Raw genomic sequence first — 262,219 nt, forward strand, 5'->3', positions numbered from 1 at the left:
GGGTTCTGAACGAGCCCAGGCGGCTCACGTCTCGGTGGGCAGGAGGCAGCAGTGTCTGCTCCAAGACGCCTGGGGCCTGGTACGGCCAGTGCAGAGGCAGCTGGCCTGCTACCCTGGTGCCAGGACCATGCAGTGGACAAACAGCCTCCTGGGGCGGGTGTCTCCCCGAGCCTGGCCCCGGTCATCCAGAAGGCCAGGCGCTGTGGGTGGGGTGAGGCAGCAGAGGGAGCGCCAGCAGCCTCCCCGGACCACCGTACGGCCCCTCCCCGCCGTCCCTGCAGGCCAGAGCAGCAGACAGCCTGGGAAGTAGTGAAAAGGCACATATATTTAAAAAAGATCTCTTTACATATATACACTTGAATTCATTATAAATACACATAGAAACCAGGGGGCCACCCACCAGCTCCGCAGGAGATTCCAGGCCCTGGGAGAGGTGGCTGGGCAATAATTTAGGGCACAGAGAGCAGGGAGGGGGTTGCATATATTAATAGAAGATCTGCCCCACGGAGCCCCCCAGAGGCGGTGGGGCCCTGAGCACCTGGGGTTTCCTGAGTTTCCAGCTCTTGGGGCCACCCAGTTTTGTGGATTTCAGGGCTGACCGGGCCCGGTAAGGTGGGTGGGGTGGGAGCCCCAACCCCGGCCTGGAAGGGGGCAGCAGAGGACAGAGGCACAGAGGAGGCCCCCCACCCCCAGGCCCTGCCTGGCCCCGAGTGTCCTGAGTGGGGCCTGCGCATGGCCACTGCCCACCAGGCAGGGCTTGGAGGGCACCCCCAGGGCCGGCAGCGTCTCGAGCGTCTGCCCAGGCACCGGTGGGAAGGCACTGCAGTGGAGGCCTCGGGAGGCCGGACGAAGGGCCCCTGTCCCCGCCTCGAAGGGCTCCTGGCCCCGCCTGCTCCTCTCAGTAGTCCGCAGGGCGGTTGGCCCTGCTCACCACCCGCTTCCCCGGTGTAGACAGGGCACCTATTATAGATAAATAAGTTTCGTGCGGGAAGGACGCCCCGGGGCCTAGGAGTTGGGGAAGGGGGGGCTGAACTGGATGACGCTCTGCCGCTCGGGGCCCCCGCTGCCCTCCGGAGCGCCTGCTGCCCCCCCGCCGGCGCCCAGCAGGCCGGGGGGCTCAGGGGGCGGCGCGGCGTTGAGGGAGCGCAGCATATCCTCCAGCACCTCCTTGAAGTTGATGTCACAACCCTGGTGCAGGAGCGCCGCGGGGTCAGCCGGGGCGTCGGGAACACCCAGCAGCAGGCCGCCGGGGCCGGGGGCCGGGGCCGGGAAGGCGAAGGGCGAGGGCGGCGGGAAGGCCTGGGCCGGCGGACTGTACGTGAGGTCCAGGACCTCGCCGGGGCCGCAGGGCAGCGCGAGCGGGCGTGGGGCGGGCGGCAGCGCGGGGAGACCCCGGGCGCGTGCCTGCTTGCGCTTCACATCGGCGTCCATGAGCTGCAGCTCCTGCAGGACGCGGCGCACGCAGGCCTCAGGGATCTTGATGCCTGCGGGGTGGGGGCGGGGCCGGCGGTCAGGGCCCGAGGGGAGGGGCGGGGCGGGGCGCCCCCCTCCCGGCGGGACACCGCCCTCCCCCACCCCTCCTGCGCCCACTGCTCACCAACTTGCTTCTTCTTGTCCTTGGTCTTGAGGCGCACGATCTGCAGGTAGCTGCTGCTGGTGACGTCGGCCATGACGGCGGCGATGCGACCCCACACGCGCAGCAGGGCCCCGCACAGCATGTAGTGGTGTCGCAGCCTCAGGCCCTGCGCGCAGTCCTTGCCCTCCTGCACCAGCCGGCAGTGCCGGTTCCTGCGCGGGGACCACGGCTCAGACCAGCTGTGGCACGGGGCGTGGGCGAGCCCCTCCCAACACCCCCCCCCCACTCCCCCCGGGCTGCCCTGGGCCCTCACCATGTGGTGTGGCTGCAGTGAGTCAGAGAGAAGGTGTAGCTGCTCTCCCAGTGCTCTCTGGCCTCCTCCGCTGTCACCTGTGGACACAGCCGGTTGAGCCCCTGGACCGCGGCCTGTCCATGCTCCCCAGCGCGCAGGTGGGGAACAGGAGGTCCGAAGGCCCCAGGCCCGCTCATCCTGCGCCTGGCGGCCAGGGCAGCGGAGCATGGAGGTGGAGGGCCAGGCTGGGGGCTGCAGAAGACGGGCGCGCCAGGGGCACAGTGGGGGCGCACTGCGGGGCCGTCGGGGCCTACCCGGTGAAACCTCCGGCACAGGCTGTCTAAGGTCTCCAGCTGGCTCTGCCGCCCGATGTTGGGCTTGTACACGGTGAAGAGCTTGCCGCGGTTCTGCTGGGCCAGCAGGCAGCTGGGCTTGTTGCCGCGGACCTGCGTGGGGGCGTGCGTGAGGCTGGGGCTGCGCCGCACGTGCTGGGCAGTGGTCCCCACGGTGTGCGGGCCCGTGCAGCCCGCTGCCCTCCCCTCCCGGCCCACCAGCCAGGGCCCTGCCCGTGGGGGTGCGCCGGGGGCTTGCTGGGGGGCCCACCTTGTAGGAGAGGTAGAAGCCGTCGTGGGTGCCCATCAGCTCCAGCGACCGGGCATAGGCCTCCTCCCACTTCAGGCCGCGGTCCACGCTGATCTGCGGACACGCAGGCATCAGGGGGGGTGGGGGTAAGGGGAGGGGGCGGGGCGGGCGGGTGCAGCCGCTCACCTTGTAGAAGACCACCTGCCCATCCTGCGGGTGCCCGGGGGCCAGGAACACCTGCTGGCTCTCCTCGTAGATCTCGTCAATGCCAGGGGCCAGGTCTGGGGAGGGCAGGCGGGGTCAGCGGCGGGTCTGGGGGCCCGGGCCCGGGGGGAAGGGCATCCCCAGCGGGGCTCACCCAGGATGCCCATGTCGTATTTGCCCTCCTTCTTGTCGGCGGCGATGAGGTGGTCGAAGGTGTCGGAGAAGTACTGGAAGAGCGTGTTCTGCTTGTGCACCTCCAGCCCCAGGATGCGGTTGAGGAACTTGCTGATGGAGCAGTCTGCTGGCGACAGGGGGCCTCAGGCTGCGTCCAGCCGGCCCTCCCTGTCCACCCACCCAGGAGGTGCGGGGCCGGGGGCGTGGGACTCACCCTTCTCCACGTCCAGGCAGCCGGACCGGGACTCGCGCCCGCCGATGCCGACGGACAGCAGCCCCTGCTTCATGTCTGTGGGGAGGGAGGGTCTCACACGCCTGCCCGCCCCAGCCCACGGGGGCTCCCCCTCATGACCCGTGTCCCCCTGGGGTGTGTGGGGAGGGTCCACCAACTCACCACGGAAGAAGGCGGCGTCCCCTCCAGGGTAGCCCTGGGGCAGCGGCACCTTGCTCTCTGTCTGGCTTAGGATGGTGGTGAGAACGCAGCTGAGCGCCCGGGCGCCGTACTGTGGGGAGGGGGGAGGGCCGCGGGCCGCGTCAGAGGCTGGGGCGCCCCAGGTCTCGGGGTCCTGGCACCCCGAGGACCCCCCTCCCCTGGGCTCTCCCACCTCGGGTACCTTGTTCTCAAAGTTGTACTTGCTCAGGTCACGGGACTCGGTGGCTCGGCGGTCCCCGTGGGTCAGAGCCCCCTGCCCGGGATGGGGGAAGCGGTCACACGTTGCCCACGTGGTGCTCCTCCCTGCGCCCTCCGCCCTCCCCAGGGAGCCTCCCCGCCCAGTCCCACACCCAGCCCCCCCCTCCGCCCACAGGCTCACCAGGCTCTCCAGCCTCTTGGCCACGATGGAGGCAAACCTGCGCTCCCCGGCCAGCTCTGAGATGAGGAAGATGTACTCGGGCGCGGAAACCTGGTTGGAGCGGTGGGTCCGGCCTGGAGGCAGAGAGGGCTTTTAGGGACCAGGCAGGCCCGGGGGTGGGGCGGCCTGGGGCGGGGCGGGGCTCACCAAACTGCTGGATGGCCCGGTCGGCGCTCCAGGGCAGCTCCAGTGTCATGTGCACCCGGCGCCGCTGGTTCGGTACCCGGCGGTCGGCTTGGAGGGAGATGCCGGAGCTGGAGGCCTCTGAGATGATGGCCACGAGCTAGAGGGACGTGGACGGGGACAGGTCTGTGGGGCGGCAGGGCGGGCAGCCTGCTCCTCCTCGCCCCGCACCCTGCGTGCCCTGGCTCAACCGGCTGCACCTGGGGGGACCCACACAGGAAGTTCAGACGTGTGTGTCCGTGAAGGTGTCTCCGAAGGCTTAGAATGGAATCTGGACCATCCCGGGTCACCCCTGGAGGGTCTGCCTGCCCTGTGGACATCAGCTCCCACGGGGCAGCCCAGAGAAGCGGTGGGCCAGGCACCAACACAGGGCGCGTGGGACTCGGGCTGAAGGCGGGGCTGGCCGGGGGGCGCTGTGAGGGCCCCACACAGGCACAGGAGCACAGCACACACACCCCCACACAGCTGGTGGTCCTCCAGCCAGCCGCTCGGGACCCCTGTGCCTCCCAGCCCATGCGCAGGTGCACAGGGGTGCCCTCCAGGCACAGCCCCGCACCCCACCTTCTCTCCGCTCATGAAGCGCTCCTTCTCCCTGAGGTTCACGTGGTCGATGGAGAGGCCCTGCTCGGCCCGGGACTCGAAGGCCACCGTCCCGTCGGACCTGGACACCACGCGGCCCTTCCTGCCGGTCATCTGTGGCCGTGGTGGGGGCGAGGGGACAGGCTGTCAGCCGCTGTGGTCGCCCAGGGGCTGGTCCCCGTGGGCCTCAGTTTCCCTGTCCCCCCACCTGGGACCCTGGGGCTCTTGGGTGTGTGTGGCAGGGGGCTGCCAGGACCCGGCCTCTTGCCAGGCTCGGGTGCCCACGGGGCCATCAGCAGGAATGGTAACTGCCATCTTCCTAAGTTTTTTTATGGCAACCCAGCCGCCTGAGCCAAGATGAAACTGAGGTGGCACCAGAGGGACGTCCCAGGAAAGAGCACAGGAGCACAGGGGGAAAGAAGGACGGGAGCGGGGACAGGGTGGGGGACGGGGTCGGGGATCAGGCCTGGGAGCCCTGGCCCAGGGGGGCGTGCGGGGGAGGTGGGCGTGGAGCTGGGCGGCAGTGGCTGAAGGGGTAGTGCAGGACACGGGACGGGACGCTGGACCCAGCAGCCGCAGCACCGCCGCCCCCCTCCCCCCTCCCCCCCACGCCCCCACCCCCACCCCCGGCTCCGCCGCCACCGCCAAGCTGGCCACCAGGGAGCACCAGAGCTCACCTCCGCCACGCACTCTGGACCCCCGAGCTGGTCAATGAGCTCGTCCAGGGTGTTGACGGGCAGCTCCCGGCCCAGCGCCTGCACCTTGGCCAGCAGGTCCTGCTTCAGCCGCTCCACCCGCTCCAGGACACCGGGGCCGTGCAGGTCCCGCGGTGGGGGACACAGGGGGCCTGTGGGGCCAGAGGGTCAAGGGGCACTGTCCAGGCCGCCTGCCCACGGCCCTGTTCCCAGCTCTGGCCCTTGAGGATGACGGGGGTCTCTGGGGAGCGGGGCTGAGCCAGGGGTCCAGAACCTTCTCCCTAAGCCCCACCAGCCCTTGCCAGCCGCGCGCCCCAACGCCCGCACTCGGAGCCTGAGAAGCAGGGACGTGGGGGGAGGACCTGGGGGGAGGGCGTGGGGGTGGCCACGGCCCTCACCGCGGTCGTCGGCCGGGAGCCCGATGGCGTCCACGATGACTACGTCATCGTCCATCAGGGACTCGGGGGAGGAGTGGAAGTCGCTGTCCAGGCCGCCGTCCGACTCCGTGCTGCTGTCGTCACTGACGCGGATCACGCCCGCTGCGTCACACGCCAGCCTGGGCACCTTGGCCCCACGGCCCCGTGGCCGCCCTGCAGGGGAGCAGCCAGGGGTCACTGCCGCCTGGCCCCACGCCTTTGTCCTGGCGGCACGGTCTGGGGACAGGCCCGGGTGCCAGGATGGTCAGGGCTCAGGGCCAGAGCCCCCTGCTCCATCCACCTTTGGCAGGTCTGGGCTCTGCTGGTGGCCAGGGCACAGCGTAAAGGGGCACCTCTAACATCCCTGCCGGACTTCCTGACACGGCAGTGTGTCCTCGGGTGGTGCCTGGGGAGGCCACACGCCCACCCTCACAGGGCGGCCCTGGGTGGGTCGGCCAGAGGATGAGCCCAGGCCCTGATGGGGTGATGGTCCAGGGGCCTACGTAACTAAGCTACCATCCAGGACACCCGGGAGGCCGGTCCCAGGAAGTGGGAGGAGCAGGACTGGGCCCCCAAGGCCGGCCGTGTGCCCTCAGGTAAGCTGCTTGGCCTCTCTGAGCCCTACTCCCCCCTGGGCGAGGATGCTCAGCCTTTGCCTAGAGCAGCAGGCAGTGCATGCCAGAAGGGGCTATGAGGCCACTGCCCCATCCCGGGGTGCTTTTAAGGGCTCCATCCTCGTCCCTGGACCAGCGTGGTTCTGGCCTCCGGCTCACTTTCACCTGGAGAGCGCGAGGCCCCGCCTGCTGGGGGTGAGGCTAGAGGCGTGGGGATGCGCTAGCCACACCCCCATCCTGCAGCGCGGGGTTTTTAGCTGACTGAGCAAGCTGCCCTGGAGGGTTGGGGAGGGCATCGGGGGTCAGGCCACGTGGCTGTGCAGCCAGCAGCAGAGGGGGCAGCGGGAGTGACAGCCTGACCCAGATCAAGGCTCAGAAAGGAGGGAGGCCGGAGGCAGGCGGCAGGAGCAAGGGAGGAGGCCACAAGGCGCCCGAGGTCCCGGCGGGCGGCAGGCGCTTACTTTTTCGCTTATTGCCCGGTCCTCTCTCTCGCTTCCTCTTGGTTGAAGGAAAGTGCTTCTGAATTAGCGACAGAAAGACGCCTCTGAAAGTGAGAAGCAGAGTTTATTTTCGCTGGGAGACCTGGAGGGGTTGGGTCCCGTGTGTGGGTTTGCTCTGGTGGGGACACCCAGCGCCAGGGGGCCCCGCGGGTGGGTCTGGGTGCAGGGGCTCAGAGAAGGCGCGTGGGAGGGGAAAGGAGCTGCAAGGACAGGGGGGCGGGGGTCCCACGTGGTGGGCAATGGACGGAGCGTGGGTGGGAAGCTGGGTGGGGCTCCCGCCGTCAAAGGGCCCACAGCTCTGCCCACACGCGCTGACTGGCTGAGGGGGAGGCTCCCAGGATGGGGTCCCAGGGGAAGGGAGGTGATGCTGGGCTGAGGGGGAGAGGCCAGGATGAGGTGAGCCAGGCAAGGGGCCTCGTGCTGGGACCCTCACCCAGGGTGGGAAGAGAGGCCAGGGGCTTTGGGGACCAGCAAGGCCAGTCCCTAAAATCAGTGTCGTCCTTGAAACGGCACGGTTCCCACGTGGGGGGGGTGGGTGCAGGCACCGGGAAGCCTCATTCTAAAGCCCTGGGACCCTCGGCCAGCGCCCTCCGAGTCCTGGGGTCCCCACGGTTACCCTTTCTGGCTTTACGATGCAAGATGGGCCTAAGGTCACTTAGGACCGGGGCCGCTCCCTAGGCTGGGAATACAGGCAGGGCCAGGCCACAGGTCGGCCCCAGGGTGGGTCGCAGAGGGAGGGGTCCCCGGCGTAGCCCCCACCCTCCCCACCGGGCCGCAGGCATCACTCACTCGGCAGCGGACACGAAGCCATCAAGCTGGCCCTCCTTCTCGCCCAGCACCTCCCGGGTACGCGCCTCACCCGTGGACTGCAGCCCGATAACCACGCACTGCGGGGGTGGGTGGTGGTGAGCAGAGGCCTGCCCACCAGCCCCGGAGTGCGGGCCCCAGAGGGGCCCCCAGGGAAGCACCAGGCCCCACACTGGCCCTGTCCCAGCAGCCAAAACCCAGGGCGGGCCTCAGTCTCTCCCTCCTCCCACCCCCGTGTCCCTCGGGCTGCCAGGCCCCGACAAGCCCAGATCCACCTGGAAAGTCCACCTGGCAGCCCACAGCCAGCCTCAGCTCCCGGACCCCCACCCCCATCCTCTGCCCTGTTCTTTCTTGGGACTCGCCAGCCCAGCCTGCACACGGGTAGCCTGGGGCAAGGCGGGACCAGAACCTTCCGGGTCTCAGCATCGCCCTCACCAGCCCCATCCTTGCGGGTTCGGCCCAGCCACACACAGGCTCCTTTGCGATCGTGAGGCTGACACGGCGTGCCGGGTTCTGCCCACTCGCCCCTGACACAGGGATGCAGGGGGCCCGGCACAGCCCAGCTCACCTTGTCCCTGGCCAGCTCCTCCCGGGCCAGCTCCACCAGCCGGCGCACCTTGGCGGCAACACATAGGTACTTGAAGAAGCGCTGGTGGGCCGACCAGAACTGGCCCCACAGGGACTTGCGTGACTCCAGGCCGATCCAGTCGGCTGCCTGCTGGAACACGCCCAGGGCCTCGGCCCACTGAAATGACACGCCTGGCTGAGCTCACTACCACCGTCTCTGCCCGGACCCTGGCTGCCCCCGCCCCATGGAAATGTGGGCCAGGGAAGGGGGGCTGTAAGTAGAGCAACAAGGAGGCCCTGGCGATAGCTGGACGGTCGGAAATGTTAAGAAACAACAAGTGTGATGCTGGTGAGACCGTGGTGGAATGGTGCTCGTGCAACCCAGGGGCGGGTGGACACCGCCTCCCGAGGCGGCGGGGATACCCTCCCTGCCAGCTCCCTGCCAGCGGCCTCTGACTCTCCACACTTCAGACCAGGGTCTCGCTGGGGTGGTCCTGCCCCCAGGGGACACCGGGCCATGTCTGGGGCATCTGCGGCTGTCACACTGGGGGGATCCAGGCATCGAGCAGGTGGGTCCAGGGAGGTGCTCCCACCCCGCAGCGCCCAGGACGGCCCCACGGAGAGAGACAGAAAACGGCCACCAGCTCTGGGTTCTGTCCTGGGGGCAACGTGCTCAGGAAATCATGGGGAGGGGAGGCGGGGATGCGGGCGTACAGTCCGTACAGAATCCCCAACTTGAACAGGATCAAGATGCTGGGCTCCTGCCAAAGACCGAGGCGGGCGGGCCAGGTGCTCCCTCCTGTCCAGTCTGACTAATCCCTGTGGTGTCTTAAGGGCAGACGCTGAAGGTGACGGGGGCGTAACTCCAAGGGGACATGCAGGCTGTCCACTCAGTCAGAGGCTCACCAGCAGGGCCGCCCGGTTGTAGATGTGCTCGAAGGACGGGGCCAGCGGGATCTCTTCGATGCGGAAGGTGACGCCAGAGAAGCTGAGCTGGCGTGCGATGTACATGCCACTGACCTTCATGTCCATGGCCACGATCTCCATGGCGCCCACACCCCTGCAGGTGAACACAGGCTGCCTGGGCAACGGCCTGGGACCACATGCTAGGTCCCACCCAGGGGCAGAGCAACCTGAGGAGGGGCTGTCACCCAGCACTGAGCCCTGGAGAGCGAGGAAGGGCCAGGTGCATGGAGCAGAGAGCACTTGCAAAGGCCCTGTGGTCACCAAGGGCCTGGTGGGCCTTGGAAACACACAGAAAGTAGTCTGCCTGGACCAAGGAGGAGCCTGCACGGGAGCAGGAAAAGTGGGGAGGAGGCCCTTTCGCCCTGAGACCGATGGGAAGTACTAGGCAGAGGAAGGATAGGATTTGCATTTTAAGATCTCTCTGGCTGCCAGAGGAGCATGGGCAGGGGTGAGGGTGACACCTGGCCCCCGCTCCCATCATGTGGGGGATGGGCACGGGGTAAAGCGCACACCTCTTCTCGATGGCATGCAGAAATTCCTCGAAGGTCCGGAACGGTGTGCCCTCGCCCCAGATACCCAGGCGGCTCATGTAGATCATGTTCCGGGGCTCAGAGGCACCTGGGGGAAGGGGGAGCCACTGTCAGCTCCTCCGACCTGGGAAGGTTGGGGGCCTCAGGTGTGGCCCCAGAAATGGCACGAGGGCCAGGAACGGGGACCTGAGGCTCTCGGGAAAGTGCCCACGGCCAGCTGGCAGAAGGGAGGCCCCTGACAGGGGTTGGTGTCTGAGAACAGGGCCTGGCAGGAGCTGGGCTGCAGACCAGACGCCCCCCCCCCCAACTCTCTCCCACACACAGCTGCGCCAGGGCAGGCATCGCTCGCTCGTCGATGACCAGGCCCCTCACCTGTGGCGCTGGCGTAGACCACCCTGGCCAGGGGCAGCTTGTTCTGCAGGTCCAGCACGGCCTTGCCCATCTTGGTGGAGCTGGCATTCTTGGCTTTGTGGCACTCGTCAAACACAATCTGGGGTGGGCGTGGGTTAAGGACTGTGCTGGAAGGCGGGCCGCCCCACAGACCCACCACGACACCCTAGGTGGTCCCTTCCTGGTTGGGGGGAACTCTGGAAGGTGCCTGGGGGGATCTGGCCACAGGGTGTGGTCCTTGGGGTGTGTGAGGCCACCAAAGCCAGAGGGAAACAGCCTCTAGGCCTCGAACAACGTGGACAGGAATTGAAAGACACAGAAAGTTCTTAATGTTTTCAGGGGAAAAAGCGCAAGTTACAGACAAGTATGTCTGTCACGAACCTACCTGAAAGGCAAGGTGTGAGTGCCACACGCACACGCACGTGTCCACACGTATGTACAGGGGTTCGACGGAGGATCAGCAAAAATGCGAGTGAGGTTAGCCCGATGCCATGTGGCCGCCCCCGAGGTGTGAGGTTAACATTGCTGTTTTTTTATGCTGCTGTTGCTGAGCTGAGGCGTCACCTGACACCAGGCGCCCAGAAGCATCAGTAACCCTGCTGCTTCTCCTGGCTCATGGGAGCTCTAAACAGACTATGCCTCGTGAACAGAGGGCCCACAGGCCTTGTCTCATCGGAGGGAGCGAGGGGAGCTTCGGCAAAGTGCACTCACCCCACTTCTGAGAACAAGGGTGAATCCCAGGGAGATAGAGCCCGAGGGTCCTCTAAGGGCCCCTGCAGAAATCCGCAGGGGAAGCTGTGGCCCCTCTGTGTGTGTGTGTGTGTGTGTGTGTGTGTGTGTGTGTGTGTGTGTGTGTGTGTGTGTGTGTGTGTGTGGAGGGGGGGAGCAGCGGGGGAGAAGGCCGAGGGGGGTTGGCCTGAAGGCTGTTACTGGTAAGAGGAATGTGTGAAACAAGAAAACGTTAACACCAGATACACATCAGACTCTAGCTTATAGTCCCCTAAACTTCTTCTTCCCACAGCTTGATGAACATTCTTTTTTTTTTTTTTGGCCACACCAGGCAGCTTGCGTAATCTTAGTTCCCCGACCAGGTATCAAACCCGTGCCCCCTGCATCGGAAGCAGGGAGTCCTAACCACTGGACCACCAGGGCAGTCCCTGGTGGACTTTCCTATGCTTTGTTTCCTACAGTTTGGTGGGAGCAAAAAGAAAGGGATCTCAGGCTGAAAAACAAAGGAGGGAGACGCCTGGGGCTTCGGCCCAGTCAGGAAGGGCCTGGGACCCACAGCAGCTGGCAGAGCTAGAGCAGCAGGGCCTCTGGCCTAGCTGTGCTCTGGCTCTCCTGGACTGCCTCCCGCCCCGCCCCGACGGAGCCTGGGTGGGACCAGCTTGGGGGCCGGACAAGGACGGGGGAGGAAGTGCTCTGCGCCCCCAGACCTCCGGCCCCGCCGCCCGCGGTGTCGCAGCAAACACCACCCCGACCCTGTGGTTACGGGTCTGGCCAGCTGGAGCCAGGAGGCTGAGCCAGACGGCCAAGGGCGGGTAACAGCCGTCCCTGAAGGCGAGCCTGCGCCACCAGGCCCTCCCTTCCGGGAATTCCTCCCGCGCTTCCGCACCCTCCGGCACCGGCCAGGACCAAGGCCTCCCGGCCCCCTGCACTCGGCTCCGCCCCTCCCGGCCCCCTGCGCTCGGCCCCGCCCCCGCATCACGGCCAGGATACCACGCCATCGAAGGCCTCCCCACACCACTCCAGGATCTGCCGGATGCGCGTGCGGTGCTGCCCGCCTGCCTGGCTCTCCCCGATCAGGGCGGAGTAGGTGGCAAAGAGGACGCCCTCTGAGGTAGTGTTGTCGCCGTACTTGATCTGGGGAGAGGGCCAGGCATCGGTGCGCGCCGGGGCATAGCCACGCCCGCGCTCCGGGACCCCCACCCCTACCAAGCGAGGGGCTGCGGGCCACCCACCTTGCTCAGCGCGTGCACCGCGATGCCAGGGGCGGCGATGTCCCGAAGGTCGCGCTCCGCATCGTACTTGAGATCATTGGAGACGCTGAACCTGCGGGTGCGGGCCAGTAGGCTTCAGGAACCCCCTGCCCACCCGCCGGCCCACCCCATGCCCAGGGAGGGACAGCTCACCACAAGGCCTTCTTTCTGCCCCGCAGGTAGTTCTCCAGGATGATGCCGGCCACCGTGCGGCCCTTGCCCACGCCCGCGCCATCGCCGATAAGGAAGCCCGCGCGCTGCCCACCGGGGAGCAGGACCTCGTGTTGCTGCGGGAGAGGGGGAGGAGACGGGGGTCAGCGTGCGGCAGGGTCAGGGTGGGCACTGAGACCCCCTCACGCCGGACGCAGACCTGCTTGGAGACCCTGGGATCACCTGGCAGGCGTAGGTGATGGCCTCTAGCTGCAAGGCGGAAAGGGCTCCGCTGTCGGAGGAGGCCAGGGCGAGGGTGTAGGTGATGTCCGGCGGCGGAACGCTGGACAAAGTGCTGGTCTCCACCACGCGGTCTGGGTGCTGCTTCCCAAGCTTGGCTAGAGGGGCATGGGGTGGGAGGGGGAGGCAGGTCAGGGGCGTGGTCTGGACAGGGTTGGGGGCGTGGCCCATCGATGCAGAGCAGGAAGGCGGCTGACCTCTCCACTGCCCCCTCCGCCTAAGTGCCGAGTGAGGAGCACAACCCCGATTACAGAACCGCCACTCCGGAGCCCGCCCACAGCTCCCACACCTGCCTTGGCAGTTTAAGGGGCCCTGGGACCTTCAGGGACCCCGGGGATGGGCGCTCCTGGCCGGAGGATGCAGACCCAGTGAGGCTGTGCAGCCCGGTGGTCGCTGCTGGGGGTCTTTTCCCACAGCACACTCACACTTGGATGGCACGTAGTCGGCGTAGGTCTCCGCGTGGCCCAGCTCCTCTGCCTCATCCTCCTCAGCTTCGTCGTCCTCCTCGGGGTGACTCTGAGACTGAGGGCAAGGTGCTGTCATGCTGGGGACAGTACTGTCCCCTGCACCACACCAGCCTCCCTGCCCGGATCAGGAGCCTGGTCCACCAGCCAGCCCAGTGACTTGGGGCAAAAGGGAGAGGTCCCCCCTCCTAGCATGGTGCCTCCCTGGGACCTCAGTTTCCCCATCTGTATAATGGTCAGACCATGCTTCTAAGCCCGCCAAGGGCCCGCATACAGCAGATGCCTGAGTGAGTGGCCCTCCCTGGTCCCCAGGAGGGATGGGCAGGGGTAGGGAAGGGGCCTGGCTCACCTGGTAGCTGACGAGAAGTGGGGTGCTGGAGAGAGAGGACACAGGGTCCTCAAGGCCTGTAAATGGCCCGCTGGGCAGGAACAGCTGGAGGGGAGAGGCAGGGAGAGTAGGCATGAGACTGCAGGCCACAGGAGGGGAGGAAGTGCCTCTATGGGCCCCCCGGCCTCCAGGGGGGCTCGCCTTGTGGTCCTCAAGCCCCTCAGCTGGCCACCGGCCTCCTTCCTGTTGCCCGCCCACCTAGATTTGATAGATACATAAGTACTTGGGATACATAAAGTACTAGATAAATAGGTACTAGGAATGCGGCATACAACACGATAAATAGAATTTACACTGCTGTATGTTATATATGAAAGTTCTTAAAGTAAACCCTAGGGGTTCTCGGCACAAAGAAAAAATACGGTTTTTACTTCTTTAATTTTTTTTTTTTTTTTTTTTTTGGGGCACACTGTGTGGCTTGTGGGATCTTAGTTCCCTGACCAGGGACTGAACTCATGCCCTCAGCAGTGAAAGTGCCGAGTCCTAACCACTGGACCGCCAGGGAATTCCCTCTATTTCTTTAATTCTGTATCTATATGAGACTATGGATGTTCACTGACTTGTCATCATTTCATGATGTATGCAAGTCAAATCATCATTCTGTATGTACACTTTAAACTTACTGCTGTCTGTCAATCACATCTCAATAAAACTGAAAGGAAAAAAAACACAAAGTTTTTTTGAAATGAAAATAAAATGGAAATGAGGCACAGGGAGGTCTGAAACCTACTCTCAATTCCCTCTCCCTTTTTTTTTTTTTGAATTAACGAAAACAAACAAACAACTGCAGACGCAGGTTCCTGGAAGGCTGACTCAGGTTCCCGCAGGCAGGGCTGGCCACAGCAGCAGTGGGCGTGGCGTTTCAGCTGCCAGCCTGGGCCTCAGGTTCCCGGGAGGCTGGGAACCGGTAGGAGGGCCCTGGCGAGGCGAGGACGGGCCTGGGTCGCCTGCTGCACCTACTCTGGGCACTTCGTATCCCCCTGCCAGCCCCAGACTGGGCCCAGACGCTTCCCGAGGGCCCGGGGATTTCATGGGCACTGAACCCGTCAGGGCATCTAGGCATATGCCCACCAGTGTCCACTAGTGTATGCCGGGCTCCCCGGAGCCCCTCTTCCCCCTGGGGAGCCCCTGCATCTTCTGGCCTACATGGGAGACATGAGCACCCTCGAGCCACACCCTCCTCCGTGTCTGTTCGGCCGAGGATGGGGCACACTGACCTTGTCGTGGGTGGAGGGGCCAGTGCTCACGTCCCAGATGGTGGGCACCTGGCTGAGGCTGTCGGCGGGCAGGAAGTCAGGTGTGTCTGCGATGTCTGAGAGGGAGTCCACGGACGAGGAGAAGATGGAGGCATTGGAGAGGTCATCGAGGTACGAGGAGTCCTGCAAGACAGGCCGGGTGAGGGCAGCTGTGAGGCCCAGCCACACGGTGGATGCTGCTCTGCCACAGAAAGGGGTGACGCACTGACACTCGCTACAGCGTGGATGGACCCTGAGAACACGACGCCCAGTGAGAGAAGCCAGACACAGAAGGACACACGGTGTGTGATTCCACTGATGGGAAACGTCCAGAACAGGCAGATCCAAAGGGACAGAGAGGGGGTTCCTGGTTGTCAGGGACTGGGGAGGGTGTGGGGTGACTGCTGATGGGGACGGGGCTTCTCTTTGGGGCCATGAGAATGTTCTGGAACTAAACAGAGGTGATGGTTGCCCGACTCTGTGAATGCACTGGAAACACTGAATTATGCAATTCAAATGGGTCAGTTTTACAATATGTGAACTGTATCAATAGAGCTGTTTGAAAAGAAAAAAGGAAAAAGGCAAGTGGAGGTGAGAGAAACCAGACCCCACAGGCGCTGCGCTGGACTCTACTCAGAGGACACCGGGAGAAGGTGACGGACACCCCGTGCCTGCCCTGGCCCATCCCCATGGAGGAGGTGACACTGGTGTAGGGATGCCAGGACGCACGGACCGCCACAGCTTCAGGAGACATCTGCTGCTGTGGAGGCTGCAGTTTCTAAACCTAAATTTAAAGGGAATCGGGGGACTTCCCTGGTGGTCCAGTGGTAAACAATCCGCCTTCCAATGCAGGGGACGGGGATTCGATCCCTGGGTGGGGAACTGAGCCCGCACGCCACAACTACTGAGCTTGTGCGCCTTAACTAGAGAGCCCGCATGCCGCAAACTACAGAGCCCACGCGCCCTGGAGCCCGCACACCACAACTAGAGAGAGAAAACCAGCACATCACAACTAGAGAGAAGCCTGCGTGCTGCAACAAAGACCCAACGCAGCCAAAATAAATAAATAAAAATAAATAAACAAAGGGAATCAGGTGCAGCGCAGGGGGGTCCCATACCGGCCCCCCTCCCTCCCAGCCCTGGTCACAGGCATGGAGCTCCTGAGTGTGCCTGGCCTGTGCTGGACGTGGGGACATGCAGAGACAGCCCCTTGGGGCTTCTGGACCAGGGTCCCCTGCGGTGGCCCGCTGGGTCACGGTGCCCACACCGCCTGCCACCTGGGGAGGGCAGTGCAGCACAGCTCCCCGTGCCCAGAGCTGGGGAAGGTGCAGGCCCCCCACCTCCCTCAGCCCCTCCAGGCTCAGATGCGGGGCAGCCCTCAGCCGAGCCCCGCAGGGAGGGAACCCCCCACCCCCGCCTGCCTGCCATGGGTGGAGCCAGGTGGGCTGTGGCCTCAGCGTGCCCATCAACGGGAGCATTTCCCAAGCAGGGCAGGGGCCAAGGAGGAGGGAGAGCGGCCCTCTGGGAGCCCCCAGCCCCGCGTACTGTTCACACATCTCGGCCCATCAGGGCTGTTGGAAGGCCGCGGCCGGGCGGGCTGGGACAGAGGGTGTGGTGTCCCACTAACCAGTGAGAGAAGGCCAGGAGGGTGGGCAGGGCTGACCAGTGGGGGTCTCGGGGCCCCAGGGGCTCAGATCAGTGGACTCTGGGGAGGAAGGGTGGGCCTGGGCCTAGGGTCCACCCGATGTGACCAGTTCGGGCCTGGAGGCCACAGCTGAGCTGGCTTCTGGGGGTGGAGGGCAGGTCTCCGCAGTCCCAGGTCACCGAGAACAGGCCCCTGATCTCAGCCAGTTCCCAGTCCTGCCCCACGGCCCCTCAAGGGCCGTGTTTCTGGGGCTCCCCTCCGACTGATCTGCATGGGAATCAGCCCCCCACGCCCTGGGGTGCAGGGACCTCCAGGCAACACTGTCCAGCTTCCCCAGGACCCCGTGCTCAGATGCTGGTGCGTGCACAGCCCCCAACAGGCAGGCTTGAGAGCACTGTGCGAAAAGGACAGCGGGCCTGGCAGGAAGGGGTGGGGCCCGCTCAGCTGCTATAAGGCTGGGGGCCCCCTGTGGACGCCTCCCACTGCCCGGGGTGCCCTGGCTCCGGCGGTTTGCAAGGAGGGCTGGTCCCACGGAAGGGGGGCAGACCCCGACCTCCCCCCACCGCCTGCAGCTGCAGGACCTGGCGACTGGGCAAGTCCAGGCGAGGAGATGGGGGCGTGGCAGACAGTGCCTAGCAGGACCAGCTCAGCAGCCTGGGAAGAGGCAGGAGGGGGATGCCAACCCCAGAGCAGGGAACAGGCGCTCCATGATGCTCCTTGGGGCACGCTGCACCCCCATGCGAGAGCCCGGCGACTCAACAGGCCAGAGCATCCATCTCGGGGGACACTGAGGCGGCGGCAGTGGGTCTGGCTCTGCTGCCCCTGAGGCCTGCTCCCTACCCCACCCCCGGTCAGCTGGGGTCAGAGGTGGCACATCCCGAGTCTGGTGGACAATGCCAGGGAGGGTGGGCTGCAGAAGCTGGCCGCCCGGACCCCATGAAGTGACATGGGGCAGTGACCCCCAGAGACTCCGAAGGCTGGCTGGGGTGGGGTCCGCGTACAGTCGGGGAAAGCTGTCTTTGCTAAAGTCCCTCTGGGACCAGCGTGGCCCTCCCAGCGAGCGCCGCCGAGCCTGGTCAGGGTGACGATGACCCTGGAGCCCTGAGAGGTGGGCCTGCTTCCCAAAGGTGAAACAGTCACTGGGCAGTGGGCAGGGAGCCGGGCGGGACCTCAGGGGCCAGCCCCGAAGATGGCAGAGGCAGGGGCTGAAAGGGGCGCTCGGGGGCCACCCTGTGTGAGGGCTGAGCACGGAGACCCTTCCCAGGAGGACAGCGTGCAGGTGAAGAAGCCCCCCGTGGAGGAGCCAGGAGGTCAGGTCAAGTTCAGCAGCAGAGACCCCTGGGGTGATGGTTGGGAAGGGCACCTCCCCTCTGAGTTCTCCCCCGGGGAACCCATGGCCCCAGTGCAACCATGAGAAAACACCGGACAAACCCAAACTGGGGACGTCCTTCAGGAGTCCCAGTCCGGGCTCCCCACGACTGCCCAGGGCCCCAGTCCACCCCAGGAGAGCGGGCGACACCTGCACAGCCTGGCGGTCCTGGTGCCACAGTGTTACTGGGGCAGAGGCGACGTGGGGAAGCGTGGACTCTGGGGCCCTGAGGACGACGTATGAACACGGGCCCATCAGCTGGGACATGGGCGGCGCCAAGGGGCTGGTCGTGGGCACACAGGGTCCCTCTGAACTGATTCACAGTCTCTCTGTAAATCTAAAACTGCTCTAAAAAATATAATTTATTAAGAAAGTGGGTGCTCTCTCCCCAGTCTGTGGACACCGTCTCCACCAGATGCCCTGATGGGCAGCTGGCATCGTCTGGGGGCCCCTGGATCCTTGGGGGCAAAGGGAGGTGGGCCTCACTTGGGTCCCCAGGGGGTGGGGGTGGGGCTCCCGAGGTCCCTCCCCCTCCCCACCGTGGAGGGCGGGTGGCTGGATGGAAGTGAGAGTGGACCCCCCTGGTGGGCTGCCTGCCAGTGTTGGGACCTGACTCCCAGCAGCCACAGGAGACCTCCAAGATGACCCAAACCCAGAATCACCTTCCCTGGGTCCCCAGGGCCCAGTCAGGGCAGGGCCGCAGCTCCCAGGCCCTCACCAGAGCCCCCAACCCGGCAGCCTGTGTCCACCCGTCCCCGGGCGCACCTCCTGACCTGCGTCCCCACCTGGAACTCCTCCGGGATCCCAGGCCCCCCTGCCCCCGCTCTTCCCACTGCAGGCCCCAATGCGGGGGAGCTGGCTGGTTACCCCGACAGTTCTGGGGGGCCAGGAGGGCACAGGGTTGCCCACTGTGCTGACTGCCTCTCAGCATGTCGGGGACCCTGGACCAGCGAGGAGCTGCCCATGCAGTGACCCCCCCACCTCATCTCTGCCACCGCCCAGCAGGCTGGGACAGGATGGCCCCCAGACTGGACCCGGCTCTGGGTCTGCTCAGCACCCCCTCCCAGCCAGGAAAGTGACCCCAGAAACATTCTTCGGACACAGGTCCTCTCACTGGTCCTGGGAAGGGGCCCTGAGGAGGGACAGCGGGACAGAGAGACGGAGGGATGGGGACCGATCCTATCTGTCCAATCAGAGCCCGTCTCAAACCATGCCCCACAGAGCCACTGCCACCATCCCAGGACACGGAGCGCCCACAAGACTCCAGGTGGGACAGCTTCAGCCCCCTGCAGCCCCCTGCCCTTCCTGGCTGTCCCCACATTCCACGTGGCTCTGCTCAGAAAACTCCAGCGGGGTCACCCTCGCTGCCAAAAACAGACAGACGGAGCAGGCTGGGGGAGCCCTCCCCCCCGCCCCCAGCCCGGCTGTTCCGGGCGGTTCCCACGGGCCCTCCCAGCCCGGCCCCCCTCGCAAGGCAGGAGCCCAGGGTTACCTTGCCGAGGGCTGCAAACTGCAGCCAGAAGCGCAGCTGGGACATGGTGGCCGCCGGGTCCCGAGAAAGCGGTGGGAGCAGCTGCCTCATGACCACGGGCGGCTCAGCCCGCCGGCCCTCAGCCCTCAGCCCGCCCGGCCGCATTTGCATGTTGGTTTAGTCACCGCCTGCGCCTACTTCCCCTAAGGCCGGCTGACTTTCAGGAAATGATGCCTGCCTGGTAAGTCAGGACGATTACTGGCAAAGCGCGGAGAATTACTGAACGGGGCGGAATCTACCACAGACGGCTGTCAACAACGCCCGCGGGCTGCCACTGGCTCGCCCCCTGCCTGCCCCGGGCGCTCTCCTGGCCCCGGCCTCAGTTTCCCCCAGACCACTGTCCCCCCAGAGCATGTGCCCAGGTGGGCCTGGCAGGGACCACGGCTGTCCCTGGGATGCCCACAGCAGTGACTCGAGGTTCAGAGGCCCCTGCAACGCAGGGAGGAAACCTAGGCTGGCTGCCCCTTCCGTGCCCCCAACGCCCTCCTGGGCCTGCCCTCAGCTCCTCAGCCTGGACCTTCGCTGTCCCAGAGCCCGCCTCCAGTGCCTCACAGGGCCCGCCCCAGGGCCTTTGCCTGTGCTGTGGCCACACCTGGAGGGCCGTCCCCGTGGCGCCCCAGGCCCCGCCCTGCTCTTCCTCCTCCAGCCTTGGCAAGCGGCCTGGCTGTGCACAAAACGCTGCTCTTCCCTGTGGCGCCAGCCCCTGCAACCCGCAGCCCAGAACAGAGGGCAGGACGCAGACAGGGCCAGTGGCGGGGGGCACAAAGCCCTGAGGCCTGGTGCCCGTCCTGCTTGTTTCTTTCCATCACCCCCATTCCAGGACGGTTCTGTGCGGATCCGCGGCCAAGAGGAGCAAGCGGGCCCATGGGCCTCCCTGCGGTTGCCCAGCACCCCAGAGCTCTGACTGGGGAGGGTCCCTGGGGTCAGGGAGACCTCGGCCCAATGCTGCAGCCCTCACCTGTCTCCAGCCCACAGCCGGCGGAGGAAGTGGGGGGAACATGGCCAGCGGCCACTGCCGCAGGTGAGGAATGTATACAAATGGCAACAAGGGGAGGAAGGACACTCAAACTGTCAGGCAACGGGGAAACGCAACCCGAAACCAGCGGGACACACTTCACACCCGCCCGGACGGCTGGACCCACAAAGCCAGCAGGGACCAGTGTGGGGAGGAGCTGGAGAAATCAGAGCCCCTACACGGCCGGTGGGGGCGCGAAACGGGGCAGCATCCTCGGAAAACAGTCATAGTCACCCCATGACCCTGATTCCACTGCCAGGTGCCCACCAGAGGCAACGGAGACGCACGTCCACAGCAGCCAAAGGTGGACACAACCTAAGTGTCCACCAGCGGATGACGGATAAACACCACATGGTCCCTCCACACACGGGAGCATCACTCGGCCACGTAAAGGGGTGAAGCCTCGACACTCACTACAGCGTGGATGGACCCTGACAACAGGATGCTCAGTGAGAGAAGCCAGACACAGAAGGACCCACGGTGTGTGATTCCATTGATGGGAAACGTCCAGCACAGGCAGATCCACAGACACAGAGAGTGGGTTCCTGGTTGTCAGGGGCTGGGAAGGAGGTGAGGGAGTGACTGCTGATGGGGACGGGGCTTCCTTTTGGGTGATGGAACGTTCTGGAGTTACATAAAGGTGGTGGTTGTAAAACTCTGTGAATACACATTAGAAGGATGAATTTTAAGGTGTGTGATTCTGTCTCAATTTTAAAAAGAATTACTAGGAAACGGGCATGAAAAGAAAACCCACAAAGGACAAGCACAAACTTTCTGTGATTAGGTTTCAGCAGCAGGAAACTGGTCAGGTTGCCAGCAGTTTCTAAACTCGGACTCTCTGCCCCCTGTATCTCATCACCAGATGGCTGGTCGGCCCTGTCTGGCCAGCGCGTCCGATCCGTGGGGCTGCCCGGCCAACAGGACGCTCGCTGGTCCCTAGGCTGCCCCCGGGCTGGCCACAGAGGGGTGGGCGCGGCCCATGTCGGGACCTCCTTTGGAAATGGGGTCACTGCAGATGTAGTCGGCTAAGATGTGGTCGCACTGGAGCAGGGCGGGCCCTAAGCCGACGGCCGGTGCCCTTACAAGAGGGAGGTCTGGACACAGACAGAGAGGAGAAGACCACGTGGAGACGGAGGAAGAGGTGGGGTGACACAGCCACAAGCCCAGGACGCCTGGGGCCCCAGGAGCTGTGAGAAGCATGATGGACCCTCCCCTGGAGCCTGCGGAGGGAGTGAGGACCCCAGGGTGGGGGACCTTGGCCGTGGCCCCACGTGACCCAGGGGCTTCCCTTGGGAAGCGGCCCCCCACCGCGCCCTGCCAGCGCCAGAAATCGCCAGGAGCCTGCTGGTGGGGTAGGCCAAGCCTCTGACCCTGTGGAAATCTGTTCGCGGAGCAGAGGATGTCGCCGACCCCTCTCCGTGTGGGGAGCTGCCCAGAGTTTGCAAAGCACTTTTCTGAGCTGTGACCTCATCCTGCTTCCCAGAAGCCTGGGCTGGCAGACGGAAAGTGTCCTTATAGGGCGGACGCGGGGCCCACCTGAGATGCCTGGAGGGACCCTCAGGGCGCACGCCTGCCCTGCCAACTGCGACTGCGTGAGGGTGTCTCAGCCCACCAGAAAGAGCCCTCCCCCTCCCCGGGGCCCGGCTGAGACGTGAGGGTCCAGGGGGCCTTGGGAGGTGGGGTCAGGGCAGCACCTGATCCCGGGGGCTGCAGCGGGGCTCAGCACTGGGGGGCAGTGAAGGAGGGAGGGGCAGCCACCCCTGCAGCCAGGACCCCAGAGAAACCAGGGTGGGGAGAACCCAGGGGAAGGCCTGGAGGGGCAGAGGCAGCAAGAGCTGGAGGCACAAGGCCTCGGGGGGCATTTGGAAGGCTGGGCACCCCCCCAACCCCGACTCCAACAAGGCCCCAAACAGCCCTCCTAGCGAGAGTCAGCCACACCTGGAACACACGCTCACACTGAAGTCTACACGCACGTCCACACCAGCATGATTTACGGCAGCCGAGAGGTGGAAAAGACCCAAATGTCCATCGATGGACAAACACATACACACACGTGTCCCCCAACACACGGGGACGTCCCTCAGCCACGTAAAGGGGTGAAGCACGGACACTCGCTACCACGTGGACGGACCCTGAGAACACGATGCTCAGTGAGAGAAGCCAGACACAGAAGCACACACGGTGTGTGATTCCACTGACGGGAAACGTCCAGAACAGGCAGATCCACAGACACAGAGAGGGGGCTTGTGGTGTCGGGATGGAGGAGGGGGAAGGGTGACTGCTAAGGGGGATGGGGTTTCTTTTGGGGGATGGAAGGTTCTGGACTTTGGACAAAGGTGATGTCTGCACAACACTGTGAATGCACAAAAGCCGCTGAACCGTATGAAATGCAAGTCACATTCCAATTAAGAAATAAAAGCCACACGTCCACACCCCCCAACACGTACCATACCCTGCAGTGGGAGACCCCAGGTGGGGCCCCTCAAGGTGTAAGGGGTATAAGGGCCTGAGCAACTCTGTGTCAACCTGAGGGCGGGAAGGACAGTGCACAGTGGGGGGACCCAGAGGAAGCTGCCTCACCAGGGGTCAAGGTCAACCCATCAGCAACGAAACGCATCGACAAGGCCTTGAAGACAACGTGCCGTGTTTGTGGGCCTCCTGCCAGGGACGCAGACCCCCTCCCAGTGTGGGGCACCCTACAGACACCTGGCCAGTTCTTTCGGCGCCTCAGCACACCCATGGGTGTACATGGGTGTGGTCACCAGTGTTGCACCAGGGCTAATTTCTGCCCTGTGACGCTGGTCTCAGCTACGTAAGATGCCACGTGTAATGTGTAGGCAAGAGCGTCAGAGCTGAAATTTTCAGGTAATCCCTGGGGGCACTTCCCCTCCCACACTTGGAACCCAGGGCCCTGGCTCTGGGGGCTCAATGGGTGCCAGGTCTGATGGCCAGGACTGTCCAGCGAAGCAGAGCTGCCCCAGAGCAGGGACCGGACTGGCTTCCCGCTTTCCCCAGGGCAGAGTCCCTCTGGCTAGAGGGACCCCACACAGAGGCCAGCTCGACCCTCACCAAAGGTCCTGGCCTGGGCTGGCTCGTGTGCAGCCCCCAGGGAACTGCTCCCGGCCCAAAACGGAAGTCGGGGAGAAGCTTTCTCCTGCTAGGCAGCAAGAGTCACACAACCCATCTCCTTTCTCTTTTTGCTTTGGCTGCTAGGAAACTCAGGGCTCAAGTTTAGTAACCAGGAGGTGTGTTAAGGCCTGTGGGCTTCTATTCACTTCCTGCCCCCAGCCCAGGTCTGGATTCCCCATTCCAACTCCTTCTAATGTACAAACAGGGGTGAACGCTTCAACGGTGTGCCATGGGCCTCATGAAGGCTTCACATGGTGAAGCGGCTTAAAACAACACACGTTTATTACTTTATGGTTCTGGAGGTCAGAAGTCTGAGATGGGTTGTCAGAGTCGGTTCCTACCAGAGGCTCCAGGGCAGCAGCGGTTCCCACCTTTTCCAGCTTCTAGAGGCGCCGCATCCCTGGCTCGCGGCCCCTCCTGCATCCTCACAGCCAGCAGCGCAGCATCTCCCGTCTCTCTCTGCCTCTGACCCTCCTGCCTCCCTCTCATAAAGACCTTGCGGACTTCTGTGGTGGCGCAGTGGTTAAGAATCCGCCTGCCAATGCAGGGGACACGGGTTCAAGCCCTGGTCCGGGAAGATCCCACATGCTGCGGAGCAACTAAGCCTGTGCACCACAGCTACTGAGCCTGAACTCTAGAGCCCATGAGCCACAACTACTGAGCCCACATGCCACAACTACTGAAGCCTGCGCACCTAGAGCCCGTGCTCTGCAAAAAGAGAAGCCACCGCAATGAGAAGCCTGCGCACTGCAACGAAGAGTAGCCCCCACTTGCCGCAGCTAGAGAAAGCCTACGCGCAGCAACGAAGACCCAACGCAGCCAAACGTACATTAATTAATTGAAAAATATATATATATATTTTTTAAAAAAAGACCCTGTGATGACACTGGGCCCCCCAGGGAATCCAGGGTCACTCCCATCTCAGGGGCCTTAATTTAATCCCACCTGCAAAGTCACCTCTGCCCCGTGAGGCAACAGATCCACAGGTCCCGGGACCAGGACAGGGACGTCTTTGGGGCTGTCCCTGTGCCGGCCCCCGTGCGACGTCACTCAGTCTGAACCAGGAGCAGAGGTGGCTGTGGTGGACCCACCGGGCCAGGGCTGAGCTGGGAAGGGCCTTGAATGCCAGGCTCGCTCTGGACTCCATCCTGGCTTGGCCCACAGGCCCAGGGTCCCGGGGGAGGTGGAGGAGGCTGACCACAGGGCCTCAGACCCTCAGCCTGGCTGAACTGTGCTCTCACATCTGTCTGACCCCATGGTTGGCAGTGAGGTGAGATTGCGTTTGAAGAAGGTTTCGCTGCTCTAAAGGGAGATCTGGGTCCAAGTCGCCCCCAGCAAGGGCAGCTGGAGAGAGGGTGGGCTGCGGCCCCGCTCAGCGAGCATCTATCAGGTGGATGAGCAACCTCCAACACGGGGCGCGCTTCCCCACCTGCAGCAAGGAGCGGACGCGGCGCCCCGGGGGCTGCTGGGCTCGGAAGCCGCGTGGATCCCTCGCAGAGCTGGGGCAGCAGCGGGAGCGGGCGAGTGGGGGGCGGAGCGAGGCCAGGTGGGTGGCTGCAGGGGCCGGGACACCCCCAAAGGCTTCATCCACCCAGCAGGGACGCCCCAGCAGGGGACCAAGTCAGGACGTGGAGCGGTGCCCAGGACACGGTGGACAGGAGGCCCGTCAGCCGCCAGCCCGCAGATGAGCCAGAGACATGGGGCCGTAGTGGGTGGGGAGAAGGTCCTGGGCCGTCGGCCGGGAGCCCTGGATGCTGAACCCACTGGCCCTTCCTCTCCTGGAGGCCAAGGGTCTCCTCACGGGCTGGCGGCGGGCAGAGGAAACCACGTATAGCCTCTGTAAAGGCAGGGAGGCTGCGTCCACGGGCCTCCTGTTCCTGCCCCACGGCCCTCGCCCTCGCCCTCACCCTGGGGTACCTGGGGCTCCCAAGGGGCAGGCTCTGCTCCCGTCGCCACGAGGCCCAGCCGTGTTGTTTCCTGGGTGGCCACAGAGGGTCACTGACAGGGCAGCTCAGGGCAGACGTCCAGGGTACGGTGTGGCAGGGCTGTGCCCCCCAGGCTCCGGGGTCCCCCACCTCCCCAGCGCCTGAGCTCCACCTCCCCGGCCACGTGCCTGCCCCCGACCCTGGCCCCCGCAGCTGTATCTCCACAGGGACCCCAGAGGGTTTAGGGCCACCCTAACTGGGAGGACCTCAGCTCCGTCTACCTAATCACACCCGCAAACACCTGACTGCCAAGTAGGGTCTTGTCCTGAGGTCTCGGGAGGACCTGGATTTGGGGGGATGCTGTCACCGCAGCACACACCCTTCGGTCCGGTTCTCTGCCCGGCCCTGCTGCTGCCCCAGTGAGTGTGGGCCGGTCTGAACGGCCCTGGCCTTGGTCCAAGTGAGTCCAGCAGGTCTGCACCGGCCCGTGTGTGCCGTGGCCTCCCTCGGCCTGTCACCTGGTGGGGCCCATGAGCCCCCACTTTACAGAAGGAAACTGAGGCTCAGGGGAGCTGAGCACCTGACACCCCACTCCCTGGCGGGCCCACGTGGATGCTTGCCTAACTGAGCGCCGAGGCAGCCCAGACCCAGAGGCCAGCACGGAAGCTGCCAACGGTTTCAGCTTCCCAAGGGAAACTCGGCACCACCTGGCCCCTGTTGGGGTCACCTCACGACACTGCTGGGCTCCTTCCCGCAAACCCCCTCTGAGGCTCTCAGGTTCGACAGCTGCCGTGCGGGACAGAGGTGTGGGACCCACTTGTGAACCCCGCGGACAAGGCTACAAGGCGGGGTCCGCCTGACTCCCTGGGGGCTGAGCTGCCTGGCGTCCCCCAAAAGATCGAGGTCAGACGTCCTCCCTTCCTCCAACTCGAGGGGCTTATGTTCGTCAAGCGGCTACCGTTTTGGGGACATAAATGCTCACTATGCTGTTTCGACCTGATGGGGCATCACTCCGGCCTGGGGGGGCGCCGGGAACGTGGACCCCGCCAAGGCGCTAGGGCACCCAGATGGAGCAAGTGGGCGAGGAAATTGGACGCTCGAGATGTGGCCCCATAACCCGCAGACGAGCCCAAGCGCAGCTGGGCCCCCAGCCTCGGTTTCGTGACCTCCGATCCGGCACCCCCGTCTGCTGCGGGGAAGTCACACCAGCCCGTCCCCCAAACAAGCCCAGTCCCCCAGCACTGACACCCCATGCGGGGCACAGCCCAGCCGAGGTCTCCTACCTGAGGAAAGTCGCTGCTCTTTGGCGGGAAGCTGGGGGTGGCGGCTGCAGGACCATAGCTGGTGTCCACGCAGGGCTGGCCCACAATGAAGGAGGAGTTCATGAACTGGCTGGAGGCGGAGAAGGAAGCTGAGCCAGCAGGCGTGATGGGGGTGCTGCCTGCCCACCCCAGGTGCAGGACAGGCCAGCAGGAACAACTCCGGCGCCTCAGAAACTCCGCTCAGGAGGGGCCCACGCACCCATGTCTCGGGACATGGCGCCCCAGAAGAACCTCGAGGCTCTGGCTACATGTGCTTCCGTGCCCTTTGCATGGGCCATTCCTTGGCCTGGTACCAGGCGTGCTCTCTTGGCAAACTCCTACTTACCCTTCAAAACCCAGCTTGCTGATGCCCTCCATGGGGAAGCTGTCCTCCCAGCTCCTTTCACCCCTGAAGTTTCTCACCACCACCTGGTGTGCCCCCCACAGTATAGCCCTTCCTGGCCCCCTCGTCCCCACTACCTCTGCCCTCTTCCCTGGAGAGTTCTCGCTAGACAGACCACAGCAGGTCAGTCTCAGCTCTCCCCACGTGGCCAGGGCCGGGCCCACAGCCCCCGTGACTGAGAGCTCTAGTTTTCTTTAGCCCATGACTGCGGGACGAGGAGGCATAGCGAAGCCCCTGCGAGGGGGGACCCCCCAGCAGGACACAGTGGGGCTGGGCACTTACTGGCTCTCGCTGGAGAAGGCTGGGTATGGCGTGGGCGAGAAGCTGCTCCACCAGGGATAATGCAGCATGGCATTCTGAGACAGAGTGGCAGGCGTCAGGGGAGAGGACAGGAGGGCAGGGTCCCTGGCCCTCCTCCCCCCCATCCCCGCCCCCCACTGCACTGCCCTGGGGCAGGCTCCAGAGAGCACTGAGCCCGCCTGCCCAGGAGCTTCCCCGTGTGCACAGAAGAACCCACCCAGAGGGCTGTGGTGAAGAGGAAGGCTTTGGTCAGTACACAAGCAGGTCTGGGGACCAGCCGGGGAGGGGATGGCGGGCATGGCTGTGACTCTGGACTGGCAGGGCCCCCAGAATCCCTGCAGGGCCTGGGGAGCCCAGGCTGGACGCCTGCATTCTAGAAAGAGGAGGAGGGGACCCTGTGTAAAGCAAGACAGTAAGAGTCCCTCGTGAGCCAGCACCCATAAGCGAGACGCGCAGCCTGCCAGCGGGTGGGTGGGGGAGAGGGGCAGGGGACTTCTCAGAGGGGCGGGGGCTGAGGTCAGGGTGAAGGGCTCCCACCAGCACCGTGGACGGCCCTGTCCCAGCCAGACTCTCGCAGCCCAACCACTCCAGGCAGGTCTGAAGCCCAGCCTTCTCAGAGCTCCCAGAGGCCAGGCCCGTGTGGCCCAAGAGTGAGGCACAGGCAGGGGTTCTGGAGAACCTGCTTTAGGAAACACCAGGGGGAGGGAGGATGGCTGGAAGGTGAGCCTGAGGTCAGCAGGGGCAGCATGTGCCAGGACTGGCTTGAGGGGTAGGGCTGTGGACACTCACACCCTCTGTAGAATCGGGGTGCTGCGTCCCTGCCCTAAACGGGCCGCTGGCCACATGAAGCTCCATCAGGGAGGCCCGCTGGCTGCAGCTGCCGTGCCCACTTGTGCCAGCCCTGGCCACAAAAGGCCCACCCCTCGGGACTCACTGACCTAGTACCGGCCCAGAACCAGCCTGCGGGGCCGGGACCGCCCCTCTCTACCAAGGAGATTGCCAGCCCCACTTTCTATCACTGTGACCCCAGCCCTGGGCTGCCCACAGGGCCCCGCCTGCTTCCCCACGGTCCAGCTCAGAGAAGGGGCATGAAGGAGATGTGGTGAGATGGTATCAACTGGTAGAGGTCCCTTGGCCTCCAAACTAGAGGCCAGTCCAGGATGTAGTTTGGGCCCAGAAGGGGGCAGCCAGGGAGAAGGGGTCCAAGGGGCCCCTTGCTCACCAATCTTCTCCACCTGCACCCAGACTGGGCCTGGGGCGGTCCCTGTGGAGCTCCCAGACCAGGGGACCCCCAGGTCCTTGAGGAGTTTGAGGCCTCAAGCTGGGGAGGCCTCAGGCTGGGGAGGGTCCCTCATGACTTTGTCTACCCAGCACCCCAACCTCCTCCCCCAGCACGTTGCTCTGGCAAGGCTGCCAACCAAGGACATCCAGCCCCATCTCACAGGGGTGGTACAGCATGGCCAGCCAATCAGAACCTTCCTCGGGATTTTACACTTGCAGCCAGAGGGGTGACTCCACCTTCAGAGGGCAGGCCTGTGGGACCAGATTGGTCCAAAGATGGGCCCTTACCCCAGCTAGCCAATCAGAGCCTGCCTGGAGACAGAGAGGCTGGCCCTCTTCTGGGAAGGAGCAGGCCCTGGGAGATTAGCCAGAAGCTTACTAGGCCATGTGCAAACTGATGAAGGAAGATGACATTCCTGCTAGGGCAGCAAGGGCGGCAGATAACATAGGGCTGCCAGATAAAAAAACAGGAATTGGAATTTCTGATAAACAAAAGATAATTTTTAGTGTAAATACTGTATGGAACACCCACATACTAAAATTTTATTTGTGTTTATGTGCAACTTAAATTTCACCGGGCTCTATATTTTTATTTGCTAAATCTGGCCACCTTAGGGACACTGACAGTCCTGGGGGCATGTTCCTGCCAGGCAGTCCTGGGGCCAGCTCCACTCCCTGCCTGCTCCACCCTGGGATCCTCCTTACAAGCTTGGTTCGGCCAGGACACATGAGAGAAGTAAGGAGCACAGTGCCAACACTGATGTCCCCAGCCTACATGGGCTGCCCGGGCTTCTGGTCACTCTTGGGCCAGGCCCAGTGTGGTCTGAGGGGCAACCCCCACATTCGGTGGCCCAAGAGGAACAGGCTCTGTGCACAGCCTGAGCCCTGGAGGGCACTGGGGAGCCTGCCCTGCTGGCTCTGACTGCCCGGAGTGGGGCTCGGAGCCAAGGTCAGGCTCCACGCGGCACCTCCCTTGTAAAAGGGTCTCTGTCTTATTCCAAACATCCCTCCCCCAATTCCAGTATCTGAGCCCCTCTGGTCCACACGGGCTGTCCAGACAGAGCTCATGTCCTGGCCCTCAGTCAGCTTCCTGGGTCAACACCACGGGACGTGGCAGGAGCCCATTCCCTGTGGAACAGCTCCATCCTCTGCAAACCCGCCCAAGCTGGGGCTCGCTCTGACCCAGGAATTCTATTCCAGAAACACACCCCCAGGGACTCATCCAGGAGGGGGGAGGAAAACGCAGTGGCGCTATTTATAGCAGCAGAAAAAACTGGAGTCACCCCAAAGGCCCAACAACAGGAAAATAATTAGGCAAATGATGGGATGCTGAGGAGAAGGAACCCTGAGGCGTTATAAGAATGACAGGCGCGGGCTTCCCTGGTGGTGCAGTGGTTCAGAGTCCGCCTGCCGATGCAGGGGACGCGGGTTCGTGCCCCGGTCCGGGAAGATCCCACATGCTGTGGAGCGGCTGGGCCCGTGAGCCATGGCCGCTGAGCCTGCGCGTCCAGAGCCTGTGCTCTGCAACGCAAGAGGCCACAGCAGTGAGAGGCCCGCGTACTGCAAAAAAAAAAAAAAAACAGACAAGAATGACAGGCGCGTGCTCCAAGCCTGCAAAACAGGGCGACATAGCACCCAAGGAAGGAGCACGCTTTGTGCCGCGTGTGGGATGGCACCGGGGCATCCGAGAGCCTCAGGGTGGGCGCGGGCGGCCAGAGGCTTGGAGGGAGGTGGGGGCTGAGGAGGGCAGGGGCCCCATGGGTACAGCTGGCCTGGCACACGTGTGCCCGGGGCCCTGGCCGGAGGCTCTGGCCATCAGCCGAGGCTTGGAAGCTGCGGGTGGGTCTGCAGCTGTGACCCGTTTTTGCTCCCTCCCTGCCGACTGGCAAGGCCCGCTCAATGTGGCTTGGCACTGTGCTCTGCCCCGTTAGGGTGCCTTGTGGGCACAGCCAGGCACGGAGTGAGTCCTGGGTTCGCGCGCACCTCCCAGCCCCATCTGATGCTACACTCTGGGGTCTGGGATGCCTCATGACAGCTCTGGACCCTCAACTTGGAGCTCCACTTGGGTCCCGAGGCCCAGGGCCCGGCTTCTCCCAACCCCAAGCTGGATCCTTGCTCTCTCTCCCCACGCAGGTGTGCGCGTCACTGCCGCAGCCCACGCGGCCCCCTGGTGCCCGCACCCCATCTGGTCTCCCCACCCGGCAGCTCGAGTCTCCACACAGAGAAACTCGGCTTCTTTTCTTTTCTGCAGGGAAAGAGCCCCTGTTTGGCTCTAGGCCTGACTCGCTGGAGGACTCTGGACACTTCTCTTCACGAGGCCTCTTGTACCTTTTGTGATATGAGGAGGCCTGGCCCCTAGGGTCGTTTTACCACTCGCGGTACTTTTATTGCAGTCATCAGAGCTCGGAAGCAAGCGAGATGTCCCTCAGTGGGTGGAAGCAACCATGGGACATGCGGACGATGGAAAGTTGTTTAGTGCTAAAAAGAAATGGGCTGTGAAGCCAGGAAAAGTCTCGGAGGAACCTTAAATACACATCGCTAAGCGGAAGAAGCAGATCTGAAAAGGCTACACACTGTGATTCCAACTCTGGGACATTCTGGAAAAGGCAGGTCTCTGGAGCCAGGGGAAGCATCAGCAATGCGGGGGTTGGGGGGAGGAGGGATGGACAGGTGGGGACCAGAGGGGTTTTAGGGCAGTGAAACTACGCTGTGTGACGCCGTAATGGTGGATGCGGGTCATCTTGACATCTGTCAAAACCCACAGAACATCCAACACCAAGAGTGAACCGAATGTCACCTTGGCCCTCAGGTAACGATGCTGGGTCAGCACCGGCTCCCAGGTTGGAACACAGCACACCCACGAGTGTGAGAATGTTAACAGTGGGGAAGTGGGGAGGGGAGAGGTGTACGGGAACTTGCTGTGCCATTTTCCTGTAAACCTAGAACTGCTTAAGAAATAAAGTCTCATAAAGTAAGAAGAAAGAAGTGATGAAGCAGAGCAGACGAGTGTGACCTGCCACAGTGGTCCAAGCCCTCGACGTCCCGCAGGTGAGGGCAGCTGCCTGGGCCGAGCGTCCCGAGGGCCAGCCGAGGCCTTGGCAGGAGAAACCTCACGGCTAACACGTGAGGGACTTGGGGGTGACGGGAGCCCCTGGAGGGTCCTGCCTGCAAACCTGGGGGCTGGGATATGGGCTTGAGGCACCAGAGAAGCGCCGAGGGGCCGGGAGGAGACCCTGAGGGCTGGGGCTCACCTGGACGCTGGGTCCGCACAGTGGGGTCTGCAGGGGCGGCGGGCTGTACAGGACGCTGCCGGCTGGTGGAGGCTCGTGCGGAGGGAACTCCCCATCCATGGTGGGCCCCACTGCCAGCATCGGGGGGCTCCACACGCCGGGCCGCAGGGGCATCTATCTGGGCTTCTTGCTCCGTGGTGGTGGCATCATGACCTGGGGAAAGACACGCATGTCCTGAGGTTGCCCTCTGATCCCGACAGGGGAGGGCGCCCTGCAGGGACAGGGTCAGCAGGCTAGGGGGTGGCGGGACCCCCAGGGGACCCCGTAGATATCCCCCCAGCCCCTCTAACTGCCCCATCCACGCAGGGGGCAAGCTGATGCTCCCAGCACGGCAGTGCTGCCGGGGTGGCCCTCCTGCTGTCCGGCCACCCCCTCCTGGGGACCCGGGCTGGGACCGCCAGGGTGAGGGCAACCCCTTCCGGTGGCCAGGCCCCGCCGCTCTCCCGCCCTCGTTCTCAGACCCCTGCATAATGCTGGCCGGGGGCTGCTCCCTCCATCCACAAAGTGGGCCTCCAGCCCTGGGAGCCCAGCGAGCCCAGCATGAGCCGCGGGGGGCCGCACCCCTGGCTCTCTGTACCTAGCATGTCTGGCAGAGAGGAAGCCCGACCAGCCAGCAGCTCTGAGCTGGGGGGCCCACCGGGGCTGGGAAGCCCCACACCTCTGCAACCAGGTCAGGCTTGCCGAGGGTCTCCGGGTGGTTGGGGCCAAGCTGAGTGGGGAAGAGCTCCCAGACCCAGATGGGGCTAACGTCGCACAGGGTCCCCACTGAGAAGGAGGGCAGACACCCAGCCGGGAAAAGCTGCAGGGGCCAACCTAGCCCCACGCGATCCCCCCGATTCGCACCCGCCTGTGGCCTGGGACCCCAGTCCCCAGGCCCCATCGCCCGCCTTGGATAGCAGGGACCTCAGGCTGGCGGAGCACACCTTGGGAAGCAGCCCCAGGACGTTAATCACCCGGGGAGGCAGGAAGGGAAGGCGGCTGGCACTCCCGGCCAAGCCCAGAGTGAAGAAATCCTCGGGACTTCCAGTAATCACTGCCGCACACGGGCAGCTTGTGCAATCCCGTGGGGGCGGGGAGGGCCGCCTGCACCGGCTGGGCGGCCCGTGCGCGCCTCGCCCTGCGACCCAGAAGGAAAGGGGCCCGGGGGCCGGCCACAGCCCACAGCTGCGTCCAGCCCTTCAGGAAGGGAGCGGAGGCCGGGCCGCCCCGCTCTGCTCAGGCCTTGGGCTCCAGCTGCTGGCCGGCCGCCAGTGCCACGGCCCCCAGCCTCCTGCAGGCCAGACCCGGCGGGAGGAGGAGGAATGCGAGGCTGCTCTGGGACCCACGGTCTCGGTCAGGAGGACGGTCAAAGCCCAGCTCCGCGTCTAAGGGTCGGAGAACCTCCCACAGCTCGGGGCGCCTGAGCTCCTCTGAGCTTCGGTTTGGTCATCAGGAGGATGGGCTGCTCGGGCATGAGCACAAGGCTCATCTGGCGCGCAGTGGAGCCCAGAGCCTCCGCGACCCCAAGCCACTCCAGTGACCGCTGCCTCCGCGGAGGCCCCGGGAAGCTCCTCGATTCATGGGACCCCTCAGCGGATCCACCTGGGATGGAAGGCGGGCTGGCTCGCTGTGTCCCTTGGGTCACTTGTCTGCAGCAAGTGCAGGGCATGTGTCTCTGCCTGAGACCCCCACTAACCCCACTGACACCCCTGCTGCCACAGCGTCCCTCTCTCGGCAGCCACACCCCGAGCACCACCGACCCCATCCCACTCGCGGGCACTTCCAGGCTCTGCGGCCGCGGAGGGCGGGGCTGCTTTCTTGGGAAGCACCATCCAGAGCCCACGGCCAAAAAGCATGGGAGGGGGGACCCCAGGCCGTCCCCAAGGTGCGCTGCACCCGAGGAACCCCCCGGCTGCAGGCCAGGCTTGTGCGCCCCCATGGCCCCTGTTCTGAGTAGCAGCCCCAGCAGGCTCAGGCCCCACGCCGTCACCTGCCATCCAGGGCATCACGTTCCCCCAGCAAGAGGTCTGTCCCCGCAGCGAAGGCTCCATGACTGGGTGGGAGTTCCTGTAACGGAGCCTGTACATCCTGTCCTCTCAAAGACACGGGGCAGGGGGCATGCCTTGGGGACCCCGCCAAGCGGGGGTTCAGACCAGGACCCAGAGGGGGGTGTGGGGAGGGGAGCGATGTGCCTGCGAGTCAAGGCGTCTGCAGGGCACCATTATCCGGGATGGGGCAGGGGGGACGCGGTGGGTGGGAATGAACGTGGTGCCACCTGGGGGTCGGCAGCTCCTCACACGGTTAAACGGTCACCATGGCAGCCAAAACGTGGACACAGCCCAAGTACCCACCAGCAGATGATGGATAAACACCACGTGGTCCCTCCACACACGGGGGCATCACGCAGCCACACAAAGGGGTGAAGCCCTGACACTCGCTACCACGTGGACGGACCCTGAGAACGTGATGCTCAGTGAGAGAAGCCAGACACAGAAGGACCCACAGGGTGTGATTCCACTGATGGGAAACGTCCAGAACAGGCAGATCCACAGACAGAGAGCAGTTGTCGGGGGCTGGGGAGGGGTCGACACTGTGCCCACCGCCATCCCCATGCCCCCGGGGCCACCCCTATGGTGTCCCTGTCCTTCGATGCCCAGGCCCAAGGTCATCTCCCCGCCCCCACCTCCACAGTCTTGGCTTCCTGCTCCCCCGTCCCACCAGTGCTGGCACTGGGGCAGCCCCCAAACACAGTCCCCCCACCCATCCCCTCACTTTCTGACCTCTGCTAAGCAGCCCCACCGGCCCCGCCCCGGCCCGGGCTCAAGACCCTGTCGCCAGCCCCAGAGCTGCAGAAGGTGACCTCACCACGTCCCTGGGGGGCTTCCAGCCGCCTAGGATCGACCCCACCAGGCGGGGCCTTGGGGCTGAAGGAGGCCGGGTCAGAGTGTATTTTTAGACGTGAGCCCCATGACACGTGCCACGTGGGTGCCCACAAGGTGCTCTCAGGGAAGGGCCCACGCTTCACCCAGCTTTGAGTTGCAGGATTTCCTTTTGAGATCAGGTTTCGAATGAGTCATTGTAAAAGAGAAAGATCAAAGAATTGGTGGCCCAGACCAGACGACCGGGGGGGGGGGGGGGGGGGGGGGCGGGGGGGGCGGCGGAATGTGGGAAGAGGCGAGATCTGGGACAGCCGGACCCCTAGGATGCGCCCAGCTGGCAGGTGACCGCGGCCACCCCTGCCTCTTGCCTGAGCCCACTTCACCCCATCACCCTGGCCAGACCTCACCGCGGGGCCGGTGTCCCCAGGGCAGGCCGCTGGGTCTCACCCACGATGCGTGCTAGTGGCTCAGCCCCCCAAGCACCCTCAGAACCGGCCGCCTGGACCCCCTGCCGGGTGGTGCCTGGCCCCACTGGCCACTTGTTATCCGGCCCCCCAGGAACTGCGTCTCCAGGCATCAGGGACCTGCCGGCCTCCTCCAGGCCACAGGACGGCAGCCCTCTGGCCACCCCTCCACTGGGGTCTGAGCAACAGCCCTGGGATCCTGGGACGGGGGGAAGAGTTGGGGGCGCGTGGGGACAGAGGCTCTGGTGGAATCGGGAGGCCTGGCCGGACCCCGACTGGGCTGAACGGGATATCTGGGGGAGGGCCGGGGTGGGGAGCTCCCTCCTCGCCCTGCTGATCAGAGCCAGCCTGGGGTCAGTCCCCAGTGGGGGCGCCCGGAGAGGCTCTGTGCTGAAGTCGGAGGGATGGAGGGACAGGGATGCTCGGGCAAGGGGATGGGGCCCTGTCCTGCGGGCACCGGCCACGCTCTGAGGTCCCACCTGGGCTGGCTGGCACCGCTCGGCTGTGTCAGGACCCCCAGGAGGGCACGTGCCCCTGGACAGTCACCTCCATGGACAGGCCGGAAAGGGAGGGAAGCCTCAGGGGCCTCCCCACCAACTGACCAGGCCCGGTACTCGGGTGGGACGCATGGGGACACAGGGTCAGCTGGTGAGCGATGGGGGTATGGGGATTTGGTGGACAGAACCCAGTGTGCAGGAGGGAGGTGGTGGGACAGAGGAGGTGTGCTGGAGAGACTGGTGTCCCCCAAGTTCATGTCCACCAGGAACCTGGGAATAGGCCCTCATTTAGAAATAGGGTCTTCACAGATGAAATCAGTTAAGATGGGGTCGTACTGCAGTAGGGTGGTCCTAACGCAAAGACTGTGCCTTTGTAAGAGGGAAATTTGGACACAGAGACACAGGGAGAAGCCACAGGAAGACAGAGGCAGAGGCCGGGGTGATGCAGCCACAGGCCTAGGATACCTGGAGCCCCAGGAGCTGGAAGAGGCGGGAAGGATCCCCACCCCCCAGCCGCCCCCCACCCCAGCCTCTGGAGGGAGCACAGCCCTGCTGCACCTTGATCTCAGATGGCTGGCCTCCAGAGCCAGGAGAGGATAAATCTCTGGTTTAAGCCAAGTGTGCAGTCAGCTGTTACGGCCACCCCCGGACACTCGGACAGGACCGGGGGGGCTTCCTTCGGCCGCTTCATTCAGCAGAGCCAAGGAGCCACCCTGACACTGGGCTCTAATTCCTGCCACCCGGGGCTGGGCGCACTGCTGACCAGGGCAAGGCTGGCACCAAGCGTGCGACCCAGGACCTCCACGGATTCCCAGGAGGCCTGTGGAACACAGCAGCCCTGGGATGCCAGCGGTGGGGAGGGCCCAGCCCCTGAGCACACGCCCATCGGGCGGGACGGGGAGCCCCATGGTCTGGAACAAGGAGGACGAGGTGGGCCCGCGGAGAAGGCCAGGGGTCCAACTTCCAGTTCTGCTGCCAGTGGGGGGAGGACCTGCAGGCTCCCCAGCGCCCACACTTCACTGCCAGCGGGTGGCTGAAGTGACAAGCAGTCTCTTGCAAAACCTCCCGGCCTACTGGGACACAGACCACCCCCCGCCGGCCCCCACCCCCATCATGGGGCCACAGCATCAGAGCCTCGGTCCCGGCCTGGTACAGTCAACACCAGGCCGCACGCAGGAGGCCCTGGGGGGAGGGCAACCACAGCAGAGCCAGACCACATGGGCGCCGGCCACAGGGCACACGCACGGTGACCCCGGACACCAACCCAGGGACGGTGCCGCTACCCCAGGAGCCACCACGGGGGCAGGCACATGCCTGAGGATAGGCCCCGGCCAGAAAAGCAGGTGGTGGGTGTCAGGGCTCCCCCCACGCGTCTCGGACAGACCAGAGGCCAGGAGGGCAAGGCCAGCCATTAGGAGAAACTGCACCCTGGGATGCAGAACCGACCCCAGATCCAGGTGACAGAGCGATATTTGCTGAATGTTTATGCAGAAAAGGAGACCCTCAGGCTGAGTCCCAGAGGCACCAACCCGGGCTCACCTGCACTGGCTGTGTCCGCGCCCACAGACCCATCCGCGTGTGGGCACAGAAGAGCCGGCCTGGGGTGCTCTGATGGCCCACGGCAGGGCGGGTGCTTCACAAAGCAACTCACACACCCAGAGCGGCCGCCCCGCATCCATAAGGGCCTGTCGTTGCCTTACAGCCCTCAGAAGGACGGTCAGCGCCCCCGCCAGCCCTCAGGGCACAGCTTGGAGGCACGTAGCCCTTTGTATCCACCCGAGGGCCAAGTGGGGAATGGGGTTGAAGACCGGGAGCTTCCTTAGTCACAGCTGGGGACACTGTGCCTGGGTCTTGGGGCCCCAACCCCTGGTCCCCACTCCCAGGTGTGGTCCAGCCTTACCAGGGGAGAGCCCACAGGATGAAGCTCCCGCTGTGGTGCCTACTGGCCCACCGTTGCTGGTGGCGGACCTTCCAACCTACGTCCACGTGGACATGTGTGGAGCGGCTGCCCGCAGCGGCAGGGCATCTTCACGCGGGCTTCCTCCACTGGGAAGCGCGTGCTCAGGGCCTGTGATTACTCGTGGTCTTTAAAAGGCTTTAGAGGGGGCTTCCCTGGTGGCGCAGTGGTTGGGATGCAGGGGACACAGGTTCGTGCCCCGGTCCGGGAAGATCCCACATGCCACGGAGCGGCTGGGCCCGTGAGCCATGGCCGCTGAGCCTGCGCGTCCGGAGCCTGTGCTCCACAACGGGAGAGGCCACAACAGTGAGAGGACCGCGTACCGCAAAAAAAAAAAAAAAAATTGAAGTGACGTCCACACAGCACAATTAGCCATTGTACAGTGTACAATTCGGCAGCGTTTAGTGCATTCACAATGCCAGGCAACCACTGGCTCTCTCTCGTTTCAAAACCAGTGTATGGGGCTTCCCTGGTGGCGCAGTGGTTGGGAGTCCGCCTGCCGATGCAGGGGACGCGGGTTTGTGCCCCGGTCCCGGAAGATCCCACATGCCGCGGAGCGACTGGGCCCGTGAGCCATGGCCGCTGAGCCTGCGCGTCCAGAGCCTGTGCTCCGCGACGGGAGAGGCCACAACAGTGAGAGGCCCGCGTACCGCAAAAAAAAAAAAAAGCCTTTAGAAGGACTTCCCTGGTGGCACAGTGGTTGGGAATCCACCTGCCAATGCAGGGAACACGGGTTCGATCCCTGGTCTGGGAAGATACCACATGCCACGGAGCAGCTAAGCCCATGCGCCACAACTACTGAGCCTGTGCTCTAGAGACCACGAGCCACAATTACTGAAGCCCTCACGCCTAGAGCCCGTGCTCCGCAAGAGAAGCCACTGCGACGAGAAGCCCGCGCACCGCAACGAAGAGTAGCCCCCACTCGCCGCAACTAGAGAAAGCCCGCACACAGCAACGGAAGACCCAACACAGCCAAAAATAAAAAATAATTAAAATAAAAGGCTTTAGACACACTGAGCTTGTGGTCTCCTCTGACCCCCAGGTCTTCTTCCCCAGAGTGGATGTTAAAGTCAAATCTCAGCAGGCCCAACTTCCTAGTCCTTTGACACTGACGTGCCCCAGTCTGTCCAAGCTCTGTGGGGAGAAGGGTTTGTCCCTCCTGTCGCTTGCTGCTTGATGACAGGAGTGTCTCAGGCCAGCTGGCATGCCAGGTCTCTATACCCAGCTCCTCAGAGAGTCCGGAGCGAGACAGTGGCTGGTGCTGCCCACAGCCAAGTCGCACTAGTCCCAGGCGAGTGGTCAGACCTGTCAGTACCCTCCTTGGGCTCCTTAGGTCCAGCCTGGTGCCAAGAACATCCTAAGAGACCTTTGCCCAAGCCAAAGGGCACCCGCCCCCAAATCACAGCAGATGGAGCCTACGTCCCCTTCTCCTGTCAAGATGAAGGACCACAAACTCAGGCCCTCTCCCAGGCCTGCAGGTCAGAAGCCCAGGCGAGCTCGCTGGCCCTCGCCTCTGGGTCTCCGGAGGCCCGGCTTGGTGCTGATCCTGTCGGCAAGGTGGGGCTGCGGCCCAGCTTCAGCAGCAGCATATGGAGGCCCCTTGAGCTCCGACTCAGTCCCCTTCAGCCTCCATGGAGAAAGTCCTCTGCTTATAAGGATTGTGTGATGACACTGGGCCCCCCGGGGAATCCAGGGTCCTCCCCATCTCAGGGCCCCTAATTTAATCCCACCAGCAAAGTGCCTTTGTGTGTGGGGTGACACGTCTGCAGGTCCCGGGGCCAGGAAGGGGCATCTCTGGGGCCATTACTGAGCAGACTCCTGAACCCAGCTAGGACACAGCCCACGAGTGGACAGGCAGCCTGGTTGGGACTGGCCTGACCCTGTGCATAGTACCACCCCACGCCGCCAGGGAACCTCCTCAGGGCCACAAAGGGGCTGCGGGGCCTCCTCTGCGCAGGGATGCGGCCCGGGGCTTCCAGATGGGCTGGTTTTGCAAGGGGAGTGGCAGGTCTGGATTTTGGGGTGCAGTCCCAGCATGGGGTGCCTTCCTCCTGGTGCCCACGGTGGTGGGGGCAGAGCTGCCAGACTCTCCAGTTACAACCCAGCTCCCCCCCAACCCAGGGTCCTCCTGAGCGCCACCCTACGCCCACCTGCAGGCTCACTTACCCTGAGCCCGGCGCCAGGACGGTGGCTGGGCCTCTGGAGGGCCTGAATCTCACGGAACTGCCCCCAAATGCCCCGGCCCACAGACATACCCCAGGCAACACCAGGAGGGCCCCCACGCCCTGTGGCACCATGGCCGGCCAAGGAGTGGGTGGTGGGGAGGGTCTCACGCCCCCACTGTGAAGCTTCCAGGGCCGAGCCCCGCCCCCAAGCCGTGCAGGCCACACAGAGCTTTGCAGACACTCTGAGCGGCTCTGCTGGCGGCCCCTGCCGAGCTCTGAGCCCCCCAACGTTGCAGGGCTGCGTCGTCCGGTCCGCGAGAGGTGAGGGCTGAGGGCTGAGAGGCCAATCCCTCAGGCTCGCCCTGCCCCCACCACTGTCCCAGCTCCTGCGCCAGCCTTTCCTCACCGTACCTCAGGTGCTGGGGGACACCCTCTCCTGGCGCCTCCCGGCCAACTCCACGCAGGATTCTCACCCCATCTCCATCCGGCGATGAGTCACAGCCATACAGGCTCACTGCGCCAGCAGCCCCAGGACACTCCCTCCTCCTGTCCTCCTCCATCCCGCTTCCTGTGTCAGCCTCTGACCCGGGGGCTGCAACTCCCACCCCGGCTCCCGGGAAATGCCAGACGCCGGCCTTCCGGAATGTGGCCCGGCTCCCGCGCCAGCTGCGGACCTGGCAGCGAGGCCGGCGAGACCTCTTTCGGTTTCACTTGGGGACTGGCTGCAATGGGGACGGAGGCCAACCTGGAGGGAGGTACCTGCCCGCAGAGAGAGGGCGCAGCCCGGGGGCGAGGCCAGCGGGGGAAGGCGCCAGCGGGGAAGGCGGGGCGGTCGCTGCCTGGAGGGAGCGGGTGCCTGAGGACCCAGGGAGGCGCGGGGTGACCGCTGCCCCCACTCCCGCCCCCCCCTGCCCCCGGCACACAGCGGGGCCAAGTTCAATGCCTTCCCTGGTGGTGTCCCTGCCTGCCGTGCGGGGGACACCCTTTCTGCCCCGTGGGCTGCACGGGGGAGCGCCGAGCCGACCCGGGAGGGGAGGGAAAAGTCACCTAACGGGTGAATGCGGGGTGGGGGGGGGGTGTCCTTGCCAATCAGGGGAACCTACAGGAGGGCCTGCCACCTCCTACAGGGCCGGGCTTCAGGGAGGGGCTCCCAGGCCTCCCACCGCAGTCCAGGCACCAAGGCCCAGGCACCAAGGCCCAGACACCAGAGCCCACGTCCCCGCAAGACCGCTTCCTGCCGGTGGCAGTCAGGGCAGAGCTGGGGCTTGGGGGCTCCCAGGGGAGCCTCGTTCACCCACCATAAGATAGGCAGATGGCACCTCCCCTGCCCTCCTTGTGGGGCTGGGAGAAGACAGACCTCCATGCTCTGGGCCGGCTGACGCCCGCTCACCCCAGGCCGCAGCACTGGGCATCTGAAGGCTCAGTCAGGCCCTGCTATCTCTCTTTTTTTAACACTTCTTTGTTTTATGGAGACGCAATTCATACGCCATACCTTCACCAATTTGAAGTGCACAATTCAGTGGCCTTTAGTACATCCAGACTTCTGCAACCACCACCTCGATCTAGTTTCAGAACATTCCGTCACCCCAAAAAGAAACCTCACTCCCATCAGCGGCCACCCCCACCCCCTCCCCAGCCCCTGACAACCACTAACCCTGTCTCTCTGGATCGGACGTTTCCCACCAATGGAATCACACACCGTGTGTCCTTCCGTGTGTGGCTTCTCTCACCGAGCATCTTGTTCTCAAAGTCAGTCCCTGTCGCTGTACATGAACGACAGTCCTTAGCTCTGCCCCCCACCCCAGGGGGCTGGCAAGCCCAGAGCCTCAGAAATCGCCCTCACCTGAGTCACCTGCCTGAGGGCAGGGCGGCCCCACCTCCCAGTGAGGAAGCTGGTGGCTGTCACCATGGCAGGAAGATGAAGGAAGTTTGCTGTCCTCCCCAGCCCAGCTCAGGTCACCCATGTGGGACTGACCTGCCAGCAGCAGAGAGGGTAGTTCCAAGGGATGGGGACTGGGGTTCCACTCAGGGGAGAGGGGGCCCACGGACACCAGGCCGCACCCAAGCTGGGCAGATGGGGAGATGGTGGGTGAGCAGGGCTGGCCAGGCCTGGACCGGGCCTGAGTGACCTCGCTCTCGGCTACTCCAGGCAGCCTTCCGTAACCAGCCCTCCCCGCATCTGAACACACGGCCCTTGGCTGTGGAAAAGTGGCTGGAGATGCTCCAAGCCTGCCCACTGACGGATTGCACATACTCGAGACACACACACACACACACACACACACCCGTATGCACACGTGCAACACGCATGCACACGTGTGCACGTGGCACTCACACGTGACGCATGCACACTCTGGCATGTATGTGCACTGCTGCACACGAATCTGCACACATGCACTCGCACACGCGCACAGACACACACGCACCCCCTGGAACTGTGCTGACACCCCAGGGGCCTGTCTCCCCACTCTGTGTGTCAGCCTCCAGATGCCTCTTTTTGATGACAAGACCCCCCTGCACGGAGAACAAGCAGATCCCCGCCCCCAGCAGCCTCTGTAAAAGCCTCAAGGGTGGAGGCCGTCCTGGGAGGGAGGCGGCCTCTGGGGACTGGGCACAGTTGCCTCTTTATTCCCAGCCCAGCTGTTCACGTGGCCAGAGCCCTGTGCTGGGTCAGCGTTTCCGGCCCGGCCCCTGCTGGAGGGGTGTCTGAGACTTTGCTAGAACCAAGCTGGGCCAGCTGGGCTGGTCATGTTCCCAGTGGGGGCCAGCTCCGTTCGCCCACCCCACCCAGGTAGAGGTGGTCAGGCAGCCGGAGAGCACTGGCCCTGGGCTGCACACCTGAGGCCCACCCCACCTGGACTTCAAAGCCAACTGCCTCTTCTGTGCTGTGCCGTGAGGCTCCCCTGGAAATCAGGCCCCTCATCTGGGCCCCGGGGCCCACCATCCTGCCGCCAAAGTGTAAACACCTCCCCAGTGTGTGCGTGCACATGCGTGCGCGCGCGCGCACACACACACACACACACACACACACACGCGCGCGCGCGCGCGGTGGGTCCGGCTCCAGGCAGGTGTGAGTAGACATCTCACAGAGTTAAACGAAGGGCCCTCCAGCCCTCCAAAATCCCAGAGAGCCTTCCCCTGGGTCCCCATTGGCTGTCCCTGGGGACAGTGTCTCACACTCGCCAGGCTCCCCAGGGTCTGTCAGGCGCCTGCCTGAATCTCCCCGGCCCTGGGGTGTCCCAGGACCACCCTTCCCCAGACCACCCACCCAGGGTCCAAGCAGACAGCCCTGAACAGCCATTACCCATCTGTGGGGACTCCCCTGGGAAAATCCAGGGTGCTTGGAAGAAAAGGTGCAGCTGGGCTGGCGGTGGCTTCTCCAGACTGCCCAAGAGCCCCAGGTCTCAGCCCCAAGGACAGGAGCCCGCAGCTTCTCCTCTGTTCACAAGGGTCCCTGAGGGCAGAGCTCCCCACACAGCCAAGCACGAAGAGCCCAGGGCAGGGACCGGAAACACAGGGTCAGGTCCAGCCCTGGCCGCCCAGCCTGGAGGAAGGGCAGGCCTCACATCCACTGACTTGTCTGGAGTCTCACGCCTCTGACAGGTGGCCTTTCTTCCCTCCGGGCTCTCCAGCCCCTGGGGACCAGCCCCAGATCCCTCGAACCTTTCGTACGGGGACAGACCCACCATGGTGGGCTCGGGGCTGGATCACCTGGCCCGGCAGCAGGTAGGCAGGTTCCCACCTAAAGTCCGTCCGACACCAGCCCCCTCGCCACACGTGGAACACTCACTCGCACCCCCCCACCCCCACCCCGCGACTGCCAGCAGCTCCATCCCAGGCCACATCCAGGCCCGCCCCTCGTGCAAACAGATGGCAACAAACCTGGCCGGGCCAGGCAGTGGACAGGCAGAAAGGATGTCCAGGGCAGGCGGGACCAAGGCGCATTCCGGGAAGCAGAAGCCGAGGGGGGGCAGACACACTTCACACGCTCGGTTCTTTTTCCTTTTCCAGGACGTTAACAACACGATGCTATGAGACACTCCTGCCTGGCTGTCCACGCCTCTGCTCCCCCACCCCGGCCTCTCCCGGCCAGTGCTGGGGTGCTGGGAAGGGGCCTCACTGTCCCCATCCACCATCACAGGCTGCTCCTCCACCCACTCCAAGCCCCGGCAGCCCTCTGCCCACCACCTCCCCCGGCACATCCTTGGGGGCTGTTTCCAGTGCCAGCTCCAGGAGACACTCCCACCCAACACGCTCTGCCAGCTCAGCTAATACCAGCAAGGCCCCCATCCCAAGGCCACAGGATCCCACCCGTGGAAACACAGGGAACAACAGCCCCAGGGTGGAGAAGCCAGGACAGGAGGGGTCCTGGGAGAGGGGACACTGAGGAGGAAGGGCAGGAATCTGCAAGCAGCCTGGGGTGAGGGGTCACCCAGAAAAGGGGGGCTAAGGTAATGGAGCTGGAGAGTCACAAGAACAGAGGGATCGGGGAATGACGGAGGAGCAGTCAGGAGGGGGTCACCAACTGCAGGAGAGTCACAGAGAAGTGCGGGGTCAAGGGTCACCAAAGTAAAGTCCGGGGATCACCAAGACGGGAGGGGTCAGGGAATCGCCGAGGAGGGCGAGAGGAAAAGGCTGGGGAGTCGCCTGGGTTCAGGGTTCACGCCAAGGCGAGTGTCGGGCGGGGGTCACGGAGCAGCGCAAGGTCGAGGGTCGCCGAGGAGGACGCGGTTAGAGAGTTCACGACGGACGACGCGGTCGCAGGATCGCGGCGGAGGACGTTGTCGGGGGTCGCCCAGGAGGGCGGGGACACGCCACCGCGCTCCCCGCGCCCGCTGCCCCGGAACCCCGGAACCCCCGGCACGGGGCGCTGGCGGCCGCGGGGTGCCAGGGCCCGCGCAGGCCGGGGAGCGCGGCTCAGCCGGGCGGGGACGGCGGGGACGGGCCGGGGGGTGGGGCCGGGCGCGCCTCACCTCGGACCCGGGTCCGGCCGGGCGCGGAGCCCGCGGCGCCTCCGTTCCTCCGAGCTTCGCCGCGGCCCCGCTCACTTCCGGGTTTCGGGCGCCATCTTGGGGGCCCCGCGCACTTCCGGTCATGCCGTGGGGCGGAGCCTCTGGTGGGCGGGGTCGTGGGCGGGGCCATCTCGCGACGGCCCCTGAGTCCCTTGAGGCCCTTCCGCCTTAGGGAGAGGCTCGGACTACATGGGTCCTGGAATTTGAATCCCGTCCTGACTGTTACTGGCTACCCTCGCGAGCCTCAGTTTCCTCCTTTGTAGCATGAGGAATCACCCCCACCTGCAGGCCTTTGCACGGCTGTGCCCTCCCCTGGTGCACTCCGACCCTGACCTGTCAGCCATTGGGGCTCTTGGACAACCCAGATCTTGGCCTCGAAACCATCTGAAAGGGCCCTGGGTCCCCCAGTCATGCCCCCTCCCTTTATTGCCTCCCCACCGAAAGTAGTCTGCTCATGAATCTGTCTCCACGCCAGAATAGGAGTCCTGGGACCATCCCCCACCCCAACGGGGAGCCTGACACAAGGCGTCTGATAAGCCCCAGGGGCCACCAGGAGAAAAAGCAGGATCCTCTCAGGCAGGGCCACGGGGTCTGGGTAGCTCCCCTCCTGGCTCCCTCCCTGTTAGGGCTTCTAGGGGCCTGATGCAGATGATGCTGGGATTTGCCTTACTGCCAGGAGCAGGGTGGGACTCAGCTCTGGCACAGACAAGCTGTGTTCCTGCGACTAGAGCCCACTGGGCCCACCACGGGGTGGGCCTGGTGGTTCAGGCAGAGCCAGGGCAGGAGGCACCATCCCCTCCCCAGCAGGATGTGCAGGAATGAAGACACCACCATATCCCTGGACCCACCTCCCCACCAGCCAGAGGCCTCCTGTACACCTTGAATTTAGAGATCACCTCTCCACTTGCTTATCTATTCAGTGAATTCTTATGGATGCTGCTACGTGCCTGGAGACAAATCCGGGGCCCCAGAGAGGACTCAGTTCTCAACCCCGCCCTCAGGAAGCCCCCAGGCTAGGGGAAATAGGGCCAGGACCAGACGCTTCCATCTGCAAGATCAAGCCTAGAGCCCAGGGAGGAGTAGAGTGTCTGCCTAGGGCATCATGGAAGGAGGGGTTGAGGGGGTGTTGAAGCTGGGGCTTTGAAGTTCAAGTAGGAGTTTGCCAGGCAGCTAAACTTAGGAAATTATTATTATTATTATTTTGGCCACACTGTGCAGCATGTGCGATCTTAGTTCCCCAACCAGGGATCAAACCCGCACCCGCCCTATTGGAAGCACGAGCCTTAACCACTGGACCACCAGGGAAGTCCCAAGAAGGGCAAATTATAAGCTGTTCAAAGGCCTGGTCTGTTTAAAATCTGTTTGCCCTAAAAAATTCAGGCCAAGGACCCCTATGCCCAAACCCACAAGCACAAGGGAGGAGATGGGGAAACTGAGACCCAGAGAGAAGTGATTTATCCAGAGCAAGCTTCACTTTGGCATGTGTAGTTTTCGGCAATTGGGTTATAACCTTGACTTTGGAACTATTTTTTACAGCCAATGAGAAGAAATCAAATTGAGCAACAGACACTTAAGCTTTGAAAGGGTGAATAAACTGATTTACAGGGTATCTGGTGGCATTTTCCTGTTTCCACTTACACAGCACCAGCCACGCAATTTGCAGGGCCCAGTGAAACGTGAAAACGCGGGACCCCTTGTTCAAAAAGTATTAAGAACTTCAAGTTGGAGACCGCAGAGCATTCAACTGAGCAGAGCACCACCGCCACCGCCCCAGCGCCAGGCCTGGGCGAGGTCCTGAGTCACACGCCCCCGAAGCGGGCCCTGTTCCCACTGTGGCCCTCTGGGGTCAGGACCGGTATTACCTACGTTTTGCTGGTGGGGAAAGTGAGGCACAGAAGTGTTTCGCAGCTGGCCCAGGTCAGGGAGCAAGCTGCAGGGAGGCGTGGACTCGACCTCCACCACGTCCACCTCCGGTAAACACAGGGTCTCTATGGGTAACTCTGCCTGAAATGGGGGCAGTTTGCCCAGGCCGGGGTGGGTCCAGCCATCTCAGCATGGAGGAAACTGCCAAGTCTGGGGATGTCTAGGGAATTAGTCAGATTTGGGGATTTCCAGGGAATCGCAAGAGGAGGCCTGGGAGAGCAGAAAGGATGCAGCTCTGGAACTCGAGGCATGGCTCTGGGCTGGGTGCTGTGTGACCCCTGAAAAGTGAGTTAACCTCTCTGTGTCTCCGTTTCCCACGGATAATAGTATCTATCTCCAAGTCTGTTCAGACAGCTAAATGAACAGTGCCTAGTATTAAGCCATTATGAATATTTCTAGGTGAACATCTGGATCTGGTCACCTAAGTGAACACTCAGTAGTCAGAAATGCCCAAGGCTCCTCGTCCAGTGAGAACAGGGCTCACAGAAGGCCACAGGTCTGTCTGGTGAAGCGCTGTTTGAGGTCAAAGAGCCTCCTCTTCAAGCCCTCCCTCTGCCCCCGCCCCACGCAGGGGCCCCCTAACTGTACCCCAGGCACGTTGACCCCAGGCTCGAGGAAGTAGGGTCACCAGATAAAATGCAGGACACCCACTTAAATGTGAATTTCAGGTACACGGAGAATAATTTTTTAGTGCAAGTATATCCCAGGCAATATTTGGGATATACTTATACTAAAGAAGTAGCCTCCATGTATCTGAAATTCACATCTAACTGGTTTGGGAGTCCAGTGTTTTTATCAGTGAATTTAAGGGACCCGACATGGGGAGACCACAGAGAGAAATGGGGCCCATGAGCCAAGCCAGGAGGGGGCCGGGCGAGCAGCTCCCTCTCTCCGAGCCTTGGTGTTTCCGCCTGCTAAATTGGCGAGATGCTAGCACCAACATACAGGCAAGCTTACTGTGCAGGTCATTATTTTAAAGAGCAGAAAACTTCAGATTGACAGAGGTCAGATCCCTGGGGGCTTCCTTGTGAGTCAGGAGATTCTTGGGCTAACCCTCAGTTAGGAGAAATCCCCCCACCCACCCGCCAGCCTCTGTTTCCCTCCTGGGAAGGACTCCTGGGCCAGGCCCATCCAGGGAGGAGGAACCCTGGGGGATCGGGCAGGTAAGGCGGGGCAGGTGGGCCCTGCCTGGCCCATCCAGCCAGCGGTGGCAGAGACTAGCCACTTCCTGTTTCTCCACGTTCTGGAAAGCCCCGGCGTTCCCGGGCCACGGAGCACCTCCTCCCTCCCTGTTCCTCAGGGCCTGGGTCCCTCACCACTTCTCCTTTCCACACCCACTTCCCCCCGGCTCAGCGGGTTGGGTTCTCACCTACCCCACCCCTCCCCTCTCCCCCTCCTCCCCATCTTTTCCCATCCCTTCTCCCACTCCCCTCTTTTCTCTCCTTCTCAAGTCCCAGTCAGGCCTCCCCAGGGTGTGGAAGAGGAAACTGAGGCAGAGGCAGCAAGGTCCCACAAGCCACGTCTGTGCCCTCCCCGGCCTCTGTCTCTGGTCACTTTCCTTCTTTTCTGCCGCCTCTCTCTCTGTCTTTCTGTCTGTCTCTGTCGCTGTCCCCACCTCTATCTCCGGCTCTCACTAGCCCTCCAGCCTGGAGCCTATTCTGTCCAGTCCAGCCACCATGCCCTCCCTGTACCCGGCCCACCTGCCACTTGCCCGGAGGTGTCCTCAGGTGGCGCCGGCTGGCGATTTCCAGGGCCCTACGGCTCCCTCCTGCCTGGCCTGAGCCCAGAGCGGGATCCTGCCAGGCCTGGGCAGGGCTGCCTCTGAGCCAGAGCCACTTCAGGGAACAGCAAACCTGTCTAACGGGTTTGAGATCCGCCCCAGACAGGCCTTCCTGCCTCTGCACGGAGCCTGGGACACAAGGGCAGCAGGGGTTAAATGTGACACCTGACTAGGAACCCCCCGGGGGAAAGGCGGCGAGGCTGGGAAGGGAGAGGTGGCATGGTGGGGGGCGTGGAAAGCTAGGGCGAGGCCTTTATCCTGGGGACACTAGGGAGCTATTGAAGGTTATGGAGCAATGGCGTGGTATGGTCAGGGTGGGGCTGGAGGTCTCTCCATCTGCCACATATGTTGGACAGGGCGGCACAGAGGGGCCACCTCTCCAAAGCTCATCTGGTGGAAAGATGGAGACTGGAGGAGGTGCAGCTGCTCTCCCAAAGCCAAAGGAGCCAAACTTTGAATTTCTTTTTATCAAAGGCCAGCAGTGAGCTAGGCCTGAGCTGGAGAGAGGTGAGGACCCTCAGGATGTGCTCTCACCCCCAACCCCACTTCAGAGGGGGACTCGGCTTGGCTTTAACCCCAGGGCAGTAGGAAAATAGGAGGATTTGGAGCACCAGCAGAAAGGCAGCTAGGGCAAGGGTGGACATAGGAGGGGGAGAGGGCCCCGGGAGGGAGGTGGGTGGGCTGCCGCAGGGCACAGAGACGAGGCTGACCGCAAGTTTGAGGCCACCCGTTCATCCATTAAACATTTATCATCCTGGGCCAGGCACAAGGGATGGAACAGAGAGCAGGGCACACCTGTTATGCTCCTGGGTCACAAGGGAACAGGACACCCTTGCAGCACAGGGCACGGCTATGCTGGCCTTTCCCGGCAAGTCCCTGCAACACAAGGGCCAGAGGAGGGTCTGAGCAGGGGGACCAAACCTCTCCTTGCCCCGGCCCGTCCTCTCGGGTGTAGACCACAGCCAGCCCTGCACACTGATGTCACCTGCACTGGAACTTTCTGAACCTTCACCTTGGATCTGCCCGGACCCACGGGGAAATTCCAAACCAGCCGGGGCCAAGCTGACTCACGTCCAGGCCCCAGTGGCACGTGAGCGGCCAGGCTGCCGAGGGGCACTGGGGGCATTTGTAAAACTTTGTGGAATCCCACCCTCCTGCATCCCCTAAGTTGAGGGAGAAGCCAGACTCCCCAGCCCTGGGTCAGGTGTCCCCATCAGAATCTGCAGGGTGAGGCCAGGAATCTGGGTTCCAATGGGTGAGAATTTGGGGGTGGCTATTGGAGCTGGTCTGGGGTGTTTGTCCTTCTCTGATGGTCGTGTCATGTCCCCAGGGCTGCAAAAATGACCAGCAGAATGGAGTGGAGGTCCAGCAGCAGACCATGAGGTTAACACTTCCTGGGTTCAAATCCAGCTCTGCCAGTGGCTGGGTCACCCCAGGCAGGTTACTTAATCTCTACATGCTTCGGTTTCCCCACCTATAAAATGGGAAAAATCATGGTACCTCCCTTGGAGGGTTTTTGTGAGAATTTGTCATGAACCAGTATGAGCTTGGGGACTTTATGGTAAAAATTGTTTAAAAAAACAAATTCACAGCAACACGATTCATCACAGCCAAGAAGTGGAAACAAACCCAATGTACTTCAGCTGATGAATGGATACACATGATGTGTCCCTCCACACACGGGACCATCACTCAGCCCTGAAAAGGGGTGAAGCCCCGACACTCGCTACAACGTGGACGGACCGTGAGAACACGATGCTCAGAGAGAGAAGCCAGACACAGAAGGACACACAGGGTGTGATTCCATTGATGGGAAACGTCCAGAACAGGCAGATCCACAGACACAGAGAGTGGGTTCGTGGTTTTCCGGGCTGGGAAGGCGGGTGGGGGGGAGTGCTATTGGGTACTCGATGTTTTTAGGGGGTGATGACAATATTTTGAAACTAGAGAGAGATGGTGATTGTACAAGGTGAATGTGCTAAAAGCCACTGTCCTGTACACTTTATTTTTTATTTATTTATTTTTAAAAATTTATTTATTTATTTCTGGCTGTGTTGGGTCTTCATTGCTGTGTGCGGGCTTTCCTCTAGTTGGGGCGAGCAGCGGCTACTCTTTGTTGCAGTGCGCGGGTTTCTCATTGCACTGGCTTCCCTTGTTTCGGAGCACGGGCTCTAGGTACGCAGGCTTCAGTAGTTGTGGCACGAAGCCTCAGTAGTTGTGGTTCGCGGGCTGTAGAGTGCAGGCTCAGCAGTTGCGGTGCAGGGGCTTAGTTGCTCCGCGGCACGTGGGATCTTCCCGGACTAGGGCTCGAACCCATGTCCATGGGGCTTTCCTGGTGGCGCAGTGGTTAAGAATCCACCTGCCAATGCAGGCGACACGGGTTTGAGCCCTGGTCCAGGAAGATCCCACATGCCACAGAGCAACTAAACCCATGTGCTGCAACTACTGAGCCTGCACTCTAGAGCCCACGAGCCACAACTACTGAGCCCGCGTGCCACAACTACTGAAGGCCAGGTGCCTAGAGCCTATGCTCCACAGCAAGAGAAGCCACCGCAATGAGAAGCCTGTGCACTGCGAAGAAGAGTAGCCCCTGCTCACCGCAGCTAGAGAAAGCCCGTGCCCATCAATGAGGACTCAACGCAGCTAAAAATAAATAAATTAAATAAATAAATAAATAAATAACATTAAAAAAAAATCCTTCATTGTATGTCATGCGAATTTCACCAAAATTAAAAAAAAAGGAGAAGCAGCAAAAGGCAATCAAAGGGGTGATAGATGTCACGGCCAGGTGGTCATCAAATCCTAAACTAAAGTTGCATTCAAATCCCAGTAAGGCCTCCAAAAAAACAAAAAAAAATAGTTGCAAACACACTCAAGAAGTTCCGTGGCCCCTGACTGTGATCATCGGTGTGGACAGCATGGACCCTTGAAATGATGGCATCAGAAGCCCCCTCCCCTCTATGGTCTTCCTCCCCAAGCCCATCATTCCGGTTGAACCCTGAGAACAACACCAGGCAAACCCCTTCCAAAGTTGTCCAGTCATCAAAAACAAGGGAAGTCTGAGAAACTGTCACAGCCCAGAGGGGCCTAAGGAGATGTGACAACTAAATGTCATGTGGGATCCTGATGGAGTCTTGGGGACAAAAAAGGGACATTAGGGAAGAACTAAAGAAATCTGAAAAAAAACGAGGACTTTAGTTGATAACAATGTATCAATGACAAATGTCATTGTCACTCGTGGAAGATGTTAACGGCAGGACAAAGTGGGTGCCAGGATACAGGAACTCCCTGTACCATCTTTGCAACTTTTCTGTGAATCTAAAATAAGCCTATTAAAAATAATGAAAGTGTAAGGACTGACCTGTCCTCCCACCCCGCCCTGTGGAATGAAACCCAGCCAGGCTGGCCACTGTAGCTTCCATATCCAAAACCCCCTGCATGAGTCTTAACTCCAGTTTGATTAGAATCTTTTGGTTGCAAGTGACAGAAACTGCAACTGAAACTGGCACTTTTTTCTTTTAAATGAGAAATTTTGCTCATGGAACTGAAAGGTCCAGGGATAGATTTAACTCAGAGTTCTCCCCCTCAGCACTGCTGACATTTGGGACCAGATGGCTCTTTGTGTTTTGCAGCTATCCTGGGCACTGTGGGGTGTGGAGCAGCCTCCTTGCCCCCCATCCACTTGATGCCAGGAGCCCCACAGTCTTGACAACCACAGACGCCCCAGGTGTTGCTCAGTGTCCCCTGGGGGCAGGACCGTCCCTGGTCCAGCTAGTTTCAGGCTCAGCTGGATCCAGGACCCTCAAACAGTGTCGCAAAGATTTGTCTACCTCTCCATCTCTCAGTTCTGCCATCCTCTTTCTTGGCTTTTTTCCGCAACAGTCTCCCCCTTTGAGGGGACAAAGATGGTGCCGGCAGCCCCAGACCAAACCCCCCCATCAGCCTAACAGCCCCAGAAGAAGGTCAGCATTTCTTCCTCAAGAAAAGCAGCAAAAGTCACAGGGAAGGTTTTGATTGGCCCAACTTTAGTCACATGTCCTTGTTGAGCCAATCTCTGGGGCCCAACTTTAGTCACATGTCCTCGTTGAACCAATCTCTGTGGCCAGGTAAGGGAAAGCCTTGATTGGCCGAGCTGGGATCACATGGTTGTATGGAGTCAGCCAATGGGGTAAGAACTCCATGATGTCAGCTGGTGGGGTGTATAAAGTCAGCCAGTGGGATAAGGACCCTCTGGACTGGATTGGAAACAGGAGGAGTAGCCCTGGGCAGCAGAGACCCCTACTGGGCAAGGTTGGCCAGTCATCCCGCTCTGGGCTTTGGGGGGGGCAGCATCAATAAATGAATGAGTGGTATACAGTAGTGCTCAATAAATACATGCTGGATGTAAAGTAATGAATGGACTGACAAGTGGTGGAAGCTGGGATGGTCCCCACATATAGCTTGTATTAGTTAGCTGCTGCTGCATAACAAATTTCTCCAAACACAGAGGCTTAAAACAACACACGCATTGATTATCTCACAGTTTCCAAGGCTGGTGGAGCTGGGTCCTCTGCTCAGGCTGCATCACTGGTGTTGGCCAGGGCTGGGGGCTGATCGGGAGGCTCCACCATGGGGGGGGCTGCTTTCCAGCCCACTCACGTTGTTGCAGGATTTATTTCCTTGCTGTTTTAAGACTGAGGGTCCTGTTTCTTGCTAGCTGTCGGCTGGAGGCTGCCCTCGGTTGCATGTGGGCTTCTCCAACTCAGCTTCTCGCTTTGTCAAACCCACAGGGAGGGGATGTAGGTCTGGTCGTGTATGATGTCACCTCGTCCACAGCCTGTTTGTCCCGCCCACCTCAAGGGGAGTGGACGACACCAAGGCATGACCAGCAGGAGGTGGAATCACAGGCCACTTAAGGGCCTGTCCTCCACACAGCCTCCAGCCTTAGCAAAGAAGGACCACCGTCTTGCAGCTCAGTGCTTGAGTGCAATAGAGTGAGGTTGCCTGAAGGAGTCTGCAGACTCTGGTCTGCAGGCCTGGTCCAGCCACCGTCCGTCTGTATGAGGACTCTATCACCCTAAGAGCGATGTTTACATTTTGAAACGGGTGAAAAAAATCAGAAGACTTCTCTTGTGACACATGAAAATGACATGAAATGCACATTTTACTGTCCACGAACAAAGTTTCACTGGCACGGACACATACCTTCCATTAAGCATCATCTGTGGCCACTTCGGTGACACAACGGACCGAGCTGAGCAGTTACGAGAGTTCATCCAGCCGCAAAGCTGAAAATGTTTGTTCTCTGGCCCTTGACACAAAGGATTGGCTGAGCCCTGCTCTACATGGATGTACATCCCTGGGCAAGGATGCAGGGACCTCTCTGAGCCCAGGAGTCCCCTCTGTCAAAAGGGGTTGGTGAGGGCTTCCCTGGTGGCGCAGTGGTTGAGAGTCCGCCTGCCGATGCAAGGGACACGGGTTCGTGCCCCGGTCTGGGAAGATCCCACATGCCGCGGAGCGGCTGGGCCCATGAGCCATGGCCGCTGAGCCTGCGCGTCTGGAACCTGTGCTCCGCAACGGGAGAGGCCACAACAGTGAGAGGCCCACGTACCGGAAAAAAAAAAAAAAAAGGGGTTGGTGAGAGGGAGGAAGGATCTTGGCCTCCAAGCCAGCAAGAGGTGAACTCTGGGTCAGCACTATGATGATAACTGTCACTCTTTAGGTGGCCTGGGGCATGAGGCCTCCAGCTTTCCCAGGCAGCAGATGGGAGAAGAAGCCACACCTGAATCCTGTGCACCTACACATGCTTGTGCCTTAGAACCACAGCACAACCTTGTGAGATCATGTCGAATAGGGCAACAGGATCCTGCAGCCTGGGTTGATGGGGGCAGCGTGTGTGTGTGTGTGTGTGTGTGTGTGTGTGTGTGTGTGTGTGTGTGTGTGTGTGTGTGTGTGTCAGGGTGGGGGCTTAGCCAGGAGGGTCAGGGGACCTGAAGCCACAACCTGAATGAGTGAGTTGTGTGGACACTTGTGGGAAAAGCAATTGCAAAGGCCCTGGGGTAAGACAGAAGCTGCTCTGGTGACTGGAGATGAAAGGACAATGTGACTGGAACAAAATGACCCCTAGCCAAAGCCACATGCCCCAGACCACCAGGCACACTGGGCTGGTGGGTCCCTCATCCACCCCCAATCCAGCCTTCCCCTCCCAAGTCTCATTTTCCCCAACTGTAGAATGGGGGCTAGTACCCAATGATGTCCCGGAATTTCAGGTCTGTGCTGGCCTGGCTGTGTGTCAAGCCGGCCACCACATCTCTGGCTCCCAAAGCCCAGCAATGGGCTGATGGGCTAATGGTCCCGGGAGGGAGGGTAATACTGACAGATGTCTCTCCCACCCCACAGGTGTCCGATTCTAGTAAGTGCTGCCCCCAAGCCCCAACCCTGCCATTAAGGCCAAGAAGGATCAATGTGAGGGTGCGGTTGCCAGGGACAGCAGAGCCCTGGGCACAGTGGGGACAGATACCCTAGGGACCCTCCTCTGCCAGGACCCTGCTCCCACAGGGCTGGCCGTCGGCCTTGCCCCTTCCTTGGTGTTTCCCTGGCCACCCAGGGATCCTGGATCTGAATGAGAAGCTTATCTCAGAGGTGGGCCCACAGAGGCTCAAGGTAGGTCTGGAAACCCAGAGCTGGGGCTGGGAACCTGGAGTCCTAAGCAAGCTGGAGTGGTCATGGGCAGGCTTTCTCCTCCTTCATCACCCCAGTTGCTCACTCATTCGCTCACTCACTCACTCATTCATTCGCTCACTCCATTCACGCACTCACTCATTTATTCACTCACTCCTCATTCATTCATTCGCTCACTCATTCATTCATTCACTCACTCCTTCCTTCCTTCACTCACTCATTCATTCACTCACTCCTTCCTTCCTTCCTTCACTCACTCATTCATTCACTCACTCCTTGCTTCCTTCCTTCATTCACTCACTCCATTCATTCGCTCACTCATTTATTCATTTACTCCATTCACCCATTCATTCATTCACTCACTCATTCTTTTGCTCAAGGTTTTTGGTGCCCACAGCATCTCAGCAGATGCTGGCCCTGGTGACCCAGTCCAACCTGGTCATTTCATGCCTATCGATGGATAAACAAATAAACAAAATGTAGCTGATGCCGCTCACGTCTTAATTTATAGCTTCACCTCCCCCCTCCTTTTTTTCTGTGGTTTGGTGGGTTTTTTTGTTCTTTGTGCTTTTATGCATGAAACCCGGTTGTTTTTCCTGTTAAGTTTCCCACAGTCTAGAACTTGCTGATTTGTTTCCCTGTGATGATTTAAGTTTTTGAATAGGTAGTTCATTCCCTTGTTTCAAAATTCAAGAGTCAAAAGGACATCCAGAGGGCAGCTGCTGTGGGAGAGTCTGTGGCTCCTCAAAAAGTTGAACAGAATTGCCACCTGACCCACCAGCTCTTCTACCAGGTGTGAACTAGAAGACCTGCAAGCAGAGACCCAAACAGGTACCTGCCTGTGTGTGAATGTTCACAGTAGCGGATTCACAATGGCCAAAGGTGCAAGCAACCCAAGTGTCCATCGACAGATGAGGGATAAACACACATGATCCATCCACACAGTGCAATATTGCTCAGCCTTAAAAAGGAAGGAGATTTCCTGCTTCACTGTGGATGAACCTTGAGGACATGATGCTCAGTGAAATACGTCAGACACAGAAGGGCAAATACAGTCTGATTCCATTCACATGACGTCCCCAGAGGAGTCACATCCGCAGAGACAGGAAGTAGATGGTGGGGGCCAGGGGCTGGCGGAGGGGTGGGGAGTCAGGGTTTCATGGGGACAGAGTTTCAATTTAGGAAGATGAGAAAGTTCTGGAGATGATGGTGGGGACGGTTGCCCAACAGTGTGAAGGTGCTCGATGCCACTGAGCTGTCAGCTTAAAAATGGGGAAGATGGTTAATTTTATATTATGTGTATTTTACCATAAAAAGGTGTGCCCAGATGAACATCCCCCTCCCACGGTGCCCTGGGTGTCCTTCCAGATGAATCTCAGCCAGGCAATACCCTGACCTAGCCCCCTGGGGTTGCCAGGGGCAGCCACGTGGTCCCGACTCCTCCACGTGGGCAAGTGAACCAGGGAGCAAGCCCAGGCAGCTGTCTGTCATTTCAGAAGATGTGGCCTCACTGCCCTTGGGGGGACCATTTGGTCCCACCAGCGAAGACCAGAGACTGTTTCCTGGACCTCCAAATTTTTAGAGAACGTAATGTAACGTACGTTTAGGGGTAACGTAACATAAAATAGCATAACACATAACATAAATTTCACTATCTTAACCGTAAGGACCTCCTATGAGTGGAATCACACACTGTGTGTGTCCTTCTATGCCTTGCTTCTCTTACTCAGCATTTGTGTTCTCAAGGTCCATCCACGTGGTAACGAGTATCAGTGCTTCTCTCCTTTTCATGGCTGAGGATGACCATGGATGGACCACGTGGTGTGGATGGACCACACTGTGTTTATCCATCATATTTCGAAGGACACTAGGGTTGCTTTCACCTTTCAGCTGTTGTGAATCATGCTGCTGTGAACACGGGTGTGCAAATACCTCTTCGAGTCCCTGCTTTAAATTCTTTTGGGTATGTACGCTGGAGTGGGATTGCTGGGTCATATGGTGATTCTATGTTTAATTTTTTGAGCAACCTCCAGGCTGTCTTCCATGGCAGCTGCACCCTCTTACGTTCCCTCCAGCTGTCCACAAGGCTTCCAAAAATTTCTCTACATCCTCACCAAAGCCTGTTATTTGTTTTTTTTCCTTCATAGCCATCCTAAGGGGCGTGAGGTATGAGCCCCCTAACTCTTTGTTATGGAGTATTTCAAACACACAGGAGAGGAGAAAGTAGATGGACCCCCCCGCCCCCCCGCATCCAGCCTCAACCAGTATCCACCCCTTGTTTTTTCTCCAGTTCACCCTTGGATGATTATTATTTCTTTTATAAATTTATTTATTTATTTTTGGCTGCGTTGGGTCTTCATTGCCGCGCGCAGAGTTTCTCGAGTTGCGGTGAGCGGGGGCTACTCTTCGTTGCGGTGCGCGGGCTTCTCATTGCGGTGGCTTCTCTTGTTGCAGAGCACAGGCTCTAGGCGCGCGGGCTTCAGCAGTTGTGGCACGCGGGCTCAGCAGTTGTGGCTCGCAGGCTCTGGAGCGCAGGCTCAGTAGTTGTGGCACACGGGCTTAGTTGCTCCACGACATATGGCATTTTCCCGTACCAGGGCTCGAACCCGTGTCCCCTGCATTGGCAGGAGGATTCTTAAGCACTGCGCCACCATGGAAGTCCCTTGGATTATTTCTTCCAACTTTTTATTATGAATATTTTCAAGTGTGGAGAAGAGTTGAAAGGATTTTGTGGTTAAAAACTCAAAACCTAGCTCCTACGATTAACATTCTACTATATTTATTTAGCACATAACTGAACATCCATCCTTTCCTCTATGTGGCCACATTTTTGTGCATGCCTGTGTGTTAACGTGCCACCTATTTGAATGGCAAAACCAAAACCCCAAAAATTTAGACAAAACGAAGTGCTGGCAAGGATGCAGAACGACCAGAACCCTCAGATGTTGCCAGCGGGGATGCAGCCACTTTGGAAGACAGCTCAGCGGTTCCTCAAAATGTGAAATGCAGAATTGCCAGATGATCCAGCTGTTCCACTCCTGGGTGTTAACCCAAGAGAAATGAAGTCTTCTGTCCACCGAAAAAGCTGCACACACGTGTTCATAGTAGCATGACTTATAATCACCAAAAACTGAAGACAACCCAAATGGTTCTCAACTGGTCAAAGGATGAGAAACAACCCTACAGGATGTCCGTACGAAGGAACATCATCCAGACCTAACAAGTAGTCAGTGCTCTCAAGAATGCTGATGCGGGCTTCCCTGGTGGCGCAGTGGTTGAGAGTCCGCCTGCCGAGGCAGGGGACGTGGGTTCGTGCCCCGGTCCGGGAAGATCCCACGTGCCACGGAGCGGCTGGGCCCGTGAGCCATGGCCGCTGAGCCTGCGCGTCCGGAGCCTGTGCTCCGCAACGGAGAGGCCACAACAGTGAGAGGCCCGCGTACCGCAAAAAAAAAAAAAAAAAAAAAAAAAGAATGCTGATGAATGGCAGATGAATTATGTGAGGTGAAGGAGAGCAGGCTCCTACTGTCTGATTCCACCGCGTGACATCCCAGAGAAGATCAAACTAAGAGGCCAAAACTTGATCCGCACTTGAGAAGGGCTGGGGGAGGGATGTAACTACAGGGGGGAACGGGGGCCTTTTTTTTTTTTTTCTTATTTTGATAAACTTATTTATTTAATTTTGTCTGCGTTGGGTCTTCATTGCTGCATAGGGGCTTTCTCTAGTTGCGGCGAGCGGGGGCTACTCTTCCTTGCGGTGCGCGGACTTCTCATTGAGGTGGCTTCTCGTGTTGGCAACACACACACACACACACACACACACACACACTCACGCACACATGCACATGCTCACGCCCGTACCCGGCTAACCTCAGCCACGATCCCCACTCGCCCCCTGGCGGCCACGCTGGCCCACACAGACGCAGCCCCTAACCTAACCATGGCTGGATTCCTGGCAGAGGCTGACCCCGTTTTTGAAACGACACCTCTGGCTCCTGGGAGCCCCACTCCGCAGGTGGGGGGCTTAGCTGGGCCTCTGGAGAGGGGTGGTCCTGGGGCCCAGAGCCCAACATTTAAGAGACCCGCCAAGTGGGAGGAGACCCAGGGTGGGGCAGCTGGCCAGGAGAGGGTCCAGGAGGACCTTTGCCTCCTCGGTCCTCACGGAATGGGTGAAGGGATCTTGCTATCAGAGCTGAGGGAAGCAAGGGGGTCAGCGAGGGGGCTGCGAGGGAGCGAGCAAGTCTGGGGCCCTGCTGAGTATGCGTGTCTGTGTGTGACAGTTGTGCGGGATTGGGAGAAGTGAGAGGTGAGAGGGATGGGGTACACAGGAGGAGACAGGGGCAGAGGAAAGTCCTGAGTCCTAGAGGGCTCCATGTATAACCTGGGGCCCCCTGCTATGACCTGGGGCCCCAACATATAACCAGGAGTCCCCTACCTGTCATCTGGGGCTCCCACCTGTAACCTGGAGACTTCTATTTATAATCTGAGGCCACCCACCTATAACCTGGGGCCCCCTGCTATTACCTGGTGCTCCTACTTATAACCTGGGGTCCCCACCTCAAACCTGGGGCCCCTCACTTGTAACATGAGCCCCCCTACCTATAACCTTGGGTCCCCCACTACAACCTGCGGCCTCCGTCTATAACCTGAGGCCTCCCATTGTAACCTGGGGCCCCTTACCTGTAATCTGGGGCTCCCATCTGTAACCTGGGCCCCACACCTAAACCTAGAGCCTCCATGCATAACCTGGGGACCCCACCTAGAAACTGGAGCCCCTCAATGGTAACCTGAGACCTCATCCTGGGGCCCCCCACCTCTATAACCTGGGCCCCACCTGTAACCCAGCGTCCTTAACAGAACCCGAAGAATGGTGAGGGTGAGAGCGTGCTGGCAAAGCATTTTTCCCAGGGCTCCCGTAGATATTTGTAACCATGGCTTAGGCCTATTACTAATCCCATGTGTCACAGTTTACTGTCCCAGAGGTCATGCTGCCTCTCTAGGTCCAAAGTGTCATCCCTGGCTGCCAAGTCTTTTCTTTTTGTGGTGATTCATAAAGTAAAAGTATATCTCACTTCCCATGGCTCTTATATTTGATGACACGGTATTGTTACTCCCCCACTCAGAGAAATGGTATAGGAGAAGCCAGGAACCCCCCCAGCACTCCACCACCCCCCACCCCCCCGCCTCCCCCCCACCAGCTCCGCAGCTGAGGCTTAGAGCAGCCCTCACAGGGGTCTCAACCTCATAGTGCTTGGGAAGGTCCCCCAAAACTGGCTCTGTGCTAGCCTGGCTTGGGTTTGAACCTTACATAAGCACCACAGCTGGGCAGCTCCAAGGCCTGCATCACCCGGAGAGGATGATGCTAGAATTCTTACTGGGCTCCTGGGGGCTCCCAGGCTGGGCACTGACATGTGAGTGCCCGCTCCACCAGGCACCTGGTCGGGGGCTTTGCCTCTGCAAACCTCAGTCACCTGTAAGGAGGGTGGAAGGAGGATTCTAGAACATTCTATCACCTGGAAAGGAAACCCCGTCCTCATCAGCAGTCAAACACCCCCAGCCCCTCCCCCAGCCCTTGACAACCATGAATCCACTCTCTGTCTCTGCAGATTTGCCTGTTTTGGATGTTTCCCATCAACAGAATCACACTGGGTGGCCTTCTGTGTCTGGCTTCTCTCACTGAGCACCGTGTTTTCAAGTTCATCCATGTGTGTCAATGACTCATTCCTTTTCATGGCTGAATATTATTCCAGTGTGTGGATATGTCATATTCTGTCTATCCGTCATCTGTTGATGGACATTTGAGTTGTTTCCACTTTTGGACTACTGTGAATCATGCTCCTGCAAGTATCTGTGTACAAGTTTTTGTGTGGACGTATGCTTCCATTTCTCTTGGGCAGACACCTAGGAGTGGAATTACTGGGCCACGTGGTCACTCAATGTCAAACTTTCAACTTTTTTTCCAAAGCGGCTGCACCAACTATATGAAAGTTCCAGTTTGTCCACATCCTTGCCAATACTTGTTATCATCCTTTCTTTCTTTTTATTTTGACCATAGTCATCCTAGTGGGTATGAAGTGGTTAACCTAATTGAATTTAATTAATTAATTTTTTTGCTGTGCCGCACAGCTTGTGGGATCCCTGACCAGGGATCGAACCTGGGCTCCCAGCAGTGGAAGTGTGGAGTCCTAATCACTGTACTGCCAGGGAATTCCCTGAAGTGGTTAATTTTAATAACATTTATTTTAACTTAACATATCCAAAATTTATCATTTCAACATGTAATCAATGTAAGTTATTGGGTGTTTTCACATTGCAATTATTAAGATATACATATATACGCATATATATATGTATATACACATATATTATGTTAACATGTTTTCACATTAAGGCTTCAAATTCCAGTGTGCGGTTACACCCACAGCACATCTCAATTCCAGCAGCCACATTACAGGAGCTTAACAGACACATGTGGCCAGTGGCTGCCGTACTGGACAGCACAGCTCAAACTGCAGAGGATGCAGCAGTGGCCAAGACATACCCAGGCTCTGCCTCAGAGAGTTCCCAGTGTAGTTCCAGACACCGAAGAAAAACGGGTAACGGAATGTATAAATGAGAGTTTCTGCTGGTGACAAGTGTTAAGAAGAAAATCAAACTGGAAAGGGGTTACATTCAAGGGAATGATCAGGAGGACTTCTCAGAAAAGGTGGCGTCTGAACTGAGATTCACCTTCATGGACTCTTTCTGCAATGGTCACCAAACATTTCCCAAGTCCCTTCCATGTGTCCTGAACATCAGGAGAGGGGTGGAGTGAAGGAGAGTGAGGCCTACAGATGCCAAAATTATCAAATACCCCAGATTCCAAGAAATTTGGGCGTAAGCCAGCAGTCAAAAACATAGAAAATACTAAAAGGAATTGGAGTTGGGCAGTGTTCCTTCTTCTTCAGTTTTCTGGAAGAGATTGTTTGAAACCAATGTTATTTCTTTCCAAAATGTTTGATGGACATTCACGAATGAAACCATCTGGACCTTAATTGTCTTTGTTGAAAGGTTTTTCCCAGGAATTCTCTGGCAGTCCAGTGGTTAGGACTCTGTGCTTTCACTGCTATGGGCCTGGGTTCAATCCCTGATGGGGGAACTAAGATCCTACAAGCTGTGCAGCCAAAATAAGAAAGGTTTTTCTCTACAGATTTAATTTCTCTAATAGATATAAAATGATGTAAATTATCTATTTCTTCTTGAGTAAGCTTTCATTTTAGTGCCTTTTCAGGTGTCGGTCCATTTCATGTTGACTTTATGGGCATAGAGTTGTTCCTATATCTAATCCTTGTAATATCTGCAGGGTCTGTAGTGATATCCCCTCTTTAATTCCTGATACTGGTCATCCTTTTTTCTTGGTCAGTCTGGCTAGAGTTTTATCAATTGTTTTTATCTTTTCAAAGACCGATCTTTTGGCTTCATCAATTTTCGCTATTCTTTTTTTAATTTAATTTAATTTTATTTTTTTAATTTTTCCGAACGCGCAGGCTCAGCGGCCATGGCTCACGGGCCCAGCCGCTCCGCGGCACGTGGGATCCTCCCGGACCGGGGCACGAACCCGCGTCCCCTGCATCGGCAGGCGGACTCTCAACCACTGCGCCACCAGGGAAGCCCTTCGCTATTCTTTTTCTATTCTGTTTCAGTGGTTTCTTCTCTGATCTTTATGATTTAGAAATCTCAGGCTAATCCACATGGTCTGATTAGGACTTGTTGGTATGTTGGTGTGACTTGTGGCCCCCCACCCCCAAAGCCACAGCAATCCCTCTTCTGTGGGTCATTTGAGAATCTGATGAAACTCACGGATGTCCCCAAGAACAAGCACATGCGCACACTCAATTTTGCACATAGGTTTAGGTAGTTCACAGGTGTCAGGCTCAGAACCACCAACCTGGAGCTCAAATCCGATGGTGTCAGCTCCCAACGTTTCCACTCAAGCAGTTTGTTCCGGCAAAGTAAGAATCTAATGATAAAAAACAGAAAGGTAAAAAAAAAAAACAACAACACAGGCCTGGAGGTATTTTCAGTTTCATTAAGACGTAGTATTTTGCCAACTGTTTGTTTTTCATCCAAAGCACTTTGCTGGCACCATCCCAGCTGGGTTCTGAATTTTAGCCCGTGAGTTTCTCTGGGCAGACTCCGCCCAGCGCACTTCTCTCACGATCCGGGCCGAGAGATTCTTAAAGGCTTTTTGCCTCGAATTGGCCACTTTCGGCTACTTTTTGACCCTTGACCTAGCCTCAAACGGGGTTTCGGGGGAGAGGCCCTGGTAGGCACCCACCAGGGTCCCCGAGCCGCGTCCCGGCCGCAAGAGCTGCGCTCCGACCCCGCCGGTTCCGAGGACGCTGTTGGCACTAGCGACCTCCGCCCCCAGCCCCCAACCCCTCCCAGGTCAGCGTCGTGGCCTCGCCTCCGCACGCCTGTTTCCCGCCCCCTCCCATTGACGGTCGCCCCCGCGGACCAATGATCAAGGAGTATCCACCCCTGGGGCGGGGCCGGGCTCGAGCCAATCCCCGCTCGGGCGCCCGCCTGGGTCCAAACGGCCCAATGGGGGGCGGCGGCGGGGCTCGCTTAGGGGGCGGGGCAGGCCGGCTCGGCCAACGGGCGTGCACGTCAGTGCCGCGAGGGGCGGGCCCGCGGCGGGCGTGCGGCGGCGGGGCGGCCCAGGGCGGGGGAGGAGGTAAACAAGATGGCGGCGGCGTGTCGGGCGCGGAAGGGGGAGGCGGCCCGGGGCCCCCGCGAGTGAGGCGGGGCGCGGCGGCAGCGGCGGCGGGCGCCGGCCGGCAGTGCGGCCGCCTTGCATGGGCTGGGTCCCCGCGTCGCCCCGCCTGCTCCACGCGCGCGGCGGCCGCGGCGGGGGACGCGCCGCCCGGGCTCCGGCGGCCTCCGGAACCCCGGCCCGGGGCCTGCGGCCTGCGCCGCCTCGGCCGCCCGGAGCCCCGCGCGGCCCGCGGCCCGCGGCCGACGGCGTTCGGGCGGAGAGCGAGCGCGGGCTGCCGTTTGGGGAGGGGCGCCCGCCGGGCCCGCGCGGCCGCTCGGGGTCCCGGGCCGGTGTGCGGGCGCCCGGGCAGTGGGCGGCTCGGACGGGGCTTGTTCCTTGCGGCCGGCGGGCCCCGGGCTGCCCCGGCGCTGGCGGGAGCCGGCTGGGCCGGACGGAGGTGCCCCGCGCGCTCAGGACACGCACCTTCCGGCGTTTCGGGCTCCCCGGACGGCGAGGTCGGTGGGAGACGTCCCCGAGAGGCGCGCCCGGCCCCCGGCTAAGCTCGCCTGCCCAGCTCTGGGGGCCCCGGGGCCGGCCTGTGCGGGGCCCCCGGCGCGCGCCATGGGCCGCTGGTAATGGACGGCGCGGAGAAGACTCGACCCTGCCGCGGCCGTGTTCGTTCGAGGGTCTAAAGTCCCTGGAGAATGACCTAGCACTTCCCGGCCCCACCGGCCTCTCGAGGGCCCCCGTGGACGCGCCGGCCCGCCTCGAAGCTGCGAGGCCGGGCGGCCCCCAAACTTGGGACGCTGCGCACGCCCGGTTGCCCGGGCTCTGGACCAGGCGCGCCTCTTGAACTCACGTTCAGTACAATCGTTTCTTTTCCAAGAAGGGTTTTCCTTTTTTTTTTTTTCTTTTTTTGAGATTTTGTTGACTTTTATTTTTGAAGAAGGGAATTTGGGGGGGGGGGTGACAAACGGAAGAACCGTCCACCGCGAAGCTCAGAAAGGGGATAAGGGACCGCCGGCGGGAGTCGGAGGCCTGGGGTCTAGGATGGAGGTGGCGGACCCGCAGCAGCTGGGCATGTTTACAGAGGGCGAGCTGATGTCGGTGGGGATGGACACGTTCATCCACCGCATCGACTCCACCGAGGTCATCTACCAGCCCCGCCGCAAGCGGGCCAAGCTCATCGGCAAGTACCTGATGGGGGACCTGCTGGGGGAGGGGTCGTACGGCAAGGTGAAGGAGGTGCTGGACTCGGAGACGCTGTGCCGGAGAGCCGTCAAAATTCTCAAGAAGAAGAAGTTGCGGAGGATCCCCAACGGGGAGGCCAACGTAAAGAAGTAAGTGCGGGCTTCCTGGGTGGGGGCGCGGCCCGCTGGGCGGCCCCCTCCTTCCTCCTTTCCTCCCTTTCTTCTACCTCCATTTCTCGCTTTCTTCCTTTCGTCCTCTCCTTAAGCACCCGAGCCGACCAGCCGGGGAAGGTCGTGGGCAACTCGCTAGGGTACTTTGGTGAAGTCAGACTAGCTTGTTGCGGTTGGGCGTCCTGTGCTCTCGGCCGATGCGGAACCCTTCTCGGAAGGGGGCGCCCCTCACCCCCTCTGCCCTCCCGGCTGTCCGGAGGGCTGAGGTGCCCGGCGGAAGCGGCCGGCGTTGGTTTGGCTGAGAGCAGTTGGGCTCGGAAAGGGGCCTGCCCGCCGCCGGCAGGTTTCCGCGCAGCGCGCGTCTCTTAGTAGGGCTGGGGACACGCGGTTTGTTTATCCTGTTGGAGGGGGACCGTGCGGTTGCCAAAAATAATTGTTTGCACCGGCTTATCAGTCAGCAGGGGGGAACTTCGCCCTTTCTCACTTTCCTGGGATGTGACACAGGACGCTTTGGCGAGTCGCAGGCCCGGTGACTCCTGAGAAGGGGGTCAACTTGTGACCCCGCAAACTTTTTACACGTATTTTTTCAGGCACCCGTCTGCCCCTTGACATCCCAGAGATGGTGGGGTCTGTGTGCAGACCCCACCGCCGCCAGGACAGTGGGAGCCCTGCCTCCATCCCTCTTGCTGGTTTCAGGAGGGGCCACCCATCCTTATCGCTGCTGCCCTGCCCAAGCCGAGGGGTTTATCTCACGGGCCAGGCGGCAGCGGGACTGGCTGGTGACCTTGGCCGGTACTGGGAGTGCTGCTCCCAGATCCACTTTCATTCCCTCCTCCTGGCCCTCCTGCTCTCATGCAGTGTGACAGCGTGCTGCCCAGCTGTTTTTGCCTGCTCTGGGCTGCCTAGGGTGGTCAAGTCGGGGAGCAGGGTGCTGAGACCTGATTGGCTGTGGTCAGTGCCCCAGCTGTGGACCCCCGGCGAAGGTGGGGCCAGGCGCCCCAGGGCCAGTTGTTCAATTCTCTGTGCCCATCTCTTACCTGCAGGGTGGGGGTGGGGCAGGGGCCACCGGTGTCCTGGGGAGACAGGCCAGGGGACAGCGGGTGCCCTCCTGTGGGCCAAGCGAGGCCACGCCTCTCATCAGATCCCCACTCCCTGCTTCTAAGTCACATTTTCTCATTAAGGCAGAAGCGTGTGGGGGAGACGTGGCCCTCGGGATGCCAGTTGGCCGTTGCTCCGGGTTGGGCCCCCCCACTCTCCAGGGCTGGTCCTCGTCCTCCTGGCTCCTCTTAGGCCTCATCCCTGGATCTGTCCAGGGAACGCGGTGCTGTGCTCTTGCAGAATGGATGCACCCTCCCTCCGCCTGAGGTCAGCCTGGGTCCGTGGAGGTGTTCTGGTGCCGGTGCTTTACGCTGGGCTGCTTTGGCACCCCAGGCCCCAGCCTCTTGGGAGTAGCACCCCGAGGTAGGAGGGGTTCCCAGAGTCCGTCCCCAAGGGGCCAGGCTGCTTTCCAGCCCCAACTGATCTGTCTGGCTAGAGTCGCCCAAGCCCACCCTGCTGGCCATCCCTGGGGCTTCAGGGAGTGCACGCGTCCAGGGGCGTGGACTGGGGGCAGCAGAGCTGAGTGGGTCCCAGCACATCCGCAGACGCGATGGAGGTGTCGAGCGCCCACTTCTGCCAAAGCATGATGTACACGTGATAAAGGCCCTCCCCACATGCAAATGCACATGCTCAAGGTCAAGTTAGGGGACGTTCGTTCACCACCCAAAGCGTACCCTCGCGCTCTGCTGCCCCACTGGAGGGTCGCAGCCTGCTGGCTCCCAGTCCTCGTTTCCTGAGCGGTCAGCCACGGTCCCAGGAGCTGTGGAGACACAGTGTCCATCCGAAGAACCGGAGGGGAAACTGAGGCCCAGGAGGCAGAGTGGTTGGCGGTCCACAGCCGGCCTGGCAGTCAACACGAGGTGTCACAGCTGCAGGGCCTGGGCCGGTTCCTCCAGCTTAGCCCTAGAAGCGCAGGTCTTCACCTCTCTGAGGCCCCTTGGAGCGCAGCGCTGGCCCCGTGCGTTCACCTGCCGTCTGCAGCGTGTGGCGTGAGGACCTGCTGGGTATGCGGCTGCGGGTTAAAACCCACCGCGCCTCCTTCCTTGGGCGCTGTGAGGGGGCGCGCCCTGCTCGGAGGCACCCTGTCCCCTTGTTCTGAGTCCTGACAGAGTGCCCCGGGTTGGAGGCCGGAGGAGGTGAGGCCCTGGGCTCAAGCAAGGGCTGGGTGTCCACTCCCCGGCCCAGAGATCCAGGCTTCTGGGCCAGCCTTGCCGCCAGGCGGCTGCAGGGAAAAAAGGCTCCTTTGTCTTGGAGAGACTTAATGAACTCAACCCCAGACCCTTCTCTTGGAGTGAAGCATCCAGAACTTTCCAGAGAAGCCTCGGGAGTCCCCCAGCTCCAGTTAGGACGGGAAGCTTTTCCTTAAAGAATGCACGTTGTGTTAAAGGGGCCCCCGGGCCCTCCCAGGAGGGCTGCTGTGGGTCTGTGCTTGCCCCCTCTTGCTCACAAAGACTAATTTGCTCTTATTGTAAAACACGGAAGTTCTGAGAACCGCCGAGAAGCAAGACAGAAATTACTCATCGTTTTAATACTAATGCCTTTGCCACGCTCCCTTCGAGCCTTTGTTTAGCATGTTTTCGTCACCTATCCAAGCACTTTGTAATGAAAAATTAAACTCCCCTAAAGATCATTTTCAACAGTAAGTTGTACCTGCTTGCTTTCCCGGTTGGCAGCAGAAGCCGCGCTGGCGCCTCCCTGGCTGGGGGCAGCCGTGGGGTTCCGCACCCATACAGACGGTGGGCACACGCCCCTCTGACGCAACCCCCCGGGGAAGTTGGGTGGCAGATGGGCCCCGCTCACGGGATTCTCACCTGTCCCAAGATACTGTTCTTTGTGGGCTTTCATCAGCTGTTTAGAAGCGTACAGCGGCCAGGGCAGTCTGTGTGCCCCACGGCCCGTCTGTGTGAGGGCAGGTCAGGGTCTGTACCCAGTGTGTGCGGGGTGCGGGCACTTAGCCATGCGGGGCCGGCGCTGGGCGGCTCGCGGCCCTGCCAGCCTCCTTCATCGGCGTCCCTGCCCGTGTGGCTGGGTCCCAGCAGGCCGACACCAGTCTCTAGGCTGGGCCTCCCTTGGCCAGGCCAGTAGCGACTGGCAGGTACTTAAACCTGGGGGGTGAGTGGTTGGGATTTTAGCACGTACAGCAGAGCCTGGACTTTGCTGGCCTTTGTTCCCGTCCTGAGTGGCCTCTGCCAGGTCCTGGCATCTGCTGGGCACCTGCCCCCCACCCCCCATTGGGAAGGATTCTGCCGTGAGGCCAGGCTGGCAGCGATAGGGCACGGCTGGTCCACTGAGGCGCCCCGCACTGAACGTCCTCGCGGCCTCCCTGTCTGGTCCTTCCCTGGCCAAGGGGTGTGACTGTGAGGTGCAGTGGGAGCTCAGGGGCCATTGGGATACACCCCAGGCTGTGGCGCAGGGGGTGGGGGGGGACACTGGCTCCTCACTCAGGAGTGTGTTGGGAATCACATCAAAGCTGCCCTTTATCCCATGTTGACCTCATGCTGCACGGCGATTCGTTCTTTTACACGGCGATTCGTTCTTTTAACGGCTTTAATGAGACATAATTTACATGACGTAAAATTCAACTATTAGCAGGTAACTCAGTGTCGTTTAGTATTTTCAGAGAGTGCAACCATAACCTCTAATTCCAGGACATCTCTCCCATCCCCTCAACAGGAACCGCGCCCCCATCAGCATTCACTCCCCCAGCCCCTGACAGCCAGGAACCCACTCCCTGTCTCTATGGATCTGCCTGTTCTGGACGTTTCCCACCAGTGGAATCACACACCGTGGGTCCTTCTGTGTCTGGCTTCTCTCACTGAGCATCGTGTTCTCAGGGTCCATCCACGTGGTAGTGAGTGTCAGTGCTTCACCCCTTTTCAGGTGATGTTCCCGGGTGTGGAGGGACGTGGTGTATCCACTCAACCGTCAGTGGACATTCGGGTTGTCCCCACTTGGTGCCCGTTAGGAATTGTGCTTCTGGGAAGCTGCGTGAGCGAGTGTTTGTGTTGAACTTCACTTTTAGTGAATTCCTCCTCATTTTAGTCTCTCTCCCGGATCCCCGATGGCCTCTTGCCATATGATTAGAAGCATCAGCAGAGAGGCCAAGGGGTGAGGGGGGTCTTGCTCAGTGTCCCTCGTCCAGAGCTGCCATCGTCCCCTCCCCTGCTCTCTGTGGACCCATGCCTGTCACCATCCCCGTCTGGAGGGAAAGAGGTGGGTGCATCCCCGGCGGCTGTGGGATGGGCGACCGTGGTGGCAGCTCCTTTCCATTCCTCTGTGAGCTCCAGGGGCTCTTCCGTTTCCCTCCTGGGTAGTCAGCGAGTCCATCCCCAGCAGTCCGCTCTGCTCAGGCGGCACTGCAGGCAGGTCCCTGTGACACCCGCCCTGAGCAGCTGCGGCCGGGCCGGAAGGCTCAGCTTCCTGTCACTTTACTTCCTGCATCCTGGCTGAGCGCCTGGCTTTTCCTCTTTATTTAAATACTGTTTTTCTATTTTTCCGGTCAGTGGTGTGCTTTGTAGGAGAAGGAGAACTCAGAGAAGGTGTAGCAGCTCCTCCCTGGCCGGGTCTCTGCAGTGAATGTCTCGGGGGTCCTCCACACCCATTTTACCCGCTCGGAGCGCACATCTCCATGCCGCCTGTGGGTGTGGTTCTCCTCTTTCGGAGGAGCTGGACACTGTAGTCACTTCTCTGGTATCCATACTGGAACTTACACATTTTTCTCCAGGAGGTTTCCATCACGGTTAACTGACCACATGAGCGCTTGACGCACCCACAGCGCGGGGACCTCCCTTCAGGGCTGGCTTTGTCGGCATCGGAGTAGGGGGTGAGCTGTTTAATTGTGGAGGGAGGGGTGCTGCCGTCCGCCTCCTCCCGCACAGAAGTTTGCCCCAAAGGCAGTGGGCGGATGGGGAGGTGCGGCCCGGAAGATGGTTCCAGGCCCAGGTATCTCACGGCACAGAAGGCAGAGCCATGGGGCTTGTCCTCGCTTTGGAAGGCCTGGGGTGAGCTCCCCGGGGCCCCTGGACTAGCCGCGGGCCCCCCTCCCGGAGCTGCCACGCGTGTTATTGGCAGCCTGTGTCTGAGTTCAGGCGGGTTCCCACACTTGGGTCAAGCAGCCAGGCTGCTTGAAGCCTGGCTGTAAGCGCTCCAGGTGGTGGCCACGTGTTGGCTCCAGGTACGAAGGGCCTTCTGGTGTCCACACGTGTGGTTTAGTTAGCCGCTGCAGCGCCTCTGGATGGAGACGAGAGGGAGAGTGCCCGGAGCCAGCTTCCCGGGGAGGCTGGCACAGGATCAGAGTCTGCGCTGGGCCCTCCCTCAGCCCCCCCGGAGCCAGCTTCCCAGGGAGGCTGGCACAGGCTCAGAGTCTGCACTGGGCACCCCCCTCAGCCCCCCCCAGCTTGTAGCTCGCGACAGCTTGCTCCCTACGTGACACCCTTCCCTTCTGGGCCGCAGACCCCATGGCGGCTCTGGCCAGGTAGCTCAGCGGGTACTTGGCTGGCTGGGTGGACGGCAGGTGCCAAACACTGGTCTCTGAGGGGAGCCGGCTCTGCACCTGCCCCTGGAACCCCTGCCCCTGGGACCCCTGCGAGGAGGAGTTCTATACTCAGTCCTGGCAGGGACCCCAAAGGCCTGGTCACCACTGTCATGACAAAGGCTGCTGTGCCGTGTGGCCCGGGGCGGCCACCAGCCCTCGACTGTCAGAAAGGGAGGGGACTTGCCCGCGGGGGAGGGTCCTTGAGTCACCAGAGCTGAGCTCTGGCCCCGGAGAGCTGGCAGCAAGCAAGGCTGGGAGTCAGAGCTGTGGGGTGGTCTGGGCGAGAGCGGGAAGGACGCCTGGGGGCACAGCGCCGCTCCCTGACAAGTGGTGGTGGACCCGGAGCGTCAGAGGTGCACCCAAGCCCCCACGGACAGGGCACCCACCTGACCGGGGCCTGACCCACAGGGGCCTGGTAAGGTCCGTCCGTTGCAAGACTGAGTGAGTGAGTGAGATCTGGGGGACCAGCACTGGGGCCCGAGGTGGGAAGGTTCAGGGAGCACTTGCCAGAGGTCAGGAGGGGCTCACAGGCCAGAAGGGGCGGTACAGGGTCTGCTCCCCACACCCCAGGACGTTCCTGGTCCTTTATAGCAGGACTCTCACCTGGGCCGTCTTGCCCCCAGGGATACCTGGCGATACCTGGGGACATCTGTGGTTGTCACGATGAGGGAGGGGGGCTCCTGGCATCAAAGGGGTGGAGGTCAGATGCTGCTCCACACCCCATAGAGCCCAGGACACGCCAACGTCACAGTGCTGAGGCGGAGCTACTGTGTGTCATTTATTTGGGGGAAAATTGAGTGTGATCCCTGTTCACACTGGACACCAGGATAAATCCCAAAGGTCAGGCGGTGTAAACCAGGGTGACCCCAACGTCTGTGAGTCTCCTCCCCTCCCTCCCATTCAGGTGTGGATTGAAATGTGTGCAGCATCCCAGACCTCAGAGGTCAGGTGGTTAGGGATAAGCGCGGAATGATGGGGGGAATGAGGGCAGAGTTACTGCTGCGCCCCGCAACCCTCTGGTGAGAGTGGGGTGGGGGGCAGGCCAGGCAGGCAGTGAGCTCACGGGAAGCAGCTGTAAAGCTGTGTTTCCTCCAGCAAGTCGGTGGCCTCCTGTGCTATGGGTCTGGGGAGTGGGTGCTACACAGAAATGCTGTTTCCGGGGCACCCTCCCTTCAGAGGCTGCATGAGTGCCAGGCCAGGGAATCTGCATGGGAGGAGGACCTACGCTGGGGAGGGTGGGTGGTGTCGAAGGCACAGGATCCGTGCTGGTGTGCGAGGGTGGGGTGTGGTCAGGAACGGCTTCCTGGAATAGGCGATCTCTTCATGGAATGTGGACAGTGGGAGGCATGCGCCTCGGGTCTCATGACGTTGGGGACCCCTCACCTGCCCGGCTGGTCTTATGTTTCATGGTTGGGCTTCCCGGTGAGGACTTTAAAAAATCTTTATTGACGTATTATTCATATACCATGCAATTCGGTGACATTTAGTATCTTCGTAGCAACTCTCATCTTTGTCTAGTTCCAGAACATTCCGTTACCCCAAAAGGAAGTCCTGTCCTCATCAGTCACCCCATCCCATCCCCAGTCTCTGACAACCAGGAACCCACTCTCTGTCTGTAGACTGGCCTGTTCTGGACGTTTCCCATCAATGGAATCACACACTGTGTGTCCTTCTGTGTCTGGCTTCTCTCACTGAGCATCCTGTTCTCAGGGTCCGTCCACGCTGTAGCGAGTGTCAGGGCTTTCACCCCTTCTCAGGGTTGAGTGATGTTCCCATGTGTGGAGGGACACTGGAGTTGTATCCGCCCTTGGGCTCCCGTGGACAGTGCTGCCATGAGCACGTGTGACCGGGTCGCCGTGCTCTCGGTCCTCCCGGGCACGTGCCCTGATTGGAGGTGCTGGGTCAGTTGGTGACTGTTCAACCTTCTGCGGAGCTGCCCGGCCCCCCCCCCCCCCCGCCCCCAGCTCCTGCAGGGAGTCCTCGTGGAGCTGCCCTGACAGCGGCGGGGAGCCTGGGCTTCAGTTCCAGAGGGAGGAGTGGGTGGGGGGATGCGGGGACCTGGCTGGAGCCCCAACTCCCGCGTGCTCTCCTGTGTCCCCGCGCGGCCTTCGCTGTGGTCTCTGTGCGTCTTCAGTTAAAATGCGGGTACGGGGCCTGGTCGTGTTGCTGGGCTCGGGGACATGCCCAGGACTAGCTGCCCCTGTGCGGAGCTGCTCACTCCGGTGCTGCCCTCTGCACGGTTCCTGGGGGCTGGCGGCACTGCCGGGCCAAGGGGCTTAGCTGACGCCTCCGTCCTCTGTCTTCAGGGAAATCCAGCTGCTGAGGAGGTTACGGCACAAAAACGTCATCCAGCTGGTGGACGTGCTGTACAACGAGGAGAAGCAGAAGATATATCCTTTTGGGGCTCGGGGTGCCAGGTGTTCCCTGAGCGCTGCCGACCTTGGGGCTGGGGCCCCTCTCCAGTGAGTGCCCACGGGGGGCGCTGCAGGATGCATGCTGGTTCTCTGCTTAGATCTCCTGTTCTCATGTGGAGCTGGGGCCCTGCTGTCAGCCTGGTCCCAGGAGTGAGACGGTTTCCTGGCTTCTGTGGTTTCCTGGCTTCTGTTCGGGGGGCTGTGCGCCCTGGCCTGTGGCGGATGCATGGGGGAAGGGATGGGGAGTGTGTCACTGCGGCAGTGGTGTACTGGGAGTGTCCTCGGCCTTCGCCCTTTACTCCTGGGCTGCAGCTCCGAGAAGCAGGGTATAGGGGCCCCAGGGCCTGCTGAGGGGCCTGTGTCGCAGAGGGGCCTGTCACTGACTCGCTGGATGCAGGGTGATGGGGGTCCTCTCCATCCTAGTCGCAGGGCTGCCCCTCCACGGTGTAGATGCGGCTGGGGGGCTTCAGCCTGGCCCTGGGCTCCCCACCCCTGCTCCGCAGCCCCACCCCTGTGCTGCCCTCGTCTCTCCCTGGCCTCCCGCCCCTGCTCAGGCCTTCTCTCCACAGGGCCAGCACGCCCCTCCTCGCTCCTTTGGGGGCCAGGGCTGGGGCTTGAGCTCCTCCTTGGGGTGTGGAATGACTGGGGGGCTTCCTGCAGCACCTGTGATCCCTCTGGGGTCTCCAGCTCACTGCACTAGTGCAGCCTTCACCCCCTGGCATCTGTCTGTTCCCTGGGGATGGCCCATCTGGGGCAGAGGCTTGGCTGAGCGTGCCTTCCTTAGCACTGCCGCACGTATATGGTGATGGAGTACTGCGTGTGTGGCATGCAGGAGATGCTGGACAGCGTGCCCGAGAAGCGCTTCCCCGTGTGCCAGGCCCACGGGTGAGCGTGCGGACCCCACTGCTGCCCCCTCCGCCCCCGCCCGGTCACTCACGGGTCCAAGCTCCTCTCTGTGCACCTCCCTGCCCCACTGTGGCCGCCACCGAGGCTTTGGGGCCTCCTGTGCTTGGGAAGCTGCTGACAGCGGCCTGTACTGCCCCGGCTGGCTAGTTCTCCTGGGCAGTCAACCCCTAACACCCAATTGCTGTAGGACCAGCTGGCCTGTGGTGTGAGGGGTCAGTGGGTTGGCCTGGGTCCCTGGCCCCAGGGGGGACGGGGGGGCAGCAGGGCTGTATCCAGGCCACAGAGGTTGGGGTGATAGCAGGGCCCCTGGGCTGCCCAGGCTGGGGGGGCAGCTGGGGCAGGTGCCCGTGGTGGGAGCTACTGCAGCGGGGGCCCAGGAGTGGCTCAGCCCAGCCACTGGCCCTCTGGTTCCCTGATGGGCTGCCCGGCACCGACGGCCCCTGAGCCTCGGCCTCCCATCCTTGGTCCCGCTGGGTCGCTGCAGGCAGCTGTTCCAGGCAGCTGAGGTTCCCGACAGGTGGGGCCGCGCCTCTTGGTGCGGTGGGTCACAGAGGCTGTGCCCTGCAGGTACTTCTGCCAGCTGGTGGACGGCCTGGAGTACCTGCACAGCCAGGGCATCGTGCACAAGGACATCAAGCCCGGCAACCTGCTGCTCACCACGGGTGGCACGCTCAAGATCTCCGACCTGGGCGTGGCCGAGGTAGGTGCCCCCCACCCCCAAGCCAGACCCGGGGTGGGGTCCCGGCCCCGCCAAGGGCCACTCCCTGAGGGCTGTCTGGTGCTGCTACAGGCCCTGCACCCGTTTGCCGAGGACGACACGTGCCGGACGAGCCAGGGTTCCCCCGCGTTCCAGCCGCCCGAGATCGCCAATGGCCTGGACACCTTCTCTGGCTTCAAGGTGGACATCTGGTCAGCTGGGGTCACACTGTAAGTGCCCCTGGGCCTGGGTCCCTCCACCCCAGGGGTCCTCCATCACCCCCCCGGCCCCAGGTACCCCGTCTGGGCTCCAGGCTTCCCTGACCTGCACCTCCTGGCAGGTCCCCCAGCTGCTGCCGCCCCCTAGAGTCTGTGAAGGCCACAGAGCCGGGGTCAGGAGCCCCCATGGGTGGGGAGACAGGCACTGGGACCGGCCATCCTCCTGGCCCCCACCCACCTTGGGCTTGTGCTGGTCTCCACCTGCGCTGCTTCCCACACCGGCCACAGTCGCTGTTGGGTGGGTGTTTCCATCCTGACTCCTGGGGCTGAGAATTCTCAGATACCATGAGTCGCCGGCGATGCTCGGCCCACCGCTGCGTACCCCCGACCCAGACGCCGCCACGTGGTCGTCTGTTCCTCCATGAGCTCAGGCGGCACTGGGTGGGCCTGTGTTCTCTGGAAGCCTCTCCTGCCCGAGGCGAGTTCACGCTGCAGCCCCCTGTGCGCGCAGCCAGTGGCGTGGGTGTCCCGTTTCATGTTACTGAGAGCTGACTCATATATCGTTGACCCACCATGTCAGAGCGTGCCATCCGGTGGCTTTCCATATCTTCCTAGTGAGCCGCCACCACCATGTGTTCCAGAACATTCTCCTCACCAAGTCCAAGTCCCCACAAGTGGGGGTGGTTAAGGTTCGGGACCAGACTGGCTCCAGGCTGGGGCGCGAGGCAGGCCCTCCTGACTGGTCTGTCCTTCCTGGGGCCGCAGCTACAACATCACGACAGGCCTGTACCCGTTCGAGGGGGACAATATCTACAAACTGTTTGAGAACATCGGGAAGGGGGACTACACCATCCCGGGGGATTGCGGCCCCCCACTCTCAGACCTGCTCAAAGGTGAGGCCCTCGAGGCAGGAGGCTGGGCTGTAGGGGTGGGTGGGGTGGGTGGGCTGGCGGCGGGTACTGGGGCCCCCGTGGGTTTCCCGTGGGCCGACCCTTCTCTGTGCAGTTCCCCGACATGGGGCGGGGCGGGGTGGTGCAGAGCCTAGTCGGGTGTGGAGAACAGTGGGCGCAGGGGCGCCTGCGAGGGGCCGCTGGCTCCTCTGGGCTCCACTGCCTGCCCTGGGCCTTCGTTCCACCCTGTTCTGATCCCCCATCCCTACAGTGAAGTAGCAGCGGGGACCCCAGTCCGCCTGCTGAGTGGGGGTCTCCTGGGGGGGGGGGGCTCTTCCTGCTGCAGTTCCCGGCCTGTACAGCAGGTGGCGCTGTCTGTGTATGGCAGGGGCCTGTCTGGGCGTGGATGGGTGAGAGCCAAACCAGCATCCGGGGGCTTGCCTGAAGTTAGTTTTGATGACGCAGCACATGCAGGGTACCGCCCTGTGTGGCCGGCACCGTCCTGGGTTCCCTGCCCACAGTCCCGGGCTCTGTGTAACTGACCTGACCCTCGGCTTGTGCTGGGCGCTGGGTCAGTGCCCGGCCTTCGCGTGAGGCACAGCCAAGAGGGTCTTCACAGCCCTGCGCGGCGCCTGAGCTTTCTGACGACTGAGTCTCGCGGTTCTTTGGCTTGTTAGTGAAGGTGAAATGAAGCTGGGCAGCCGCGTTCCCAGCGCTCTGCGGCCGCCCCCGCCCCCCGCAGTCCAGGCCTGCATTGCCAGCTGCCCCAGGGCCCTCAGAGGGGTGGGCCTACCGCCTGCCTGGGGTCTTCTTGGACTGTGGGAGGAGCCAGCAAGCGGGAGGCGGTGGCCCGGCTGGCTCAGTCCCAGCCCTCCCCACCTGAGCGCTCCTTAGCAGCTCGTGGGCCCCATCCTTGGGGGTGCCCGGAGCGTGCCCCCTGGCCTCCCCCAGCTCCACCGAGGGCCGAGGGCTGTTGCAGGCGGTGAGCTGTTGTTTTGGACTCTCCTTCCCTCGCCAGGGGCTGGTGGGTTGGAGTTTCCTCTGTACGGAGCTTTCTTTGCTCCAGTGACACAGATGATGATCTGTTGCCACCCTCGCTCTCATAAACGCTCAAAACAGCCCCAGGAGGGGCCGATGAGATGGCAGAGGGCACCCGTGTCCCTGTCCCCAGGTCCGGGCAGGGTGTCCCATTCTCGCTTCCTCCGCCCAGGCCTGCCTCAGGGCCTTTGCACTGCACTCCGCATGCAGGCTCCTCCCGGCCACTGGGCTGTTGAGCCGCCTCCCCCGTGAGTGTCTGGAACACCGCGCTGGCCCTGCCCTCCTGCAGCGAGCCCGCGACCCTGACCTTTCCTCCTCTCTCACATCACTCAGACACTCAGCTCTCTGAGCCCCAGCTTCTGAAATGGCCTCTCGTTTCCTGAGAACAAAGGCACCTCCAAGAGGTGGTGTGCAGAGCCCTGCCGCCCCCATCCCCCTCTCTGCGTCACGCTCGGTCCTCCCGTGGGGAAGGGTGTGGGCACTTGAGCATGGTGGGGGCTGGGGACCTTGGGCCGTGGGCCCCCTGCAGCCCTGCAGGGGGGGGTGCCGCCCTTTGCTGCTTCGGGCCAGCCCAGCACAGCCTGCAGGTCAGCCTTGCCCCTTCTGAGTGTCCGGGTGCCAGGCAAAAGGCCCTCACACCAGTGTCTACATACGGTGTGTTGCCCTCGAGGCCTCCGGTTCTCCTGCCGCTGCCTCGGGGGGCTTTGGTGTCCTAGCTAGAATGGCCAGTCACAGGCTTTGCTGGCCAAAGCCGGTGGGCACCAGCAGGGGCGAGCCATGTGCTTTGTCTCCTTAGGGCGTGTGGACAGGTTCAGGGTCACTGGGGTGGGCTGTCCGTCCTGCGTCCCAGCCTTTTTTGGTCTTGGTCCTCCCAACCTGGCTTTGTTGTGTCTGCCGGGCAGCCCCTCGTGTCAAGACAGGGAGACGGCCCCAGCTGTGTCCTTCTCCGTTCAGCTGGGGGCTTAACATCTGCCCCCGTGCTGGGCACCCGGCTGTAGAGGCCAGGCCTGCGGGGGAGGGGGCTCCGCTCACTCACTCCACCCCCTCCCCTGTACGGGCACCCACGGGCGTCCCCACCTCTCCCAGGCAGGGGAGGGCCCTCTGCCCGTGCTGGCCCCTGCACCCACCGCTGGTCTCCCCGGCAGGGATGCTGGAATACGAGCCGGCCAAGCGGTTTTCCATACAGCAGATCCGGCAGCACAGGTGAGTCCCCGCGGGGCTCCCCACTTGGGGGCCCATGTGGTGAGAGCAAGTGGGAGCAGGGGAGGGGGAGGTCAGGGCTGCGGGGGTCTTGCTGGCTCAGTCTCTCCCGTTGGGCCCCTTCTTCCTCTCCCACCCCGCGTGGTTCTCAGCGGGAATTGGGGGTGGGCCCATGTGGTGAGCCAGGCAAGCCTCCGGCTGCCGTGACCCGCTGGCTTCCGCAGCTGGTTCCGGAAGAAGCACCCGCCGGCCGAGGAGCCGGTGCCCATCCCGCCGAGCGCGGACTGCAAGGACCGGTGGCGCGGCATGACAGTGGTGCCCTACCTGGAGGACCTGCACGGCTGTGCCGACGCTGCGGATGACGAGCTCTTCGACATTGAGGACGACATCATCTACACTCAGGACTTCACGGTGCCCGGTGAGTCCCCGGGGGTCACGGGAGAAGTGGGGAGGCCCCGCCCCCGGCCCGAGGGTCCGGTGGCCCTCCCCGCAGTGGCCACCCTTCTGACGAGTGGCCTTCTTCCCCAGGTGGTGAGGAGGCGTCTGAGGCAGGGCTTAGAGAGAGAGACCCGCAGGAGAGCCAGTGCTCAGACCTTTCTGGAGAGGAAGCGGAGGCCAGGGCCGCCGAGCAGCTCCGGGCAGAGCTCGGGCCCTAGTGTAGCGCTGCCCCACCCGCCTCCCCCGGTGCTGTGCTACCCCGGGGCTGGCTCCGCAGGCTCCTGCATAAAGGTCTGCCCCGCTGAGCCTGTGCGGGCCATGCTTGTTTCTTTCCGGCTCGCCGCCTAGGGCTTAGGCGTTTACTGTAGAAAGAGCCCGTGTGCAGGGTGGCCAGTGGGGCCTCCAGGGAGCAGCCCCAGGGTGCGTCCGCGTGTCCCACTCTCCTGGGGGCACACTCAGGCCTCTGGTGCATCTGGCTGCAGCTGTTCCCCATGGGGTCCTGGGGTCAGGTGGGATGCCCCGCCCTGGGAACCCTGGCCACGGTCCAGTCCTGAGGCCTCCTGGATCCTCCGTCCTTTCCACAGGATAGAAGCAAGGTGTCCTGTCTCTCAGAGGCACTAGGGCCCCGGGACAGGTGCCTGGGCGTGAGCCTTGCTGGTCAGCCGGCTGTAGAGGCACTGACCACACACCGTCTCTTCAGGCCTGTTCCAGAGGCTTGGGGCTGCTTTGCCTGGGTGGGGGAGGGCTTGTTCAAGAGCGGCTCTCTGGGCCAGAGCCAGATCCCTGGCCTGGGAACGTCCTCCACATGAGACGTGGGGACGGACGGTCCTGTGCTGAGGTTGGGCAGCCGCTTCTCGCTGACCTGCCCGTGGGCCGGCAGAGGGCCGTGTTGGGGCTTCTCCCGTTCTGGTCCTGTCGTGTGGTCACGGTCAGAGGCTGGCTCTCAGCTGCTCCCCTGGGTCCCTGGTCCTGCCGTCCACCCTGAGGGCTGGTGCTGGGCCTGGGGCCGGGTGTTGGTTGGTCGGGGCCAGTGGCCCCAGTGCCTTGAGGGCATGTGGGGCAGATCCCGTGCCCTCCAGCCACCCTCCGACCGTGGTCACTGTGCCAGAGGCTGGGCCCCAGGTGATCTGCGCAGAGTTTCGGTGCTCAGCGCCCCTGCAGCCCCCCTCCCCCTTCAGAGCAGGCAGCTGACACTGCCCCACGCTCTGGGTTCTGACCTGAGACGCTTCCCGGTCACGGGCCGGTGCCTCCCGGCTAGGTTCAGAGGCTGAGTCAGGCACAGGACGCCATTGGTGGAGACGGGGCTCCGTGTGCGGAGGAGATGGGCTTGTTGAGGCAGCTGCAGGCAGTTTCCTGCCGACATCCATGGGAGGGGGGTGCACCGTGGGCAGCAGCACGGGCTTCCCGCACCCTTCCCTCCCCCCACGCCTCAGCGGGGACAGAGTGGGGCGGGCGGCCCCGGGCCAGTGGCCCTGGGACCCGGTGAGCACTGGCAGCCCACACGGTTGGGGCCGGGGCATGGCAGGCACCTGTGACGGCCTCTCCGTTTGTGCCGGCGTGGAGAGCCGGGGCGGGCTCTTGTGGGAGAGACGGCGAGTCCGGACACCCGGCCGGAGCCCAGCCCCTCCGAGTCCCACGGGGCCCAGCGAGGTCTGGCCATCGCACAGGTGAGAGAGCCAAGGCTCGGGCCCCAGGTCCCTGATGTCCACCGTGTTCCCACCCACCTGAGTGCAGGGCTCCACTCACACCTGAACAGGCAGGTGAGCGTAGGCTGGGCCCCGCCCCAGCCGGCTCGAAGGCCAGCCCCGCTGCTCCCTGGATGGGGGCCCCATTGGCAGGACCTGGTGGGACAGGTGGTGGAGGTGGCCTGGGCCCGGGCAGGCGGGGCGCTGGGGGCGTGTTGGTCGGGAACCCCCAGTCAGCACAAGTTTGCCTTCTCCTTCCTAGGACAGGTCCCGGAGGAGGAGGCTGGGCGGAGCGCACAGAGCCGGGGCCCGCCCAAAGCCGTGTGTGTGAATGGCACCGAGTCAGCCCAGTTGAGCGCCAGGTCGAGGGTGGAGCGCCGGGCCAGTGCCGCCTCCAACCCCGCCCGCAAGGCCTGCTCGGCCAGCAGCAAGATTCGCCGGCTGTCAGCCTGCAAGCAGCAGTGAGGGTGGCCGCCTGCAGGTGGGAAGTGGCGGGGACCGGAGGAATGGGTTGGGGGTGTGCCGTGGGCACTGCCCTGCTTGGCTGGTGTCACTGTCCTGCTTGGCTGGTGTCACTGTCACGGCCTGTGCCTGTCGCCCCCGGGGTCTGGGTTGGAGGTCACTTTCATCAGGGCGTTGGCCACACACTGGGGTCAGGGGGCGGCGTGTGCAGGATCAGGGCCCCTAAGCCGGCAGCCTGTCTTGCAGACCTGCGGGGCTCACCCCCACCCCGCCAGGCTGCTTCTGCGACAGGGCGATGCTGGCGTCAGACCAGGCTGGGGGTTGGGGGGTGAGCAGGTCAGGAGGGGCTGGGCTCTGACTGAGGCCGTCATCTCCCCTCCCTGCTTCCTCTTCCCAGCCCTGACCGCCCAGTCCACAAAGGGTGATTGGGCCCCAGAGGCACTGGAGACCCCATCGCCTGCTCAGGATGTGAGCAGTGGGGTAGGGGCCTGAGGCTACAGCCCCTGTCCAGCCATGTCCCCTCTCCCAGGGAGCTGCCCCTGCAACACCTCCCAAGGAATTTGTATGCCAGCAGCAGAACCAGCCAGGTGGGGTAGGAACTCTTTGGAGGGAGGCCCGGTTCCGTGGCAGAAAGGCCGTGCTTAATCCCACCAGGTGGCCAGAGATGCCCGGGGTGGCTCTTGAGGCAGCGCAGCCCTCCCTAGCCTCCTGAGGCGTCTGACAGCACTGAGGCATGACGAGGCCTCAGTTTCCCCACCCTCTGGGCGGCCCCAGGGGGGCCTGCTTCCTGGGATGCAGGGCCTTTCGTTGACCCAAAAGTGACCCACCTTCTGTTCTGGTCTCAGCCTGTCTCCAGGAGCCCCGGCCAGGTCCTGCTCAGTCTTCCTGCCGACTGCTGGCCTGCTGCCCACTGCCCAGGAAGGCGGCCACTGCACCCTTCGTGCTGACTGCCCCTCCGGAAGCCGGAGGGTCCTGGAGGGCTGTGGTTGGGGGACAGCAGGGACTGGGGTCCGCCCTCCCCTGGTGGCCGGTGGACACGACCTCCTGCCGACTGCAATCCTGTGCTGAGCCCCTTCCCCCCCGCCGGGGGAGGAGGGAGTGGGCCCGGCGCGGCCCCACGCCAGCCCTCGCCATGCACTTTACGTTGAGACTACTGGTTCTCGCCCGCCCCGACCCCTCTTTTTACTCTGCCGCTCGTTAGCGCCTCCCACACCTGGTGATGTGTTCCCACCAACCACAGCCTCAGCGGGACGGGCAGGACAAGTGGGCCTGTCGACCGAGATGCATGCCCAGTGCCCAGGGGAGCCCGGCGGCTGCCTTGTTTTCATTGTTTGGTTGGTTCTTTTTTCTTCTCCTTTTTTAAGAAAAAATAAAACAGGTGGATTTGAGCTGTGGTTGTGAGGGATGTTTGGGAACTGTGGGTGGCAGGACGTGCTGTCAGGTGGGGGGGTGTGAGTCTGAGCCTGAGCCTGGGGCCCTTTGTGGACCCCACAGTGGACGGGCTGGCCCGGGTCTGCAGGTCTTGCTGGTGGTGCCGGGTGGAAACGTGGGCCTCCCACGCGTGTCTGCCTCTGGCCATGCTGGATCTCTGTGCTCTCTGGTGACCCGGCTTCCCCAGAGCTCCACAGGCCCCTCTGCTCAGCCCAGGGGCTACAGCTCCACAGTGCAGTGGCCAGGGGGGCCTGATCCCCTTTCGCCCAAGGCCTCTGTACTCCTGGGTCCCCAGAGAAAACCCAGAGCAAGCAAGAGTATGCAGTAAATATAATCAATCAGAAAACAGAACACAAACTCCATCACTGGATGGCACACAGACAGCACGAAGCTTCGAGGGGCGGGGCAGGGCGACTCGGCCGCTGGCGAGGGCTGCCCCATCTTTTGGCAATAAATAAAGCTTGGGAAACTTGAAACTTTGACCGTTTGGGTTTTGTGTCTCAAACACTGGTGAGTCCTGGTTGCTCTTTGGACGGTGTGGTTACGGGAAGTGCGGCCCGCTCAACATGCGGAGGGCGGGTTCAGGGTGCAGACACCGGGAGGAAGGGGACCGGGGGGGCGTGTACAGGGCTGGGGGCGGCGGCGGCGAGTACGGTTATTGCTCGGAGGGGGCGCGGACTGCCGCGAGCACTCGCCGCGGTGAGGTAAACGGCTTCGGGGGCTTGGAGGCCACGGCCTCGAGCTAACCTCACAGCCCGGGCCCGCGCGCCCTCTCTTCGCGGAGCCTCGGCGCCCCTTGGTCCCTGCGCGTGCGCCTTAGCGCGAACTCCGGCGCGTGCTAACCGGACGCGTGCGAACCGGACGCGTCACTAGGCTCGATTGGTGTTGGGAGGAGCGCTCTGCGCATGCGTCTCGCGCAGTCGGCTCGCACTGCCCCTCCAGGATGCAAGCCCTACGCATGCGCTTCCCGTTGCGTCGTGCCGTGGACGTGGCGGCCCCGGTCACTAGCCCGAGGCCGCTGTCTGGGGCCAAGGGAAGTTGAATGTGGTCCTCGGAACCCCTAAGTTGAGAATCCGCCACACTCCCTTTAGTCGACCCGATGAAGTGCCCGGAGGGGACTGTGTGCGTGCGCACTTTGGGCTGGCGCAGGGTGCCTGGGGCACTGCGTGCGTGCTCGAGGCCCGCGGTCCCAGCGCAGGCGCGCCGGGGCGTCGCACCTCAGGTGTGTCCAGCGCCGAGGCCCCGCCGGTGCCGACTAAGCTGACGAGGTGGGCGCGGGGCGCAGGCTTAGACCGGGCTGTGGTCGGGGGACGTGGGCGCGGCCGCGGCCACGGCCAGCGCAGGGGCCGCGGCGACAGGCTGGGCCAGGCGTGGCGGGAAGAGCCTGTCGTCGAGGCTGGCCGCCAGCTTATCCAGCAGCGCGCCCGGGGGACCGGCGCACAAGCCGGAGCCAGGGCAGCCGCCGCCGGGCTCCTCCTCGATGACGGGGATGGGAGGCGCGGCCGGGTCGTCGCCCACACGGACGTCGGGTGGGCAGTCGACGCTGTCTCCGCGGCGCAGGGGTGCGCGTGCGGGGCGGGGGGCGCCGGGCTGGGCTGCGGGTGGGGCGGAGGGTGCGGCACGCGTGCCTGGGTCGCTGTGCTGCCGGCCGCGCTGCTGCCACTGCTTGCGTGTGTGGGGGTGCGGGTGTGCGCGCGCGCGGTGGCGCGCTGCGGCGGGAGGGGCGTAGTCGAAGTGCGGGTCGTGGCGCAGGAACTCGTGGAACAGCGCGTCTGTCTTCTCATCGATGCTGTAGTCGCGGCGCGGGGCGCGGCGAGGCCAGGCGCGCGGGCTGCCAGGCCGGGCGGGCGCCTCGGGCGTGGGACCCTCGAAGCTGCAGCCCACGGTGGCTTCGCGGCCCAAGCTCGTGAAGGAGGAGCGCTTCTCGGGCGCGCTGGGGGGCCCGTCGTCGCCCGCGCCGCGGCCCTCGATGCTGGCGTAGCCGCTGTCCATCTGCAGCAGCTTGCGCGGCCCGCCCGCCTCGCCGTCCGCCGTCCGTGGTGTGGGCGGCGGCGAGGGTGGCGGGAAGGCGGGTGCGGCGCCCCCGGAGCCCGAGCTGTCGCCGCTGCGTACCGAGTCGCGGTCGTTGCCGCTGCTACTGTGGTCTGAGGCGGTGGCCGCGTGCAGCTCGAGCGAGGCGCGCAGGCTCCAGATGTCGCGATAGATGGTCTGGGCCTGCTCTGGCTCCGCGTCTCGCTCACCATCTGAGTCTTGCTGCTGCTCAGGCCCCGCGCTGACGCCGCACTCCGGGGGGAACTCGGGGCTCGCTCCTCCTGCGGCGCCCACCTCCTCGGCTGCCTCTAGCCTGCAAACCAGGCCACAGCCGTCAGGAGGCAGCCCAGGCCCCCCGCACCCCCTCCCCGGCCACCCTGCCTCTGGGTCCGGGAGGGTGGGCACGGGTGGGAACCCTCTAGGGTTGGCCAGGCCCTGTGGAAGATGATGTATTTGCATGCTGCCTGTTCACTCTGCACTGGATGCTTTTCGAGTAAACCCGGAGCCGTCCTGGCGCCTGCCGTTCAACCAGGGCCTCTTACAAAATGTGACCAGAGCATCTGCTGCCACTGCAGGAGGTTGGCCCCTCGCCCAGAAAGAGTGAAGGCTGTTCTCGGGAGATGGCCTTCTTTGACTAAGAGCTTCGTGTACCAAGGGGTGGCTGGGGATGGACTGGACCAAGCAGGGTCCAGCTCAGCCCCTACGCCTGGGTGACTCTGAGTGTGTCGCCTCAGCCCCCCGCCAGACTGACAAGTAGCCAGGAGGAAGATACACACGAAGGAAGTGTTAACTACCCAGACCAGGAAATGCCCAAGAGTCGGGAGCCCTGCTCCCGGGATCCAGTTCCCCATCCCACTGACGTGGGCCCAGAGCTTCAGCAGAGTTGTCCTTGGGCTGGGGGAGGGGGTACCGCTGGCAGAAGTGGTCACAGCAGTTTCTGAGTAGCGGCCTCCAGCCCTCAGGAGCATGGACAGGCAAGAGGGACCCTGGGGCCACAGCGGAGCCCTTCAGGCTCCACCAGGAAGCAGCGATACCCACGCGGACACATACCCACAGCGGCCCTACTTGAGCAGGCATTCTGTCTTGGAGGCCCCGCCCGCCCCTCTACCCTTACCCAGTCTCCCCCTGCTTCCCTCCTCTGGTCCGTGCTGGAGAGGTGGCCCCAGCGAGGCAGCCTCCGGGAAGGACGGTGGAGCCAGAGGAACACGAACACGACCACCTGTCCGAAGGGCGGGGAGAGCGCTCCCTGGGCCACCTATGGGGGACGGGGTGGGGCAGGGGCCCACCCCTAGCACCTCTATCTACTGAAAAATACCTGCCGAGAGTGGGGGGCGGGCTGGCGGGGCTGGCGGGGCTGGCCAGGAAGGGGCGGGGGCTCGGGAAGGCCACGGTGTCGCCAGCGCTGGCGATGTACTGGATGAAGTCCACGTGGGGGGCGTCCCCCTCCTCGTGCTCCATGCTCTCGCTGGCTGCCCGCTGCCGCTGGAAGTGGTGTCGCTTGGGGGAGCCTGTGCAGAGGAAGGTACAGCAGCCTGCCTGGGCCCCTCCCACTGCGGGCCCCACCCCCTGACCCCTGAGCCAACAGAGCCAGCCTGGACCAGGTGAGCATGTACCCAGCCGTGCAGGTGGGGAAACCAAGGCGCCCAGGGCAGAAAGACCAGGACCGAAAGCCCAGCAGCCAGGGCAGGCGGGACTGGAGGTGCCAAGGTGGCAGCATTGGTCCGAGTGGCCCTGGCAGGCAGGTGTGGCCAGAGCACAGCCTTGTCCTGGACACCAGGTAACAGACACAGCCCAGCTAGAGTGCCAAAGAAGGCCGAAGGTGGGGGAGAGTGAGGGACAGGTGAGGGGGGAGAGGTGACGCCCTCTCCTGCCAGCTCCAGCCCTGCCGGCCCAGGGCCAGGACCCTCCCACAAGGGAGGCCTCAGTGGGAAAGCCTCAGGGGTGGGGATGACAGTCACCCAGCAAACAGGTTCTGGGTGCTTCTGTGCCTGCATTTGCCTATAATCAACCTCCCGAATCACAGGCTCTGTCTGGGCTCCCAATGGCACAGTGGGACGAGCCCTCCCCTCCCCTCCCCTCCCCGGCCAGGAGCACTTCAGCCAGAACTGACCCCTCCCCCCACCCCACAGCAGCTGGAGCCGGGCCCCAACAAGGGGACTGGCACTGTCACTAGCCACGCACCTTCCCTGGCCTCCAACACTGCTCGTCCCCTCGCCCCGCCTTTCCTGGCAGTGGGACCCACCACCTCCGCCACAGGGCAGCAGGCACCCCAGCGCCTGGCCCCGCTGAGCTCCCATGAGCAGGGATGGTTGTAGCTGTTGGTGCCACCTCCCCCCCAAGACACACATGCATGGTCCTTGGGTTGAGGTTTGGAAGCCCTGTATCCAGGGCCCCGTACCAGGGGTCTGCAGGATCGAAGGCCCACCACCTGTAGTTGTAAATAAAGTTTTATTGGCCAAAGCTGTACTCTTTTACACGCCATCTAGGGCTGCTTTCACGCCACCGCAGCAGAAACACTGACCGCAGAACCAGAAACACACCATGCAGTGCCTCGTAGGTGACGCTCGCTGATGCCCGCTCTAGCCTGACAACCCCTTGTTTTACCGGGGCTCAGCGTGCAGCCCTGGCTCTTCCTCTTGACCAGCTCTGACCTTGGGCGAGATGCCCGCTGGTAAGCGGGCGATGCCGGCCAGCATGGGGTGGGCGCTGGGGACCCCTCCCAGGGTGCAGAGCCGCCTGCTCCACATTCTCCTGGGGCCGCCCCTGGGCCTCACTCCCCACCAGGGACCACAGCTCACCTCTCGTGTCCAGACTGGACGCCCGCTGACTGGGCTCCAGCTTCCATTTCTTGACTTTGAAGTAGGGGCTGGCCCCATCCAGGCTGGCGTGGCGCCTCAGGCGGGTGAAGAACTGCAGGACGGGGCCTGCCCCAGAGGCTGGGCCCGCCTCCCCAGGCCCTGCTGCAGCCCCTGGCCCACCAGGCTTTGCACTCCTGGCCCCTGCATCCAACTGTGAGGGAAGAGGGATGCTCTCAGACCCCCCAGCCTCTCCCTGCTGCACTAGTGCCAGCCCAGCCCAGGCCACCCGGCACTCACACAGAAGGCAGAGGAAGAACAGGGGGCTGGGGGTGGGCTGGGGCCTCCTCCCCCCGAGACCCTGCCTGAGAGGCTCCCCAGGGCTCGGCCAGGCACTGGCCACCTCTGTTCCCCCAGCCCTGGACACAAGGGGTCCCGTCCCCTGGGCTGAGATGGGTCCCTGACCACACCCTCTGCAGCTGTTGGACTGCCCTGTGTGCAGGTGAGCCAGCCGTGCATGTGCCCTGTGTGCCACCTGCCCCTCTTCCCCCCAAGCTCGGGGACCAGGCAGGGGGCCACAGGCTGCCCCGTCCTGGAGTGGGATGGGGGATGCATGCGCGGGGGCCTCACCGAGGCGCCTTCCCCAGAGTCACTGGAAGCCGAGGGGCTGATCTCGAAGTCGGCAGGGCCCACGGCCGAGTTGTAGGGGTCACCTGGCAGGGCGGAGCTGGGGCCCACAGAGCGGCCGGTGAGGGCCTTCCCCGGGGGCTGTGGGACAGAGCCGGGGTGGGGAGGAAGCAGTGACAGGTCAAAGAGCACGGGTGGGGGGGATGCGTGCTGGACCCGCCACCCGCTGGACCCGGCCAGGCCCCACTCCCCACCCGGAGGTGAAGGGCGCAGCCAGAGGGTGGGAAAAGTGGTGCCTGCTGGGGGAGGGTGGGCCGCCCCTGAGCTCCGGGCCAGCTGCCACCCCCAACTCACCTGGAAGATGGCAAGGCTGGCCTTGGGGGCGGCCGTGGGGTGGGGTGTGGCAGTCGCACTGGCCTCGCCTGAGTCACACTCGTGGATGGTGACGATCTTGAGGGGCGGCAGGTGCAGGTGGGTGAGGCGGGCGTTCTTCAGGTGGTGGAAGTCCCCCTCGGTCAGGGTGTACCTGCGCCCAGCGCGCCTGCCCGTCACCTTGGGCGAGCTGGGTCCCTCTGCCCACACCCCAGCGTCCTCCCCGGCCCCACCGTCACCCTGCCCGCCGGGAGTGGGGGACAGCCAGGCACCGGCGGGGGCCAGCTCCGCCCCGCAAGCCCAGCGCAGCAAGGTGACCTCCCAGGTGAGCCCCGGCACTGGGCCCTCCTTACCGGCGGCCCTTGTCCTGCGCCTTCCGGCTCTGCTCAAACAGGGCCGCCTCGTTGAAGGACACCCGGCGGCCGGTGGAGCTGGTGGACAGGAAGCGCTCGGTCTCGGCGTCCTGGCCCTCGGGCTCCTCCCCCCTGAACTCGGGGTCTGCGAGGAGAGCCAAGAGAGGGTGGGCCCCGGGTGGGCCGCGCCGGGCGCCGGCGGGCGGCTGGGCTGCGGGGCCGGGTCGGGAAGGGAGCGCCGAGGGCCCGACTGACCACCGGGGGCGGGGTGGGGGTGTGGAGGGCACTCGCTCATCCGCTCACACACTCACTCACGCAGCACGCGCCTGTGAGCACCTACGCGTGGGCTTAAGGAAACAGAGATGAGTCGGACTCGAGCTGCGCCCAGTCTGGTGGGGGAGACAGACAGACACAGATGGTCAGGCGGCCCGGGGGCGGGGCGGGGGGGGGGCGGACAGACGGGCGGCGACAGGCCTGGCAGGGCTCCTCACCTTGGGCAGGGCGGGCGCCATTGTCCAGGTAGCTGGTGGTGGTCTTCTCTGCTTCCTCTGTGGCTCTGGGGAGGGGCAGCAGGAGAGCAAAGTGGGCCAGAGGACCCAGGGCGCTGCCCACGGGGTCCCCCGCAGGGCTCATGGCCACCGGGGCATCCTGAGCTCACGGGAGCCCACTCCCTCGGACCCACCCCATTCTCCCAGGCTCCTGCGCAGACACGTGGGCACCGTCACTCAGAAGCAGGCCCAGCGCCCCTGCGGCGTGGGCTCTTAGGCTGACCTGTCCCAGCTCCCCTGCGGGGCAGGTCGTGGGGCTGGGGGCCCGCGCACCTGTGGACGCGCCTGTGGACTTCCCAGCAGCGCCTGCAGAGCAGCAGCGTGCCCGACAGCACCACGAGGGTGCCCCCAACGAAGAGCGCCATCACCACCACCAGCAGCATGTAGTTGTCCAGGACAGGGTCGGGCTCCCCCTGCGGGGCCAGCGTCAAGGGTCAGGGCCTGTGGGCGTGGACTCTGGCGGCCCCGCCCCCCACACCCCCCTCACTCACGGTGGGGCGGCCCGTGGCGTTGTCCCACGTCGTGGTCAGGGCGACCGTGGTGGAGGTGGTGGCGGCCGTGGCCATGGTGGCCGTGGGCTGCATTCTGAGGCTAGGAGGAGGGGCCTGGAGGGGCAGGGCCTGCTCAGCTCCAGCTCCTCTGTCCCTCCTCCCGCTTTCCCGGGAGCTCGAGCAGGGGACCACACAGGGCGGTGACTCACGAAGAGGTGGGGAGGAGCCCCGAGGCAGCCCCCACCCGGGTCAGATCAGACATCCATGTCCCCATCTTTGAAAAGGGGGAGGCGCGTGCGTATCAACAGCTTCCCCAGCCGGTGGGGCCGGCCCGGCAAGGTGGCATGGGGCCGGAGCCCTGCCCAGGAAAGGAGAAGTGCCTCTGCGAGGAATAGGCAAATTGAGGCTGTCAACTCACTCCCGCCAGACCCCAGGGGCCCTGCCTGCACCATCAGGGAGCGGGAGGGGCCGCCTCGGCCCCAGGAGACTGGTTCCAGAATAGCGGGGACTCGGGCCATCCCTGGGGCTGGCCAGCCCGGGGAGGGGGTGGAGGGGCTGAGCGCCGGGACTCCAGGTTACGACTCCTGGATGTACAGGTTCCCCCTCCGCCCAGTACCGGTGGGAGTGAAAAGGCCAAAGGAGGCGCATCTGTTCCCAACCCTCAAGAATCTGGTTCCCATGGCGACTGAGCTAGCAGGCCAAGCTGGGGGGGGGGGGGGCGGGTTGCCAGGGAGCACTGGGGAGGGGAGGGGGCGCGGGGGAGGGAGGCCTCCTGCAGGGGCGGCTGGAGCCAGCCCCGGGCGGCAAGATGGCTGCTGCCGCCGCCGCCCGCCGGTGCCCGGTCGGCCGCGCGCCCCCGCCGCACCCGTCCCCGCCCGAGCCGGCCGGGCTCCACGTCTGCCTGGAGCCGGGGGCACTGAGGCAGAGAGGGTCTCAGTTCTCGGGAGAGGGACTGCCTGGACCTTGCACCTGACCGCCCTCCCCAACACGCGGCTCTTCCCGGCGGGAAGGACCGGTGGCCGCATTCTGGAATCTCGGGAAACCGAGTCCGGGGCCGGGACGACCAGCAGCCCTGAGTGGGCACGGCGCGCGGCCCGTCCCCACAGGAAAGGGAAAGCCTGTGTACAGGTTCCAGCGCCCCCAACCCTTTGGGACTTTCACCCTACTCGACAGCGGGGGAAACTGAGGCCCATAGCAGGGGAGGGTCCGGGAAAAGCCAGGTGTCCTCGGCACTTCGGGTCAGAGGCTGGCCGCGGCTCCCCTGCATTCTCGGGGGAGGGGGCGCCTCTATGTAGGTCGGGAAATGAGTTCAGGTTAGGGGGGAGGGAGCAGAGGCACAGGGACGATGACAGGAGACCAGGAAAGACAGCAGGAGGCCGAAGGGGAAGGGAGGTGGACTCCTAGGGAGCAGGTGGGGACGGGAGACCAGGGCGGAGGTTGCCCACGGGCCACCCTAAAGTCCTGCCGGGCCTCGGCTCCCGATCGGGCTCGCCACCGCGCCCACCCCCGCGTCCCCAACCGGCCCGGGGGACCGGGATGGCGAACGATGAGATGCAGAGAGCCGACCTCGGGCACATCTCAACCCCGGGCTAAGCCCGGGGGCGGAAACGCCACGGCCCTCGCCGAATTTCTCAGGGGGAAACTGAGGCTGAGGGAGGGCGTGGGCGAGGGTCCCTCTCCGGGCCGCCGAAGACGGGTGCAGAGCCTGGCAGGTTGGCCCCCACGCCGGCCCTGGCCCCTCCGCTCCCTGCCTCCGGCCTCGCCGCCTCGCGGGAGAGGGCCGGTGGTCTCTAGCCAGGGCGGGCCGTGCGGCCTCGGCCTGTCCCCCGCCCGCCCCGGTGCAGCCCCAGGCCCGCGCGCCTACCTCAGCGCCGGGGCGCGCGGCCCATGGGCGGCGGGCGGGCTGCTGCACGGCGCTCCCGGCGGGCTCCGGCGCCCGGTAGCCGCGGAGCAGGCGGAGAATTTATGAATGGAGAGCTCCGCGCGCGGGGGAGGCAGGCGCGAGAGGAGGGGTCACACACGTGACCGCGCTGGCGGCCAGCCCGCTCCGACCCGCTCGGCGCCGCCCGGTGCTGCCGGGTCCCCGGCCGGCCGCCCCCACCTCGCTCGCCGCCGCTTCTCGCTTGCTCCGCGCCGGCCACCGCCTCCCCGTCCCTTCCGGCGGGGGCGGGGGGCGGAGCCTGTGCTCCTGGGCGCCCCCTCCCCACGCGAAGCCGCCCTCTCCCGAGGCAGCTGAATCTCCGCCCCCGGCCCCTGAGGCACGATTCCCCGACCTTCACTGGATCCCCGGGGACGGGGCCCAAAGGGGTGTTGGTCCCAGGGCGCACGACTCCCCGCGGCCTGGAGTCCGGGGGTGCCCAGACTCCCTAACCATCGCTTCCCCGGTTTGGGAGTCTCCGGGGTGCACAGCCTAGGGGCTCCAGGGCACATGTCCCATTTTTCTTCCCCTACGTGGGCAGCACTGTCAGGGTTGTCTTGTTGTTAGGATGAGCAGCAAAGATAATGGAACACAACGCATTCTGAGTGCCACCAGGGCTTGCCTGGGGTGGGGTGACAACAGGACTACCCCTGCAGAAACCCCATGCCTGGTCAACCCCAAGCTGCTCTTTCTCAGACAGTTGTGCCTCATCTTTCTAGATGCTCAGGCCACCAATCTGCCACCAGCCAGGTCGGGGTCCCATCCCAGCCTGCCAGGCCTTGTGTTCAGCACAGCACAATGGCACCCCTTTCTCCTCCAGTGAAAGAGGAAGGCCCAGTCCAACCCCAGGGCCTTTGCACGTGCAGGTGCCAGGCCCGGACAGCTTGTCCCCTCCGGAGCTTCCTTCACCTCTTTCCCAACGACGAAGTCTTCATCTCCTCTTGACTCCCTTTGCTAACAAAGCAACTCCCACCCCACATTCCGGAACTCTGCTGCGCTTTGCTTCTCTCCGAGGCCCTGCACGTCTTTGCCTGTTACTTGTTGCTCTGCCTTGTGTCCCTCCTCACCCCTGCCCCCACTGCGGTGACCTCCAAAAGCAGTTCATTTACAGCTGGGTCCGAGAGCAGAGCATAGCACAGGGGCAGCACCCTGGAGAGAAGGTGTGTGTCCAGTGGATGAAAGGGTGACACAGGAGGGCAAGGGGCAGTCAAGTGGACAATTACCCGGGAAGGCTGGCTCCAGGCGTGTGGGAACTGCATGGGCAAAGTCCCTGAGGTCCCCAAGTGTGTGGGCTGAAGGTGAATGTGTTGGAGGACCAGGGGGAGGCAGCTTGTGTTCCCAGCAGGGGAATGATGTGGTCCCTCTGGCTGTTTGTGGAGAAGGTGCCCTGGTGAAGCTAGGGGAGGAGCCTGTGGCCATCCAAGTCAGTAAAGGTAGCTGCAGGGGCCGAGCTGGGTGGCTTGTCGATGGGTACACCAGAGAATTCCAGGATAAACCCGGGTTGGGGACCTGAGTAACAGGTGATGCGCCGACCCCTTGGCTACCCTGGAGTGGGGATTAGAGACAAGTCCAATAGATGGGTCTGAGAAGCATATGAAAATAGGCCTCCATTCCAGTAGGATCCAGGGTTCCGGGACGAGCAAGCCGTGCACAGGACGCACCCCTAAGAAATGCGAGCAGAGCTTCCCTCTGCACACACCTGACTAGGGCCAGGATGCCCAGCGCATAAGGACTGATTCCACGAGTACCTCTCACAGCGCTGACCTAGAGAGGGTGCGGGGGCCTGGGCGCCAGGCCCCGGGCCTCCCTGGTGTGGGAGCCTCTTTCGGCCACAGCACCTGCCCAGCCACGAGCCCAGGTGTGACCCACCCCCACCCCCACCCCCCGCGCCCTGCACCCGTCCGCTCCTCACCCAAGGCCCTTCCGGATGTGGACCCCAGCCCGGTCTAGCCGGACTCCACGTTTTCCCGGAGCCCAAGGTGGGGGCTGGGGCCCAACCCGGGGTGCCGACCTGCCCGCGCGCGGGGGCGGAGCGGTGACGTCAGCGCCGCGAGCGAGGCTGCGCGGGCCGAGGTGACGTCCGCGGAGCCCAGGGCCGCCCGCGCACGCGCCCTTGCGTCAGCAGCGCGCGGAGGCGGTGGCCGGGAGGGGCTGCGGGGGGCGCATCTCCGGGCGCGGCGCGCCCTCTGCCGGCGCCCTTAGGGGTGCAGCCAAGAGATTCCTACACCGCTGGACGCTTACGGGAGCTGGACACTCCGCCTGGGATACCGTTCCCGGGACGCCTGCACCTCCTACAATCACTGCCTGCCCCATCCGGCCCCCATACTCTTTTTCATTTTTAAGTATTTGTCACCTCCTAACATACTGTACAATTTATTACGTTGAGTGTCTGTTAAACGCCCCCACCACCCCAAACTAGAGCAGGAATCTTAATATTTCCCTGATGTCTCCCCAGCGCCTGACATCCAATGAGCGCCCCCAAAATCTTGAATTAAGTGTCTCTTTCTCCGCGCGGGCTTCTGGTGCTCCCCGTGCAGAGCCGTGTAACCGACCCCCACACCTGACCACCGGGCTGGGAGCTCTTGCCGGAAGGAAACTACAACCCCCAGCATGCCGCGCGTCCAGGCGGTTCGCCGTCTTCAACATCGCGCACAGCGCGCCGGTAGTCGTAGTTCGCGCCTGCGCCCTCGTCGGGATTCTTCTCCCAGAAGTCCTCGAGCGTCGTCTTCCTCGACCTCCAGGCCGCTGGCGTCCAGCCGGAGTCCGCCCGCTCCTGCTCTGCTGTCCGCCGTCCGCCCTCCATCATGCTGCCCGCTGCGCTCCTCCGCCGCCCAGGCCTGGGCCGCCTCGTGCGCCAGGCCCGCGCCTACGCCGAGGCCGCCGCCGCCCCGGCCCCCGCCGCGGGCCCGGGACAGATGTCTTTCACCTTCGCCTCACCCACGCAGGTTCGGACGTCCGCCGGGCTCGAGACCCCATTCTGGACCCCGCGCCCCTCCCCCGTGTGGCCCAGGATCCGAGCCCCCAACCCTCAGGTCGGCGACCCCCATTGCCGACCCGCGCCCCTCCCCCGTGTGGTCCGGGATCTGACCGCCCAACTTTCAGGTCGCTCCTCAGCCTCCCATTTCGATGTGCGCCCTTCCTCACGTGGTTCAGAACCTGAGTCCCTGGGCACCTTTCTTGTACGCTCCTCCCCAGGTGGCTCGCTGGTTCTGCCTTGACCGCGCCTCCTTACCCGAGGGCTAGGGTGCCTGGATTCCATTGTCAAGTAAACGAAGGCGCTGCAGTCCTGCACGAGGACCCCACCGAAGCATCGGCTGCCTCCGTGTCCCCCGTCAGCTTTCAGTCTTGCCTTGGCTGTTTAACTGCGGGGGAGACTGACTGCTGTTCCCCGAGGGACTAGCCTGAAGTGACCCTTTCTTTATGTATCTTGTCTAGGTGTTTTTCAACGGCGTCAACGTTCGACAGGTGGACGTGCCCACGCAGACCGGAGCGTTTGGCATCTTGGCAGCCCACGTACCCACACTGCAGGTCCTGCGACCAGGGCTGGTTGTGGTCCACGCTGAGGACGGCACCATCTCCAAATACTTTGGTGAGTTGATTGGGAGGGCAGAGGGAAGGGGCTGGGTGGGAGATGCTTGTCTCAACGGGTTAGTTCTCGTTTCAGTTGGCAGTGTCAGGAAGGGCACCAAGGGTATAGAACTCCCCGGCACTGGGCTGGGTGTGGTTAGGGATGCAAGTGGTCAGCAGTGGGCCGGGCGGGGGCCCATCGGAGGAGAAAGGATCCTCAATTCGGAGGAGGTTTTCCACAGCGTGGCCCCAGCGGTACAACCCAGACTGGAAATCAGCTTCAGCTCACTCCTAACCCTGGCTCAACTCCTGGGCTGCTGGGCAAAAGGAGGGGGCTCTGTCCCCATGTCCAGTCTACAGTAGATGCACTTGGTGGCCCCTGTTCACTTGTGTGCTGGGGCCTTTGGATCGTGGAGCCACGCTGTGTGGTCACCCTCCTGGCCCTGCAGGGGCTCTGGGGCTGACTGTGTCCCCACACCCGTACGTGGACCTCTCACTCCCCCTCCTCCTGCAGTGAGCAGTGGCTCAGTCACGGTGAACGCTGACTCTTCGGTGCAGTTATTGGCTGAGGAAGCCGTCACACTGGACATGTTGGATCTGGGGGTGAGTGTCCCAGGGGAAGCTGGTGCTCCGAGCTGCCACGAAATCCCCAACTGCAGGGAGGGAACAGGTACCGGGCTGGGCTCCTTGCTTCGCCCTCACCCGCCACCCATCCCCTGCAGGTGGCCAAGGCGAACCTGGAGAAGGCGCAGTCGGAGCTGTTGGGGGCCACGGACGAGGCCATGAGGGCCGAGATCCAAATCCGCATCGAGGCCAACGAGGCCTTGGTGAAGGCCCTGGAGTAGGTGGTGCACGCCCCATGCTGGCTCCGGCAGGGAGACTGGGCCAGAGCTGGGCAGGGGATGGCCTGGCGTGAGGACCCAGTTCCTGTGGGTGCAGGTTGTCTGGGAGGCTGGGGGAGTGATCCTGGGGGAACCATCCTCTCTAGGAAGCCACCAGGGGGCAGCGCAGTGCCGGCGCCTGCCCAGAGCGCCTTTCAGGGCTCTGCCTCTCTGTGGTGAATAAACCAGGGAAACAAGCCAGCTCTGGTAGGCCTGGGGGCTGGCGTCAAGGTCGGGCACTTGCCCTACCCGTGGGGATTACTCTCACCCCGGAAGGCTCTTCCACTTCCTAAGATCTCCCCAACCTGACGTGCTGGCCACCACTCCTCTGCCGCATCTGCCGCAGAGACCTCTGCTCCCAGCCACCGGCAACGGACAGCCTGCTCCCTGCCCGAACCCTCATTAAACACCTGGAATCCAGTTTGCATACGCTGACTTTATCCTGCTTGGTGGTGGGCTTGGGACCCAGCGCGGCCTCTCCCCCAGTGTCCTGTGTCTGCGCCGCGAGGTGGGGCAGCCAGCCTCAGCCTTCCCAGCTCAGCAGGCTGTAGTCTGAACCGCTTGGGGTGTTGGCGGTGCGGGCTCAGCTCGCAAAACTAGACTGGGTTGTGGGAAGGCTGTTGGCTGTCACGCCGGGAGGGTGGGCACAGGCGAAGGTCACCAGCCAGGGCTGGGGATGGCAGGCAGCAGCGTGGCTGCCACTTCTGGGCTGGGCCTGGGCTGCTGGACAGACATGAGGCTCTGCCAGGTTCCAGACTGTGACGCCTGTCCCGTGGGCTCCCCGGCCCCGCCCCAGCTGCACTGGGAGGGGGTGGGTCCTGCCTGCTCCAACGGAGGCCCTGCCCTGTGCCTGCCTGGCCTGTGGGTGGCCCCAGCTGGCCAGGTGCCCGATCCCTGATGGTGTTGGCACCTCCGTGGCACCCGGGCCCCTGGACTGGCCCCAGATGGGTGGGGTGGCCAGGCGGGGGCGGTCCTGGCACCTTGAAGCTTCAGGGCTGTCCCATTTTTTTCAGCCAGTAACTCACTTTTGCAACCATGGGGGTGACCCAGGCACTGGCCACCTCCTTGTCCCCCTCCCCGGCCTTGGGTCAGAGCAGAGCTGGTGGGGCATTTCATGGGGGTGAGTGTGTGGGAAAGCTTGGGCCTCTCTGTGTGTCACCGGCAGCCAGAAGGTGACGGAGAGGCCACTCCCGGGCTTGTCATTGGCACGGGTGGGCTGTGTGGTCTTGTGTCACGATCTTATGCGAATGACTGTCCCGTAGCTGCCTCGGAGGCTCGATGTCTGGGGAGTCTCCAGGCAAGCTTGCGGCTCTGGGCGGTGTCCGTCTGGGGCTCGCTCCTTCTGTGCAGGTGAGGTCCAAGCAGCTGGCCCCCACTTCCTCAGGAAACCCCAGCTCAGCTAAAGCTGGGACAGCCGTGGGGTCACAGGTGCAGCCCCACTCCTCCCCTCCTTGTCTCCCGGCTTAGAGCCCAGGTCTTCGAGTTCCTGGACTGGCTTCTCATCTGTTCTATAAATAAGAGCAAGGACACAGTTGGGGGCTGGTGGGGGACTGTGGGAGGAGACCCTGGACCAGTGGTCCCCACACCAGGGAACCTGCCTGCACCATCACCCCCTGAGGCCACAGCCCGGGGCTATGGGACACAGCCACACAGCTAGGACCCCCAGCATGGTGCAGGCCCCCTGGGGGATGTGCACGCCTCAGAGCCCGGCTTGGGGACACCTGCGCCCTGACAACTTCAGGAACAGCCTGTGCTGGCCAGGCTGCGTCCTGGGGTGGGAGGCACCCAGGGTGGGATGGGTCACAGGGCCAGGAACCAGGGGTCACGACCCCTTCTGAGAGTGCAGGCCTTGGGCCTTGTGGGGGCAGGCGGTGCCCAATGGTTCATCTCCTTCCCAGGAAGGGGTCCCCTCATGCTTTGAGTGCGCTCACGGCCTGGGACTGCCCCCCATAGCACAGGGATGCTATGAGTGGGAGAGAACAGGCCTTAGGCTGATCTGGCACGTTTATCAACTGGGACTTGCAAAGCCAGGCAGGGGCCACTGGTCTCCTGTGTGTGTGACCCTCAGGGGCCCCATGCCAGGAGACAGCCCACTTCCCTGCAGGCAGACGAACCAGCCCCAGTGAGATCACAGACCCGTTGGAGGTCTCAGCCGCACCCCACCCAGCGCCACCTGTCCACCTGAGGGTCCCACCTGGCCTGTCCCTCCGTGAGCCCTCCAGCGTTCAGATGCTCCGGCTTCAGAGTGCACGGTCCCCTGTGCTGCCTTCCTGCTCTCTCTGCAGGCAGAGCAGGCCAGGCCCGCAGACCCTCAGCCCGGCCCCATCACCAGGTCTCGGGGCACTCGTGAGAGCCTCCGGTGCTTTGCGCTCACTTGCTTCTCATCTGAGCACTGTTCTGTTTGTCTGGCAAACTCCTATCCGTGCCTCAACCCCAGCCTCCTGATCCCTCCCTCAAGCCCAGCCCTGACCCTATGGGGCTGGGAGTGTCTGGGTGTGCCTGTGAGAGGGTGGGGGGCCAGAGGCTGCAGGAGCCCTTGGGTGGGAGCAGGAGGCAGACCTGGAAAGGAGCACAGCCCTGGGAGGGGCCCCCAGGGCAAGGCTGGGGGCGGAGGTGGTCGGGTCAGATAAAGGGAGACACCAGATAAGTGGACAAGTGGCCTGGGGTCCCCCTCCTCTGGACAGAGAGGGAGGGACGACTGAGAGGGCCCTACCCTCAGCCAGGGTCATCCTTAGAAAACCCCTTACACAGGGCGACCTGTAGGGACACACCTGAGGACATGCCAGGCTTCTGCCTGTTAATGGCTGTGTGGCCTCAGTTTACTCACCTGTAAAATGGGTAGGGTGGTTACGCCCACCACAAAGGCAGGATACCAGCAGGTGAGCATGCCTGATGGGATGATGGCAATATTGCCAGGCCTAGGTGAGGGCCCCACATCCCCAGGCTCCAGAGTGAGGTCTTCTGTGTTCTCTCACTTCATTCTACTGCCACCCTGCAGAAACTGGGGCTCACAAAGGTCAGTGCCCTACGGGGTCACTAAGCCCAGCGGGCGGTGACTGGATGCACAAGGCAGGCCTGGCGCTGGTGAATCATTCCATAAATGCCCTCTGAGGTCACCGTTAAGGGATGCAGTTGGCTGGGCCGCCAGGGCAGCTGGCTGGGGCCCCCCCACTGCAGGCAGGTGACCCCAGCCTGTTCTCCTGGACCGAGGCCGCTGACTCAGGCCCCCCTTACCGCTCCCCCACGCGGGCGCCCCCAGGCGGAAGCACTCGGCCAGAAAGGGGGCGGGGCAGAGAATCCAGCTGTGCACCCCGAAACCCCGTAGCACGGGCCGGAGTGCGGGTGCGCCCGAGTCGTCAACGCGGCCGACCGTGACCCCGGGTTCGTAGCATTCAAGGAGCGCCACCCCCTCCCCGTTTAAAATGCGAGATTTAGGGGGCGGGTGGCCCAGGCCCGACGGCGCCCCAGGGCCCTGGCCGGCAGGCAGGGGCGGGGGCCGGCCTGCGTCACCGCCTGCCCGGCCCCCCGCCCCCTGGCCGCCCAAACTCCACCCCGAGGGAAGGCGGCGCGGATAAAGGCTCGGGGGCCGCCCGCTCGGCCCCAGACCGGCTCCGCCACCGCGCACTCAGCCCGGACGTGGGTACACTCAGGACAGTTGGGACTTCGGACTTGCCTCTCCCGGTGAGTGGGGGGCGGGACCTCGCGGGCCGAGGAAGGGGGTTCTCACTCTAGGCTCTTGAGGGTGCCCCACTTTTCTTTGTTCTTTGAGCAGGCAGTGTTCAAAGGTGTCTCCAGCCCTGGGAAGCCTCCCGGGACGTGGAGTGGGAGGCACTCGGCGCAGCCAGCACAGCCCGGGAGGGACCTCTGCCCCCGCCCCGCCCCCCGGGCACTCCCCCTCCCCGAGAGTGACCTTGAGGTAGTTGCCTTTCCGGCCTCAGTTTCCCCGAATGTGAGGCCCCAGTCTCCTGACTTGGAGGCTTCATACCCCTAGCGAGGCTCCCACAACGCCCGCAGTCCCGTCGGACTGCCCCCGTCCCTGGAGGCCTCGGCGACCCCTCCCCGGGTCTCCGGGCAGCGCTCCCAGGTGGGGCCGGCAGAGGGCGCGCCGGCGCTGCTGACTCACCGCAGCCCCGAGCGGCGCGCGCGGGCGCAGCCGGGGACGCCGCGTCACGTCACGGCTCGGGCGGGCGCGAGTCGGGAAGCGGGCCCGGCCCGCGGGACGGGGGTGGGACGCGAGGTGGCACCGGCGCGGGAGGGCCTCTCCGGCACCGGCCACGTCACCACGGCACCGGCCACGGGGGTGCAGGCCCTGCCCGCAGCTCCACCCCTTGCCGGGGCTTCACGCCTCACGGGTGGGGGGCACCCCGGACCGACCCTCCCGCGAGCCCCCCAGCCTGGGCTCGGCCACGAGGCGCGGGGACAGCGTCCAGCTTCCGCTAGCGGCGGCTTCCCGGATCGGCGCTTAGGGAAGGCCCCTGCTTCCTGCTCCTTCGGCGCGCAGCCACTGCCCTCCCCCACGGCGCGCCGCCCCAAGCCTGGATCCCGCGCCCCCCGGGCCGGGCCGCCCGCCCTTTGTTGCGGGCCCGGGCCTTATGAATGGCCGCGGCGGGGCGGGGGCGCGGAGGCGGGCCAGAGCGGCGCCGGCCCCGCCCCTGCCGCGCTCCGCTTGGCCAACGGGACAGGGGCGGAGCGAGGGGTGGGCCCGCGCGGCCACGTGGGGCGGTGCCGCGGGGGCTCCCATTGGCCGGCCCGTGTGGCCGACTGGGCGTTCAGCACGCGCTGATTGGTCGGCGCGGGCCGGCGGAGTAAGTAGTGAATGGGAGGGGGCGGAGGCCCCGCCCTTCGGGACGTTGATACATTATAACTTTTTTTTCTTGTTACTTTCACCCCCAGATCCTCCGGCGGCGAAGGCGGCGGCGGCTGTTGCTAAGGGAGGGGACGCGCGGGGAAGCTCGGCCCGAGCGGCAGACGGCCCTGAGCGCGGCCGGCTGAGTGGCGCCCCCTCCTCCGGGACCCTTTCCCGCGTCCGCCGCCCTTGAAAGGAGCTGAGAGTGTAGTCCCCACCCAGGAAGGTGCCCCGACGAGCCGACGCGACTCCGGAGCGCCACTCGGATTTTTGATTCTTGATTCGCCTTCCGCTCCTGGGACCTTCTCGAAGGGAAAGCGCGCTGCCCCCCGCCCTCAGGGGCCCCGAGGACCCCTGTTTGGGGAGCCCCCCCGCCCTGCCCGGAGGCGCGGCAAGAATTGGCGGCGCCCCGCGGACTCCAGCCCCCCAGCGCGGGCCGGGGATGGAGCCGCAGCCCGGCGGCGCCCGGAGCTGCCGGCGCGGTGCCCCCGGCGGTGCCTGCGAGCTGGGCCCGGCGGCCGAGACGGCGCCCATGAGCCTGGCCATCCACAGCACGACGGGCACCCGCTACGAGCTGTCGGTGCCCCCCGACGAGACGGTGGAGGGGCTGCGCAAGAGGCTGTCCCAACGTCTCAAAGTGCCCAAGGAGCGCCTGGCGCTGCTCCACAAAGACACGTAGGTACCGCGCGCCCCCAGCCCCCGCGCCCCCCGGGCCCGCCGCCCCCTCTGGCCCCGGCCCCGGGGCGGGAACAAAGAGCGCGCCGCTCGGGGAAGGAAGGGGGCGGCCAGACGGGGGGCGGGGGCGCGCCGCGCGCTCTCGGGCGCCCTCTGCTCGGCCCTGCCAGTCTTGGCCCCCTCCCCCGCCCGGGGTCGCTGCACAAAGGCGGCTGCGAGGGCGCCTCGGGTCGGGCTTAGGCGGCGTCCCCCACCGGAAGGCAGGAGTCCCGGGCGGCGCGGGGGTCACAGCTACGGGGGTGGGGGGCGCGGCGGCTGCCTCCTCTGCCTGCGACCCGCCGGCTTCCGCATCTGCTCGGCGGCCCCCTCTGCGTCTGGCTGCCTCTCCCCCCACTTGCGTCTCTCTGCCCCCCTTTGTTCTCGCCACCAAGCCCTTCCCGCAGTCTCCCCCTCCCCCCCGCCATTTAAATCGCCTCCAAGCCGGGAGCCCTCCCTCCGCGGGCCTCTGGGGACACGCAGTGTCCATCCCCAGCGGAGGGGCCCCGGTGGGGGAGGGGCGGGAGGGGGAGGGTCTCCTTTGTCTGAGCGGCGGCCGCGGCGGCGGCCTGCGCCAGGGAGGGAGGGAGGGAGGGAGGAGGGGAGGCCCGCCCGGCGAAGCCCGGAAAGGCTAAGCGCTTGGCCCGCAGGGACAGCCCAGGCCCCGGTGGTTGAACTACAGGGGGGCGGCCCCAGGGTTGGGGGAGGGTGCCAAGGGACTCGCTGGGCCTAGATGGTGAAAACGTGCCTCGCTGAGGCGCAGAGGGAGTGCCCCCAGTTCAGAGTTGGGGTTCCTTGGAAGAAGGGATCTGCACCGTCAGCAGGGGCTCCCAGGGTCTGACCTCAACCACGCACACACTCAGGTCTCTGGATCTGGAGACCAGGAAGGGGTGAGGGTGATGGACGCCTGTCTCTACCCCACGAGCCCAGCCCTCCCCCGCGGACTCCGCTTCCGAGCCCCTGCCTTGTCTCGGTGTAGCCTCACCCTCTTCCTTCCTCCCCACTCAGCCGGCTCAGTTCGGGGAAGCTGCAGGAGCTCGGCGTGGGGGATGGCAGCAAGCTGACGCTCGTGCCCACCGTGGAGGCGGGCCTCATGGTAAATGGCTGGGGCGGTGCGCCTCGAGGCCCCGCACTGACAGGCAGCCCCTTCCCCTGCGAGCGCAGTCCCCTCCCCTGCCAGCACAGTCCCCATCACACACTGGACCCCTTCCCCTCCGGGCCACCCACCCCACCCATCAAGCGGGGCCCTCCCAACCCCGGTGCTCGGGTGCGCCCTCAGGGTCTCTTCTTCCTCTCTCTGTAGTCTCAGGCCTCCAGGCCAGAACAGTCTGTGATGCAGGCCCTCGAGAGCTTGACTGAGACCCAGGTAAGACCCGCGCCGGCCCCCTCCTGGCCCTTGGGGGCAGCAGGCCCAGTGCCCGGCCACTCTGGAGGGCCTGGGGGTTGTTTGTGCCCCCAGCAGGCCTGTGAGGAGGGGCGGGGGCGCGCCGCTCCGCCTTCGCGCCAGCTTGGCCTGGCCACCCAGCTTCCTATTCCTCCTCCCCGCCCCCCGCACTCACCATCTGACCTTGAGAACCTTCTCTCCCACGGTGGCCGCCATGGGGGGGGCCTAGCTTTCACAAGCCTGCCTGCGGGGCGGCCTGGGCCCATGCTCCCACACCACCGGGCCTGGGTCCCCAGCCCCACCAGCCGTGCCGAGGCACTCTCCCCCCTGCCCCACTGTGGTTTCCCCAGAGCGACCTTTTTAACATTTCTGATGGGGGGGGAGGGACGGGACTGGGTGATACTCTTTCCGCCTTCCGTGACCCCATTGCGAGGGGTGGGGAGTCACCCCTCCCCCTCCTCCCTCTACCCTTTGTTCTCTGCCCCAAAAGGGGGAGGGGGCGGGGGCGCGCAGCCCCTGGGGCCAGCACAGACCAGACAGGATGTTAGGGAAATATTTAGTAAGCGCCGGGAGGGCGACGAGGAGGAAGGCTGGGGCTGGCCCACACTGGGTTCCCGGTTTTGTTGCAGGTTTTTTCTTTCCTCCTCCTTTCCTCATTTTTCTGGCAGCAGGGCCCTCCTCCCAGGAGGGTGACACAGGCCTCAGCTATCTGCCCGCTGCCAGGGTGGGGGTGGCAGGTCCCCGGCCTCAGGAACCTGCTCAGCGGCTTCCCTTCCTCCTGCCCTGAGGCCCTTGCCCCCTCCCGGCGTTTAGCATCCTGCCCTCACCAGCCAGCTGGCGCGGAGGAGGGGGGGGGGACCCAGGAGCTGGGTGGTCTGCCGTCAGGAGGAGCAGTGGGGTGGGGGGAGAGCCAGGGTCCCTGGAGTCGGGTGGGGCTAGCGTGTGCTTTCCTGGGGCAGATGTGAACTGAGCTCCCTGCTCCTGGGGGGGCTGTGGTTGGCAGGGGGCCCCTGGGCGTGTTTGGTTCACATCCGCTGCAGGGTGTCTACGTCAGGAGGGAGATGGGAGGCTCTGGGCGGAGTGACTGGGCTCCCAGAGCTGCTTCTCCGCCTGGCACCGAGTCATGCCTGCCCGTTCACCCTCCCCTGGGAGGAAGTTGCAGGGTGGAGTGTGGGGGGGGACACCCCAGCTGCTCTTGGGAAGCCACCCCAGGCCCTTCCTGCAAAGGGCATCTCTGGGGCTGGGGAGGGCGTGTGCACAGGGACTGCGGGGTGGGGGCTGCGCTCGGCCCGCCTCCTTTGCCTTCTCCCCATGGCCCCCAAGCAGGGAAGGTTACGCCAGCCACTGCCAGCAGGGAGGGGGTGGTTCTGAGTCATCGCGGCCTGTGTCACTTCTCAGAAACCTCCGCCCCATCCCTGCCCGGGGAGAGCACGGTACTGGCTGGGCCCCAGAGGAGGGGTCCAGTGCAGATGGGGGTGGTATGCACCCCTCGCCCGCTGCGAAGGGGCTGCCAGACTGAAGGTTCATGTTTGAATGGGCTGTGTTGAAGCCCTGGGAGACTCGGGCCCCAGGGAACCGGTCAGGGTCCCCCCCAGCGCCCGCAGAGGCAACGCCTCCCCCTCAGCCTCGGCCCCGCCCAGGACAGATAAATATTTATCTTGAGAAAGCAAAGGTTAGGACAAGAATTTGTCCAGGAATTTCGCCCACTCGCTGTTCCAGTGGCTTAGCTGGGAGGGGGCCTGAGCTAGGCCCCTGCAGTGTTCACAGGCGAGAGAGGGTGGGGTAGAGGTGTGAGGTGAGGGTTCTTTGAGAATAGTGATTGCTGGCTGGGCCCCGCCCCCTCTGGCCTCGGTTTCCCCTTGAAAGAACCAAGCTGGCCAGGGCGGGCCAGGCCCCCATCTCACCCGCCTCTGTCCCCCCACAGCCCCCAGCGGCGCCCAGCCCGGGCCGGGCTGGCGGAGGCAGCTTCCGGAAATACCGATTCATTTTATTTAAGCATCCGTGGCACCGACAGGGACCCCAGAGCCCAGAGAGGGGCGGCGAGAGGCCCCAGGTCACGCAGCGCGGGGGGCCGGGCCGGGCCGGGCTGGGGGCACCACAGGCTGGAGCCCTGGGCTGACGGGCCGCTCTCTGCAGGTCAGTGACTTCTTGTCGGGCCGCTCGCCGCTGACTCTGGCGCTGCGCGTGGGTGACCATATGATGTTCGTCCAGCTGCAGCTCGCAGCCCAGCACGCCCCACTGCAGCACCGCCACGTGTTGGCTGCCGCCGCTGCTGCCGCCCGTGGAGACCCCAGCGTGACCACCACCCCTGTGTCCTCTCCCTGCCGGCCAGTGTCCAGTGCCACCCGCGTCCCCCCAGTGCCCACCGGCCCTGCGCCCACGTCCTCCCCTGTCACGGCCGGCTCCTTCCGCTCCCACTCGGCCTCTGCCACCTGCCCCGAGGTGAGTCTGGGGGAGGACGTGGTGGGAGAACGTCAGAGCCCTGGATACGTCTTTTGTATCAAGGGCCGTCCCCAGACCCTGGGCTGGTGTTGGTCTGGTGGGTGATCCCCTGACCCTGAACCCCAAAGCTCATGTGCCTCCCTCCCCCATCAGCAGATGGACTGCTCCCCCACCGCCAGCACCGGTGCCAGCCCCACGTCCCCTGCCGGGGGCAGCCCCACGTCCCGCTCCCGCAAACCTGGCGCAGTCATCGAGAGCTTCGTGAACCACGCCCCAGGGGTCTTCTCAGGGACCTTCTCTGGTAGGTGTCGTGGCGTGCCCTGCGAGCAGTCACCTGAACCCACGCCAGGCATGGGACACACTCCCCGGGATCCCCACGCGTGTGCCCGGCCATACAGCAGGCCACGTGTCCTCATGGGTGGGTGTGAGCGCCCGTGTCACCCAGGGTTCCGCCTGCACATGTGAGACCCGGGCACTGCCGAGGCCTCACGTCCACCACTGGGGTCCTCATCCACACTCCTTCCCGCAGGTACGCTGCACCCCAACTGCCAGGACAGCAGCGGGCGGCCGAGGCGGGACATCGGCACCATCCTGCAAATCCTCAACGACCTCCTGAGTGCCACGCGGCACTACCAGGGCATGCCCCCATCGCTGACCCAGCTGCGGTGCCACGCCCAGTGTGCCCCGGACCTCGCCCCCAAAACTACCTCCTGCGAGAAGCTGGCGGCCGCGGCCCCGGCCTCCCTGAGCCAGGCCCGCCTGTGCAAGCCCCCGGGTGAGTGTCCACTACCACCCCACCCCGTCCTGGGTCTCTCAAGGCCCCTCTGTGCGCCTCTCAGAGCAGCTGAGCCGCTGGTGGCGGGGAGGGGGCCGCCAGCTGCCACTCGCCCTGCTTTGCAGGCGCGTGTAGAGAAGGGAGTGTGTGTGCTGGGGGCACACAGCATCTTTGTGCCCTCCCCGGGGGGGGAGTCCATCCTCACTTCCTCCTCACCCCCCTCGGGCACCTTCTCCAGATGGTGCGTGGGGCCTCTGTGAATGGGCCAGTCAGGCTGAGGAGGGGGTTAGCTTCCCCCTCCCGCTCAAGGGCGGCCTCCGCCGCCCCACCACCACAGCCATCTCGTTATTCCGGATGCCTCCGGAGTCCTGTAGAACCGTGATGTGGGCCCCCAGGCCCGGTCTCAAAGGGGAAACCAGGGCACAGCCTGAATCCTACCCTGGGTCACAGAAATAGCCTAAAGGGTTCAAGCTCCAGCTCATTTTTATGCCAGCCGTGTCCCCGGTGCCCGGCTCAGGCCAGCCCCTGCCCTCATGGAGCTCACAGCCTGCTGTTCAGCAGACGTGGAATTAATGACCTAAAGGTCCAGCAGACCCTCTTGACCCACTCATTCGCTGGCGGGAGCGTCCACGAGAGCTGGATCGGGCCTGATGCCCATCTGCTGGGGGTCCTCGCGTTTGGTTGGGGGTCTGGCCTCCAAGGGTCGCTCAGGGTCATGGTCACTGCCGCCTCTGCAGGGGACCGGCTGCGGCAGACAGAAAACCGAGCCACCCGCTGTAAGGTGGAGCGCCTGCAGCTGCTGCTCCAGCAGAAACGGCTCCGCAGAAAGGCCCGGCGCGATGCCCGGGGCCCCTACCACTGGCCGCCCAGCCGCAAGGCCGGCCGCAGCGACAGCACCGGCGGCGGGGGAGGCGGCGGCCCCAGTGAGGCAGCTGGCTTGGGCCTTGACTTCGAGGACGCCGTCTGGAAGCCAGAAGTGAACCCCGACATCAAGTCAGAGTTCGTGGTGGCCTAGGAACCCTGTCCCTCGCCCAGGGTGGCCTGTGAGCGTGGCCCCACGCGGGAGGGCCAGCGGCCGGCTGGTGCAGTGGGGCGCTTCCCCCTCCCGGTTACGCGGCCTTTTTTTTTTTTTTTTTTTTTTGAAATTTCACTTCCTACCGTGGTTTTCTGAACTCTCCATGGACTTGGGTTCCTGCCTCCTCGGTTTGGCTCACACTGCCCGCCCCTCCCTCCATCTCCCATCCTCATCCCCGACCTGGCCGGGTCCCTCCCGCCCACCTTCCCAAGCTCCAAATATGTAGCAGTCTTTCCAGATGGTTGAGAGCGGAGACAAGGAAGCCGCCCCCCACTTCCGTTCTGCCGCCCTCCCCACCCTTTTCAGGTTGAAGTCAAAAATGTAGATGCCTCATTATGCACTTTACAGACAGGGGAGGGGGCCGCGGAGAGGAGAGGCCCCCACCACAAACCCTGGCCCTAAAACAACTCGGCAGGTGCGACCTTGACCACCAGGGACTGTTTCTCTTCCACATCCGTACTCTTTTCTCTTCCTGGTCTCTCCTTTTCCATTTTTCTTTTTCCTGGGAAAGAAAAGAAAAGCCGTTTCAGGGGAGAGGCTGGCCAGAGCCTGCCTTTCGGTGTGGGCTGGGGTGCGTGGGGGGGGGACCCTTTCCTGCCAGGAAAGGAGAGGGAGGGAGGGGTGGTGCCCGCCGCCAGCCTGCACCCCATCCACGCACTGTGCGACTTCCTTCAGCGCTACCCCACCGCCCCACCCCGTTTTTCTGAGCTTGGGGTATTTATAGACTATTAATTTTCTGACTGAGCCAATAGTGGTTGGGAATCTCTTGAAAAATACGGAGAGCAATGGCTGGGGGGGCGGGCTTGATGCCCCCAGCCCTCCTTCCCCACCCAACCTGAGGGATCTGGGCCTGTGGACTGTGTCTGGGGGCCCTCCGGCAGCTGGGAGGGGAGGGGAGGGGGTGCTGAGCTGTGAAACCCCAGGAGGGGCAACGCTGTGTAGCATTAACCCCCTTGGGGGGGGGGTTCGCTGCTGGTCTAATTTGGACCCTCCCCACTCATGCCCATGCCCCAGGGGCATCCCCCAGGGCAGAGGGACAGACCTCTCCCCCCTTACTGGGGCCATTTCAGTGGGGTGGAGGGTTTTTTTCATTCACTTTTATTTTTTACTGATAAAGGAGATGTTTGGGCCCTGCCCCCCACCTGTCAGTCTCGTCCTGGCCCCGCCCCTCTGTGCTGCGCAACACCCCTCGCCCTCTGCCTGCCCCTCCATCCTAGATGAACCCCAAGTCCTCACCCTGCCCCCGATTATGTGTTTAAAGTTAATGGTTTCAGATGTGAACATCTTGTGTTAACTGTAGCTCTGTACATTTTTTGTGGGGGGGGGTGGGCAGGGAGGGGTCAGAGGGTAGGGGTCAAGGATCTTTGTTTTTGTTTTCGTTTTTCCAAAAAAAAAGAAAAAAGAAAAAAAGGGGCGGGTTTGTTTTTGAAGCGCTGTCTTGGATATCTATTTAATGTGTGTTCTGATGGGGTTTTTTTTTTTAACGATTTTTAAATAACGTCTGTGCCTCCGCTGGTCTGAGAGTGGAGGCCCCAGGCAGGAACCGCCCACCCCTCTCTGCCCTCTCCAGGGCCCCCCCCAAGAAAGCATTACCCACCCTCGGGGGGTCGGGCTGTGGGGTGTCCCAGCACCTTGCGGGAGTTTCCTGTATGAAAACATGAAATTGGAAAAGAAAACAGCCTCCACAAACACCGTGATTTCAAGGAATAAACAAAATGAAACGAGTGAACCTCCGGTCTGCTCATCTCGGGGGGGGCGGGGTGGTCTTGGCTGTCACAGAGTGGGCTGAGTACGGTAGCGGGTGATCTGTCTCAGGAGGGTCGGGTTGGATGCTGGGGTAGCCCGCCACCCCAGGGAGTGGGAGGCGGAACGTGCTCCCAGGGCGCCCAGCGGGGGGAGGGGCGCGTCCCGGAACAGTTCCCACGCCCCCTCCCCGCTTTGGGGTGAGGGTGGGCAGGAAGCCGCCTGGCGGGGGAGGGAGGGCCGGCCACTTCCCGGTACCCAAGGCCGGAAGTCCTGCAGGGTGTGGGCACGGGGCTGCCAGCCTGCGTGCCCTGGGTGGGGCCTCTCCGTTCTAGGCTCTAAAGTGGGCTGCAGGGGGCTTCCCTGGTAGCGCAGTGGTTGAGAGTCCGCCTGCCGATGCAGGGGACACGGGTTCGTGCCCCGGTCCGGGAAGATCCCACATGCCGCGGAGCGGCTGGGTCCGTGAGCCATGGCCGCTGAGCCTGCGCGAGCCTGCGCGTCCGGAGCCTGTGCTCCGCAACGGGAGAGGCCACAACAGTGAGAGGCCCGCGTACCGCAAAGATAAATAAATAATAAAGTGGGCTGCAGGCGAGCCCAGGGACTCAGTCTCCAGGGAGACCTGGCTGCAGGCTCTGCGCCACGGTTTCCCCAGCCCCAGAAACGGGGAAGCAGCTCCACCTGCCCGCCCACGCGTGGGGGGCCCAGCCTGAGGACCCCTGACCCGAGAACCCCCCTGGGGTATGGCGCCAGGCCTCCAGAGCACCCCCTCTCCCTCCCACGGTCAAGCCAGGGCCTGGGGCTGGCGCTCGAGGCCTCCCGGTTTGGCTCCACCCCAGCCCTGCGTGGACTCCCTTCGGCCTGCGCGGCCTTGCATTCCAGCGCTCCCCATCCCTGACCATCGGGATTAAGCCTCCGGGCCGTGCCCTACCCAGGAACACCCCTAGCCAGCGCCCCTGCTTTGCCTGGGAACTTCCCCTGTCTGCAACTCCCACCCCTGCCCACCTGGAGCTCCCTGAGGGCCGGGCCAGGTGGCGAGTCCCACCTTCATCCACTTTGGGGCTGGGCAAAGACACACAATCACAACAACACTGAAGGTCATTTCACATGTATTTCCTCACTTAACGCAGCCACCTAAAAGAACTAATTACCCTCCCATTTGGTAGATGAGAAAACCGAGGCCCGAAGAGAAATACCGTTTGCTCCAGAGCACTGGGGTGATTGTTACATTAGCGACCACCATCCCCGGGCTGATTTCTTATAGCCCAAGACCCTGCCCTCCCAAGCCTCAGTTCTAGGAGTCCCGCCCATGGGGAAGGGAAACAGGTGCAGTCCCAGGAGTGTCCTGGGAGCAGCTTGCTAAGGCCTTTCTGTCCCTCCTGCCACCCTGTCACCCCCAAATCATCGCACGCCCACGCCAGGAAGGTAGGATACTCAGGTCAGGCTGATCCCTTCAGACCTTCAGGTCAAACGTACCCGCGGGCCCGGAGGACCGCAGGGTGGAAGTGTGGGTGGGACAGCTCAGGTCGAGCCCCCTGCCCACGCAGCCGGGTCCCCGGAGGTCAGGGCTGTGACCCAGGTGGCCGGTACAGGGCTGGGTGGGAGATGCGGAAGGAGGGAGTAGATGGCGGCACCCGCTGAATCACGGGGGCTGTGTCTGCATGCTGCAGAGCAGGGGGCACTTGGTCTACTGCCGGGGAACTCACTCCACAGGGCGCTGCCTGGCGCCCAGCCCTGGGGTCCGAGGGTCACAGCCCTGCCCGGGAGTCCTAGAAGAACCCCACCCTGGTTGGGTGCTGCGGCCATTAGCCCCTTCCCACTGCGCGAGCCTGAAACGCACACACCTGAGGCGGGGGCTGAGTGGAGAGGTGCCCAGCCAAGGGGGTGCAGCGACCGGAAAGGCAGCACGCCAGGCCACGTAGGCGTGGGCAGCACGGAAAGGTAAACCGAGGCCCAGAGTAGGCAGGGGCCGCGGAATCACAGGGGCGGGGACAGCCCTGCACCGCCCCCTCCCCCCATTGAGGAAAAAGTTGAATGGGAGGGGGCGGCCCCCGGAAGCCCGCAGGGATGGAAACGCGGCTTCCATGGCAACGCGCCGCGAACCGGGCCTGACGTCACCGTGGGGAGGGCGCCCCGCCCGCCCCCGTCCTCGCGTCGGGCGGCCCAGGCCCCGCCCACTCCTGGGAGCCTCATTGGTGGCCACGTCGTTCGCTCTTCCGCACGCACCAATAGCTGCGCGGGGTTGCCGCCCGGAGGTGGGACTGCGGCGTGGCCCGGCTGAGTGCGCAGGCGCGGCGCGGCGCGGAGGCGTGCGGCCGTCCTCAGTTTGGAGGCGGGATGCGCGCCAAGGGGTCTGACGCCTGCGGCAGCTCCGGGACGGAAGAGGGGGCGTACCCGGGGGCGCCGCACGTGCACCCCCCCCATTCTAAGCCGGGCCATTGCCTGTTGCCCCCTCCTCACGACCCCGTGTGCGCGAGCCCCGGGCTGGGGGGAGCGCAGGGCGAGGAGCGGGAGGAGGGCACTTGGATTGAGGCCCTGCCAAAGGAATAGGACTTTGCCAAGGATAGGAAGAGGGAACTGGTGCCCCAGGTGGGGGGCATGGCGTGTGCAAATGTCTGAAGACGTGAAAGCGGGTGCATTTGGGGAACAATTGGGAAGTCCATTTGGGGTCCTAAACCAAAAGGCGAAGGCAAGGACTCGAAAGGGGTGATTCCTCAAGTCTGGCTTGGGGGGGGATGAGATGGGAACCCCAGGGAGGAGGGGCGGGTGGAGAGGGCAAAGGCCAGAACACCCCAGGAGCTTTCTGAACGCTGTGCTTGGGCTTCGGAGAGGCCTGGGAAGGGACCGATGGGGCATTGTCTGAACGTGGCCTCTGGTTCACAGTGAGGTGGTTGGCAAGGGGGCTGCAGGGAGCTCGGAGATTTGGGGGAGGGGAGCAGTTGGAGACGCCCCTGTGCACCTGGAAGCCTACAAGCCAGGAGCCGGGACAGTTGGGGGCCCGGGGGGGCTTATGGCGGCAGGAAGTCCTCGTAGCTGCCTGGCTGAGGCGCAGTTTTGCTGTGGCCAGGAGTCCCCTCTGAAAAGGCAGCAGGCCGCGGTCGGCGTAAACAGGGTCGCCTTTGCCGGGTGGCGAGGATGTGAGCAAACCTTTGGTCCGAGGTTAGCCCTTGGGGCTAGACGGACGGGCAGAGAACCCTGAGACTGATGGGGGTTGGAGCTGGCGGTGTGGACAGGTGTGGCTACCAAAGTGTGGAGTCCGGACGGAGGCCTGGATCCAGGTGCTGGCTTCTGGGATGATGAGGCGGCTGTGGGCGGGCAATAGAAGGTCACTGGGGTCACGTCTTTCTGCTGGAGGCCAGAGTCCCCTGGGGGCGGCCAAATGGGTAATTGGGGCAAGCTGCACGGTTTCGAAATGCCAAAGGACGCGGTGAGGGGTGGCTTGGGAAGAAGGCAGGGAGGAGCCAGGCCCCTAGAAAGATGAGAGGGAGTGGTGCCCCGCTGGGGCCAACTCCGGCACCCCCAGCACCCGGAGGCTGCCCCAGCACAGCCACCCCTACCGCGCCTGGCGGGAACGCCCTCCTTTCCAGGCACCTTGGGAACGGGAGTCGCCGAGCTACGGCCCAGGGTGCTGGGGCCCCACCCACGGCCGCCCAGACCTGGGAGGGCAGAGGACAGGCAGCCGCCGGTGTCACTCGGGATGGGAGAGCGTCCAGCCCGCAGGTGCGGGCGGGGCCGCTGTCACCTGGGGCCCTTCCACGATTGGAGACTGCCCTTCGGAGGGGCCTCTGTCCTTGGCCTGCTGCCTCTGTTCCCCCCACCCACGTGTGCCCCTCCCCCTGCTCCCTCTGAGTTCTCTTTTCCTGTGTCTTTCTGTTTTCCCCTTTCCGCCTTCCTCGATCTCTGGGCCTGTCTGTATTTCTGTCCGGGTCTCCATCTCTCCCTGGAGGTCTCTTCTCTATTTTCCTCCCGTCTCGGTCTCACCGGCTCCTCCTCCCGGCCCCTCCCCCGCTTCCGCCCCCTCTCGGGGGCACCCTCCCTCACCCCCCGCACACATTCCAGCCTCCACCCCCGCCTCGCCGCCCCTCCCTGGGGCCAGCTGCTGCGGCGTTCGGTGCCCGGGATGCTAGGAGTGGGCTTGAGCCGGGGTCAGAGGGCGGGAGCGGGCGGGGGATGGGGAGGGCACCCCCTAACTCTTCTGGAATGTGGGCGGGGCCGGCCCCACGGGGTCGGGGGGAGGAGGTCGCCCGCCGGCAGGCGGAGCCGGTGGCCCGAGACAGCTGGCTACATCTGCCCTGCACACGGCCCACACCCCAGACGCTATCCATAGGCCTCGCGGAAAATCAACACAAGCCCAGACGCCCACGCAGGGCCTCTTACCGCCACCAGACCCAGACCAACCCGTCTCCCCGTCCCACACACGCGCTGCACACCCTCCGCAGTCAACGGGTACATGCCGATCCCACCTGAGTGACAGGCTCCGGCTCTGCAGCACAAGGACCCCAATGCACACCGCCCCCACACCTCCAAACCCGCCCCAAGCTACACTTTGGGGGCCACAACCTCAATCAACAGTGTGACCCTCAAAACCCACTCTCACCCTGGGCCAAGACCTCGCTGACAAAACCCGCAAAATTGAAGGTCACACCAGGCAGCTCAAACTCAGACCCTCAGAGACGCAGCTCAGCCGAGGCGGCACCCAAACCCGCGGACGCTCCAGCCACAAACACTACCCACGCACCGTGCGCGCCTGCAGGCCCAGCCGAGCAGAGCCGGCCACTGGGCTGGGGCAGGTGCAGGGGCCTGTGTGCGCCCACAGAAGAAGTGGGGCTTCCTCCGGCATGGCCGGCGATTCCCTGAGTGTCCTGAGACACGGAGAAAGGAGAGAACAGCAGAGAACTGGGAGCCGCTCCGTGGTGTGTTTTTGTCACCGGCTGCCCTTCCATCACCCCCGCTGATCCCAGGAGATGCTGCTGCTGTGCCCACTTCTCAGATGATGCACCCTAGGCTCAGACAGGAGCCCAGACACCGCCTACCTGCACAGCTGGGCACCGGGCCATCGCTGACACTCCAGGGTGGGATGGTGATCGAAGGCTGGACGAGGTCCATGGGCACCTGTGTCCTCCTGCTTGGGTGTGGGGGCCAGGATGTGGGACTGCTGTGTGCGGCCGCCTGGACACACACAGGTGTCTTCCCTGAGCCTCTGGCAGCTGCCCCAGGGGGGTGTGCTCTCCATGACTGCCACTCCAGTGTTGCCATGGAGATGCCACAGCCCCAGTCAGGGGTGCTTCGGCCCCTCTGTGTGCCTGCAGGGAGCCTGTACGTGGGGCCAAGGTCAAGGGAGCGGACAGGGCATCAGTGGGGGTCAGCTCCTCCCACCCCTGGGGCGGGGCTGTGAACCTCAGCCCTCCCCCCGTCTCGGAAACCCAGGGGGTTGCATCCCCAGCCCCCACCGAGGCAAGCTTTGGGGTTTCCACGAGGACACAGGGGTCTCTGCGCATGCACAGGCCCTGGCGTTTCATACACACCTGACGTATGTCCTCTGCATGAATGCATGTTATTGGTGTGGGCCTCCGGGTGTCCCCCGGGTCCCATTCCACAGCCCGTGTGCCTGCCGTTGATGGGGACTGCGGTCACCAGCAAGGCCGATGCGCTGCCTGGCCTTTGCACTTCTGGGATGGGGGCTGGGGCAGGAGCAGAAGAGTGGCAGCTTCCACATTCCTGGGCCATGAGTCACAGGGAGCTCCACCCAGGTGCCCCCTCCCACGTCCCCCTCCGCCAGGAAGACCCCTCCTAGGAACAGGAGGTAAACTGAGGCCAGGGCGCAGGCAGCTGAATCTCCTGCCAATTCACAGTTGGCAGCCACCTAGGGATCTCAGATGTCCCCACCTACTCATGCAGGTGGGAAACGGGGTGGGTGGGGACGGGGGAGTCAGTTAAAGTTAAACTCTTCCTCCTGGCTTTTGGGCTCCTGTAGCTCTCCTCTGCCCTAGAGACCCCGGCGGCTGCTGACAGCGCGTGGCATGTTCCCACCCCAGGGGCATGAGTCACGCCACCAGCCATGGGCACATATGATCTGTGAGTCCCGGTTCCCCCGCGTCATGCACACGCAGCAGCGCTGTCCCCGGCTGATCCCACATCCTGGTTATGCACATGCTTTGGGGTCCACGCACAACCCCTTGTGTTCTTGCACATAAGGCATGACCATGCAAACATGTTTCCATGTGTGCACACGCACACACACACACATGTGAGTTCTATGCACACACTTCCACAGCCATGTGCACAGGCACACGGCCCCATTTTCATGTTCACACAGGCATGGTCCCCAGAAACCTTGTTTCTCCATCTCTGTACCCACGAGTCCCCTGCCCACGGCACACATGTGCACCACACCTGGCAACGTACACACACATCCAGTCCCCGCTTCCCCCTCCCTGGCTCTGAGCCCCGGGGATCTGGGCCAGGCGGGCGGGCTGGAGTCTCTGCCAGGGCGGTCCCCTTCCGCGCCCGCGCCGGGCGGCCTCCAGGTGCACCGTCCCTGCCCCCGCCTGGCCGGCCGGGAGGGGCCGGTAATTACGCGGCCCCAGGGTTCCCCCTCACCACGCGCCTTTCATCCCGTCCACGCCCGACCCGAGCCCAGACGCTCATTACCGCCTCTCGCCCGGTCATTAGCCGGGGTCGGGGGAGGACCCGGCGTCCGGCGGGCCCGACCCGGCGGGGAGGACAGAGGGGGCGGTGCGGGAGCAAGAAGGCCCCGCCCCCGTCTCCGTGGCAACGCCGGCGCAGCCCCGGGGGTGGTCTTCGGCGGGCGCCCGGGGAGGGGCGTCTTGTGAGTGTGCAGACGGGGACCTGCGGCCTAAGCCCCGTCCCGCCGGGCAGGCGGTGAGCACCGCGTGTCCCGGCCGTGAATAGCAGCCTCGCCCCCGCCCGCGGCTATTTTAAGTCCCCTCCTCGCCGACCACCCCCCAGCGCTTGGGCGGAGACGCGAGGGCGGGCCTGAGGGCGGGACGGGAGCCCCTTCCCACGCTGGTGCTCGCGGCCGTCGGCTGGACGGCGGGGCGGGAACGGGAGCCCCCGGCCAGGCTGACAGCGAGGCCGTAGCTCCCCCTTGTGTCCGCGGGGAGAGCGTGGAGTCGCGGCCGAGGGAGCTGGCATCACTTTCCAGGGAGGAAGGTGGTGCCAGCCCCCTGAGACCAGTCTCCCATCTCGCCCCTCACGGGTTCACAAGGTCCTAGGTACACACCGAGTCACAGGGACACGCCGACGTCGGTAGCCGCAGAAACACAGGTGGGCAGACAGGTAACACACCTGAGACGCAAGCACACAGTTCCCACACAATATCCGGTGCAGGCGCACCTGGGGACAGGTATCCATAGGTAAAGGTATGGTATCCATAGGTAAAGGTCCACACCGTGATGGGAACCCAGGACAGTCGTGGGTACGCATGGAGCCCCGTACCCAGCAACAGGCTCGTAGTAAGTACACGCTTGATAACTGCTGGTGGAATGAATGAATGAACCAGGGAACTTCACAAAACCAGGAGAAGGCAGACTAGGAACCACAGAACAGTGAGGGCGGGGACGGGGGGTGGTGCAAAGAGTGATGAGGGGCCCCGGTGACTGCAAGGACCCCTTCGCCTGGTCTGGGGACAGGAGCTGCCGACCTGACTTTGCTGGGGGAGCAGATGAGAAGGGAGGGGATTACTCCTGGGCTGGGCATGCCTGGCCCCAGGTCCCCTCCATGGGCCCTGGCGGGAGGGCGAGAGCTGAGTCCTGATTCTCTCTGCTCCTTTTAGTAACCGCCCTGCGTGAGTGGCTGACGCAGCAGCGGGCTGTGGCTGACAGGGAATTGTATGGGGGGGGCTGTGGCGTGGGGGGACGAGGTGCGGACATGGCTGCCATGAGTCATGAGCTGCTGCCTGGGGGAAGGGGTCCTGAGCCCGAGGAGGGGGTCCCAGCGGCCTTGTCACAGGAGACAGTGTCCATGCTCTTGTTCCTACTGCGTCAGCTAGACCCACCGAGTCTGGGGCCTGGAGTGGGGCTGGAACTTTCCTGGGGTAGGCAGCAAAGCAGGGGTCTCTGTTCTCAAATCGCCCTAACTTTTTTGGCTGTGCCGTGCGGCATTCGGGGTCCTAGTTCCCCAACCAGGGATCGAACCCACGCCCCCTGTATTGGAAGCGCGGAGTCTTAACCACTGTACAGCTAGGGAAGTCCCTCAAATTCCCCCTAACTTTTATGCAGAAGGTATGCCCTTTGAAGACTTTCTGGGGCAGGGGTATAGCTTGGGCCTCTGGTCTGGGCAGGCAGGGGTCTGCACTAGCTTCTTCCACCCATGGAAGGGTCCAGGGCCACAGAAGGTAACATGAGCCAAGGCCTGGGCAGGGGGAAAGGGGTGACCACAAGAGGGGCTCCCAGGAGCAGCCTTGGGGGTGAAGATCTCTGCAAAGCTGGTTCTTCCGATAGCAGAGGTCTCAGGACCCCCCGACAGAAAAAAGACGCAGGGGGAGGAGCCAAGTGGGTTCTGGGTGTGCTGGTGGGCGGCTGGAGCACAGCGGTGAAAGGGAGATGGGGGGCTGAGCTGAATTTTGGGGTGCAGTGGAGACTCAAGAGTTGGGCACAGTGGTGGATTTGAGAGCCCAAGTCGAGGTCAGCCTGAGGTCCAGAGCTGGGATGAAAAAAGTGTCTGGCCAGGTGACTGTGGCGTGTGGGTGCTGCACCAGACTGGGTGAAGTCCGGATTGGGGTGGGAGTTAGGTGTGGTTGCGGGTTGGGATTCGTAGGCAAACTGGGTTGGGTGAAGTTGGGGTGACCCAAAGTTGGGAAGCAGGAAGAATTGGGATCGTGGAGAATATTGGGGTCCACATAAATGGAGTTGCCTCAGTGTTAGGGTTTGGCCTTGGGGCGGATCACACGAAGTGGAACGTTGGGGTTCTGAGAGTTCTGGGGTGTCGGTTATGTTGGCAAGTACATAATGACTGATATCGGGGTTCACATGAAGTTGAGGTGTCCGAGAACTTGATCTCGGGTGGGTGTGGGGACCTGGGTGAGGTCGGTAAGTCGCCGACTGCGGGAGCACCGCAAAGGTCTGGGTTCCAGCGACTCCCAGAAGGTTCCCAGGAGGCTTGGGCCACTGGCAGAAGCCGCCCGAACCCCTTTGTTCTCCGCCACAGGCCGGGGGGGGGAGGGGGGCGGGCGCGCGGAAGTGGGTCAGCTCCGCCCCGCCGAGCACTGGCCCCGCCTCCCGCGCGCGGGCGGGGAACTGCGGACCATGCGCGTCCCCGCCGTTCACTGTGCCCCGCGCCCGCTGGCGGGAGGGGGCGCGGCCGGTACAGGCCCGGCCCCCAGCTCATGAATATGAGGCACAGCCACGGCCTCCAGAGCTTCGGATTGGCCAGCGAGGGGCGGAGGGGCGGGCTCGGGGGCGGGGCCTAGCGAAGAAGTACATAAGGCGGGCGCACGGCGCCCCCCCAGTCACTTCGCGCGTTAGGAGACTCGGGTCGTTGTGCTGTGCCGTCTTCCCGCCTGCGCCAGGGACCTGCCCGACTCAGTGGTGAGGGCCCTGGCGGCACCGGCTCCACGGGCCCGGGGCGGCGGGCGGCCTGCGGCCGGCCGGAGGAGGCGGGGCGGCGGCGGCACGCCCCTGGGCGGGGGCGGTGCCGGGGCGGGCCCGGGGTGTAGTCCGCCCCGCCGGCGGCGAGGGGCAGCGGAGACCGGGCCGAACCGCGGTCGGAGGGCATCCCCCGTGGGCCAGGGTATTCGCGAGCGGGACACCGCCGCAAAATGGCGGCCGCGAGCACGAAGCTGCGCCCTGCGAAATGGCGGGAGCGCCGAGTGCCCGGATGGAGTGGCGTGGGGCGCATGCGCGCGTGGGTGGGGCCAGGCTGGGGCTCCTCCCCGATTTCCCTTTGGAGTAGTGCGAGGGCGACACAACCCCGGTGCCACCCCCAACGCCCCAAGTTTGGGTCCCAGTTACGTGCTGCAGGGCGCCTTCTGGCCTGTATTTCGGAGCCATTCAGCGTAGGCTACCAGCCTGTAAAGGGTCGGTATAAGCACCGCCCCGCTTTGATATCCCGGCGCAGAGTCCCCGCCCCGCCTGCACAGCGCCCTGCAGTGGACCAAGCACGTTGCCACTCCGCCCGCCCCGCGACGGTCGGGTTAGGAGTTAGCCCCGCCGCTGTTTGCAACGGGCAGAAACCAAGGTGCACTCAGCCAGTGACGATGGTGGCCGATGCCTGCCTTCAGGGTGTACCCCTAAACGTCCCGTGAGGGCGTCCCCTGCCTGGAGTTTTGGGGCTCCACAGCCAGGCAGCACTGAGTACTGCAGAACCGCAGTGTGGCCCCAGCATTCAGGGACCCCCCACCCCCCGAGTCTGGGGAGCGGAGTTGGCCCAAACACAGAAAAGCGGCCAGGGACCCAAAGTGATAAAGGAATTAAGGGTTTGTTTGAATTAAATCCTGGGTGTGGGCTTGGGATGGTTAAAGGGCAGAAAAATAGTTTCCCAGCGTTTCCCCCCGAAACATACGTTATTTGTATAAAGTAAAGTGGGGGGGGGGCGTTGAGTCTCAAAGCTCCTGCAGGACCTCTGAGGCTTTTGATGATGTTTGTCACAGGCCGCCATGGCATCAGATGAAGGCAAGCTTTTCGTCGGAGGGCTGAGTTTTGACACCAACGAGCAGTCACTGGAGCAGGTCTTCTCAAAATATGGACAGATCTCAGAAGGTGAGGCTGGTGCCAGACTGGTGGCTGAGTGGGGTTGCTCACGGGGAGGGCTGGGTGCTGACCGCGGACCTCTCCCCTGCACAGTGGTGGTCGTGAAGGACAGGGAGACCCAGCGATCGAGGGGCTTTGGGTTTGTCACCTTTGAGAACATCGACGATGCCAAGGACGCCATGATGGCCATGAACGGGAAGGTGAGGGCTGGCTGCTCTGGGGTTCAGTGGGTCCGGCTGTAGACCGAGGGCGGGAGGTGCAGAGGCTAACTGTGTCCACTTCTGGTCTCCAGTCTGTGGATGGGCGGCAGATCCGGGTCGACCAGGCTGGCAAATCGTCTGATAACCGATCCCGCGGGTACCGAGGTGGCTCTGTCGGGGGCCGGGGCTTCTTCCGCGGGGGCCGAGGTCGGGGCCGTGGGTTCTCCAGAGGTGAGTGCCACTTGCAGGGACAAGGTGGGGGCACTGCTGCAGAAGCTGACACTCACTTCTCCTTCCCGTCCCGTCTGTAGGAGGAGGGGACCGCGGCTACGGGGGGAGCCGGTTCGAGTCCAGGAGTGGGGGCTATGGAGGCTCCAGAGACTACTACAGCAGGTACGGGCGGTGGTCCTGCGCAGGGGGGCCTGGGAGGCTCTGTGGGGACGCTGGCACGGGGACTGGTGAGAGTCCCCCGAGGTGGCCCCCAGCGCTCACCTGTGTCCTTCCTGCAGCCGGAGTCAGAGTGGCAGCTGCGGTGACCGGAGCTCGGGCGGGTCCTACAGAGACAGCTACGACAGTTACGGTAAGCGGCGCTCCAAGGGCCTGTGGTGGGAGCTCAGTGAGCCTCGGTGCCCTCTGGGCAGTGCTCAGACCCGGTCACCATGTTTGCCCCGTAAGGGACGAGACTGTCCTCTTGGGTCTCGGTGCCAGCAGCCACTTCTGCCACAGAACGTAAAGGCAAAACCAGGCTGACCAAGGAGGAAAGGGAGAGCGAGGGCCCACCGAGCAGAGCAGGCCGCATCCGTGCATGTGGGCCGTGCCCGCCACCCTCGGCCATGGGGGGGGTTGGTCGCTCCCGAGCCCCCAGGGCTGAGCCCCCAGGTTTGGGCCGGGAGTGGAATGCTGCCTCTCGTCGCGTGCTTCAGCGCCTTTACACTGTGCCTGCTTCTTGTTCTCAGCTACACACAACGAGTAAAAATCCTTCCTGCTCGAGATCGTCCTTCCAATGGCCGTATATTTAAAGATTTTGGGAGCTCCGCTGAATCGTTAATGTGTAGTGATCACACCTCCTTGTACCCACTTTTGTAGTCTTATTGGTTCTGATCTTGTCAAACACAGCCTGACTGCTTCTGGCCCCCAGATGGCCTCGTTACTACACTTTGCATTTTAAGGAAGCGCTGTCCGTTTTTAAGAGTCTTAAAAACGTTTTGAAGAGCACTTCCAGTTTTACTTTCACCTTTTTACCGTGAGCCAAGAGTTCTTTTTTTAGAAAATCACCAGGGGTTGTGAGAGTTTTGTTTTTGTTTTCGGTTGTGTTGCTTTTTTTCTTTTTCTTTTCAGTGGGGTTGGCCCCATGAATTTGGGTGCCCCGAGTCACTTCTCTTTGAGATTGAACAGACTCTGAATCTGCTCTTTGTCGGAAGCTGAGCAAGTTGTAGCTTTTTTCCAACTCGGTGTCACGTTTCTGAGTGTAGCGTGGTAGAACCGTGCGGGTGGCAGCAGAGCACCCGGGCTGCCCTGGCCCGGCCTGGGCGCCCACCTGTCGTGTGGGACCCACAGTAGACTTGCAGACATCCCCGAGAGGTTCTTGAAAATGTGTATTTATATTGTCCTTTTTTGCCGGAAGACGTACGCATATCCCGTCAATGTTGTATCTGAAGTGGTGAAGGAATTCTTGTACGCAGTTTTCTTTGGCTTCACGAAGCCGATTAAAAGACCATCTGAATGAACCTCGCTCTGACCATCTCCCTTTGATTGCACCACACGCGCCCTGCAGGGGCTCGAGGCAGGCAGACCTGAGCGGAGAGGGCAGCTAGAGGACTAGGTCCGCAGTCCCGCCCGAGGCTGCCACAGTTAGAGGAGAAAGGCAGGGTCAGTGACGCTGGCTGGGCCCCTGTGACAGCCAACGACCACCGGCCCCAGTTAGGCGAGCAGGTGGGTGACGGGAGCGGGCTCTCGGACCGCAGGGCAGCCCCGGAGCGCTTCTGGCCGTGGCAGCCAGAAGGCTTGATGGGGCGGGCAGCCTAGCAGGGACGGTGGACACGCGGGCGCCCGACGCTGACCCTGAACTCCTTAGTCTAGAAGCAGGCTAGAGAGCAGACACAGGCAGGGTCCCCGGGTGACCCCAGACTGACCGGCTCATTAGCTAGCTCTGCTGTTGCTTTACAAGTTCTGAGCGTTCTCTGCTAGCCTATGGAAGCTGCAGCCCCTCGGAGGACAGAAGTGTTGTGCGCCCAACAGAAAGCTCTGAGACGCAAGCTGCTCCCTGGGCTAGCTCATATGTGGAGATAGTCCTGTAATTCGAGGTAACTCCTTTTGCTCGTCCGCATCCCTCCTCTTGTTGAGAGCTCATTTGAAAGTAAAGTCGTGTACCCGGGGAATGTTCCTTTGACTTTTTTGCTTTTTCTTTTTCCTTTTTAAAAAAAAAAAAAAAAATCAAGCTAGAACTAAAGGCAGACCCTGGCCGTTTGCCCTTCCCCGCCTGCAGCCAGGCGAGCGGCCCGGGCAGTTGAGCAGGATTGGAGACCACCAAACGCCCCGCCTTTTGGAATTTTTTGTTCATCAATTGACTGTCTTTTGCAGACCTCTTTGAGTCACACTCCTAACTAGCTCTCTCTGATGTCTGTTGCTGCCATGAGTTTTTGCTCAGAGCCCGCGCCGATCTCTAAGCAGCTGCATCCCAAGTGGGTAGCTGGCTCTGCTTAAGAGCACAGAGTGGCCTGGCCCGTCTGAAAGGCGCAGGCCCGCCCTGGGCACGCTGGCCCGTGGCGGGGCCTCTTGGGTTGGCCCCGGTGACTAGCTGAGACCCTCCTAGGAGCTGTGGATGGTTTCGCGGGAGTCGGGGAGGGGCGGCTGTGAGCTCAGCCAGGGTGTCAGGGTTAACACTCCTTTGCTTTGGCAGGTTGAATGGAAGCCAGTGCGACCCGGAAGGGTGACCCGAGAGCAACAACGACCTGGGGTCACTGCCCCAGGAGGAACTTCACCCGGGAGCAAGAGCCAGCGGCACAGCTGCCTGCCCTTGCAGCCCGTCACCTGTAAGTGCTTCTCGGCGGGGGAGACATGTGGCCCTGTGGCCCTGGCCCTTGTGGTGGGTTCTCCCCCGTCCTGGCTGTGTGACCTCTGTCGGGGGCAGCGTCTTCATCTCCTGCTGGAGCAGCCCTCGTGTCCCCCTCTCACCTCTCCCATCTTTCCAGCAGGTGCTTCACTGGCGAGGTTGGGGTGCGGGGCTTCAAGGTGCTCCAGGAGGATGGGCGTGTGGTGCTGGCACGGCGGCCAGTCCTCACTCGCGATGTGACAAGACAAATGTGGAAGGTGCATTTGAATAAAGGGATGGTGTGTACACCCACAAACCTGAGTCTGGTGTGGGGTGCGTCGTGGAGGGCGGACACTGAGCTTCAGCCTGAGGCCTGGCTGGAGGGGCTGTGGCGGGGAGTCCGCTAGAGATAGCCTCCTCTTGGGGCCTTCGTTCTGGCCACGAGCTGGATGCAGACCCGGAAGGCCAGGCGGCAGTTCATTGCCCCCCCCCCCCCGGGGCAGTTCTCTCGGGCAGAGGGAGCCGTGGAGGAGGTGGTCCCGTGGCGGCGCGTCCCCCGGAGCCAGGCAGAGGCCTTGTCAGAGTAACCCCGGGTACCTTCAGCTTGTCCGCCCCCGGAGCCGGCCTGCCTTCCCAGGCTGTTTGCCTCCAGGCCTGGTCTTGGGGTGCAGAACGTTGGGGCTGAGCCCCGGTTCTAGCTGCCTTGGGCTCTGGGCGAGTTACCTCGTCTCAGCAGGGTGAGGTCCGGGTCACCGGTACCCCCCCCACTTCTCCCACGGGGTGTGTCTGGTCCCTCCTGGCCCCCGCCAAAGGCGGGATGCCCAGGCTCACTGCCGGGACAGGTCTCCCCTCCTGGAGGGCCAGGGACAGCGGGCCACCGTGCTGGTGTCACCGAAGCCCAGGGCGACTGGGGGCGGGGACGCGAGAGTTCCAGGGCCCAAGTGGGAGGGAGGCCCGCAGGGCACGGTCGCGCCTGTCCCCTCACCGTAGTCCCCCTGCGGGGCGGCCGCGGTGCTCACGCTCTGGGCCGGGGACACAGAACTGCGGCTCCGAGCCTTCGGGGGCGGGGTGCTCGCGGAGCCAGCGGGGCGCGGGGTACTTCCCCGCTTCGGGTGAAGCGAGGTGAGAGGCCGGGGGCGGTGGCGGGCCGGGCCTTTCCGGGAGCCAGGCCCCGCCCCCGCGAGCCATTGGCTGGCCCCGCCCCCGCGCCAGTGAGTGACTGCTCCTCGCGGGGGCGGGGCGCGGCTACCGCTTCCGCCGGGCTATGGGGCTGCGTGTGCTGCCGCCGCGGCTCCTGCTGCTGTCGGCGCTGCTGCTGCCGGTGCAGCTGTTCGGAGCCGCGGACCCCACGTCCCCGTCACTGCGCCGCACGCAGGCCACGCTCTTGCCGCATCCCGCCGTGACGAACGGGAGCCAGCCGGGCGCGCCGCACAACACCACACGCCCTTGGCCGCTGGGCTCGCCGGACTCGCCGCTTCTGCGTTCCCTCTACGTGGTTACGGGCCTCATCGTCCTAGCCGTGCTCTACTTCCTCATCCGGGCATTCAGGTGCGTCAGGCGCACGCCGCCGCCGCTGCCCTGGCGCGGCCAATGGGCGCGCGCCTCGCGCCCCAAGTGCTGCGGCGCGAAAGCCCCGCCTCTCCGGCGCGGTTCGCCATCGTCACGTGGGTGGGGACGTGGGTGGTGAGTGGGTGGGGTCATGCAATCACGTGACGAGCCGCTCCTTCGGGATGTTGGGGTTGGTTTTCTAGACGCAGCCGCCGAGACTAGAGGTTGCGGGATGATGAGGGCACCGGGAATTCCCGGGATCCTCTGCGGCTCCCCCAGCCCGGTGACGACGAGCGCAGCGCCCACTAACCCAACTTGCATCTGCCACGCGGGCCTGGCCGCATCCTTTCCTGTAGTTAACGCCCCCAGCCTGACCAGGGCCCGGCGGGAGCCTGCCCCCGCACCTTGCTTCTCCTGTTTCTTCAGCCCAGAGCTGGCTGTGATCGTCAGTGTTTAGGTTCTGCCCACGCTCTCCCCAAGAGTTGAGGACCCCCTTGCCTTACCCGCGGCATACGCCCTGCCTCCTGCAGGCCCGTGACCCCCTCCTCAGGCCCGTCCTCCCCGTTTGGCTTCCTCTCTGGGGCTGATCTCCAGAGGGCCTTTGTCACGCAGAGCTGATCATATCCAGATGCTCTGAAGGGGCCTTTTCTGTCTTGCATTGACACTGCTGTGGGTATACAATGTTCGTCTCCCATCTGAATACGTGCCACATCCACCACAGAGGGTCCCGTGCTTTCCCTGGTGGTGGTCAGGAGCCGGGCCTTCTGCCCGCGACAGCCTTCTACTTGATATCTTTGGCAAACTCTAAGGCTCAGTCGTCTCATTAGTAAAATGGAATTACAGCGCCCCCCTCCCAGGGGTCCTTGCCCAAGGGCCTACGCCCTGGGGGCCTGCCAAGGGAGATGTGCACAGCAACTCATAACGATTGTGACCATTATGAGAAGAAACGCAGTTGGAACCGGAAAGTTCACAGCAAGACTCTGGGAGTCGAGCAGACGAGCATTATCGGAGAAGGTGGGAAGCAGGGCAGGGTGTCAGCAGCTCCAGCGAAGGGCCATGAGAGGGCCGCTGAGCGAGCCTGGGTCTGCTTCCAGATTGAAAAAGCCGCAGCAGAGGAGGTACGGGCTCCTGGCCAACACCGAGGACCCCACCGAGATGGCATCGCTGGACAGCGACGAGGAGACGGTCTTTGAAACAAGGAACCTGAGATGGTAAGGCAGCCCTCCACACACCTTCAGGGGCTCCTTGGGTTGGGGGGTGGGGTCAGCAGGCCAGCGAGTTAGGAAGACTGTCGGCCGGTGAGGTCCTCAGTGCGGTCAGCACACAACAGTGGCCGGGCCTGGCTTTGCCGTCGCAGGCTGTGTGGCCTCGTCCCAGGGACGTCCATCTCCCAGCCTCAGTTTCCCGTTTCTTTAAGATGGGAACGGGCTGCAGTGCTTGAGTCAGTGGGCACTTGCTCTGGGCCTGACCCCGAAGGTCAAGATCAGTGTCAGAGGTGGAGAATGAACTGCGAGGTGCTACCAAAGCCGGGGGGCGGGTCAGAGACGGCCTCTCCACGGCCCCAGCCAGGGGTAGAGCATCCCAGGCAGAGGCAATGGCAGAGACAAAGAAAGAGGGTTGACAACGGAGGTGACCCAGTGGCCACTGGGCTCAGGGCCACTGACAGGGCCTGAGCGGGGAGGGATGGCCTGTTTAACCCCAGCTTATCGGGGGCTCAGGCACCGAAGCTGAGAGACCACAGGACGATTCTGACTTTCCAAGCCCCCCGAGGGAGGTGCGGGTATGGCCTGGGAATCCCTCTGGTCCCGGCATCTCCTGGTTGGGGCACCCCTTTCCCCCAGGTAGGGAGTCGGCAGGGCCTGCATGCTGGGGGTGGGGGCTGGGCATGTTAGAGGTACAGGCACAGTGGGGTGGGGGCGGGGGCGGGGCGGGGACGGGGCGGGCTCCCCACCCAACACTTCTCACCTCCTACCTCTCGTTTCCAGATGTACAGGTCGGGAAGGCAGCATTTCCAGCGGCCTTGTGGGAAAGACAAGAGACAGGGCCCCTCCCAGTGCTTGGAATGCCCTGCTGATTCTCCTGCCGCCAAAGAGCTTGTGTGGGGCCTGCCCGGCCTGCCAGGAGCCGCCCCAGCCCTGCCCCTGGACAAGACCGCCCAGGATACCGGCTGGAAGCCAGAGGGTCCCCGGCAGCAGCACGCAGAACTCTGAGGTCCCCTGGCCACGTTGTGACTTGTGCCGATCACCCTTCCTGGTGGGGATGCGGCAGCCCCAAGCTGAGGCCTGGTAGGCGGGTGGGCTGGGGGGCCTGTCTGGGAGCACCATATCCCTGGGCTGAGGACAATAAAGGCAGCCAGTGGTTCTGTAGCTGGTACCCAGCTCCACAGTGGGCCAGACCCAGTGCTCTGGCTCACAGGTGGGGGGTGGGCAGCAGACCTGGGCTCCATGTGGGCCTTAGTTCTCCCACCTGTGACCATTTGGTCCCATCCTCAGGTGTCCAGAGGGTCCCGTGAAGAATCCCACAAAGGAGACAAAGAGATGGGGGAGAACTACTCCCACCTGCCTGGAAAAAGACCCTGCCAGTCATTGTTTTTGAGCCTAGGGAGAACTCCTATTCATCCAGCAAAGCTCCTGCTCAGGGCTCCCCTGTCCATAATGCCTTCAGCCTGGGGCCCCTAAGGGCCATGCTCTCTGCCTCACCACACTCACACCACTATTTTGGGGGTGTTTCCTAAGGAACCCCAGGCTGTAGTGTACGGGTCTGGAGCTTTGTGCAGCCTGAGGCTCCCTGTGCCCACCTTGCCTCTCCCCCATCAGCCTCTTGTGGAATCACTGATGAACCTGGTCCGCCATCCCAGGAAGCCTATTCTGGCACTCAGGCCTCCGTTCTGGCCATCTGAGATCCATCGTGGGTACCTGAGTCCCACGATGGCACCTGACCCTCATCCCAGCCACCCCAGTCCCATGGGGGGTACCTCAGCCCCCATCCTGATCACCTCAGCCCCATCCCCGGAACTTGAACCCCTTTCAGGCACCATAATCCCCTTGGGGCAATCGACCCCCACCCTGGGCACCTAACCCTTTTCCCACCTGAGCCCCATTCTGGGCACCCGAGCCCCCCTGGGGTACCTGACTGCCCATTCTGGCCACCTGCGATCCATCCTGTGTACCTGAATCCCACTGGGGCAACTGACCCCCATCCTGGGCACCTGACCTCCTTTCCCACCTGAGCCCCATCCCGGGCACCTGCACCCCATTGGGGTGCCTCAATCCCCATCCTGGCCATCTGAGATCCATACTGGGCACCTGAGTCCCATCGGGGTACCTCAGTCCCCATCCCTGGTGAGGGGCTTTATGAGTTCCTCTGTGGGCCTTGTTTCTAGGCGGAGTCCAGCTCTGGCCTGTTCCCCGCCCCCCCCCCGCCCGCACCCTGTCATTGTGGTCCTGGAGAGTGGGAGAGGTGGGGCTGGCCTGTGGCTGCCCACAGCCTGAGGTCTCCCCGGGCCGCTGGCCGGAGGCACCGAGGCCGTGTCGTTAGCAGAAGCTGTCATTAGGAGGAGCTGCCACCAGGTGGCAGCCTTGTGCTGCCCGGCCTCTACCATGCTGCCCTGTGGTCTCGGGGTGGCCTGAGGCAAACCGTTGTACAGGTGGGGAAGTACTTCGAAGTCGGGGGCCCTGTTTCGCACGCCTTCTCGACCCCCCCTTGTTGCCATGGCCACCATGGGATGGTCCCAGCCTGCTGCCCACTCAAGACCCATCAGCCCCTGTGGCCCGTCTACCTTGCAGTCCTGCTGATCTTCCTGGCCCGGCCTGAGCCCGGGTTCCTGCGGAAGAGCTGTCATGGTCAGCTGGCCACCCCTCTCTCCAGCCGGGGTCCTCTGCCTTGGCCCCCAGTTGGCTTCCTTGGGCATCTCTGTTGGCAGCCCCCGACCCTGCTCCAAGTCTGCTCACACTTCCTCTCCCCGCTCTGGTGCCCAGCTGCCGCCTCCAGGAAGTCCTCACTGCCCCTGCCACCCCCATTCTTTGGGAGGGTCCTGTACGGAGTGGCGAGCCGGTCCCCAGAAGCCAGGGAGAGTTGAGGAAGTGAGGCCATAGTCCCTGGGAGGCCCTGAGATGTCATGCCCCCTGACCCCCGGGCTCTGGCCGCCCTTTCTCCCCACCTGTTCCCCCTGTGGGTCTCTCTCTATGCATCTCTGTCTTTTTGTCTCTGCGTCTCTGTCTTTGAACCTCTGCTCGTCTCCCTGTTGGTGTCTCTCTCCATCTGCACCGCCTCTCACTCAGCCTCCCTGGGTTTCCGTCTGTCCCTCTCTGTCACTCTGTTTCTCTCCGTGTCTGACCCGCTGGGACACAATTTTTTTTTTTTTTGGGACACGCTTTTAACAGGCGCTCAGACACCGTCCGCGGCCCGCCCCCAGCCCCCCACCCCGTGATCTGCGCCCCTTTCCCACAGCTCTGAGCGATTTCTCGAGCTTCAAAAGGCACATTAATTACTATAATGAGGTCAGGAGAGACCCGGCGCTCTGCCATCCGGGGGCGGGAACACCCCGCGTGCCCCCGCAGCCCCGCGCCTCCTGCCCGCCCCCTTCGGGTGGGGGGGGAGCCCCGCCCGCTTCCCGGCCCCTGCGCCTGTCAGCGCCGTCCGCGCGCGCACCGCGCCCCCGGCGTTAGTGCCGAGTAATTGGCAGCCCCCGCCAAGGTTAATGCACTATTAGCGGGAAGTTCTCGGCGGCTAAGAGCCGGGAGAGGGGCCTGTCAGCGCGAGATGAAAGGCCCCCGGGCCCGGATGGTTGGAGGGCCGCGTGTGCATGCCGGCTCGGGAGGCCTTCCAGCACCTTCTCCGCACTCACACACGGGCACAGGCATGACACGGCTGCGAGGACAGGCGACACGGCCGCCAGGCGTGCGGGACGGACACAGGGCACAAGTCCACACGCGCGCACACACGGGTGTCGCCCGCAGCGGGTCCCAAGCCCGCGCCGGGTGAGGGTGCGCGGACCAACAGCCCGGCGCCCTCGAGGCCCCTCCCACCACCTCCATCCCCCAGCCCCCACCCTGGGAGTGCCCACTGGACACGCAACAAAGCAGCCCCCTCGGCCCGGGGGCCACGTTGGGGTCTCTGGCTCCCGGGAGGGTCGCTGTGCGGCTAGACGGCCTCGCCCCCAACCTCGGTTCTCCGTCTGGGGACTGGGGCCGGGAGGGGGCGGGGAAGCTGGTCAAGGCCAGGCGTCTTCCCTGTAGGTGGGAGCCCCTCTGCTGGTTCTGACGTGCTCTCCCTCGGACGTGGCCCCCGCTCCCCTGGGGTCAGCAGGCGAGGGAGTTGTGCCCTCCCTGGGGTTCCCAGGACCCCTCCCCTGATCCCCCATCCTACCCGGGGGCTCAGCCCCGCCCACGTCTCCTCTCTGCGCTGTCTGAGCCGCCACCTCCCTTCTCCACGCAGGCCTTGATGTCCTGGTCCCGGACAAGAGTGGCGGTCCAGGTGCCCACTCGGGCACGGCTCCACCCAGAGCTGTGCCACAAGTATGGTGACCATGACTAGCTATTTATGTCCACGTTAATTAAACGTAGGTGAAGTCTAAAGTCCTGTTCCTCAATCGCACTGACCACATTTCATGTGCCCAGTAGCCATGTGGAGCTGCTGGTGGTGCCTGTGTTGGACTTGTCCATCCTTGTGGGAAGTTCTTTTGGACAGCGGTGGTCTAGCCCCCAGACTGTCAGGTGACCACTGGGAGGAGTGGGTCTGTGTCCAGGGCCCTGGGACTGGGAGGGGGAGGAGGGTGGAGAGGAGGGAGGGGGGGGAGGAGGGGGGGGAATAGCTGGGATGACGCCTGCTTGGTCCGGCGCTGGCCTGGCTGTGGAGCTTGCAGGAATCTGAGGTCCGGGCTGAGGTTTCAAGGGCCTGACTGGACACTGGACACGAGGGTGGGAATTTTAATTTGCCAGCAAGAGAAAGGGACAGGTTAGTTTATGCTCAGTCACAGCCTGGAGAACTCTCCTTGAGACCCGCTCTGAACTGGTTCAGTGAAGCCCCAGACCCGCCAAGGCCCCTGCCCTCCCCGGCGACCCCATCCCGCCTCTTGGAAAGCGCTCGAGCCGGAGTGGGCGGTGGACTGGGTCCAATATTTTCTGTAATGAGAAATTTTTGCCCGCATATTTTTAGCTTTCTCCAAAGCGCTGTGGCCTTTGAAGGTTGAGGGGGCAGTGGTCGCTGATGCCAAGCCCTGGGAATTCACCCTGTGGGCTGGGACGACAGGTAATGGGTGGTGGGCACTGGGCCAGGGGTCAGTGGGCAGAGGGTGATGGGTATTGTGTGATGTGTTGGAGCTTGTGGGCGGTGGGTGACCAGTGGTGGGTCAGGAGCCAGTGGGGGTGGGCAGGGGACAGTGGGTAGGGGTGATCGGTCAGGGTTGGTGGGCGGTGGGCAGTGGGTGCTGGAGCAGGGGTGCTGGGCACAGACTAGGGGCAGGTCTGGGCCTGGCTCGGACAAAACCCTCCCTGAGTCTGAGGTGGACCTTTGAGCCCAGGAGTGCAGACTGCAGTGGACGGGGACAGACCCCATCAAAAACCCTGCCCTGGGGCTGGGCCTGGGGCTGACAGTCGACTCTGAGTGACCCCGACCCTGATTGAGCCTTGAACCTAAGACTGACCCCGGTCCCCAAAGTGAGCCTGACCACTGACCCTCGATTCCAACAGAAGCTCACTCCAGAACGACCCCTGACCTTAGCTGACGCCCCCTGCCGGCAGAGCCTGGAGGCTGGGATAGCCACCCACTCTGGGAGGCGACAGAGCCTCTCGGGGGCCCACAGCGGGACCCATCGGGCAGGGGTCCGCGAGGGCAGCTGGGCAGCTGTTCCCGCGCCCCCGTCCCCGCCTTGCCCGGGGCCGGACCGTGGAGCAGCTCTGCCCTCCCCTCCCCTCCTCGAGGGCCCCTCCTCCGGGAGCACGGCGGGCGCAGGGAGGTTGAATGGGGGACGTGCGCCTTTGTTCCTGTCCCTGCTCGGGCTCTGACCTTGAGAGGGAGACAAGAACAGAAGGAAAACGGAGCTTCTGCTCAAATCCGCTCGGCGGTGGCGGCGGCTCTCGCCTCGGTGGCCCCTGCATGCAAATGAGCCGACCCATCCGGGCCTTTGCTGGATGTCCCCTCACCTGCTGTGCCCTTCTGTCTCCCACACCCCTGCAACCCTGCGGGTCCAAGTCCTGCTGGGTGTGACAGGAGAGACCCTCACCCATCCATGAGGTCCCATGCCATGGAGGGTGCTCTCGTCCCAGGGCAGAGAGAGCTTCTGGGTGGACCCCTTTGCCATCCAGGCCTGGCACCCCTGGGGCTCGCAGCCCCTCTTCCTGGGCTCAGGCTGCACGCCTTCCAGAGTGGTCCCATCACTTCCCAAAGAGCCAGACCAGCCATCCCGGGCCGAGCCTGGCCTGTGTGGCTGGAGCCCCAGGCCCTCACTCCAGCGGTGTCCACATGGTCTGTTTGGGGCCTTGCCACGTGACCCTGGGCCAGTTCTGGTCCTCCCTCGGCCTCCCGGGCCTGCCCCACCCACCACCTTGGGGCAGGTTCCCACCCTCCTCTGTGGAGCCACCTCAGCCAGCCCTGGGACTTCAGACTTGGGCACCTGCAGTCAATGCACAAGACCCAGAAGCCAGAACACCCCAAACAGATGGGCAGAGCTCCCTGGAGGGCAGAGAACAGAGAACCTTGTGGGCGGGGGTTGGGGGGTGACTGAAGTACAGGGAGGACGATGGGCCTCGAAGGAGGATCCAGAATTTTACAGGAAAAGCAGGGAAGGCCTCCCAGGCACGGTGCAGCCCAAGCAAAGAGGGGTGAGTGCCGGTAGGAGAGCAGGAAGCTCAGGGCACGTATGGAACATGGCCACAGCATATCGGAAATGTGTAGCTGGGGCGGGTGCATTTGCCATCCCCACCTGGCTGGGGCGAAACTTAGTTTGCCGGTCTCTGGCCTCTCAAGGTTCTTGCGAGGAGTTTGGATAATCCCTCACATGGGGGACCTTCCAGCTCTTGGCTCCCAGACCCTGCGCCAGGCCTGGGAGAGTGAAACAAAGCCAGAGAAGTGGAATCTGGCTGGGCACCTCTGGCACTTTCCTGCCAGCACTTGGTGACAGCGTACCTCCACAAACTCAGAGTCTGGTGAGGGAGACTATGGCATGAATGAGGACAGAACTGAAGGACAGTCTCCCAGGTCCACAGTCAGCAATTTGCCCCCTTCCTCCGGGAGTGGTCACTGAGTGCCCCGAACCCATCAGCCCTTTGCTGAAGCTTCATCCTCCGCCTGACGCCTTCCCTATCTTCCACCCTGGTCAGACACCCCGTGCTCCCACCTGCTGTTGGCCTGGACCCAACTCTGGGCTGCGGGGAGTATTGGGCACCTACTATGCCTGGCACCCTTAGGGGCTGAGGTCAGGATTCCTATTTTGTTTCCTAGATGAACAAACAGAGACTCAGAGAGGAGAAGTGACTGCCCTGCGGTCCCCCTGGGTGGCAGCAGTGGACACTGGCTTTGGACTTTGGTCAGCCTGACTGTAAAACTCTTCACCAGGCTGGGCGGGGTGGTACGGCATTGGCTGGGCCTGGTTTAGGATTTTGGGGTCTGGGTTTGAATGAGGGAGGGGAGATGGGGGTGAGCAATCTCTGTGTCTTCTGCTTCTGGCTCCAGGCCAGGCTCTGGAGACCCGCTTGGTGGCTTGAATGAAGGTGATCGAGAGCAACTCAGCGACCCCGGCCTGGTCTCGTGATGACAGGGGCAGATGCAGGGCCCCGCAGAGTTGGGGTGGCCGGGGGGCTGGAGGGGGCAGGACCCCGGGGGTGCAGGCAGCCCGACGGCGGCGGGGGACGCGTCCCGGAAAGTCGGGGCGGGGCGGGGGGTGGAGAGGTAGGGGCGCGGCGGCGGCTGGAGCCCCCCTCTCAGCCCCCGCGCGGCTGGGGCACGGCAGGAGGGGGCGCCCGCGGCCCTCCCGGCGCTCGGGCGGGACAAAGGCCGGAGTCCCGGCCCCTCCCCGGCGGTGCGGCGGCGACGGCCCGCGCTCTCAGAGTCCGAGCGGCCGGGCCGGCGCCCGGGGCTACCCCGGCGCCCCGCCCGCCGCCGCCTGACTTCTCCGGCGCCCGAGGTCGCGCGCGCTCAGGCGGGGGCGGCTGGGGATCTCCAAGCGCCGGCGCTCCCTCCTCCCGCCCGCCCCGCGCCCGCCCGCTCGGCGGCGGCGGAGGAGGCGGAGACGGCTGGCAGGCGGCGGCCAGGCGAGCGCGGCGGCCGGACCGGGGCCATGGCGCCCGCGCAGCGCCCGCTGCTGCCGTTGCTGCTGCTGCTGCTGCCGCTGCCGCCGCCGCCGCCCTTCGCGCGCGCCGAGGACGCCGCCCGCGCCAACTCGGACCGCTACGCCGTCTACTGGAACCGCAGCAACCCCAGGTGAGCGTGGCCGCGGGCGGGGATCGGGCGCCGGGAGACTCCGGACGCCCCCATCCCAGCCTGGTCTCCCGCCCCGGGCTCGGGGCGACCCTGCGCGCTGCCCCCGGAGTGGGGGCGCCCGCTTCCCACGGGCGCCCCCAGGGAGTTCCGGCCCCCAGAGTTTGGGGGACTCGCGCTCCGTGTGCATCTACCCCCAGGGCGCCCCGCCGCCTGCAGATTTGGGCGCCCTGCATGCCCCGGCGCGCCGCCGGCCCTGGAGTTTGGGGATCCCCTCTGGCACCCTCAGATGCAGTGCGGCCCTGAGTTCCCTCCCCGGACTTGGGGCACCGCATCTTCTGGCCTCTCCAGGGACCCCCGCTGGCTTTAGAGTTGGTGGGGATTCCCGGGAACCTTGTCACTGAGCCGCGCCCGGAGGTGGGGGACCGTGGCCCCTCGGGGGAGGGGTCCAGGAGTGCGTTCTGCCGGCGGGTCCCCAGATGAACTTGGGGAAGTTAGAATGTCCCTCCCTAGGGCCCGGCGTCCACATTCGCTGCAGGGGGGCCCTGGCTCCTGCTTTGCAGGGACAGAGAGACTGAGGCACCAAGGGGGCTGGGGGTCTGTCCCGGGAGTCCTGACCAGGTGGCGTCCTCTCCTGTCCTGGCGCTGGTGGGGAAACTGAGGCACAGAGGGGCTGAGCGGCTGGCTCAAGGTCACGGCCAGGGGAGCAGAGCTGGGGCAGGGACCCAGGTGGCCTTGTGCCCAGCCTGCCACGCCCGCCTGCCTGCAGTCCTCCTCGGTGTCAGGCACTGAGTGCCATCTGGGGGGCAGCAGAAGCCCTTGTTTGTCGAGTGAGAAAAGTTTGCTGGTGACTGACCACATCCTGGACAGCTGCAGACGCCTCGGGCCACCCAGGGTCTGGGAGGCTGGAGCGGGCCGGGGATCCGTGGGAGATGGGGCTTCGGGGTCCTGCTGCTCCCGGTCAGCCCCACAGTCGGGGTCACGGTCGCATCGAGGCCAGCCGGGCTGCACTTGGGGGCAGAGCCGCTGGCCTCCCCGCCCCATGACCCTCTGCTACCAGTCACCTTCTCTTGGTTTTCAAGCGCCAGCCGCACCGCCTTCCACAGCCCGCCGTCCCCTCAGTGTCCCCCACCTTTCTCCATCCTCCGCTGGAAAGTTGCATAAAGGGCCATATTTGAGGCAGGCCTGGGACCAGGGCAGTCAGCGTCCTGGGTGGGGGCAGGGAGCGCGCCCAGACACCCCCGTCCGTTGCCTGGCTGTGGGGTTGGGCCCCGGGGCCGAGGGCAGAGACCCTGGGCCTAGGAGGGTTGGCCGGGCCATCATGGAGCTGGTCCCCCACGCGGCCCGCCCCACTGGTCACATGTGGGTTTGATTAAGGCTCTTCCTTGCGGCCGAGCAGGGAGCCCAGCGGGCAGCACTTCCCCGGCCCAAGTTTTTGGTTTCAGCTCCGGAATCTCCGTCCCGGCATGGCCTGTCCTTTGTTCTAGCAAACGCCAGACACGCGAGGAGCCTCGAACGGGGACAGAAAGGGGTTGTTGGGGCTGCCTGCTGCCCCACCTGCCACTGGGCCGCAGGCAGGATCTCGGCCGGGAAGGAGGTAGCCCCTGGGGCCGGGCTCTGGCCGGCCACTCGGCCGCCTCCTGTTGCTGACCTGATAGCCCCGCTCCGACCAGCCGTCCGAGGGGACGGCCTTGCTGTCCAGAGCAGACCCTGGCTGTCAGGGCCTTCCTCTCCTACCTCTCCTCCCCCTTCTCTGCCTGGGGCATCCTTGGTGGGAGATGACCTCCCCGACCTCTTGCGATGGGGTCTGGGGCCCTGGGGAGCCACTTGCCCAAGAAGCCCGGTTGGGTCCAGAATTGGGGCTCCATCCATCGCTGAGGTTCAGGGGCTCTTCCAAAGGTGGCCTTGGAGGCCCGGGGGCCCCTCAGGAGGTTTCGTGTCCCGGGGTGTCTGGACTGGAATCTGCGTCCAGTGACAGGGTATGTGTCAGTCACAGGAGGAGGGGTGCTGTCCGGCCTTGGGGTCCGAGGGCACCCAGAATGGAGATTTCCTGAGGGCGCCCAGTCCCGGGGGCAGCTGCCAGGGTCGGGGGGTGCGGGGAGAGGTGTGGAGTCACTGAGCGGGCCCCACGCAGGAGGCAGTCCCACGGGCAGAGACGGGCCTGTGCGGGGAGAGACAAGGATAGGGTCGAAACAGAGAGACTGGTGGTGGCGGCAGGCGGAGGTGACGGGGAACGCAGGGACGGGGGCCGTGCCGGAGACAGGGGTGCACACAAAAGGCACCGTGGGGACGGGGACGGAGCCAGGGCTGGGCGGGCTCGGGTGGTGGGCGATCAGGCAGCCAGCAGAGGAGTGGGGGTGGGAGGGGATGAGTGCGCTCAGGTGGGGGACCGCCAGGCCCAGGTGGCGCCGCAGTGAGGCCGGCCACCCTCGCCCGGCCGGGCCTGGTACCCGCGCCGAGGTAATGCGTATGTGGCTATGTCTCCCCAGTTGCGTTCTCCTGCTGTGCCGTGTATTTCCCGCACACGTGAGGCTGGCGGACGTTGCCAGGGAGCCCTGCACCCACCTCCGCCGCAGCCAAAGGGTGGAGCCCAGTCCAGCCACCTGGCCCCGGCACCCCGACCAGCCGGCTGTCCAGCCGTCTCTCCGGCCGGCCCCTGCCTGGGCCGGGCACTCCCGCGCTGGCTGCCGGGTGTCTCTGGACCTGTCTGCGGCCCGGGTGGGACTGGGCCGGGGGTCCTGGCTGGCTGCTCACGGGCCGAGCGTGGGGCTGCGGGTGCATCGGTGTACGTGGGGGACCCGGGGGCACCCAGGAGTCTCTTTGGGCTGCAGGGTGTGTCTGCATGTGTCACTGCGTGTAGCTGCGTGTTCTTGCCCATGATTTTCGGGGGTCCTGGGGCCCTGGGAGGTGCAGAACTGTGTGTGTGGAGCACATGCGTCACCCTGCCACACAGACGCTCGTGTGCCTACGTGTGCACAGCGACCCTGGCCCTGGACGTTTGCACGCGCCCACGTGAGTGTGCCTGGAGTACACACGTGTGCGGGGTACATGCATGTTTGCAGCAGTGTGTCTGGGTGTGGAATGTACGTGGTGTCTGAGGTGCGTGTGTATATCCGTGTGTGCAGATTGGCACCTGGGGAGCAGGTGCATCTGTATGTGGGATGCATGCATGTCTTTAGAGTGTCTGCGTGTGCGGCCCGGCTCTGGCTGTCCCGGGGGCTCCGGTGAGAGGGCAGACACTCCACACCAGTGGGGACACAGCTTGCCCTCCCTGCCCACCCGGCCACTCCTCCTCCGCCCCTTCCTCCAGCCCGGTGGGTTCCTGCTGGGGGGACGCGGCCAGGTCCCATGGGCACCGTGCCGTCCTTGGTGCAGAGGGGCCATCGAGGTTCAGAGCTGGCACCGGCAGGACACCCGCCGTCCCCGGGGCCCCCACCTGGTTGGGGGCCTGTAGCCCGGGTGGACCCAGCGGTGCGGACCCGGGTGGAGGCTCTGATTGCCCTCGGGTGTGGACAGCAGCCACGTTCCCCTCTCAAACGACCGGGTGGGAAGATGGCGACTGGGGCAGCATCTTCCCCGTGGCGGGGAATGTCAGGCACCCTGTCCTTGCCAGCCTCGCCCAGGCCTCCGGGGAACCGGCTTTGAAGAGGGAGATGCCATATTTTGCCGCATGAGGCTTTTTTGTTTCCTTTGGAAGAGGCTCGACCAGCCGGCTTGCGGGGTGGGGTGGGGGGTGGCTTGGAGAGTGAGAATCCATGGGTCTGGGGGGCCGCGGGGGGCCGGGGCTCGGACTCGGGGATCCGGGAAGCCCGGCTGTGCCCTCGGGTGGGCAGCTTGGCTGCTCGGAGCCCCCGCGCCTCCTCCAGGAAGTGGGCCGGTGGGTTGTGGATGGCAGCTCTGCGGATGGCAGCAGGGCACGGTGTGGACGGGCGAGGCATGGGTGTGACCCCAGGGAATCAGAGGCCCCCGAGGGGGAGAGGAAACCGACGCAGCCCCTGTGGGCAAGTGGGGGAGCCTCGGGGACCAGGCCCTCACATCTGCAGCAGTCGCGACGTTAGGGGGGAACCGCAGTGCGGGGCTGGGGGTTGGTTCTGAGATGCCCCCACCCTGTGGGGGGCCTGGGCGCTGAAGCTGGGGTCCACAGGCTCCCTGTCCCCAGCCCTGGTCCCTCCCTGCAGTGGGCCTCTCCCCTCCCCAGGCTGCTCAGTTTGCAGAAGAAGGACCCGAGGCTGGGGACCAGCTCAGGACGCAGGGCGGTGCGGGGGGGCCCTCCAGCCTGCCTGGGAGCTGGGCCGGGGAAGGGGCGGCCGTCTCTGACCTCGGGACCCCCCAGCAGACGTCCCGTGAGGTTCACGGGTCCCTCGAGGTCATGGGTTCAAAGGTGGCTTTCCTCGGGACGGCAGGTGCGTGAACGGGGCTCTGGAAGACAGGCCTCTTGCAGGGCCGCCGGCTGGTTCTGCGGCTCCCAAGCTGGGCCCGATGGGGGGTCCCGCCTCACAGCAGCTTTACTCCGGGACACCCCCCCTTTCCCCTTTCTTCCTCCTCAGGGCCTGGCACTCGGCCAGCCTTGCCCCCCCCAAGGTGCTGCTTTGGGGAAATTGTCTCTTTGGAAGATGGGTCCAGAGGGGGCTTGGCTGCGTCCCCCACCTGGTGGGCCATGCGGGGAAGGGGCAGAGCCGCCTTTGTGGCTGCCCCGTGGCAGACGCGCAGCTGAAGGCTGGGAGCACAGAAGCCAGAGTCCGAGCTCTGCTCCGGCCGGCCCTGGGGGGGGGGTGCCTGTCCCCACACCCCCTCCCACGCAGGGACCCTGGCTTCGAGGGGCTCGTTCCACCGCCTGGGCCACGTTGCCCCTTGCCCGCCCCAACCCAGCCATGCACCCCCTAATCTGCCCACCCTGTGGGTCGGGCTCCCCCTTAGGCCTCCGTTTCATGGACCCAGAGAAAGTGACTCATCTGTGGTCATGAGGAAGTCGGGTCCAGTGGGGTGACCCCCTCCAAGAGGCAGCCACGTCTGGGGCTGGCCGAGGAGCATCAGGGACACCGTGCACACCGGGGGGCAGAGGAGGGTGGGGTGACCGAGGCAGGTGTGCCCCGTGGACCGTGCACCTGGGCCTCCTTCTGCCTCAGACCAAGGCCTGAGGGGTGGGGTGGCCCTGAGGCCCTCACCCTACTTTTCCTGCCCACCCAGCCCCATTTGTTTACCTCTTGCTTCAGCTCTGGGGCCCGTGCCTCAGTTTACCCATCCACACACAAGGCCATAATCGTCCTTTCTCAGCTGATCCTGCACCACCTTGGGGCCCTAATTTTCCGGGAGGTCCTCCCCACGTCCCGCCAGCAGGAGGAAGGAGGCCAGGCCTTGGATGGGGGACACGTCTTTTGGCCCCTAGAAAAGCTGGGGGAGGACACTGAGGCCTCAGGGGTCTTGCTGGGGGTGGCAGGCGGGGATGGGCGAGCTCGGCCCACGCTGGGCCTTGGGGCTGTTTGCTGGGATCTTTGTTGGCAGGTCTGAGCGCCTTTAGTAGGAGCTGTGCATGGATTCAGACCAGGGAGATAGAGGCAGAGCCATAGGGAGTGAGGGGGACACAGACTCCCCTGCCCGCCTTGCCTGTGCCTCAGTTTCCAGTCTGGGAAGGTGGCACAGCACCCCACCCCCATTTTGGGTGAGACTCCTGATTAGTGGCTTTTGCTATTAGCATCTAATGACTTGACAGTCGCCGATTGGAGCTGATTAGCTGCGGGCTGGGTGTTGCTGGGGAAGGGGTGGTGGGTGGGTGGGTGGCGGGTAAGGGTCACCTGGGCTTTGGGGGGGCTGCCTGCAGGGTGGACGTTGGCAGGGGGCCGGCAGGGTGAGCAGCTGGGGGTGAAGGTGTGGCGGGGCGGGGGCGGGGAGCCCTCTGTCTGGGAACCATCCCAAGTCAGTCATTAGCCCCTTAGTGAGAATTTCTATCTCTATCTGCCGCTCGCTCGAGTGGAGCATTTGCATATCAGGCTTCGGTGCTAAGGGAGGAAATGAAGGCTTTGTCATGCTCTCACCAGGCTCCGTCTGGGGTGGGGGCCCACTCTCCTGCATAAGCGTCACCCTGAGCAGGGGCGAGGCGCCAGTTTGGAACGGGAATGCCAACGCAGTAAGGCCGCCACTATTTTAGAGCAGGAAAGGGAGAAGAATGGTCCATTTAGGCGGCCAGAGCTCAGGCGTGTGTGTGGCTGTAGGCGTCTCCTGGGGACCCGCCTGTCTGGGGTCCTCACGCCCCCACCTGGGGGTAGCTTTCTGCTCCCCATGACTCTAGCACCTCAAAGACCTCGAGTCTTTGGCCTTTGTTTGATTAGCAAACATATATCGAGCACCACGGTATACAGGGCCTGTGCGGGCTACAGGGAAAAGGGCGGAGAAGGAGGCCAACCCCCAGGATCCAAGGAAGGCAGACAATGGGCTGCTTAAAGGTATAAATATGATGATGTCCAAACGAGATGAGTTGGGAAAAGTAGGGGAAAATGTGCCAGGCAGAGGGAACAGCATGTGCAAAGGCCCTGGGGTGGGGGCTTCCCTGGTGGCGCAGTGGTTAGGAATCCGCCTGCCAATGCAGGGGAGCCGGGTTCGAGCCCTGGTCCGGGAAGATCCCACATGCTGTGGAGCAGCTAAGCCCGTGCTCCGCAACTACTGAGCCTGCACTCTAGAGCCTGCGAGCCATAACTACTGAGCCCAGGCACCACAACTACTGAAGCCCGCGCGCCTAGAGCCCGTGCTCTGCGACTGCAACAAGAGAAGCCCACGCATGGCAACAAAGAGTAGCCCCCGCCCGCCACAACTAGAGAAAGCCCGCGCACAGCAACGGAGACCCAACGCAGCCGGAAAGAAAAGGCCCTGGGGTGGGACCAGGGGCAGCCCGGAGGCTGGTGTGCCTGGAAGGGAGTGAGCTGGGGGAGCCAGAGGGCGATGAGGTTGGGGATGGATGGGAACCACACGGGGCCTCGTGGGCCTGGGAGAGCTGTGGATTTTGTTGTGTGTGGGGGGAGCCAATGGAGGGCTTTGAGACAGTGGGTCACGGGGTCTGATGTACACTCAGAAAAGTGAGCCCTGGATTTTGGGAGGCCAGGAGTCTGGCCGCCCTAGTGGGGCCCAGGCGTCCAGCCTCTGAGGCAGCAAAGCAGCTTCAGTCTCTGATGTTCTTCAGAAAGTGAGCTGGGGGGACCTGATGGTGCAGGTGTCACGGGGGGAGGGAGGCAAGCCTGATGGGACAGGCAGGAGGAAAGCGGAGCCCACCTTCTGGAGTCCGTTCTCTCCAGAAAGACCATGCGTGGAGTCACGTTCTCTTTCGGGTTGAGTATACACCCCTCGGCATCGTGCCAGGGACAAGAGGGAACGCTGAGGGCCGGAGGCCAGGACCAGGACTCCCCCCACGGCCCGTGGTTCCGCGTCACAGCCTCCCCTGCAGGGCCCACCTGGGTGAGGCTGGGTCCCTGGGCGGCTGCCGGGCCACAGCTGCCATCGATCGGCTGATCAATGGGGCTTTCAGTGGGGCCGGCAAGGGGCGAAAATGACTTTTCAAAAAGCCTGGAGCAGCTTCTGCATCGATTGCGCCCAAGGGGCCGGAGGACGCGGCCGGTCAATGAGACGCCCGTGCCTGGCCAGCCATGGAGCTGCCTGAGGGACGGGCAGGGTCCCAGCCCGACCCAGGGCCGCCCCGCATGCATGTATGTAGTGCCTGCTGTGTACAGAGCTGGAGTTCTCCCATCAGCCTCGAGGACCATCCCCACGGCACAGAGTTGGAATCTGAGGCTTTGAGAAGAGGAGCTGAGACCCAGCTGGGTTCCAACCTATGACTGAACCACATTTGAGGTTCCTCGGCCCCCAACTGACCCCCAAGGCCAGACACATTTATTCTGCAAACGCCTTCTCACCTCTGCGAGAGGGGGTGGCCTCCCCGTCCCTGGACGAGCCCAGTGGAGCAGGGAAGGGGCTGGAGGTGAATCCACTCCCCCTGCTCCCCATACTGAAATTCTGCGGCCCTTGGCCTCAGCCACAGACGTGAATCATCATGCTGGGTCCCTGCTGACGGCGGGGGAGGCTCAGGCACCGTGAGCTGGTCCCCTGTCTCCGTCATTCCAGTTCTGAGTTCCCAGGACCCCTCGCCCCCACCTGGCACAGTCTCACGGGTGGCGGGGGGCCAGCCGATGCCATCTGATAATCCAGCCGCCCCCTCAAGTGCCAGCTGTGGGAATTAGCGCACCCGGCATGGGGGCTGCCTGGCTCCCTCCCATGGGCCAGGGCGGCTGGCACGGCGGGCACGGAGGCAGCGGCGTGGCTGGGATCCTAGCAGCCCTCCCTGCCTCCGACCCACACTGGGCCTCAGTTTACTGGCCGATACAGGGAGTAGAGGAGGCTGGGGGAGCCCGCCCCCCAACCCTCTGATGCTCAGGCCTTTTATGTGCTAATAAGCCCCTCTCGGGAGGCCCCCTTGTCCCCCCTCGATCCAGGCCACGTTTACATGACAGGGGCCTGGGGCACCGCGTCCAGGAGGTCTAGGGGCTCCTGGCGCTGTAGCCCGAGGCGGTGATGGAAGGGGAGCTGCTGGTCCCTCGCTCAGCTGACCTCCATCCTTGACAGATGAGCCTGGGTCAGGGGCCTCCCCCCAGAGAAAGGGGTGCAGGTTGCATGACAGTGTGGGGAGACCTCCAGAGCAAAGCCTGGGAGGCAGGGCTTGGGGGTGGAGGTGTCAGGGGTGGGGAAGCTGGTGGGGTGACCAGGAAGTTGGAGGCTCTGGAGGAAGAAGGAAGGATGTCACACAGGATGGAAGGGGTGGAGCTGGGGGTCTTGAACCCAGGGCACCCCTGAGTTGGACTGAGCGAGGGAGGGCCTGAGCATCCTTTATGCCACACCCTGCCCCCTCTGGGGAAACTGAGGCTAGAGGAGGGGCAGAGCTTGCCCCAGAGAGGCTGGGAACACTTGGCCTATGTCCCACACTGCCCTCGGCCTTCTTTTTGTTTTGTTTTGTTTGTTTTTTCGGTACGTGGGACTCTCACTGTTGTGGCCTCTCCTGTTGCGGGGCACAGGCTCCGGACGCGCAGGCTCTCACGGGCCCAGGCGCTCTGCAGCATGTGGGATCTTCCTGGACCGGGGCACGAACCTGTGTCTCCTGCATCGGCAGGCGGACTCTCAACCACTGCGCCACCAGGGAAGCCCCTTTTTTTTTTAAAAAAATATCTTTATTGGAGTATAATTGCTTTACAATGGTGTGTTAGTTTCTGCTTTATAACAAAGTGAATCAGCTATACGTATACATATATCCCCATATCCCCTCCCTCTTTTGTCTCCCTCCCACCCTCCCTATCCCACCCCTCTAGGTGGTCACAAAGCACCGAGCTGATCTCCCTGTGCTATGCAGCTGCTTCCCACTAGCTATCTGTTTTACATTTGGTAGTGTATATAAGTCCATGCCACTCTCTCACTTCGTCCCAGGTTACCCTTCCCCCTCCCTGTGTCCTCAAGTCCATTCTCTACGTCTGCGTTTTTATTCCTGTCCTGGCCCTAGGTTATTCAGAACCATTTTATTTTTTTAGATTCCATATATATGTGTTAGCATACGGTATTTATTTTTCTCTTTCTGACTTATTTCACTCTGTATGACAGACTCCCGGTCCATCCACCTCACTACAAATAACTCAATTTCATTGTTTTTTATGGCAGAGTAATATTGAAACCTTTCAAGTAACGAACTATAGAAATGATTCCTGAAAGTATAGTCTTGCCCTCGGCCTTCTTGGCAGGCACATCTGCAAAGGAAAGCTGAGGAGGCTGCATCTGGGGATGGCGTGGGGGGCTGCCTGGAGGAGGGGGCATCGAAGTCAAGTAGTAAGGTTTTTGGAGAGGGGCTTCCTGGTGGGGGGGCGGACATCTTGTGCCAGGCCTGTTGCGGCTGAGGGGCCCAGATGTGGATTCTGCAGGGGGTGGAGAGACTGGGGGGGCTCCGAGTCACGTGGCGCCTGCTCGTTTGCATGTGGTTACCCAGAATGCCTGGCGGCAGCCCCTCTTCCCCAGCACCCACCTCGTGGGCTCAGCGCTAGTCCCAGTCTCAAGGAGCCTGCTGTGGCCTTGGTGGGGCAGGGTTGTGCCAGGCAGGGGGCCGTGGGCTCAGACCCTGGCACCTGTCTGTGGGTAGGGTGCCCGCCCATCGGTCCCCTAACCCCTCCCCCTTCCCCATCTCTGACCTACCCCTTTCTACCTGCACTGACCCGTCCCCACCCGCCTTCGTGCTTCCTGTCCCCTACCCCGTCCCCTCCCACGCGCTGACCGCTGACCCCTCTCCATTTACCCCATCCCTGACCCTCCCCTTCTCCCTTGCACTGATCCATCATCCGCATCTCGGGCCCCGCCCCTACCCCCGCGCTGACCGCCGGCCCCGCCCCCAGGTTCCACGCGGGCGCGGCGGACGACGGCGGCGGCTACACGGTGGAGGTGAGCATCAACGACTACCTGGACATCTACTGCCCGCACTACGGGGCGCCACTGCCGCCGGCCGAGCGCATGGAGCACTACGTGCTGTACATGGTCAACGGCGAGGGCCACGCCTCCTGCGACCACCGGCAGCGCGGCTTCAAGCGCTGGGAGTGTAACCGGCCCGCGGCGCCCGGGGGGCCGCTCAAGTTCTCGGAGAAGTTCCAGCTCTTCACGCCCTTCTCGCTGGGCTTCGAGTTCCGCCCGGGCCATGAGTACTACTACATCTGTGAGTGGGGGCGGGGCAGGGGCGCGGGGGGTGGGGGGCCCTCCTCCGCGCTGGCCTGTCTCCGGGCGGACGCTCCGGTGGTCTCGCCCTCCTCCCCGCAAGCCCCCCTGTGATCTTGGCCCCTGGATAAGCCTCTGGGCCTCTGGACTGGGACCATGTGGTCAGCCTCTCCCATACTGAGACCAGGGGTGCCGTCCCCCCATTGCAGGAGGTGGGAAACTGAGGCCTGTGGAATCTTGAGGGAGGGGGTGAGGGCGACCAACCCTGGACATGGCAGGGGTCTCCCGGGCCCACCCCTCCATCTCCCAGCGGCCCACCCGCGCCCAGATTCCCCGAGGAGCTTTTCACTGTCGGCTGGTGGCAGCCTTGGGACACTGCGCATGCGTGCCTCGCTGTGAGCCTTGCGGGGGGGCCGGCTAGGCTGCCCCCACCTGTCCTGGGCATCAGGGGTTCCCAAGGGGCCCCTTTTTCCTTCCCATCAAGTGCCAAGGGCAGGGTCTGGGGAGGCGGCAGAGTCGGGGCTGGGTTCAAGTTCCCGTTCAGTGGGGCCTTGGCAGACCATAGTCTGAGAACCTAAACCAGGAACACTGGGGTCCAGGCATCGCCCCTGCCGAGAGGGGGTATCAGGGAGCCCACCTTGGCATCGGACTCATGCCTCTCCCGAGGCAGTGAGACTTCAACGGATTGTGGGGTCCCATTTCTCAGCGTCCTGGGGGCTGATGGGGAGCAGGTGGGAAGGGGGGTCTGCCCCCGGGGCTTTGGAGAGGAACCCAGCGCCTCACCACCCCGGTTCCTGCTGAGTCAAATTAAACTCTACAAGGCTCCCATTTCCTCCTTTCTCTGCTGTATTTGGATTTTTTCTTTTTAATTCAGGGAAGAAGGGGGTGGGGGAGGGGAAGAAGGTGCTTAAATTAAGTCTCCGTAATATAAGAAAAATTACATTTTTCTTTCCGAGACGGGAGTTTCATAAAGATAATTATTGTAATTATTCGTCCTATCTCTGTGATGAATGTTACTTTTATTACGTGCTTTTTATCTTCATCTCCCAGCACGAGGGGCTTCTGGGGGGCGGGCAGAGGTGATGGCCGCAGAGAGGACCGGCTGAGAGCACAGGCGGGGGCAGACCCAGCCGCAGCCGTGTGGGTGCCCGTGCCTGTTCACGTGTGTGAGCCCCGCCACCCGCAGGGCCTCAGGCCTCCCTCCCTGCCCCTGTCCTGGTCCCTGAGCTCCTCCCTCCTGACTCATGGCTGATGCTCTGGTACCTCCCCCGCCCGCCTAGTGGGCCAAGAAGCTGGGAGCCCTATGGTGGAATTTTAGGTGTGAGGACCCAATGCACTTCGGCCTGCACATGACTCGGCGGTGTGGGTTGCTCTCCAGGTGAGGCCGGAAGCTGCCTCCTTCCCAGGGGTAACTGGGTTTCCGGCGTCACCCAGATGGAAAGAATGATTTCCAAAGCACCTTCCATGGGCCAGATGAGGTCCACATAGGGGATGACTTGCCGACAGGCACCCTGAGAGCAGGGATTTGATCCCTGGTCAGTCATTTGGTTACACTGATTTTTTTTTTTTTTTTCTGTTTTGATTTTTGTTTTGTTTTGTTTTTGGCCATGCTGCACGGCATGCGGGATCTTAGTTCCCCGACCAAGGATGGAAACCGTGCCCCTGGCAGTGAAAGCTCAGAGTCCTAACCACTGGACCGCCAGGGAATTCCCTTTTTTTGCTGATTGGAAACACACCTATTTTTATTCGTCACCTTTGAACTTTGCCCTATGATGCCCTGGGGTGAGATGGAGCCCTGGGGTGACATTGACACCTCACCTGACCCCTGTCTCTGGCGTTAGGATTCAGCAAAGTGAGAGGTAGGGGAAGAGTGCAAGAGGACTTCTGGGAAATCATGGGCATTGTGTCTGGGGCTTTGATGTATGATGAGGAGTTTTATGGGTGGATTCCCCAACCTGGGGTCAGGGTTGGGTTACGGGCGTAGGGAAGGGCATACAGCCCCAAGAGGTCTCAGGCACCAAGAGCCTCCTGCCCTACTAACCCCCAACCCCTCTCTTCCAGCTGCCACACCCCCCAATGCCGTGGACCGACCCTGCCTGCGGCTGAAGGTTTACGTGCGACCGACCAGTAAGTTCTTGGTGGGGGTTCATGTAGGGTCCTTAACTCACAGAACCCAGTGAGTCATCAGTGGAGTTAGGAGGCGGTCATGGCATAGCCTGGGGAGTCCCACAACCTCAGCGATGGCTGGGACAGGCCCTGCCTGAGCCTCTGTTTTTCCATCGCAAATGGGGCCATTTCAGACCTTCAGGAATGAGGGTTGAAGTCCATGGCTGGGCTTCACTGAGGCCGAAGCCCCCTTCACCCAGTGAGCGGGTATCACGGAAGTTCTCTGAGATGGACCAACGGGTTCGTGTTCTGAGCTCCTGAAACATAGGGAAGGGGGGTCCTGCAGCCTTGCCACTTCACCTGGAGCCTTCTGTTTGCCATGCTCTGCATTGGAGGCACAGCCTCCGCCGAGGTGGACAGAGATCTCTGTGCCCTCGGAGGTGCAGTGAAATGGAGATTTTTTTTTTTTTTGGCCTCTCAGTGCATGTGGGGTCTTAGCTCCCTGACCAAGGGTGGAACCCCTGCCCCCTGCATTGGGAGTGTGGAGTCTTAACCACTGGACCGCCAGGGAAGTCCCGTCATGGAGATGTTTAACAATGTCAGGTCGTGGTGAGGTCTAGGAAGCAGGGTGGGGGGTGGGAGGCCTGTCACTGACCCCCCTGTCTCCCTGTCCCCCCAGATGAGACCCTGTATGAGGCCCCCGAGCCCATCTTCACCAGCAATAACTCATGCAGCGGCCTGCGCAGCTGCCAGCTCTTCCTCAGCACCGTCCCCGTGCTGTGGACCCTCCTGGGCTCCTAGTGCCCGATGGGACGTTGGCCCCGCCCTGATGGCCCGCCTCCGAGACCAAATAGAGACGCCGCTTCTCCCACGACTGGTGCTGCTTCGCCGGGCAGGGGGCCGTCCACCCGCCCCAGGGCTGGAGGGGGGTGAGGGCAGCCGAGGTCCCCCCACCCCGTGCCAGAGGGGCCGGGTGTCTGCTCAGCTGGCCATGCTGTCTTGCCCGGGGGACCTGCTGAACCCTGGGATCTCTTGGTGGCGTTGGTTTCTGTTTTTGCTTTTTAAGTGCATTTTTCATGGTTGCATCAGAAAGACTTGAGTTTTTAATTTAATTTATTCCTTGCTGTCACCTGTGACTTTGGGAAGGAAACAGAATAGACAGACGGGGCAGGGGTCCCTGGCCCCCTTGAGGGGAGGGGGATTGGGGCACCCCTGGCCTGGTCACTCCATTTATTGGGTCCTGGGTGGAGGCAACCATGGAATGGAACCCCAGGTGCCATGGGACAGGCTGGCGTGAGGCAGAAGGGGTGGGTGGTGAGTCCCCCCAATTCTGGTCCGGGGCCCTCAGACCCCTGTCCTGCCAGCTCTACCCTCCTCCCTCCTGGTGATTGTCTCCTAGAGCAGAAAACCACGGGGTTTCACCAGCAGCCACCATGGAGCCCCGGCACCCTCAAAATCATAGCATTACAACGTCTTAGAGATGACGTAGGCCCCACCTGTCCCCCCAGCCTCACACAGTCGCCCCCGAGATCGAGAAGACGTTATATTTCTGTAAATAGAGCCAGCAAGTATATACTGTGATTTATTTTTACTGTATTCCTGAGGATGGACTGGAATGTTTCTTTTTCTCTCACCCCTTCATGGGGGGGGGCTTTTATTTTAATGGGGGGGTTGGGGTAGACTTTTTAGCGTAGAAGCCGCACTTCAAAATAAGCTCCTTTGTCTGTGAGACCCCCTTCCCTCTACCGTATGACTAATAATGTTTGTAAGAAAAGGGAAAACAGGACAAAACAAAACGGGGGGGGAGGGGAACATCACCACCAAAAAAGAGAAACCCCCTCCCCAAAACACTCTAATGAAGTAAACAGCGCATTTATACAGATTTCATATTTCTACCCGCCTTTCCTGATCTGTGTTTTATATATATTATATATAAATATATATGGCGTGTGGCCGCCGGGAGATGGCTCGGGCACGCCAGTGGGGGACTTTTGTAGGGGTCGTGGGCGTGCGGCATTGCCACGCCTGGAGCTGGCGACGGGCCCCGCCCCCCCATCACAATCAACTTTGGATTCTGTATTTTTTTATAATAAAATAAGCGTAAGCATCCAGGCCGCGTGTCTGTGTTGGGGCCGCAGGTCGGGTCTGGAATCTGCTGGGGAGGGGTGTCTTTAAGGAATGTCTGGAGACCCCGGGGCCGGTTGTGATCCTTTGGTTTTGTGTATCGTTGGGGTGCCTGGCCCCGAACTGAGCATCTTATGGGGTGCTGTGCCCTTCATACCACCCCTAGGAGAGGGGAACAAGCCCCTCTCCCCTGGGGCAGCTGGGAGGATGGAGGGAAGAGACGGGGGCTGGCTTCTGAATACACAGCAGGGGCTTGTTAAGTGTCTGTCACCCCATGCACCTGAGCAGGTGGGAATCCCTGGACCCCAGGGCCAGTCAAGACCTCCTGTACCCTTGTCCTCACTTGGGGGCGGTCCTTGGGTTCTATGACAGGTCTTTTAGGATCCAACCAAGTTCGGTGCCATCTTGGTCGCCAAGCTCTGTGGAGGGGTGACTCAGTTTCTCCAACTGCTCCAGGCAAGGGTGGGGGTTTGTCATCTCGAATTCCCTCCTGGCTTTCCAGAAGACATGTGTCAGAGTCTTCTGGGCTCCCAGGGGCCTTCACCTCAGCCTGGCCCCGGAGAGGCACAGAAGAGGGCGGAGAGACTGGGGCCGTGGGGCTGCTCCTTGCCTCAGTGCCACCCGCAGGGACTGCGGTGTCCTGGGCACAATTAGCTGAGAGGGAAGGCTCTCAGCTAATTAATTCGGTCGTGCTGGGTCCAGCGACGGGGGCTGCCTCTTAATGAGGCCAGGAAGCGGCACAAAGACCCCTGTGTGCGCCCCGCCTGCCCTGCCCAGCAGCAGTGGGACGGAGGGTGGCCACTGCCGAGCACCACGGAGGGAGAGCCGAGGGATCCCCCCACTCTGTGGAGAGGACCCCGAGGCTCAGAGAGGGAGGAGGCCCCCCTATGTCCACCCCCCTGAGACCCCTCGCTCGAACACCCCAACTTGACCACGGGGACAGAGGAAACTGGAAGGCGAGGATTAAATGCAGGGGTCGTGGGGTAGAATCGTAGCAGCTAACTTTGATTTTGTTATTTAAAAAAATGTTATTGAGATATAGTTCACATACCACACGATCCATCCGTTTAAAGTACGATTCCACAATTTTTATCCATTCACAGGGTGTGCAACCATACCACTATCTAATTCCAGAACATTCCATCACCCCAAAAAGAAGCCCCATCCCCCTCCCCACTGCCTGACAACTAGGAACCCACTCTCTGTACCTCTGTACCTCTGGATCTGCCTGTTCTGGACGTCTAGGAACCCACTCTCTGTACCTCTGTCTAGGAACCCACTCTCTGTACCTCTGTACCTCTGGATCTGCCTGTTCTGGACGTTTCCCGTCAGTGGAATCACACACTGCGTGTCCTTCTGTGTCTGGCTTCTCTCACTGAGCGTCGTGTTCTCAGGGTCCGCCCACGTTGTAGGAGCGTCAGGGCTTCTGTCCTTTTCATGGCTGTTCCCGTGTGTGGAGGGATGACTTTCTGCCCATTCACTCTTTTATGGACATTTGGGTTTTTTCCTTTTAGCTATTCTGAGGACTTTTGAGACAAAATTTTAACACAAAAAGGTGACCTTGGATGGGTAAGTATAAAAATAGCTCTATTCCCACCGCGGGGCCTTTGCACATGCTGTTCCCCCCTATCTGGTGTGCCCTTTCTGCAGACCACTGCTTGACTCTCTCCCCCAGCCCTTTCATAAGGGGTACATGTCCTCTCTAGACCTCCCTGGCCAAGTGGCCCTCACCCCATCCCCCTGCTGTCAAATCTCTGATTCTTCTTCTTTTTTTTCACAATAATGTGTATTTATTTACCAGGCATTATTTACATCTAATTTACCACATGTATCTTTTTTTATTAGATCTTTATTGGAGTATAACTGCTTCACGATACTATGTTAGTTTCTGTTGTACAACAAAGCGAATCAGCCATGTGCATGCATATGTCCCCATATCCCTTCCCTCTTGCGTCTCCCTCCCACCCTCCCTATCCCACCCCTCTAGGCGGTCACAAAGCACAGAGCTGATCTCCCCGTGCTGTGCGGCTGCTTCCCACCAGCCAAGTATTTTACACTCGGTAGTGTATATACGTCGATGCTTCCCTCACTTCGCCCCAGCTTCCCCCTCCCACCCCGTGTCCTCAAGTCCATTTTCTATGTCTACCTCTTTATTCCTGCCCTGCAACTAGGTTCATCAGTACCATTTTTTTTTAAATTTAGATTCCATATATATGTGTTACCGTACAGTATTTGTTTCTCTCTTTCTGACTGACTTCACGCTGTATGACAGACTCTAGGTCCATCCACCTCACTACAAATAACTCAATCTCGTTTCTTTTCATGGCTGAGTAATATTCCATTGTATATATGTGCCACATCTTCTTCCTCCATTCATCTGTCGATGGACATTTAGGTTGGTTCCATGTCCTGGCTATTGTAACTAGTGCTGCAATGAACATTATGGTACACGTCAAAAACAGTGGTTAGATGCCACGAAGTAGGTGGCAATGCCTTAACCGTATGCGTGTTGTCAGGCCCGAGGGCCTCTTCCATCCTGGTCGAGGGGAGTGCTAACCTTCTCTCCTTTCATACAACGCAAATCTCTGATTCTTTACTTGTCCGTCTTCCCCACCGGCTGGGAGTCCCCAGAGTCCCACCGTCAGGAGTCTCCCCCGGGACTTGTCATCTGCCACCTGCACAGACACGCGTGCACACACGTGTGTGGAGGAACCCAATGGCCGCGCCCACCTGTGCGCACCCCTGTACCGACACCTGCTTGCGTTTGGGGTCTGGATCTCTCAGGGGCCACGCTGTCCATCACTGGTCCCCAGCCACGGCCTCGGGGGCTACCACCACGGTGCAGAGTGGCCCCTCCCTCCTGGGGCTGCACTGGGCACAGTGGGGTACCCCCAGGGCAGCCATCGGTAAAGGGGTCCTGTGCATACCCAGAGGATCCCCAAGGGCGGGGGGTCAGGGAGGTGGGAAGGGGGGGTCCTGAGGTTTCCCCCACATCCTGACGGTCGCTCTCGGGTGGAGCCAGGCCTCCCGGTCGGGGCCCCCTCAGATTCATGGCCGCCCTGGCTTGGGGGCATCAATGCCCACAGTCACAGGAGAGCACCCCACAGCCCTTCCCCTCTGGGCCCCTGAGTCCCTATCTAATCTATGCCGCTGTCTCAGGAGAAGCCCCAGGCCACACCCTGGATCCCCGACCACCCCCCCCCGCCGTGACCGTGACGAGGGGGCTCACGCCTTGCCCTCTGGACTGATGGGGACCACCCTGGCTTTCAGGGGTCCGATCAAGTCCCTTGACCACAGTCACGCAGTGGGTCATGTCACTCGGAGGAAAGGCCACCATCCCTGGGGCTCTGGGGCTCACGTCCCCAGTCTAGGTGCTGCCGCCCCACCCCACCCCCACTTCCCATGTCAATGCCAGCGCCCCCCAGCAAACAGTGAGCACCTACTGTGTGCAGCCAGGGCAGGGCTCTCCCACTGCCTGTGGCATCAGGGCGAGGACAGTGGGGCCGGCCCCGGTGGGCCCCGGGCCCCATATTTGGCGGGCTTATGGGTCACGGGAGGAGGCCACGGTAATGGGGAAGTATGGACCAGGGTGCAGGTGGCCAGGTGGCCACTGACAGACAAATAAAAAGCCGGTTCACAGCCCAGGAGCCCCTGAGGAGCCATAAATCACATGCGATGACACACAAGTCGGAAATCAAGTGGCTGCAGCTGGGCTGGTGTGGCTGGTGTGGCTGAGACAGGTGGGGGCGGGGGGGAGCCAGGAGCCCCTCCCACCTTCAGTTTCCTCTCCCCGGAGCTGCTGGCGGTGGTCCTTACTGAAACAATACTTGTGAGGATGATTAGGGCTGGGGCTGGGTGTGGACCTGGGACAGGGAGGGGCCTCAAATGCTGGGCACGGGGCAGGTGCAGGAGACAGACGGACTGCTGGGCGATTGAGGCATTTCTTCGCCTGATCTTGATGGAGCCTGGGTGGGGAGGGGGGCAGGGGCAAAGGAGATGGGCAGGGGGGGCCACGGGAGGCTTTGGGGCAGGACTGGAGGCCAGGGAGGAGGAGAGGACTCTGGGTGGGGAACTGCTGAGACCGAGGACCCCGGCTTCCCTTCAGGGAGGTGTCCAAGAGGCCACTGACCCTTCGGTGCCTTCTCTGCTGGAGAAGAAAGCCCACCGTATCCATCCTCTCCATGCTTACCGGCTCACTTATGGGAGCCTGGAAACTTGGGGTGGAGGCAGGGGTGTGCGGGGCGGGACCCCTCCCCCCTCCCTCTGGGGCTGCCCACCTGACAGCCCCTCACCTGCCCCATTGATCCGGAAATGGAGGCTGAGGCCCGGAGGTGATCGATGGGCCCTAATGGACAATGCAATCCCTGGGGAAGGGGGGGGGGCAGCCGGTGATGGGGGAGGCCTGGGTCCCCCGACAGCAGCCAGGGTCGGGGCCGCCCTGCAAGCCCCTCCCCCAGGAAACACCAGGTCGTGTGGCCTCCCAGTGCAGGGACGCGAGGGGGGTATTGTCTATGGCACCCCCGTGGCCTCCCAGTGCAGGGACGTGGGGGGGTATTGTCTGTGGCACCCCCGTGGCCTCCCAGTGCAGGGAGGCGAGGGGGGTATTGTCTATGGCAGCCCCGTGGCCTCCCAGTGCAGGGACGTGGGGGGTATTGTCTACGGCACCCCGGATCCCCGCACCCGCCGGGCCACTCTCCTCCGTGGCTTCCAGGATTTGTTTGCACCATCCACTGATCCCTCCCCGGGAATCTGAGGCAGGCCTCAGGGGAGTTGCCCCAGCCCTGGCGGGGTTCCTGCGGGGAGGAAGAGGTGTAGAGATGTGGTGCTGGACCCCTGGGGGCCCTCGGGCCGGGCTGGGATAGGCCAGAGGACCAGCTGCTTCTCTCACACCAGTTTCCAGCTCTAAGTGCTTAAAAGCCTCCTGCGGCCTCTGGGACCCGCAGGCAGGCGGGCAGGCGGGGGAAGGGCAGCAGGGGCTGAGGCTGGGGGTGCCCCCACTGGAAAAGTCCTAGCCCCTGAGACAGACGGTGCATCCTGGCACGTCTGCCCCCTCCGCCCCCCAACGCCGCAGAGGCCGAGGTCCTGGACCCCGCACTCCTTCCCCTGCTCAAATCCCTGCTTGGCCCCCAGGTACCCAGGACAAGGCCCCACTCCTCCCGTGAGGCCCTGCCCACTGCGCTCCCCCCTCCCTCCTTTCCTCCCCGCAGATGGGCCCCGAAACCAGCGGCGCGGTTCCCTGCGCTCATCTCACCCTGGAGGGCCAGCTCTGGGCCTCAGTTTCCCTGTTTACAAAGTCGGGGTGTGAGCTCCGGTCTGGAGTAGGGAGGACAGGCCCGGTTTGAGAGCTTTGGCTAAGCTGCCTCCTCCCCTGGGACTCAGTTTCCCCAGCTGTGTGGTGTGGTGCAAGGTCTGGGTCCCAGCCTCCACTCACCCTCTCTCTCCACTGGGACCCCCTGAGGGAGGGGGCGTTTTCCTTTCTGGGCCTCAGTTGACCTCTCTGCGAGCAGATGAGACCCAGCTGAGACCCATTTTACAGATGAGGTGCTGAGGCCAGAGGAGGGGCGGGCCAGCCCCGGGCCCTACAGCTGGGACCCTGCCGTCAGCACGAGGTGGGTGGGGAGGGAGGCAGCCCGCCACCCACACGGATGAACCACTGCTGTTCTCAGAGCCTCAGTTTGCTAGTCTGGAAAATGGAGCTATAATGGCACACAGAGGGGACTCTGCCTGGGGGTTCTTGATGACCCTTAAGGGCAGGACCTTTGGTTCTCCCCTCCCACCATGGCCCCAGCATCTGGCACAATGTCAGCCAGCCCTCAGCGAATATTTGTTGAATGACTTACTGATTGTGTTTTGTTTTTTTTTGCGGTACACGGGCCTCTCGCTGTGGTGGCCCCTCCCGTTGCGGAGCACAGGCTCCGGACGCGCAGGCTCAGCGGCCACTCCGCGGCACGTGGGATCTTCCCGGACCGGGGCACGAACCCGCGTCCCCTGCATCGGCAGGCGGACTCTCAACCACTGCGCCACCAGGGAAGCCCTTACTGAGTGTGTTTTGTACGTGGACCCCAGATCAAGCGCTCTTGCTCCAACAGCGATGCAGGTGCCGGCCTCCTCCAGCGTTTGTTCCTTGGGGGAAGCCCGGGTTTGGGGAGGTGTTGGGGAACGGCCTCTCTTGGATGAGGGGGGCAGTGGGGGCGCCGCAGGAGTCAGCTGTGCTAGCTGGCAGATCTTTACATTAAAATGCGTATATACACCAGATAAATAACCCGGCCCACAGCCTCGTGACAGGCGGCATTAAGTCGCCCGGCTGGGGTGGTGGGTGGGGATGCGTCACTGGCTCTTGCCCCTTGACCATCCCTCATTCTATCTGCGAACACTCTAGCACCCCTGGAGCCTGCTGCGGACCTGGGCGGGGTGGGGGGGCGCATCCTGGGAACCTCAGGGAGCGAGATCTGGGTCCAAGACCTGAATTCTGAGCCCTAGGGTGGGCGCCCACGACCTGGTCCTACAGGCCCAGGTTTGAGTGAGACCCCCCCATCCGCACTGGGGAGACCACCCCCCGCAAGCCATGGTAGCAATGGACGTGGGGCTGGGACAGAACAGGTTTGAATCCAGGCTCAGCCCCTCCTGGGCGGGGGTGGCAGCAGTACTGGCAGCCCCCGTCAAGGTGGATACCAGGGAGACCCCATTTGAGCACAGGGGGAGGCCCCCGTGGGGCCCGCACAGCTGTGGGGTGCCCCCTGGCCCCACCCCTCTGCCTGAGCTCGGCCCAAAGGGGCAGGGGGAGTGGGAAGGGAGTTTTCAATTAAGGAGAAGCTAATCACCCAGCGAGGGCCGTTCTGGGGCCCAGTAAATCTATTATGAAAAGCCTCTAAATGTATGTAAAACCGGCCTCCGACAATCCTGGGATTAGGCAGCCGGGAGGGGAAACCGAGGCGCAGGCTGGCTGGTGGATTAGCGGAGCGAGGCCCCTCGAGGGTTGCAAGGGAGCTATCCCTGGGGGGCGGGGGGCGGGGCAGGCAGAGAGAGAGAGGTCTTCCTCTGCAGAAGCCAGGACCCATTTTCAGCGAGGGAAACTGAGGCCCAGATAGACCAGAGACCCAGAGCGAAGGGGGCCTCTCAGGGCATAAGGGGAGGAGCCGGATCCCAGGGCTATGAGTCCAGGGTCCCTGGAACCCAGGCCTTTTTAAGCGGCTCCTATTCCTTTGTGGTTTCAGAATGGCTTTATTGAGCACCTACTGTTTGCCAAGCCCAGTGCTGAGGCCAAAGAGTGAACAGGAGGGAGGGAGACTGGGGCCCGTGTAGCCAGGGGTCTGGTGGGGGAGAAATGTCCACTGGGGAGCAGCTCTGGGGACCAAAGGGGGAGGAGGCCAATGCGGAAGGCACTCTGGGTAGAAGCAGTAAAGGCCGGAGCCCAGGAAGGCCCGAGGGTGGTGTGGCAGGAGGTTGGCAGAAAGGGAGTTCATCTTTCCTTCTGAGGGTGACAAGGGAGCCCCGTGAGGGATTTTAGCCCAACTGGTCCCCATCCCCCTCCCAGCATTCTTTGCGGAACCTTGACCCCCAAGAACACCTCCCCCTGGGGCTCAGTTTCCCCAGCCTGGTCCCCACACTCCCGCAGACCCCATCCGACCCTCACGCTCCACGAGTCTGCTAATTATCCTGCCCCTGGGCCTTCCTCCAGCTGCTTCCTCCTCCCAGGATCTGTCCCCTCCTGCAGAAACCCTTCCAGGCCTGAGCCAGAGAGTCGGAGGCAGCCTTGTCTACCGGCCTCGGCAGCAGCCAGCGGGGCCTTCCCTGGTACCCTGGCCTGGCTCCAGTCCAGCCACCTGTGTGTACCTGCCACCCAGGTGCTCGGGAATGAACAGGAGGTGGGTGGTTCCCATGACTCAGCAGGGCCCAGGCCCCCAAATTCCTCCAGGTCACAGGTGAGGCTGTGTTGCTGGTGGGGGCGGGGAGGTCCCGGCGAGGCTGTGTGATGTGAGAGGTGTGTGCGTCTCCCGTGACTCAGTTTCCCCACATCGTCATCAGTGGTGGTTTGGTGCTGTTCCCAGCACTGGGGGCTGTTGGCGGGCTCCCGGCGCCCCCCCGCACCGGCCTGGCCGTCAGTCAGGCCCGCGGGGCCCCTTCAAGTCTTCACGGCCCAGCAGCGGTCGCGGGAGGGATTATTCCAGCCTGTCCAGGATGGACTCAAGTGGAACCGACGCTGACGAGCGGAACGCGCCCCCGCGGGCCCAGCCTGCTGGCCTTTGTCTGCCGCAGGCCCCGCCCGCACGCCGGCCCGGACGCCGTCTCTAGTGCCGCACACTCAGCTGTGGCCCCTGCCGGGTGAGGCCGGCACAAAACCCCACCAGACCCTCAGCAGAGAGGTTTCCGGCCCAGTGGCCCAGCTGAGTCCCTTCCCAGCCTCAGTTTCCTCATCTGTAGCATGGGCGCGCCCGCCGGGGCTGCCCCTGGGTCATTTGGGGATTGACGGGGGCCGTGTGGGCAGAGGCGGCTGGGGGGCAGACACCCTCCCTGAGCTGCCGCAGTTTTCCCAGGGGTGCTCGGCCCGGCCCTCTGGCCAGTCCCTCCACAGAGCCTTTGTCCAGGAAATTCGAGGTGGCAGGGAGAACGGATCTGCTCGAGGCCTGAAAGGGGCTGAGGCAAATGCTGTTGACCCCTGACCCCGGCCCCCTAATCCCGGGGTTGAGGCCCTCACTGGGAGCGACCCTGAGAGATGGGCCAGGGTGTGACCCCCACCCCAGGCACCAAGGGGGGGCTTCCGGGTCAGGGTCACAGGGGCTTCAGGGAGCACGGCTGCCCCATTGGCCATGTGTCTGGTCACCACCCCGCAGAGGCCCGTGGGAGAAACTGAGGGCAGGCAGAGCCCTTGGAAGCCCCCAGGCCCTGCCGCCTCCAGGCTGGTGACCAGAGGCCAGCAGCTGCCCTCTCTGAGCCTGAAAACAGGAAGGTCACAGACAGCTCGGGCGTATTGGAAGGCATCCCACAGCCATGCTGGGTGTTGGGCTCCTAACTGGCTCTGTGCCTCAGTGTACCCCTCTGGGCTGGGGGATGGCTAAGGATGGCTCCCGTGTCCCCTCTGGGAAGGCCCCAGGAGACCCTGGCCTGGAGTGTGGGAGGGACTTTCTGACCGGACTGCCGTACCCTGCTCTAGACTCCTCCATAACTCCCACTGTCTTCAAGACAGTTTCCCCACCTGGACAAGGGCCACAGAAACCGTGGCAAACGCTTTGGCCACTGAGCTCTGTGACCTGGGTTCAAAGCTCAGTTCCCCACCCCCCAGGGTGAGTCCCACTCCGTTGGCGTGGGTGTGGGTGAGCCGTCTTCCTTTCTGGGCCTCCCCCGGTGGTTACGGGGGATAGTAACACCAGGGTCGTTGTGAAGATAAAATGAGGAACCACACTAATCAGGCTGAGCCCAGGGCTAGGCATACAGCAGGTGCTCAATAGATGCAGCTCAGGACGTTGCTGCCTTCAGCCCCGGCTCCAGTCCTGACCTTGGGCCACCATGGAGGAGCATTTTGCCTCTTTCTGCTTCTCCCGACCCGGCAGGGCTGGCTGAGGAGAAACTGAGACACTGGATAACCAGATGCTTGTTAAATGCTTGAGGAAGAACGGGCTGAAGGCATGAGGAGAGGGGGGTGTCCCCGCTTCTGGCAGCTGTGGCGACTTAGCCTTCCGGCTCCTTGGAGGCCGCCGCTAGGAGCCTTCAGTGAAGATTAAACGATTCTCCACTGCTGGCTGGGATGCATTCGCACGCCCGGGCGCCCCTGGGCTCCCCAGTGGCCGCGTGTCTGTTCCACCCTGCCGAGCTGTTCCCCACAATCAATTTCAATTTGGCCTGGTCTCTGCCTCTGCAGCCTGGCCCTCCTCGGGGGCTGGGGTCGGGGTGGGGGACGTGGTGGCTTCCTCAGCCTGCCCCACCAGGTCCCGGGCACCTGCGCCTGGTGCCAAGAGGACTCTGCAGTTGCTGCCCCTTTCTGGGCCTCGGTTTCCCGGGAATAATGAAATGGGGGGAGGGAGCCTGGGGCCAGACCTGTTTCATCAGACCTCCTGCATTTCTTGAGTGCCAACTGTGTGCCTGATCCCAGGCGGAACACTGGGGACATAGTGGGAACCAAAGTAGACAAAACTGAGCTGGAGTTAATCAGGGTAAGGGGACTCTCAGGCATTGGGCGGGGGGGCGGGGAGCACGTGCAAAGGTCCTGAGGCAGCAGGAGCATAGGGCCTTGGAAGAGCACGAGGAGACCCGTGTGGCAGGAGTAGGTAAGGAGCGGGGAGCAGAGGGAGCGTGGATGAGCCTGGTGACAATATGACTCAATGCTAATCAACAGCCAACATTTATTTAGTGCCTACTATATGCCTCATCTCCCTCACAACTACACGATGATCAACTATCCTATGATCCGGAAACTGAGGCCATGAGAGGTGGGGGCTGCTGGCCAAGTTTACTGACGGCGCAGAGCTGGGGTTTGGTCCCAGCTCAGATCTGTCCTACAGTCCCAGGCAGGACGGTGGTGGGGATCGTCCGTCCCTGTGCAGTGGCCTCTCAGCCACCACCTCCGCACCCCCATCCACGTACCCCTCTCCTCACCCCACTATTTGGGGACTCCAGGGCCCCCACAATTTCTGGGGTGAGGAAGGACATAAATGGGGTCCGGAGTCGGTGGACTTTGGTTTGAACCAAAGGTCTGGGTGACCTTGGGGCATGCCTGTCCCTTTCGTGCCTCGGTTTCCCCACCTTGTAACAAGAGACTGTGGGAGACTCTTCCCTCTCAGAGTAAGGGGTGGGGTTTGAAGCTCCACCTCTCCTGGCTGTGAACCCCGCCCCCCACCCTCGCAGTCCTGCTCAGGCCTGTGCACCTGGCAGGGGGCGACCCCCACTGTGCGGCCCGGGGACCCCCCCTGGGCCCCGACCCTGCTGTGCATCTGGCGGCCCCACGCCCTCCCTGGGCCCCGACACCAGCTGTGCACCCGGGGCCCCGCGCGCCCCGTGGGCCCCGACCCCGGCTGTGCGCCTGGCGGCCCGCGCCCTCCCTGGGCCCCGCGTGGCTCCGGCTCCGGCCGCCGCTAGGTGGAGCAAGGAGGCCGGTGGAGACGCGGCGCGGGCGGACACGCGGTCCGGAGCTGCGGAGGCCCTGAGCGGACGCTGCTGGGTGGACGCCCGCGACCACTCCGCGCTCGAGCCCCCTGCCCTGCAAACAGAGGCCCTGAGAGGGAAGCGCCGCCCGCGGCCCGGACAGCCTGCGAGGGGTAAGCGCGGGAACAGAAGGGGCGGGGTCCAGAGCGCGCACGCGGTGAGGACCCGTCCGACCTTGACCCCTGACCCCCTGACCCGGCCGCCGCGCGGATGCCGCTGTGTAAACCGGACGCACAGTTCAGACTCGGCAGCTCACAGCTAACGCCCGCAGCCTGGCAGCGGCGCGAGTAGCCGGCTGGGGAGGCTGAGGCTGGGTGCCCGTCAGCGTGCAGGGGCTGCGAGGGTCCTTTGAGTTAGGGCGCTGCTGAGGCTGGGTGGGTCTTCTCAGGTCCTCAGGACCCCCTCCTCACCCCCAGGCAAGGACCCAGGTTGGCTTCTCTGAGGAGGTGGCGTTGCAGCTGAAACCTGGGGCATGAGGGATACTGGGCAGAGTGTCCTGCAGAGAGCGGTCAGCTTCTCCCCGCCCCAAGGTGGACCACAGGCTGGGCGGCAGAGGCGGAGCAGGGCTGCCTCCACCCCAGGCCTTTGTAGGCTACGAAGGGTAGGAGGGACTTGAATTTTGTGCAGAGAGCACTGGGGAGCTATGGTGGGTGAGGACAGGAGAGTGATATGGTCTAAGTTACTTTGTTTCCCAGCTCCCTCCAGCTGCCTGGGCACAGGCAGGAGTGGGGGCCCAGCAGGGCCAGGGGGGAAGCTGGGTGGGGTCCAGGTGGGGCCTGGCAGGGACGGAGCTGCAGGGTTCAAGCTGTGGACAACCAGAGTGGGCTCAGGTGTCAGCCACCAGCCCCAGGCTGTCCCCTGTCTGCCAGAGCCTCAGGGTCGGATCTGACCCTCGACTGGAACCCCAAGCCTGCCCCGTGCCCCCCTCCTGCCTCTGCCAGCTCCACCTGCCGCCTGAGGAGTGGCTTCTGGCTTCATCCTCTTTTCTTTTTTTTGGAGTATAGTTGCTTTACGATGTTGTTTACAATGTTGTTAGTTTCTGCTGTACGGCTTCATCCTCTTGGAAGACCCATCTCTCAGAAAAGGAAACTGAGGCACAGAGGGTTTGGTCATTCACAGCACATGTGGGGCTCCCTCTGCGTGATTAGCTCATATGGGACCTGCTTGTGTGTACTTAGCAGTTTTGCGACCCCTTTTATGTAATTAGCACATGTGAGTCCCCTTCTGTGTAATTAGCACATATGGAGCTCCCTCTGTGTAATTAGCACATCTGGGATTCCTCTTCTGTACAATTGACGCATTTGCGGTGCTTCCTCTGTGCAGTTAGCACATTGTGGTCCCCTTCTGTGTAATGAGCACACCTGGGTCCCTCCTTCGGTATGATTAGCCCATCTAGTGGCCATTTCCCGTGTCCTGGGCCCCAGGAAGGCCACATTGCCCTGGCAGCCGTTCTTGTTTTCATTGTGGGGAGATGTCCCCCCCAAAGCACTGGCTTCTATCCTTCCCCAGCATGCCATCTGCTGTGGGGTGGCATTGGGGTTCCAGCATCTTTCAGTCGCCCTGCTCCGCCCCTGAACCTTCTCCCCAGGCGCTCCTCTATACGGGTTCACGGCACTGAGAGTAAGGAATCTGGCCCCATAGGCCGCCCCTCCTCCTTGCTCACTCCAACCCAGCCATCCTGTTGTTCTTTGGAACAAATGAATCTTGTGCCTGCCTCAGGGCCTTTGCACAGGCCTGTTCCCTTCCCGTGTGTGACAACCCTTGGCCAATCAGGTGAAGGGCGGCCCCACTGGGCACACCCTCCCCCATGTGTCGACCCCATTCTCACTTTCAGTTCAACAATATTTATTACAAAGAGGCTGGGGGATTGTGCCCCACTGCCTCCAGAAAGTTACGGTCGAGTACAGGAGGCAAATGTGTTTGAAAAAGGACGGCTTCATACACTGATGGAGTGAGCGGTACATGCTTACCCAGAAGACCCAGTGATTCTCTCGTTTCTAATTGAGGTGCGATTCACATACCACATGCTTCATCCATTCAAAGTGTGCAGTTCAGTGTTTTCAAGTCCATTCACAGGGTGGTGCAACCATGACTTCTGTCTAATTCCAGAAAATTCCATCACCCCAAAAGAAACCCTGTCCGCATAAGCAGTCACCCCCCACCCTCCCCCAGCCCCTGCCAACCAGGAACCCACGCTCTGTGTCTGTGGATTGGCCCGTTCTGGACGTTTCCCTTCAATGGAATCACACACAGTGGGTCCTTCTGTGTCTGGCTTCTCTCTCTGAGCATCGTGGTCTCAGGGTCCGTCCACGCTGTAGCGAGTGTCAGGGCTTCACCCCTTTTCGTGGCTGCGTGATGCTCCCGTGCGTGGATATTCCCATTTTGTCCTGTCCTTTTCTCCGTGTTGGTCAGGGTGCTGATGAGATTCGTGTCTGAACATCGTATGTAGGCAGCCCGATTCGTTCCTTCCTCCCTGTGGGCCAGCACACCCAGGCCGGGGTCCCACAGGGATCCGCCTCCTCCCTGACCCCCGTGTCTGTCCCCATCTTGTACAACGCACATGGCATCTGCCCCTTCCCTCATCCACGGCTCTGCTCTGGGTCAGGGCGGTTAACTACCCCACACTGCCTGCTTCCTGGGGCAACCAGGGCACTTTTCAAAACCCCAAGTCAAACCGTGACCCTCCCCTGCCTATATCCAAGGCTCCCCACAGCCCTCAGGGTTAATCCGAATTCCAGGGCATGGCCGGACATTCCCGCGGCCACACGGCGAGGCCAGTTGATCCTCAGGAGGGTCCCGGCTCGGATAGGAAGGGTAGGGCGGGCGGCAGCTGGGGAATGTGGCATTGGCCCCATTTTCCGAGTAAGGGGACGGAGGTTCAGGGGATGCGGCATAAGTCAGGGTCCAGAGACGCTTCTCAGCTGCACGAAGTGATGTCAGCTGAACCCCTAGATGCCCAGAACCCGCTGCCCCCCGCCCGGCACCCCTGCCCGGAAGGAGTGGCCCTTATGGGTGTCTCAGCATCCTACTGCTGCTTCCGGAGGTGCTGAGGTGGGGAGGGGGGTTGTCAGAGACCCTCAGACCTGCGGGAACACCGCTGACCTAATGAGGGTCCCCAGGGCCCCCGGCCGGCCTGCTGTCCCTCTGCCCCCACCCTAGTGGGATTGAGACTTTTGTAGTTAATAGGGAACGAGGAGGCTCCCACGTAGAGAATAGAGGAGAGGGCTTAGAGGGGCCTTTGTGAGCCAGGCCGGCGAAGATGAAAGCACCGTGAAATCCGTGGTGTCACCATTGCCCCGTGACCATGACAGGCTCCTTTACTTGAAGAAAAGAAGGGAAAAATCCCCAAACAGTTACATGTGTGCATGTGAACGTACATGTATGTATGTGCAACGGCAGCGGCCCCACCAGGCCCTGAGGCTGCGTCCCTGAGGTGCCGTCTCAGCAGAGGGCTCACCCCTGGGGCCCCTGCACCAGGCACAGTGTCTGAGATACCAGGTAGTTTTAGCAGCCAGGAGTTCCAGGGTTTTCAGTGCTGGGCCTGAGTCAGAGGCCATTCATCACCAAGGGCAGGGAGCCCTGCCCGCAGCTTGCTGCTCCCTGCTTGCATGCCTCTGGAGACGGGAAGCTCACTACCTTGCAAGGCTTCCAGACAAGGCCTCCTTGCATGTGGCCCTGGGTGAGGGCAAAGTTGTGCCTTACCTGGCGTGGACTTCCAAAGTCAGGGAGGAATGGGACACAGGGCAGGAGGGCATGTCATGGTTTTAACAACATTATTGAGATACATACCTTACAGTTCATTCATTTAAAGTGTATGACTCATTTGTTTTACTGTATTCACAAGGTTATGTGTCCATCAGCACAGTCGATTCTAGAACATTTTCATCCTTCCTAAAAGAAGCCCCGTCCCCATCAACAGTCACCCCAGCCCCTGACAGCCAGGAACCCACTCTCTGTCTCTGTGGATTTGCCTGTTCTGGACGTTTCCCACCAGTCAGTGGTATCACACACTGTGTGTCCTTCTGTGTCTGGCTTCTCTCACAGCGTCGTGTTCTCAAGGTCCGTCCACGTGGTAGCGAGTGTCAAGGCTTCTCTCCTTTACGTGGCTGAGTGATGTTCCCGTGTGTGGAGGGACCACGTGGTGTTTATCTCTTCACCACTGAGAGACACTTGGGCTGTTTCCCACTCTGTTGGAGTTCATGACGGGGATACTGCTCTTTTTTTTTAAAAATTTTATTTATTTATCTATTTATTTATTTATTTTTGGCTGCGTTGGGTCCTTGTTGCTGTGCACGGGCTTTCTCTAGTTGCGGCGAGTGGGGGCTACTCTTCTTTGCGGTGCGCGGGCTTCTCATTGCGGTGGCTTCTCTTGTTGCGGAGCACGGGCTCTAGGTGCCTGGGCTTCAGTAGTTGTGGCACATGGGCTCAGTAGTTGTGGCTCACGGGCTCTAGAGCGCAGGCTCAGTAGTTGTGGCGGATTCTTAACCACTGCGCCACCAGGGAAGCCCTAGGGGATGCTGTTCTTTTTTTTTTTTGCGGTACGCGGGCCTCTCACTGTTGTGGCCTCTCCCGTTGTGGAGCACAGGCTCCAGACGCGCAGGCTCAGCGGCCATGGCTCACGGGCCCAGCCGCTCCGCGGCATGTGGGATCTTCCCGGACCAGGGCACGAACCCGTGTCCCCTGCGTCGGCAGGCGGACTCTCAACCACTGCGCCACCAGGGAAGCCCAAGGGGATGCTGTTCTTGAAAACCCTTTAATCATCCCTTGCCTTGTGCATGAAACCCTCACACAACGTCAAGGCCCACCATGGCCAAAAGTATAGTGCGGGTCAGGGCATCTGCAGCTCCGGGAAAAAGCCTCATGCGGGGTCAGGGGCATGGACCCCGAGTCTCTCCGGGTGACCCTGCCCTGACCCCGGTGTCTCCATTGGCCAAAGGGCTTTAACAGCACCTAATGTGTTCACGTCACACCGGGACAGCGCCTGTGCCCGGACCTGCTTTTCACTTAAAGGCAACTGCGCAGGAGGTCCTGGCTTGCATGCTCCCGCAGATGGGGGTCTCACCACCGCTCTTGTTGGAGGGCAATCTGGGCATGTGGAGGGGGTGTCCCAGCGTCCACGACCCCTCGGTTTTCTGTCCAGAAATCCAGGAATGCCACTTTCCTCCTCTGGTCCCCGACCTTGGAGGGGTGGTCCCAGAGGAGTGAGTTCGCACCTGCTGTTCAGAGGTGGGGATGGCAGGGGATGGAGTCCCTGAGCCCGGCCTGGGGGTGGGTAGCACCCACCTGATGCCTAAAGGTGGGGCCACTAAAGCCCCATTGTCCGCTGGCTAGGCAGCTGGCAGGTTCCGGGCCCTCCCTGGAAGCTGCCCCGCTCTGCCTGGGGTGCCAGGCGACCTGCGTTCCAGTCCTCAAGGAGGAGGGGTTGCATAAGTCCCTGCCCTTGCATCCATCTCCTTCTTTTCCTGAAGGAGATCTCAGAGACAGAGTGGAGACTGCTGGACAGAGGCCAGAGAGGACGGGGGCCAAAGGCCACACAATGGGTGGGAGACACAGAGACCCAGAGAGGGACAGACACAGAGGGACACAGGAGGAGCCGGGGCTGGCGACGATGTTGCCAGGCCAGCGGCCTCACTCCCGGGCCCCCTGAGCCCAGCAGCTGCCCGAACCCCACGCCCTGGCTGTTCGGATGGCTCCGTTCTGTGGCCTTGGGCGGGCAGCCGCATGACTCCTCTGAGTCTGGGGTTGAGGGTGAGCTGATGCTGCCGGATCAGGACCTCCGGGGGCCTAGGGGCTGCCTCATGTCCGCTCCCAGTGTCCCGAAGCTCTGGGGTGGCCCCATCTGTGAGCACCTGCCATATGCCAGGAGCGGCCGTAGGGACTCAGGAAAGGGCTCAGACACCCTTGGGTTCTGCTGGTCCCAAGCGTCCCAGGCCCCCAGGAAGGGCCTCCTGGCCTGACTCTGGATCTAAGGGGGGGCCTTCTATTTTGTTTTTGGGCTGCACCATGCGGGATCTTAGTTCCCCGACCAGGGATTGAACCTGTGCCCTCAGCAGTGAAAGTGAGGAGTCCTCACCACTGGACCGCCAGGGTAGTCCCTAAGAGGGGCCCCTCTTAACGTCAGGTCCCAATATTTCAGACGGTGGAGCCTCAGGCACTGCCCTCGGCACGCTCACGGCATCTCCCCAGACCTCGCAGGGAAGGGTGAGAGGCTGAGGGTTCGGTGCAGAGTGGGGCGGAGGAGGGAGGAGGGAGGAGGGAGGAGGGAGGAGGGAGGAGGGAGGAGGGAGGGCCCACCCCTACTGACGTGCTGTTATGCGTGGAATCGTGTCCCCAGAGAGATGTGTCCAAGTCCCAACCACTGGAATGGAACCGTGTATGGAAATAGGGTCCTTGCAGATGTGATCAAGTGAAGATGAGGTCAATAGAGTGAACCCTCATCCAGTGACTGGTATCATAACGCATAATACGTGTGCATTCATTGAGCACCGACTGTGTGCTCTGGGTGTAGCGGAGCGGCAGGAAAAGAGAGACCTGTTCCCTTGGCCTCAGTTTCCACCTTCAGACATTGGGGTAACTGGGTGGTTATGGGTCCAGTGAGTCTGTATTTGTAAAGCGCCTGGAACCGTGTGTGGCACAGAATCCACGTGCATCGTGTCTGAACATGAAATGAAATTTTAAAAGATAATACAATAAAAATGAAGACAGAGCTGGTGCCTGTCCTCAGGGAGCCGGCAGTCTGTGAGCTCCAAAAGCTGCCTGGATCTCTCTCTGCCTCAATCTCTCCCTGTCTGTCTCAACAAGCTCTAAGGGAAGGAACGGGAGGCCTTCTGAGAGGAAGTGTCATTTGAGCTGAAAGGAGAGGAGTGTCTTGAGGTGACTTTAGGCAGAAGACACAGCAAGTGCAAAGGCCCTGAGGTGGGGGACAGCCAGGTGTGTTTGCAGGTCTTCTGGGCAACTGGTGTGATGGGCAGCGGGGGAGGCTGGTGTGGGGAGGCCAGTGAGGGCTTGGGGGACCTCAGGGAGGAGTTTGGTTTCCCCCCGAGGTCCCTGGGAGCCATGGCAGAGTTTGGAGCAGGGGAGGGACGTGATCCGATGGTGGGCCCATCAGGAGGGCCAGGCACACAGGGCTGCCTGGAGCTGGGGGCAGGAGCCCAGGGCAGAAATCCTGCCAACAGGAACTTGGAGGAAAACTTCTCCTCCCCGACCTCGTTTCCTTGTTTCCCTCACTGTTTAAGGAATTGGAGGGAGGGGCCTGGGGGTTGGTTCCTGTGCCTGGTGGCGAGGGTCCTGGTACCCGAAGCCACTCTCCATTGTGTGTGGGGGTGGCCCAGCTGAGCCAGCCGCCCCTTCCCGCCCTCAGCCCTCGTGTGACCGCTGAGGGAGCACCGGGCCCAGTGATGACCCCGGGCCTTGACCGGCTGCAGCCCCGTCCTGGGCAATAGAGGGAGGCCTGGTTTGCACACTGACCAGCGCGTCCCTGTGCCTGGCGTGGCCGTGGCTCTGCTCGGGGAACTGCCCCTTACGGGCTCCAGCACGGCCAGCCAGTCACCTCCACCTGCTGGGTCCTGCCGTGTCCAGTGTACAGACGGGGAGACTGAGGCTGGGGCGCCGATCTTGGCCCCGACTGTGTCTTGGGCCGTCCGGGCAGCGTTTGCTGATTCCCAGGCCCACCCCAGCCCAGAGCATGCATTTCTAACGCCCTCTCCCAGGACACCGTTCCCTCCTCAAGTCTGGGACACGGTGGAGCACCTAGATTGAAATTCTCAGGCCGTGAGCACCGGCAGAGAAATCCATAATGTATTGTTTAGACAGATGCCTTTAAACCATGGCAGGGCGGGAGGTGGGGATGGCAGGGAGGGGGGCTGCATTGGGAGGGTCACCCTTTCTTCCTGCACAAAGGTCAGCCACAGACCGTTGCCAAGGCAACGGCCGGCTTAAAGATGGAGGCTTAAGGAGAACAGACGATTCCCCTCCCCGAGGTGCCCCGTGCGAGGGCCCTGGCTGCGAGCTCTGGGGGCAGGGGGCCTCGGGAGGCTGGGGGCTTGAGCACAGCGAGGTGGGGCATGGGGGCCCTGGGAGGAACGTGGGGACAGAGAAGATCTCAGCCCCGCCCTGGCTGGGGCTGGGGCCTGCTGAGACCTCCGTGAGCCTCAGTGTTCTGGGCTGTGAAGTGGGACACACACCCCCTCCCCGGCCTGGTCTGGTATGGAGTCACTTGCAGAGTCCCGAGCCCTGCAGCGGCTCAGACACAGCAGTCAGGGCCTGGGGCTTGGCTGGCGTCCCAGTCTCCCACGAGTGCATCATGTCTGGGCAGTGCCCAGGGGGACGAGCTGGGGCTTGGGAGAGGCCATGGGTCTCCTTCTCCCCTTCCCGGGCCTGGGGCAGGGACCCAGCAGCCCCTCTGTGTCTGAAGCAGATGCGAGGCTAAGATTTGCAAACGCGAGAGCAGCGATCCCGCTGGAGAAGGCCCCCCAGCAGGAAGGGTGGGCCTGGGACCCTCATCAGCAGCCACTTCTGACTCTGTGGGCTCTGAGGTCCTTCGCAGCCAGCAGGGGTGGACGTGAGCTGCCCTCAGCTTGGGGACCACAGCCGTGACTGACATTACTTTTTCACTGTCACATAAAAACGGCATTGTCGGGCTTCCCTGGTGGCGCAGTGGTTGAGAGTCCGCCTGCCGATGCAGGGGACGCGGGTTCGTGCCCCGGTCCGGGAGGATCCCACATGCCGCAGAGCGGCTGGGCCCGTGAGCCATGGCCGCTGAGCCTGCGCGTCCGGAGCCTGTGCTCCGCAACGGGAGAGGCCACGACAGTGAGAGACCCGCGTACCGCAAAAACAAAAAAAAACAAAAAAAAACGGCATTGTCTGCGCAGACCTCTCTCCCCGGAGAGAACTTTGAACACAGGTGCGAGCTTCCTGGCGGGCTACAGACTTTTACGATGGCTTTAGTTAGCAGTGACCATGCCTGACTTCTGCGATACGAAGAACAGAAATTAGGAAGGCAACCTTTTAATTGAGATGAACTTCACACAACATAAAATTAATCGTTTTAAGGCAAAAAATTCAGTGGGATTTTGGACATTCACAAGGTTGTGCAACCATCACCTCTAACTCCAGAACATTCCATCACCCCGAAAGGAAGCCTGTCCTCATGAGCAGTCAACCCCCCAACCCCTCCCCAGCCCCTGACAACCACGAACCCACTCTCTGTGTCTGTGGATCTGCCTGTCCTGGACGTTTCCCGTCAATGGAATCACACACCGTGTGTCCTTCTGTGTCTGGCTTCTCTCACTGAGCATCGTGTTCTCAGGGTCCATCTACATTGTAGCAGGTGTCAGAATCTCCATCTTTTTTTTTTCCTTTTTTATTTTTTTAAATTTATTTAGTTGTGTCAGGTCTTAGTCGAGGCAGCCGTGCTCCTTAGTTGTGGCTCACCAGCTCCTTTAGTTGTTGCAGGCGGGCTTCTTAGTTGCGGCATGCATGTGGGATCTAGTTCCCTGACCAGAGATCGAACCCAGGCCCCCTGCATTGGGAGCATGGAGTCTTACCCACTGGACCAGCAGGGAAGTCCCCAGAATCTCCATCCTTTTTAAGGCTGAATAATATTCCACTGTGTGTATGGACCACATTTGTTTATCCGTCATCCATTGATGAACACTTGGGTTCTTTCCACCTCTTGGTTGTCGTAAAGCACGCTGTTGTGAACATGGGTGTGCAGATATCTTTTTGAGACCCTGCTTGCGGTTCTATTGGGCATACACCCAAAGGTGACCCAGAAGTGGGATTGCTGGTTCACGTGGTGCGTCAGTGTTTAATTTTGGGGGCCCGCCATCCTGTTTTGCACAGCGGCTGCCTGTGTCATGCTCCACCAGCCGTGCACCAGCACCCAGCCAGCCTGGCTGCCCTGCGTTGTGGCAGAGATGCTACATTTGGTCACTGAGCTTTTATCTGCTGTTTTCATAATAAATGCAGATGTGGGGCACCGGCCTCTGTGGTGTCTCCCTCTGTAGGAGAGCCGGTTTGGAGAGAGGCCTGCGTGCGGGCTCCCCGTCGGGGGGAGCTCCGAAGCGGCATTTTGGAGGGTGCCCCCACGTGCTGCAGCCACTCAGCGTCCCCTGGCCCTGGCCCGGTTGTCCTCCTGCGCTGTGCGCCCAGAGCTCTGCAGGTGACTGGGTATATGGTTTTCTGGGGCAGCCGTGGCAAATGACCACAAACTGGGTGGCTTCAAACAATAGGATTTAGGGCTTCCCTGGCGGCGCAGTGATTGAGAATCCGCCTGCCGATGCAGGGGACATGGGTTCAAGCCCTGGTCCAGGAAGATCCCACATGCCGCGGAGCAACTAAGCCTGTGCGCCACAACTGCTGAGCCTGCATGACACAACTACTGAAGCTCACACGCCTAGGGCCCGTGCTCCGCGACAGGAAAAGCCACCGCAATGAGAAGCCTGTGCACTGCAACAAAGAGTAGCCCCCGCTCGCCTCAACTGGAGAAAGCCCACGCGCAGCAACGAAGACCCAACACAGCCATAAATAAATAAATAAAATAAATAAATTTAAAAAAACCCCAAGCTCATAGATGCAGAGAACCAATGGGTGGGTGTCAGAGGGGGTGTGGTGGAGAATTGGGTGAAGGGGGTCAGAAAGTACAAACAAGATAGGTAACTTACAGCTTGCTGACTATAGTTAACACTGTATCCTGTGTTTGCAAGTTGCTGATAGAGATATTTAAAGTTCTCATCACAAGAAAAAAATAATTTGGGACTTCCCTGGTAGTCCAGTGGTTAAGACTCCAAGCTTCCACTGCAGAGGGCGAGAGTTAAATCCCTGGTAGGGGGAACTAAGATCCTGCATGCGGCACAGCATGGCCAAAAAAAGCCAGAAAAAATAATTTGTAACTAAGTGTGGAAGGAGGTGAACTAGACATCGTGGTGATCATTTCGTAATATGCACAAATATTTACGGAATCATTAGGTTGTACATCTGAAATTAGCACAAGGTTATATGTCAATTTACCAAATTATATCTCAATTTACCAAAAAAAAAAAAAAAAAAAGGCAACACAGAAAAAGTTTCAATGCACTGGAGGGCACGCGGCCCCACATATCAACACGAGCACGAGTCCTTGACCCAGTGGTTCCACTTCTAGAAAAGCGTAGTCCGAGAGTCACAGCAGTCAGTGGGCACCGTGTGTCTGGGGCTGCGTCCCCGCCAGCGACCTGCACGTTCATCTCCAAGGAACCCAGGGGCTCCCCTCTGTGTGGAGGGGATCCCGAGCAGCCGCTGTAAACGAGCGTATCCAGCGGTGAGGGATAGTGTCCTTGATATGCTGGTGTCAAGCTCGCCAAAGAGCATGGAAAACACTTAGGATGCGCCCCAGCAATTGCTGTGTTTATCCCTGGCGTGCATCCCAGAGAAATGAACATTCACGTCCTGCACACTATCTGTGTACAGATGCGCAGGGCAGCTTATTTTCGAAAGCCCCCAGTGGGAACCAACCCAGATGCCCTAAAGAAGTGACCGGCCGTGCCGGCTGGGACATGCACGCCATGGAATGTTCCTCAGCCGTGGGGATGGGTGCAGGCCTCTCCTGGGTACTGCGCTAAGCTCCAAAGGCTCCAAGCTGCATGGTTGCGTCTATAGAACATTCTCAGGATGACAGAGACAGAGAACGATCGTGGTGCTGGGGGCGGGGGGTGAGGCATGGATCTTGACTGGGGTGACGGTTACAGGAATCTACACAGGAGATGCAGTGATACAACCGATACAAAGAAGTCTACACATGCTCGACATTATGTAGCATCTTAGCATCAGATTCCTGGTTTTGACCTTGGAGGGAGGCTGGGTGATGGGTAGACGGGCCTCTCCGTGCTGTCTGTGCACGTTGATGTGATTCTGTCATTAGCTCCAAATAAACAGTAGAAAAAAAAATAAAGCAGCATAAAAAATATCCTGTTCGTATAAAAACACACAGACTCCCTGATGGGGTGTTCCCGGGATGGTGACATCCATCCGGTCTGGGGGAGTGTCTCCTTTCTCCTTTTTCTGAATGTTTACAAAGTTTTTACACAAGGAGGTATTTTTACCATAGAAACAAACAAACAACAAAAAAAGCAGTTTTTAATTTTTGGAAAATACACGCCTATATTTTGGGCAGCCTGTGCGTGTGTGTCACGTCCTTCAGAAGCGCCCGGATGGATGACTGGAAGCCGTCATTATACGGGGTCTCCGCAGACCCGACAGTCTGTGATTTTCCAGTTGTCACCGTTTCCCAGAGGAGGGTCGTGCAAGGGCAGTGATAACCCCTGCTCCGACAGGGAATTAGTGTCAGTGCCGGGCTGGGGTGCAAAGCCGGCTCCTGGATGCCTGCCCTTTCGCCTGCGGGCTGGCCAGCTCCTGGGTCTCCCTGTGGCGCGTTGCCCATTACAGACACTTCTCGTCTTCTTACTGCTTGTGACAATGGCACACCAGCCTCGGAGAAGGCGTGAAAAGCACAGAAAAGCACTCCAGACCAAGCCACAAACTCACCCAAAGTTCTCCTTCCCGGACCCACACTGGCACCGTGGGGTGTGAGCCCCTGGCCCCACCGTGTGCGTGTGCGTGTGCGTGTGCGTGTGCGTGTGTCTGAGCGCCTGTGCGCGTGCTCATCCACTTTTCTTTTCCCGATCAGAGGTGCTGTACCTGCTCATCTGTAACCCGTTTAAAGCCTAACAGTGTTTCACCGTCACGGCCCTTTCCCCACGTGGATTGTTCTCCTGGGACAGAACTTTTGGTGTCTGCACCGTCCTCCTTCCGGTCAGGGCCGTGGCTTGACGCTCGCTGGGACTTTTCCCAGGGGGCAGCCCCCGCCCCCTGAGGGCTCTGGACAGATGTCACCTAATTGCCCTCCAGGAGGGCGGCTCAGGTCCGCATGCCTGCGGGCCGGGCAAGGCTGGGTGGACCTCCTTTTTCATCTTGGCCTATTTTAAAAGCCCCAGAGGTAGGTGGTTACTCTAACTTGTGTGCGATCACAGGCGATGCGATCCTTTTTTCTCCCCCCCACCCCCCGGGGTATCTTTAGTGGTTGTGTCTTTTGACACCTGCTGCCTTGTCTCTGGTCCATTTTTTCCTCTGGGTCTTTGTCTCCTTCCTTCTGGCCAGGGCTTAGCTCTCCCGTCTGGCTTGGATGGTGGGAGAGAGGTGTGGCGGTGCTGAGCGGTGTGGTTTGGGATTGGCGGGACATTCTGTCTCCTTTCTCGATGGCCCCAGGGTGGCCCTGGGCCCTGCGGGCAGAGGTGGTCCGTATCTGCAAAGTGGAGGGGACGAATGAATGGGGCTGTGCAGGTTGGCTGCCCACCCCGTTCCCCTGCCCAGGAAGCCCCACGTGCAGGCCGGAGAGCCGCTGCCCCCCCACCCTCACCCCAGCCCCCCTGCCCACTGCTCCAGGCAGGAAATTCCGTGCCGGGTTCTGAGTTTGTTTCCCTTTGGCTGCAAGCAGAATGTTGCTTCCTTTAACCTTCTGGAAAATTTCCTGCAGATTACATTCAATCCTCCCTGAACAGCCCCTGAACATTGACCCACAGCAAGCAGGCAGAGCTCCCTGATCCGATGCGGAAGGGAGGGCAGACTGGCACCTGGAGGGGGACCCTGGTGGGCTGAGAGGGGATGAGGTGGGCCAGGAGGGACCGAGTGACCTGCTGGGGGGAGGGGGTGACCCGCCACTGCTCAGCTTGTCGTATGACAAGGGGACAAGGCCCAGGCCTCGGCGTCCAACCCCGGACACGCCGTGCGGGCCAATGCTCAGCGGGACCCCAGGCGTGAGGGGGCGTGGAGGGGGAGGCGGGGGCACAATGGGCCGCTGAACCCTCCCCCGGGGTCCGGTTCTCCCGAAATCGGATGGACACGGTTGCGGAAAGCTGCGGCCTGTGGCGCGGTGAGGAGGAGGGCGCACAATGCGGACTGTCGTCCCGAGTTTTCTGCCGTCCCCGCCTGCTGTCTGCCATCCCTGCAGCCGCTGTGGAAAGCGGGGACCCAGGGCCCTTCCTGGCTGGCTGTCTTTGTCGCTGATCTGTGCATCCCTTGGGGGAGACAATATGGGACACCTTCCTTTCCACCCTCTGAACAAGGCGGGTTGACCGCTCTTGGCCGATGGTGGTCACAGTGAGACCGTCGTCGTCCAGGCACTGGGGGGCTCTCAGGGGAGCAGCGGGGGAGGGGTCCTCGCAGCCCCTCCGGCCAGCTCTGCAGCTCTACCGGCCACACCCCTGCCCAGCAGCGTCCTGACCCTTGATTGGTGTGTTTCCCTCGGGGGCACGGGGTCTCCCTCCACGCACAGTGACAGGGACGGTGCAGGCAGTGACCAGCTGTGACAGGGGCTGGCAGCAGGGTGGGCTTGGGCTGAGGGCAGGGGGCGATTGTCTGACCACCAAGGATCGTGGCTCCGATCTGGGGGACCAGGTGGGAGGGGGGCTCTGGAACCCCCAGTCCAGCTCAGGCCAACCCTCCGAGCTGCCTGGTGCAAAATTATAGAAAATGCAAAATTACAGAAAGGCGCTGAAAAGAAATGGGGGCAGACCCAACTTCCGAGATGCTTAGAGAGCAGACTCACAGGAAGCGGTGAGTCTTATTTTTTTTTAATAAGCAGCCCTCTGTCCCCCATCAGCCTGTTCCAGAAGTTACCAGGCACTGCACATTTCCAACCAGAGCCTCCAGGTGTCGGGGCAGAACCCGCGGTGGCGTTGCAGCCTGGAGGTGCCAGGTGTCCCGCCCCTGACCTCCAGAGAAGCCTGGCGGCGTGGGGACCACAGCTCCTTGTGCTGGCCTGGCCTCCCTGCTAAAATCCTGTAATGGTTAAACAGAGCCAGGAACCATGAATAAAACACGAGGCCGGGCGTTGGCGTTTCCTCTCCTCCGGCGAATGCATAATTAGTGCAAAACAGCAGGGACGTGGGGCTGTGCGTGGAGGGGCCGCACCCCAGCGACTGGCAATGATTCACACCAGAGGGCTGATTGCCTCGCCGGCTGGTCCTTGCTCTGGTGCACCTCTGGGGACCGGGGGTCCGAGGTGTGCATTAGGTACCTGGCCACCACGTGCCCCCTCAGGGCCAGGCTGCGCCCCCTTCCTCACTGTGGTATTCCTTTTTTTTTTTTAAATTAACTTTTATTGCAGTATAGTTGATTTACAGTGTTGTGTTAGTTTCAGGTGTGCAGCAAAAATAATCAGTCATACATATATCCATATATCCAGTCTTTTTAAGATTCTTTTCCCATATGGGTCATTACAGAGTACTCGGTACAGTTCCCTGTGCTCTACAGCAGGTTATCTATTTTATGCATAGCAGTGTGTGTATGTCAATCCCAGTCTCCTAATATATCCTCACCCCCACCCGGGGTCTGTATTTCCCTAACTGGGGCTGCAGGTGGGGGAAGAAGCTGGATGTCTGGGCCCCGCTTGCACACAGAACGGCTTTCTGGGCTGAGGGGTGGTGGCTGTTCCCACTGGGGGGCGGGGGGGTGTCCCTGTCTCTGTGAAGCCCTGGGTGGGGATGTCACGGCCCCGCCTATGGAGAACATCTTCCGACCAGCAGAGCAGGGCCCGTCGGAGGCCCGGCTTACAGGACAAATTCCCCACCCACCCCCCACCCCCCACCCCCCACCCCCGCCAAAGTGGTGCCTGAAGTTCTTTTTTTTCCATTGAAGTGAAACTTGCATAAAGTGAAAGTAACCATTTTCAAGTGAAGAGTTCAGTGGCATTGGTTGTACAACTATCACCTCTGTCTAATTCCAGACCATTCCATCACCCCAAAGGAAGGCCCCCCCCCACGTCCCCATCAGCAGTGACCCCCACCCCCTCCCCAGCCCCTGACAACCAGGAACCCGCTCCCTGTCCCTGTGGCTCTGCCTGTCCTGGACGTTTCCCATCAGTGGGGTCGCACGCTGGATGGCTGCAGATTCTTGGTAAGCAGGCCCCAGGTGCTGCGGCTCACGCTTTCACTAAAGTTACCGGTCGTCTCTCTGAAACCCCCTTTCGGCCGACAGCCTGGGTTCCTACTCGCTGCACCTGCAGCCTCTCCGGACAGAGCCCCTCTGACACACACACACACACATCTGTGTGCAGCACTGCCAGCTGCAGGGGGTCATCTGCACTCCTGCAGGGCCCAGCGAAGAGGCGCAGGTGAGGCCGCGGTGCGCACGCGGGAGGGCCCGCCGCACCGGGAGACCCTGAGTCCGGGAGGCCGGACCTTGTAGCTGCTGCGGGCGTGGGAATCTCGGGACGTACAGCAGAGCTTTTGCACAGGCCTGGGCGGGAAGGACCAGGCTCCTGGCCCCCAGGAGCGCACCATGTACGCAAATTGCATCACAGAAACCTGCTTCCAAACACGAGTGAAACCCATCATCTGCCTGGAGGTGAAAATGTAAATAGTTTCAAAACTGCTGGAGACAAACGCCTCCGTGTACCGCCTGGGGCTGGGGAGGGGTGGGAGTGGGGGCGTGTGGATGCCTACGGGTACAGAGGGACCCCCGACTCCCAGCCCCAGGTCAGGGCGGGCCCTGGTCCAGGGTGGAAGGATTAGTGGCTCTAGGGGACCGGATGTGCAGCGTGCAGCGCAGGCCTTAGCCGGGCGCCCACTGCCCATGAGAGAATGACCCCTTGGCCGCCCCCAGGACAAACCGGGCTGACTGCTTCACAGGCCAAGGAACGCCATGCTTGTAAAGAATTTTCTGGACCTTTTATTATTGTTCTTACTATTGTTAATAGACTTTATTTTTTCAGACAGTCTTAGAGTCACAGAAAAGTTGCAAAGGCAGCGCACAGTTGCCATGTGCCCTGCCCCCAGTGCCCCCCATTTGTAGACAGCATCTTACCGTGTCCTGGTACGTCCGTCGCTCACAACTAACAATCCCACACTGACTGCTGTGTCAGGGTTCGTGGAAGCCCACATGCTCTCTGCCCCAGGACCCTGCAGGGTCCCCCGAGACGCCCAGGCCTCCCGTCTCCTGGGCCCCTCTGGGCTGTGACAGTTTCTCAGATGTGCCTCATTTGGAGCCCTGGGCATTCGTGAGGGGAACGGGTCAGGAGTTATGTGGACGCCCCTCTCTTGGGGTTTGCTGGTATGTTTTTCATGGTCAGACTGGGGTGATGGCTTTTTGGGAGGAAGATCAACGCATCATACGTACCAAGGGTCCATAAAAGCAATTTTTTTAAAATTTATTTTTTATTGAAGTATAGTTGATTTACAATGTTGTGTTAATTTCTGCTGTACAGCAAAGTCATTCATTTATACACATATATACATTCTTTTTTATATTCATTTCTTTATATTCTTTCCTTTATATTCTTTCATATATTCTATCACAGGATATTGAATATAGTTCCCTGTGCTCTACAGTAAGACCTTGCTGTTTATCCATCCTATGCATAATAGTTTGCATCTGCTAACCCCAAACTCCCAATCCATCCCTCCCCCACACCCCTCCCCCTTGGCAACGACAAATCTGTTCTCCATGTCTGTGAGTCTATTTCTCTGTTGTAAATACGTTCATTTGTATCATAGTTTAGATACCACATATAAGTGATATCATATGGTATTTGTCTTTCTCTGTCTGACTTACTTCACTTAGTGATAATCTCTAGGTCCATCCATGTTGCTGCAAATGGCGTTATTTTGTTCATTTTTATGGCTGAGTAGTATTCATTGTGTACGTGTACCACATCTTCTTTATTCATCTGTCGATGGACATTTGGGTTGTTTCCCTGGCTTGCCTACTGTAAATAGTGCTGCTGTGAACATAGGGGTGCATGTATCTTTTTTTAAAAAATTTTATTTATTTATTTTTGGCTGTGTTGGGTCTTCGTTGCTGCACATGGGCTTCCTCTAGTTGCGGCGAGCGGGGGCTACTCTTTGTAGCGGTGCGCAGGCTTCTCATTGCAGTGGCTTCTCTTGTTGCAGAGCACAGGCTCTATGTGCGCGGGCTTCAGCAGCTGTATTATGCGGGCTCAGTAGTTGTGGCTCATGGGCTCTAGAGCGCAGGCTCAGTAGTTGTGGCGCATAGGCTTTGTTGCTCCGTGGCATGTGGGATCTTCCCGGACCAGGGCTCAAACCCGTGTACCCTGCATTGACAGGTGGATTCTTAACCACTGCGCCACCAGGGAAACCCCCATTTATCTTTTTGAATTAGAGTTTTCTCCAACTTACATTCCCACCAACAGTGTAGGAGGGTTCCCTTCTCTCCACACCTTCTCCAGCATTTGTTATTGTAGGTTTCATAAAATCACTTTCTAAATTACAAAGTTTTTAAGTGGTAGAAATTTTGGAGAAAACTCAGAAAAGAGAGCAGAAAATATTCACTAAACTAATTACACATATACAAACGTGTAAATATAAAATGTATATGTATATATTTTAAGAATAAAATATATAAATTAAAAGGTTGAGGCCATAGCATAATACTGCTTTTAAAACAAAACAAAACAGCTTTGCGGAGACATAATTCACATATACAATTCACGTATTTAGAGCGTACGATTCAATGGTTTCTGGAATATTACATTATCAATATTTTTAAAAAGCGTGTCAAATATATTTAACATAAAACGCCATTTTAACCACTTGCGTCGGCACCAATTCTTGGTATTATTTTTGAAAATTGACTATTTGGAGTTATTTTTAATTTCCCACGCAGGGTAACAATACCTTTCTCGCGAGTTTATTGGCCATTTGTAATTCTTTTCTTATCGGCCTCCCGCTCATCTTTACGGAACGCCCCTTTTTCTTGGGGACCTGATGATTCTCTGCAATAGGGTGATGACGCCCTTTCCCAGCAAAGCTCTGCAAACACCCTTCCTGGGCGACAGCACTGCCTGTGTCTCCGTCCTCTGCACTGCAGCCTGGCTCCCGGTCCTGGGAAGTAGGTCAGGGTTTCAGTTCATGGTCTACTTCCAAGTACTCTGGGAGCTGTTGAGAGGATGGTTAACAGAACAACTTGGGAATGCTTGGACAAGAAGCATTGTTAGTTTCCTGTTGGGCTGAGAGCTACACCGGCTTGTGTGCGGCGGCCGCGTGGGAACCGGCCGGCTGGTGGTTCTCAGTCCCCCACCCGGGGTCCTGCATTCGTGGCGTCCTCCTCAAATGTCTGCTCGGCACTTTTGCAGCACCTCCTGGTGCCCCCACTCGGGCAGGAACATGTAAAGCGTTTCGATAAGCAGACTGTGTTTTTATTGTTTAGGACAGGCTGTCATTGAAGCATTAGGTCCTTGGAGCCAGAGGGAGCTCTGCGTGACCCTGAGGCTGATTTTCTGGGGCTTCTCACTGTAGGGCATTTCCGATGGCGGCTGGAACAAGTCACCCCAGTCTTGGTGGCTGAAAACCACACAGCTTGGTTCTCTCACAGTGCTGACATCAGGAGTCCGACTCGGGTCTCACGGGGCTGAATCCAGGCGTGGGCAGGGCTGGTCCTTCCGGAGGCTCCAGGGCAGCATCGGTTCCCGCCTTTTCCAGCTTCTAGAGGCGCCGCATCCCTGGTTCGCGGCCCCTCCTGCATCCTCACAGCCAGCAGCGCAGCATCTCCCGTCTCTCTCGGCCTCAGACCCTCCTTCTTCCCTCTTATGAGGATCCTCACCATGTGAGATGACATGTCCACAGGTCCTGGAACCAGGGTAGGGACACCTCCGGGAGCTGTGTTCTAACACCTGCTCTGGAAATTGTGAATGTTCTGTCTGGGCTCTCAGCAGCCATCCCCGTGGCCTTGAGACAAACCATATACAAAGCTTTTGTGAGCTGGGGAATGCTGGGCGTGGCCAGGGGGCAGACACCGAGAGCCCCTCCACCCCTAAGCCTCCCCCAGGGACCCAGACCGAGGCCTGGGCCTCAGAGCGTGGGCCCTGGGAGACTAGATGGGGCAGGGAGCCACCTGGGCCCCTGCAGGCTGGCTCTGAGAATCCTGCCGAGAGAGGGGCTGCATCCTGGTGCCCGAGTTGGAGGACCGGGGAGCGGGCACTGCAGCGGTGTCAGTCCCTGCAGTGCAGGGCCTGGGGTTTGGGAGCCTCTGGGCCCACGCAAGCTTCTCTCCTGGTCCTGGCATGTGGTTTCAGGTTGATCTTTGAGCTGCCCCAGCCTCTATGCTGTTTGGAAATGGGGTCATTGCCACAGAAGCTGACAACCAAGGGGCGGGACCCCTGGCTGGGCTCTGGGGGTCAAGGTGGACCCGCGGCCTCAGCATCACTGTCGTGTGCACAGCCAGGGGTGGGGCCCCCATGGGAGAGCAAAGCTGCCCCAGCAGCGCCCTCAAATCCCACGGCGGAGCTCACGGGGCAGCTGCGGGGGAGCAGGCGTAGAGCAGGTGTCCCAGCACTGGATGTAAGGATGGGCGCCGGGCCAGGTCCAGGCAGTGGGAAGGAGCGCGCAGGTGCCCGGCCGGCCCTTGAGATCCCAAGCGAGATGCCCTTGAGCCTCCTCCCGACGTGAGAGGTCACGTGGCCACGTGGGGCTGCCAGGACAACGGGACCTCGTGCCGCGTGCCCAGATAGGAGGGGAGAGAACGGTCTGGGCGCTGGCGCTGGCTTCGGTTGCATGTGGACTTGCGTCCTTAGAGTTCGGGTTTTGTTATCGATTGAACTGTGCCCCCCCAAAAAACTCAGAAGTTGAAGTCCTGACTCGGCACCTCAGAGTGGGACCTGTGTGGGAACGCGGTCTTTGCAGGAGTAGTTAGTTAAGGGGAGGTCACACGGAAGCAGGTGGTCCTAACGCAGCAGGACTGGTGTCCTTATGAGGGGGGACGTTTGGACACAGACACACTGGGAGGCACCGTGTCCCCCGGAAGCCGGGAGAGAGCGGGGATGGGGGTGGGGTGCAGGTGGTCCCTCGGCGGGAGCCATCCTGGGACCCCTGATCTCAGGTGTTGTTTAAGCCTCCCTGTTCGTGGTGCTTTGTTACGGCTGCCCTTTAACCGAACACAGGCATTGATTTTTACTATTATTGCAGAAGACATGCCCGTTGTCCACGTCCCTCCCTCACCGGGTCAGGGGAGAGCCCGGGGTGGGCACTGTCATCGGCTCGGTGTGTGCCTTCCCCAGGTGGCCACGGGGCTGGGCTGCACGGGGGCTGGGACCTGGCCGACCCCACGCCTGCTGCTGGCTCCTCCCCCCGCCCCCCACCGTCGGGCCTTGTCCCTGCCCTGTGGGCGCTAAACCCGCCCTGGGAGCAATGGCTCCCTCCGCCGCAGTCACGAGGCATCGTAAAGGCCACCACCCTCGGAAGGACCAGGCGCTGGCTTGAGTGGTTCCTGGAACGGAGAGCTGACCCCGGCCTCTCCCCGGTGCTCTGCTCTCGCACACAGGGCACCTGGACACCGTCCATCGGCCCATGGCCACCCAGTCTCCCCTTGGGCCCACTGTCCCCGCACCTCTGCGTCCATTTCTCAAAACCAAACTCACTTTCCTTGTCGCTTCGGAATAAGTTGTAGATTTCAGAGGGGTTTTAGATTTACGATAAAATAATGATAGGAACTGGGAGCCCCACACCTGGTTCCCCTTGTGCAGTACATTTGTCACAAACAACGAACTCGAGACGTGATGAACTGACACCCATGCTTTGTTCAGATCTCGGGTCAGCACCTCTGGCATATTTCACATCATTGATAACCGGGCTCTTCTGTTTTCTAAAATTATTTCGTTTTGGCGTTATATATGTTTTACTCATATTTTATGACCTTTAAAAATGAAAGGATACCACTTGTATCTGCAGTCCTAAATGAAATGTCTACTTTGTCCTGTTTTTGAATTTTAACGGGAATCATACTCTGAAAAAAAATAAATAAATAAAGGAAAACCTCAGATCTCAGAATCTGAAAACAAAAAGTAACATTTCTGTGTCCTTAAAAAAAATACTCAAATGTTTGGTCATTCATATTAAAAAAAAAAAAGTATGCGCCCTTCCTTGGATTTCAGAAGGAAATACTTCTTTTAATCGCTGGTGGCGTCTCTCTAGGACCATTTTAAAGGAAACTGTATGTTCTTTTAAACTGAACAAGGCAGCACATCACCTGAGACACCTTTAATAGAGATTTACCCACAGTCATGGGTCTCACTGGGGCAGTCCTGCCCCCAGGGGACACTGCGTGACGTCTGGGGACATCTGTGTCTGTCACACTGGGGGGCTCCTGGCATCGAGTGGGTGGAGGTCAGGGAGGCTGCCCCACATCCCACAGTGGCCAGGACGGTCCCCAAAGAGGATGACTGCAGATGCAGCAGTGGGGGGGGGAGACCCTGCCCTAGGCTGACAGAGCGCTCCCCTGTGCCCATCTGTGTTCACATGTTCCCTTTTTGTAAGGACACCATCGTGTTGGATCAGGGCCCCCTGATTACACCTGCAACGACCTTATATCCAAACAAGGTCTCGGTCTGAGGTCCTGAGGCTCAGGTCTTCACACGTGGACTTGGAGGTCCGATTCAAGCCCCACACCCACTTTCTCTTTGTACACTGGACTCGCCACTGCTGAAGGGTGTCTATCTTGTCAAGGTCGTTGGGATTCCAGTCCTGTCCTTGCCGGCACCTTTGTGTTGGGACCGTTGGCTTCAGGAGACGGGAGCAGCCCTTAAAAGCTTCCTTTCAACTCGCCACCTCCATCCTGGGGACAGGCACTGTTTTTGGAGAGCTCTGAGGGCACCGTCCTGCCGCGACAGCCTCCCTGATTTCAGAGGCGGTGCCCCGATGGGACAGGTGCCTTCAGGGAGTCCTTGCAATTTCCAGGCACCCAGAACCAGCATGGGGGTGTCGGGGTCACTGTGGCGGTGGGGCACTTCATTTTAAGCCACTGCCCTCCTGAGGGGCACAGCGGTGGCCTCCTTCTCACCTGGAGTCCTGTGGGTTCCACCATGGCTGCGTTTTCAGGACGGCGCTTTCCTGTTGCTTCCAGAACCTCCGGTTGCTAGTAGAATGTTAACGCCCTCCTTTATCCTAACGCCCTCCTTTATCCTATCCTCCTTTATCCTAACGAGGACACGCGCACTGTCTCCAAGTAGGGGACGCCGACCTTGACACGGGTTTGCAGAAACACAACGTGCTGCAGGGTGTTAGATGCGTTACAGGGCTCTGTCCCCACGGAGCTGGGCTCCATCAGGGACACCCCACAGTCCGGGCCCTCTGAGCTGCCCGCTCGCGGGTCGGGGCACAGGCGGACATCCTGCGAACGCTGAGGTCGGGAGGAACCTGGGGTGGAGGGTAGCCAGGGCTGCTCAGAGGCCCCCAAGTCTCCTGAACAGATGGAAACCGTTCCTGACTTGAGTGTGAGGGGGACGCAGGATCAGGACAGTGCAGCCCCCAAGAGGAAGGACCTGCCCATATCCCCAGGCCTCCCGCTCCCCGCCCCGCCATGCGGGCTCAAAGGCCTTCTCCATGGCGTGTGGTCACACAGGTGTCCACTCGCCTCTGTCTACCTGCAGCCCCGCCGGCCTGGGGAGAGAACTGATTTCTGGAGCACTGCCTTCATTTTTTTAAATGCAGTTTCAAACTTTTTACTTGAAGCAATTCTAGAGTCACAGAAAGGTGCAAAGAAATGTACAGGCAGTTCTGTAGGTACTAGAGCACCCTTGCTCCAGCCTCCCCAGCGGTGACATCTTGTAACCATGGCACCGAGATAATACAGCACCTAGATACCAGAGAGTAACTAGATCCCAGACACCAGGGTAACCAGACAGCAGAGCATCAAATCCAGGCCACTGCTGCCGGCACAACCCAGGAGCCCATTCGGATCCTGCCAGTTCCACGTGTGCATCTGTCTGGGTTTCCCTGCCATTCGGTTACATGTGCAGATGTGGATCATGGCTCCTGCAGTCAAGTTACAGAAGGACACAGGCCCCCAGCACAGGCCCCCAGCACAGGCCCGCCCTCGCCAGGCCTTCTGTCCATCCTGAGAGCTACTTCTGCCACCTTGCGCGCCCCCGAGGACGAGGCAAATCACTGAGCCAGCGGCAGCATGATCGCGAATACAGCAAACGCACTCTGTATCCAAACAAAAGTTTATTTTTATTATCTTTCCTCTGTTTCCCTCACTCCCTTATATTCTGATGTATGGCGCTGTTGAAAGCGGGTATCAGAGCCTAGGATTTTCATACAAAAAGAAAAAAAAGAAAAGAAAGAACAAAAGGGACTGTTTACGGAAACGTTCACAGCTATATTGTACCACCGAGGCAGTGCGTCCTGGTGAGCGCTGATGGGTGACGTGGGGCCGTTCAGCGGCCAGGCCGAGGGCGTCGGCAAACTGATGTCCCAAACGGTGGGGGACACACAGACCTGGGCGGCCTGGGAGAGGGGTGCACCCAGGGGCGCGAACAGGGCAGCAGCGTGTCCGTCTTCCACATGTGCTCGTCATCAGCTGGAAACTCGACCATTCTCCAGCTCTTGTCGCTCTGACATGCAGCCGTGGGGTTTTCAATTTTTATTGATCAGTTTCACATTCTAGAGAATGGAATTCTGGATGGTAGGGAGACCGGCACCTCCCGGCGTCGTCCCACTTTGTTTTAGTAAGATTGTACAGTCAAGTCGTCTGCTCCTTATCAAAAGAATTAAAAGCCTAAATATACCACGGTGCGTGTCGTAAGCTGACCCGTGAACCGTGGCGAATATAAAATACGCCTCAACTGAAACACTACGTGCTTGCAGTTCTTATCTCTTAACCAGATCCATGACGGCCTATTCTGTCCAACGACAGAGGTGTATGGACACGGAAAGTTGAACCCAAACGGCCCCAGTGTCGCCGGCGGGGGTGGGGGAGGGCAGTCAGTGTTTCATGGGGACGGGCTTTCAGTTTGGGAAGAGGGAACGTTCTGGGGATGGAGGGTGGGGATGGCTGCGCGACAGTGTGAATGTGTTAGTGCCACTGAGCTGTGCGCTTAGATGATGATTTTAGATTATGTGCGTTTTACCACAATTTTTGAAAACTGCCCCCGTGTGACAATTAAACACAGAAATAAACAATCCTTCGAATCCACACGGTGGACCTGAGGGGCACCCGCCCAGTGAGACGCAGGCGACAGTCACGGTGCCTCTGGTGTGCAGCCCGATTCCCGCTGGGGCCCAGCCTGGAGCCAGGAGCCAGCCCGGTGCTTCAGTTCTGGGGTCCTCCTGCAGCTGGTGGCCCAGAGTGGCTGCCGAGCTTCTCGGGGACTTAGAAAGGCAGAAGCCTTATTTCCTCTCCGTGTGTCTTGGGTGCAACCGAAACGGGGCTGGGGTGCCCCTGAGAAATTTGGGTTCTCGGTGCCACATTGAGTGCTGGCTTGGACCCTGGGGGGACTGGACGGGGGCGGTCAGTGCTGTGTCCTGTGGACGAGTTGCAGACAAAGAAGAAAGTTACTGCCTGGAACAATGTGAGATAATATGATAGAGGACCTTGAAGAAAACAAAAGACGGTTGTAGATTACCGACGTCAGGGAGAAGAACAAGGAAACAGAAAAAAGGAAGAAAACAAATCCTCACAGCGGCGCTTTTTTGAAATGCAGATGACACTGTGCAGCCTGCCCTGAAATGCCTAATAGGTAAAATGAAAGGCTTTTTAAAAAAAATCAAAGGCAAACAGGATGGAAACTCAACGGGGCCTAATCCTTGACTCTTTGTTGAAGAGACACTGCAGCGCACCGCCCTTTCCTGGTCTGGGGACGCCGGGGGATCTCCGTGGAGTGGAGGACGCAGCGACAGGAGAACTGAAGGGGGGCCACGACGGGGTCATGTTCCTGGCGGGGTGTCGGTCGCCCTCTGATGCGAACAGTGAACACACCAGGAAGCATCCCACACGGTACAGGAAATGCTTGCTTGTAGGGATGAATTTAGAGAAAGAAAAAATTTTATGTGGTAAAATATAAAATGTAGCATTTTCAAGTGCACAGCTCGGTGGCATTAAGCACATGCACATCGTCGTGCGACTGTCCCCACCATCCATCTCCTGGAGTCTTCCATCTTCCCAAACTGAAGCTCCGTCCCCATGAAACACGGACTCCCCACCCCTCCCCCAGCCCCTGGCCCCCACCATCTACTTCCTGTCTCTGTGGATCTGACTCCTCCAGGGACCTCCTGTGAGTGGAACCAGACAGTATTTGTCCTTCTGTGTCAGCGCGCCTCTCTGAGTATCACGTTCTCAGGGCTCATCCACGTTGTAGCAGGTGTCAGAACCTCCTCTTTTTATTTAAATTTATTTTTATTTTTGGCCGCACTGGGTCTTTGTTGCTGCACGCGGGCTTTCTCTAGTTGCGGCGAGCGGGGGGGCTACTCTTCGTTGTGGTGCGTGGGCTTCTCATTGCGGTGGCTTCTCGTGAAGCACTGACTCTAGGCGAGCGGGCTTCAGTACTTGTGGCTGTCGGGCTCTAGAGCGCAGGCTCAGTAGTTGTGGCGTATGGGCTTAGTTGCTCTGCGGCATGTGGGATCTTCCTGGACCAGGGATCGAACCCAGGTCCCCTGCATTGGCAAGTGGATTCTTAACCACTGCGCCACCAGGGAAGTCACTCCTCTTTTAAGGCGGAATAACATGCCAGTGTGTAGATGGACCACACTGTGTTTATCCATCATCCGTCCATGGACACTTGCGTTGTTTCTACCTTTTAGCTGTTGTGAGTCATGCTGCTATGAACATGCGTATGCAAATATCTCTGAGTCCCTAATTTCCCTTCTTTTGGGTATGTACCGAGGAGTGGGATTGCTGGAGCATATCGTGATTCTACGTTTAAATTTTTGAGGACCCTGCAGACTTTCCACAGCAGCTGTACTTTTTTCATTCCCCCCAGCCACACAAGAGGGTTCCAATTTCCCCACATCCTCACCAATTCGTTATTTCCTGTGTTTTTGTTGTTGTTTAGTATTTGCCATCCTAATGGGTGTGGGATGGTATGTGTTTTTGAACTGTGTTCTTAGTAATATCACCATGCTTAATATTTTTGGTATTTATAAAGGTGGGTTGGAAATACATAAAATGAGGATTAGAAAGCGTGGATAAATTTCTTCTTATTCTATTGTCCACAACTGCAATTTTTTTCAAAGGCTTAAAACTACACACATTGATTCTCTCACAGTCCTGGAAATCAGGAGTCTAACATGGGTCTCACGGGCTAAAATCCAGGTGTGGGCAGGGCTGCATTTCTTTCTTGAGGCTACAGGGGAGACTCTGGTTCCTGCCTTTTCCAGATTCTGGAGGGGCTGCATCCTTGTCTGGTGACACACTTTTCTCTCCAAGGCCAGGGGTAGCTGGAGCGCTCTACAGACGGGATCTATGTTATGTTGGGATTCCCGGGCCAGGCACTCCAGCTGCTGCCCCGTTAGCATTTCATCTGAGGTGCTAGTCCCCTGCCAGCACAGCCCCCATGGATGGCACCAAGTCCTGAGCCCCGAGAATAACCATGTGCCAAATGCACACGGCTGGTTACTGAGGTGCGTGGCTGGACTGTCTCGGGTCTCAGGCAGGAAGGTTTTGCGTGAAGAGGAAAACCAAGTTCCGTTTGCCAAAATCAGGTTGGGAATGCCAGGAGATGGCGGAGGGAGAAAGATGGGGTGGGCTGACATTGGGGCCTGGTGAAGGACGTCCCGGGACAGGCCGCCTGACCCCTGGGCTCTCCCCTCCTTCTGCTGTGGCTCCCGCCCAAAGGGCAGGGCTGACCTACACAGGGAAGTTCTGGAGGAAATCTGCCTGCTGTGAGGGTTCAGACACCAGTAGTCAAGCATACCCTGGGTGCAGGTGCAGGGCTCATCCTGAGGACACTGCAGGGAGCAAGCTGACCCAGGCACGGCTACTTCCAGGACTGCTGGCAGTGATGCAATTAGTCTGTGGCCGTGGGCCTCACCCGAGGGGGATTCTGCTCCCCTGGGACACTGGGCCATGTCTGGGGACATATGTGGTTGTCACGACTGAGGGTGCCCCTGGCATCGAGTGGATGGGGGCCACGGATGCTGCTCTACACCCCACAGTGCCTGCGCCCCGCCCCCCCCCCCCGAAAACGACTGGCCTCAGCATCAGCAGTCGCAGGGGGAGACCATACCCTGGCGTTAAAGCCGGTCACTGCACAATGGGGTCAGTGCTGAGAAGGGCACACGGCTCCTTCACAGTGGTCAGCGGAGCCATGGATGAGGCCTGAAGGCCGAGGGAGGAGTCTGGGCTCCCGGGACAGCTGGCAGTGGGGCGGCTGTGGGGATGGGGGTCAACGCGGTGCGGCAAAGAGTAGTTAGCTCAGCAGCACTTGGCGACCCCTTGGGGCCCAGACAGAGGCGGACACAGATCACAGAAGAGCTAGCATTGTGTTGGTGGTCTTAAAAGTTTTTACTTTGTTTTTTAAAAACAGAACAATACAGAATACAGGCCTAAGGCAGCCAGACAAGGCCAAAGAACGTGACGGAAGCCCACGTGCCCTCCCTCCAGTTCGGCCCTGCGCCCACGTCTGGCTGACGTCAGTACCAGGTGAGCTGGGCCTCGGCTCTGTGGGGACCTGGGCACATTAGGGTTTCCTTGTTTTAATTAGTAGCTTGGTTCTCCTTGGGTTTCTTGTGAATCGCGGGCGCCTTCCAGCAACCACGCTAGCATTCATCTTTGCTGGACACGGTTGTGCTGCGCGCCTACCAGGTGCTGCCCGGGGTGCCTGGCTGCTGGGCCCCAGCGGGCTGCTGGGCTGGGCCGTGCAGGCCAGTTCTCTGCTTTAGCTTAGCTGCTCCAGCTCCTCAAGGCTCGGGCCAATCCCGCCTCGTGGCTCGAGGCCCGTGAATGGGATGTGGGAGGCCCCTGACCCCCACCTGCTCCGCCGTCTCCCGCGGTCTCTCTGTCTCTTGATCTCCATGGGTCCCCACCTCTCGTGGCTCCTTTCCCTCTCCTCCAGAATGCAGCTATTTTCTCATGCAGAGTTTAGCTGTCTCCCTGTGGGCCCTTTCATCTCACGTCCTCAGGGCCTCGCTCACCGTCCCCTAGTACTAATTACGGTATTTTCCTAAACAAGCCCAGTTGGTCTCTAAAATGAGTTCTGATACCAGCTGGTAAAATTAATTTTTTCCCCAACCACCCTCTACGATACAGTAACGAAAGACACTGTCTCTTGTCAGTAGGAGGTCAGCGTCTCGGGTAGACGAGTATGTAGACAAATAATTACATTACGGCATAAATCAGCGAGGCTTCGCACGGTGGTGCTGCAGTGACAAACACCCCGCAGCTCAGCATCTATAAACAACTAAGGTTCATTTCTCACAGACACTAGTGGGACTTGGTTGAACATCATCCCCCCCCCAAATTCAGGTCCACCCAGAACCTCAGAATGTGATCTTATTTGGACATAGGGTCTGTGCTGACGTAATTAGTTGAGATGAAGCCGTACTGGATTAGGGTGGGCCCTAAATCCAACAACTGGTGTCCATATAAGAGGAGACACAGGGACAGCTGGCAGGGAGAAAAAGCCATGTGAAGATGGAGGCAGGGAGGGGAAGGATGTGTCTACAAGTCAAGGATTGTCAGAGCCCCCAGCAGCGGGGAGAGGGGTGTGGGGCAGATTCTCCCTCAAGCACCCAGAAAGAACCAGCGCAGCCCACACCTCGATCTCAGATGTCTCCGGAAGTGTGGGGTCAGGGATGTCATCGTTTGCAGCCACGGGAACTCATCCACCAGCTGTCCACCAGAGCTGGTGGCGCTCATCTGTGTATCACCATCCTCCTTACTCCCGGGCCCGGCTGGCGGGGCAGCCAGCATCAGGGGCAGAGCCGGTCCCCAGGGTGGACAGAAAGGGGATGAGGGGACATGCATGCTGGCCACGGTGCTCTGCTTACATTTCATCAGCCAAAGCAAGTGCCCTGACCACGTCTGCATCAAGTGGGCAGGATGCGCCCTATGGAGGAGAGAGAACCAAACAGACGGGAACAGTGCCAGTGACCACCATGCTTTAGGTTCAGACCGGCCGTGGGCTCAGAGGGAGAACCTGCTCCCTGGGCTGGGCTCCCAGGGAGGGTTTCACGAAACTTGAGCTGGAACTGGAGGGGGAGGTGGCCCTGGAGAGAACAGAAACGGAGGAAGGCGGGAGAGGGAACTTGGGAACTCTGCCTCAGTGGACCAAGGGACGCCTGCACTGCAGCAGGTTACCACAAATGGCAGCTTAAAACAACACCATCTGAAAGTTTCTGTGGGTCAGGAGCCCGGGCACGTGTGGCTGGGTGTTCTGCTAGGGTCCCCTAGTGGTGATCCAGGTGTCACCTGGGACTGTGTTGCATCCGAGGCTGGGGCCTCTTCCAAGTTCACAGGTTGTTGGCTGAGTTCCTTTCCTGGGAGCTGCATAACGCATGGCACCTCCCTTCCCCATGGACCACAGGAGAGCCTCTGCAGCCTCCCGGAGAACCCAGTCTTCTTTCTCTTCTAAATGGCTCCTTCGATCTGGCCCGGCCCAGCCAGGATAATCTCCCTTTTAATTACTACAGGTCAACTGATTAGGGACCTTCATTCCATTGGGAAAATCCCTTTGCCTTTGCCAGAGTATCATATGATCAGGATGTGGTGCTCATCACCTCGCAGGTTCTACCCATGCTCAAGGGCGTGAGCCATTGGGGACCAGCTCAGGATTCTGCCTGCCACCCAGTTAAAGACACTGACAGCAGGGGGGAGACTGGGTGGAGAGCGGCCAACAGGAGGCCGCTGGCACAAGAGCTTGAGGTGTGGCCGTTGGCACCTGGGGTCTCGGCAGGAGCGATTCAGGACACGCAGGTGCCTTTCTCATTGGGGTTTGTTCTTGGCCCCCCAGAGTCACAGCACCAGCCTCCCCTCTATTTTACATGCTATGGTAAGGGTCCCAAGTAACAAAAATGCTGCTCTGAGTTACACAGGGGTGAGGTGTGGATGGCTTCTGCTGTGACAGTTTGTCAGCTGCCCTCCAATATCCCTTCTCCCTCAAATAGAAGAACCCCATTCTTGATTAGGCATGTGGCCCCCAGAATAAGGACAACTCTCCCAGCCGGCCTGCACCTAGGCATAGCTGCGTGGGTATGTTTGGACCCGTGGGATGTGGGGCAGACATGGTACATCCAAGGCCTAGGTGACTCAGGCCCCCCCACTGCCCCTCGATCCCTGCAGTGGGCAGATGGGCCTCAAAGATGTCCACACCCTCATCTCTGGAAACTCTGTATGTATCATGTGAGATGGCAAAGGGGACTCTGCAGATGGGACTGAGGTTAGGGACCTTAAGATAGGGAGATTATCCGGCACACACACAGCATGGAATACTGCTCGATAACAAAAAGGAAGGCAGTCCTGATACACTCGAGGGCTTGGAGGCATCGCCCGGGTGTTGCACTGAGTAAGAGAAACACACCTCCAAAGGTTCCGTGCTGCACTGTCGCCTCTGTAGAACATTCTCAGCATGACAAAGATGGAGAAGAGTCCTGGTGCCTGGGGTTAGGCGTGGCGGCGAGGTGGGGGTCTACCCAGGGTAGCTGGAGGGAGCTCTCTGTGGGGAGAGAAATGCCCTGTATCTTGACTGGTGGTTACACAAATCCACACAAGAGATACAATGACTCAGAAGTCTACACGCACTGTCCCCATGTCACTGTCCTGGTTTTGATACTATATTATGGTTACATAAGATAACCTTTGGAGGAAGCTGGGTGACAGGTACAAGGGACCTCTCTGTACTACTTTTGCAAATTTCTATGAATCTATAATTATTTTTAAAATAATAAGATAGAAAAAAAATCTTCCTAGGGCACATCCAAGCCTCGAGGGGCTCCTCTGTGTCACTCCACCTCCACCTTGGTCCTGGCCTCACTAGGCTTCACTCAGTTCCTCTGACGAGTTGGGCCTTCTGCCACCCCAGAGCCTTTAAACAGTTCCCTAAGCTCTGAAAGCTCTCCCCCAACCCAATCAGACATCAGGTTTCAGGGTTAAACGTTATTTCCTTGATCCCCACCCACACCCCTGCTCCAGACAAGGTTGTCTCTGTAATTCTCAAAGTTCCCTGCGCTTCTCCTGTATTAACTTCTTCAGAACGTCTATTTATTTTTTGGTACAGTGGTTACCAATCTGGACTCTGGAGCGGGACTTCCTGTTTCAAGTCTTAGCTCTGCCTTAGACAGGTGACTTAACCTCTTTCTATCTTAGTTTCCTTGAAAGTTCCCAATGAATCACATCTGCTGGTATAATCCTCTCCCCTTATATCTGAACTGGCCCTGTGAGTTGCTTTCACCAAGAGAACATGGTGGAAGTGAGACCGTGCCAGCTCCAAGCCTACACCTTAAGAAGGACTGGCAGCGTCCACCGTTGTACTCTTGGGAACCCTGAGCAGCCGTGTAGGCAACAAGTCTGCTTCCCTGCTGAAGCGAGCATGTGGAGGGGCCAGGCCCTGAGAGCATGTGGAGAGACAAACCCGACAGGCCCAGGCTCTGGCTGACTTGCCAGGTGAACACAAGCACCCATGTGGCCACTGGCGAGACCAGCAGAAGAACCACGCAGCTGAACCCAGGCCAGACTGCACAACTGTGAGCAAACAACTCGGTTCTTTCAGCTAATGGGCTTCATGGTCCTCTGCTGTACAGTGATAACCAAAACAACGGGGCTGATTATTATTTTTTATCTTTAAATGAATCATACTAACGGTATAATTCTTTTTATTTCTTTATTTGTTTGTTTATGGCTGCCTTGGGGCTTCGTTGATGCCCACGGGCTTTCTCTAGTTGCAGCGAGCAGGGGCTACTCTTCATTGCGGTCCGCGGGCTTCTCATTGTGGTGGCTTCTCTTGTTGTGGAGCACGGGCTCTAGGCACGTGGGCTCAGTAGTTGTGGTGCACGGGCTTAGCTGCTCCACGGCATGTGGGATCTTCCCGGACCAGGGTTCGAACCCTTGTCCCCTGCATTGGCAGGCGGATTCTGTTGGTTTTTTTTTTTTGCGGTACGCGGGCCTCTCACTGCTGTGGCCTCTCCCGTTGCGGAACACAGGTTCCGGACGCGCAGGCTCAGCGGCCACGGCTCACGGGCCCAGCCGCTCCGCGGCATCTGGGATCTTCCCAGTCCGGGGCACAAACCCGTGTCCCCTGCATCGGCAGGCGGACTCCCAACCACTGCGCCACCAGGGAAGCCCGGCAGGCAGATTCTTAACCACTGCGTCACCAGGGGAGTCCCGGGGCCGATTATTATACTAACATTTTAGGGTTCTTGCGTTAAATAAAATTAATAATTGCAAAGTGCATGTAGTAGTGCCAGCATAAAGTGTTTCAGTCTTAGTTGTGATTTTATTAAATGTCTTCTCCATCAGGCTGAATTCCCTGAGTGCTATTTTCCTCACCACTGTATGGCCAGTTCCTGTCACCAAGTAGTCTCTCAAACATTCGTTTAAAGAATAAGCACACACCCCAAATCATCGAGACTCACAGCTGCACCAAAGGGTCTACTTCTGAAGCAGCACAAATGACTGGCAGAGTCAGTGAGGGAACATCCTTTGACAAGATCCACCCTTCTCAGAGTCTGTTTGGCTTTCATTAAAAGTTTTTCCCCTTCTACTGGAAATGCATCATAAATATTTCTTGTTACCGAAGACATTTCAAAAAATAACTTCGATCATGTTTTAGCTAACCACACCTCTACTGTTGGACATCTCAGGGCCTCCTGATTTTTTCCACGATATAAGTAACGCTGCAGAAAACATCACTGCACACCCATCTTTGTGCACATCTGATGATATCTTTACGATAAATCTCTGGAAGTGGAAATTGCAGGGTTGGAGGGTCTGCAACGCTTTCGAGGCATTTGACAGATAACGTCAAGTCGTTTTCCAGAAAGGTACCAATTCACACGTCTCAGCAGACCCGAATTACGGCTGCCCATCTTACATCCCGCGCTGGGGCCGGGCCCGAGGATTTCTCTCACCTTTGCTAATTGGATGATGGCAGAAAAAACGTTATTATGTTTGTTACTGAACCATGAACCACGTCAAAGATGAAGACGTGTTTACACACACACACACACACACACACACACACACACACACACACACACACACACACACACACACACACACACACACACACACACACACACACACACACACACACCCCTGAGCGACCCAGCCGGCACCACGGCGGAATCTGTACTTTCTCAAAGAGCATCCAAGTGGCCTGTGGACTGAGACGCCCCGCCGTGTTTCCATGCATTCGGGGCCCTGAGGAGGCCACGAAGGGACCCCGCTCAACACCTTGATCTTGTGAACAGGGACTCCGACCGCCGCATGACCGGGGCGAGCGGCCACCTGGCCCTGCGTGGGCTGCACCGGTGTCCACGGCCCCCTCGCGACCCGCCGCGTTTGACACAAAACTTCCCCAAACGAAGCGGGCCGAGCAGAACCGGCTCCCGAACGCGGCGCCACGAGACGCCGAACCCCGAATTCTGCCTTCGACCCAACAGACACTCTGGGTCCGGGCGGAGGGGACACACTAGCGTGTGCGGCCGTCTGTGGGGTCGCCACTTCACACACCGGAACCCCACACTGTGTCTTCACACCGACCCCACGGCGACCACCGCACTGACGCGGCCGGCGGGGTACCTGCTTCCCGGGTCACCGCCCGCACAAGTGGGTCATGTGCGAAACGCACGACCACCCCTCTGGTGGGCGCGGGTCGGAACCGCCGCGACGCCTCACCGCAGGCGCCTCGGGCCATGGAAGGTTCTGGAAGGCTCTCGAGGCTTTCCTCAGGGCCTCGGCGGGGAGGGGCCTCGAGAGCCAAGGGGGCCTGACAGGCGCAGGCAGGAGGAGGCGGGGGCACGGGCCGGAAGATGGAGGTCGCCGCCGTCGCCGCCCACCTCGAGCCCGCAGGCCCGCCCGCGCCCTTCAGTCAGCCTAGCGCGCGCCCGCCTGTCTCTCTGCGCCCAGCCGGGCGGAAGGGGCGGGGCCGTGGCGCGAACGCGGGCTCCCCATTGGTCGGAGGCGGGGGTGGGGCTTGGTACCGCCGCCAGGCTGGCCCCGCCCCCGGCCCGCGGGAGCGGCGGCGGCGGCGGCGGCGGCGGAGGAGGAGGCGGTGAGCGCGGGCGCGGACGGCTGCGCGTGGGGCGGCGCGGGTGCAACCGCTGTTGGACCGCCGCGGCCACCTCGCCCTCCGCACCGGGCTCGGGGACGCCGTGCTGGGGAGGCGGGGCGCTGGGTGAGCCCGGCGGGCTGCGCGCCTCGGGTCGTCCGGGCGGGGGCTGAGGCGGCGGGGCGGGCCTGGGGGAGGGGCGAACCCCGAAAGAGGCTTCCCAGGGCGGTAACCCGCCCTGCCGCGGGAGCCCCCGTCTCTGTTCATTGAACCCCTTTGCTCTCTGAACCCCTTTTCTGCCTGGACCCCACTTCTGCATTCTGAACCCCCATCTCTGCTCCCCGAACCCCTACCTCTGCTCCCTGAAGCCCCTCGTTTGCTGCCTGAACCCCTATCTCTGCTCCCTGAAGCTCCCCCGCTCCCTGAAGCCCCCATCCTCTGCTAACTGGACCCACCCTCTCCTGCCGGGGTGAACCCCTCTTTGCACAAACGAACCCCCCCCCACGTCCTTTTCTTTACTGTCACCGCCAGACCAGCCTTCCCCATTGATGTAATCAACGGTCTGCAGCTGTCCAGTCCTTTCAGGGACACGGCAGCCAAAAGAGCAGTCATTTTCCTCTGATTTTATTTTTTTGCGCTGTGGTCAACTGTTAACTCCCCAAACATGGGAGGGTTGTAAGCTTTGATTGTTTTTAAGCTTTGATTGTTTACAACGCCTCTCCCGCCGACGTTGGAGGCAGGCTGATTTATTCAGGAGCCTTTTAAAAGTAATCTAGACAGAACCTTTGGGAGGGACTTTGGCTGTATTTTATTTATGAAAATCATCCAGGCGTCTCCCTAGGCACTGAGGCCAGTCACTTCTTTTTGGCATTGAGCCCACTCAGTGCAGGATGATGGAATTGAACCATCTCCTTGAGGATCAGCCCCGCTAACCTTTGCCCTTGAGGGTTGTGTCTGCGTTGAAATGGGAAGCAAACGATGTTATAAACCACCGTGCAAATTTTGTTGCAGGGCACATCGCGTCAGACCTTCAAGTACTTTGTTTGTGCCAAATCATTACTGCTTACCACATGAGTCTAAATCGTGATGGATGCCAAGTATGTCCTCTGCAGATGGAAAAAGCGATTATGGCCTGCAAAGGTGACAGCCATTCTTCTGTAATTTAGGAATTAGAAATGACTTTCGGGTGACAAGTAAAATCTTTATCAGGAGATACCTAGGAGCTGCTTCAGCGAAATAATTGAGTCTGAACAGTTGGCGCTCCTCTCCGTTGGCACCGATTCTCCCTCCTTCCCCGTCTAATGGGGTTTTGGTTGAGTGCTTACAAGGTTATGCTTCCGAAAGTGTCTTTTTTTTCCCTCACACTGGGGAAAAAAAAAAAACAAATTTAACAGAGTCAGCTATAAAAAGGCATGTAAGGCTGTAACTCAAGGAAATAGCTGGCCGGGAGCCCTGATAGTAAATAACAGGAGTATCTCGGGGAGACTTCCCAGCAGCATAGTGGGAAGAGGGCCAGATAAAACCCTGGTACTGGTCTGGATCTGCTGCTGCACCTTGTGCCTCGGTTTCCCTGCCTCTGGAGTCCTTTGCTCCTTTAAGAATCATCTGCTGCATTTGTATTTATGGGTCGCCACGGCTTCTTACATTGTGTTAGCTGTTTGTTGTGTCTTAGTAACAAGGTTTTTTTTTCTTCTTCTTTTTTTCTAATGTAGGTCTTGGCCGGAACTGAGAAGTCAGCCAAAAATAAGAGAAAAAAGGAATTTTTTCTAAACGTTCAGATACTTTCCCTAGACAAAAAGTTAAGTGTTGTGTTTTTGTGATACTGTCTTTTTTCCATACGGGATTTCGGATACCACCACTCCTTCCTCAAAAAAGCGAAGAGCACTCTTAAGGGCTTCTTATTTTTTTAGTTATAAATGGGGTCAAAATAACCCAAAGAGGAAAACAACTGATTTTTATTTCACGAAAGTTTGGAAATTGAAGATGTATACGACGTACTGATGTCCAGCGAGATTAGTACAAAAATGGAACGAATGTAAATTAAACGGGAGGTAAACGCTCGTTGGAGTTCAAGTAGGGCTGTTTCCTTCCCACAGATGTATTTGTGTGTCTTTTTTTCAGAAACTTGTGTAACAGTCCCCTGAGTTTTGGGATATTTGATGTTTGAGCCTGTGCCTCTCATAAGAAACTGTCGTTTAGCGTTCAGAAGGCAAACACATGGGTGTGGGGGAAGCACGTTACGTTGTGTTCTTGATCGTCCATGGTGGAAGGACGTAGATGACCGGGAATGATTAAAATGCCCAGGTCATGTGTGTCTGACGGGGGAATTCCCAATTCTAAATAGAGAATGAAACCAAGTCAGCTCCTGCCCCCGCCTCCCTGCGTCCCCATCCCTCTTTCTTCAGAGCCGCTCCTAAGCCTGCTTAGTCCACAGCTCACACTTTCCCCGAGGCTGGGAAGGTAATTGAATACTCGAGTTTGAAAGGAAAGCGCATCCTTTTAAACTAAAACACACCTGCTGGTCTGTAAACAGCTTTTAGTGACATTATTCTCTACCCTGAGAATCTAACAAAGGAGTTATTTGTGCAGTTGAAAGTGGGATTTGCCGCATAAAAGTCACAATTTGAATTCATTTTTTTTTTTTTTTTTTTGCGGTATGCGGGCCTCTCACTGTTGTGGCCTCTCCCGTTGTGGAGCGCAGGCTCCGGACGCGCAGGCTCAGTGGCCATGGCTCACGGGCCCAGCCGCTCCGCGGCATGTGGGATCCTCCCAGACCGGGGCACGAACCCGCGTCCCCTGCATCGGCAGGCGGACTCTCAACCACTGCGCCACCGGGGAAGCCCTGAATTCATTTTTGCTCTTAAATCCAGCCAACCTTTTGTGTCTTAAAAGGGGAAAGGAAAAAACAAAAAAACATTCACCAGGGTCCTTGCTACCTCTCACCTCAGGTGCATGAATTCCCAGTTGGCCGTGACTTTTGGTTTGAGTGGAAGGGTGCAAAGGAAGAAAATGAATCTAATTCTTTTGTCGTTTAAAGCAAAACATGTTTGAAAACGTCTTGGTGGCATGGCTGGTGGCGTATAACGGCCGTTCCTGTCCCTGCAGAATTAAGGTGAAAAGCACGGGAGCCCAGATCCTGAAGAAGTCTCACATTGAAGGCATCGCTTCCTCGTTAGGTAAGAGCATGTTTTTGAGTAACGGAGGTTTTAATTAAGTAAGAGGCAGTTTGGGAGAAGATGGAGACTCAGGTCTGCAAAGCGACCCTGTTCAGGGTTTCCCCTTCATACAAGGGAACGTGATTTCCCTGAGCTGGAGGAGATGGGTCTGTTTTCTTCACCCTTTCTAGAATTTGCCCCCTCGAGCCCATCCTGTTCTTGACTCCCAGGATGGCCAGTGGTGGCGTCAGGGTCCACAGGCCACATCCGCGGCCCTGCAGGCCGTGCAGAAGGGGGGCGCCTCCCTGAAGAAAGGGAGAGAGGCTTTTCCTCTTTTTATGTTTTTTGCTTATCACGTAGCAAGAGTGAGGTGCTTCTGTTGCTGGTCTGGCCTCCGCCCAAGGTCTGAGAAGCAGTTGGATGTGTATTTAAATTCTATCGCTGAGCCCAGGGGAGAAAAAAGGGTGTGACTGGCACCAGCCTTGCTGCCACGGTGTCTGCGGGCTGTCGGGGCGGGGGGCGGCGTGAGGCGGGCTGGAAGTGGAGCCCAGACTCCGGCCTCCTTGGCGTCTCGCCGCAGGTCAGACAGACTTGGCCTGAGCCCGGCCCAGCTCTGCCCAAGGTACACACACCCTGGGGGAGACAGACTGGGCACCGGCCTAGGTGCGCCCTTCCGCAGGCCCAGACGCGGAAGCGTTCTCCCTGCTGAGACTGGGAGTGCTTACTTCATGTGCGGAGAGCTTCCTGTCTTGCGTAAAGGTTACCCAGGGTATCTTCCAGAGGTGACTGTGACGTAGGGTCCATGTTCCTGCGTCTCTGGGGAAACAGCTCTCGTTCAGAGCACGATGCCCGCCTCGGGCGGCAATGACCAGCACCTCTCGGATGCCGTGACTGTCCGTGCAGCCCATGTTGGGGGGCTACTTGCTTGTGGGCGCCTTTGCCATTAGACGGGCAAACACTGTGTTGATGGAGGCGTAATTTATGCCTGCTGAGCTGTGGCGTCGCCTCTGTCCCCTCGTTCAGATAAAGAGCACGGCGCCTGCGTGAATGAGGAAGGCTGTTCAGGCTGAAGTTCCCAGGCCCCTGGTGCCGCTTGCTGGCTTGGAAACGCCCTTGCAGAGGAGTGTGGGCGGTTTACCGGCCCACGAGGAGCCTCGTAGCTGTCTGTTCGTCACCCCCACCCCAGAGTGCACTGCCCGCAGAGTTCTTATTTAGTTGGTGTGGGTTTCTGTTGACCCTGATTGAATTTGAAACTGTGAGGCTGAGAGAGGATCAGACAAACTCTGAATAGGTTTTGCCGGCGGCATTGTTTTGTAACCTGGAGGAATGTATCTCTGTAACCCAATCAGGGTAGGGTCAGTCAGTTTGCTTTTGGGAAAGGGAAACCTTGCAGCCCTCAACTGTTGTTTTGTCATCCGGGTCCCTCCTTTGGGAAGATGTAGGTGAGAAGCGTCAGCCTCCCTTCAGGTGCCGAGACCAGCGGTCCCAGTGAGACGCCCCAGCCGGTGGAGGGCCCATCACCAGGCTTTGCTCCTTTTCTGTCCTTCAGCCTTGCAGAACGAGGTTGCTGCCACGCCCCTGGAGGAGCTGGCCTACAGGCGGTCGCTCCGCGTGGCTCTGGATGTTTTGAATGAGAGGACCCGTCCGCGTCAAGGAAGCTCTTCCAGGGAAGAGAGGACCACTCAGTCTCTGAGAGCGAAGCCCACGGAACCGGCCTCCTCGCTCTGCCACCCCAGCCCTTCGCCTTTGCTCCACGAAGCTGCGTCGGGCAGTCCTGGGCACACGAGGAGGGAACGTGCGCCCCAGAGGCTGTCCGGCCTGCCCGCTCGCAAGGAGGACCCCGGGTGCAGAGTGGACCACAAGAAGGGGCTCGGGAGAAGCGGAGGCCTGCGCGCCCAAGCTGTCTCCTTGGTCGGCAGTGGTGCTCAGGACGGACGGGGATCCAGAAAACACCGGGCAAACCGGACGGTGAACCGGACAACGACACCGAGTAAACGGGAGAGGAACCTAGCACGGGGCCCCAGCTGGGGTCAGGAAGCGCCTCCGTCCTCGGAGGGAGCTCGGGAGGAAGAGAGTGAGATGGTGGCCGGCCTGGCAGCCCTGCGCTCCTCTCCCGGAGGTGGGGCCGAGGGTCCTCGGGGCGGCCCCAGTGCCCGTGGCCACCCTGCCCAGCACCCGTGCCCGGACAGCGGCCAGAGACCGGGACCCCGCATGGCTCCGCGCAGCCCCACCCAGCTCGGCCCCGCAGAGGAGAGCAGAGACGCCCGGCTCCTGGAGGGAGGTAAAGCCCCGGAGGGGAGGAGGCGTGCGCCGGGGAGGGGGCGGCGTCTGCTGCTCCTGCGGCCCAGCCGGAGCCAGACACCCCTGGTTTTGTTTTGTTTTTTTTTGCGGTACGCGGGCCTCTCACGGTTGTGGCCTCTCCCGTTGCGGAGGACAGGCTCCGGACGCGCAGGCTGAGCGGCCATGGCTCGCGGGCCCAGCCGCTCCGCGTCCCCTGCATCGGCAGGCGGACTCTCAACCACTACGCCACCAGGGAAGCCCCACCCGTGTATTTTTAACCAGATCCTGAATTAGATTGTTACAAAGATAGATCCCAAGCAGAGATCTTCTAAGTCCTTTTCGTCTGTCTCTCCCACTGGGCTATAATTACCTCAACTGCTCCCAAATACTTGTGTGTTTTTATTTTTGTTTTGAAGCGGAGGGAGGGAGTGGAGGGGCGCGGGGCGGAAGCATGTGGCTGTGATAATGCTGCATCTGCTCCCCGAGGATTAATTCCTTTCTTCTTCCCGTGGCAGAAGCCATGATGCACTCCCGTTAAATTGGCAGGAATCTCAGAAGTGATTAACTCACTTGAAAGGCTCCTGACTTTTTAAGGATTCCCGTGTCGTGTATTTTTGTGTGGCTGCAGCCAGGCGCTATGATTCCCCCCGTTTGGACATTGTAGCATCCCACTTAGTTTTGAAATGCTAATTTGCAAATCTTCATTTCTGCACGGCTGATACCTTGCGCTCTGCCTGCCCCGCAGTCACTCCTGGGTTTCTGCCTTTCTTCGGCCCCTGAAAGGGGCCTTCTCCCCAGCGCCGGAGGCGCGGGGATGGTTTCCCAAGGGGCCTGGCCCCAGGGCCGCCCCCTCCCCGCGTGTCCGAGGGCACCTGCGTGAAGGGACAAGCTGCACGCGAGGACCACTTGCCCAGTTCCTCCACCTTCCCTGCTTGCGCTCGCGGTCTCTCCTGCCCTCCTTTCTCTCTTATTCTGTTGAACGTGCTTTAACCGACGTGCCCTGCCTGAGCGAGGCCGCGGGGAAGTCTGCGTCGCGGCAGCTTTGCTCTCTGCGCCGATGCCCACGTATCAGGAGGTGTTGTTCCCGGGCTGAGTCCCCAGGACTGTGACGGGGAAAGTCTGATCTACCCTTGTTGGCAGCCCGTCCACCTTCTGAAGAGTCAGTGGAGTTGGACACCGTGAACTCTCTCCTGGCAGAGAACGAGGAGGACGAGGAGCCCCCGAGAATCCTCCTATACCGTGGTGAGTGGGCGGCGCCTTCCTTGGGGGAGGCCTGCGGTGCCCGACGTCCGGGGAAGGTCTCTCGCTGCGCTGCCTGGGTTTCGTCCTGAGCCGAGGGCTTACAGACAGGGAGTCCGGGGTCCGCTGTCCAGGACAGCCACGTGAGGGGGGCTCCCTGGGGCGTGACAGCCCAGCCTCCCTGCTGTCCCCTCAGAGGGGACGGAGGACGGCAGCCAAGTGAATAGATGGGCTCTGTCGCCACCACTTGGGTGCGGCCTGGCGCTGCCTCGCAGCCTTCCCGGGTGGCGTCCGGAGAAGCAGGGGCTTGGCGCCCCCATGTGTGCACAGTGCCCCCGCCCCCGGGCACAGGTCAGCTGCCCCTGTCCTCCCCGGAAGGGGGTCAGACACCGGCCCAAAGGTCAGAACCGGCCAGGAACGGAAAGCTAGTTTGCTTTCAACTAAATAACTGAGGACCGGTTTCAGTATTAGACTCGCCCGTTAACCGTTAGTCTTAACGTGGTCTGGGGGTGGTTTTGGTTTGGGTTTTGGATCTCTTTATTGTGAAACATTTACGCGTGCACAGGCTGTAGCACGAGCAGCACGGGAGGCCTGGGGGCTTCTCCTGCACGGCCGGGGGGCTGGCCTGGAGCCACCCCACCCCCTCCCCCGTCGTCCCCACGCAGCAGGCTCCCTGCCCTTTCTGTGTACGCGAGTCTCGGGCGTTTCCCGCGGGCTCTGCCGATGGTTCCTGGTGGCGGCTGGTTACTGGGGTGTCTGGATGCTTCCGCCTGGGCTGCAGTGCCTGGGCTCCTGGGGAGTCACTGGGGTCAGCTCCCCGCGGGCTCGCTGGGCGCAGGGGGGCCGCTGTGCCTTCTTGCAGAGGGCGTTTCCATCCCCGTCTCCACATGGGGGTCAGTTACAGCCCCAGAAACCCGGGCGTTGGCTCTTTTCTCCCGGTTTTGTCTTCCATTTGGTTTCGGTTTGCTGGTGTTTTGGCCAGTCGGCCCGGGTCGGCTGTCTGCACCCGTGACCCGTCGTCCTGGGGGCCATGACGCTCCTCTCGCGGGTGACCAGCGCTCTGCGTGTGCCCCAGGCGGCTCCCTGTGCCCCAGGTCCCCTTTCTCTCACAGCCCTTCCTCCTGTCAGACACCACAGCGCGGCTGGTTCTTGAATATTTGAGTTATTTACACATTCTGGAACTTTTTTGGCTGAGGATGCAGTTAAATTTTGTTGAGAAGTTACTTGTAGTTATCTTACGATTGCTGGAATAGTTCTCTTTATTTTAACCCTTTAAAGCCCCCAGTTTCCCAGACAGATGAGCTTCTCAGAAATTCAGTCCCCATATGGGGTCTTCATTGTGTGCTGTGGTCTCCTTTCTGTTTACGTGCCAAGCTCTTTAAAAAGTGCTCTATTCTGGAGTAACCTGAGGCTTACAGAGCAGTTGCAGAGGTGACACCGAGCCCCCGCCCGCCCCTGTCCCCACGAGCACGGCACACGGTCACTGCTAGGAAACCACCTGTCGCCCTGGCCGCGCTTGTGGTCGGCATTTGGGTTCCAGGGGCAGGAGTTACAAACCTGCCCCTCAGACTCTCGGGTCAACGCTGGGCTTGAACAGCGTCTCCGTGGTTGTGTTTTCTCCAGCAGTTGCTTTTCGTGCCTGATATGGAGCTAACTTGTCTCTTTTTGTTTTCCTTTCTTTCTTTCCATTCTAGAACCACGTTCGTTTGAAGTAGGAATGCTAGTCTGGCTTAAATACCAAAAATACCCCTTCTGGCCCGCAGTGGTAAGAATCCTTCTCTGCCCCCGAGGTCCAGCGCCCTCCATTCTTGACACCAGCACCCGGGCAGCTGGTTCACTGCTCTGTTGTTACTGGGGAAACGCTGGGTCCATGAGCATCAACGTGGACACGTTTACTTAAGGAAAGGGGGTCTCAGCCTTCTGGCACAAAGGATCGTGAGGCTTACAGGTCAGGTTTTCATCAGGCAGGCTTAGAAAGCCCGCCTCCAAAAAATGCCCACAGTTTGCTCATTTTCAATATTCTACATTTCAGCTTTTTAGCGAGCAGATTAGGGTGGGCATCGGTGGCACAGCAGGTGTTTGAGGTCCTGGCTGCGCCCCCAGTGCAGGGGACACCCTTAAGTGTGGCTGACGTCCTGGCTGTGCCTCCTCCGCCTGCTTGGACGGTGCCCATGGTCAGTTGGAGAATTTGTGACACAGGGGCACCACCCGGTTGCCCTCGCTCCTGCCATTTCCACCTTAATTTCCCCCCCTTTGTCTTCTGGCAGGGACGGGGTTCTGATGGTTCTAGCTGTAGTCCTTTAACTTTTAGGAAGAGGCAGGGGCGTGTAAATCCGAAAGATAGCTGCCACAGTGGAGCGGCTTTTGTTGTCGCGATGAGTCTGAGCTCATCCAGGTCAGCATGGCCTCCTGACACGTGACTGACTGTCCCGGGAAGGACAGAATGAAATATTTGCGGCACCTGTAGATAGAGCGCAGACGTGCAGTTGAACCGGGGTTGCCGTGCAGCTCCGTGGCAGGGTTTGGGGGGCTGATTATCGGGGACCCTCGCTTCCCGAGGTGCCGTGTCCCCCTGCGGTTGGCAGCCTTCTCCCCGCCATTCCGCTTTCCCCAGTTCCCGGGGGCCCTGCTGATTCATGGGTGCCAGTGGCGTGCGGGCTCCAGCCTCACCCACGGCGCTGGTGACACCGAGGGGGGGCCCCTCCGGGGTCCACAGCCTGCCGCCTCCCGCCTGACCTCTGCTGGGCCCGGCCGGGGCCTCCCGGAGCTCGCTTTGCCCATCCCCCAGAGTGAGGAGGATCGCGCCCTGAGCCGAGCGGAAGTGCTGAAGGCAGTGGCCGTGATTCCTCTTGTAGAGCCCTGGCTCTGCTCGGTCGGAGCGGCGCTGAGGGCCACGCGACGCTTTCTGAGCGTTCCCCGGTGTCGGCTGTCAGTCCAAGCCGGCTGCGTTCCTCGTCACATGCTTGACGAGGTGACATCAGGAAAGTGTCGAAAACCCACGACCTTCTGGGTCCTTGACACCTGGTTTTCTTGGATCTGCCAACAGGTCAAAAGCGTCAGGCGAAGAGAGAAGAAAGCGAGTGTGCTTTTCATTGAAGGAAACATGAACCCCAAAGGGAGAGGGTAAACCCACTGTTGTCTGCTCTTGCCGAGTGCTTCTGGGTGGAGGCTGGCGAAGGGGGCCGGGGTGGGGTCCAGAGCCCCAGATGAGGATCCCTGTGAAGGTGGTGTTCAGGGACGCGGCCAGATGGTCGGGTTTTCCAGACTGCTTGTCGGCTTCCAGAGTCAGCCCTGCCGGACACTCCTTGGGCCCCCGTTTCCCACAAACTGCAGCAGAGTTGGCTCCCTGCAGGGGCCGTGAGCAGCCCCCTGCCCAGTCACCCCCCTAGTCCTCGACTGGGGGCAGGAGCACCGTCTGCCCGGAGCCGGCCTGGAAGTGTGGGCACACCTGGGCCCGGCTCCGAGGGGCTCCCTCCACCGACGAGCCGGCGCTGGCAGAGGCCCGACGTTTTCCCAGAGGAAGGACGCTTTTGGGTCGCGAGATGGGGCTGGTTCCCGTGAACCTCTGCTCTCTCTGCTTCCAGCATCACGGTGTCTCTCCGGCGACTGAAGCACTTTGATTGTAAAGAAAAGCAGGCGCTCCTGGTACGTGGATGGTTGTTTGCGCTGCTTTGAAGGGCTGGCTTGGTGGCTGGTAACCACCACGAGGCCCTTCAGACAGCGGTAGTTGTGGGAGTGGCGCCTGGCCTCGGCTGCTCCGCTGGGGGTCACTGCCCCTCGGGCGGCTGCTGGCCGTTCCCCACTGAGCAGGTTTGGCGTGGAGGACAGGGCGCCCTGCGCAGAAGGGAGGTGGGAGAGCCCAGGGCCAAGGCCCACAAGTTGCGGCTGTGTCTGAGCCGCCCCCGGGAAGGGCACCATAGACCCCGAGGCCGTGAGCCTGAGCGCCACATACATCAGGGAACACCGTCGCCGTGGCCCTGTGACTGGCCCAGCCCGAGTCCCCAGGAGCTGGTCCACACGGTGCTGTCTGTTAACTCTGAAACACCCACCACTTCGTTGTCCCAACTTTCAAAAACACAGACTGCGACTGGGTCGGGCAATGGGGCCCGTGAACCCCGCTCCAACGTGGGTGTCTGCTTGGCCCCCGGTCAGCGGGCTCTGCGCTCGGCATGGGGTGATGCCTTCCCGTGTGGGAAGCAGCGTCTGAGCTGGTGAGTGGGATGCGGTAGGACTGTCAGGGCGTCTCCCGCCGACCATCTGTTCTCTGAGGGCAGCAGGCCACGGGCCTTGAGTGCAGGCGCTGCTCGGAAGGTCGGCACCCACGCTGGACCCAGCCTTGGGCTCTTGGGACCGGAGGGCGGGGGCAGGGGGGGGGGGAATCGAGTTTGAGATTCGTGTGCCTCAAATACCTGAGAAATGGGTTTTATCGCAAGGACGCCTGGGTTCAAGAAGATGGCGCGTAGGTCTCGCGGGACCCGGATGCCTGGGCACGTCCCCTGGAAACGGGCCGTGGGAGCTCAGGCATGTGCCGGCGCCACCCTGCTGTCCCAGGTGCTGGTCAGCGGGCCTGGCCACGGCCCGAGCGCCCTCCTCCTCTGGAGCTGCCTGCCCCTCCCATCACACGCCTGTGGGTCTCAGGCTGGTCTCGCTGGTCATCCCAGCTTAGGGGTTCTCACCGGGGGTGACGGCCTTGGGTTGCTGTGAGGATCACAGGCCAGGGGTCCCTCCCCCGGGGCAGAACTTCTTCCCACTGACTGTGTACAGTCGAGGGCCACGGGCCCAGAGGCGTCTCCCACGGGGTTCATCTCCTGCAACCTCAGGTCTTGTCGATCTGATGGCCCGTCAGCTGCCCTGCGGTGGGTTTTCGCCCTCCTGCTCTCAGGGTCTGTGGTGTCTCTCTCGGCCCCGAGGGCTTGGCTCACAGGTGACCGTTTTCTGAGCAGCCCCGGCCCCAGACATGCCTCGCAGGGAGCCCTGTGCGGGGGCGTCTGCAGGCCCCTTCCTGGACGAGGGGACTGAGGACGCGGGACCTCGGAGGTGCTCCCGGCTGACGCCCGCCGTCTGGCTTTTGTTGCAGGACGAGGCCAAGGAGGATTTCGACCAGGCCATCGGCTGGTGCGTCTCCCTCATCACCGACTACAGAGTCCGACTGGGTACGTGGGGCTCCGGTGCCCCTGCACGAAGTGACGGGGGGCAGCAGTGCAGGGCCTCCCCTGAGGGCCCCCGAGGGCGGAGGGTGGCCCGGTCCCCATAGCTGTCTAGCCCTGCCCCGAGCAGGCTTTCTCCCCATCCCTGCGGATGGGCAGGCGCCTGGTGGAGGCTCATCCTGGGTCTGAACAGAACAGTTTCCTTTGAATCGGGGTTGGTTTCCATCTGTCCCAGGTCCGGCCATGGGGGGGTCCTCGGGCTTGAGGTCAGGGCGCACACCGGCTGGACGACCCGGCAGAGTCCAGTCCTGTGTGTGACCTGACTTCCCTTCCGCCCCTGTGCAGGCTGTCGTTCCTTCGCAGGCTCTTTCCTGGAATACTACGCGGCTGATATAAGTAAGTCCACCAGCAGCTCCTTTAAGGTGGGACCCGCTCTTTTGCCCGTTAGGAGCGGCAGTCTTCTTTGAGCTCTGGAGGGGTGTGTGCGGCGGGCAGCGCGCCCCAAGCCTGAGGCCTACAGTCCAGCCATGCCTGGGTCCACGGGGTCCCCTTGCTTCCCTCTGCCGTGGGGCCGGGAGGGCGGCTGCACACCCACACCTGCCGCCAGCGCCCAGGTCACCCGCCTGGGGCCGGGGCATCTGCGTGGCCCTTTCCCTGCCCTCCTGTCACTGGCCTCTGCAGGGTGCCGCTGAAGCAGGGTGGAGGGCAGAGCTGGGACGAGGGGCGGGGGTCCTACTGGGGGGAGAGCCCTCGGGGACCGTCCCGGCACAGCCGAGGGCGCCCAGTCACGGGAGTGCGCTTCCTCCGCAGGCTCCCCCGTCCGCAAGTCCATCCAGCGGGACGTCCAGGGGACCAGGTTCCCCCCGCTGAGCGGGGTGGGCCCCGAGGAGGCCTCGGCAGGGAACCCGCGGGGCAGGAGGCCGGCCTGCAGGAAGGTGCTCCCTGATCGCTCGCGGGCCGCCCGGGACCGGGCCAACCAGAAGCTGGTGGAGTACATCGTGAAGGCGCGGGGTGCCGAGAGCCACCTGCGGGCCATCCTGAAGAACAGGAAGCCGTCCAGGTGGCTAAAGACGTTCCTGAGCTCGGGTCAGTACGTGACCTGCGTGGAGACCTACCTGGAGGACGAGGAGCAGCTGGACCTGGTGGTGAAGTACCTGCAGGGGGTGTACCAGGAGGCGGGCAGCAGGCTGCTGGCACGCAGGCACGCGGACGGCATCCGCTTCGTCCTGGACGTGCTTCTGCCCGAGGTGAGCGCCGGCGGGCCCTGCGGCACCCTGGGGTGCCAGGGCCTGGGCGTCGTTCTCCAGAAGCCTTCCCGGGGCGGTGCCGCCTGAGCCGTCTCCCCGAGGTGCTGTGGGCTGGGTGCTGCGGCCTGGGCCCCTCGGCTGGTCCCTGGCCCAGGGGAAGGGGAGCTTAAGCTTTGCGAACGCGCTTCAGCTGGGGCGCGGGCGGTCGAGGAGCTGGTGCACGGCCCCTCAGCCGTTCTTCAGTTCAGGGAGGATGCTGCTGGCCATGAATGAATGTGTGGGAAAATGTCACCAGGCTCTAAAGTGTTGAGCTTTATCGTTGTGGAGGTTTCAAATACGTTAAGAAAAATTAAGTAGCGCCGTGAACCCTCACGTGTCCGTCACCAGCTGGAATAGTGTGGCCTTGCTCCACTTGCACCTCCAGTCCCTCCTTCTGGATTGTTTTTTATCCGTGCATACTTTCATGTGTGACTCTACAAAGGGTGATCCTGCCCCTTGGGGACACTGGGGGATGTCTGGGGTTGTCTGTGGTCGTCACGAGTGGGGGGCTTCTGCCATCCTGTGGGTGGGGACCAGGATGCCGCTCCACACCCCACAGTCCAGGACGGCCCCTGTGTCAGCCGTGCCGAGGGGAGAGAAACCCTGCTCTGAACCAGAGGAGCTCTTCAAAAATAAATAGCTACGATACTATGATTTCACTCCAAAAAGTAACAGTGATCTTTTGATATCAGGCATCTATTGTATATTCAGATTACTTCTTTGTGTTTTCTTGTTTTTTTCCTTTTTTTTTTCTCTTTTTATGGCCACACCACACGGCCTGTGGGATCTTATTAGTTTCCCAACCAGGGATTGAACCCAGGCCTGGCAGTGAAAGCATGGAGTCCTAACCACTGGACCGCTAGGGAAGTCCCCAGGTTCTGCCTTTCGCTGCTTTTAGTGACATGAACTTTCATCTCATCCAAGAGAGAGCATTGTAGATTTAATTAGGAAACACCAGGAGCAGAGATTTTGCAGACTGCACGAGTGTTGAGCAGGGAGGGCCCTGGCGGCCGGGACGTGGCTGGACCACCCGCCCACGCGGCCTCCTCCAAGCTCCGTGCGAGCCGCCGGGCCTGGCCCGAGCCTGACGTGTGCTGCCCTCTTGCAGGCCATCATCTGCGCGATTTCCGCTGTGGATGCTGTGGACTACAAGACGGCTGAGGAGAAGTACATACGAGGACCTTCACTCAGCTACCGGTAGGCAGGCCGCGCTGCGTCCCGAAGGGCTTCGTCTCCACGCGCCGGCGGCTGCGGTGGCTGGGCTGAGGGGCCCTGGTCCGAGCGGGCAGAGCTGGGCCCACCGCGCCCTACGTCCTTCGTGGGGCTGATGTTTGCCTCCCCAGCGTTCTTCCCCGTTGCCTCGATGCCACGGCTATTTGAGGAAACAGTGAGATGAAGCAGCAGCCGCTGCCCGGACGTCCCTGGCTGGCGGGAAGAATGCGGTGATCAAGATGTTCCTCTCACGTTGCTGTGGTTAGCGCCCTGGACTGGCGGTCTGGAGCCCCTAATCCTGTCTCTGGGCGGGCTGCCAGGCCTTGCTGGGAGCAGGCGGGGCCGCGTGGCGGTGACAGGCTGAAGACTCAACTAGGGTCTCGTGGTACAGACTGTCCCCAGCCTCAGCGGCTGCCCTGCACACCCGGTAAAGAGACGGTGCTCCCGGGAGAGTGAGATCTGAGAGGCCCATCTCCAGCTGGCACCACCCTCCCGCTCGGGCTGCTGGTCGGAGGGCGTCCTGAGTTTCCCGCAGCCTCAACCGGCTGCAGGCACCCCAGATGCCTATGGAGGGCCATGGGCTGTGCCCCGGCCGCGCCCTGCCGCCTCAGGCGCCGAGCCTGGGCAGCCAGGGGTCCCTTGGGCCGGGTGTCGGTCGGGCAGTGGGTCTGTCCTGGTGCATCCACCTCCCGCTTCTTTTCACACCGTAGTTGCGTTTAGGTTCTTGTGCACAAACCATCGAGCCTCGGCACCCCGACAGGGTTTGGGTCTCCTCTTGGGGTTCTTAGGCTGCTGTGTTCCGTTTACCTTTGGGTCGTCCCCCTCAGGATCATATTCCTTGTTGATCCTGAGAGGGGCAGCCAGTCAACTAACTGATCATGTAATTTTTTGTTAACAGATAGCCATTTTAAAGGACAATTTGCTGTTTCACCATTTTTTCTTTGTAGTTTATTTTTCTTCATTGTGGTGAAATACCCATAACGTAAAATTCAACATCTTAACCCTTTTAAGCGCACAGCTCAGTGGCATTGAGCACATTGACACTGTCGGGCAACCATCCCCACCATCATTTCCAGAACTTTCTCATCTTCCCAAACTGAAACTTGGTCCCTATGAAACACTCACTTCTCTGTTTATGGTTTTTTTTTTTTGTTTGGTTGGTTTTTTTGTTTGTTTGTTTGTTTTTAGCGGTACACGGGCCTCTCACTGTTGTGGCCTCTCCCGTCGCGGAGCACAGGCTCCGGACGCGCAGGCTCAGCGGCCATGGCTCACGGGCCCAGCCGCTCTGCGACATGTGGGATCTTCCCGGACCGGGGCACGAACCCGTGTCCCCTGCATCCGCAGGCGGACTCTCAACCACTGTGCACCAGGGAAGCCCTGTTTGTTTGTTTTTAATTGAAGTATAATTGATTTACAATATTATGTTACTTTCAGGTGTACGGCAAAGTGACTCAGTTATATGTGTACACGTGTGTGTGTCTGTGTTCTTTTTTTTAGATTTTTTTCACTACAGTTTGTTACAAGATACGGAGTATAGCTCCCTATGCTATGTAGTAAATCCTTGATGTTCATCTTTTTTATATATACCAGTGTGCATCTGTTAATCTCAAACTCCCACTTTATCCCTTCCCACCCTTCCCCTTTGGCAACCATAAGTTTGTTTATGTCTGTGAGTCTGTGTCTGTTTTGTAAATAAGTTCATTTGTGTCATATTTTAGATTCCACATATAAGTGACGTCGTATGGTATTTCTCCTTTTCTGCCTGATTTACTTCACTTAGTATGGGGATTTCCCTGGCGGTCCAGTGGTTAGGAGTTGGTGCTCTCACTGCCGCAGCCAGGTTCCATCCCTGGTTGGGGAACTAAGATCCCACGAGCTGTGTGGCATGGCAAAAAAAAACTACAAATAATTCACTTAGTATGATAATCTCTAGGTCCAGCTGTGTTGCTGCAAATGGCATTATTTTGTTCTTTTTTATGGCTGAGTAGTATTCTATTGTATATGTGTACCACATCTTCTTTATCTATTCATCGATGGACATTTAGGTTGTTTCCATGTCTTGGCTGTTGTGAAGAGTGCCGCAATGCATGTTGGGGTGCATGTATCTGTTCTTTTTTTTTTTAAGATTTTTTAAAGATATTTTTGATGTGGACCATTTTTAAAGTCTTCATTAAATTTGTTACAGTATTGCTTCTGTTTTGTGTTTTGGTTTTTTGGCCATGATGCATGTGGGATCTTAGCTCCCTGACCAGGGACGGAACCCACACCCCCTGCGTTGGAAGGTGAAGTCCTAACCACTGGACCGCCAGGGAAGTACCTGTCTTTTCGAATTAGAGTTTTGTCTGGGTATATGCCAGGAGTGGGATTGCTGGATCATATGGTAATTCTGTTTTTACTTTTTTGAGGCATCTCCGTACTGTTTTCCATACTGGCTGCACCAACTTAACATTCCCACCAACAGTGTAGGAGGAGGGTGGAGGGTTCCCTCTTCTCCACATCCTCTCCAGCATTTGTTATTTGTAGACTTTTTTTTTTTAATATTTATTTATTTGGTTGTACCGGGTCTTAGTTGTGGCATGCACGTGGGATCTAGTTCCCTGACCAGGGATCAGGTGATAGCCCCTGCATTGGGAGCACGGAATCTTAACCACAGCGCTACCAGGGAAATCCCCCGTTACTTGTCGTCTTCATAACAGTGGCCATTCCGACCAGTGTGAGGTGATACCTCATTGTAGTTTTGGTTTGCATTTCTGTAATAATTAGTGATGTTGAGCATCTTTTCACGTGCCTGTTGGCCATCTGTATGTCTTTGGGGAAATTTGGATTTAGGTCTTCCCGTTTTTCGATTGGGTTGTTTGTTTTTCTGTTATTGAGTTGTATGAGCTGTTTGTATATTTAGGAAATCAAGCCTTCTTCAGTCACATCATTTGTAAATATTTTCTCCCAGTCCATAGGTTGATGGTTTCCTTTGCTGTGCAAGGGCTTATAAGTTTGGTTAGGATCCCATTTGTTTATTTTTCTTTGATTTCTCTTGCCTTGGGAGAGGGAATTGCTGACTAAAACGAAGTGATCTCCTTTTGGTTTTGCAGGGAAAAAGAAATATTTGATACGCAGCTCCTGGAAGAAAGGAGCCGGCGAAGCTGAGGCCGGTGGAGGCAAGGCCCTGCGCTCTGGAGCACAGGCGGGCCGTTGGCCTCCCTGGCGGCTGCTGCCTCTGTTTTCCTGGCTCTTGTGGAAGGTACAGCTCCTGAAAGGGTTTGAAAGGACAGAGGCTTTTTTTTTTTTAAGTTTACGTCATTACCTGTGACTGTACCGTGCAGGTTCACAGAAGGTGCACGTTTGTGTTTTGTGTTGAAAAGCACTGTGCCCAACATTAAACAGGAGCTGTAAAGACTCTCATACGAACGTGCGGCTCCCGCAACATCAGTGTATTTTTCCGTTTGTTTCCCTCCTGTGTGCGGCTCCTCTTATGGCGGCTCCTGCGTTTGCTGTGCCTCTGTTACGTGTTTTTGAGGCAAACCCGTGTTTGTAAGAGGCAGGACCCGAGACCCGCTGCTTTCCCGTGCTCTAGCCTCTGCTGGGACTCGTGCAGGAGAGCAGACGGACCGGCAGTCTTTCCAGCCTCTTTCCGCCCGGCCTCCATGTGGGTTTCCCCGCGCGGCCTTGTCACCGCACAGCCAACTGCCCAGATAGCTGTGACGATCCCACCGGGCTGCTGCGCCCCCCAGCCCGGCCAAGGTCATTGTGTGCACGGCCTGGGCCTGGGCCGTGGGGTCGCGGCCCGGCACCAGTGGAAACCAGTCCTTTGTCTGGAAGCCCGAAGCACAGATGGGTCCCCCGATGCCTGAGGGTCCCAGGCTCAGGGCCCCCCGCCCCCACCTTTGGAGAGAGTTGTGTGAAGGCCCGGTCCTTGACGTGGTCACAGAAATGCTGTTCTGGTTTAAAGCGACACACGGTGGATTATTTATTCTAAGCTGACGCGAGGCTGCCTGTGGAAGGAAACAGCCAAGTCCCCACCATGATGGCTGCGCTGCGGCATCTGAGCTCGGCCAGTCCTCCCTGAAGCCGGCACCGGCCAGCGAGCGGCCGCCGCAGAGGACAGTTGGGGAGAGGTTCTCGCAGACGCCGGGGACACGGGCCCTGATCCTGACGGGAGGCTGGGTCCCTGCGGGAAGGAGGTGCAGAGATCACTGCGGGGACCTGCGTGTGGTGTCTCTGCTGGTTTTGCTGAAACCCAAGCAGAGGTGCAGACACGGCCCTGGAGGTCCCGCTGAGCTGCCCCCCAGGGTGGTCGGAGGGGCATCCCGTGTGGGCCAGGCTTGGGAGAATGGCCCCGCCAGCATCTCCACCGTGGCCTCGCTCCCTTCTAGAAAGGTCTAGACAGCAAGCCTCCTTGAAGTGGGTCAGGATGGAGAACAGGGTGCTCTTGTGGGTGAGGCATCCACGTGGACTATTCCGTTATCGTGAAGTATTTTTATATATCTGTGTTCTGAGTTCTGGTTGTGGAATTGAACTATTCAGACTGGAATTAAATGCCGTTTTGCAGCCCTGCCTGTTCTTTCCTGGGCCCCACGCGCAGCCCACCTCGGGCACTCGGGCCGGCCACGCTGTCCCCGATGGCTGCTTCTGGAGGCTCCTTCCCCAGCCTGGCTGGGGAGGCGGGCCCCATGTCAGCCCAGCCGAGCCGGTGTCTCAGGTGTGCCGGGTGCTGACCAGAAGTGCTGGAGGCTTCCGCAGCTCGGCACCCAGCCCCATCCCAGTCCTGTGCCCCAGCAGGTGTCTTCAGCTCCTCACCCCCACTGTATTATGTTTTTGTTCGTCTTGAAACTTTGTCCCAGGGCCACTGGGGCAGGCAGTGCTGGGTGGGCGTCTGTTGATGCCCCAAATTGGCGCTGGGTAGTGGTTAGGAAGGCAGAGCCAGCCGACCAAGTGAGGAATGTTCCAGGAGGAGCAGTGAGGTGGCCCTGGCCCCCGGGAAGCCAGCGCACTGGGCTGCTTCTGCATCAAGAAGAGAGACCCAGCACAACACGGGGTGCAGCCAGGGCCCCCACCGGCCAGCCCGTGGCCTCCTGCACCCCCGTCCACCACAGCCCCAGCTCCCCTGCACCCACCCTCACCCGGTGTCCCCCCTCAGCTGTCTGGGCTCCGTCCAGCTGGCGTCTCAGCAGCCCACACCTCTGCACGGCCACCCTGCTCCCCCACTGTGTCCCGTCCCCTCCCCAGGCGTCCACCCCTGCCCCGGTCACCTCCCACCACTCACAGCCACCCTTCCTGAACCTTTTTCAGCCAGACCCCTGACCCCAGACCCTGCGATGCTTGTCCTACAGTCGCTGTACCTTTCTCGCTCCAGCCCAGATGGCATGAGGGGACGATCAGACCCCCCGGTGTGAGGAGCGGTGCATCAACAAAACCACTTCCTGGAAGGGGGAGTTTTCCTCGTGTTCACTTGAGCACCTCTTTAAGTCTATCATTTATCTAGGAAGCTGATTAAGACGAGGGATGCACACACACGCACAATCTCAAATCAGACAGGCACGTCTATGCAGTGCGGTCAGTGGCCCTCCCCCCAATGCATGGCTTCTACGGCCAGGCTTTCCTGTCCCGGCTCCCCTCTCAGCCCCTGCACCCCCCATCCTCCTGCCCCTGCTCCACCCCTTCCAGGTCCTGCTCCCCACCTCCTCCAGCCCTGGCTCCCCCTCCTCTCCCCCCCACCTCCTCCCCACCTACCCATCTGCCCTCACCCCCTCACCTTCAGTGTTCCTGGAATTATGGTGAACCCTCTGTTCAAAGTCCCTGCCCTGTCAGACCTGCTTCTCCGTTTCAGGGCTCGCCCTTGACAGTCCCAGTTTCCTGATGCAGGCTCTTACCTCCCCTATCCACACCCCCCGCTCCCCATCCAATCCATCACCCTGACAGCCGATGGCCCCTCCTGTATTAGTTATCCATCCCTGCCTTAGCAGTGTACCGGCCCCTGGCGGCTGGAAGCAACATTCTCTCTTGACTGGGCTGTGGTCTCAGGAGGTCGCAGTCAGATGTCTGAAGGCTCGAGCGAGGCTGGGGGCTCGGCTCCGAGGTGCCTGGCTCACAGGACAAGGAACGTTAGGAGAAAACAGGAGCCTGAATAATGCCTGGACATGAGTTGGCGATGTATATACATTGGGTCATGAATTGTTAACGTCAGTGTAAAATGTTAGCAGTAGGAGAGACTGGGTGATGAGTACAGCGAACTCTGGTACTAGGTTTGCAACTTTTCTTTGAATCAAACTATTTGGAAGTACAAGGTTTATTTTAATTAAGAAATTCCAGCTCCACAGCCTGGCCAGCTGTGGGAACTGAGGGCAAGGAGGTGTAGGATTCCCAACAGACCCAGCCCTCGGCCCAGCCCCTCTCTTTTCTCCTGTGTGTCACCACCGGGATGGTGACACCCACCGGAGCCCCGCCTCCCCTTCCCGGGACCACGCAGTCGGGCTCCAGGACACACCTGGGGTAGTCCTCCCTCGCCAGGAGCCAGCCCTGCTCCTCACCTGCGCTCCCCCGTTGGGAACGGGGGAACCTCAGTTTCCCCATATGTATTGTAAAATGGGCAGAATAGGTACCCAGCAGGACTGTCACAGTTAAACGACATCCGAGCAGAAGGTGTCTCTGCAAACTCCCTTTTGGTATTCAGTAGTGTTCCTTTTGACAGTTACATTCGTTCTGATCCTGCCACTTAAAAAATATTGTAAATGGGAGTGGGGAAGGGGGTCATTCGGGCTGGGATCATAGTTTTGGGGGTGGACCGGGGTGGATGGGGATGAGGCCTTGTTCTAAGCCCTCCCGCATTGGCATGAGCCAGCAGCCCAGCTCCTCATCTGAAGAATGGAGAGTATTCTGGGGAGGAAAGGTCAAAACCGACACATTCTGGGTAAAAGTGCTGGGAGAAGCTGGATCAGCTTGGAGCAAAACAGAACGCTGTTGGCTGGGGGGCACCAAAACGTCTGCCGAAACCCGGGATCGAACCAGGGACCTTTAGATCTTCAGTCTAACGCTCTCCCAACTGAGCTATTTCGGCTGCGCAGCAGGGGGTTGCCCCCACCCCCGACTCCGCCCCACGCTGAGTCGCTTGCGTGAAGGCGCAGCTCGGGCCGCCCCTGCGGGCCGCGCATGCCTCGTAGGGTGGCGCCTGGAAGCAGGCCTTAGCACCGTCTCTGTGGCGCAATCGGTTAGCGCGTTCGGCTGTTAACCGAAAGGTTGGTGGTTCGAGCCCACCCAGGGACGTGCTTTCGCTTTTCCTTCCCCGGCTAAGAAGAGAGGGGACGGCTCGCCTTCTTTTGCCACGACCCTCCCCGCGCACTTCCGTATCCTTCTATCCCGCGTGGGGCGTCCGGCGGCGCGCGGTGCTGGGGATTCCACAGAGGCGGAACGTCCCCGCCCGAGTTCCGGTTTCCGAGCACGAGCCGAGGCACTTTGGGCGACGGCCCCGGGGACCCGGAGCTCTGAAGAGGACGGACCATAGAGGTTGTCTGAAGGCCGAGGCCAAGATGGCGGCGCTGGCGGGTGAGCAGGTCGGGGCGGCGGGGCCGAGGGCGGGGGCGGGGTCGGGGCTTGGGTCGCTCCGGGCGCCTTTCCGCCCGGCCGCATGGGGAAGCGGATGCCGAGGGCGACGCAGACTCCCAGCCTCGGAGGGGGCCGGGGCGGGAGCCGGAGGGACCCAGGCTCGGCCCGGGATGCTGCCCTTGAAGTTTCCGGGAGGAGGCGGCGAGGGGGCAGCAGCCCCGACATCCGAGGAAACTGAGGCTCAGAGAGCGGCTGGAACCGCTGGTGGTCACGCGGCCTGTCCGGGCAGGGACGCGACCCCGGGGCACCCTGCCACCCCGGGAAGGGGACGGTCACCCGCAGAGAAGGCGTCCAAACCCTGGCTGCTCCGCGGACCTTTCCTCCGATTAGCGATTAAACGCATAGGGTGGATTCACAGGGTTGCAAAGAAAAGCGGTTATACTGACAGTTGCCAGGATTCTGTCTGGGAACCGGGGGTCAGTTCGCAGCCCGGGTGTGCTTCATTATTCATGCCTGGAAAGCCGAGGTTTAGTGGCAGATCTGCCTACTGCTGTGACTTTGAAGGAGTGAGAAGTGGACACGTTCCTTTACACAGGGTTGGCTGCAGCCTCTATGTCGGGGTTAGGAAACCACTGTCATTTCTGTTGTTGAAAAGCCTAGGTCTCGCTAATACTGGTGTGGTTTTGGCTATACTCAGATATTAAGGAAAGGCCAATTTTCAGTAAGACGTTGGTGACAATAGAGAGGGTATTTTTCTTTCCCGTGCAAGCTCACTGGTCTGCTGAATCCTCACCAGCGGCCCCTTGCTAAGAATGTCTGGTCCAGAGGCTGGAATCCCCGCACCTTGGAGGTGAAGGGCATTTACTGTGCTGTGAGATTACCCAAAGCCCTCCATTTTCAGGTGGGGGAGCTGAGGCTCAGAGAGGAACAGCTTGCACAAGAGTCCGGGGCTGGGCCGTTGGCCTGGACTCCTTGCCCAGCCTCTGAAACCCCGGAACTCCCAGCCCAGGGCTTGGAGCCTCGCTGATGTCTATGGGTTTGTTGACTTGACACATGCCTGTCAGGCTGAACCAAGGCCGAGACAGACACTGGGGAACCCAGGGAAGCCCTAGCATCAGGGGAAGGCAGGCGCAACAGGAGGACATGTGGATAGAGTTAGAACAGGGTGACAGGATCTAGAGGGCCTGCGGAGCTAGTGTAGACCCAGGCATTTGAGCTGAAAGCTGCCCCGTGAGAGTGGTGCTCCAGGCAGAGGGGACAGCAAGTGCAAAGGCTCTGAGACAGGAGGGACACTGACATTCCTGAGGAAAGGGAAGGTGGCTCTGACGTGGAGTGTGGGGTTGGAAGCAGGGGAATGACACTGTCTGGTTCACATTCTGAAAGATCACTGGGTTTTTTTTTTTGGCTACACCTTGCGGTTTGCGGGATCTTAGCTCCCCGACCAGGGATCGAACCCGGGCCTCCTGCAGTGGAAGCGTGGAGTCCTAACCACCGGACCACCAGGGAATTCCCCTGAAAGATTGCTGTTTATCAATTGTTTGTTAAATGGAATGTAGATAGACTGAGAGTGAGAGGGCGGGTGCACCACGTGGGGGGCCTGATGGGCAAACACCTGGAGGCTGGACCGTCTGGGCTGTTTGTGGCCTCTGGTGCTGCCACAACTCACTGCCCCCACCCTGTGGTTCTTTCTGCAGCTCCTGGCCTGCTCCGTGGGATCCTCGCTCTTCGGTGAGTGCCTGCCTGCCTGCCTGCCTGTGTGTCTGCATCTCTGATCCTGACACCCCGCAGTGAGGCCCTGGCAGGGAGGGGCTCAGAGGGGGCTGTCAGGGGGCCTCAGATCCGGGCGGGCCCTCCATCAGCACCAGGCCAGGGGCCGCCTGGCATCCAGCCCCCCGTCTGCCTGCCCTAGTACCCTCAGAGCCCAGTCGCTACCTGGCGCACGAAAGGCATTCAGCACGTTTGCTCTGATGGCAGCCCCGTGTAGGCCTCCTTGGGGCAGGAAGGCAGGTGGCTGCCAGGCCCTCAGATTTGGGCTGAGTTTGTTTTGATACGGCCTTTTTCCTACAGATAAAATACACACTCACTGCAAAGCAAAGGGAAGACGGGGAGAATGAGGGAAGTATCAAATGAAAACCAGGCACTCTCTAGACCAGGGATCAGCAGATTTTTTTTTTCCTTAAAGGGCCAAATGGTAAACGTTTTTGGCTCTGCCTCTGTAAAAACAGTCCCAGACACCAAGGAAGTGAATAGGTGTGGTTATGTGTCAATAAAACTTTATTTACAAAAGCCGGCAGTGGGCTGGGTTAGACCCCCTGGTCAGTTTCCCCATCCTGGCCCTGGGGTAACCCTGTCACAGCGTGTTGGGGCGCCCTGGGCTGCTAGTCATGGGCAGTCTGTCTCCCCGCAGCTCTGGCGTGGGCGCAGCTCTGCAGGTGCGCGGGGTCCATCCGAGCTTGGCTGCTGACAGCCCGAGCAGGTGAGGTCGGCCTTCCCGGGAGCCCACACACCCTGAAGTCTCCACATCCCCCCACCCCAGCACAGCAGCAGCCTGTGGCAACTCCGGGGCACTCCCACCACCCAGCGGGGTATGTGAGGGGGTCCCTGCCCTCAGAGTTCTGCCCAGCCCGCTCCTGTGCGCCCAGGCCAATGGCTGCACAACTGCAGACCAGGAGGGCCCTCGCTAAAGAGTGTGTCAGCCGAGCCTGTTTTCCAGACGGGGAAACAGTCCCCGAGAGGACTGGGCCTCAGTGAGGCGGTAGGGGCCCGTCCGCACCGTCCTTCACTCCGTTGTTGGGCAGGCATGTCCTGCCCGGCCGGGCGCAGGGGTGCTGCAGACCTGGCCTCACGGCTACTCCCCAGTGCTGCTCTGGGGACCCGCCGTGACCACGGCTTTGTCCTGCCCTCGGAGAGGCTGCTCTGGGCTGGGCCCGGCCAGGATACCTGCCTGGCTGATGCCTCCCCTTGCCTTGTGTCCCGTGCCCAGCACCCACCCCGCCGTGTCCCAGGCCGGAGCCGTGGTCCCCAAATCCGCCGGCCTTCCCAGCAGCCGGGGCGAGTATGTGGTGGCCAAGCTGGACGACCTCATCAACTGGGCCCGCCGGGTGAGCCCCTCCTCGTCTGCGTCCGTGGGGCCCCCTCTGGCTGCTCAGCCACACTCCCATGGCTATGGAGTGGGCCGGACTCCCCCAGGGCCCCGCCGTGTGGGGACCTGTGGCTTTGATTCTGTCTCAGGACCCCTGCCCTGCCCCCCAGCAGTTCCTGGCCTGACTTCCCTCGGTGCTCCCTGCCCCCCGCATCGGCCCCCAGAGAAGATGAGCCACCTCCCTCCTGTTCTTCTCCTTCCATCTTCTGTTCATTCCTCTCTTTTCTCTCTTAACGTAAAACCCATGTTTTTAACTGGAAATACACGATGGAAACAGTAGCTCCTTCCCGGCAAATATCCTAATCCCCCGCCCCACCCCCACGTTCGCCGTGGGACAGTCTGCTTGCTCACGTGCTTGTCCGTGTCTCCCCCCGGACATGTGTACTCTGTCCCAGGACAGTGGTTCCTTTCAGTGCTCTCGGGGCGCCCAGCTGGGTAACAATCCCCCATTGACGGGCGGGCTGGTGCTGTCCTGGTGTCTGTGTGTGACCAGCGAGTCCACAGCGAGTGTCCCTCCAGGCCCACAGCTCCAGGGCGGCGATGGTCGCTGTGGCCGTGTGCTGTGGAGTCATGGCCCTGCCGTGTTGGGCAGCCCTTGCCTGCTGTGTGACCCGAGCCCTGTCACCTGAATTGGGACATCCACAGGGCAGCAGGGACCTTGGCCAGATCCCAGACTGGACACAGACAAGCAGAGAAAGCTCTGGTGGAGAACAGCTTGTGGGTGGGGGCAGGGGCGATATCGGGCACCAAAGGATGGAGAGAAGTCAGAGGGCAACCAGGAGGGCTTCCTGGAGGAATTGGCACTTTGAGTCCAGGCGGTGTTGGGAACAAGACCCTCCAGGGTGCTGAGCCCCGGGGTCTAGACCTGTGCCGTGTGTGGCCACTGGGCACTCAGAGCAGCAAGGGCCCATGTTGGAGGCCGGGATTTAGGATATGCTGGGTTATGTGGACTATATTATTAAAGCTAATTGCACTTGGTTTTATTTTTGTCTGTTTTTCTTTTTGGTAATGTGGCTGCTGAGAAATGTAGACCCATGGGCCTAACTCAACTGGCCCTCCTGTCACATAGTCCTGGGCTGGGGCATCAGGCTCAGGCCGATGACCAGTGTCCAGGGCGGCCTTCGGGGTCTGGAGGTCACATGGTTGCTGTGGGCAGGGCCCAGAAAAGGCTAGAAACAGATTTTTCTATGTGAAATCGTCCAATTTCTTTAAACACAGTGGGCCACTCGTCCACTTACGGGCCGACTGCCCTGCCCTGCAGAGCTCCCTGTGGCCCATGACCTTTGGCCTGGCCTGCTGCGCCGTGGAGATGATGCATATGGCAGCGCCCCGCTACGACATGGACCGCTTCGGCGTGGTCTTCCGCGCCAGCCCTCGCCAGTCCGACGTGATGATCGTGGCTGGGACGCTCACCAACAAGATGGCCCCCGCGCTCCGCAAGGTGGGCCTCACCGTCAACCCCCCCTCCCCCAACCCCTCCCCTCCCCCACCCTCCCCAACCCCTCCCCTCCCCCTCCCCCAACCCTCCCCTCCCCTCCTCCCAGCCCCGCCCCCCCCACCCCCCAGGCTTGAGCTGCACGCAGACCCCTGTCTCTTCCAGGTCTATGACCAGATGCCAGAGCCTCGCTACGTCGTGTCTATGGGGAGGTGAGTGCCCGGCGGGGCGGGGGCTCCAGCAGCAGACACGCCGGTGACACGCTGGCTTGTCTCTTCCAGTCTCGTTTCTGTGCTGCTTTCTGATCGAGGTTGTCCAGGACGTCCCCTTCTGTCCTGTTACAGTCGCTCCCCCACCCCAACAGCCTGTCCAGTTTCATTCTGTTTCTCTGTGTTATGACCACAGGAAGGACGTCCTGCTCGGGGGGGGGGGGGGGGGGTGGCGTTGCAGCCTCCTCACCGTCTAGCCAGCACCTCATTTCTCCATATCATTAAAAGCCATTTAGTCACCTGACTTTTTTGGTTGAGGTAGAATTCACATAGTACAAAGTTCACCCTTTCAAAACGTACAATTTTGTGGATTTTAATGTATTCTTAGTGTTGTGTAAGCATCACCTCTATCTAATTCCAGAGCATTCCATCACCCCAATAGAAGCCCTGTCCCCATCAGCAGTCATTCCCCACCCCCTCCCCCAGCCCCTGACAACCAGGAACCCACTCTCTGTCTGTGGACTGGCCTGTTCTGGACGTTTCCCATCAATGGAGTCACACGCTGTGTCCTTTCACATCTGGCTTCTCTCACTGAGGGTCGTGTGTTCATAGTCCCACCGTTTGTTTCTGTCCTACCCGGTCCCACAGAAGGTCTCGGGTGGCCGCTGTCTTTCCTGTGACTTGTGTCCCAGTCTTGCCCTTTTCCTGACCACCTGGCACCTGCTTGAGGTTGGAAGGGGGTGCGGGTTGGGGGCTGTGAGGAGGGATGGAGGCCGGGGTCGCTGGAGAGACTCTCACGGCTGGCGCTCCCCTCCCCACCAGCTGCGCCAACGGAGGTGGCTACTACCACTACTCCTACTCTGTGGTGCGAGGCTGCGACCGTATTGTGCCCGTGGACATCTACGTCCCAGGTGAGCCCCCAGGTGGCGCCCACGCGGCCCTCACCCGATTCACAGAATCCCCACAGCCCCACTGAGACAGCTTGCCCCCTTTTAAGAATAAGCAGATTTGGGTCCAAGAATAAGAGTGACACCGCAGCCTTTCCCCCTCGCTGTCTCTGGAGGGTCTCCCAGTCTGAAGAGTCTGCCCCCATTCCTTTCCAAGGGTCCTCACCGGACGCTGGCGTGGCCTGGGGGTTGGCAGGCAGCCCACATTGTCCTCCCGGGTACCGAGCCGGGTCACGTGGCGGGAGGGCCAGGGCCAGGGCAGCTCGGCCTGGGAGGGGTAGCCCAGGCCTCCCTCATCCTGGCTGGGAGGTCGGCCCTGGGGTCAGCAGCTGCCCACCCTGCCCCCCTCTGGCTCCTTTCCCGTGATGGGCCAAGCCCCCCAGCTCTCTTGGTGCAGAGCCCTGTCTTGCCCCTCCCCACCCTGGGAAGTGGCCTGGTTGCCCCCACCTGGAGCAGAGCGGAGGGGAGGGGGAAGGGCAGGAAGACTGAGGTGCCACCCGCCCCCCAGGCTGCCCGCCCACAGCCGAGGCCCTGCTCTATGGCATCCTGCAGCTGCAGAAGAAGATCAAGCGCGAGAAGAGGCTCCAGATCTGGTACCGCAGGTAGTGCCGCTGCCTGGCCGCCCTGCGGCGTCTGCGCTGTTCCCCCAGAGGCGGTCAATAAAGCCCATAAATCCGCCTGGCTGCCCTGCTCCACGTGGTGTGGGGGCCGGGGTGGGGGCCTGGGAGGTGGGCGGGGTCAGGCCTGTCTCTTGTGCGTGGAGATGCCGAGGCCCCTGGGGTGGACAGCCGGGCCCAGCGTGGCCCAGTGGGAGGCCCCACCCACGAAGGAGGGGAGTGGACACGTCCAAGAACAGGTCGGGGTGAAGCAGACGACACCGCAGCGACCAGCTGGGCACCAGGGTCCACGGCAGACAGATCCATGGTGTCCCTGTGCTGGGGCTGGAGGGGCGTCGACTCAGAGCGAGGCATGGTGGTGCAGCCTGACCGGGTGGGACCAGAGGGTCTGGGCCGTGGGGCTGCCACCTGCTATGAGGTCCTGACCTAGTTCCACCTCCTCTGGGGACCCCAGCTGCCCACCAGAGGGCGGGCGGGAGGGGCCATGGGTGACTAATTGGCAATGTCTTCAGGGGGCACAGCGGGGGGCTCAGAGGCAGGATCAGAAACTTTGGAGTGGTAGAGCCACTGCCTCGGTGGTGGTCAATTTAACAGGTTTCTTTCCTTTCACTTTTTTTTGGAGGGGCAGGAAGAGTAAAGCAAGCACACGTTTGCGTCCTCGTGCTGATTGGCTAAACCCAGTGTTAGTGTTTATTTCATTCTCAGGACCATGGTAGGAAGGTAGTGGCCGTCCCCTTGCAGAGAAGGTTAGGGAAGCTTGTTGATGTCATGTGGCTGGTGTGGGTCTGGACCAGGGCTGAGGGGCCAGAGCCTGCACTCCCGGCCACGAAGGCGCTCAGTAGGAGTCTGGGGGTTAGGGGTTCCTGAAGCCCAGGGCCCCCAGGGTGGCGTGGGCAGCTGAGCCGGTGGGCCCAGTGGGCTCAGTGCTTGGTGACCAGGGGTGTGACCATCTGCGGGAAGGCGTAATAGCGGCAGTCGGCCGGTGGGACCAGCTCCATGACCTGTGTGTGGATGTTCTCCGGCCGGAAGCCTGCTTCCAGCAGGGCTGGCACCTGTGTCTCCTGGCCAGAGGGAGGTGCCGAGTCACCTCCAGGGCCCTGGGGCCTCAGGAGGCACCCTGCCAGCCACCCCTACAAGTGCCAAGGCCCTTGGGGGCAGGGCGGGGCTGCTAAGAAAATGCTGGAGCCCAGGTCTGGGTGGGAATCTCCAGGTGTCCACACACAGCTTCCTGGCTGTCATGGGGTATCACCAGGCTGCTCACCCACACGTCCTCGCAGGCAGAGGGAACCGAGTGGGCAAAGGCCCAAGACAAGGGGTGGCTAGACCCATAAAGATGCACCCTGAGTGGACAAGGGCAGAGTGCGGGGATGCTGCTGGGGACCTTGGGCTGAATCCCTGTATCCTGAGGGCACTTGGGAGCCATCTAAGGTCCTTGAGCTAGGGAGAAACCTCTCCTGACTTACAAGTGGAGGCTCAGAGTCCACCCAAGAGATGAGCCCCCAGGGCCAGAGGCAAGGCGCCCTCCCCAGGTCTCAGGTGACCCCATCTGCCTCCCCACCCAAAGTCGCTGCCAGGGGTGGGGCGTGGGGCGGGGCAGGGAGTGCCCAGGCTGCAGCACCTTGAACATGGTGGTGATGTCCGAGTACTTGGACTTCATCAGCTTCCCCCAGGAGGTGAGGTTGCAGTAGGTAAGGACGCCCCCTGGCTTCAGCAGGCGGAAGGCATGGTCCTGGCCGGGGTTGGGGGGACAGTGGTCAGGAGGGGGTGGGGATGGGCAGAGGCGTTCCCAGCGGGCCTCCCGCCAGGCCAGAGGAACGCCGGAAGGAGAGGTGCCTCCTGTGGGGACGGCAGGCGCACCCACTGGGCTGACCCCCACCTTAGGGCTGGCAGACCCCGTCCCACCGCAAGCGATCCTACCCGAATGAAGTTGAACTGGTGCGTGTGCCAGGTCTCCTCAGACAGCGGGTACGTGTCGTACAGGATCCCTGCTCGGGAGGACAGAAGCCACGTGGTCAGGACACTGGCTGCAATTTGAGGCGGCCGGGAACCCAGAGTTCGCTATGCTGCAGCTGCCCCTACGAATTGTGCCCCATCCGGTCGTTCTTGAGATGTCCACGCACCTGAGTGCCAGGCTCCTGTATGTGTGTCTGTGCCTGCCCCCCGGGCTCTGCCACCCCAGTGACACATCAAGGCATGTGTGCCTCAGAAGCAGGCAAAGGAGGGGCTGGCAAACCAGGCAGAGGCCCCCCGCCCAGTGCCCAGAGCCCCTCACCATCGAAGTGACTGTCTGGCAGGGTGGGTGCCACCTCCTCCCACAGGCCTTTCAAGGGAACCACCTTGGTGCAGGGGAGAGAGAAAGATAAGGCTGAGGGTCACAGGGGGCCCAGGACTTCTCCACCTGTTGCAAGGGAGGGGGCAGAGGAACTCCCAAGAGAGAAGACCACCTCCCCCAAGTCTGCGGCCACCCCAGGTCCCCAGCCCACTCCGTGGGCAGGGCCTTCCCCCTAAGGAGCGTAAGGAGCGGGACCTCGGGCAGAGGCGGGCACCTTGTGTGGCTGCCGCGGGGCCCAGTCCTGGAGCCGCTGGAAGACGCCCTCATTGCACTCGATGACCCAGTGCTCGTCGATGGGGGCCTCCTGCACCTTCGTAGCTGCGATGGCCATGCCAAAGCCCACCTCCAACACCCGGCCCCCTGGGCAGACAGAGAGCCCACGCCTTACACACTGGGTGGGGCTGGGGAGGCTACCTGGAGGAGGAGGCGCGGGGGCAGGGCCTTGGCAGAGAGAAACGACTGCTACTAGGAGCGACAGGTTGCAGAGCAAAGGTGGGGGGTGGGACAGAACACAGCAGCCCTGAGAGGGAACAGCGTGGGCCCGGGGCCAGTAGCCAGAGAGGGTGGCCTGCCGGGGAGGCCACAGACAGCGGCTTCTGGTCTGGCCCACGGGGCAGGGCAGACCCTGGACTTTGAGCCCCGGCCCATGCTGTTTGCACTGAGGGCGCTTATCTCCTGATTTGGGCAGCGTCCCCTGCACCCCCCCCCCACAACAAACAATGAAGTCTACTAAGTAAGGGCAAGGGAGGACCAGGATTCAAGGCCCAGGCCTGGAACAGTGAGGGGCGGGGGTCGAGCCCCTTTGGGTCAAAGAGGAGGGGAGAAACGCCCTAACCATGCAGGGACACTGGCTGTGTCCATTTGCCAGATGGGAACACAGGCCCAGAGCTGGTGCACCCGGCCTCTGGGGGTCGTGGGGAGCCCTCGGCACCCCGCGGGCTCTGACACCAGGTGCAGGGCCACCCCCGACAGCTGTCTCCAGGCCTCAGCGTTACCAGAGCTATTCTTAGCCAGGGCAGGGCCTCCCGCGACTCCTGGGCAGGAGCATTACCCACGTGGGCCCGGGCAGCACCTCGCCAGGCCGCCACTCCCCTGTCCTCGACCTCGGGTGGGGTCCGGCGGCTGAGTTCCGCGGCTGAGAACCCATCCCCCGGCCCACCCCGACCCCTTCCCGGGGTCGGGGCCTCGGTGCTCCCCGGAGAGAGGGTTCCCGGAACTCAGGGCGCCCGCAGCGCCCCAGGACTACCCCGCTGCCCTCGCGAGCGGCCCCGTTTTCCAGGCGAGGAAAGAGAGGAGCGCAGAGGTTCCGCCACGTCGCTGGAGAGCGGGCGGGCGCCGGGTCCCAGCGGCCCCGGCCTCCGTCGACCCCGCGCGCCCGGCGGGGGCTACCTCTGGAGGCGGCGGCGGCCGCCAGCGCGTGCATGTACGGGGTCTCCCAGCGCTCCATCACCGGCTTGCCCAGGATCTGCAGGTGCGTGTCCGACGCGTCGTAAGCCGCGGGCGCCGCCCGCCACGCGGAGCTGCAGTTCTCTCCGGGTGCGAAGATAGGGGTCGCGGCGGGGGCACTCATGCTGCGGGCTGGACGGCGCGCCCCGGGAGCTGGGGAGGGGAACGGCCGCGTCCCTGCAGGGCCTTCTGGGCAGGGGGCGGACGGGAGGCGGGGCGGGGGCGGGGCGCGACTGCACTGCCCAGTGGCCCGCGCGGCCCCTAGCGGCCGCGGCGGGGAAGGCGGCCCCCACTGACTCCCGGACCCCCGCGACGCCCCCGCCTCCCGGGCCGCCAGCGCCTGGCGGGCGGACTCGGCACCAGAGCAGCGAGCCCTCGGAGTCCTCACCCAGTCGCTTTCCTGCCTCGGTTTCCTCGTCTGTCACCACCGCGTCAATAGCCCCCTCCTTGCCGGGGTGTGAGGGTCTAAGGATTTTCCAGACACGGTTGGAAGTGCCTCAAGTATATAAAATCACTTAGGGAATTCCCTGGCGGTCCAGTGGTTAGGACGCTGCGCCTTTACCGCCCAGGACGCGGGTCCGGCATCTAAGATGCCACAAGCTGCATGGCGCGGCCAAAATAAGTAGAATAAATAAATACAATCACTTAATCTTCAGAAGCACTGCAGTGGTTTCTTCTATCGTCCTTATTTTACAGGTGGGGAAACTGAGGCTCCAGAGGCAAAACGGGTAATCTCATGGCCGGGAGGTGGGGTGTGGGAACCCCTGATGAACCCCACTCTGACTCCTGTGCGGACTCCTGCCTCTCCCCTTTCCTGAGCTCACCTCACTCTCCCAGGTCACCTCAGACCCCAGGGGCCTGATGAGGGGCTTAGCGCACAGGAGCCTCCAGTGCTGGGACTGAAATGCCCACCCCAGCGGTCCCCAGGCCCTCCAGCCCATGACGGCAGGCGGGGCAGCCCTGCAGCGCCCACCCTTAAAGCCTTGCCCCAGGGCAGCCCTGGGGGTCAGCTGTGTCCTCTGCGGGCCACGCTGAGACCAGCCCCCAAGGTAAGCTGGGGTTTCCTCCAGGTTCTGAAACATGACTTCCCCTTCCCATCTATCTGCACACAGGGGGCCACCGGCTGTGAGCCTGGAACACCCCATCTGGGCCAAGTGTTTTGCACATCCCAGTGAACACGTGGGGAAACTGAGGCCCCGAGAGGCTGAGGTCACAGAGTTTGAACCCAGGCAGCCCTGCCCTTCTGTGTCCACCTCTGGATGGCTGCTCACAGCCTTAACGTGGCTCCAGGGTCCTCCCCGTGGCCCTTGCCACTCCCTGCAGAGCTCCTGTGTCCCTGCTGCCCCTGGGCCTTTGCACATGCTCTCCCCTCTGCCTGGACAGCTTCCCCTCTCTCCTGGCCTGGTCTACTTCTCTTTCTGCTTCATGCCCGAGCCCACACCTCCTCTGGGAGGCCCCCCGGGTCCCCCCAGGCTGCTTATGGCCCATTTGAAACTGTTTCATCTCTCAGTACCTCTCTTTGGTATTTCTCTCAGCGAAGGTATTTCTTCATGGTTATATCGTCTGTCCGACCCGTCTGGCACACAGAAAATGCTTGATGACTCCTGAGGGCACATTGGGTCTAATGTGGTCTGGATGGGACAGCACGGATTCCATGAGACCCTCAGGCAGAGGCAGGATGAGTAGATGTCACCAGGCACCAGGGCTGGGCTCACGCTGAATTCGTGAGCCCATGTGAATTTGTGTTGTCTAGTTTCCTGACAGCTGTCCTGGTTACTGTGGCGGGGGCTTTGCAGGCATCCTTATGCCAGTATCGTTGGGCCACCCACGTAAACAGGTGGCACTCACTACTGGCACCCAACTCAAGCAATGCCCTGGAATGCCCGGCCGGAGACAGAAGGCAGGCTGTATTCATTAGCTACTGCTATGTAACAAATTGCCCCAAATGTAGCCACTTAAAGCAACACATGTTTATCATTTTTCGGTGGGTCAGGAATCCAGGTGCAGCTTAGCCTAGCCGGGTCCTGTGTTTCACAACCTCTGGCAAGGCTGCAGTCAAGGTGTCGCCCAGAGCTGGGGAAGGCGTCCGCTTCCAGGCTTGTTCACTGGCTGTTGACTCCATTCAGTCCCTGGCCGTGTGGGGCTCCCTGAAGTGACAACTTGCTTCCAGCAAGATGGAAGTCAGAACCGTTTGCCATCTGATCACAGAAGGACATCCCCTCACCCTGGCCGTATTATCCTACAGGTTAGAAGCCAGGTACACAAGGGTAGGGAATCCCAGGAGGCTATGAATATCAAGAAGTAGGGGTCAGTCTCAGAGGCTACTGCCCACACAGACACTAAGAGGAAGCCGAGGCGGTGGTCAACTGGGATCCTTTCCTGCAGCTTTGGTGCCCAGAAAATAAGGAACCGCCCGTGTCTGGCCAAGCTGCCACCTCCCAGTGGTCACCTACATGCAGCCTGGACTCTATCTCCAAGAGTGGCTGATGGCATGGCACAATCTGGCTGGCGACTCAGCCAAGGGGTCTCTGTTCCAGCCTTGGCTGGGGTCCTCTTCTCTCAATGGAGTGACCACTCTTGCCCAGCTGATGTCTTCAAATGAATTACCGACACGTGGTCATTCATTGTGTCCACTTTTCTCAAGAGAGTCTAGCGTGCGTGTGCTGCTGTTATCTGCAGTTTGCAGACCCGGACTCAGAGAGGGAAGGTGGCTTTCTCAAGGACACACAGCAAATCAGTGGCAGAGGGGATGGGAACAGGGGTGTGCCTGACTCCAGACCACAGTCTTAAAAGATGTTTTAAAAGAAGGAAAATATTTATTTTCTGATTACAAAAGGGACACAGTTGATCAAAACATTCTAACGTTATACAGTTGGCAAACTCTGGCCTGCAGGTCACATCCCCCTTCTGTGGTTTTGATACAGCCTGTGAGCTAAGAATGTTTTTTACATTTTTTATTATTTATTTATTTATTGGCCATGCTGCGAGGCTTGTGGGATCTTAGTTCCCTGACCAGGAATTGAACCCATGTCTCCTGCAGGGGAAGCAGGAAGTCTTAACCACTGGGCCACCAGGGAAGTCCTGCTTTTTACATTTTTAAATGGTTGAAAAAAATCAAAAGACTATTTCCAGACACGTGAAAATTATACAACAGTCACACTGGCATGTCTGTAAATAAAGTTTATAGTCAGGACCACTTGTTTACATATGGACTCTGGCACTTTCCAATTTACAACAGCACAGAGTCATTGCCACAGAGACCTGAAGGCTGGCAAAGCCAAACATATTTACTGTGTGGCCCTGAGCAGAAAGCTTGTCAGCCCCCCTTACAGAGCAGCCCGCAGCTCTTTCCTGGGAAGTGAAAGTCACCCATTTATTCAGCACATACTGAATTCCTCACCTCAGGGGGCCCAGCCCTGACTCCTCTGGAGCTCATAGCCTACTGGGGGGATGGACAAGAATAAGTAATAAGTACATGACATAATTACAAGTCACATGGCAGCTATGACAGAACAAGGTCCCCATGATCCCTACCCTCTGCCCAGGTCTCCCCTCTACCAGGCAATGTCCATGTAGCTGTATGTTTTCTGTGTATACAGTGTTACATGTAGTTATGTTTTAAAGTAAAAGGGACCAAATGGGCATTTATTTGTACGTCCACGTTCTTAGCAGTATTATGCACAATAGTCAAAGGGTAGAAACAACCAAAGTGTCTATCAGCAGATGATGAATAAACGCTATGTGGTCCCTCCACGCAGGGGACCATCACTCAGCCATGAAAAGGGGTGAAGCACTGATACTCGCTACAACGTGCATGGACCTTGAGAACACGATGCTCAGTGAAATAAGCTAGATGAAAAATGACAAATACTGTCTGATTCCACTCACAGGGGGTCCCTGGAGGAGTCACATCCACAGAGGCAGGAAGTAGATGGTGGGGGCCAGGGGCTGGGGAGTCAAACTGAAACTTCCCAAGTTTCAGTTTGGGAAGATGAGAAAGTTCTGGAGATGATGGTGGGGATGGTTGCACAGCAATGTGAATGTGCTTAATGTCACCAAGCTGTGCATTTATAAAGGGATACGATAACTTGTATGTTACATGTATTTTACCACAATGAAAAAAAGAGCCAAAACTATATTCTGTGTATTGGGTATGCCTGAACCCACGTTAGGGGTAAATTCAGGAAAGTGTGCACATACCCGTTTTTGTCCCACCGTTTGCCCTGGGGTGGGAGGAAGGGAGTGAACGGGGAGGAGGGAAAAGCAAACCGTCAAGTTCATTTTTTTAAAAAGATCTGAAGCAAACGTGACAAAAACGCTAATAACATGTGTTCGTTTCAGTGGCAGGTACATAGCTGCTTGTTGTTTTAGCCCTGGTAGGTGTCTGTATTTTTGAAAGTATTTTCTTTCTTTCTTTCTTTCTTTTTTGCGGTACGGCACAGGCTCCAGACGCGCAGGCTCAGCGGCCATGGCTCACGGGCCCAGCCGCTCCGCGGCACGTGGGATCTTCCCGGACTTGGGGCACGAACCCGTGTCCCCTGCATCGGCAGGCGGACTCTCAACCACTGCGCCACCAGGAAGCCCTAAAAGTATTTTCTTTTTAACAGTTTGTGTCTGCCTTCCTTCATTTGACCACATCCTGTGCATGTCATTCACGCCCTTCGTGGTTTATTTATCCTGTCACCAGTGGATGGACATGGGGGTTGCTTCCAATTTTCTGCTCTTCTAATAGTGAAGTGTGAGCAACCTAGGGCGTGTCTGTCTGACTGAGCACTTGGGCTGTGCTCCCCCGCCCCCCCAAGTGGGGAGCCAGCCCCCCCACCCCCCGCAAGTGTTACTGCTTTCTTCTGACCAGAGAAACTTCACAGAGCCCCCAGGGGGAAGACAGAACACCTGCCCAATGCCACCTGAGGCCACTCCTTTCCCCTCTGCTGAGCCTCTGCTTCTCACCTGTGAATGGGGACTAATAAGTTACTCTCCTCTGGTGGATCTGATGATGCCAATGTGCTTTGCAAACTGTAAAGTGGCCAAAGTGAGGTGTATTTTAAATGTTTTATGTTATACTGTTTGCCTGTGACCTGGTTCCTTGATTCCTCACATTTGTTTCATTTCATGGTGAATCAGTTATATTGTCAGGCCACCAAGAGGCTGAGAAAGTGAGTGGAAAGTCACCACGCAGCACAAACCACCATCTGACAACATCATTCAGGTCAGCTTTTATTATGGTCCGTGTAGACCTGGGTTTCTCCACCTTCCGTGTTGGGCAGATTATTCTTTGCTGGAGGGACTGTCCTGCCCATTGTAGGATATTTAGCAGCATCCCCAGCCTCCACCCACTAGATGCCAGTAGCACCCACCTCCGGTGGTGACAACCAAAACCGTATCTCCAGACATGGCTCATTGTCCCCCGAGGGGAGAAGGAGGCTGAATCACCCTGGGTGAAAACCACCGGTGTGGACAAATGAGGGCAGGACAATCCTTGGCACATGGCAGGGACTCAATGTGTTTTCATAATCATTGCATCTACAGCCAACTGTTGGATTTGATTCCAGTTCTTTCCTTAAGTGACCTTCGGCAGGTGAATGAGCCTCTCTGACCGTCGGTATCGTCTTCTGGGGGCAGCGGGAGCAGTCGAGGCGCAGGAACCGAACGTGGCGCCGAAGCGTCCCGCGGCCCGGCGGGGTGCGGGCGTGGCCTCTTCCCACGGCTGACCCCATGCGTGGCCCCGCCCCGCACTCGAGACTGAACAAGGAAGCCGCAGCCGCGCCTGCGCCCCGCGGTGCCTAGCCCCGAGCGCCCGGCCGCGCACGCGCCCCGCGCCGCCGCGCACGCACGCACGCTCGCAGCACGCGCACGCACGCGGCTCGATCCGAGCGCTCTCCTCCTCGGGGCGGGGCCGGCGCCAGCGCGCGGGACTCCACTTCCCAACGTGCCCCGCGGCGGCGCTTGCAGTCGCCGAGGAGGAAGGCCGACGCGCGGCGGCCAAGCGGCGGCGGCGCGGGCCCCGCCGCACGCACGCACGCACGCACACGGGGCGCACCCCTGGCTCCGCCCCCGGAGGCCCCGTGCGGGAGCGCGCCCGGGCGAGCGCAGGGCGGCGGCGCGGGCGCGGGGACGCGCGGTGACCGTTGGCGCTGAGGGGAGGAGGCAGCGCGGCCGCCGCCGTTGCGCAGATCCGGGCCGCGGCTGTGGGGAGGGCGCCGGGGCCAGTGACCTTCCGGAGGCGGGAGCGAGCCAGGGGGCCCGGACGCCGAGCGCCTTCGCCGCCGCCGCCGCCATGAACAACTCGGGCGCCGACGAGATCGGGTGAGGACGCGCCGGCCCGCGCCGCCGCCTCGGCCGGCCCCCGCCCAGACCCGCCCGGCCCGTCAAGGTCACGCCGCGGGGCCGTGCCGAGCCGGCGGCCGGGAGCCCGGGGGCGCGATGGGCCAGGGGCCCCTGGGGGGACCTGGGGGTCCGGACGCCCCGCCGCCTCGTGGCCGGGGACCCCGAGCGGGAACCGGGGGTCCGGGGAGTTCTGTGGGTCCGGGCGCCTCGCCGTCTCGTGGCCGGGGACCCCGAGCCTCAACGGGGGGATCCGGGGAGTCCTGGGGGTCCGGGTGTCCCATCGCATCGTGGTCGGGGACCCCGAACCTCCACCGGGGAATCCGGGGAGTCCTGGAGGTCCGGACGCCCCGTCGCTTCCTGGCCAGGAACCCCGAGCCTCACCTGGGGGTCCCTGCTGTTTCCTGACTGGGGGAGACCCCGCCGCCGAGCCGGAGTTTACCACAGGGAGACCCTCGATCGGGAACCCGGGGTGGGGGGGGGTCCGGGCACCCTGTCTGCCCCCGCGCCTGGATTTCTCTCTGGGCGGGGGGGGGGGGGCGGAACCGTCTCCGTGCTCGTGCTTTTCCTCGGGGACCTCGAACAGGAACCTGTGGGGTCCAGGGAGCCCCCAGCCCGTGCACGAACTTGGCGGGTCAGCGCACGTGGCGGCCCGGTCGGTGGGGGGGGGGGTTCCAGTTCTGCCGCCGCCCAGCTTATCCCACTCGGGACTCAGCGAGTGCCCACTCCACCATCTACTCTCCTCCCAAGTGTAGTTTCGCAAACCGAAGGCCCGAGGGCCAAGGTCATGGGGGGCCGTCCCCGGTCTGCAAGCAGCGCACCCCGCAGTGTCCACCATCTCAGCGCCTCCGCGCCACCTGATGGGGTGTCTGCAACTGTTGTTTTTATGTTGCTGGAGCCCCTTCCTGCTCAGCCCCCACCTAACCCCCATGGGCGGGTTTAAGATAAAGAGAAAGAGAAACTTGGGAGGTGGACAGACAGGCTTGCTCCTGAGGTCTTTCTCCTTGGTGCAACTGTTAGTGAGAGAAGGTTTGTTATAGCTAAGTTTCCCTTTTAATTATAATCTTGCCTAATGCTAAACGAGCTGGAGAGGAGAGTGATCCCACAGGAGCTAGGAAATCCCATTCTGCCCTAGTCTAGGGGTTTGGTCTAGTTTTCTTTGCAGAGACTGGTTTCTACAGCATCAGCGTAATTTTACAGTTAAATTCTTTTTGCGGAGATGGCAAAACAGCCTGGGCTGGGTTTCCGAGGCCTTGTGTACATTTCTCCGTGCACTTAGCGTTGAACAGATGTGGTGTTTACAAAACGCTTGATTTGGTGAGTAAGTCATTGTTGGCTGGTGGGTGGCTGGCCTCACTGAGCCCCTGCCAGGTTCCAGCAGCACGTTACACCATAGGACATAAAGTGTGTTTTGTGGGCTCCCCCCTCCAGAACCCCACAGCATTTAGAGGACCAGAAAGAAGGCGTGTAGCTCCTAGCCTGCTTTGTTTAGGAAAGATGTACGGGCACTGGAAGTCTGAGCTGTGTGTCGGGTAAGTGAAAAGTTGCAGCGCTTCCGCTGGGAAACTAGGATGTGGGCAGAAAGAAAGTTGCGGCGAAAGGGGCAGGACCTGAGGGAGCGGCAGCAGGTCTTCCACAGCCACATGGGCCTCTTTTCCTGAGAGCCAAGCCTTCTGCGGCCAAGAGGCTGACTTCTTTAGGCCTGGGCTGCCTTTTCTCTCGCCTGGGAAGGCAGGGAGCCTCCAGATCCAAGAGGCCTGCCCCTCGGTGTGCCCTCGAGGAGACGGCCAGACAGGGGTCCCTGGCGGTTCACCCCTACAGCTTGTACCAACCCCTGGGAGATGGTGGAGCAAGGATCCAAGGCTGGGTCTGAAGGGTCCCACCCTTGGCACCGCAGACCCACCCCAGACCCATAGGCAGCTTGGGGAGGCCGCAGGGCAAGTAGCAGAACCAGGATCAGGATCAGGGACCTGCCTGGCCGCGTTCCCCTCGCCACCCTGGTGAATGCACCCAGGTTACCTGAGTTCTAAAGTTGTAGATGTCAGGTGTCCCAGAAACTTTATTGCTTTGCCCCAAAGCATTGGTCAGTTTCTGTTTGCCGTGGGAGGCTTGTTTCTGATTGCTGTTGGAAGTCCGGGTCCACCTTGACTTCCTTATCTGTGTGGCTGTTCTAGTTCAGTGCTCGTGACCTCATCCGGCTCCCTGGTGATGGGCCCTCTTGGAGTTTCCCGTGGGGGGGGGACACCGTTGCCCACTTGGGGTGGTCACCGTGTGGGAGCGTGCGTCATGCTCAGACCATGTGGTAGTTACGTTATGGGGATGTGACAGTCTCACTGATCGCTGACGACACCCACCCTCCCCTCAGACCTCCTTCGCTTTGGTGTCTGGTCAGCCCCTCCCGAACGGCTCCCAGGCCAGAGGGGCGGCTCCACTGTCGATGGTACCTGCGTCCTCAGGAAGTAGGTGGATGCCTGGGGTGCCGCCCCATCGGGGATCTGCACTTTTGAGTTTGAGCCTTTGAAGGCAAAGCTTCCCTGCGTCTGGACTGTACAGGGGCTGGTGATGCCACTGCTTTTAGTTCATGTTTTCGTCATCTTGGCTGTCACAGTGGCCCGAGCAGAGCCGGGGCGGGTCTTGAGGGCAGAGGTCCAATAGGAGCAGCAGGTGTCACGTGTGGCCTCGTGGAGCCAGGTGCCACGGGCGGGCAGATGTCCTCCCTCCTGGGCCGCCCGGCGGGACAGGTGCTCACCTTGCTGAGGGCCGGGGAGCGGTCAGGGTTGTGTCCCGGTCTCCTCCGTGGCCTTGGAGAGTCAGCTTAAAGAGGGGTCCCCGGACTGAGGTTCTGGGGGCTGATGTGTCATGGAGCCGGAGAGGAGTTTGAGGGGGGTTTTATCTGGCAGGTGTGGTTCTGCTGGCGTTCCCCCGGGCTGGTGAGACAGGGACCCTTGGATGTGACTGAAGGGAGGGGAGGGTCCCAGGGCGAGGAGGGACCTGGGGGAGGGGAGGGAAAGCAGCACTGGGTCTCTGGAGAGAGGTGTGGGCACGGCTGCTCAGGACAGAAACGCGGGAGGTGGGTGATGGGGGGGCACATGAGGGCTCAGGTGACTTAGCACTGGAGGGGTCCTGGGGTGGAGCCTGTGGGTCCCTCATGGGCGTGGCTCTTTCTGGAATGGTTACTTGTGGAGGCTTTGAATGCAGAGAGCCTTCTGTTGAGCTCTGGCTGGCCCCGTGGGTGTAGACCGGGAGCATGCAGGGCCGAGCTTCCTGAGGCCTGTGGGCGTGAGCACCCTTTGGGGGGGCCGCTGTGTGGTGGGGCAAGAGGTGTCCTGCCCTGTAGGGGTGGGGGTGGAGGGCCTTTTCTCTGGGGCTTCTCTCTTGCATTTTGGAGCTGTCTTGGGCTCTGCAGGGTGTGGAACAGCATCCCTGGCCCCCACCCCCTCGATGCCAGAAGCCACAGATGTCCCCAGACGTGGTCCAGTGTCCCCTGGGGGCAGGATTGTCCAGGTGAGACCCCTGTTTGGGAGCATTTGCTCTTTGAGGCCTGGTTCCCAGTGTGTCCATGCCACTCGCTTCCGTGGGTTAGGACGTGTGTCCCAGGGCTGTTTGGACGCCTGTACAGTTGGCTGTGATGCTGGGGGCTGCTCCGCTTGACTCCCTTCTGGTTCTGGCCGTTGCAGTGGGCCCAGCACCTGGACTTGGTGGCGTGCTGCCCTCTGTGCGGGGCCCCTCCTCAGAACCCCTGCCCTGGGTTGCGCTGGACCTCTGTAGCTTCAGCTCTGACCCCTCCCTTGGCAGGGCACACCGAGGCTTAGAAGGGTCAGGGGACTCGGCCAAGGTCACTCCCAGGGTGGCCAGGCTAGAATTGGGGGCACCCCTGCAGGGGAGCGCGGCTGTGTTTCGGCGGAGGTCGCTGTCTGGGGGACTCCGGCCGGCGGGGGTTGGTGGACTGTGGTGTCTTTTGGGAGCTGGCGCGCCTCCCACGTGCTCAGCGAAGGTCAGCCCAGGCTTTCCATGTGTTGTGCGGCCCCATAGTTTGTGAGAGGTGATCTCACCGGCCGGTGGAGGGAAGCCCAGCCTGCGGAGTGAGATCCCTGCCCCGACCACTGTCTTTGGGGTGTCCAGTCTGTCACAGCAGAAGGGCTGGAAGTGGGGTGGCTCCCTGGCTGCAGAAAGGCGTGAACACAGGCTGTCGAGGAGAGGGCCGCCTGCCGGACCGTGTGAGGGGTCCTGGCCTTGGCCCCCTGTCCTCCTGGGCGCGGCATGTGGTGCCTGCCGTGGGCAGCCTGGGCCGGGGAAGCCACCGGAGCCTGACTTTCTGGTGTACATACCACACAGTTACCCTAAAGTACCCAGAGCAAGGACAGGGGAGTCATCCAGAGCAGGTTTCCATTCAGCAGCCGGAAGAGGGTGAGTGTTTCCCAGACCCCAGCACCTGGTCACTTGTGCCAAACCCCTTCCTGGAGGAAGGCAGCGATCCCATCCCGCCAGTTGGGGTGCATACCCCGGCAGCCAGCGCTGACTGCAGACCTCTTCTCGGGTCTCCAGGGATGGAAGGGTGTGGCAGAGCCAGGAGGTCCCCTGGGGGCAGGGCGGGGTCTGTGGGAGGGCCCCCCAGTTTCCAGCTTCAGCTGAGTGATGACTCTGGCACCCTTCATAGCAGGGAAGGGCTGGAGAGAGGCTGCCACGCAGGGTCAGCTGACCCTTCATCTGCTGAGTTGTGTGTAAACGCCCAGAAAGGCCTGAGGTCATCTGGTGCCAAGCAAGTCTGTCTGGGCCACCCCCCCGACAGCAGCAGGGTGGGCAGAGCCCGGCGCCCTGTGCAGGTGTGTTGGCTGTGATACCGGCGATGGCGCCAAGTCTGCCTAGAGCCCCCGAGTCCCTGCCACCGCGAGTCAGCGAGGTCTCCCTGGGCCTTCCGGAACTTCCATCTGCAGACAGGGAGCAGGAGGAAAGGAAATATATAAAGTACCCAGCACAGCGCTGGCGTGGGGTCTCCGGTCACATAGAGCTCTCTCCTGTGCCAGCTGTGCTCCTGGCATCTTCTCAGGGGTGAGCAGCTTTCGCCTCCTAGTTTATATAACTTGGGACTCACAGAGCAGTGACAGGAACGGGGGCACAGTCGCCACGATCTCCTCACGCCGGCCCCGCTGCATGCTTTCCATGCCACGTTCCAGCCCTGTGCGCCTCTGGACGCTCCTGTGTGTCCTGTTTTCCAAGAACAGAAACGTTTTCTAAATACAGCACAGTGATAAAATCAGGAAGCACATATCAACACCATATCATCATCTAATACACAGGGCAGATTCCGGTTTTGTCAATTTGCACAGGTGATGGCCTTTCTCTCTCTTTTCCCCTTAACGTCTGATTTTGAAATTTAAACGAGGGCTGGAACCTGGACTGGTCAGACCAGTTCCTTCCTCCTCAGCGGCATGGGGGTTGGGTTGCTTGGAGGGACTGGCTGACAACCTTCCTGTCCTGATCACATGCAGGCTAAACAGAGGTGGGTATTCCTCTAAGTGAGTTGGCGTTTGTCTCAGGTTTTTTGAGAATGCTCCAGCTCCTTTGTTTCTTCAAGCTGCTTTTCCACAGCAAACCCGTTTGTGCTCGTGCCCAAGGCCTGGGCACAGAGGCGGTCCATTGCCAGCCTCAGGGCCCTTCGGTCATTGCCTGCCTGGGTGCCAGGCCCTGGGGCAGTGGGGCACAGCTGCGGGCTGTACTCCCCAGGGTCTCTGGGAGGCAGGAGGAGCCTGGTCTGACCTCGCAGGGATGCGTAGGGGACAGGACAGGAAGGTCACAAGGCCCGGGTGTGAGCTGGCCTCCCGATCCAGAAATGCGCTCTGTGTCGGGGGACGGGGGCATGTTGAGGATGGCAGGGGCCACCTGTCTGGGGTGGGGAAATTGTTTCTTCCACACTGAGTTTCTCTCCCCCAGGCAGAAAGCCGCAGTGGGAGGGACCCCTGAGTGCGGCTAGGGCCACTGCCCTGCAAGGGTCTGTCCTTGCATCCCAGCTGCCGGTTTTCGGGCGCTCGGAGGCTCAGCGCACTCAGCCTCGGGGGGCTGTTTTGTCTTCACGCCAAGCAAGGTGGGGTTGGCTGTGGATGGGGACAGTGCCTGGGTGCTCTTCCGAGGGTGACGGTATCATTCCTTTCCCCATGGCAGCAGGTGGGATGGAGAGCCCCGTCCCCTGCCTGCCCTATCACACCTGCCCCGGATCGGGTTGGGAGCCTGCAGCACAGGGCACCTCTCCGTTCACTTAGGCCCAGCCAGCCTGAAAGTGGCGGGCAGTGGAAGGTTCCTGGGTTCTGGACCCACCCTGGGACTATGTGGACACTAGGCAGGGAGACCACCGGAAGTTTTCCTCTCAAACATTCTAGGGCACCTGTCCAAAAGGACAGCCCGGGCCACCCTGCCACGTCTGAGCTCCAGGGACCTCCCCAGTGATTTGTGGGTCCTTACTTGTGACCACGTGCTGCATATCCCAGCTTTGTCCTAAAGCCCTCATCCCCGCTGTCGTCCGAGTTTGTTGCGTGGGATCTCAGCTCTGGACTTGGAAACCTTTGGTGTTTGCTGAGCAGTTGGGAAGCTGCCCCGTGATCCTGCTCCCAAACTGGCACGGTAGGGGGTGCCGTCGGTCTCTCTTTTCTTACTGTGGTTGAGGTCAGCGTGTACATGCGACTTGGGATGTTCTAACTCTCACTCCAGCCCCGTGGGCAGATCTTGGAGGCCTCTTCATGCCTTTGACTGATGAGGCTGGGCCATGGCCGTGCCCCGGGTTACCACCTTAGGGTAGGCCAGATGGTCGGCACCTTGGGCAGAACCTTCTCTTTTTGCGGGGGGCGCTGTGCCATGCAGCCTGCGGGATCTTAGTTCCCCGTCCAGGGCTTGAACCCAGGCCACGACAGTGAGCGCCGAGTCCTAACCACTGGATCACCGGGGAGTTCCCAGGGCAGAACCCTCTTGACCCTGAATGTTTTCTCGTTGCATTGCAGGAAGCTCTTCGTGGGCGGTCTTGACTGGAGCACCACCCAAGGTAGGTGCGAATGGACCTCGGTCTTTGGATTGTGTGAATTGTCTTTAATTCCTGACTTATTTATTGTCTTGGTTTCTGGGAAGGGGCACTTGATCAGGAGTTGATGGGGGCAGAGATGAATGATCGTGGGCTTTGGAACTTGATCTCGTCCTGATGCTTCATTGTCATGGTCATGGTCACAGTCGGGGAGGGTGGCCAGCTCTGAAGGCAGAGGCTGTTGGCGTGTGGAGGTGGAGCCAGGAGGGCTAGGGATCCGCTGGCTCTGCCTACTTAGCTGTGGCCTTTTTTCCTCCCGCGGAGATCGGGTGCACCTTCCCTTCCCTGGCGCCCCGTCCTTCACCCTCTCCGCTGCCCCCATGTCAGTGGATCAGCCAGTTTAAAGGTTCCTAGCTGCACACTTTACAGGTCAGGCTGATGGGCTGGGAGTGTGTGACCTGCCTAATGCCCTGCTGTGCATGTGTGTATGTCTCGATCTTTGAGCAGAGACACTGCGCAGCTACTTTTCCCAGTATGGAGAGGTTGTGGACTGCGTGATCATGAAAGACAAGACAACCAACCAGTCTCGAGGCTTTGGGTTCGTCAAATTCAAAGACCCAAACTGCGTGGGCACAGTGCTGGCCAGCAGACCACACACCCTCGATGGCCGAAACGTGAGTGCCGGTCCCTGAAGAAAGCTCTCTGTCTTGTTGTGTGTGGCTCCTGGGCGTGCCTCTGTGCCCAAGCTGTGGTGTGTGTGTGTCGAGGACTGCTTTCCCGTGGGGTTGGTTTGAAGGGTTAAGGCTCTGAGCTTAGACTGGGCGCTGGGCCAGGATGCGGCCCGGGCCACCTGATGGGCCCTGTGCCCCTGGCCCTGCTGCCCACACCTTCTCTCTGGGGGAAGCAAGCCTCCTGTTCACCGCTGCTCCTTTGAAACTTCCAACAGATCGACCCAAAGCCCTGTACGCCTCGGGGGATGCAGCCGGAGAGGACGCGGCCGAAGGAAGGCTGGGTAAGGGGCTGGGGGCTCCTGCTGGGTGTCCCGCAGCCGCTGATGCGAGGGAAGCCGTGTCTCCGACCTGGGTCCTTGCTCACTCAGACTGAGCAACAGGAGGGCTTCCAGCGTGAGGTCGAGCAGCTGAGAACGGCTCGGCTTGATTCGGTGTTGGAGGTTTTTTATCTTGTAGCCGAGAAGTTTCTTATTAGTCTACCTTTCAAACGACGGCTCACAGCCATCTGTCGTTAGGAACCTTCCGTTGTATCCGCGCCGACTGCTCCTGGCCCCCCACCGCTCAGCGCTCTGCTGACCGCTCCTCTCCAGGGAGGAGGCCTGCTGAGTTCAGAACCCACCTTGGGACTCTGAGCCGCGTGTGCCTCCCGGCGCCAGGCCAGCCGTCACCCAGAGTGCCCTGTCCTCGAGGAAAGCCCTGCTGGGGGCTGTGCGGGGCTGGGGCCTGGGCACCTGCGTTTCCATCAGGGGCCTCAGACCAAGGGCATATTTTTCCCGCTTTCTGTTAGGAAATATCAAATACAGAAAAAGAGTGGTACAGTGAACACCTAAATAAAACACTGCCCAGATTCATCAGTGGTCAGCATCAGTGATCTACACAGCCGTCCCTCGGTGGGATCTGCGGGGACTGCTTCCGGGACCCCCGAGGTGACCAGAATCCACAGACGCTTAAGTCCCTTATGTAAAATGGCCTGTAACCTACGCACGTCCTCCTGTGCACTTAAACCATCTCTGGATGACTCATGATACCTGATACAGTGTAAATAGTTGGCTGGTGTGCGGCAAATTCAAGTTTTGCTTTGTGGAACTTCGTGGAATTTTTTTTTCTGAATATTTTTGATCCACGGTTGGTGGAATCCAAGGACACAGAACCCGTGGCTGCGGAGGCCAGCCGTATGTGTACCCACCTCTGCGCCTGCCCCTGCTGCTGGCACCCTGCCCCCACGCCCAAAAGTGCAGCCTCTGCGTCCCCAGCTGCTGGTGTCTGGGGGGGTGGGAGGAGGTGGCAGCGCGGGGTGTCCACAGAGAGCGGGGTCCGGGCCAGAAGGCGGAAGAGGTGGCAACTGAGCCTCAGTTACCAGAGCTTTCCACCGTCTGTGCGTCACCAGCTTACACACTGCCCCGGAAGCGAGCCTGGTCTGCCAGTTTGGTTTGTGCAGGCCACCCTGGTACTCGTTCTCCTCTCCTAAAGCCCTGGGTTCCACACCGCAGAGCTGGCAGGCGCCATGGGTGGGCGTGCTTGGGGCGCCCCATCCTCTGTCGGCGGGTGGACGCGTTCATTCGTACAGCGGCCGTTGCGGTTTTCTGGACTCACTGGGCTCCTGGGGTTCTGGTCTGACCTTCAGAGGCCACACCGTGCACAATAGCGGGGAGTGTTAGGAAGTTTCCCCACGTGAACTAACCATCTTCTCCTCCTTGAAACAGCAAAAAGGACCCAGGAGTGATAACAGTAAATCAAATAAGATATTTGTCGGTGGAATTCCTCACAATTGTGGTGAGACAGAGCTCAGGGAATACTTCAAGAAATTCGGAGTGGTGAGTTCTCCCCGCGCCAGCAGCAGGTCGGTCAGGGCGGGAGTGGCGCAGCCCTGTGTCCTGGGGAGGCTTGAGCCTGGCACAAAGCAGACCAAAGCCCCATCCATTCCCTGCGTGGCCAGTTACCATCCCAGGAGAGGACTTACTGTAAATGGGGCAGACTGACCTCCTGGAAGGCCCTCGGGTCGGTTGTAGCCACTGTGGTGGAAAGCGCTAGATGGTGTCAGGAAGAAGGGGCTGGGCTTGGGTGAGGCTTCCGCCCCCTCCCCTAGGATGGGGGGGCGGGTGGGTTTGTTTTCTGGAAGAGGCTAAAAAACTTTGGGGAGCTGAGTTCTAGCGGGGCAGACAGGACACAGGCAGGGCTTAGGGGGCCAGTGGGCTGGGAGGCTGTCCCCTCATCTGAAGCAGAGACACGAAGTCCCTCCAGGCTTCCACCGGCCACGCGTGCCCCGGCTGCAGCGTGCTTGCCTGGTGGTACCTGTTTGTACCCAGGGCCTGGCAGGAACTTGTGCGGAGTGGACGAGGAAGGGAACGTGGTGGCCCAGCCAGGCCGGGGACTCTGATCCCGGGTGGGAGGTCCTGGCTCTCGTCTCCCCACTGGAGCGTGGGGCCTGGGCCCCTGGTGACCTGCCACCTACCCTGCCCCGTGAGCACCCCTCGGCCTGCTCTCGGCCCCGTGGGTCTCAGAGCCCAGGAAGCCGGCCTTTTGCCTCGGAACTTCCTGCACTCGGCAGGCAGTCCCAGGCAGCGGGGGCCGGGAGTGTTGTAGGCAGATGTGCCTGTACCACCTGCACACCTGGGCCCTCAGACGCCCATCTCTCTTCCAGGTCACGGAAGTGGTCATGATCTACGACGCGGAAAAGCAGAGGCCTCGAGGTAAAAGAGATGGAGTTTGTCCCTGGCCTTCCCCTCAGATGGCAAACTATCTCACAATTAGGTGGTGGTTGTAGCGAGCCTTGCCTCAGGAGAGGGTGGTTTGGAGACTGAAGTCCCTTCCCACGCAGCCCCAGCCTGTCTGCTTCCCAAGGGCAGGCGGTACAACCTTTTTTTTTTTTTTTTTTTTTTTTTTTAAGCTCGTTCTTTTGAAGTTTTTACAACTTGGCATGAATTTCAACATGGTTTATGTTTTTAAGGGTGTCCTGAAAGATTAGTCTTTCTTTTAAATTGAACTTCCTCAATTACGACCGTCTCCTGTTTTAAGTTCACTCCAGCGAAGTCAGGAGTCTCATTTCATGTCGTCAGGCTAGGTCTGCCCCAGCTCGGCTTGAACGTGGAGTTCCCTTGATCCATCCCATGCTTTTTTTTCTTTTCTTGTTCTTTTTTCCGTAAGTCCCCTAAGTCGGCGGGGCGGGTGGGAGGAGGGCAAGGAGCCGCCCCAGCACGCCCGCGTCAGCCTCCCCCGCCACCACCTGCACGTCCACTGTGGTTTGCGGGGCTGGGACACTGGGCGCCCAATTTCCGTGCCCTTTGTTTTTCTTTCTTTTTTTTTTTTTTCCCCCTGGCTGCTGCTATTTATCCTTGCCTCTGTCCCTGTTTTGGTTCCTGAACCGCTTTTGGGCCGGCCTTGTGAGCTAGGTGCGCCAGGCCCCGTGGCCCCTGCCCAGCCCCTCGAGGCATCCAAGCGTGGCCGGCGCCGCCCACAGCATGCGCCCGCCATGCTGGAGAATAGTTTGCCATTTGAACCTCATCCTCCTCTTCCTCCATGATTAAGTAACGTATCCTCACTTCATGTCGATTAAGCTGTTAAGTCTTAGTCTTAATTTTAATGTAGACGTACATGCTTAGTGACATACTTAAGTGTTTCATAGTAAAGTACAGTAATGTTAAGTAAGTTGTTTTTCCTTTTCTCTCTGTGAATTGTTTGTGATTAACGATATCTCTTTAGATTTCTCTTCTCCAGGTGCTAAATTATATCACACAGGTACAGGCCAGTCCCGCAGTCAGAGGAGGGAGCGGGCTTTGCTCCAGTGGGGTGTAAACGAAGTTTCAGTGTGTTTCTGTTCCGCTTCCTCAGCGGTGATGTCGCCTCTTGACAGACAGACGCGTCCCTAGAAGCCCTGCCCCGGGGCTCCTTCCCCACGACTCACCGCCTCTTGCACTCTAAGGACCGCGAGCCCTGTGGCTTCAGACACTCCTGCACTTGGAGAAAACGTTCACTTTTTCACATGCCGTTCATCACCCATGTTGTGTTCCACCATTTGCCTCCGATCTTGGGACGCCTTGGGACGCGGGGGTCCCGAGGCTGCTCTTAGTCACCCCGTGGGCCGCCTGTGGTCCTCAGCCCGGGCCCGGGGGCGCCAGGTGGCCGGCGCGGGGTCTGGGCAGGAGGGGCTGTGGGAGAGTGCTCGGGGCTCGCCCCTCGGCCCTGTTCCCATGTAGCTCCTGCCATCATCCTCCGCCGTGGGGCTTGGCGAGTCCCTGCGCGGCCCCCAGTGCTAGGCGGGTGGAGGGTGGGAGCCGCGCCAGAGCCAGCAGTTGGTCAGCGGGCTCCCCGAGAGCTCGTCCTTACTTTCTCTCCTTCCTGAGTCTTCTCCGAAGCCTCCCTCCCTCGCTCCCTCCCTCCCTCCCTCCCTGTCCCTCGGTCCATCTGAGGCTCCCCATCCCCGCCCCGGGGCTCAGTCCCCACACACCTCAGCCGCTGCCTTTGCTCCCTCATGCCCTCCCGCGTGCCCGCCACTGCGGCCTGTCTCCTCCGGTCTGTTCACAGTTCCTCCCCACGCTGTGTGCAGGTCCTGTGTGCGTGTGTCACGCTCAGGCAGGCGCCTGTGCGGAGAGGACGGGCCTCCCTGAGAGGCTGCCGCCTACCGTTCTGAGCTGCCTTCCCTCCTCCATCCTTCTCCCACCACAGTTCTGCCAGGAGTCTTTCCACACGGTCCACACAGCTGTGCTCCCGCATCCTTCTTTGCTCAGCTCGAGAGGCCTCCTTCCTGGGCGCTCCCTCCCCTGCCGCCAGGGGCTGCCCCCGCCCCCTGCGTCCACCTCCCGCGGTGCTCCGTGCCCCCCCACACCCACACCCATCTTCCGCCCCTTCTGGGCCCTGGCCCTTCCCCTGGCCTGTCCTTTGTTGTTCGGGGTCTTCCGGCAGCTGGCTGCCGTGGGGGGCCTGTAGTGCTCAGCGCAGATGGGCCCTGGGGAGCCAGAGCAGCAGCCTGAGGGCTGGACACTCCACGCTAGCCAGGCAGCCGCGCTCACCAGACCAGCAAACTTCGTTTATACTGCACTCTCTTGTGTTTGGGAAACGCTAAATTGTTTTTCCCTTTGAAATTGTCCTTTTGATGACATGGTGCCTCTTGCTCTTGCTGCCGACAGCAGTGTTTGACCTGCTGGAACCCACTGTGGCCTGTATCTCTGTGTATTTATGCAGCTACGTATAGATAGACACCTGTATACATACGTACGTTACCTTGGCAGGACTCCTCGGGCTTACCCAACAGCGTTGGGCAAGCTTGGCGAGGCTCTAACTGGTAGAGACGTACCTCTGTTAAGGCGCTAGAACAATGTACGGCTGCTGTCAGCACTAGCTGCAAAGCGACTGCCAGCCGAGGGGGAGGACCCTGGGTTTCAGAAAAGCAGAAGCGCACCCACGACACACTTGGGGCTGCCCGCCAGCCGGGCCCTCACCGCCCTGCTGTCCGGGCTGCTGCTAAGATGCGCCCCTGTGATTCCAAGGTCATCTCTGTGGAGGAGGCGGCGTCTGGGCTGAGACGTGCTCATGCCCCACAGCCTCGCACACTTGCTTCGCTGAAACCCTCAGTCGATCCCTCGGCCCGTCCCTAATACTGTTCATCATCCTGTTTTGTGTCACAACACCCTGCTACCTTGATTCACTCTTCGTCGTTGGCTAGGTTTTGGATTTATTACTTTCGAGGACGAACAATCAGTGGACCAGGCTGTCAACATGCATTTTCACGACATCATGGGCAAAAAAGTGTGTAGTTGTAGTTTTATTTTACCTTAAGACCAAACTAAGTCTTAGGCAACCTAGGGATTTCACTGGAGAGGAAATCCCTTGACAGGAGGAGGGCCGGGCTAGTCATCCCAGGACCCCCAACTGGGGGTCGGACCCGGTTCTGGGAGCCCCTGGCTCTAGAGCCCCTGGGGGGCGGCCGGCGGGGCGGGCAGGCTGGCGTCCAGTGAAGTCACGGGTTGCCTCAGGCTTGGTTTCAGTGACCACTCCTTCAGATGTGTGTCCCCTCCCCTCCCCTCCCGTCCCACGCCGGCCCGTAAAGTGCCGGGCCGTGAACCTTTGAGAACAGGTTCCGTGTAAAACTGAAGGCAACGTAAACATCCTGAAGGATTGGTTTTCAAATTGGGTCACTTACTGTGAACTCGGTACCGGCCACATGCTCCTGATAGTTCTTAACTCCATGCAGTCAAGTGACCTCTGGTGTTTCATCTTCATACTGTGTTGCTGCCACGGAGGGAGCCTCTCGGGAGGTGGCCCGACCCCTCATTTTCCGGCCCTGAGCTTGCTGAGAACTCGGCTCTCACCTGAGTAGCTGGTGGGGGGCTGTGCAGTTGCCCAGGCTGCCGCCCCTCCCAGGCCCTCGGCTTGTCCTCGTCCCCTCGGCAAGCCCAGCCCTTCTGCCAGAGCCCTGCGTCGGCTGAGACGTGGAGGGAGTCTGGCCCCAGGGGTACCCCCCCCCCCCGCCCCTTCGCTTTACAGATGGGCGGCTGACTCAGTTCCACGCGAACCTGACTGTGCAGGAGACACAGTCATGCTCTCAGTTTGAGACGTTCATTGATGCTCCTAGTTTAAGGTTAGCTTGCAGATTCCAAGGGTGTGGGCTGTTATGAACACACGTTCAGCAGAGCCCATGTCCCATGTTTTAAGGTCCTGTGGCGTTTACAACTGGGGAGAAGTGAGGTCCTCCTTCAGGGACAGAGAGGCCCGCTCAGTGCACGGATCTGCTCCCAGGGGCAGAGTCCAGCTCCAGCCCCGTCTCGAAGGGCTGGGGCCCGCTTGTAATTAAAAGCTAAGGGCAGAATAGGAAGACTAAAAGAATATATATACTTCTTAAATCACAGGGCTGCTTTGCTTTGTAAGCAGGAACCAAATTCCCTTAAGGAAAGTGTGAAGACTCATTAATTTGAGTTCTTTGAAATGGGTCCTCTGGTCCTGCTTTCGCACCGCCCTGAGCTACTGGGGATTTTGTTCCTGTCCATGGAGCATCCTCGGGGCATCGGAAGGTGGGGTCTTTGTGCCTCTGTCCCCCGCCTGTCTGTCCTCTCCCAGGAACGCCTTTAGGCAGAATTGATGGGATTCTGAATACAGGATGCTTGGCGCACCAGGCTGTGAGACCCCAAGGACGACTCCAAGTGAATTCATTGTCTCTTTCTCCTTGCTAAAATTTATCCTACAAACAAGCATAACTGGGGATTCTAGAATGCTAGCGCAACCCTGGAATCGGGGGTCTTTGCTGTCAGTCAGCCCACATTGGAAAGGCTGTGTAGGCGGGGCTAGGCCTGGTGGGATGGGTACCTCGGTCCCCTTGTCCCACCCTCCACATGCTGTGGCTCCTGGCACGTCCAAAAGCGGAAGGGTCCTGGGCTGCTGACCTAACACAGTATGAAGATTGCTTACTGATTCAAATGTCCATTTTATTGCATGTTTGTTTACTTTTTTTGTTAGATGTAATGTAAGATTCTCTTATCACATCCATTCCCTCTGACATTATTTTGAGTTAATTGAGATTCTTTAAGCGTTAGCCTGGGGAAGGTAAGTCTTTATCTTCCATTAGACATTTTAAATAAAAAACCTAAGTAAACCAACTGTGTTTCTCAGGTATGAGCTGAAGGGCGAAGGCAGGGCGGGGGCTTTGGAGAGGGCCTGCACAGCTGGCTGGCGGGGCCAAGAGGAGGGCCACGATGGTTGGCCTGAGCCTGACCTGCGTGACCCTGGGTTGACACTGCCCCTTAACTTGACTGAAAGGCCCCTGTCACGCACAGAACTCTCTGCGGACTCTTGGCCCTCAGCCCTGCTCTGCAGTGGGTGGGGCTTCATGTGACTTACAGTTGGATCTGTTGTACCTGAGAAACATTTTTTAGACAAAAGAATTTTAAAAACTTTTTTAAGAAAAAAAGTTACTGGCCTAAATAAGGTTTATAGTTAAGTATTTAGTTTTAAGTCATAATAAGATGCTAAGTGTAGTTGTAAGTTATCTGAGGGTGTGTCTGAAGGGAAGGGGGTCTGAGACCCTCAGCATCTCCCTAAACCAGAGCTCGATTTGTCTAGGTGGAAGTTAAACGGGCCGAGCCACGGGACAGCAAAAGCCAAGCGCCAGGCCAGCCGGGGGCCAGCCAGTGGGGCAGCCGGGTCGTGCCCAGTGCCGCCAACGGCTGGGCAGGTCAGCCCCCGCCCACGTGGCAGCAGGGGTATGGCCCGCAAGGTAAGGCTGGCGTCCCTCCCGACGGGCCCATCCACAGCTGGGACGCGCCCACTGCCACGCGTGCGGGCTGTGGGGGCCGGAACCTGCGCCAGGGCCCCTCCCTGTCCAGGGCTGGGTGGGCCTGTCCCATCTGCCGCCCACGGGCGCTGGGAGTGCTGGGCTGGTGCCTCCGGCGGAGGTCGGAGATGTGTCTCCAAGGGCAAGTGCCACGAGGCCGGAGTGGGAGATGGACGTGGCTGACTGTCTCGCAGGCTCTGGTCGGAGGCTCTGGGGAGAGCGGGGTTTCCACCCAGCGGGGAGGAAGCATGGCGTCCTGCCTCTTGAGCCCTTTGGGTCTATTCCAGCTCCCTGGGCTGTGGGTCCTCCGTGTGGGGCTGGCAGAGCTTTTACGGACAGCTTTGCGGGGAGGCTTGGGGTGGCCAGGGGCCCCGAGCCAGGATCCAGGAGCCTCCATTCCCTTTAGAAACCTAGGGAAGGAACACTGTCCAGGGAAGGGCACCGGGCGCCCCCAAGCTCATAGACTGTTTCTGCATGGCTCCAGGCTTTATTCCTGGTCTCTCCAGGGCTGGCTTTTAGAATGTTTTTTATTGCAAAACAAGCAACGGCTGTAGGGGACCATCTAGTGAGACCAGATGCCCTCACACCCACAAGCAGGGGAAGAACCAGCGCTTGGCCGGAGGCCGCCCTGGCTTCCTGCCTCCCAGCCTGAGTCCCACACATGCGACTGAGTCCCTGCTCTGTGGGCGTCCCCGCCCTCCCGACCGAGGGGCTGCTTGGAAGGGCTGGGGCCATGCGACCCAAGGAAGGCTCCCCTCTGACGTCTCCCCTGCACCCGTGATGCGTCAGGACACCAGGGCCCGCGGGGGGTGGGGGTCCCCAGTCCACACCATGGCGCTGACGCAGCACCCACCCCTCTCTGTTTTCCTCGCAGGGATGTGGGTGCCAGCAGGACAGGCGATCGGTGAGTCCCTGTTGGGAGGAGATGGAGAGAACAGGGTGTGAAACTGGTGGATGGGGCTGGGGGCTTCTGCCCACCCTCATCCTGCTCTCTGTGTTCCAGGTGGCTACGGACCGCCCCCCGCAGGAAGAGGAGCCCCCCCGCCGCCTCCGCCCTTCACCTCTTACATCGTGTCTACCCCTCCTGGAGGGTTCCCTCCTCCCCAGGGCTTCCCCCAGGGCTACGGCGCGCCCCCGCAGTTCAGTAAGTGGCCGCGGGCCCTGTCGGACACAGAGACCCTCCCCCTCCCCCACCCTCTTGCTCACCTTGATCCCTCGGGACCTGCTCTCCGTGCTTCACTTGAGGGGACTTGATTCACTTGCTTTGCGCCCAGCTGTAATTGAAGAGGCGCCCCTGGAGGGCTGGAGCGGGCCTTCCGTCCCCCAGCACCGTGGGTAGAGGGGGTGTGGCCACACGTGGTGACCGTGTGTCCATCAGGAAAGAGAAGTGCCTCACCTGATCCTGTAGGGCCGACAAGCAGCCACCTGAGTGTGTCGTTCGGCCGGCAGGAAGTGTCTTCTGCCTTCCTTCCCTCGTGTTCCTTGGGGCGGCGTGCTCAGCGGCCCCCTGTGGCCAGGGACCCGGGACCGGGCAGTGCAGCCCTGTAGCCCGGACCAGGGCCTGCGGGCCACCTGATGACCGCGTGTCCTTACAGGAGGGGCGCCTGCTCCCGGCCCAGCCCCTGGCCAGTTTCATTTCTGATGAGGAAGAGCGGGACGCCCTTCATGGACGGCTCACAACTTCCCGCCTTCCCAAGGCCACCCGGGCTGCGGCCCCGCCCGGCTAGGCGTGTGCTGCCAGGCTGGCCGCTGGTCGGGCTCTGCCCGTTGGGGGTCGTTTCCTCGGCTGTGGGCCCGGCCTGTGGGCATCCTCGAGGCCTGGCTGCTGGGTGGAGGTGGTCTGGGCGGCTTCCTGAGGGCGAGCACCGCGTCTGTGTCTGTCTTTCCTGTCTGCCTGCAGGTTTTGGCTACGGGCCTCCACCTCCCCCACCGGATCAGTTCGCCCCCCCGGGGGTTCCCCCACCACCGGCCACTCCGGGGGCTGCACCTCTGGCCTTCCCGCCGCCTCCGTCTCAGGCTGCTCCGGACATGAGCAAACCGCCGTCGGCGCAGCCCGACTTCCCGTACAGCCAGTACGGTGAGTGCCTCGCTCCCCACATCCACGCGCCGCGGGGAGAGCTCGAGAGACCCAGGCTCGAGCGGGCCTTATGCAGGCACTTGGTTTCTGGGGTCTCAGCCAGGGCGCTGGCGCGGAGGAGCATCCGCGGCTGGCAGACGTCCGGGGCCTTGTGCCTGGGGGCGCCCTGGTGGGCCCTGCCGCCTTGGGTGTCTGGGTTTGTAGGGCGCAGGGCGGGTGTGAGGGCCGTGCGACGTCAGCATTGTGCGTCCCCAAGGGTGCTTGCCAGGTGGATGCTGGAGCCCGGGGTCCGCACCCATCAGAGGAGCTCCTGTGGGGACAGGGTGGGCCTGGGGCTCTGCTGGCGCTGAACAGACGCCCCCAGCACCCCTACAGCGCACGCTCTTGTTCCCCTGGGGGCCTTGCCCGGCCGCGGTCCCTGAGCATGTGGGTTCTTGCCTCACCCGGAGCAGGACGTGGCGGTGGTGGCGGGTGTGGGGTCGCCGGCCCCCGGTGGGGGTGTGCGAGTGACAGCGCGTGTGCCCCTCCCCGCCCCTGCTCCTCTGCCGAGGCCGCCTGGGGCAGTCAGCCTGGTCTCGTCTCTTGCCAGGCCTGGGTACCTCTTCTCCAGAGCCGCCAGGCTTCGGCCCTCACTTTGTTTACACTCTTATGGTCAGGCTGAGCAGTGATGTGGCCTAGGTAGGTGGCGCCTCCTCCTCCACGGTCCCCACTGCCTGCGCCCGGGCCACGATGTCGCCTCCTCTGCCATCCTGGGCGGGGGTGGACTCGGCGGTGCCCTCGGGGACGGGCCCTTGCCGGGGCAAGGATCTCGGCCGGCCACCGCCCCGCTAGCCCCGAGCTCTCCTTCCATGGGGCAGCACGGTGGGCGTCTGGGCCCCCGGGACGGCCCCCTCCACCGCGCATGGTGTGGGTCTGCTCCTGCTTGGAGGAGGGGCTGCCCAACCTGGAGGGGCTGTGCAGGCAGCACCGTCAGGGCCAAGCTCTGTACCTGTACCTCAGGCTGGCCTGTCACGTTTCCTCCCATCCTGAAATCTGTGCTGAGTCCACCCTGTGGTCCACCCTGTGGTCCACCCGAGGACGAGCTTTCTAGAAGCCTGTGGTCCACCAAGGCAGGCCAGATCATCTGTGTCTCCAGGCTCAAGGGCCTCTCCAGCCGTGAGGGCAGGGCAGTGAGTAGGGAAAGGGGCTGAGAGCAGACGGGACAGACGAGGGGTCCGATGGGTCTCAGAGCTGCTTTTCTTTCTGTGCAAGACAGCTGCCCAGGGTCCTGCCGAGGCTCCCAGGTGGGCCCTCCACCCTCCGGGTCCATGCCTTGCCCCGCGCAGGGCCCTGGCCGTGGGTGCCAGTGGGAGTGGAAGTGGTCCCAACTCACTGAGCCCTTCCCCGCAGGTTACGGACAGGACTTGGCGGGCTTCGGACAGGGCTTCTCAGACCCCAGCCAGCAGCCCCCCTCCTACGGGGGCCCCTCAGTGCCCGGCTCGGGGGGTCCCCCCGCCGGCGGAAGTGGCTTTGGACGCGGTCAGAACCACAACGTACAAGGATTCCACCCCTACCGACGCTAGCCGCAGCACCTTGAGGATGTCGGGCGGCTGAGGCCAGGATTCAAACTTGTGAACTCGTGACAATCACAAACTTGGGGAAAATACCAACTGGAGCGTGGGGGGCTTCTGGCGGTGGCTGTGGGCATCTGGACCGAAGTTTTTAAACGTATTATTTCTCTAACCCATCAGCTCAATAAAAAAGTCACTGGTTCAACAACAGGGTTAAAAAAATTCTTCAGCTTTAATTCAAAACTTCAGGTTTCTTTTTCTTCCTTTTTTTTGCAATTATTTTCCTGAGCCTTTATTTTACCGTATATTGTAAACTTTTATGTTAAAGAAAAAAATATACATTTACAAATTGTGAGATTTTTAAGAGAAATTTTCTACAATGTATACTCGCTTATTTTTTAATTTAAAACAGGGTTTCTGTCGGCACTGGTGGAGGTGAGGGGCGTTTTTAGTCCCTCACTCCTGGCTTTGAGGGTTGGGACTCGTTGGTCCAGAAACTCTGGGAGCTTAAAGAAGAAATCTACTGAGTGTGTTTTGTTTTTGTTTATTCTTTGCTTTTGTCGACTGGCGTGCCTGGCCATGTCTGCAGGTGCGCCGTGGGGCCGCGCTTGCCTGCGTCCGCTCTGGCGTCAAGGACCAGGAGGAGGCCGGGCCAGCCCATCTCCCGTGCTTGGGGCTTTAGGGCGTCCCCGCTGACCGGTTTGAATAAAGAAAGTGCGTTTGGATTAGAAACCCACGCTGTGTCTGTTATTCCCTCTGCTTAGAGGAGCCCCTTTCCGTGTGGGGAGCCCGGGCCCTCTTCGGCAGGTCTGGGGCTTTGGGGGATCTGGTCTGGTGGTGGTGGGGGGCCTGGTCAGAGCTGCAGACGCACTGTGAGGGACCCTGGGTGCCAAGAGGCCACTTGCCGGGCTCCGAGGAAGAGACGTCTGCACACACGTGGGTGGGGCTGGCCAGGCCACCCCCGCCCCTGCGGGAGTGACACCTGGACTGTGGCCTTGGGCGGGCCGCTCATCTTTCCATGAAGTGGGCCGTGGACATGGGTTGGGGCTGTCGGCACCCCCCAGTTCAGGGCCGGTGGGGTGCAGCTCAGGGAGCTGAAGGTCGTCATAGTGGGCACTTGGTGGGGCCCAGCTGTTGTCCACAGGGCCCGAGAGGCAGGGCCAGGCCTGGGCAGTGGAGCAGCTCGAGTCCTAGCCAGGGGGGATCCCAGAGATGCAGAGGGAACCTGGGGGCCAGGGAGGCAGGGTGGGACGAGTTCCCACCTGCAGAGTCTCCTCTGCCACGTGAAGTGACGGGGCCGTTCCGTCGTCGTAAAAACAACAATCAAGATTTCAGAACATAAATCCTGGATGGCTCCAGTGTGCCAGGCTTGAGAATGCGGTGAACTAGACAGCCGGAGAGCCCCAGCCCAGTGCACTTTGTGGGGGAAGGGAAGCTTGGCTCAGCCCAGAAAGCCAGTGAAATGGGCATCTTCTCCCCCAGTCCCAAGACGACCCTCCAAGACTGCACCCCTCCTCCTCCCATCCCTCCGGTTCACAGAAGCGGCAGGGTCAGGCAGAGTGGGGGGCCTCGTGCCCGCACCCTCTAGTCCCCACCGCGTGTCGTCGCATTGTTAAAAGTTAGCTCCTTACATCAGCAAGATGAATTCTCTGCAAAATTACAGTCTCTTGGCCAAAGGGTGCCGTGCAATCATTTAAGGGGCTTCCAGCCAGCCAGGAGCTCCCAGGACCACGTTTGCCTCCGTAAACTTGGGCAAGCCCGCTTCGCACCTTCACACCCTGATAGACACTTCCTGCAGTCCCAAACACAGTGATTGTACCCCACTGGGGCACGGAGGGACGTCCCCTCCTTCGCGTGAAGCCTAATTGGTTACCGCCCCCCCCGCCCCGCCCCGTTGTGGAAATGGCTGAGGAGGGCTCAGACTTCCCGTCCCCTCCAGGCCAGCCCCAGTTCCCCCCAAAGCCACTTGGTCGGTAGGGGGCCGGAGACAGTCACCTCGTGCCCCACACGCAAACTGAGTGAGGGCAAACTGAGTGAGGCGCGGTGGAGTCATGTGGCCGGGGGAGGGGAGGGCATTGGCCTTTTCTCTTGTTTTATCTTCTCATTCCTACCTCAGGGCCTTTGCACATTCACTCCCTCTTCCAGGACCTCAGTCTCCCTGCAGGGCTGATTGCATCCTCTATCTATCCATGGGGCTTACTCCTGCCAAATGTTTAACTGTTTTCTATGTATCACGTCTTTTTGTTCTTGTATGCCTCTGTTATGGCTTTCTTTTGCATTCAGTGACTATTTTCTAGTGTAGCTAGAAAATTAATTCTTTTAATTTTTTTCATCGTGCTTTTTGAGTTTTTTAGGGGTTGTTCTATAGTTTACCACACACATCTGTTGGGTTGCTTTTTACTGTGACAAAATATAAGATTGGTAGGGGACTGCCCTGGTGGTCCAGTGGCTAAGACTCCACACTTTCACTGCAGGGGGCACAGGTTTGATCCCTGGTCAGGGAACTAAGATCCACATGCCACGCAGCCAAAAAAAAAAAAATTTAAAAAATACAAGATTGGCCATTTTAAACTACTTTTTAAGTGCACAGCTCAGTGGCATTAAGTACATGCACATTGTTGTGCAACCATCCCCACCCCCCCGCCCCCGCATCCATCTCCAGAACTTTCTCTTCCCAAACTGAAACTCTTAACTCCCCATCCTCCTCTCCTAGCCCCTGACCCCCACCATCTACTTCCTGCCTCTATGGATTTGGGTCCTCTGGGGACCTCACATGGGTGGGATTATACAGTATTTTGTCCTTCTATGTCTGGATTCTCTCACTGATGTCCTCAAGTTCCATCCACATTGTAGCATGTGTCAAAATTTCCTTCCTTTTTAAGGCTCAATTATATTTCACTGTGTGGGTGGACCTCATTGTGTTTATCCCTCATTCATGGATGGACACTTGGGTTGTTTCCACCTTTTGGCTACTGTGAATCATGCTGCTGTGAACATGGGTGTGCAAATCTGTTGGAGTCCCTGCTTTCAGTTCTTTGGGGTATGCACGCAGGAGTGGGACTGCTGGGCCACATGGTACCACATACATCTTAATGTACCAGAATTGCCTTCAGATGGACACTTGTTCCAGTGACTATTGAAAGCGTACTCCTATATAGCTCTCATCCCTCGGCCCGTCCTTGCTCTTCTTGTTAGACATATCACATGTTATGTGTTGCAAACCTAGCACTGCAATGTTGCAGTTGTTACTTTATATCGATATGAGTTCGTCTGTTAAAGGCTGGCTGGTCCCTAACAGGGAAGCCGTTTCTGACCATCTGTGCAAAGCCAGTGTCCCAACCCCCCGAGTTTCCTTTTGGATCAGATATCTGTATGACCTTGTTTCTTACGGGTCTGTCTCGCCCACTGGGATGCGAGCTCCCTAGGGGAGGGCCAGTCCCGAACCGAGACAGCGCGCTTACTGCAAACAGGCACTCCATAAACACTTTTTTACGTGGATTTCATTATGGAGATTAAGGAGCACGAATATGAGTTTCCAAAACGGGCGGCGACGCGTCTCACGTCCCCCAGTTGAGGAAGGGGCTCCCAAATACTAGGCGGCCGGCTCCAGCCTGAGGGGTCCGAGCACCCAAGGTTGGCAGAGGCTCCTTTATTCCTCGCAGCCAGCGCTCTGGCCTCCGGACAGCAGAGGGCACGCGTCCTCCGTTGGGAAAGCGGAAGCGCGCGCGCGCGCAGCCCGGGGGCGGGGCACGTGAGAGGCCGCGAGATAACTGCGCCGGCGCAGAAAGGACGATCCTTTCTGAAGAGCCGACCAGATGGTGAGTGTCACGGTTAGTGTATCTGTTCCGGGCCCATCCGGCGCCATCCGAGCTCTGGTCGCGCAGTGGAGGCCGGGGTCAGGCCGCGCGGCTGCGGCAGCCTCCTGCAGGCCTCTGGAACCGCCTCCGGACATGGGGGCGCGGGGCGGGCCTGCTGGGTGTCGGGACGACCCGGGGCAGGGAAGGCCTGTGTCGGCCCGCTTGTCCCAGCCGAGTCCCCGTAGCCCCGGGCCGCCCCAGGACGGGCCCGAGGTGGTGCGTCCCCGTGGGCTTCCGTGCCCGGGAGGGCCGCACGTTTCTCGGCGGGAGCCGCGGGCCCGGTTATGCCGCCGCAGGCTGGGAGATGGGTCTCGGGGTCCCGCTCACCAGTATCCTGGCCCGCGCAGGCGGAAGTGGAGCAGAAGAAGAAGCGGACCTTCCGCAAGTTCACCTACCGCGGCGTGGACCTCGACCAGCTGCTGGACATGTCCTAGTAAGTGGCGGCCGGGCAGGGGAGGGGTATGGCGGCGGCGGGGGTGCCCGAGGGCTGGGGGCTGCAGCCTGACCTGCGGCCGCGGCCGTAGACCGTGTGTAAAGGAGAGGGCGGGGCTGCGTGCGGATAAAACTCCACGTGGAGACGTTGAGGATCGAATTTAAAAGGATTTCTACGCGTCCTCTTTGGACGTGTTTTCGTCCACTCGGAAATGTAAATGCTGTCCTAGCTCGCGAGCCTCTTGAGATCGGGCAGCTGCAGGCTGGGATTTGGTACGTGGGCGGGAGTTTGCCGATCCCTGGTCTAAGCTTTGGCTGGAGGAGCTGGAAGCTTTTAGGCAGGGTGGGTGCGACGACCTGGCCCCCAGATGGGGGGAGAGGCTTGCGGACAGCCAGGGACGCCTTTTTTCCTGGAGGTGTACGCGGGTCTGGCTTCGGAGGGGGCCGGCTTCCTGGGGGCACAGCACAGGGTCCTCGTTGGCTGTGGGTTTCTCAGGGTGGCCCCGCTCCTGGGTTCTTGAGGCCTTCGGGGCAGAGCAGTTTGCCCGTGAAGTTCGGCGGCTCTGCCGCCTCACCTGAGCTACCTCTTTTCCTGACTCGGCTTCCTCGTTTGTAGACAGCGGGGGGCGGGGGGGGCGGTTCTTGAACCGGAGGGCTTTATCCCGAACATTCGGCGCGGGTGCCGTGGGCCCTGGCCGGGCTGCGAGTGTTGCTTTGGGGGCCCTACGGGAAGCGGGAGTGTCAGTGGGCGGGCGGTGGGGGTGAGCCGGGTCTCAGGCCTCCCGCTCTGTGCGCTGTGCCTGCAGTGAGCAGCTGATGCAGCTATACAGCGCGCGGCAGCGGCGGCGGCTGAACCGCGGCCTCCGGAGGAAGCAGCACTCGCTGCTGAAGCGGCTGCGCAAGGCCAAGAAGGAGGCGCCGCCCATGGAGAAGCCGGAGGTGGTGAAGACGCACCTGCGCGACATGATCATCCTGCCCGAGATGGTGGGCAGCATGGTGGGCGTCTACAATGGCAAGACTTTCAACCAGGTGGAAATCAAGGTGCGTGTGGGCTGTGCTGGGCCGGGGTGGGCGGGGCGTGGCCACCCACGCCCGCCTGACCACCCTGCTCCCTTCCTCCTCAGCCTGAGATGATCGGCCACTACCTAGGCGAGTTCTCCATCACCTACAAGCCTGTGAAGCACGGCCGGCCCGGCATTGGGGCCACCCACTCCTCCCGCTTCATCCCCCTTAAGTAGCCTGCTGGCCAATAAAGGTAGAGACTTGTCTAGTCCCGAGTGCGACCAGTCCTTCCCACGTGTGGTGCTTCCGGTCCACCCCCCAGGGAAGGGGGCTGGGCCTGGTCACAAAACCTGGAGGCTCAGGTGGGTCACGGGCCATTGTTGGACAGCGTGTGGCCCTGGGTTTCCTGCTGTAGACACAGCCCCTCGGGTAGGCTGAGGCTAGGGAACGGGTGGGTTGGGCTCTGTGCTAAGTCCCGGGATGTCCAGGGGCCTGCGCTGCCTGCATCGGTGCCTCCTCTTGGCTCTCCCTGTGCTCCTGATCAGCTTCCGAAAACCACAGTAACCCCGGGGCCCTGAGCCTTGGATTGAGCCTTCCTGGGGTGTCCTGTGGGTGGGGTCTCCACCGTGTTCCCTAAGTCTTCCTGGTCAGATCTTGTTTCCTTCACGATGGGAGAGATGGCAGATGCCCCAGTGGACGGACAGGCACCGTGACTGTCCAAGCAGCAGTGAGGCCCTAAGGGGTCCCTATGACTTGCTGATGGGATGTGGAAGAAAGTGAATGGGACTTCCAGCTTCTGGCCTGAGCTACTGGAAGGCTGGAGTTGCCATCAGCCAAGGTGGAGAGCAGGGAGGTGTCCTGCAGGTGGCCTTTAGGCACCCAAGTCTGCACCTCAGTTTAGAATGTGAGGGGCGGCCACAGTCCAGTCATGGAGGCTGGGAGGAGATGGTTGAAAGGAGCTTCTCCCCCTGTGACTGCTGCTCTGGGCTCCTTTTCCAGAATTTCAGTTTTAACGTAATTTGCTTGTACTGTTATATCTTGGTCTGGAGTTAAATTGAACAGAAAGCACAGCTCATCGTGTGTAACCTCGAGTGGAGAAGGCAGGAGACAGATTGCGTGACGGGATTAAGCACTCGGGTTGGCCCAGTTTGGCAGAAGGACCCAAGTGCTGAGACTAGATTCTCTGCAGTCTGTCTCATGTCCCTGATTCATGGAGGGCTCCTTTAAACCCTTAAGGAGAAGAGAACAACCCGTTAGGAACAGGGCTGATGTATAAACAGACAGACGTCAAAATGCTGCTGGACCTCTAGTTCCTAACACGCGCACATGCCAAGAGCCAGAGCCCTGCAGAAACCGTGAGCTTCCGTGGGCTGAGAAAGGACAGGTGGGCCTGACCTACACCTGGCAGAAGGGAAGGATGAGTGGGGAAGGCAGCCCGTGGGTCTAGCTCACTAGATAGGACACCTGGGTGATGGCAAAGGTGAGAAGTGAGGGGCTGGCAGCCCATTCAGTGGATAGAACACTGACACACTTGTGGATGGCCCCCTGAACCTGATCGGGCTTCAGAAGAACCAGCTAGAAACTTGAATACATCACGTGAGGCTTGGGTGTCGGGTGAGATTAGCTGTCTGCCTCGCAGTGAGTTTAAAGGCCTTTGTGAGGGCTGCCGTGGAAGGTCTCTGGGCAACATGGACCAGATTCACTTCAGTCAGAACAGGACCTGCCTGCCCGGCCCCACAACTGGAAAGCAAGTAAGTAGGTAGCCTCCCTCCACTGTAGCCTCAGTTGTCTTTTTGGAAATTCCATAATTTAAAAGAGCAATTGGGCTTTACCTGGTGGCGTAGTGGTTAAAAATCCGCCTGCCAACGCAGGGGACACCGGTTACAGCCCTGGTGGGGAAAGATCCCACATAACGCGGAGCAACTAAGCCCTGCGCCACAACTACTGAGCCCGCGCGCCTAGAGCCCGTGCTCCACAACGAGAGAAGCCACCACAATGAGAAGCCCGTGCACTGCAACGAAGAGTAGCCCCTGCTCGCCACAACTGGAGAAAGCCTGTGCAGTAACAAAGACCCAGCGCAGCCAAAACAACAAAGGACTTCCCTGATGGCGCAGTGTTTAAGAACCTGCCTGCCAGTGCAGGGGACACGGGTCCAAGCCCTGGTCCAGGAAGATCCCACATGCTGTCCATGTGCCACAGCTACTGACCCTGTGCTCTAGAGACCATGAGCCACAACTACTGAAGTCCGGGAGTCCTAGAGCCTGTGCTCTGCAACAAGAGAAACCACCGCAACGAGAAGCCCATGTGCCGCAACTAGAGAAAGCCCGCGTGCAGCAACAAAGACCAACACAGCCATAAGTAAATCCAATATTTTAAAAAGGAAAGATAAAGCAATTGCGGAAGTAAACACGTTTTTTACATTGGATTGGAAGAGTAGAGAGGAATGCCCTGGGCAAATCCGACCCTTCGCAGGGAGGTGGTTTTTGACACTGAGCACGAAAAGCTGTACAAACGTGCGTAACTTTGGAGCTGCTAGGCCCTCCTGCAGGAGCAAAATGCATGTGCCAGGGGTGTGAGCCCCTCCGTCTTGCGGAGTGGAGCGGTGCTGGTGGAAGTGGGGATGGGTGCTGCAAACATTGCCATCTGTTTGTAAATAAAGTGTTATTGGCACACAGACATACCCATTCATATTCATTCCGGTGCTTTCCTGGCCTGCGGAGTCAAAGTTACTGACTGAACCTTTAGCACAGAGTTTCTTGTTTTGTAAAAATGAGCAGGACCCTCTCTGGGACAGCAGCATTGGTGTAACCCCTCATCAGGCCCCCCATAACCAGGGTCACCTTTTGAGCGTTCACAGGAAGCTTCCAGCCTGGCCACCACAGGTCACCTGGGTGGGCTTAGGGCAGGAGTGGCAATGATCATCACTTTAATTTTCTGCAGTTTGTATAATAGTTACGTAAGATTAGGAGATTGCATATTAGTATTGTATCGAACACCTTGTCTTATCCAGGCTGCGGCGCGCACTGTAGCCGCCAGGTGGCGCCTGAATCTTGGAGTACTATCGGGGCGGTACAGGGGGCGAGGCAGGAGTCCTTGTAGACCCGGACGTCCCCGCCCAGCCCTTCTGTCTGGTGGCGGCCCGGGCTCCGCCTTCAGGCCGCGCTACGTTCCTGCTTCTTTGTCCCGTCCCTCCTGAATCTGGGCCCCTGAAGCCTGCGCGCCATCTCCACCATCTCAGAGGCAACTCCCTCGCGGGGGATCGGGGCTCTACACCCCTCTCCCACCCCCGTCGGTCAGCTAGCTTCAGAACCTAACTTGGGTCTGCCGCTTCCCACCGCCCCACTGCTACCACCCTGGCCAGCCCTCCACCATCTCCCACCTGGACGTCAATTTAATGCGTGTCATCCTCCTGGGATCTCCCCAGGCTCCAGAAGAACGCCCAGGGTCCGCCGTGGCCCAGGAAGCCCCGCCCCCCGCTGTTCCTCGGTCTCTCCCAACCAGTTCCCACCTCCCAGCCTTCCCACGGGCTCCGCTCTCCGCCGGACCCCCTTCCCGCTGATTCCCGGCACCTGCTTGCGGAGGCCGGCCCTCACCATCCCGGCCACAGTAGCGCCCCTTTCTCTCGCCGCTTGTTCTCTACTCCCCAGGACTCAGCAGAGCTCGTGATAACGCCCCCTCCGCCACCCCCACCGTCCCTTTCCATACTCCCCTCTCCCATCCCTCCCCAACCCACACCATCCTCCCCATCTCCCCCACCCCACCCCTCCCGGACGCCCTCAGTCGCCCCGGACCCCGCCTCGTCTCCCGGCACCTCCCACGGCCTGTCCTCCCCGAAGCCGCCAGAGGGCGCGTGTGAGCAGCGAGCGGGGCGCGTCCCTGCTCTGCCCGCCGCCCTGGGGGCTGGCTCTCTCGTCCCCCCACCCCGGCGCTGCACGGCCTGACCCGCCCAGTCTCCTCCTCGTCCTCACCTCCTGCCCCTCCCTTTGCGCTAGCGGTTGATTCTGCCGGGATGCTCTTCTCTCTTGGGTCACCCCTCAGGTCTCCACTCAAGTGCCCTTCCTAGTGGCCCCCCACGCCCCCCACCTCCCCTGCTGTTTCCTCCTCAGCGCCCACTTCTGGCCAACATGTTCTCCTGTTGACTATCGGTCCCTCTCCCCCCAGTGTCAGCTTCCCACGGGCAGGGGTTTTGACTATTTTGTTCACTGCGTAGGGCCCAGGACACAGTAGGTGTTTAATAAGTGTTTGGTAAATGACTGAAAGTTGGTTTACGTGTGGTGTCGCCCACCAGTCCCCCGCGTGCCCAGCGCCCAGTTCAGAGCCCGGCAAGCAGCAGGCGCGCAGTCAACGTTTGCTGAATGACTAATGAACGGAACGCGCGGCCCCGGCCACTGCAGGGACACTGTCCAAGCGGGCAGCCGACTGAGGCCGAAGGGCG

General features: G+C 61.1%; 13 protein-coding genes and 1 long non-coding RNA gene across 22 annotated transcripts; 10 read left to right on the forward strand and 4 right to left on the reverse strand.

Annotated features, from left to right (window-relative positions):
* Positions 1-781: 781 nt before the first annotated feature.
* SBNO2 (strawberry notch homolog 2) lies at positions 782-44,632 on the reverse strand. Of its 2 annotated transcripts, XM_082835198.1 has the most exons (32): positions 44,546-44,632; positions 31,593-31,784; positions 27,043-27,116; positions 26,340-26,448; positions 14,425-14,586; positions 13,169-13,252; positions 12,781-12,877; positions 12,299-12,453; positions 12,059-12,192; positions 11,888-11,978; positions 11,646-11,789; positions 9,909-10,026; positions 9,519-9,624; positions 8,947-9,100; positions 8,042-8,218; positions 7,456-7,553; positions 6,628-6,710; positions 5,535-5,726; positions 5,119-5,288; positions 4,424-4,555; positions 3,827-3,962; positions 3,641-3,753; positions 3,443-3,514; positions 3,223-3,331; positions 3,043-3,117; positions 2,809-2,952; positions 2,637-2,731; positions 2,472-2,564; positions 2,183-2,314; positions 1,890-1,966; positions 1,598-1,788; positions 782-1,484 (listed from the first exon to the last, which is right to left on the reverse strand). In XM_082835198.1, exons 2-32 carry the CDS (start codon positions 31,743-31,745, stop codon positions 1,006-1,008), a joined length of 4,149 nt encoding a protein of 1,382 aa, XP_082691324.1. In that variant the 5' UTR covers positions 31,746-31,784; positions 44,546-44,632; the 3' UTR covers positions 782-1,005. The 2 variants fall into 2 exon arrangements, with proteins under 2 accessions (XP_082691324.1, XP_082691325.1); XM_082835199.1 differs by lacking the exons at positions 26,340-26,448; positions 27,043-27,116; positions 31,593-31,784; positions 44,546-44,632 and adding an exon at positions 18,949-19,056.
* A 15,631-nt stretch (positions 44,633-60,263) lies between these two features.
* Positions 60,264-63,331, reverse strand: LOC309959524. The gene is made up of 3 exons (XR_014326086.1): positions 63,262-63,331; positions 62,872-62,943; positions 60,264-60,415 (listed from the first exon to the last, which is right to left on the reverse strand). It is a non-coding gene; the product is annotated as an uncharacterized lncRNA (long non-coding RNA).
* A 1,399-nt stretch (positions 63,332-64,730) lies between these two features.
* Positions 64,731-82,512, forward strand: STK11 (serine/threonine kinase 11). 2 transcript variants are annotated; one of them, XM_082836973.1, is made up of 10 exons: positions 64,731-65,021; positions 72,981-73,064; positions 73,884-73,973; positions 74,562-74,694; positions 74,785-74,921; positions 75,675-75,802; positions 77,983-78,040; positions 78,262-78,455; positions 80,428-80,641; positions 81,468-82,512. In XM_082836973.1, exons 1-10 carry the CDS (start codon positions 64,732-64,734, stop codon positions 81,688-81,690), a joined length of 1,551 nt encoding a protein of 516 aa, XP_082693099.1. In that variant the 5' UTR covers position 64,731; the 3' UTR covers positions 81,691-82,512. The 2 variants fall into 2 exon arrangements, with proteins under 2 accessions (XP_082693099.1, XP_082693100.1); XM_082836974.1 differs by having other exon boundaries at positions 80,423-80,641; positions 81,468-81,599.
* Positions 82,513-83,340: 828 nt separating this feature from the next.
* Positions 83,341-89,363, reverse strand: CBARP (CACN subunit beta associated regulatory protein; the record flags this gene model as incomplete). The annotated part of the gene is made up of 9 exons (XM_082835769.1): positions 83,341-84,397; positions 85,400-85,592; positions 86,883-87,093; positions 87,510-87,647; positions 87,861-88,032; positions 88,232-88,376; positions 88,723-88,787; positions 89,053-89,192; positions 89,271-89,363. 9 exons carry the CDS (start codon positions 89,361-89,363, stop codon positions 83,341-83,343), a joined length of 2,214 nt encoding a protein of 737 aa, XP_082691895.1.
* A 4,528-nt stretch (positions 89,364-93,891) lies between these two features.
* ATP5F1D (ATP synthase F1 subunit delta) lies at positions 93,892-96,056 on the forward strand. Its single transcript, XM_082835853.1, has 4 exons — positions 93,892-94,133; positions 94,624-94,777; positions 95,270-95,358; positions 95,478-96,056. The coding sequence occupies exons 1-4, from the start codon at positions 93,993-93,995 to the stop codon at positions 95,598-95,600; spliced, it is 507 nt and encodes a 168-aa protein (XP_082691979.1). The 5' UTR covers positions 93,892-93,992; the 3' UTR covers positions 95,601-96,056.
* A 3,185-nt stretch (positions 96,057-99,241) lies between these two features.
* On the forward strand, positions 99,242-107,786 carry MIDN (midnolin). 2 transcript variants are annotated; one of them, XM_082836232.1, is made up of 9 exons: positions 99,242-99,317; positions 100,530-101,157; positions 102,202-102,289; positions 102,497-102,559; positions 104,502-104,630; positions 104,714-105,019; positions 105,173-105,320; positions 105,549-105,794; positions 106,532-107,786. In XM_082836232.1, exons 2-9 carry the CDS (start codon positions 100,925-100,927, stop codon positions 106,807-106,809), a joined length of 1,491 nt encoding a protein of 496 aa, XP_082692358.1. In that variant the 5' UTR covers positions 99,242-99,317; positions 100,530-100,924; the 3' UTR covers positions 106,810-107,786. The 2 variants fall into 2 exon arrangements, with proteins under 2 accessions (XP_082692358.1, XP_082692359.1); XM_082836233.1 differs by having other exon boundaries at positions 105,176-105,320.
* A 10,287-nt stretch (positions 107,787-118,073) lies between these two features.
* On the forward strand, positions 118,074-123,399 carry CIRBP (cold inducible RNA binding protein). Of its 4 annotated transcripts, none has more exons than XM_082835685.1 (9): positions 118,074-118,157; positions 119,219-119,327; positions 119,412-119,518; positions 119,611-119,749; positions 119,830-119,911; positions 120,028-120,098; positions 120,475-121,821; positions 122,418-122,550; positions 122,710-123,106. In XM_082835685.1, exons 2-7 carry the CDS (start codon positions 119,225-119,227, stop codon positions 120,489-120,491), a joined length of 519 nt encoding a protein of 172 aa, XP_082691811.1. In that variant the 5' UTR covers positions 118,074-118,157; positions 119,219-119,224; the 3' UTR covers positions 120,492-121,821; positions 122,418-122,550; positions 122,710-123,106. The 4 variants fall into 4 exon arrangements, with proteins under 4 accessions (XP_082691811.1, XP_082691810.1, XP_082691812.1 ...); XM_082835684.1 differs by having other exon boundaries at positions 122,713-123,105; XM_082835687.1 differs by having other exon boundaries at positions 118,138-118,157; positions 122,418-123,109.
* A 414-nt stretch (positions 123,400-123,813) lies between these two features.
* FAM174C (family with sequence similarity 174 member C) lies at positions 123,814-126,423 on the forward strand (the record flags this gene model as incomplete). Its single annotated transcript, XM_082835075.1, has 3 exons — positions 123,814-124,097; positions 125,192-125,308; positions 126,083-126,423. Coding segments are annotated over 3 exons (402 nt in total). The 3' UTR covers positions 126,084-126,423.
* A 6,948-nt stretch (positions 126,424-133,371) lies between these two features.
* On the forward strand, positions 133,372-147,186 carry EFNA2 (ephrin A2; the record flags this gene model as incomplete). Its single annotated transcript, XM_082835369.1, has 4 exons — positions 133,372-133,514; positions 143,918-144,231; positions 146,292-146,357; positions 147,016-147,186. The coding sequence occupies 4 exons, from the start codon at positions 133,372-133,374 to the stop codon at positions 147,135-147,137; spliced, it is 645 nt and encodes a 214-aa protein (XP_082691495.1). The 3' UTR covers positions 147,138-147,186.
* Positions 147,187-195,508: 48,322 nt separating this feature from the next.
* On the forward strand, positions 195,509-212,142 carry PWWP3A (PWWP domain containing 3A, DNA repair factor). Its single transcript, XM_082836389.1, has 13 exons — positions 195,509-195,702; positions 196,275-196,360; positions 197,668-197,738; positions 199,267-199,998; positions 201,138-201,239; positions 202,931-203,001; positions 204,283-204,359; positions 204,821-204,881; positions 206,314-206,389; positions 206,729-206,779; positions 207,194-207,630; positions 208,778-208,866; positions 211,971-212,142. The coding sequence occupies exons 1-13, from the start codon at positions 195,649-195,651 to the stop codon at positions 212,023-212,025; spliced, it is 1,962 nt and encodes a 653-aa protein (XP_082692515.1). The 5' UTR covers positions 195,509-195,648; the 3' UTR covers positions 212,026-212,142.
* Positions 212,143-216,119: 3,977 nt separating this feature from the next.
* On the forward strand, positions 216,120-222,831 carry NDUFS7 (NADH:ubiquinone oxidoreductase core subunit S7). Its single transcript, XM_082835854.1, has 8 exons — positions 216,120-216,417; positions 218,112-218,145; positions 218,825-218,893; positions 219,401-219,518; positions 220,821-221,000; positions 221,160-221,206; positions 222,026-222,114; positions 222,659-222,831. The coding sequence occupies exons 1-8, from the start codon at positions 216,402-216,404 to the stop codon at positions 222,754-222,756; spliced, it is 651 nt and encodes a 216-aa protein (XP_082691980.1). The 5' UTR covers positions 216,120-216,401; the 3' UTR covers positions 222,757-222,831.
* Positions 222,832-223,415: 584 nt separating this feature from the next.
* GAMT (guanidinoacetate N-methyltransferase) lies at positions 223,416-226,730 on the reverse strand. The gene is made up of 6 exons (XM_082837300.1): positions 226,489-226,730; positions 225,314-225,459; positions 225,040-225,103; positions 224,685-224,752; positions 224,386-224,496; positions 223,416-223,828 (listed from the first exon to the last, which is right to left on the reverse strand). The coding sequence occupies exons 1-6, from the start codon at positions 226,667-226,669 to the stop codon at positions 223,688-223,690; spliced, it is 711 nt and encodes a 236-aa protein (XP_082693426.1). The 5' UTR covers positions 226,670-226,730; the 3' UTR covers positions 223,416-223,687.
* Positions 226,731-232,619: 5,889 nt separating this feature from the next.
* Positions 232,620-253,225, forward strand: DAZAP1 (DAZ associated protein 1). Of its 3 annotated transcripts, none has more exons than XM_082835353.1 (12): positions 232,620-232,851; positions 239,859-239,899; positions 240,383-240,549; positions 240,822-240,887; positions 242,310-242,420; positions 243,248-243,296; positions 246,266-246,348; positions 248,656-248,809; positions 249,741-249,770; positions 249,870-250,010; positions 250,767-250,943; positions 252,333-253,225. In XM_082835353.1, the coding sequence occupies exons 1-12, from the start codon at positions 232,823-232,825 to the stop codon at positions 252,503-252,505; spliced, it is 1,221 nt and encodes a 406-aa protein (XP_082691479.1). In that variant the 5' UTR covers positions 232,620-232,822; the 3' UTR covers positions 252,506-253,225. The 3 variants fall into 3 exon arrangements, with proteins under 3 accessions (XP_082691479.1, XP_082691480.1, XP_082691481.1); XM_082835354.1 differs by having other exon boundaries at positions 242,313-242,420; XM_082835355.1 differs by lacking the exon at positions 232,620-232,851 and adding an exon at positions 238,979-239,484.
* A 3,003-nt stretch (positions 253,226-256,228) lies between these two features.
* RPS15 (ribosomal protein S15) lies at positions 256,229-258,065 on the forward strand. Its single transcript, XM_082836234.1, has 4 exons — positions 256,229-256,311; positions 256,698-256,783; positions 257,589-257,823; positions 257,907-258,065. Exons 1-4 carry the CDS (start codon positions 256,309-256,311, stop codon positions 258,018-258,020), a joined length of 438 nt encoding a protein of 145 aa, XP_082692360.1. The 5' UTR covers positions 256,229-256,308; the 3' UTR covers positions 258,021-258,065.
* The last annotated feature ends 4,154 nt before the right edge of the window (positions 258,066-262,219 follow it).

This window comes from Leucopleurus acutus (assembly GCF_964270905.1).
Source record: "Leucopleurus acutus genome assembly, chromosome: 3".
In the NCBI taxonomy this organism is placed as follows: domain Eukaryota; kingdom Metazoa; phylum Chordata; class Mammalia; order Artiodactyla; family Delphinidae; genus Leucopleurus; species Leucopleurus acutus.

Excerpts from the sequence above, each read along its gene's own strand:
- ATP5F1D (XM_082835853.1), top strand. The coding sequence starts at position 93,993 with ATGCTGCCCGCTGCGCTCCTCCGCCGCCCAGGCCTGGGCCGCCTCGTG. Across the intron at positions 94,778-95,269 it reads CACCATCTCCAAATACTTTG|TGAGCAGTGGCTCAGTCACG; the intron begins GTGAGTTGATTG and ends CTCCTCCTGCAG. Across the intron at positions 95,359-95,477 it reads TGGACATGTTGGATCTGGGG|GTGGCCAAGGCGAACCTGGA; the intron begins GTGAGTGTCCCA and ends CATCCCCTGCAG.
- STK11 (XM_082836973.1), top strand. The coding sequence starts at position 64,732 with ATGGAGGTGGCGGACCCGCAGCAGCTGGGCATGTTTACAGAGGGCGAG. Across the intron at positions 65,022-72,980 it reads GGGGAGGCCAACGTAAAGAA|GGAAATCCAGCTGCTGAGGA; the intron begins GTAAGTGCGGGC and ends CTCTGTCTTCAG. Across the intron at positions 73,065-73,883 it reads AACGAGGAGAAGCAGAAGAT|GTATATGGTGATGGAGTACT; the intron begins ATATCCTTTTGG and ends GCACTGCCGCAC.
- NDUFS7 (XM_082835854.1), top strand. Across the intron at positions 219,519-220,820 it reads TCATCAACTGGGCCCGCCGG|AGCTCCCTGTGGCCCATGAC; the intron begins GTGAGCCCCTCC and ends CCTGCCCTGCAG. Across the intron at positions 221,207-222,025 it reads TACGTCGTGTCTATGGGGAG|CTGCGCCAACGGAGGTGGCT; the intron begins GTGAGTGCCCGG and ends CCTCCCCACCAG.
- DAZAP1 (XM_082835353.1), top strand. The coding sequence starts at position 232,823 with ATGAACAACTCGGGCGCCGACGAGATCGG. Across the intron at positions 240,888-242,309 it reads CGCGGCCGAAGGAAGGCTGG|CAAAAAGGACCCAGGAGTGA; the intron begins GTAAGGGGCTGG and ends TCCTTGAAACAG. Across the intron at positions 246,349-248,655 it reads ACGACATCATGGGCAAAAAA|GTGGAAGTTAAACGGGCCGA; the intron begins GTGTGTAGTTGT and ends CGATTTGTCTAG.
- CIRBP (XM_082835685.1), top strand. The coding sequence starts at position 119,225 with ATGGCATCAGATGAAGGCAAGCTTTTCGTCGGAGGGCTGAGTTTTGAC. Across the intron at positions 119,750-119,829 it reads GGGCCGTGGGTTCTCCAGAG|GAGGAGGGGACCGCGGCTAC; the intron begins GTGAGTGCCACT and ends TCCCGTCTGTAG. Across the intron at positions 119,912-120,027 it reads TCCAGAGACTACTACAGCAG|CCGGAGTCAGAGTGGCAGCT; the intron begins GTACGGGCGGTG and ends TCCTTCCTGCAG.
- RPS15 (XM_082836234.1), top strand. Across the intron at positions 256,784-257,588 it reads CAGCTGCTGGACATGTCCTA|TGAGCAGCTGATGCAGCTAT; the intron begins GTAAGTGGCGGC and ends CTGTGCCTGCAG. Across the intron at positions 257,824-257,906 it reads TCAACCAGGTGGAAATCAAG|CCTGAGATGATCGGCCACTA; the intron begins GTGCGTGTGGGC and ends CTTCCTCCTCAG.
- GAMT (XM_082837300.1), bottom strand. The coding sequence starts at position 226,669 with ATGAGTGCCCCCGCCGCGACCCCTATCTTCGCACCCGGAGAGAACTGC. Across the intron at positions 225,104-225,313 it reads CCCCGCGGCAGCCACACAAG|GTGGTTCCCTTGAAAGGCCT; the intron begins GTGCCCGCCTCT and ends CCCTGCACCAAG. Across the intron at positions 224,753-225,039 it reads GCCAGACAGTCACTTCGATG|GGATCCTGTACGACACGTAC; the intron begins GTGAGGGGCTCT and ends CCTCCCGAGCAG.
- PWWP3A (XM_082836389.1), top strand. The coding sequence starts at position 195,649 with ATGGATGCCAAGTATGTCCTCTGCAGATGGAAAAAGCGATTATGGCCT. Across the intron at positions 206,390-206,728 it reads CGACTACAGAGTCCGACTGG|GCTGTCGTTCCTTCGCAGGC; the intron begins GTACGTGGGGCT and ends GCCCCTGTGCAG. Across the intron at positions 207,631-208,777 it reads TGGACGTGCTTCTGCCCGAG|GCCATCATCTGCGCGATTTC; the intron begins GTGAGCGCCGGC and ends GCCCTCTTGCAG.
- MIDN (XM_082836232.1), top strand. The coding sequence starts at position 100,925 with ATGGAGCCGCAGCCCGGCGGCGCCCGGAGCTGCCGGCGCGGTGCCCCC. Across the intron at positions 105,321-105,548 it reads CTTCTCAGGGACCTTCTCTG|GTACGCTGCACCCCAACTGC; the intron begins GTAGGTGTCGTG and ends TCCTTCCCGCAG. Across the intron at positions 105,795-106,531 it reads CCGCCTGTGCAAGCCCCCGG|GGGACCGGCTGCGGCAGACA; the intron begins GTGAGTGTCCAC and ends CCGCCTCTGCAG.
- SBNO2 (XM_082835198.1), bottom strand. The coding sequence starts at position 31,745 with ATGCCCCTGCGGCCCGGCGTGTGGAGCCCCCCGATGCTGGCAGTGGGG. Across the intron at positions 26,449-27,042 it reads GCCTTCTCCAGCGAGAGCCA|CCAGTTCATGAACTCCTCCT; the intron begins GTAAGTGCCCAG and ends CTCCGCCTCCAG. Across the intron at positions 2,565-2,636 it reads GGCAGGTGGTCTTCTACAAG|ATCAGCGTGGACCGCGGCCT; the intron begins GTGAGCGGCTGC and ends GCGTGTCCGCAG.